This window comes from Etheostoma spectabile, chromosome 5 (genome assembly GCF_008692095.1).
Source record: "Etheostoma spectabile isolate EspeVRDwgs_2016 chromosome 5, UIUC_Espe_1.0, whole genome shotgun sequence".
Lineage (NCBI taxonomy): Eukaryota > Metazoa > Chordata > Actinopteri > Perciformes > Percidae > Etheostoma > Etheostoma spectabile.
The window spans coordinates 30607421-30852980 of NC_045737.1; the positions used below are offsets into that span (position 1 = coordinate 30607421).

At 41.3% G+C, this 245560-nt stretch overlaps 9 protein-coding genes, 1 long non-coding RNA gene and 1 other non-coding gene across 20 annotated transcripts in view; 5 read left to right on the top strand and 6 right to left on the bottom strand.

The window, feature by feature from the left end:
• Window positions 1-2875: 2875 nt before the first annotated feature.
• On the top strand, window positions 2876-40936 carry apba1a (amyloid beta (A4) precursor protein-binding, family A, member 1a). 3 transcript variants are annotated; one of them, XR_004332241.1, is made up of 13 exons: window positions 2973-4538; window positions 8383-8481; window positions 8593-8632; window positions 9450-9595; window positions 15392-15424; window positions 19883-19969; window positions 20692-20877; window positions 21019-21198; window positions 21442-21654; window positions 23900-24019; window positions 24118-24258; window positions 26093-26318; window positions 40925-40936. XR_004332241.1 is itself a non-coding variant. In XM_032517245.1 (12 exons), exons 1-12 carry the CDS (start codon window positions 2973-2975, stop codon window positions 26162-26164), a joined length of 2883 nt encoding a protein of 960 aa, XP_032373136.1. In that variant the 5' UTR covers window positions 2876-2972; the 3' UTR covers window positions 26165-27155. The 3 variants fall into 3 exon arrangements, 2 of the variants coding, with proteins under 2 accessions (XP_032373136.1, XP_032373137.1); XM_032517245.1 differs by lacking the exon at window positions 40925-40936 and having other exon boundaries at window positions 2876-4538; window positions 26093-27155; XM_032517246.1 differs by lacking the exons at window positions 15392-15424; window positions 40925-40936 and having other exon boundaries at window positions 2876-4538; window positions 26093-27155.
• On the bottom strand, window positions 34278-59526 carry fam189a2 (family with sequence similarity 189 member A2). Its single transcript, XM_032517250.1, has 11 exons — window positions 58823-59526; window positions 55465-55521; window positions 51768-51878; window positions 42239-42355; window positions 41096-41203; window positions 39740-39873; window positions 39483-39618; window positions 38659-38728; window positions 37158-37373; window positions 36376-36701; window positions 34278-35219 (listed from the first exon to the last, which is right to left on the bottom strand). The coding sequence occupies exons 1-11, from the start codon at window positions 59099-59101 to the stop codon at window positions 34932-34934; spliced, it is 1842 nt and encodes a 613-aa protein (XP_032373141.1). The 5' UTR covers window positions 59102-59526; the 3' UTR covers window positions 34278-34931.
• Window positions 59527-63854: 4328 nt separating this feature from the next.
• On the bottom strand, window positions 63855-63973 carry LOC116690413 (5S ribosomal RNA). The gene has a single exon (XR_004332253.1). It is a non-coding gene; the product is annotated as a 5S ribosomal RNA (ribosomal RNA).
• Window positions 63974-64650: 677 nt separating this feature from the next.
• Window positions 64651-73425, bottom strand: donson (DNA replication fork stabilization factor DONSON). 2 transcript variants are annotated; one of them, XM_032517248.1, is made up of 13 exons: window positions 72624-73425; window positions 71507-71584; window positions 71222-71422; window positions 70241-70419; window positions 70085-70160; window positions 69587-69689; window positions 68093-68162; window positions 67444-67587; window positions 66880-67078; window positions 65642-65711; window positions 65454-65537; window positions 65350-65399; window positions 64651-64928 (listed from the first exon to the last, which is right to left on the bottom strand). In XM_032517248.1, exons 1-13 carry the CDS (start codon window positions 73038-73040, stop codon window positions 64788-64790), a joined length of 1812 nt encoding a protein of 603 aa, XP_032373139.1. In that variant the 5' UTR covers window positions 73041-73425; the 3' UTR covers window positions 64651-64787. The 2 variants fall into 2 exon arrangements, with proteins under 2 accessions (XP_032373139.1, XP_032373138.1); XM_032517247.1 differs by having other exon boundaries at window positions 65350-65537.
• A 1466-nt stretch (window positions 73426-74891) lies between these two features.
• LOC116690366 (uncharacterized) lies at window positions 74892-77753 on the bottom strand. Its single transcript, XM_032517256.1, has 3 exons — window positions 77653-77753; window positions 77185-77555; window positions 74892-75646 (listed from the first exon to the last, which is right to left on the bottom strand). The coding sequence occupies exons 1-3, from the start codon at window positions 77726-77728 to the stop codon at window positions 75365-75367; spliced, it is 729 nt and encodes a 242-aa protein (XP_032373147.1). The 5' UTR covers window positions 77729-77753; the 3' UTR covers window positions 74892-75364.
• Window positions 77754-79170: 1417 nt separating this feature from the next.
• LOC116689847 (T-box transcription factor TBX3) lies at window positions 79171-84378 on the bottom strand. The gene is made up of 7 exons (XM_032516503.1): window positions 84315-84378; window positions 82282-82311; window positions 80684-81176; window positions 80325-80592; window positions 79701-79847; window positions 79473-79549; window positions 79171-79180 (listed from the first exon to the last, which is right to left on the bottom strand). The coding sequence occupies exons 1-7, from the start codon at window positions 84376-84378 to the stop codon at window positions 79171-79173; spliced, it is 1089 nt and encodes a 362-aa protein (XP_032372394.1).
• A 9043-nt stretch (window positions 84379-93421) lies between these two features.
• Window positions 93422-101370, top strand: lman2lb (lectin, mannose-binding 2-like b). The gene is made up of 8 exons (XM_032517255.1): window positions 93422-93657; window positions 97143-97261; window positions 98036-98153; window positions 98622-98704; window positions 98933-99094; window positions 99369-99483; window positions 99630-99752; window positions 100674-101370. The coding sequence occupies exons 1-8, from the start codon at window positions 93459-93461 to the stop codon at window positions 100814-100816; spliced, it is 1062 nt and encodes a 353-aa protein (XP_032373146.1). The 5' UTR covers window positions 93422-93458; the 3' UTR covers window positions 100817-101370.
• Window positions 101371-102154: 784 nt separating this feature from the next.
• On the top strand, window positions 102155-117217 carry LOC116690364 (coiled-coil domain-containing protein 183). Of its 4 annotated transcripts, none has more exons than XM_032517252.1 (14): window positions 102158-102633; window positions 103088-103152; window positions 103385-103552; window positions 107206-107310; window positions 108506-108628; window positions 109352-109507; window positions 109595-109631; window positions 111626-111726; window positions 112658-112818; window positions 113627-113786; window positions 114575-114700; window positions 116363-116432; window positions 116937-116951; window positions 116991-117143. In XM_032517252.1, the coding sequence occupies exons 1-14, from the start codon at window positions 102570-102572 to the stop codon at window positions 117110-117112; spliced, it is 1473 nt and encodes a 490-aa protein (XP_032373143.1). In that variant the 5' UTR covers window positions 102158-102569; the 3' UTR covers window positions 117113-117143. The 4 variants fall into 4 exon arrangements, with proteins under 4 accessions (XP_032373145.1, XP_032373143.1, XP_032373142.1 ...); XM_032517253.1 differs by having other exon boundaries at window positions 102159-102633; window positions 116937-116959; window positions 117002-117143; XM_032517254.1 differs by having other exon boundaries at window positions 102155-102721; window positions 116937-117217.
• Window positions 117218-142467: 25250 nt separating this feature from the next.
• On the top strand, window positions 142468-184251 carry nsmfb (NMDA receptor synaptonuclear signaling and neuronal migration factor b). Of its 2 annotated transcripts, XM_032516236.1 has the most exons (16): window positions 142468-142846; window positions 155746-155807; window positions 158137-158886; window positions 160063-160135; window positions 162526-162531; window positions 165073-165141; window positions 169965-170017; window positions 171446-171535; window positions 172581-172708; window positions 172819-172902; window positions 174706-174739; window positions 175115-175185; window positions 176534-176613; window positions 177722-177824; window positions 181080-181155; window positions 183322-184251. In XM_032516236.1, the coding sequence occupies exons 1-16, from the start codon at window positions 142776-142778 to the stop codon at window positions 183417-183419; spliced, it is 1848 nt and encodes a 615-aa protein (XP_032372127.1). In that variant the 5' UTR covers window positions 142468-142775; the 3' UTR covers window positions 183420-184251. The 2 variants fall into 2 exon arrangements, with proteins under 2 accessions (XP_032372127.1, XP_032372128.1); XM_032516237.1 differs by lacking the exon at window positions 165073-165141.
• Window positions 184252-206626: 22375 nt separating this feature from the next.
• LOC116689279 (uncharacterized) lies at window positions 206627-223230 on the top strand. Its single transcript, XR_004331963.1, has 3 exons — window positions 206627-206812; window positions 215721-215725; window positions 223219-223230. It is a non-coding gene; the product is annotated as an uncharacterized LOC116689279 (long non-coding RNA).
• LOC116689275 (dual specificity testis-specific protein kinase 1) overlaps window positions 214980-245560 on the bottom strand; it is a 45967-nt gene continuing 15386 nt past the window's right edge. For 2 of the 3 annotated variants that reach the window (XM_032515751.1, XM_032515750.1), the window contains 8 exons: window positions 232594-232787; window positions 231847-231968; window positions 229116-229164; window positions 228402-228551; window positions 223530-223703; window positions 222011-222094; window positions 217807-217893; window positions 214981-215535 (listed from right to left, as the gene is read on the bottom strand). In XM_032515751.1, coding sequence (XP_032371642.1) covers window positions 215431-215535; window positions 217807-217893; window positions 222011-222094; window positions 223530-223703; window positions 228402-228551; window positions 229116-229164; window positions 231847-231968; window positions 232594-232773 — 951 coding nt within the window. In that variant the 5' untranslated portion in view covers window positions 232774-232787 and the 3' untranslated portion in view covers window positions 214981-215430. Of the gene's footprint in view, window positions 215536-217806; window positions 217894-222010; window positions 222095-223529; window positions 223704-228401; window positions 228552-229115; window positions 229165-231846; window positions 231969-232593; window positions 232788-245560 lie in introns of all 3 variants that reach the window. The other variant, XM_032515749.1, reaches the window with a different exon arrangement.

Below are 245560 nucleotides of genomic sequence, written 5' to 3' on the forward strand. Positions count from 1 at the left end.
GAAATTTTTCTGGTGGGAACATTTGCAAAAAACTCCTCATCCAAATTAAAAGGAAAAATGTTACACCTTTCGGGAAAGTGAAAGGGATTTAAAATTTTTTGATACATTGGTTAAACCTCTTTGGGAAACCCCCAAACGCTCCCAAAAAATTTCCCAGTTAGGGTTTTTGTTTCCAAAAACCAAATCCAAAAAAACCAAAAACTTCAAAAATTTTCATTTTCAGGATGCCCCCCTCGATGCCCTTTGTCAATTCCCAAAAAGCTGCTTTTCAAGGCTTTCCCAAGTCACCAATGGCCTCAAGTCTCGCACGGTCCCGGTCAAATACAAATTTTAATTTAAAAATTTTAAGCTAAATTTTAAAAATACAGATCCCTTTCCGGTCCGACTCCTTTATCCCGCCCAACTCTGGGAAAATTTTTTGTATAATGCCCTAAAGTTAAATCTATTGGAAAACCCTTCCCTTTCCCCGGTTTAAAATTGTCTTTCGAGTCAGTACACTCGAAAGGGTCCTCCCCCACTGTCTTTGGATTCTTTTAAAAATTTTCCCAAAAAAATACCTTTTTAAAAAGGCTTTTGGGTTTTCCTGTCCCCCACTTTATTTTGAAATTTTACTTGGGGGTTTTAATCCCTTTTTAAAGTATTTATCTTTTTTTATTTAATTAATTTGGAATTTTTTTCTGTGAAAAGAAACCCAAAATAATATTAGGGGGGGGGGCATTTAATCATAATGTCCACTTTGAAAAATTTTCCAGTCCTTATTTTGGGCATTCATTCATACTACCACTTTTTTACCTGGCACCCCGGTCTAATAAAACCCTTTAAAAGGGAAATGTAAATAGATGTTTTTACTTTTTGAGGTGGATTTTAAAAACCCAAAAGATTGTGTCATAAAATCCTTTTTATTGCTCCTTGGCTTTTTTTTAAAGGGGTTTTTTTTTGGGGAAGGGTTTCTTAATGGGATCACAACTGAGGGCCGTGATTTAGTTTTTTTTCAAAGCCAAAAATGTTTTTTTCCCCTATTCATTTTGTGGAGTGTAAAACAGCAGCCCCCTTGGGGGCCCCTCTGGAGCTTAGGGCTGTTTTTTCTGGTTCAATGTACCCTGCTCGGGCCTGTTATTGCTTTAGCCAAAGTGAGAAGTAACTATAGGGTTTTGTTAAACCTTAAAAAAAAAGGGGCCCTGATGGTTTACGCAGCCCTGCTCCTAAGAAATCTTCTCATAAAGGTTTTTGCTGAGTTGTCCTTTATGGGGTTTCTTTCCATCCGCCCTCCCGGGGGCCCAATCTCTGAAGACCCTTTCCCCTTTGCCTTCCCTTTACTTAAAATCCTAGATTTTTTTTTTCTGCCTCCTTTTTTTAAATGATGTCTGTCTCTGGGGGCTATAAGGAAAAAAGTACTGGGGAGTTCAAATACAGACTTTTTTTTTTTCGGACCATGAGACAAAGCCAAAAAATTCCCGTGTTTCCCAAAGTACGGAGAATTTTTAAACCCCTTTTAAAAATGAGGGGGATTGTCATGACTTTATGACTGATTACATTTCTATCAGATGGTTGTGTTGCCTGCAGGGCAGTCGTAACTGGTGGGAAAAGGCATACCCCTGTTTTGGGCCCGAGTTACTGTGGGTAAAAATGACCACAGTCTGATTGGGGGTTCTTTTGGGGAGATTTTACCCCCTTTGAATCCAAATTTTAGCCATCTCGCGAAAGGGGTCACACCCCGTGACCCCAAAATTTTGGGGGGCCGGGGTTTTTTAGGGAAAGTGGTTGGGGCCCCACCCACCCTTTTCCTTTCCCCCCCCCTTTTTTCCCCCTTTTTGGGGCCCCCTTGTCCCCCCGGGTTTTCCCCCTTTTTTCAAACCCTTGCCCCTTTATTTTAAACTTTAAATACACCCGTGTTTGGACAGTTTTTGCCCTATTTTTCCAGGGGAACCCCCCCTCCCCACCTGGAAAAACTTAAACCTTTAAAAGGGGGGCCTCCTTGGTATTTTTTGTTTATTTTCCATTGTTTGCCTTTTTTTTATATTTTTAACTTTTAAAAAAAGGGCCGGGGGAAAACCTTCCTGTTTACATTTACCCAGGGGGAAAATTGGGATTTTGTGATTTTTAACCAGGGATTTTCCTTTTTTTGCGCTCTTTTACTAACGCTTGTTGGGTGGGGGAAAATAATCAACCCCCTTAACACCTTTGGGGGTTTTTCTTTCCAATATTTTTAATTAAAACATTCTGTCCCCTAAAAAATCCTTTTGGGGGCCTTCCTTCCTTTAGGAACCCCCGCATTTTTTGCCCTTTTCCGTGGGGTGGGTTGTTTTCACCCCGTTTGCAGCCCGATTATTTGAACCGATCGAGACCCCCACAGACCATTTTCGGTCCCCCCGGGATGAAACAAAACAGTTTGGAAAAAGCTAACTTAAAGCATCCTCAAATTGACTTAAAAAAACCCCATTCCCATAAAAACCCCCACAAAAACAAAAAAGTTCTTTTTCCTTTCCCCTTTTATTGCCATAATTTTATCATGAGAATTCCCTTTAAAAAAAAAATTTGTGGTCCCTTTACCGGTTTTTGAAAAAAATCCAGAGTCCTCTTTAAACGGAGACCGGACAAGAGAAAAGTAAAAATGCCGTTGTTCCCAACGCAAACCCCGGCCCTTCTTTAGACAAAGACCCAATCTAGATTTCTACAAAACTGGGCCCAAAACAAAAATCAAAAACCGGGAGGGATTCTTGTGATGGTTAGATCCCCAGGCCCGCAAAATTTTTCCCCAAACAGACCTGTATTTGTTACAATGTCCTCAAAACCCCCCACAAACCCCCATTTTTTCAAGACAGAAACCCGTTTCTTTCCCCATTTTTGTCCCTTCTGTATCCCAAATTTTAGGCTCTTCCCCGCAGCCTTTGGGCCCGATCCATAAAGGGGGCCTGGTGACTTTTTAAAAAAACCCTTTTTTTTTCCAGCTCCCCAACCAGAACCAGACAGCCATGAACCCCGAGGAGACGGAGCTTGGCCAGGAGGTTATGGAAGAGAACAACGCCGCTCCTCGCCAGCGCCACAACAACCACAACAGCCGGCCCCGTAACCACAGCAACCAGGAAAAGCGCTACAGACGCTTTGAGGCCCCTGCTGGAGGGAGTGCTGGCAGCAGAGCGAGGGTGTCGCAACAGCGCAGGCCACAGGAGGAGCCGGACGTGGAGATGCAACACGGATCTCAGTCAGCACAACCCCAACAGCCCCAACAGCCACAGCCCATCCCCCGACCCGCGGTGACACGGTACCGCCGGCAGGGGGACAGCGAGGCACGGATCAGGGCTCAGCAGCAGAGGCACAGACAGAGGCAGCAGAGAGAGGCGGAGAAAGCACAACAACAGGAGAGGCAGCAGCATGCGGAGATGACCCGGGAGGATGAGCGAGAGAGGGACGATTCAGTGCTGGCCCGCTCAGCGAGCACGGAGAGCGGCTTCCACACCCATACCGACCGGGCCGAGGGGGACGATGGTCTGGTGATGATGTCTCTGGAGCCCGAGGGGCAGCCAGAGGCGGAGGACGAGGCGGGGAACTACGCAGTCCAGCTACGGCCGGAGGCGGAGGGGTACACAGAGAGTGCCGAGGCTGAACAGCAACACCAACAACCCCCTCCTAACTATCCTCCTCAGCCCCCGCCACTGCCACTTGAGCCCCTGCCTGATATCCAAAACCCCCAGAGACAGGATGAAGCAGAGGAGATGCTGAACACTGGCTACTCCAACTACGTCTACACCCGGCCCCTCAGCCACCCCGGAGGGATGGCCGACTTCTCGGCCAGCCAGAGCTCGGAGAGTTTAGACGCTGTTCTTGCGGACGAAGCCTACTCTGAGCCATATGACATTTACTCACTCTCTGAGCATGTTTACGAGGAAATCTGTGACGCTCCCGCTTCAGTTTCCTCCGCTGCAGACGGCGCTGAGGACACAGAGTCTCTCCAAAAGAGGCGGGCCGGCTTTCAGCTGTTGGAGGGCCTGACGAGAGGTGGAGACTACCATCAGCAGGAGGCGGTGGGCTCCCGTCTTCGCCACTACGACGAACGCTCTGACGGCGAGTCAGACAGCCCTGAGAAGGAGGCGGAGTTTGCCCCGTACCCCCGCGCAGACAGCTGCGACCAGGAGGAGGACATCGACAGCATCGTGGCTGAGGTCAAAGAAAGCCTGAGCTCCCAGAGTCTTCATCGTGCTGCGGAAGACACCATAGATGAAGAAAATGAGCTACAGCAGGAAGAAGAAAAGTCCCAAATGGACTCTGACGAGACCAACGGCGCTGGCGCCCCAGGGCAGCCAGCCAGAAGAGCGTCTGTGAGTCCTCCAGAGGAGCCTGCAGCAGTGAGGAACAGCCAGGAGAAGAGGGACGCCATCTCCCTGGCCATCAAGGACATTAGGGAGGCCATAGAGGAGGTGAAGACCAGAACAGTGAGATCTCCATACACACCTGATGAGCCCAAGGAGCCCATCTGGGTAATGAGGCAGGATCTGAGCCCCACCGCTGAATGTGACCTCCAGTCATCACTGGGGGGGGACGTAAGTACAGCCGCTCTGGCTACTGTTGATCAAGTTCAGGGTTTCCCCAAAAAAATCGTTAAGCCCGGGGGCAAAAGTTTCTCGCAAAAATGATAATTTAAAAAAGCTATAAGACAGATTTCATAGGGCCCTACAGTAAGTTAGTGCAAGCTAACTGCAGATTTGAAATTATTAAAAATAAAATTCCCAGTTGCTTAGGCCTGGTGGGGGGGCAACTTAGGCAAGGTGGGCCACTGGGCTTGCAATACAATGGGGGAAACCGGATGTTTTGGATACCGTGTCTGTTTCGTAAACCAGCTGTGTGTTGCTTATTATATGATATATTAGGGATGCTTGATTCTGGAAAAAATAATAATCCCCATTATTTTTGGTCTTAATTGAAATCAGGGCTATTTAACACGATTACTCAATAGCTTTTGGTAAGATGTTGCAATTAAATTTTTTTGTGATCACATTTTTATTTATTTTTATATTTTTAAGGACTTAAACAAAAAATCAACAGTGCAAACACCCGTGAATTTTCTCTTCATACTTTTCCCGTTTTAATCTTTTTTTTTTCATTCAGAACACAAGACAAATAAGAGTTTACATGCAAAACGTAATGTGCAAACTTCTTGTTTTTCTAAATTACTCTGTTTTTGTGATCATTAGGAGCCAAAATCCTAATCGCAATATGTGTATATGTATATGTATGTGTGTATATATATATATATATATACCTGTGTATGTGTATCAGATTACTTATTTTAACGTTTTTCATTTAAGTCTATTCCAAGCCAACAGAGGGCAGAAAGACCAGAACCCTTCTATTATCAACACCATTAGTTACTCAGTTCACCTCATCTGCCTCAGAGTCTGAATGGGTCAGACAGCAGCTGTGATAAGACACACAAACTGGACCGATCACAACATGCCAGGTGTGTGTGGGACAGAGGGCAGCACATTGTCATAGCACAGAAACATAAAGCAATATAGTCTGTTAGTCACATCTCTCACTGCCCTATTGTTAAATCTCTTTATGCAGAAAGTGTGGTTTTGTCCAGGATCCACCATATTACAACCAAGGTGAAAATAATTGCATTAGTGGTGCTCACAACAATGAAAAAAGACAGGAAGGAATAAAGTCATCATGCACAGAAACATAGACCAACAGAAAAAAAAACTTTTTAGGTTGTATGTCAGTGATGTGTCCATGAAGGAAGTGTTCTGCTTATTAATCACCTGAATGGCATTTTAAGCCTTGAAGTCTATTTTCTTGAATTTTCTATGCGTAACAACAGTGATTGTGTAGTGGGCTCTGCACAGCCGTACTGTGGCTGAACACATCCTGCGTCCAGACTGATGGACTAAAGCTGCTGGAACATATTTTTGCACATGCCTTCAGGGGTTTCTTGCCATGCAGATAGTTTTGAGATATATGTTTTGGAGACAGTCTGTTCCCAGTCTGTTCCCTGTCTGTTCCCAGTCTGTTTCTAGTCTGTTTGCAGTCTGTTTGCAGTCTGTTTCAAGTCTGTTCCCAGTCTGTTCTGAATCTGTTTTCAGTCTGTTCCCAGTCTGATTGCAGTCTGTTTACAGTCTTTTTCCAGTCTGTTCCCAGTCTGTTCGCAGTCTGTTCCCAGTCTGTTTGCAGTCTGTTCCCAGTCTGTTCCGGGTCTGTTTCCAGTCTGTTCCCAGTCTGTTTCTAGTCTGTTTCCAGTGTGTTTCCAGTCAATTTCCAGTCTGTTCCCAGTCTGTTCCGGGTCTGTTTCCAGTCTGTTCCCAGTCTGTTCCCAGTCTGTTCCCAGTCCATTTCCAGTCTGTTCCCGGTCCGTTTGCAGTCTGTTCCCAGTCTTTTCCCGGTCTGTTCCCAGTCTGTTTCCAAATATGTCCGAGTGGTTCAGAAACCTTGCTATAAACCGTCTTTGGAATGCATGCTACCCCTCACATTATGTGGCTTTCCTGTCGGTCATGGTGATTAATCCAATCATTGTTCTGTCTCCGCCTCAGTAGAAATCCCCCCCACCCCCATCCCAATAATTTATTCAGTAATGGAGTTGCGAGAGAGAGGTAAAGGGCAAGAGCTTAGGTAAATAATTCAGTGAGGATCGAATAACAGAATGACACGGCTGTTTTCCTGCTTACATCAGCGTGATCACAACAAAATTGCAGCCTCTGTTTTAAACTTCATCTTTAGATTGGTTGCATCCTTGACATTCAGTGTAAATTAATTTGGTGATTAAAGATGACACAGCACTGTGAACAGAGCAGAACCAGGCCCACAGTCAGAAAGAGGCAGTCTGTTGATCCCATGATGAATCCTGATACCTGAGTGTTACCTGAGCAGCCGACTCCTCCAGTCTGTAGACACTGGTGTTGCATTTAACCGCTCACAGCCAACGCTAGTTCATCTGGGGCACTTGTTGAGCTTCAGCTGGGTTTGTGCATTTACTGAAGGCCATGGAAAACTATTGGATGTATCAAGTAGAAAAGCTGGAGGAGGAAGAAGCCAAGAAGGAGCAGCAGCCCGACCAACACGATGGAGATGAGGTGTGGACGGGTTTGATCTTTCAGCGTTGAAGTGATGGTTCATTTCTGTAGCGGTGGAATCAATAGTCTCATGGGTGTTGTGATGTGTGGAGGGTTCTGCGTGTGTTTGTAAGACCACGCTCTTTATTCCAAAACCCTTTTGTGGATTCATACAAAAGCTGAGAGAGGTGCTGCTGGCTTATAATGTTTCTTTTGGTATTTGTCTGATTTTTACACACAACAATTTGTGATCATGATTTAATTGTCTTAATATCGCAAAGCTTCTTGTCTGAGCCGGCCTTTATAAATGACTTTATAATGATAAATTATCAAGTACAGAAGTCTGTCAACAATGACTGGTGGAAGAAGTAGTCAGATCCTTAACATGAGTACAATATTACCACACTGTAAAAAATAAAGAAGCCACCTTTCAGAACTTTTTCTTGAGTAAGAGTACAAATTAGACCAATAAAGTATTTTTAATGCCAATATCGATACAAATATTTGGGGATTTAAAAATCCGATATTGTGATATATCGGCCAATATATGTTTTTTAATACCAGAAACGCGTAACAAGACATCAACAGATTTCCCTAACATTAGTTTTTTGTAGTTATTTATGAGTCCTCACTAAAATAATATGGTAATAATTTGTTTTATTGTGACAACAGAACAGAGGAAGATGAAAATATATTAAAGTTCTGATAAATAAATAAACGCATAATTGTATAAAAAATACAAACTTAAGATATGGACGTTGTAGAGCGCCCTCTGGTGGACAAACACTCATAAAATGGTTGATTTTAATTTTAATTTTTTAAATATTAATTTATCGGCCATTTGGAAAATGGCTAATATTGGCCAATGTTATCAGCCTGCCGATATATCGGTCGGGCTCTAATAATAATACATTTTAATTGTAATGCACTTTACATTCAAGACAAACCTCAAAATGCTACAGGTAACACTATACATAAAATTGACTGGAATGATAGAAGGGTTGGTGTCTTCTTTTGCACTCTGTTGGCTTGGAATAGACTAAGGCGTCGTTCACACCCCCACACCGTTAATGACCTTTGTGCTGAGTTCAGATCCTTTTGACAGGTGTGAATCTAACGTGTGTTCTTTTGAAATTTAGCTTGCATCACAACAACTTTTGGCTTTCCAGAATGCTATAAATGTCAATTTTTTGGCTGTCCCTAATGTAATGAACGTCCCACGTTCTACCGCTGCTTTGTCTTTTCCCGATGAGTCCTGGCCTCCATTTAAGACATGTAGCTGCTTCTTCATTGAACTTTCTTGTGTTTCCTGTTTTGTGTCCTCATTGGCTCCCTGCAGTCTCCTGGTTCAGGCTCGCCCTCCCCCCCGGGAGCAGAGTCGTCCAGCAGACTGCTGCTGCAGGATGACAGCACGGAGTCTTCTCCCTCCAGTAAAGAGGTGTGTTCAACACTTTACTATATATCAGAGGTCTGTCATTTTTTTTACCTTTTGCACATCAAGTTGAAGTAATGTTTGAAAGAGTGATTCTCCTTTTCTTTTTATCAACAGTCCAGGAGAAGCCTTGCGTCGTTCCCCACTTATGTAGAAGGTGAGTGCTTGGTCCTGCTGCAGAGCGGTTTCCACGCTGGGAATGAGAGTTGTAGGAACATACTGCAGGAAGTATTCAGAAACAATGTGAACTTAGATACTGTAGTTTATCCCATCATTTAGCAGCTCAGCAACATGGTCAGCACTGCAGCCGTGGCTGGGACCTAAGGCGTCACTGGAATTTCAGAAGGGAGGGGGACAAATTGTTGAGGAGGAGGATTTACTCTCTGCCATTTGTCTCACCAAATAATAGACCAATATAGTATTTTTAAGGCCACTATCGATACAAATATTTGACGATTTAAAAATCCGATATTCTGATATATTGGCCAATATATATTTTTTAATCCAGAAATGCGTAACAAGACAACAGATTTCCCTAACATTAGTTATTTATAGTGTACTCCGTATTTAGGAGTCCTCACAAAAAAAACATTTGGGGTTATTTTATTTGGGATCTGGGGCATGATTTCTTTGGCCGTAATGGCCCAAATTTGGTGGCCTCTGGCACATTCTAATGTTACTATTCCATCATGTAGTTATGCCTATATCTATATGAGTATCAATCAACTGACAACCTGGGTAACGTGCACACTTTCCTACTTATGTGCGTTCAAATCAACTTAGACGTGTTGTAAGTGTTGGGGGGCAGAGGGCACAGTAATACAAAGAGCGTGGGACATGCCCCCAGAACCTGGTGTCTGCTACGCCCTTGGCTGAGTTTACGGAGGATACTAAGGTACTTAAGCTAATCGAAGACAAGAGGGAGGGGAAAGATTGCATGATAGAGTGAGACTGACACCCTGTCCTCCCTGCAGTCCCGGGCCCCTGTGACCCCGAGGACCTGATCGATGGGATCATCTTCGCCGCCAACTACCTGGGCTCCACCCAGCTGCTGTCGGATAAGACTCCGTCCAAGAACATCCGCATGATGCAGGCACAGGAGGCAGTCAGCCGCATCAAGGTGAAAACACACACACACACACACACACACACACACACACACGTTTCAAGCTCAGTCACACTGTTGCATTTCGGGTTTGGTACCAAATAAATAAATCCCTTAGTTTCTATATTCTCCATTTTCTAAAACCCATTATTTTCTTATTTCCCATCTTGCACCCAATTATGACTGAAGAATTGTTGTATTAATATTCAACCTCTAGTATGTACAATCATTCAAATCCACATCTTTAATTTACGCCACTGATCAATCACAACGGACTGAGTGTTTCCGTAGCTTCCCTCTAGCTGACCTTTTAAACCCATGTCAGTTTAAATGCAGCTAAATTGTATGTGTGTTATAAATTCACACTACATACAGTAGGCTATGTACAGATTGCAGGCCTTAATGCTCAATACCGATTTTTTTGACTGTTCGCATAATTATATTGCATTATGCCTACTTAAATAACTCTGGATTTGGCTAAAACAATGATTTAAATGAGGAATTTGTACGTTTTCGGACTCGTAAGGTTACGTGTTCTTATTTTACTGTCGCGGGACGTGGAAGGAGGACCCAAATGCAGAGTAGCAAGTTATAAGGATTTATTTTACAGTCCAAAAACCAAGGGAGCAAAAGGCAAAGTCCAAACAAAACATGCAAACCAGACACGGGGGAGGTGGAGATCCAGGCCAACGGAAAATCCAAAACGGCACAGGGGAAGACAGCGACACACGGGCAGGGTAGAAAGTGCCGGCAGACCACTCACGGGGGAAAACAGGAACACTGGCAGGAACACAAGGACAGGTCACGCCGGCGAGACACGCTGCAGAGCAGACAGGCAGACAGACTGGAATGATCCGACAAGAGACAAAGGAAACACTGGGGTTAAATACAGGAGGTAATGAGGTAACGGGGAACAGGTGAGACATCAGGTGAATAACATTAGGGCGGGGCTAAAAGGAAAGCTAGACAATCACAATAGAACAAGAAGTAGAACAAACACTTACCGGGGAGAAGACTGGGACAAAGACACAAGGAGGACAAGGAAAAGGAAAAAATAACCCCACTCCAAAACCCCAAACCACCACAGCTTACCTGTTTTATCATGTAGCACTTTGGGATTTGCGCAAATATAAAGTACATTACAAGTTAAATTTATTATTATTTATTATTATTAAAAACATGTATTCACTAATAAATAGACGTGTCTTTCGTACGGAAGAGGATTAGGGCCACTGGTGAAAAATTGATTTGAGTTCTGATTTTAGAATTATTATGAGATTAAAGTCACAATTCTGAGATTAGAGTCAGAATTCTGACTTTATTCTCAGAATTCCGACTTAAATCTCAAAATTCTGCGAATAAAGTCAAAATTCTGAGAATAAAGTTAGAATTTTGAGAATAAAGTCAGAAATCAAATACATTTTTCACCAGTGGCACTAATCCTCTTCCGTACTTTTGTAAACTCTGTGGGAAAAACCTTATGGCCGTGTTTGCATCAAAGCCTGGCGCTGTTCCCAGGGGCTTGCTGTTCTCAGCGCAGAGATGTGACAACGGTCACTCTATATAAATATAATATCCGACCTGTAATGGATTTGGACCACATATGAAAGTAGCCCAAATCAGAAGTGGAAAAGATCAGATGCCATGGGAGTTGGGCTGTTTACGTGCAAAAAAATCTGATATGAGCCAAAAAATGGGATTTGGGTCACTTTAGCCTGCTGTCTGAAAATAGCCGTAGAGAGACAAATTTGACTTTATTGCATGTTGCGCTCTGACTTAGGTTGGTTATTTTGGTAAATTTTTTTATTGGTATTTGGAACGAATAGAAAGTGTACCGATTGTTCACAATGACAATTTTTCCCTATGATTAAAACATTTACATATTACCTACAATTACATTGTCCTGATATCAAGGAAACTAGGGCCCTGTCAAATATACTGTTTATGTGTGTGTCATGGGAAAAAACTGTAATTTCAAATGGAAAAGCCTTTGTGAAAATGCTCAATACTCTGACATTCAAGATGCTATAGACACCTTAAAGGGTAACTTTGTTTCTTTTTGACCTGGACCCTATATGTTTTTGTGTCTAAGTGACTGATGGGAGCAACGATCTTTTAAATCTGTCCGTCCAGTATTTAGTAAGACCGCTGCAGTCGGCAGTGGCAAAACAAGCTGCAATATTCTTTATTAACATTTTTGTCCCCCAGGTGAATGTTTCCTGCTTGAGTGAGCCGAGCTGACCAGCTGGAAGTGTGTGCTCAGCTGCCATGCTTTTAGTTAAAGTGCTCATATTATGCTTTTGGGCTTTCCCCCTTTCCTTTATTGTATTATATATCTTTTTTTGTGCACGTTATAGGTTTACAAAGTGAAAAAGCCCAATGCCCCCCTCCTAAAGGGACGTACCATCTCCAACTGATTACACTGTTCATAACCTGCTCCAAACAGCTCTATTGTAGTCCAGCCTTTACTTCAGAGACAAACGTCCGTCACTTGGTAACACTCGCCATACTCAACATAATACTCACCTAGCTGCTAGTGTGGCACCATAGACAGTTAAAGAAATGGACCAACAGATCCCGTTGCTCTGGACAGAGACCAGTAAAGTCGATTAGAAGCTCTTTTCCGGTGATGGCTGAGCGTTACTGTGCAGCCTCCAACTGAGCTTGACGACGTAGATGTGACGTGAGCAACCTGTCTGAAAGTCTTCTGGTAGCTGTGCAAGAGAAATCTCAATCATTCCCAATCAGCAGAGACGGAGAGCGTAGGTATATGTTAGGAGATAACATAGGCACAGGCCAATTACTGCTAACTAACATGCTTGTTAACATGAGTAATTAAACCTTAACAGCTAATGGAAGTCCAAACTGTCTGAGAGCTTCTCCTGACAACACGGGGATTTGTCGACTATGCAAAAGTAAGTTGCGTGGTTATGACACAATCGCCTATTTTTATAAAAACATCTGCGACAGAGCCTTAACGCGAGCTACAAGGTAATGGAGCCTTTTATACATTGTTGTGTTCCTTTAGAAATTAATAACGGACAAATAGAGTCTTTAAACACTTCAGATGTTAAGTTATTTGCTGTGAAAGTGGCGCCAAAATGAATGGGAGTCAATGGGATGCTAACTGCAGGTGATGGCTTCGTAGCATGAAAATGGCGCCATGGGAGCTACGCGTAGAGAGGAGAGGCTGACCCCCTTGTGTGGCACGCCCTCATACTCTCCAACTGACAAGCTAGCAGTACTTACTGCACATGTGCGACTCCCAACAAAGATGGAACAGAAGTGAGATGTCTCACTCTGTCGCTAAAACAGACAGCTCAACGTACAGGGTGAAAAGAGGAGTTGCAGAAATGTACAGTACCACAAAAATATGGTGTTTTTTGAAAAAATTGAACCACATATTCCTATTCTGGTACAACCTATAAATACAATTATGAACCTGAATGAATGAATGAGCATAATATGAGCACTTTAAAAGATTGTTAATATATCCAGAACACAGTGAATGAGTCCTCCCATGCAGCATGGGATGGTTTGATGGACGTTGTATTTGTGTCTGAGAAATAGAAGAGCTAGCAGGGTGCTGATGGATGTACGGTAGTTCTGAGCACACAGTCAGCTTTTCGTTCTCTTCTGGAGCCTTAACAACAGAGACACCTGCTGGTAGAGGAAGGCTAATGCAAAGACACTGTCTTCATATTACCATCTAAACCAGGGGTCTTCAACAGGGGGTACTGCATGGGGGTCGCGAAAGTTTTGGTTGATTAGACTTTTTTTTATATTCCCCCCCCCCTGCAATTTTTTCCACTAATTGAAATGTCTTTAAATACACATTAACATGAATTCAACACACTGCAGTAAACAGATAAATGGAGGCAGAAGATGTCTTTCAGTCATCAGTGCACACATGGCACTATAGGACCAGTTTGATATAACACAATTTTATACAATATATATAATTAGGGGGTCCCCGCTCCATCTCGCCATCAGTTTGGGGGTCCTTGGCCTGGAAAACGTTGAAGACCCCTGATCTAAACCAAAGGCTCCCACTGCCCCGTGAGTGCATGCAGTTTTAGAATGGACAGCGAATGAACCCTCACAGCCGTCCAGAGTGAGTTGGTTGCAGGGGTGGAGCGAGGGGCTTAGGCTCCAGCTCTGAATGTTTTCCCAAAGGCCCCAAATCTTTTAGGGTTTTAAAAAAAACTTCAACTTGTGTGTGAGAGTGGCTGACATCCCACAAATCCCAAATGTTCCCCCTTCTGTAAGGGCCCACCAGTTAACGAAGAGTGTAGCTGAAAGTTGAACAGTGGAAGAGAAGATGGAGAGACACACCACAGAAGGTTGCAGTAGGGCCGGGCGATATGGAGAAAATCAAATATCACAATATTTCTGACCAAATACCTTGATACCGCAACAATATTGTAGTGTTGACTATTGGTGCTTCCACAAAATATTTCCACAATGACATTATTGATCAAAAATCATCAGTAATGTGAATATAATGACTAAGTGGGTAAAGGCTAATAATAGAACAGTTACAACAGTCTGGTCAGTTCAAAAATCCCTTTACTGTTATGCAGCCTTTAAAACCAGGGTAAGACAACACTTATATCCAAAATCTAAGATGATATCTAGTCTCATATCACAATATTGATATAATATTCTAGTGTGCTCTAGTGTGCAGTACTGCACAAAAGGCAAGATGCAGCACTATTAGATGTGTTGTAAACGGTGTAATTAGATAGCACTGAGCAATGAGTATAACTCATGCAGCCGAGTCAAACTGCAGTATCTAATGTTTTTTTGTTTTTTTTATGTGTCTAGCCTGTGTGTATATGCCTGCTGCACATTCTTATGCATAAATATACTTGTGAGATTTAGCAATGCAACCTTGCACACGTAACCTGGAGAACTCAGTGGCCTGTAGTGTTGGCCCTTACACATGAAGCCCGCACATTAAAAAAAAGTGTTGCATTTTGGATTTTACCATCAGCACAATATTTCAAACAATAACTACAGCATGACATCAGAATGTCTACTTTGTGTTCTACAACACTTACATTCCACTTCATCAGCAGCTCTCAGTCCTGCTCTCCCTTTAGTGACTCCACAGAGGGATTCTGTGATGCTCGACCTACACGGGCCTAGGTTGAGTATAAAATCCAAATTAAAACCAGAGCATGCAGGGCACATGATTGCAGGGCTTGCGCTGTCCATCATCCAATACTATATAGATGTACTATGCTGGGGTGTAGCCAGATATGATTAGGGTTGGGCATCATTTGGATTTTAATAATTCTGATTCTTCTTTTCCGTTCCAGTTCTTATTGATTCTTGATTCTGATTCTTTAAGGGGGGAGTTGATTGGGTCACATGCTTATTTCACAGATAAGAGGAAAATATTTTTTGATTCAAGGGTGATTTTAAGTTTTACCAGACATTTTCAGCATAAAATAAAGTCACACTTCACACTTGCGCCATGGCTACAACACACCAAACCTTAGCATTCAATTTGGAACCGATAATTGGATTTGCAACCAAATTTTCCCATAAAAAAAAAAAAATTCCCTTTGGAATAGCAATTTTTGAAACAATTCCAAGTTGGATCTGGCTCTCGATGCCCAGTCCTACAGTAGCTATGATGTTCATAACACACAAATACTACACAGACAAAACAACACAGAGCCCACTATCAAAGACTGTACAGGAATGTGATGTCCCTGCCCCCTTCCCTGTGGTCCAGTCAGTCTGTCCTGTGCACTGCTCTAACCCATTACTCTCCTGTCTGCTTTGTTCCATGCCTGGCAGACGGCCCAGAAATTAGCCCAGAACAAGAAGAAGGTGCAGTACCTACATATCTGTCTCGTCCTCCACGCCGCAGACCACAGTGTCTCTTTTTCTCAGCTTGGCTCTTTGTCTCTTTCTGTGTCTGTCTGTCTGTCTGTCTGTCTGTGTATCACTGTCCTGTCTTTTGTGTCCGCTTCAGTGTACTGTCATTCTGATGAACTGTTGGCATTTTCCTGAATCCAGCTTTGTATTATTGGAGGTGAAATTCATTTTCACGCTCCCTCCCTCCCTTTGGTCTCCAGTCCCTTTGCCATTTTTTCATTCCATATTAGACATGTTGTTACCCCCCCCCCCCCCCCCCCCCTCATTTGGAGCACTGTAGTTTTTCTCAAACTGCTTGGGATTGATGGAAAGCAGCTGCTGGATGCAGGAAACAGCTGAACTCTTTGTGATGCTGTGAGGTCTGACGGGGTTTGTTTTCATTGTGCTTTCTCTCTCTGCTGCTGAGTCTGTATTTGTAGTGCTACTATGTTTGACTGTACATGATAACTTACATCGTCTACCCGGAGTCAGATGACAAAATGCCCTGCTGAAGCATCTCGGCACAGACAGAGGTCTTAGATGTCAAAATAAGAGTATACTGCAATGCTCGTGCCACTGCACCTGCTCACAATGACAATGATAACATGTGGATGTTATGTAGGTGATGTTTACCATGGCCACTATCTTAGTATGACATATTAGCATGCTAACATGAAGCTGAAGCTGATGGGGGAGCAGCTGACCATAAAGCAAAGACTGAGACAAACTGTTTAAGTTGATGATGATGATGCTTCATCGAAGTCATCAGGATTCATCCACTGGGGACCATGAATGTCTGTCCCAGTTTCACAGCAATTCATCATTATTTTGTTGAGATATTCCAGACTGGACCAAAGTGGCGCCATCCCTTGATCCTTTATTTTGTCGGGCCATGCTCGCAATCTTTGTAATACGAAGGCTGAACACGTCCTAGAGCTCTGTCCTGGATGGAAGTAAACCAGTTACACTTTAAAATAACGACACACTATGAAGCAATAGTTAAGTCTCAGTACATTCTTAATTCATCATTTAAAAAGCATTTTCCAACATCAGTTATACATGTTTTAATCTTAATTAATAACCTCTGTAATCTGTAATGTCCATATTTTTATACTTTATGAAAGATGATTCACCATTTGTAAATGAAGTATTACATAAACTACAAATTCATGAGTTGTTAAGGGTTCACAATCTCGTTTAGAGAGTGCCTTTCAGTTATGAATGTTTTTAGATGAGATCACACAAATACTTAACTAACAATGAGCATGTGCTTTCTAACCACCTTAATTAAGCATGACTTGCGGTGATAAGTGTATATAAAACATATATTAACACACTAACTGACCATTAGTGCATGTACAAATCATATGTGTAATAAGTGCATACATGTACATCTGAGTAGTTTTTTGACAACTCCATAATAACTTCATGTGAGCCAAATTTAGAAATCCATCATTTATAAAGTAAGAAAATACAATTGTTAAACACATCATAGCTGAGGTGATTAAACAAGAATAAAACGCTTTGTCTATGAATTCCATACTAATGTGTAGTAATGTAGCAATAATTCTTTATACATGATGAATTGAGTATTTACTGACACTTAACTAATGCTTCACCGCGTGTAGTTATTGTCCTGCCGTATCACTCTGGATAAAAGACGTGTATTCCCCAAAATGCTGAACAGTTCCTGTAATAGTCATAGTATACTTTAGTATTCTGTACTGTGAAATGGTCCGTTGTGAAACAAACGTGCACTTTATTTCAAACATTACCTGCTGCACTACTAAACCATGCACACGCTCTCATTGTAATAACTGCAGTTCTTTCATTTTTGGCTTCAGTGGCCCATCAGTGTGAAGAAACTGTGTGATGCTCAGTGACTGCAACAGCTGGATTTTTAACTGAATGCCAGATGTGTTGCTGGGTGGGCTGAGTGGAGACTCCCAACTACATAATGGAAAACGTGCAGAAATAAGTCCTGTAAAAGATTTGGCCATCTCAAAGTACCACACTAGTGTTTTTGCCTGCATATTTCACATTAGATTACTGAAAGCAAACAGATTATATTTGGATTGTTGGATATTATTCTGCCTTGCTTTTCCATTGATTTCAGTACAGCATGGACATGACTGAAAGTGTAGCTATTCAATTTTTCTCATGGAACTCGAGCAATTTTCCACTCTTAAGTGAATCCCCTGGAACATATTACTAAATGTGCTCTCAAATTACTGTAAAGTTTCTGTAGCAGTAGGAACTGAAGTTCCAGGCTGTTGTTGTTCTTACAGTCCGTTAGTGAGGAACACCTTTACCGGCAGCAGCCTCCTAGCTGTCTTTTGGGTATTGAGTTGCCTTTACTTAATCAAATCCTTCATATATATTGTTTGATTATCACATATGTTCCATCCGTCCCTGTCTCATTGAAAGTCTTATTTTAACCCTCGTGTTGTCTTCTCGTCAACCATCAAAAAAAAGTTTTTTTTCAACACTATTATCGTTTTTTTCGACATTTTTGTCACTTTTTATTTGATTTTTCTAATGTTGACATTTTCAGCGGTTGTTTTGAAGGCCCATTTTTTGTGATAAAAAAACTGAAAACAGGTCAAATTTGACCCGAGGACAACATCAGGGTTAAACGTGTGGTGCCATCACATCGGTGTATTTGATATAGACGGAGCCAGAGGCAAGCTGCACCAATCACATTGATGTATCTGATATAGGCGGAGCCAGAGGCGAGCTGCACCAATCACATTGATGTATCTGATATAGGCGGAGCCAGAGGCGAGCTGCACCAATCACATTGATGTATCTGATATAGGTGGGGCCAGATGCGAGCTGCACCAATCACATTGAGGTATCTGATATAGGCGGAGCCAGAGGCGAGATGCACCAATCACATTGATGTATCTGATATAGGTGGGGCCAGAGGCGAGCTGCACCAATCACATTGGTGTATCTGATATAGGCGGAGCCAGAGGCGAGCTGCACCAATCACATTGATGTATCTGATATAGGCGGGGCCAGATGCGAGCTGCACCAATCACATTGGTGTATCTGATATAGGTGGGGCCAGATGCGAGCTGCACCAATCACATTGGTGTATCTGATATAGGTGGGGCCAGATACGAGCTGCACCAATCACATTGGTGTATCTGATATAGGCGGCCAGATGCGAGCTGCACCAATCACATTTATGTATCTGATATAGGTGGGGCCAGATGCGAGCTGCACCAATCACATTGGTGTATTTGATATAGGTGGGGCCAGATGCGATCTGCACCAATCACATCGTTGTATTTGATATAGGCGGAGCCAGAGGCGAGCTGCACCAATCACATCGGTGTATCTGATATAGGCGGGGCCAGAGGCGAGCTGCACCAATCACATCGGTGTATCTGATATAGGCGGGGCCAGATGCGAGCTGCACCAATCACATCAATGTATGTGATATAGGCGGGGCCAGAGGCGAGCTGCACCAATCACATCAATGTATCTGATATAGGCGGCCAGATGCGAGCTGCACCAATCACATTGGTGTATTTGATGTAGGCGGGCCAGAGGCGAGTAGCTAAACATATGGGGCTCTGGATACATCACCCCGTGTGTTGTTGTGATTGGTCGCAGTGTTATCCAATAGCGTGCAGTGAGATTTTCAAATGCACGCTTAGTGCCGCCCCTCGAGATGGGCGACTCTCATTACTCAATGCCAGACCATTCATCTTTTGGATTTGGGTCTGGATTTTCAGGCTAGTGCACAGGTAGAGTAGGTTTGAAACACACTTTATAAATTACTGAGACCCAACGCAAACACTAACATATTCCATCAAAATAAGGGGGATGATGCTAACTGTTCCTCAGATCAATATGTTCTGCTGTTTTCCTGCACTGTTTGTATCTTTCCTTTGGTTTCCATTCACTTGCTATAATAATCAATGAGGCTTAAAGGAATAGTTCAACATTTTGGGAAGTATGCTTATTCAGTTATTTGCTGAGAGATGTGAGGACTGAGTCTGGTACCATGCAACACTAAGGGTTTGCCACTTTTCCAATTACAAAGCCGATGTGATGTTCACTGGAGCTTTCATAATGTACAGAAAGAAAAACAGTCACAAAGCTCTAATAAGGCATTCTTTGGAAAATGATCTGGAGTCGTGTTACACATTTAATATTTTGCTGTAAAGTAAATGCATGAAAAAAGGACAACCATTGGTATTATCTGTTATGAGCTGTTATAGTCCAAATTTTGAGGTTTATGGATCAGAAAGTGCCAATTCATCATTTTACAGCTGTTCCTTCCCTGTGCTCTGGTAGTAATGAGACGTCACTGACCTCTAACTTCAGGAACATCTGTTAATGAACGTTTTGGCCTTTTATTGCCTGTGTGTTTAATGAATGTGTGTCTAATATTGCTGTGTAAATGTGTGTGTGTAGGCCCCTGAGGGTGAGCCTCAGCCAATGACAGAGGTGGATCTCTTCATCTCCACGCAGAGAATCAAAGTGCTCAACGCTGACTCCCAGGTACTCGCTCGGACTGACATCAACACACATCTGCAGTGCTTTATAGAGATGGTCCAAAACCATTTTTTGCTTTCCGATATTGCTTCTGGTACCAGTGTGCTATATATTTTATCATGTTTTAACAGCAGTATACTACTCTCCCTGTATGGATGTGATATGATTTCTATCTTTGTCCTTGGTCTGGCTCAGGTTGAACTTTTTATGAAACCTGAACAAACAAGGAATGGCGTAGAACTTTTTTTTTAATACCCATTTTGTCAGTCATAAAGGAAAAAGAGCATAAAGAACATAGTTTTTGATACAGATACCAGCATTTTAAGCGGTATTGGAGGCTTTTCTGACACTGGTATTAGAACCTCCCTAGTGCTTTTTCCTGTTTTCTAGTTTTTTCAACATTGTTGTTTTGCTTTTTGATCTTACTTCCGTACTTCAGCCCCCGCGGTGCAGAACCTGTTCAGGCAACAAAACAACCTGGTTAGGTTCAGGAAAAGATTGTGGTTTGGGTTCAAATAACTACGTCAGTTAGTCAACACAAGTAAGGTCAAATTAGTCAGTCTGAAAAAGTGTAAAACGTATTACATAGTTTGCTGCTATAATAATGTTCTTAATGTTAAGTCCAGCCTCTTTAAGTGCCTTGGGTATTGTTACTTTGGTTACTGAGTTTTGTCACTAACCCCAGATTTGATATGATCTGAGGACTGTTCTGGTTCTTTGACTCCCAGGAGACTATGATGGACCACCCTTTGCGGACCATCTCCTACATTGCTGACATCGGCAACATCGTGGTCCTGATGGCCCGGCGCAGGATGCCTCGATCCGACTCTCAGGAGAATGTGGAGGCCTCAGACCCGGGCCAAGACAGCAAGCGCCAGTACAAGATGATCTGCCACGTGTTTGAGTCTGAGGATGTGAGTCCAACAGCAAAGTTAGATCATGTCTTTGCTTGTCCTAGGGACAAGTTAGTCAGCCGTGCCATTGACCATACGATTATTTAAGTAATGAGTAGTGATAAGTCTGCCATTCCCCCCCCGGCCCATGTTGTCGTCTAGGCCCAGTTGATTGCCCAGTCCATCGGGCAGGCCTTCAGTGTGGCTTACCAGGAATTTCTACGAGCCAATGGCATTAACCCAGAGGATCTGAGCCAGAAGGAGTACAGTGACCTGCTCAACACTCAGGACATGTACAATGATGACCTCATCCACTTCTCCAAGTCTGAGAACTGCAAAGATGTAAGTAGAGCTGTATATATATATATATATATATATATATATATATATATATATATTTGTTTTTTTACTGGTGCCTCAGCACTCATTTGTTCTATAAATAAAAGTCTTATATTTCTTAAAATAAAAAAAGTATTTTCCTTACCACTGCCACTGCTCAGAACTGTCAATTATATTTACATGAATGCAAACTGCTACACAATAAAATAACCACTTACACTACACCATTTCATGTTTTTGCTTCAGGTGTTCATAGAAAAAGCCAAGGGGGAGATTCTGGGCGTGGTCATTGTGGAGAGTGGGTGGGGCTCCATCCTGCCCACTGTCATCATTGCCAACATGATGCATGCTGGGCCGGCTGAGAGGTCTGGGAAACTGAACATAGGAGACCAGATCATGTCCGTTAATGGGACAAGTCTGGTGGGATTGCCACTGTCCACCTGCCAGACCATCATTAAGGTACGTGTATGGTATTGTTTTAAATACCGGACATTCTGAATGAAGATACGGATGATAGAAGTGCACAGCGATCACAGTTCTTGTCTACCACTGCACAGACTTAGTTGATTGCAGTTAGCTGTACCTTTGGCTTGGTTTTGTTTCCACAAAACACAACTGAAGTTAATTTATAGAGCACTTTTCTAACAAAAGTTACAAAGTGTACTACAAAATAAAAACACAAAATGTGAGCTTTCTTTTTCTGCTGATTTAGTTCAAGCTCATTTAGTTTAGTTTGATGTATTATTAGGCATTATACCTGTATCTGAGCAACAAAATAGAGATACAGACAGTAAATACATGCAGAGAGAGGGATGACTGGCAACAAATGTCCCTCCGGCCAGAGTCAAAGCTTTGCAGCTACCTGTATAATGTATGCATCCTAACCTCTCGGCCATTGAACCCCCCCAGCGTAGATATGTAGGTCAAGAAACAATTCAAAAACAGTGTTAAGAGGTGTAATCCAGCAGTGGAAGAAGTCTTCAGATCCTTTACTTAAGTTAAGTACATTTACCACAATGTAAAAAAAATCTGTGATAGTATAAGTCCAACTTTAAAAATGTTACTTAATTAAAAGTCTTAAGTATCATCAGGAGAATGTAGTTAAAGTATTAAAACATGTTAGAAAGTGTAAAGGATCCAACCAGCTGTGTGTTTAATGGTCTCTATGTATCTATCTAGGCTGTGAAAGCATCCGTTTGTGTCATCATGTGTACCATTTTTTTTTATTCCTTTTTATTTAATTGAATTATTCATTCATTCATTTTTTAACATTTTATTTAAAAAAAGACAAGAACCACTTGACTTACAAACAGTCTATCAGAAGTAGACTCCCATATACATATGTACAAAATAAGATAAGAACATAAGATACTGTACTTAACTCCATTAGTTACAGTTAGTTCAGTGGTCCGAGCCCAAATTAGACAGCTTAGCAGCGACTTGGTATGTCTGTTCACTTCCTTTTAAAAATAACTTGTTGGATATTGTTTCACCAATCTCAAAGTAAATGTATGATAGAAGCACCATTCTCTCCAGCATAAGTCTTTAATTTCCACTCATGTAATTGTTGTGGAGTCCGATGCCACCTGTGCATTATTTCCAGTTGGATGAACATATTGCCAATTTCTTAGGTCCTTCTATTGATCTAAGGCGTCGATTTCGGTGGGGACGGTGGGGAGTCATTTTGTACCCACAACTTTTTTTGAAAACATTGAGCTCAATTTAGTCACAAAAATAAAGTTCATAACACATATAATTCTTGAGCGTCAGATGCCAACAGATCCACAAAAATCTCGATCATCACATTTCCTTTCTTCCCTCTCTCATTTATCTTACGTATTTGATTAGGAAAATGCACATTAATGAACATTTCTGTAAATGTGCCAGTGTTAGCCAATTGGCTATTTTTCAACTGTAGTCCTACCTAGGATGCATGTCTTTAATGGTGGGAAGAAACCAGAGCACCCAGAGGAAACCCATGCAAATACAGGGAGAACATACAAACTCCACACAGAAAGGCCCTGAATGACCTGGATTCGATCCAAGAACCTTCTTGCTGTGAGGCAGAAGTGCTAACCACTTAGCCACCGTGCTGTTGTGTCACTTTGTCAACATGGAACATGGATACATGAAGCAGACCGTAGTGGCTCATATGTCTAAAGCTTTTTAAAAACTTTAAGGCAGGGGTCTTCAACAGGGGGTCCGCGACCCCTAGGGGGTCCGCGGAGGTACTGCATGGGGGTCGCGAAAGTTTTGGTTGATTAGACTTTTTTTTAAATCCCCCCCCCCCCCCCCTGCAATTTTTTCCACAAATTGAAATGTCTTTAAATACACATTAACATGAATTCAACACACTGCAGTAAACAGATAAATGGAGGCAGAAGATGTCTTTCAGTCATCAGTGCACACATGGCACTATAGGACCAGTTTGATTTAACACAATTTTATACAATATATATAATTAGGGGGTCCCCGCTCCATCTCGCCATCAGTTTGGGGGTCCTTGGCCTGGAAAACGTTGAAGACCCCTGCTTTAAGGGCTTTCTTCTTCACAAAACGTGTCAGACATCATCACATTTTTGCATTCGTACATTTTTTGTTTCATTTACATTAGTAAGCTACAGGACAGCGCCTTTCAAAACATGACCTGCATGAAAGAGAGAAACATGACATTTTGCTGACTCCGTATGCTTTCTTATTTTAGGGTCTGAAGAACCAGTCCGGGATCAAGCTAAACCTCGTCAGATGCCCCCCAGTGACCACTGTACTCATCAGACGGCCAGACCTCCGCTACCAGCTGGGCTTCAGCGTCCAGAATGGCATTGTGGGTAGCACAGTTTTTATGCAGGAATGCAGTTCTGTTAAATTACCTTAGTATGATATGATTTATCATCTAAAATAATTGATCCGTCCCTTCAACAGATCTGTAGCCTTATGCGTGGGGGCATCGCCGAACGTGGCGGCGTCAGAGTGGGTCACCGCATCATTGAGATCAACAGCCAGAGCGTGGTGGCCACGCCCCACGAAAAGATTGTCCACATCCTGTCCAGCGCTGTGGGAGAGGTGAGACATTACACGGGACATAGACAGAACAAACTCTGTGATTCTTTTACACACTTATAAAAAAGTTAGTGCATGCAAAGTACACTGTTTGGTGCTTACCTAAGCAGGCCCCCGGGAAGTGCGCGGGGCTTTGAAGCCAATTTGACAGAGTGGTGAAACAGTGGAAGTACAACTCCGGGGTTGGCACATGAAAGACTTTTAAACTAGGGGAGCGCTAACCCGGAGGTTATTGGTTTGCTTACTCTATGGCTCTAAAGCAGTGCCGGTCATCCGGGTCATTTTTATACACGGCAATTGAACTTTATTTGGCTTCGTTAACCACTGAGCATCTCTCATACCGTCTCCAACGCTGTATCCAGGTCAGGGGCACGGTTTCTGTGTTGAAAGACATGTTCTGCCAGTTTATATTTATATTTATATATTCTCTCCTAGTATTTTATTTACATATTTATATGTTTTATCTGAACGATATGCACCGGTGTGCAACAGGCTTTGAGAAAGGTTTTTTCTCATTTGGTTGGTGTATCTCTTGTTTATTGGCTGAGTCACAGGTGATAACCAATCAGCAGAGACGTGTCTGTAAACCCCCATTTCAGTTTTAAAAAACGTGTTGCTACATTTTGTCAAGGCTTAACTGATTATACATCCATTTATCAAAGCCCTACTGAAACTTCCCACTGGATGGAACTAAGAGATAATAAGCAGCAGTTATCACATGACTTCAGCAGGGCCATATGAATATTAGAGGTATTAGCAGTGAATGACACAGCTCAGTTGCTGAGCAGAAGAAACAGCATCAGATGTCTCCGAAAAGATTTTGCAGCAAGGACTGTCAACTGTGCTGTGTGCTTGGTTATAAACAGCATCAGCAGCTACATGACACCCAAAGGTGCATGCCAGTGCACCCCGAGTGTGAGTCATCCTGACCTCCTATTGGAAGAGTTCAAAATGTACGTTTGATTGTGATTAGCACTTTAATGAATCATAGCTCATACATCTATAATTGAATACTCAACAATAAAAGGGACCCTGTTAGCTAGGAGAAGTACTACCAGTGCATGACCAAGGGTTAGGGTAAGGGTAAGGGTTAGGGTTAGAGTTAGGGTTAGGACGTACTATCTGCGGTGGAAATCAAGTAAGATAGATAGATAGATAGATAGATAGATAGATAGATAGATAGATAGATAGATAGATAGATACTATATTCATCCCAAAGGAAATTTAGCAAGACAACCATAACACAACAGCATACACACAAATATCACACATATATCACACACACATAAGGATAAAATAAAAATCATTCACAGAAATGCAATGACCATGATAAGGTGAGATAGTATGGGAGACTGTGTGTAGTGGTGATGTGCAAAAGTGGAAAAAGTGAACAGTGCAGGGATTGAACAGTGCAGTAGATCATGATTAAATAGTAAATATGACTATAAAATATAAACATAATACCCAATAAACTGACTGACTGAATAAGAACACTATGTGACAGTGAAACAGTAAAGTACCTGGTACCGAATCTGATCCGAGCCATGCAGTGGAATATAGTTTTTAAACTTCTTTATTCTACAGGGGGCAACATGTTCATTTGGATGTTCTACATTAGTTTGTCACTGTGTCAATTAACTTTGCTAACTTTGCCAAGAGAGCATAGAGAAAGACTTAGAAGGAGAGCTACAACAGCAGCAGCAGAGGCTGTTACCCCTGTCCGCTGGGATGTCTAGGGTTGGCAGTGACTGCCAGCCTTTGGCACTTGATCTTCAAAGGCATTTACTATAACGGACTCCATGAATGAAATGCTCTGTTGTGTTTGTGACTCTCTCAGATCCACATGAAGACGATGCCCGCAGCCATGTACCGCCTGCTGACCGCCCAGGAGCAGCCAGTTTACATTTAACAAGACAAGGCCCTGAGTTCACAAATCCTTTAATCCCCCCCCCCCCCCCCCCCCCCACCCACCTACCCACCCCACACACCCACCTCTGCCCAGCCTAGCGCTCATCCTGCCCCCTCCTGTTCACAGCTGACTACAGTGAGTAGTTTGTACGATTGTTGCTAAAACTAGAAACCCAAATCTCTCGTCACTGAATGATTTTCCTGCTTTGGCTAAATGTACAATTGGTGAAAAGGTGTTCACGCCTGATGTATTAGGAAGCGCTTACTAGTGCCCCACAATCCTCAACTGCTCTTCGTGGTTCACAAGTGTATCTTTAATGTTCGGTTTAGGCAACTAACACAGTTTTGGTCACTGGTAAACTAGAAGGATGAGAACTTCTCACACACTGGAAACCTTATTTTAAAGAGCAGGGACTCTGACGGTGGACCTTAGCACTCTGTAACTGTAACTTCTGCCGTCCTGCTGTTTCACTGGCAGAACACTGCCTTTCTTGTTATATTTCTTTCACCAAATCCTTCACGTGAGCCAACCATTTTTTCATGATGTAGCTACATTTCATGGGACCAAGCTTGCATTTCAGCTCTCCTCCTGCTGCCTCCTGTTATCCACTATAAATACTGTGCGTTGGTGTTCTTTGCAGAGCTCTCCACAGAGGGAGTATGTGAATCTTGCTGACAAATGAGTGTGTGAACACACACCCCCTATCGTCACATTCCACACGTTTGCTGCATTAAGAGTTGTTGTTGCAAAGCTTTCCAACTCTACTGTAGTCACTTGTTACAGTAGTAGTTTCCATTGCATCTGTTTCCTGTCTGAATCCTCTGTACATAGCACAGGCAGGAGCTCCAGTCAGCATGTAACACCCCCATTAAACTAATACTCCCCTTACACCAAACCTGATGACCAACCATGTCCCTATGTCCAAGTGTTTGCACAATATGCCGGAATGTGAGTCTAAATAACCCCAGACTGTTCTCAACTACTGTAACAAGATATAAATTCAAGTCTCTTTCCACCCCCGAAACTAGAAAAGAGAAAGTAAAGCACTTGCCTGCCTACGGTGTTGCACACAACTCAAGGCTTTTTAGTCTGGCTTTCGGTTAAATGCTGGTTGTATATTTTAAGACAGTGAATAATGGAGTAATATATAGAAGAGTGGAGCCTGGGACTACATCATGCCACCGGATGTGGATGTGTATGGTATTTGCTTTACTTCACACACCACCTAAAGGGTGTACACTAAGCCCACTGTCAATCACACTCAAACATAAAAGCTACTTTAAATTGTCAAGTGATAGTCTAGGGCAAATAAAGGCCGCCCCCTCAAAAAGATTTCCACAGCACTAATTGCTCAGCCCAACTACAGCCATGGCATAGCCTCTCACTTTGTCTTTATAACACAAATACTGTTCTTATTCATTTAAAGGTGCTTTAAGCGATGTCAAGCGTGTTTTAGGCTACAATATTTTTGTCACATACAGAAAACATCACCTCACTTTTTGCTAGCTGCCTGTCCCCAGAACATGTAAATGTGCTGTATTTATATAGCGCTTTTCCAGTCTTAACAACTGCTCAAAGCGCTTATACATCTACAGGAAACATTCACCATTCACACACATTCATACACTGTGGCCGAGGCTGCCGTACAAGGTGCCACCTGCTCATCAGATAAACATTCATACACATTCACAATCCTATGCGCAGCACCGGGGGCAACTCGTGGTTCAGTGTCTTGCCCAAGGACACTTCGACAATGACTGCAGGGGCGGGGATCGAACCACCAACCTTCCGATTGGCAGGCAACCGCTCTACCACTGAGCCACAGCCGCCCCTTAACAAAACTGTAAAAACACTGTAAGAACACACTGTAAAAAAACATCTCCTCACTATCTTCTAGCTGCCTGTCCCCAGAACACACTGTAAAAAACATCACACTATCTACTAGCTGCCTGTCCCCTGAAAAACACTGTAAAAAACATCTCCTCACTATTTGCTAGCTGCCTGTCCCTAAAAGACACTGTAAAAAACATCTCCCGCTAGCTGCCTGTCCCCGGAAAACACTGTAAAAAACATCTCACTATTTGCTAGCTGCCTGTCCCTAGAACACACTGTAAAAAACATCTCCCGCTAGCTGCCTGACCCCGGAAAACACTGTAAAAAACATCTCCTCACTATCTGCTAGCTGCCTGTCACTGTAAAAAATGTGGTCTCTGTAGACAGCCCAGGGTCTACAAACACAAACAGTGTTCCAGCATTCCAGCCAATAATGACAGGATTTGGGGGTGGGTTTGGAAGGGGGTTAGTACGCAGAAGCACAAAAGATTTGGAGGGGACGGGATGAGAAGGAGGGAGGGGCAAGCTAGTCTCGTTTTTTTTTTTAAATAAGAAGAAGTAACGTCGCCCAACATCTCTTAGAGCACCTTTAATTAGTCGAGTTGCTTCTATTTCACGTGTGTGAAACTTACATTTCCTGCACGTTTCACTCGAAAAGTCAACACATTACAAAAGGAACGGATCAGAAAACATGAATAAAGTCCTGTTCCTTTCATTCATTTGAGTAAAAGAATGACACTATTTTAGAATTTTCACTAACCAACAGCCAACACTTGAGCCCAGATGCGCCCTTTAACACTCCATTAAAGTCATGAGAAACAGTGTAATTATTATTATTCGGTTAAAACATGTTCCATGAATGAAGTAAATGCCATTGAGACATTTACAGTGATCACCAAAGACATCCTCCGCACACGTAGCATCATTTAATAACCAAATGTGTGAATGGGTAATTTTTTGTTGAGATGTTGCATTTTGGGAATTTGTATTCTTCTAAATGTGATGGATGATAATAATTCAGTCGTGATCAATGGGAAGAAACGATGGGAAGGAGGGGCATTTTAAATGAAATGGGAAATCTATTTCTAGGATTATGTGTCTTCAGATCATGTCCACAGGTTCACCTTAACTAACTTCAAGTAGGATTCTTATAGTCAGATTATTCTAATTTTAATGTTTTGGGGTGTATTTTGATATTTTTATTGTGTATTCATACACAAAATAACACTACCGTAGCTTGTTTTCACATTTGAACGTTTTTTTTTTAATTAGACTGGATATACAACAACAATGCAATGACAGTACTGGTGTAACACGTCTATCCCATTTACTTCAATATACATATTCTTTGCATTACTGCTGGTCATTTTCAAACATTTACTTTTTTCCCCCATCTTTTAGAAAATCAGCTTGCAAAAACTTGAAACTTGGGTCAAATAATGCATCACAGTGAGCATTATTGAGGTTTCCAGTCTCTACCGGCTGATTTTGGACAATTTGAAAGTGGAAAGTAGTGTCTGCATCTAAAAACTAATCTAACAGCGTGTGTTCTGCTGTGGAGAAAAGGTGAAACATGTCAAAACACTGGGGGGGACGTGGCAAACGACTGTGGATAGTCTTGATTATATACGGTTTTGAATTGAAGGTACTTTGAATGGTTAAAGTGCTGAGAACACATGACACAGACTAGCATGACGCTAGCAGTGTTCTTCTTGCGGCGATAGGCCAAAATGTTAAAGTCAGTGTTTTTAACATGTATGTTACAACTACAACCGATAAAGGCACATTTTAAACTGATTTATCCCCATTGAAGGTGTTCTTGACATCATTTCAAAGGACCAGGAGGTTAATTATAAACCTTAAGATATAGCTAACCTAGTAAAGTCAAATTCTGTGGCCTAGTTGTTCCTAGTCTAGTAGATTAAAATCCCCTTAATTAACAGTTGTGAAGCATTGCCTTTATGCAACTGAGTAAACATGTTGATTGTCATTGGCTAAGGGTGATCATGTGACTCCGCTTCTGCTTATGCAATATAATCACAGAACATATAGAGCCAAAGTGTAACATTTCAATTAGTTTTAAAGATGTTGTGGTTCCCGTTGTTATTGCAGTCACATACAAATGTCTCCGAGTCATTGTACTTGAGGTGAAACCAAGCGAGCTGATTGGTTGAACTCAATAAGGATATAGGACATGGGTAGAAAATATCTGTCAATTTCAAGTTTGTGAGTGCATAAGTATAATTTGTGAACCAGTTGTTTTATTTGTAAAATGCAAATCAAGCTTCTGAATCTTAAGGCTCAAATTGTTCATCTAAAGTTGGATAAACAGAACTATTCTTTCCTCACGTGGCACACGAACAGAGCATGTGCAGCAGCTGTGTTTTGGGGGCGGACGTCACCTACAGCGCAGACAGCATGCTACTGGGCTTTTTATGTTAGAACCTGTAACAGATAATGTCCTTTCTAGTACACCTATACCAGTATGAATAGACTGAATAGACTTCACACATCACTTATGCTGTACACGTCTGTAACGCCTGCTGGTTTTCTGTCGAGTCAACAAGGATTATACTACAACACAATCCTTTCTGCTTAAACTGGTAACGTCTCATCTGAGTCAAGAGCTTAAAAATGTTAGAGTTTTTATTGTGGGTGAATCCGTAGAGCCTCTTTTCACCAACTCCTCTTCATCTCTGGGAATGTACCTGTCTCCACCACCAAAACCTTTATTTCCTATTTTTTTTTTTTTTACATGCCTCCAAGTTTAAGGCTTAACAGCAACATGTATACCCCAACTTCCAAACCCTCTGCTTTTTGTCTGACCTCATTGATGGAGTTCATCTTGGCCTTACTACTACTACTTCTACTACTTCTACTACTACTATACTGGACTTTATATGATGTTAAAGCTGATGCTGAAGAGGAATATGGGACACGGCAGCCATTTTCGGACCTTTGATATGGGTTTCTCTAAAGCTATGTGATTATGCTGTTCTTACTGCTAGTGTGTGTGTGTGTGTGTGTGTGTGTGTGTGTGTGTGTGTGTGTGTGTTGTGTGTGTGTGTGGGTGGGTGGGTGTGGGCGTGTGTGTGGGTGATGTGTAATTACAACCAATGTACTACATGTTCAAACAAAAACCAGCTGGATATATAAAATCGCACATATAGATGATATATAGAAAACTATGTAAAGGTATATACTTCTAACAGCTTTGTGTGTTTGGGTCGCGCGTCAGTCAGTAGAAAGCAACGGGAAGGCTCTTGTTCTGCGAGTGGGATGTAGGAAATTGAATGTGTGAAATGACACTCATGTATATAAACAGCTAGAGCACAAGGTCATTTAAAGGCGTGTGTGTGTGGTACTTTCTCTCCGTGGTCTGTCAGGGATCGTAGGCTAGCATGACACAATGACGCTAACCAAGGAAACAAGCACTGGTGGCAGGCAGCAGGGTGGGCTAACAAGTATTTATAAGTGCACTCATTTTGAATGTAACTCTCAATGTGTCTAAAGATTAAAAAAGAAAAACCCTTTCTGTAAAAGCAGCATCAATGTTTATTTATTTGCTCGATTTTTTTTCTGTGATGTCCTAGCTATCGGAGCTCCATTCCTGTACCAGAGTGTACAGCATAATGTTTGGAACAGTATTTACAACAATAAAAGACTTGCAGGAGGACGTGGGCTCGGACTGTGCTTTCTAAATGAGTCCTGGATGAAGTGGTTCAGGAGTTCTGCTCTTTCTGAGCGACACATTCTCACTCCCATCGGGTCAAAAAGCAACGCTGGTCATATTATACTATAACTTTTTTCATCATACTATACTTCTTTATTCATATTCTATGACTTTGACATACTATATGACTTTTTTATACATCCTATACTATGACTTTTTATACATGTTATAAAATGACTTCTTTTGTCTTTATGACTTTTTATACATACCATACTATGACTTTTTATACTTGCTATACTATTATTTTATACATCTTATACTATGACTTTGAGTTTTTATACATGTTATAAAATTACTTCTTTTGTCTGAGTTTTTTCAAGATACTATTCTATGACTTTTTATACTTACTGTACTTTGATTATTTATACATACAATACTGTTTTATTTCTTTCATACATAATACACCATGACTTTTTATACATACAATACTATGACTTTTTATGAGTTTTATACATGTTATAAAATGACTTCTTTTGTCTTTTGACTTTTATACATACCATACTATGAATTTTATACTTACTGTACTTTGACTATTTATACACACAATACTATGACTTTTTATACTTACTGTACTACTACTTTTTTAACATCTTATACTATGACTTTTTGAGTTTTTATACATGTTATAAAATGACTTCTTTTGTCTTTTTATACATACCATACTATGACTTTTTATACTTGCTATACTATTATTTATACATCTTATACTATGACTTTGAGTTTTATGCATGTTATAAAATTACTTCTTTTGTCTGAGTTTTTTCAAGATACTATTCTATGACTTTTTATACTTACTGTACTTTGATTATTTATACATACAATACAGTTTTATTTTTTTCATACATAATACACCATGACTTTTTATACATTCTATACTATGACTTTTTATACATATGATACTATGACTTTTTATACTTATTATACTATTACTTTTATACATGCAATACTATTACTTTTTATGACTTTTATACATACAATACTACGACTTTTTATACTTACTATATTATGAATTTTTACATTTACTATACTATTACTTTTTATACTTACTGTACTATTACTTTTATACATTTATATTATAACTTTTTATACATACTATACTATGACTTTTTATCAAGTCATACATACTATACTATGACTTTTTATACTTTTCATTCATACAATACTATGACTTTTTATACTTGTTATACTATACTTTTTATACATACAATACTATGACCTTTTTATACTTACTATACTATGACATTTTATGAATTCTGTACTATGACTTTTATACATAGAATACTATTACTTTTTATACAAGCAATACTATTACTTTTTATACTTACTGTTCTTTGACTTTTGTACTTATTATACTATGACTTTTTAAAAATTCTGTACTTTGACTTATTAAGCATACAATACTATGACTTTTCATACATGCAATACTGACTTTATACTTATACTGTTACTTTTTATAAATATAATACTATGACTTTTATACATACAATACTTTTACTTTGTATACTTACTGTACTTTGACTTTTTGTACATACAATACTATTACTTTTTATACTTACTATACTATTACTTTCTATAATTACTGTACTTTTACTTTTATACATATAATACTATCACTTTTTATACATGCAATACTATTACTTTTTATACATACAATACTACGACTTTTTATACTTACTATATTATGAATTTTTACATTTACTATACTATTACTTTTTATACTTACTGTACTATTACTTTTATACATTTTATATTATAACTTTTTATACATACTATACTATGACTTTTTATCAAGTCATACACTTGAAACTATGAAATTTTACAAATTCTGTACTTTGACTTTTTATACATACAATACTATGACTTTTTATCTGACCATCAGTTACGATCAGAAACCCTTGGACCTCTGTGCTCCAAACATACAATTACTGGCTCAGGATTGTGACACATATATAACGCCATACAGGACAGTCATCTATTTCAAGTCCTGTGACAGAAAACGGAAGGAATAGTAGAACAGCTACAGAAACAAATCCACACCATAGAGTTTTCACAGAACATATAAAATGCTGCTTCCTTACATTGCTTTCACATATTGTGGGAGTTATTGCAATTACCAGTTTACAACATGTAAATACTATTTATTCCGACAATAGTGACTGGGAAAAGTTAACTGAAGTGCATGAAAAAAAAGCCTTACGTCAGTCAAAGTCTGTGCTCAAGGTAATTAAACCAAATTTATTAATGCTATATTTAACAGGGACAGAAACAGGAGAACCTTTGCCATCATTACCTTCCCATGGTGTGTGCCCACACACCCCAACGTTTATAACACGGAGACATTTTACAGCATTGGAAGAGGTTCACACACAGTTCCCTTACCGAGGTTTCATTCAACCTCCATAACCGAGCTTTGTTGCTAACCCTGGAGGGCTGTGACTGAATGAAACGGTTAAAATCCTCAAATCATCTACAACGTGTACAAGAAAGAACTAAATCATTTGATAATAACTACGGGTAAAATGGTATGTTAAAATTAAAAAAAAATTCTTCTTTTAGTCAGTGCACAGCAGGTTAAACATGAAATAATTAAAAATGTGTCTACAGACAAGCAAACAACTCAACATATAGCAAAACAAAGTTCCCATGATTAATGAATATGAATGCATGAATATTCACTAGTAAGTACCTTCCTATTTTCTCAATGGTTGGTACCAAACTTCTATCCAAGGAACTTTTTGGGAATTATTAATTATTAAGGGAGAATAAAGCATTACTGTTATATTAAAATCTGAAAATATTTAAGCCAATGCATCTACATTTATTAGATAACATGTTCTAAACAACACACACACACACACACCACACACACACACACACACACACACACACACACCACACACACACACACACACACACCACACACCACACACAGCACTTTAAATGCTGGGTACCATGTTTCAATACAAGGTGTCCATAGATTTTGTATTTCAGAGATAAATTATCATAAAAACAGTATTAGCAGAGCAAAACAAAGTAATAAAAAAATCTGCACTCATTTACTCACTTGTGCACACACGCATGCACGCGCACACAAACACACGCACACGCACACACACACACACACGTTTCCTGTTGGTTTAGCAACAGATAAAGCAGCATCCAGCTGTGTTGCCATACAACATATTTCTATACAGTTGGTTTTCAGATCACCGTCTCTCTAAAGACTCCGATCAGACTGTGGGGGCGTTCGGGTTGATCCAGGCGGGACCCTGTCCTTGACCCCGCCCTCGACCCCACTCTTCTACTGTTGCCTTGAGGTTCCAGAGACTCAAGGGTAGGACAGGTGAAGGAGCTGAGGTCCCCGCAGCTCTGCAGGTGCAGCAGGTCGGGCCTTCTCCTGGGGGGGCGGGGGAAAGTCTGGGAGGAACTGTCTGCTGGCTGCTGGGGAGGTTTAGGCTGACCGGGACCCATCTGGGAGTCAGTGAACACCTGAAAGCACACAGGAGACTAATGTGCATAGACAGAACAAACATATGATTTCCTAATTTGTATATATACAAATGTTCAGGGGCGTAGTAATCTCTGAAGTCAGGGGGACAGATTGTTTAACAAGATGATGTTTGTTGAAAGATTCTCCCCCATTTGTTTGATTCTCCAAATCGCTGAATCCATGTAGCCTACCTTCATTTATGACTGATGGAAACACATTTCCATAAGCCGTTCCATACAGTTTTACTGCTGCATCTCGCCCAATGGGAGACCTGCTAACATCTCAACTTGCCAAACAGAGGCGGATGAACCAAATTTGTGGCATAATATGCAAACATTGACATTTGAATCCATTACTCAGATGGACATTGGGACTGTTTTGTAAAACTAGTGGTAGTAAGGTGGTGTTAGTGAAATAAAAAAATAAATAATGCGTTGTCAAAATGTCAAAGTCTTGACCCGGGATGACAACACAAGGGTTAACATTTCAAAGTGTGATTATGTGAATAATCCTTTGATGGTAACAGCATCAGCCCCTTTTGGCACACTGTGTCAGGGTGTCTTTATGGGCGAGAACCTTTTCTAACGGTCGTTTGTCTTATAGTCAACCAATCCTGTGTGCAGACCCAGACCAGCAGTAAATGTCTCAGCTAACAAATCCTGTGTGCACACGTGTATGTATCACAGGCTGATGGATCATAACATGTCATCAGTGAGACACACTGCTGCACTGGCTGACATGTTCCTCCATCACCATCAAAACACAGGGCTAAGCGCCGGACGGAGCCACGGTGCCTCTGCTAAATAGTCTCAGGAAGGAACTTGTTTTGGTGGAACATGTGTACGTTCAGGAGTAGATTTAGTTGTCAGCAGAAACCTCAGATTGGACAGATAGTCCAGCTAGCTGTCTGGATTTACCCTGCAGAGATCTGAGGACCAGGTAACCATAGTCCTCAGAAATCCACCAGAGGTTAGAACGCCAACACAAAGAAAGAGGACGGGGACGGACATCTGGCTGAATTTCCTGCGGCACCTGAACAATCCAGAAAACGTCCTTGATATAGACTATAACGACTATTCCCAAGCCTCCTTTTTTGCACTTGACCCTATTCAAATGTGAAACCTCCCCAAAACCGATGTCTGTGTGAACTCCTACCTGTTCTATGTAACTGGCGCAGCGTACAGCCTCCTCCATGTGCTCCTGGTCTGACTGCAGGACACTCCGGATGCTGTCCACCAGCTCCTGGACCTCGGGGGCCAGGCCCTGCGCCGCCGGCTGCTCCAGGATCTTCCTGACCAGCTGCTGCGTATGCCGGTAGCTCTGGTAGTCCACCATGGAGGAGGGCCGGGGCCGGCGGGGCGCCCTCCTGTCGCCGTTGCCCCGTCGCAGTGTGACCTGGCCCTGGGCGTAGGCCGCCAGCGCGGGCTGGGACGTCTGGGTGGAGGAGTCTGTGGTCTGGGGGGCGTCGCTGCTGCTCAGCGCTGCAGCAGACATCACAGGGAAACAAGATGGGTCAGCGTCTCCAATTATCTATGTGTACATGGCGAACTGAAGCCATGTACCATCCACACGTTGTTATGCAAATTAAGTAATATAGAATGAAAATGTCTTATGCAAACAGTGTAATTCAATTGAATTTAATGAATTTTGACACAGAGTTTGTATGTTGGATCTCATCTGATTTTTTCGTCTAATGCGTTAAGCGCTGATGGAAACCACCGTGTTTACTGCAGTAACTTCACACACATCTCCTCACACAGCAGAGGGGGCAAGTATTGCATTATTGTGCGGGAGGGGCTAGTTCGTCCTGTGTATCCGCTCCAATTTTCTTTCTTTCTTTTTTAAGATTTTTTTTTTCTCGTTTATAGAGGAAACGCTGCTGTGTCTCATCATCTGATAATCTCATCATCTACAAATAATAAAATAAAAGAGCCAACCTCTGTCAGCGAGGTCCATCAACACCGGGTCGCTGGTGGAGCGGTGGATCCTTGTTCTTCTCCAGGGGGGCGGTGCTGGAGAGGGGGGCTGCTGCTGCGGAGGATGAGTAGGAGGAGGAGGAGGAGGAGGAGGAGGAGGAGAAGGAGGAGGTTGGAGCTGGGGTTTGGCTTGCGGAAAGTGGCCCGGTGATGCCGATACCATTTGGGGACTCCTGTCTTAGACCATAGACAGAGAGACACGTGCTATTAGAACAAAAAGCCGTGTCTGACACGTTAAATCAAATGACACAAGAGAGTCTCCAAAAAAACAATGCAGCAATGAGTCCCAGAGACGTCTTCACCACAAATGCTGTGAAAATGTACTTACTATAAACTATAAAAATGCAGTACAAGTGTGGCTGATACAAACACATAAGGGAAACCGCTTTACAAATCTGACAGGGATCACATGAATGCTCCAAGCAGCTGAAGGTGTCAGGATCCTGAACATGATGAGTACAGGACGCACCCAGCAGAACCGTCAGAGCAGCAGACTAAATGACTGAAGCTGCACACTCTTCACACTGGTATGTGTAGAACAGATTGTTCCTATCATGTAAAATACAGACTGCTTGAAAACTTCCTAAAACCCACAACTAAAAGTCCAAAGGCCAAGTTGCACTCACGTGTTTTCATGAATCTTCTTGCTAGTCACATTTCTACTTTTGACAGCCGGGTCAAAGACTCCCTTTACCAATTTACATACACTACTTTAGTTTTTTATTGCAAGTGCTTTGTAACGATTGGAAATGTCCTAAAGTACATTTAACACCTAAACTCTTTTAGAAAATTGATAAAATAACTATATTATTCAGTTAGAGTCACATCAATGATTTATAGCGATTGGTTTGACAGTTCTGGCTCTGCTTAGAGATTCAGGCTACATTTACATCGCTACGTTTTGGTTTAGAAATTATTATCTTCTGCTACGTTTCCCCCTCTCATTCCCCCTGCTCTGTTGTTTTCCCCTCTCATTCACCCTGCTCTTTCCCCCTGCTCTGACGTTTCCCCCTCTCATTCCCCCTGCTCTGGTGTTTCCCCCTCTCATTCCCCTGCTCTGGCGTTTCCCCCTCTCATTCCCACTGCTCTGACGTTTCCCCCTCTCATTCCCCATGCTCTGGTGTTTCCCCCTCTCATTCCCCCTGCTCTGACGTTTCCCCCTCTCATTCCCACTGCTCTGACGTTTCCCCCTCTCATTCCCCCTGCTCTGGTGTTTCCCCCTCTCATTCCCCCTGCTCTGACGTTTCCCTCTCTCATTCCCCCTGCTCTGTTGTTTTCCCCTCTCATTCACCCTGCTCTTTCCCCTGCTCTGGCGTTTCCCCTCTCATTCCCACTGCTCTGGTGTTTCCCCCTCTCATTCCCCCTGCTCTGACGTTTCCCCCTCTCATTCCCCCTGCTCTGGCGTTGCCCCACCCATCGTCAACTGCCAATCTAGGGGACATGGCCCAACTCAATGTCCTACCTCCAACAGAGGCTCCTGGTGCCGAGGTAGTTGGGTTGATAGTCAGCTCTGTCAGGGCGATCTCTGGCTCCTGAAATAAAAAGACATTAGTATCGTTTTGCCCAGAAATAGGGCTGGGTATTGTTCAAAAACATTCAACACCGGTACGGATGCCTACGTCACACAACATCATGAAAAGGATTTCAAAGGAGGTCGACCTTTCCTTCTTTTTAAACATAAAATCATTTGTAAAATTGCGTTAGCTAAACCCACCAGACTCTATGTAAATTTTTTAGCAACTTTAGCATTGCACACTATCCTTCATTCAAAGTTGACAGAAACAAAATAAAAGTATGAAAAGTTGTTTTGGGTTGTCTTTCCACTTTTCCAACCATACCAACTCTAGTTTTGGTTGAAACAAACAGAGTTTACCAATTTACATGTAAAAAATATTTTGGCTTTATACATGCTAAAAGTATTGTTTTTTTAAATAGAGTCTGGTGGGTTTAGCGGGCGCAACCTTACAGCTGTTTCTGGTATACAAAAAGGTCTCAAAGAGCTTTTAAAAAGGTCTATCTGTATAAGGATCCTTTCCATAATGTTGTCAGACCCTTAGAATATTAATCTGAATTACATTGCAGCCTGGTCTGTGGCTGCCGGTTACAGCGTTCTCATTTAATAGTTTGTTGTTCCCATCAGTCTCTTGGATACAAAAACATAGGGAAATAGGGTCAATGATTAAAAAAAGACAAAAGTACCCTTTAACAATTACTATCTGCCCATATATTTTTATCCGTTTTTATAAACTTGGGCTCCAAGGTAATGGATGCAGATTTAAAGTGTACCTGTGTGACTGCATTGGTGGAGCTTCCAGCAACAGCCTCGTATGGAGGTGGGGGGTCTAAAGGACAGAAGACCTCCACCCCTTTGATCCGGGCCCCGTAGATATGAGGGAGAGGGATCACACTGTCACCGAGGATCCTGAAACACACGAGTCAAACACACAGTCAGTGCCGAATTGTGTTCTATCGAGCTAATGTGACACAGCAACACTGAAAACAGGACTAAAGGAAAGAACACAGAGGATGGAGAACAGCGTTACCGGCGAGCCAGGCGGGGGGTGTATGAGTAGAAAGTGGAGAAGTAGGAGGGGGGCGGGGCTGGGGCCACAAACTCATCTGGGTCTGGGACCTGAGCCGGCTCCTCCCTTTCTTCAACTGTGGCCCTGTGCTCGTCCTATCACAGAGCGGGGACATGTGACATCACACAGTATGTTCAACGCTATTATATCAAAAGCATTTTTGTCATTTTTGTATGTTTGTTTTGTTTTATATGTATGTGTGTGATGTATGTACAACCATTAAGTTATTAATTTAAAAAAAAATCTATTTATAGAGTTATCATGACGACGCGCTAGAGCTGTTTTTTTATTTGCTTTTTTCTGTCAAAGGAATGTTTTAAATGTTTGTGGTTTCTCTACGTTGGATTTTGTTTTTGGAATTTAAAAAAAAGAATACAAAATCAGATGCACTTCTTTAGAACTAAAGACAAACTATTAAAAGACTGCACAAACTATCTACGTGGTATCATAAGCCGAGGTGCAGGGCTTTCTACAGCTTTTAATGGAACATGGACATAAGGAAGGAATAGTTCAACATTTTGGAAAATATGCTTATTTGCTTTCTTTTGCAGAGTGAGATAAGAAGATCAATATCATTTTAATATGTGTGCACTCCAGTCCCAACTGCAAACAGAAAACCACGACATGTCACTTTGATCGCAGACTACACCAACGAGATACTACTAACCCCAGGAAGACCAGAGACCGCATCACCGGGGGCTATCAATAAACAGCAAACAGCAAGCAATAAACCATGCTCATTAGCAGGAATGAACAAGTCACGGTTTCAAAACCACTAAAATGTTCCGTCATAGCGTACGGGCTGTTGTTTTACATGTCGTTCAGGACAGAAATCCCTCTTCCTGCCAGTGTGCAGTGTGTTAAAATACATTGTGTTCAATCGGGAAAAAAAATAGTTTTCACCCAGACATTTCAAAATATTACATTTTAAAGCTGTACTTGCAACACCGTGAAAGCGTGACATTTTCGCTGAAGGTTATCATACTGTCAGAATCTCATTCCAGCCCATGCCGACTCAGTTTGTTGTTGGTAGGTGTATTTTGGAAAATATATCACATAAACCGGTCTATGGCAGATATTAGACATCTGATTTCTCAGATGACAGAAAACAGTTAATAGAAGCCAATAGAGAGGCAGAGTTCAGAGCTTCTGTTGCTTCATATGTCGGTGTGTGAAACTGAGACTGAAAGATGTATTCACAGTAACATCATCATCTCATATGTTAATTCTAATTTGGATACCTCCGATGCAGAAGGATTGTGGGTAATGGCCAACATTGGCTTTGGAGCAGCAGAGCTGCCAGTGCAGTGGTCGTACCGTACACGGTGTTCTGGCGGTGAAGATCTGCAGGTATCTAAGGGCAGCAGCCATGAGGCACACGGCTGTGGTCAGAGCGTTGAGAGCACACAGCGCAAACAACACTTTCTGGGAGAGGACAAAGACACAGGTCAGATCAAATAAAGCAAACACAACTATTTTGATTGTTCATGATTAGAGAAGAGAAAGGGCTCCATTTAGCCACAGGCTGCAAAGACAACCCGTTGATGAGTGAGAGTTGGAAATGTGCTTTGCAGAAATGGATGAGAGTTGTATGAAATAATGCAGGAGAACAGTTGTATCTAGGTAGGGTAGGGTTGGGTGGGTGGGTGGATAGATGGATGGATGGATGGATGGATGGATAGATAGATGGATAGATGGATAGATAGCTTTATTCATCCCAAAGGAAATTTTAGGCATCTACTAGCAACCATAACACAACAAACACATATACACACATATACTACACATACATAACAATAAAATAGATATCACTCACAGAAATTCAATGACCATGATAAGGTGAGATACTATGGTAGACTCTGTGTGCAATGGTGAAAAACAAGTGAACAATGCAGTAGAGCATGATTAAATAATATAACACACTCAGCGGACCATTAACAAACATTTGGTCATCCTTTAAACCAGCTGAACGTGTGGAGGAAATGTGAAGCAATTATTAAATAAAGTCAACCATAACCAATACAGTAATGTGTGTATGTTCTGTGTTTTGACTGTAGCGCAATCTTCACTCAGTGTGTGGCACACAGGGGTTGGTGCGGTCACTGAGTCCACTATTCCTCCAGACTAACTCCTGCTTGGATCATTGTCATTCGCCTGAATTAAGAGCGCTTTCACACCTGTAGTTCGGCGGTCTGTCTGTCTGCTGCTACTTTGAGGATTTCATCAACAAGAGCAAATACAGAATATGCCTAAAATGTTATCATTTCAAATAAACACTCTCCGACACGTAATCAGTCCGCAGTGATCTACAGTGGGTGACTCTTGCAGTAGATGTGAATGCGGGCATTGGTAGTCAGGGCGTATTCCCTTGTCAGCTGCCAGTGAGCCCAGCAGTGAAGGATAGATAATAGTACAATATATATGATACTAATTACTTTATTAAAGATAGATAGAGCGTACCTTGAGCAGGATCCTCATGGTGCTGCAGGAGTTGGCCGGGTGGAGCTCCAGCTTCTCCTCGAGACATCTGGAGCTGGACGAGAGGGAGCAGCAGTAACACACATCTCCAGCGTCACTCTGAGACACACACACACACACACACACACAGATTTTGATATGATTTCTAAAATTCCAAAATTCATGATGTCCCACAAAGGCCAAGGTCTCTTCATCGGGAGTAGCTTAAAATACTACAACGTACAGAATTAACCAAACAGCTGACTCAACCAATCAGCCAGATAATAATAATAATTGAATAATTTATACTGTTTATTGATCCCCAGTGGAAAATTACAATTTACACTCTGTTTTTTTGTTAGTAATCACTACACACAGGCCTGATGCAGATACAGCACATACTAATCCACGTATGTGTGTGACTGTGACAGGAATGTATATCATGAAACTCGCTGTGTGACGCTGCATCTGAATTATTCTGTTGGACCTTTAAAGGTTATTACAGCTTGCCTCTGGCTTCTCAGACACAAAAGTGGCCATATGACCAGAGTCGCAGAAATTTGTTTTTTGTACAGCATCGGAAAGAATCACGCAGCGCACAGTGTCAGCAGCACAACACAGAGAGAACATAACAAACAGTAAATAATAATCATTAGCTTCCTAATGCCTACTGCTTTATATCTGATGACTGGTCTGATTATATTTTATGGATCTATATATATATATATATATAATAACCCTCATGTTGTCCTCAGGTCAAATTGACCTGTTTATCAATATTCATTTTAACTACCCAATTCTAATTACCCAAAATAACATGATTGATTCCACTCAACGCTCTTTGGCAAGTACAATTTTGGGGTCTTATACTGTATATTGCAATTGAAAAAACAAATGTGTTTTTGAAATAGTGTTGAGTAAAAGTCGACATACAGTCAGGTCCATAAATATTGGGACATCAACACAATTCCAATCTTTTTGGCTCTATACACCACCACAATGGATTTGAAATGAAACAAACAAGATGTGCTTTATCTGCAGACTTTCAGCTTTAATTTGAGGGTATTTACATCCAAATCAGATGAACGGTGTAGGAATTACAACAGTTTGTATATGTGCCTGCCACTTTTTAAGGGACCAAAAGTAATGGGACAATTGGCTGCTCAGCTGTTCCATGGCCAGGTGTGTGTTATTCCCTCATTATCCCATTAACAAGGAGCAGATAAAAGGTCCACAGTTCATTTCAAGTCTGCTATTTGCATTTGGAATCTGTTGCTGTCAACTCTCAATATGAGATCTAAAGAGCTGTCGCTATCAGTGAAGCAAGCCATCATTAGGCTGAAAAATCAAAACAAACCCATCAGAGAGATAGCCTAAAACATTAGGTGTGGCCAAATCAACTGTTTGGAACATTCTTAAAAAAACAAAACACCAAAAGACCCGGAAGACCACGGAAAACCACTGTGGTGGATGACCGAAGAATTCTTTCCCTGGTGAAGAAAACACCCTTCACAACAGTTGGCCAGATCAAGAACACTCTCCAGGAGGTAGGTGTATGTGTGTCAAAGTCAACAATCAAGAGAAGACTTCACCAGAGTGAATACAGAGGGTTTACCACAAGATGTAAACCATTGGTGAGCCTCAAAAACCGGAAGGCCAGATTAGAGTTTGCCAAACAACATCTAAAAACTTTGACTTTGGAATGAGCTGCCTCTACATGTCAAACTGGCCCCCAGCCTTCCGGTTTTTAAATCGCGACTTAAAACACATTTTTATTCCCTGGCTTTTAATACAGCATGAGAACTGTATGTTGTATTTGTCTGGTGTTGTATTCTGTCTATTTATTGTTCCAGTTCTATGTACAGCACTTTGGTCAACCAGGTTGTTTTTAAATGTGCTCTAGAAATAAATTGATTGATTGATTGATTGATTGATTGATTGATAAAAAAGCCTTCACAGTTCTGGAACAACATCCTTTCGACAGATGAGACCAAGATCAACTTGTACCAGAGTGATGGAAAGAGAAGAGTGTGGAGAAGGAAAGGAACTGCTCATGATCCAAAGCATACCACCTCATCAGTGAAGTAGTGTCATGGCGTGGGCATGTATGGCTGTCAATGGAACTGGTTCTCTTGTATTTATTGATGATGTGACTGCTGACAAAAGCAGCAGGATGAATTCTGAAGTGTTTCGGGCAATATTATCAACTCATATTCAGCCAAATGCCTCAGAACTCATTGGACGGCGCTTCACAGTGCAGATGGACAATGACCCAAAGCATACTGCGAAAGCAACCAAAGAGTTTTTTAAGGGAAAGAAGTGGAATGTTATGCAATGGCCAAGTCAATCACCTGACCTGAATCCGATTGAGCATGCACTTCACTTGCTGAAGACAAAACTGAAGGGAAAATGCCCCAAGAACAAGCAGGAACTGAAGACCGTTGCAGTAGAGGCCTGGCAGAGCATCACCAGGGATGAAACCCAGCGTCTGGTGATGTCTATGCGTTCCAGACTTCAGGCTGTAATTGACTGCAAAGGATTTGCAACCAAGTATTAAAAAGTGAAAGTTTGATTTATGATTATTAATCTGTCCCATTACTTTTGGTCCCTTAAAAAGTGGCAGGCACATATACAAACTGTTGTAATTCCTACACCGTTCATCTGATTTGGATGTAAATACCCTCAAATTAAAGCTGAAAGTCTGCAGATAAAGCACATCTTGTTTGTTTCATTTCAAATCCATTGTGGTGGTGTATAGAGCCAAAAAGATTGGAATTGTGTTGATGTCCCAATATTTATGGACCTGACTGTATTCCAGTCTGTGATTATCCATCAACATCCATTCCTTTAATTTTAGTCTAAATAATTCCTCATTTCTGCTTCTCTAACTCAAACATTAGGTATGATTTCCTATAAATGAGGTTTATTGACCATAAATTTCAAAATAACTGTAGAACTAGAGTTAATAAGTTAGTGTTACGTACTGTTGAAAACATAAAAAAGGGATAAAAACGTAAGACAAAAGTTAAAAACATTGATAAAACAAAAGTGTTGATTTCCAATTTTGACGGGAAGACAACACATGGGTTAAGGGCGTGTTTTTAATTCAAACCAACTTTTTTTTCTAAACTTATCTAGTCGTTTTGGTGCCTAAACTTAAACTGTCATCGCTGCATGACGCTCACGTTTCCCGACTAAACCTTACCACCACGGCCCCTGAAAGGAGGGTCATCTGGCGGTGCCTGTACCCGGCTCACAGTCACCTATTGGCGGCTAAACAACTGCTACTGGTAGCCGGCGTCCTGGAGCTCTGTAGCGTCTAAATACAACCAGCAACTGCTGCTCTGATATCATCGTTCTATGGCTCTATAGGCTATATATATATACTGTATATGGTCTTTGGTGAAGTAGCAGTGATCACTTTGAGGGGGGGTGCATTTTGTCCCCACCAAGGATAAAAATAATTCAGCTGAGGCAGGGATATGTAGACCAGAAAGGGGGACAGACAGAGGAGAGGAAACCTGCAGAACCTGGGAGGAAGGAAAGGTTAAAAGGTCACAGCTAGCAGCTCTGGCCTGAACAACACACTCGTCACATTTCCTGCAACAAAGCCAACAACAGCCCCGGGGACAAACGTATTGCTGCACGCTGATCTTCTCCTGAACACTGCGTCCTGTGTTCTCTCTACAGAAGAGTTATTGTAGAAAAATGATTTATTATTAATGATAGAAACAAGTTAAAATGCCTTTCAGGGCTTCCGTAATCCGGAGAACAACTGTAATAATGGCAATATAATACCTGTAATGTTACTATAAAATGAAAATAATCTCATGAAATCCTTTTCTGTCAAGGGTAAACATCGTTGAAATGCACCAAAGCCAATAGCGGATCACAGAGAACTGCAAAAATACCACAAATACAATCTAGTAATAATCTAATAAAATCTTTCACTGGGTCAAAATTCAACTAAATCCTAGATTTCTAACATTTGAGAGTAGCAGTGCCGATGTAGGCCAAGTTTGAGTTCTTCCTATTTCTACACATTTCTAACTGATCTTATGAACCACTGACAACTCCTTAATAACTGCCTTGTAATTGATATAATACTTAATCATTCATAAAGTCAGATAATACAATCCTTGAACACATAATAGATGATATTATTTATCAAGAAAAAAAACAGTTATAACAGTGTTTATGGATTACATAGTAATGTGTATTAACGTAGGAACAATGCTTTATAAAATGATGAATTATTTATAATACTTAACTCATGCTTCATAGGGCCCTATTTTAATAATCTAAGCGCATGGCGCAGCTACGTTGCTAGTTTAACGGCGGAAAAAAGGGTCAGTAAGCCAGGCGCATGGTTTAAAATGGCTGTCCTCAGTGTCTTCATTAATGTGGTAGGTGTGTTCTGGGCGTGACATGCAATCAACCAATCAGAGGTCTTCTCCCATTCCCTTTGACAGCCAGGTGCATTTGGACCTTGTTGCATTGCGGTTATGATGGCAGATTTGCACCTTAATATTTTTATTCTTAATCTTTTGCATGTGTGTGTGTGCTGCTGCGCTTCCCTGTGTGTGTGTAACAAGCATGGTGTGCACGCTGTGCACGAGCATAGGAGCATTTTCCTAATGCTCTGTTCGAATAAAAATGGAATGCTGCATTATTGACTTTAGAACAGGTTTTTGTTGGTCAATGGCGTGATCACTTCTCGCTGCCACAAGATAGCAATACACCCAGAATACACCTGAACACACCTCCCCATAAGAACATCATACCTAAAATGCACCTGAACACACCTCCCTGTAAGACCAGCATGCCCAGAATGCACCTGAACACACCTCCCTGTAAGACCAGCACACCTAGAATTTACCTGAACACACCTCCCTGTAAGACCGCCCAGAATGCACCTGAACACACCTCCCTGTAAGACCAGCATGCCCAGGATGCACCTGAACACACCTCCCAGTAAGACCAGCACGCCCATGGGCACAGGTGCTTTTGCTATTTAACCCTCATGTTGTCCTGGGGTCACATTTGACCCATTTTCAGTTTTTTCATCACAAAAAAACGGGCCTTCCAAATAAGATGAAAATGTCAACATTATGAATTAACTTTGGAAAAAACATTAAAAAAAGCACCCCCAACATTGAAAATTGAAACAACATTGAAAGTGACAAAAATGTCAGAAAAAAGGCGATAACAGTGTTGGAGAAAAACCTTTTTTAATGGTTGACAGGAAGACAACACAAGGGTTAAATGACGTGGGCATGGGACAGGAAATTAACAACTGGGTCGGTCTTAAAATAGCAAAGAGATGGACAACTTTCATTACTCAATGCCAGACCCTTAATCTATCAGATTTGGGTCTGGATTTCCAGGCTAGTCCATACTGCGATTTTGATAAAATTGTAATTAATTGTGCAGCACTAATATCAACACTAGGTAACCACTGTGAAGCAGTGGCATTGGTGCGTATTTAATACATGGCATAAGCCATGTAGCTTAAAGACATGTTTCAGCATATTGCTGTCATTATGTTGTTTTACAGACATGAGCTGCTGGAGCATTGCTGTCATGTTTCTGTGAGTTTGTGAAATAAAGCCACATTTTGGACCATTTCTTCCTCTTTGCCATTTGATTCATTTATTTAGCACATGTTAAAAACAACATGTTACATATATGTAAAATTAAGTTTTTAAAAACGTGCTAAGGAAACCCAGAAAACCCCCAGGGGGCATGGCATGTTGGGTTTCCTGTAGTAATGCAACAAAAAAGGTAGCATTTAGGAAAATAAAAACATAAGGTCTATGAAAAAGGGACAGGAGAATGGAACAAATAAATGAGGGAAGAAAACAAAGAATGAAGAAAGAAAGCGAGACAAGGAAAGGTAATCATTAAAAAATATAAATAAACAGGGTCATGACTCCTACTTGTTGCAAGTTTCCAGCAGAGCAGACGCATGATTCTGATAATGTCATTGTTTTGTGATGCGCATCTGTCATAAAAACATGCCGACCTCGATAAAAGAAATTGATAAACTCAGAGGCATATGATTCTGACGGATCGGACAATTTGGACCCGGATCTTGATTTCCGTCCCTACGCACTATTGCCCAGTGAGCACAGTTCAATCTTCTTTGATTTGCCCTTGGCATTATCCTGATCTTACGTTGTACTGTACAACAAACAAAAACATTTAAGCCAGTGAACTCAAAGTGTGCCTCTCCCCGGGAACCATCACCTTATCGTGGTGGGGGAGTTTTTGTGTCCCTATAAACCCGAGGGTTTTTGTCTAGCTTTTGCTCCTGGGAGGGGCTCCCTGGGAAAAAGTCTCGGGGAGGGGGGCCCGACAAAGGGTTTTAAAACTTCGTGGTTTAGCACGGAAGGGGGGAGAACCCCCCCCGAGGAAGCCCGGGGGGCCCCCTCGGGGCCCCCAAAAGGGGGGCTCGGGCGGCGCTGGGGGCCCGGGGTTTTCCACGAGCCCGGGGGGGCACAGCCCCAAAAAAAACGTGGCCCCCCTCCCTCCCCCTGGGGCCCCCCCCCCTTGGGGGGAAACCAAAGGGGTCGGGTTCCGCTATATGGTTTTAGCGAGGTCAGGGCTTCACGGCCAGAAACCGGGGGCAAACTGGTCTGGGGCTGGGAAAATTTACCTCTCTTGGGGGGCCGAATTGTCGAGGTGACGCAAAAACCCTTAGATCTGGTGGGCTTACCTCTACCACAGTCTCGGGTTCTGGAACCGTTTTTCCGGATAGGGTTGGACTCTGTCCTACTCCGAGTTTTTCCCCTGGTGTAGGCGCCGGGGGGGTGTGGGTACCCCAAACCCCCGGGGAGCCCGCGGCCCTTTTGGGTTTCCCCGTGGGCGGAGGGGGCGCCTCCCACGCCCGGGTGGGGGGAAAACCTGACTGTTTTTGTGCATATCACCAAAAAAAGTTCGATATTTTGGGGCCCTTTTTGGGGCCTTGAATGGATCCCGTATGGGGCCCAAGGGGGGGTCCAATCCTGGGGTTTAATGCACACGGGGGCATGATGGGGGATACTTTTAAGGGTGATTTTAGGGAAAGGCCTCCATCTAAACCGATGGGGGTTTTTTGTTGGGCTTCTTGCTAGTCCCGGATTTCCTCACAAAAAACCCATGTTCGAAAATAGGGGGCTCATAAGTTACTTGGGACCAGAGCACCCAGGCCAAGGTCCCTGATCGATTTTATAACTTTTCATCTGACTGAGGGCCTATGTTTTGGACATCGGGGGAAGAAGGGGGAGAGCTGGGCAAATGATCCCCTGGTTTGGGGGGGGTCAGGGGGGGGGGGAAACTCTGGACGACCGGGAGGGGCCCCAAAAGGGGATTCGGTAAACTGGGGCCCTCTGGAGGAGGGCCCCCGTCCGCGGGCTTTCAAATCACACCTCCGGCGAGCTTTTCGTGCTCCCGGGAGGTTGGGGCTTGACCCGAGTGGACCTTTCAAAGCTTCCCTTCAAGCCTGCGGCGGCCGTGGGCTTAGGGGTTTTTGTGCCTCAGGGCGGGAAACCCCCAACCCCTGGTGGACAAACCGTGGCAGGGGGCCGTCCGAGGAAAAGAGTCTTTCCGGGGAATTTGTCTCGGAGGCTCCAGCGTTGCAGGGTACCCACGGGGGCCAAGGCGCCCTCGCTGGACAGAGGCAAGCCGGGGGTGGGGAGTTCGGAGAAAACAGAGAAAGGGCTTCGGGTCGGGACCAGTGCCTGGAAAACCCTTTGCCACCCAGGGAAGGGAAGCGAGGAACATCCCAACTGTATCATAGGGTGGGGCCTTGTTACCTCAAATGAGGGGGTATGGCGGGGGAAGGGGCACTTTGGAACTCCTAAAACCCGCGACCGCCCTCTTTGGGGCAGCTGGAGGGTGTGGGGTTGTCGCAATTTTCCCCGGTGGAAGTCGCTGAGGGATCAAAACCCCCCCCGGGAAACCCCCGGGATTTATGAATCCTCCAAATGCTGAACTCTGGGTGGGGGGCTTTCTTGGTTTAAAACCCTCTTCAACTTGCGTTAATCTGGGACGGTCCTAAGGAGTGGCGACGGGGGGGGGTTTCCCCCTTAAAAAGGGGGGCCAAGGGGGGTGTGCCATTACAGGGGTATCCACTTCTCACCTCCCGGGGAAAGTCTACTCCAAGTCGGAAAGGAGGTTGGCCGATAGTCGAACCTCGGTTGAAAGAACATGCGTTTTCCCTCCTTTTCGTGGAACAAAGGGTCGATCTTTACTCTCGCAAGGATCTTTGGGGGCGGGAGTAGCCCAATCTACATTTTTTGTGGCTGGAGAAGGCGTATGACCGGGGCCCCCGGAGAAATTTTGGGAGGTTGCGGGGAATGGGTGGGGGGCCTTTTAGGGCCTCCATCTCTGTATGACCAAAACGAAGCTGGTCCGGGGTTTTTGGCAGTAATCGGACTCTTCCGGGGGTTGGCCTCCCCAGGGGCGCTTTTTCACCTCCTGTTTTTTAAAAATTTTTGGACAGGGTTCGAGGGGTATCGGGCGGGAGGGGGGTTTCAGTTCGTGGGTCGGGGTCCATCCGCTTTTGCGATGAATGGGCCGATGCTATCGGTCTTGCCTTCACACTCACTGGAAAAGTTCGGACCAGGTAAGCGGCTGGTGGACCAAAAACCCCTAAAACTGAGGCCATGGTTCTCAGCGGAAACCGATGGGGTCTTTTTTTTTCGGTGGGGATGAGTCCTTACCCCCAATGAAAGTTTAAGTACCCTTGGGTCTTTTTCGCGAGTGAGGGACTTGGGCGTGGTTGGTCGAAATCGGAGCCCGTCGGGATTACTTCCTTTTTTCGACCGTTGGACGAAAAGAGCTAGCCCAAAACAAAACCTCATCTACCGGCAATTTTTTCCCTACCCTCCCTATGGCATGAGGGTGGTCAGACCGAAAGAACGGATCCGGGGACAACGGCCGAAAAGGGTTTTCCCAGGGGTGGCTGGGGTCTCCCTTAGGAAGGTGAGCCATTTATCCAAAGGACCGAGTAGAGCCCTGCTCCTTCGCGTCGAAAGGAGCCCGTTGGGTGGGTTTTGGCATCTGGAAGGGGCCTCCTTCCCTCCCTAGGGGGGGTTTTTCCAGCACGGCCCCTGGGGGGGCCTCGGGAAAACCCGACAGGGTTGGGGGTTTATCTCCAAACCCGGCCCGGAACGCCTCGGATCCCCCGTCGGGTGGTGAGGGGCTCGGGAAAGGAAATTTTGGGGGCCCCTACTGGAGCTGCTGCCCCCGCGACCCGATACCGGAAAAGCGATGAAGATGAAGATGAAGAGATAAAGACTCAAAGTGGACACTCGTTCCCATCCAAGGGATGAAAGGTAAAAATAATTCTTTGTTCAATCACTATCCTCTGTTTTAATTTCCGTGTTTTATCCACGGTGAACTGGTTCAAGATGGAGTGCATCAAATTAGTAGGCATGATGTCATTTTCTCTTGACTCACCACAGGAAGAAGAGAGGGAATCAGAGAAAGCGTGATCTAGAAATGCTGAGACCCAAACCAGACAGAGACAGACGGGTAAGAGGCTCACCAGTTGGCAGCTGGTCATACTGGAAACCAGCTGGGCGCCCTGGCAGCACAGGATGAATCCAGCCAGATTAAGGAGCACACACACCACAGACAGCAGGACAAACACATTGACCTGGAGATGGAGGGATGGGGAGAGGGGGGTTGGATGAAAAAGGAAGGGAAGATGGATTATTGTGGTTTAAAACCTTGTGTCCAACCCTGTGGACATATTCAGTACAAAAAAAAAAAAGGTTCAATAAACATGATGCGATGTAGCATGGACCACACAGACAGAGGGGACATGAACACTGTCACACTCAAATCCCAGCTTTCTGCAGGTTTCACCGAGACTTTTTATGACCTTTTTAGGGCCATTCTACATGACATTTAAGCCCTTTTATTACATCAACCAAGCCCTAAATTCACACAAATACATTTTTTCAACTTGTACTTTCCCACAGCTGAAGAATAAAATCTCTTTAATGTCTGTTGTACATCCCAAAGAGACTTAACATTCAAAGTGTAGTTTTCTACTCATATTTTCTTTCAATTAACAAAAATTCTCTGAGCATCTTTCGGAATATGTATGTTGCGCAAGTTGATATCATCATGAAGTTAAAAAACAATATATTCTGCACCCCCTCTATCAAATAATCGAGTGAGATCCAGTACGTGAATCCGTTTTGGTAATGTTCAATTATTCTATTCATAAACGTCTTAATACGGTGCATTTGTTGAAAATCAGAGAATCAGTGTCAAATCATAACAAAAGTTATTTTGAGACACTTTACAAATAGTAGGTCTGGACCACACTCTATAATTAACAAAGACCCAACAATTTCCCCCCAATAACATGGAAGCTGATTGGCTGCAATAAAAGTTGCAAGTTGGTCTCATTTGGCATCATAATACAGCAAAATGATATTTGGACCAGCAAAAGAAAGAGCTACGACACCACAGAATGAAAAAAGAGCATTAGAGGCAGCATTACATGGAATTTAAAGAAATTAATAGATATAGAATTTTAAGATTTTTTAAGGCCTAACATTTTGAGGAAACCCTGAATAATTTCTTTTTGAGGTAAAAGGCATTTTCAAATGTATTGTTAATGTGTTAGGTACTGAAAGAATACATGATACTGGATTGATTCACTGATCTAATAACTTTGAAATATGCCTTTATTTTGAAAGTCCCACTTTATATTTATTCTTTTTATTATAAAGAAATAGTTTCTTTTTCATTTTAATGTCTTAAAGAGCTCAGTAACGCATATATCGGGAAGTTGTCGATTCTAGGACTGCACCATATGAGGAAAATATGCGATATGCTATAACGTGGAATATTGCGATACATGAACAGATATTAAAGTGTTCTCAGTTCTGCTGCTGTCCGGCTTCAAGATACAACACTAGGAAATCATTACCAACTTTGTTCTATTGAACAAATTAAACATTGAATTGAATATAAAAGTCTGCACTAAAAAAAGGACGACAGTTACATTTTAAAGTGCAGTTTTCTACTAAAGTTTTCTTTCAACTAACACAAAGTGTCACAGAAACGGTCTATTTGTGTGACATTATGTAGTGTTATTTACGCGCTCTGGTTTATTATCATCTCTTTAAACCAATCACAATCTCTACAACGTCCCTCTTAGTGATGGCGTTGCATAGTTTGCGTTTTTGTTCAAAGGAATTTAAGTTTCATAGCTGAAGTTTGTATTTTTATACATTTTATTTATCGGAACTTTAATATATTTTGATGACAATGAAACAAATTATTATCATATTATTTTAGTGAGAAAGCATAAATAACTACAAATAACTAGTGATAGGGAAATCTGTTTGTTTTTTAACGCGCTTCTGGATTTTAAAAAATATATATATCGGCCAATATATCGGGATATCGGATTTTTAAATAACCAAATATATGTATTGGTATTGGCCTTAAAAATCTGCAGAGATCTGAGGACCAGGAAACCATAGTCCTCAGAAATCCACCAGAGGTTAGAAGGCCAACACAGAGACAGAGGACGGGGACGGACATCCAGCAGTATGTCCGGTGACACCAGAACGTGCCGTGGATATAGACTAGCTTGCACGGTAAACCAAACAGCACATCAGGGTTAAATGCTGCAGGTAGTGATGGGACAGTGGGGAGCAGCCATATCTCCATCTGCATAGCAACATAACCACCTCCTGTTACCGTCCTGCTGCTGGGTGGAGCATCTCCTGACTACTGACAGATGGAGGTTGACATAATTATTGAATGACTTCTTCATTACAACTGGGTTTGCTCGGCTGGAATGTACAGATACACAAGCTGCTTGTTGGGTCTCTGACAGATTGGCTGCTCAACCACTCTTTAATGTAGTATTAAACCACACTTGCTGATACCATGGTAACACCCAGTGTCACCAAATCTATCAGAAATGGTAATTATCACAACACAGGTGGAGCCGGTAGGCATAGTTTTTGATGGGTGACATCCCACATAAAGCATCCAAAGAAACAGATAGACTTCATTATAATAATAATAATAATAATAATAAATTGAATATATAAATGGCGCTTTTCATGAACTCAAAGCTGCTTTACAGGGCAGGAAGATAATAAAAACCATGCACATCTAAACAAAATAAAACTAGATTCAGGCACAGATGAAAAGGGAGGGGGGCGTGGGGCTATGGATAGGCAGAGGTCAAGAGATGGGTCTGGAAGGGGGACTGGAAGATGGTGCGGATCTCTTGGGGGAGGGAGTTCCAGAGCCTGGGAGCTACCCTGGAGAAGGCTCTGTCCCCAAAACTGCGGAGTTTGGACTAACATGCCTCCATGTTTTCTTTCTTTTTTTTTACATCTTCGTGTTGTTCCAGTCTTTACAGATTTGTTAATTAGCTTTTTTAGTTTTGAGTAGATTTTCCTCAGTACAGTATGCATTACCTTTTCTCCCTCCCTCCCATTCATTAAGTGTTCCGGCTGATCAGTTTGTGGGGGATTTGGAAAAAAACCTATTTAATTACACTTCTCCATATCTGTCTTTTCTTAATCTTTTCTAATCTGATGTGTGAAATCATGTTCCACAGACAGCCAGCAGTCTGCAGTTGTTTTTATTCCAACTGGTCACCAGTGCAGCTGCTTTCAGTAGCTGTGTTTCCATAAACGTATTTTGATGCCCATTTTGAAGTATTCCATTAATGGAAATTTGTGGAAAGTAATGGGAATTTTGTGGAATGTGGAAAAAGAGATGATACGTTAAATGGGATATGGCAAAAAACAATGTAGTGAACATTTAACTCTCATGACCGATCAGCTGTTTCCTGCCAGCGTCTTGCTGCTGCATTAGAGGTATTGCAATAAATTGTCTTTAACTTTGGACATGAAACATGGCCAACACTAGCTGACATAGAAGAGCTATTAAAACTTTCTCAATTGAACCAAATTCTAAAGACATCTAGCCATTTTTGCTCCAAAGCAGTTGATGCTGGATCTAATTTGCATTTCATTTCAAAAGTTTGCTTTAACTTTACTTAACAATTGATTGATTGATTGAGTCTCCCCCTGAAGGAGTGCTGATCAATAGATGGGGGTGATTAAAACTTCCAGACTGTTAACTCTTCATGGAACATGGTTGGACATCCCTAGGTGATTAAATTTAAATGCAAAACAACATTTTAATGACTGTAATAATTGCTTTATAGAAGGTACCAAGACCATATCCCTTACCAGTAAGAGCATGGGCCTTCTCCATGTTGTGAGGCCCACAATGCCTGACAGTATGACCTGGAAACACAAGGGGACAAAATATTGTCATGTGGTGCAACAAAGAACCCTACAAACAGATATATACATACAGTGGTGCTCAAAAGTTTACATACACATGCTTAAGTTGACTAAAAAGAGGAATAAAAAAATCATGTTTTGGAAATTTATTTTAATACCTAAATTAAAAAATGAGGTAAAATCCAACCTTTAAGGACACCAATTTTCTTTGTGAATGAATAACGTATTGTAAATAAATAAATGTTCTTATTTAAAATACAGGGGTCATAAGTATACATACCCCTATGTTAAATTCCCATAGAGGCAGGCAGATTTTTATTATTAAAGGCCAGTTATTTCCTGGATTCAGGATATTATGCATCCTGATAAAGTTCCCTTGGCCTTTAGAATTAAAATAGCCCCACATCCTCACATACTCTTCACCATGCTTAGAGATAGGCATGGGATACTTTCTATAAAATCATCTCTCAATGCAAATCAAACCAGGTATTAGTCTAACTGAAATAAAACCATGCCTATCTCTAAGCATGGTGAAGAGTATGTGATGATGTGGGGCTATTTTAATTCTAAAGGCCAAGGGAACTTTATCAGGATGCATAATATCCTGAATCCAGGAAATAACTGGCCTTTAATAATAAAAATCTGCCTGCCTCTATGGGAATTTAACATAGGGGTATGTATACTTATGACCCCTGTATTTTAAATAAGAACATTTATTTATTTACAATACGTTATTCATTCACAAAGAAAATTGGTGTCCTTAAAGGTTGGATTTTACCTCATTTTTTAATTTAGGTATTAAAATAAATTTCCAAAACATGATTTTTTTATTCCTCTTTTTAGTCAACTTAAGCATGTGTATGTAAACTTTTGAGCACCACTGTATGCACATACCTAACCCAATCTGAGCTCTGTTCATAAATCTCAATTGTTACTTTTTAACGTGCCCTTCAGCGTCTCTGCAAAACATTGGGTGTTTGTGTGTGTGTGTGTGTGTGTGTGGTGTGTGTGTGTGTGTGTGTGTGTGTGTGTGTGTGTGTGTGTGTGTGTGTGTTTTGTTGTGTGTAGTGTGTGTTGACTGAGCAGGCCACATCCTGGATTGCGGGACATCTACATTAATAAAGGGGCTGGTACCATAAACTGGCCAGTTGTCCATTAGTGTCCTCCTTGAGGCCATTTCCTGGCTCAGAGTTCTGAGTTCTCTGTGAAAACTGAAGTCACCAACTCCCCCAAAACTAAAAATACACAGCTTCCTCCCCTCTCAGCTACAGTCCATGATACAGGGCACCAACATCCATGTTCGGCAGCTTCCTGGCAGTAATCATTGCCCTGCAATAGCACAGCGTACTGTCCTGTGTTACAAACGGTGTGAAACCCAGGAATGCTGCAGCAGAGACTGGAAAGGATAGTGAGAAGCTTTATCCCTTAATAGCTTTCAATTGATGGAGATATATAATATGAGCAGAGAGGCATTCTCTGCAGAAGGTAAGGGCATTTAATCCTCTCCACAGACTGGAAGGGCAGCAGAATGAGATAGGGGGGGTCGGCTTATTATTATAACTAGTGATCATAAAATGTTTTGTGAAAGCTGCCAGTTGTCTGTAATAGTCCAGCATTTTGTTCCCATCTTACCTCTGTTTGTCCAAGATGTATTTAGCCTAATTTTGACTGGAACCAGGAGGTAAACGCTGACCTAAGTGAAATAATGCACATCTGTCTTGCATTCCTATCTTGCTTAATGTGTCAAAAAGAAATATAGTGGGTAAAAAGCAATAACGGTGTTATAAGGTGTTAGCATTAGAAAAGAAACATGATCACTCCAGCACAGCTTTGAATCCTTTAGAGGATTTTTCCATCTAGCTAGGGCTGGGCAATATGGAGAAAATCATGTATCACAATATTTTTGACCAAATACCTCGATATCAATACCGCAACGATATTGTAGTGTTGACTAGTGGTACTTTCACAAAATATTTATACAATTGAGATTTTCGATAAATAATCATCAGTAATGTGGATATAATAACTAAGTGTGTAAAGGCCAATAATAGAACAGTTACAACAGTCTGGTAAGTTCAGAAATGACATAACTTTACTATTATGCAGACTTTAAAACCAGGAAAAGACAACACTTATGTCATATTGGCCTACAATATTACAATATCCAACATCTAAGACGATATCTAGTCTCATATCATGATATCAACAGAATATTGAAATATTGCCCAGCTCTACATCCAGCACATTTATTTACTAAATTGTTCATGTCACAGGGAAGGCAGACAACAGCTGGGTTAAGTAGAGTCCCATGTCTTCATGAGTAACATACAAGTCAAGCTGCAAGTCTTTCAGGTCTCTGAATGATCCCCATTAAAATGACATTTGCATTTGAAGAAGTCCAACCACAAGTCTTGTTAACGCAAGTTTGAAGTCAGTCGAGACAAGTCAAAGTGTCAAGTCAGGTTGCAGGCCTTTCTTAGTCTTTCAACTGCAAGTCCTAATGTCTCTACCTGACCCCTGCATGAAACAGCATTTGAAAAATTGTCTTTTAAAGACATGTTACAAGTGGTTCTCTTTTGTGAGACCAAGTCCCTATAAAGCATTGATCTGTCATTTAATATCAATAATCTGACAGTTCATTATCTACATAACTTTATTTGGTTGTCAAATAGAAAGTGAGCACACCTGAAATGTTGCTAATGGCCCCTCATTGCTTCATCTTTGACTTACTGTGTGCACAACTACAGTAGAAGCAGGTGTGTAAACTGTGCCATGGACAGTTTGTTGGGGTAATACGCAATTCTACCATTTGCCTTTGTTTTCTCTTCGAAATAAGTTGCGACACTCTGTTGGTGTCTGTCAGACTGCAGCCTTTGGACGGTGTAACTGCAGATAATTAACCCCAGTAATGTCTTGCGTTATAGGGTGTCGTTTTTCTTTGACAGAGACCTGTATTGCGCACACTACAGTGAAATAGTAGGCTAACTAGCACTCCACTGGCTCTTACAGTAACGGGATCCTCGAGGAATCATTATGTCATCCCTGAACCTGACTGGGTGACAGTATTAATGGAACTAGTCACAGTGGCTACAGCTCATATGTTTTTGCGATACGCTAGTGTTTTATTTCTGTCGTTGTTTCCGTTTTTAAATATAAAACTGCCTTTGCCTATCTGTAGGGTTTATTCTACTGTGTATAGCCTACGGAAATATGTTATTCTGTAATTTGCCTCGAGGCACAATTGTCATAAAACATGAAATGTAATGCACACTGTTGATACACAAGCCCGGGGCTAACTTACCGAGGAGCCTGCCCAGAAGGGACACGAGTTTCGGATTGGGGGTGAGTTGCTGAGGGACAGAGCTCCAAAGCACAGCGCCACCATGGAGCCGCCGAGCAGCAGCTGCAACAAGCCCAGCGAGAGCAGCGGCCGCCCGGGCAGCAGCAGCCGAGAACCGCCGCTGGCAGTCCGCGAAGAGGCGGACAAGCCACGGGGTCGGTTTCGGTAAGACGGCTCAGCGAGCTGAGAAGCCCCGATAACAGGACAGCAAGACCCCGGCAACACCACCGGGAGCGACATGTGGGGCTCGACGGGCACGACGAAAAACAAAGAGTCTCCCGGAGCTCGAGCTCCTCCACAGCGGCGTTGTTTTCACGGATAGCGGGGTGGATCCTCGCTGAGTTCAGTGGAGCTGCTCGCTGCTCCTGCCATGACGGTTTCCAGTTCGAAATAACAGGCTCGCGCAGCGCAGCGGCTCGGATTGACTTTCACATATTTTGGCAGCGAGTTGAGAAAAGTCCGGACGGGGGAGGGGCAGAACAGGCCATGTGTGACATGTAACATGTAAACAGGCAGGGTGTCTTCTCGTCACCTGAAAAATATCCTGAAATACAATGCACACTTGAGGCCTGGCTTGCACAGCATTACACACACGTATTAAATACGCTACAGTTGTTTACATTTGTTTCCCATTGGAGGGGCCAGTCTGTATCAGGCCCGTGTGCAAACTTGTGAAGGGCAAGGGCTTGAATAGAAAAAGGACCCCCCCCCTACCGACCACCTAGATATTTCTCCTGCCGTTATATTGCTGGCTAGCAGAGGTTGGAAGAGTAGCCAAAAATTGTAGTCAAGTAAAAGTACTGTTACTTCAGAATAATATGACTCAAGTAAGACTAAAAAGTAGGCCTAGTGATACAAATAATTACTTGAGAAAGAGTAAAAAAGTGCTTGGTAAAAAAAACTACTCAAGTACGGAGTAACTGTTAAGTAACGCCTGATTTATTAAAAAAATCATCAAATTATGACCTGCACATAGGAAACTTCTAACTAAATAATTATAATCAGATGCTAGCTACCTGTTTTAATAACTCTTAGCTATGGAAGCTCTAAATGACATTACAAAATGTGTTTCTTTATTATAACATTTATTCAAACATGACTCTATATGCTACTGAACACAAGTATACTCAACATGAAGGGCGATCAGACTCAGCTGCTGATGAGGGTGTTGCTTCAAGACTGCAGACAGAAAGCTGTAGGTTAGTCCAGTGGTTAACCAACCTGTCCTGGTAACATTAGGTTAGTCCACTAGTTAACCAACCTGTCCTGGTAACATTAGGTTAGTCCAGTAACCAACCTGTCTTGGCAACATTAGGTTAGTCCACTAGTTAACCAACCTGTCCTGGTAACATTAGGTTAGTCCAGTAGTTAACCAACCTGTCCTGGTAACATTAGGTTAGTCCACTAGGTAACCAACCTGTCCTGGTAACATTAGGTTAGTCCAGTAACCAACCTGTCTTGGTAGCATTAGGTTAGTCCAGTAACCAACCTGTCTTGGTAACATTAGGTTAGTCCAGTAGTTAACCAACTTGTTCTGGTAACATTAGGTTAGTCCAGTAGTTAACCAACCTGTCTTGGTAACATTAGGTTAGTCCAGTAACCAACCTGTCTTGGTAGCATTAGGTTAGTCCAGTAACCAACCTGTCTTGGTAACATTAGGTTAGTCCAGTAGTTAACCAACTTGTTCTGGTAACATTAGGTTAGTCCAGTAGTTAACCAACCTGTCTTGGTAACATTAGGTTAGTCCAGTAACCAACCTGTCTTGGTAACATTAGATTAGTCCAGTAGTTAACCAACTTGTTCTGGTAACATTAGGTTAGTCCAGTAACCAACCTGTCTTGGTAACATTAGGTTAGTCCAGTAACCAACCTGTCTTGGTAACATTAGGTTAGTCCAGTAACCAACCTGTCTTGGTAACATTAGGTTAGTCCAGTAGTTAACCAACCTGTCCTGGTAACATTAGGTTAGTCCAGTAGTTAACCAACCTGTCCTGGCAACATTAGGTTAGTCCAGTAGTTAACCAACCTGTCTTGGTAACATTAGGTTAGTCCAGTAGTTAACCAACCTGTCCTGGTAACATTAGGTTAGTCCACTAGTTAACCAACCTGTCCTGGCAACATTAGGTTAGTCCAGTAGTTAACCAACCTGTCCTGGTAACATTAGGTTAGTCCACTACAGTCCCTGATAAAAGTCATGTCGCTTATCTATTTTGTAGAAACACCTGCTATTAACCTGACTTTTAATTAATCAATTGGTGTAAGAAATAGCTCGTATGAAAAGCTAAAACCCTCCCAAATGATGTTCAATGCACTGAAATAAATTAGTTTCACTAAAAAAAGATTATTTAAACAAGACAGAAAGGTCAAATTTTGGCAAGATAAAAGTTTTGTCGCCTATACAGAAATTGAACAAATTTACTACAAATACTAAAATATGTCAGCAAATTAAATAGTGGTGCTGTGAGATTCAAATTTAATATCTTGTATGACTTCCATGAGCTTGAAGGACTGGACCCATGCGGTTTGGCAAGGATTCATACATGAGGAGTCATCAGGAATAGCTAGGAAAGCAGTCCTGCTGCCTCCCAGAGTTCATCAATATTCTTTGGTTTGGTCTTCCATGCTTCCTCTTTCATCCTACCCCACATATGCTCCATGATGTTCATGTCTGGTGACTGGGCCGGCCAATCCTGGAGCATCTTGATCTTCTTCGCCTTGAGGAACTTTGAAGTGGAGATGGAAGTATGCGATGGAGCACCATCCTGCTGCAGAATTTGGCCTCTTTTATGGTTGGGAATATAAGAGGAAGCTAAGATGTCTTGGTATTTGAGACTATTGATGTTGCCTCCCACCCTGCAGATCTCTCGCACACCTCCATACTGGATGTAACCCCAGACCAGGATTTTTCCGCCACCAAACTTCACTGTTTTCTGGGTGAATCTTGGATCCATGCGGGCTCCAGTAGGTCTCCTGCAATATTTGCGGCAACTGTGGTGTAATTCAACAGAAGATTCATCTGAAAAATCCACTTTCTTCCACTTCTCCAGCGTCCATCCTTTTAGCAGGCTGTGGGCCTTGGCAAATACCACACGGTTTTTCAATTGTCTTTTGTTTAGTGCTGGCTTCTGGGCACTGATTCGACCATGGAGGCCATTTCGAGACAGAATCCGACAAACCGTTCTGGTTGACACAGGGACTTCAGGGGACCAGGTCTCGTGGAGCTCTGCTGCAGTGGAAAATGGGCTGGCCTTGGATTTTCGAGCCAACAAACGGTCCTCTCGAGCAGTTGTCTTGGGGGACCTGGGCTTGTCAAAAACATCTCCAGTGTCTTCAAATGTTTTTTTAATCCTCTGTACTTGACGCTGAGACACATTGAAGGTGTCTGCCACATCAGCAGTGGATCTGGTCTTCAGCCTCTTGATAATCCAAACTTTAGTCTCAGGGTGAATCTTAGGCATGTTTGCAGAGGTCTAGTTGCAGTTGATGTGAAGGTCTAGTGTACTGGGGTTGTTTTTATACACACCTGAGACCTGATTGATCCATTATTAGTCACAGGTGAAGCTTATATGACAAGGCGAAAACACTTATGTCTTTGCAAAATTTGACTCAATGGGCTTTACCAAGCTGTGAATATTAGAATACTTTTTGACTGCTACTGCAGTAGCCTAGTTTTCACACAAATGAGCAACGAGCTAATGTTACATGTTAGCAGTAAACTACAAGCTCATTTAAATTGCTACTTTAAGCTTAATGCAATTTAGATTAATTTATGCAATTCTCCTTACCGGTAAGTGTTATGACAACTACAAAAATCATCTCCCACCAGTTTTAAGTGACATGAGATGAAGAGGAGAAAAAGACTAGTGCTTAAACTATCAGTGTCGGTGTTATGTGCCTTCTGGTTTTTCCACCTACTGGTTTCCGAGGCTGTCCAGATGCCGTGTAAACCTCAACGGCGACCCACGTCCACAGATTCGCTACAAATTCATAAACATTTTACTGGCCTTTGCATGTCACACCTCAATATAAACTATACTGAACTGAACAGAATATCTGAGCACGACACTACAAAAACATTATACAGCGGGAAAATTGTGTTTTTTAAATAAATCACGATGATCCGTGTTGCGCTGGGTTCGAACTTTCTTCGGCAAAAATAATAGTACAAGAGTCCACAGTACCGTCCACTACACCATCGCATCAGTCCCATTTATACTGAAAAAAACCTTTGCTTTCTCTCAGTAGAACAGGAATTAAACTTAACAGCGTAAACCGAAACAACTTGTTACCTTGAATTAGGCTTAAAATCATAATTAAATCGTGCACTATAACCTCCTGCTACACCTCTGCTCTGTCCATGTGCGAGGACTCGGCATAAATTACACCGGGCAGCACACGGTTTGAGAACCAATCGGTCTAAAACAACTGGTTACCTCGGGCTGGAAACGCCTGATCGCGAAGCTCTCAATCAGCTACAACAACACGATTTTGCAGTAGCTTGCTAGTAGTTCAACTACATTCACCTTGGAATCAAGGAGTTCAATTGCGTTTTGCTCTTTTTTGCACTTAAATTAACACTTTTGTATTTTTTAAAGCTCTTTGATTTGTTTTGCTCCAAATTGATTCACTTATTTAACCTGTCGCCATACTCATGAATACTTTCATTTCTTCCCATGTTTCTATTTTTCATTACTGTAATTATTTCTCAATTTTTTTTAACACTGTCTATACTGAGACTTGGGTGACTTTTCGTCATCTGTAAATTTGCATCATCCAGAATGTATTATTTAGTTATGATGTGGTCAAACTGAATGCATTTTGAACTGCTACTTGAATAGATGAACACTTTAAGATTGTTTATTTCAGGTCTAAATAAAGATGTTGCTTCCAAAAAAGAAGAAAAAATACTTGCGTCCTCTATACAGTTTCCTTGTCAGCTCTGCGTCCAGCAAAGAAGAAGGAGCTGCAGCAGCAGCGCCCTCTGCTGATAAAAAAGCTTACAGCACCGGGTATTCCCAGGCGGTCTCCCATCCAAGTACTGACCCGGCCCGACCCTGCTTAGCTTCCGAGATCGGACGAGATCGGGCGTGTTCAGGGTGGTATGGCCGTAAGCGAATGCACAGACTGAAAACAAGCTTTTTATACATGTGAAAACCGGAAGGTTCTCAAAGCTGTTGAATACACAGCTTGGGGTTGAGGAGTACTGAACTACATGTAATCACACCATTAGTGCACGTACACATTTTCAAGTAGCTTGCCAGTCGTTCAACAACATTCACCTTGGAATCAAGCAGTTTAAATGCTTTTCGCTCTCTCTTTTGCACTATAATTAACACTTCTGTATTTTTAAGAGTTATTTGATTTGGTCTGTTCCAAACTGATTCATTTATTTAGCCTGTTGCAATACTTAGTTCCAATTCCGTAAGTGGAAGGTCACAGATAAATATGTGATAAATATTAACGGTCTATGCTTGTGATCACCTTTTATTCATATGATGCTGCTTGTCTTTATATTATTTCCGTTTTAACCATCTATTTGTATTAAATGTTCAGCATCTCATAAGGCTGGTTTAAAAAGGCGCTTTACAAATTAAGTTAATTTTCTTCTTTGGGTTTTAATGGCGGCTGGCAACGATAACTGCCACCTTATTCCTGTGACCAGATGAATGTGTGATACAAGAAAACTAACATTTAACTCGAAATTTACCATCCCTCAATACATTTCAAAGAATGCACTATATATATTTAAAAAGATTTGATTTATTAAAACTGAAAATAAAAACCAATTACAAGTAATTAAAAACATTTTCAAAGAAAGTAACTAAATAATGCATTAATTAACGTTTAAAACTCAGAACAATGTGATCATTTACTTTAAAAAAAGAGGAAGACAGTTTGCGTTTTAAAAGAAGACTCCGAGCAGACAGTCAGTTCTTCCAGGTGTAGCTGTAGTTGTTCATGTTGATGTGAGTCAGAGCCGTCTTCCCCAGGCCGGAGGTCTGCTGGAGCTGCTGGAGGGCAGCAGGATGGAGACCACAGCCGGACAGGTCCACAGACCCAACAGGACTCTGCAGGCACAGGGAGACAGACAATTCAACACAAGTATTTTACTAAGCAGCTAAAAACACATTTACATGTCAGCATTAGAACTATTTATTAGGTATGTAGTTTGCACTCTCTGTATTTTATTTAATTTCACTTCGTCTTTTCGAATCTCTTTAGTTTTAGCTTGTAATTCTGCTCTTTGTTTTATTGCTAATCTTCTTGCTTCTGTGCTGTATTGTTTTGTGCTTGTGTTGTCTTGCTTCTTTGTATTTAAAGAAAGCCTTTTTAACATTGAGACCAGGGGACTACACATGAACACACAGCCTTTTGGCCAACTCTGGCATTGTTAACCCATGTAGAATAATGTGTTGTATTAATGTGCTCCGTGCCCTTTAACAAACTGACTGAAAATAATCAAAATCTGTGTACAAAAAGCCGTCTTACCTGCTGCAGCGTGGGTGTGTGTGGGTTCATGACGGCGGTGGGTGTGTGTGTGCTCCTGGTGGCGGTGGGTGGGTCAGAGTTCATGACGGCTGTCGGGGTGTGTGTGTAAAGAGCAGCCGAGAAGTTTCCTTTCTGTGCAGGTCGAAGGAGAGTAGTGATGGCGTGGAGGGACGAGGGAAGGATCGGTCCTAAAGGACAGAGGAGAAATTACATTAAGGTTCCTCCAAAGAGTGCTCCACTTCAGACTTTATGTTCAGTAAATATGAAACACACACACATGTATATAATATACCTGTGATCTCCAGACTGCTGATGTCGTGGAAGGTAGAACCAACCTGGCTCTTCACATTCACACTGCGCGCCTGGACACACACACACACAAACAAACACACACACACACACACACACACACAGTCTTGAATAGAGATGTACCGATTGACCGGATGGTGACCAGAATTCGCTGATTGTCACGTGATCGGCCATGATCACGTGACAAACATATGCCAGTTTTATGTTAGTCAAATCATAGATGAATTAAGAGAACTGGATACTGCGTTCTGCACGAAGCGCCATTCATTACAATAAAAGTACTTGTGTGTGTTGTCATAGCAACCGGTAACAACATGCAGCAACATGAGCTTCTCTCTCGTGTCTCTTACAAGTATAGTTTGTTGGTATACATGGCAAACTCATGGAGCTATATAAAACAACGTTATATTTATATAACGTTATTTTAAACATTGTGTTTTTGTTTTTTCCAACGGCGATAACCCGCTTTGCATGGCCGTCTAAAGAACAGAATCCCATTTGGATGCTGAAGCGACGTACATGTTGGACGATGGGATTGCCGAGCACTCTTCATCAGGCTGGGCATCACTGTGCCGGATGGTTCCTTAACCGTACAACACCCCCAGGCTTTGTACCATATTTAAGGTACAAGGTAAATGCGTTGACTTAACCAGGTTCCTTTCTATCATTGTGGCTGGGAGACTGCATTGACCAGGTAGGCTTTGCGAGTCTGAGCTGCTGAAATGGTATCGGCAGGTTCTGTTTCTGTGAAGGCGGGTCGAAGTGTCTGCGTTCATTACGGCAAATGAGCGGAACTCTTGCAGGGTCATGCCTTTCGGGTTGAGTAATGCAAGGTGCAACTTTTCAAAAGGTTGATGGCCAAAGTTCTGGAACATTTTTAGGGTTGTACAGTTTATTTAGAGGACGTAGTGTGTTCTAACACATGGTTCCAGTGCTCTGTTCAGCCGCTTGGATGAGGCGCGCCCCACCGTCAGCCTTGCCAACACGGAGAGAATGAGAAAGGTTTCCTTCTTATTTAACTCGTATTGGTCCAAATATGAGACAACCCTGATTATAAGACTCGGATCTATACAGTCTCCGTCAAAACACCGGAACCCAGATGACATGAAGTAATTGGAAATCATACAATGTCACATTAAGAATATTCAGTAACCATAATACAGCTTTTTTCCATTTTCCCTTTGTTGATTGATTCATCAAGACATCAATTATTATGCCTACCTTAAGTGTTTGCATGGTGGCCCCTCTGAAGGCGCAGGGAGCCAGCAGCGTCGGGGGTAGTCCGGCCTGGGAGCCGGCGGCCGCCACCAGACTCTTACAGCTCATCAGGAAGTTGATGAGGGTGAAGGTGTGCGAGCCGTCCACACACACCAGCGACTCGGGCCGGTGGTCAACACACACCGTCTGACCCTCCTTGCGACTGCACCGTGAGTCAAGGAGCTTCACTCGTTCCTCTCAAAGGGCTGACGCCAACAGTTATATTCATCTTGGATTAATGTGTGGATTAGTGTCTGGATGAATGGATGAGTTGCTTGGTCTCTAAAATGTGGATGAGTGTTTCCCAAAGCCCAAGATGGTTTTGTCTACAACTGAAAGTTATTCCATTAACTGTCACAGAGGAGAGAGAAAACTAGAAAATTTAAAACAAAATGAGTTTAAAAAATGTTTAATCAATTATCAAAGTAATTGGGAGAATTATTAAATAGTTGACAACTAATCCATTCATCCCTGCAGCTCTATATGTTAGTTGTAAAACAGCAGAGAGTGAGAGCAGCAGGAGGATACAGTTGAATGGAGATGCTGTCTGGCTTCTTGATTTTATCCTCAACTCCCATCTCCTTCAGCCAGGAGAAGCTGCCGTCTTCATCATCACCGTCCTCGTCATCATCGGCTGCCGGACTGTCCTCGCTGTCTTTCAACTCACAAAACCTACGATTCATATTAAATACCAATTAGATTGGACTTTTTTGACTTTCATTTGATAGGGTTTAGGTTAGAACAGTGCATGTTGAAAATGGGCCTGTTTGGAACGGGCCGATGGCTTGGCCTGTGGTATTGCTTCTTAAAGAATTCTTCAAAACCATTTTGTCCCCCCCAAAGATACTTAAGAGAAGGACTACAAACCACTTAATATTCAACTCCACTGTATAGCCTACTACTGACTTACAAAGTAGGCTGCGTCTTCATCACAGGAAGACATTACTACTACCGCTGCAGAATGTATCATCCCAACAATTAAATGAAACATGGATGTTTAAATGGTTTCAGTGGCAGTCATAATTGGGTTTATTTTGGCTAGTGGAAAATCTGATTGGCTGGTAACTTTGAAAATCTACTAGCCATGCTGGCTGGTAATGCAAATAGTTGCACACAGCAAACAGATGCATAAATCCCTGGTCACAGGTGTAGTGTAGAGTGGAGGCAGCAGACTCACTCCGTCTCCTTGTTCAGCTTGTGTTGTTCCTTGCTCCTCTTCTCCACCAGAGGCAGACTGAACTCGATACCTGAACAGGAACACAACAGCTATGCATTAACGTAGAGCTGTAGTCATAGTGGGGTTTCTGTGAGCCAGAAAACATCATCACATCTTTGGCAACCAGCACAAACGCAATCAATTTTTTTGTATCTCATCTGCATAATTCTTCATGAACAACCCAGAGTCAAGCAGCCCTAAATATTAAATACTGTATGTGTTCAGAGAGAGACACCACACTGGGAATAGAAAAAAGCATTTTGATGAAGATTCTGGAGAGATTGTTTTGTCAAAGCCAAAAAAGCCTCAAAGAAAGAGCGTTCTAACAGTGTTAGACAGTCATGTTAATGATTAGAGAAGATAAATGTAATGTTTCGCAGCATGTTGGTGTTTAACATGAATGCGTTTACTTCTGTCCTCCACGTGTGTTTTTACATGAATATGTGAAGGGCTGAAAGTTAGACCCATTTCAGTGTTTTTCCATAAATGTTGTGAGCCAGTGGTGGGTGGAGCTAGGACCCTGTGGGAGGTCCAGGGGAGATGACCCTGGGCGACAGTTTCTGTACTTTTTAAAGTTAAATGCACCAATCTGGTGCAGATAGAGAGCACAATTCAGAGGTTAGACTTTTGAAGAACTTGGTAAAATATTTTTCAAAAAAACACTATATACTGCAACAGGTTGTTCCAACCTGTGCACTTGGGAGCCAAATGAAAAACAACAAGTCCACATGCTGCTCAGGTAGGGCCAAGGTTGTAATCGTTAAAGGAAACAAACAATATATCGAAAACTAGGAGGGGAAAAAACTGAAATAAAAACAAAACAAGGCAACTGTAATGTCTGTTTGCTAAACTAACTCAAATTAAATTAGAGTAAATGTCCTTAGTTTTCGTCTGCCTCTGTCCCCCCCCACCCCCGCTGTAGTAGACGTTATATTCCTCCGACACACTGTATTCCCTCACTGTTTAAAACTTTTTCCAGCTTTGTGGGGGTGCATAGACCTACTGCTCAAAACCAACATTAAAGAAAACTTAGTAGTGTTCCCTCAGCATTTTGTTTTTTTGTTGAGTCAACATGAGTCACGTACCGTTATTCTAAGGTACCGTCTGTGTGCTGTTTTTTTTCTCCTTGTGTAGCTAGTAAATAAGCCCACTGAGGGCAACATTATAGTTCATATTCAGACAAATACTCTGGGGGCCAGACCATTTAAAGCCTTAAAAACAAGCAATAAAATCTTAAAATCTAAAACGCACCGGGAGCCAATGCAGGGTGTAGAAAACGGGAGTGATATGTGCACGTCTAGATGTATTCGTTAAACAGCAAAAAGCAGCATTTTGCACAAGTTTAAGACGTGAGATGGACACTCATCCATCACTTAATATCATGTTGAGGCTGTATAAGATCAGAAAAGCCTTTTTATTGTGAACAGTGAAGATGAGGAGTGGGGAGCGACTCACCTTCAGCCTTCATGGCCTCTCGGAGCCCCCTGGTTGTTGGAGAGATGAAAGCGGTGATGGAGCTGGAGCCCCCGAGACCTGCGGCCCTGAACAGCACTGTCAACTGACAAACACGTCGAACGTCAGAACAGTCAATCAAAACAGGGCAAACATGTTTTCGGATGCAACCATCCCCATTTCAAAAAACAACGTACTATGTTCAGTGGGGATGTAAGCATGCATGGTTTAAATTTGGATTTCACTTGTCTTCAGACGTCACTACGTCTTCTTAGTTCAATTATTACTTTGAGATTTGTTTCTAGTTATTTAGTTATTTTGATGTGGGACAAAATACAGTTTGTTGCTTGGCAAAGTTTATAGAAATAAAAGGAAGATTTTTGTCTCATTTGTCTGCATCTCATTCTATTGAAAAGTCAACTTAATGAATCAGGAGTTGAGTGTAGTGTTACATTCCTAGTGTTTAAAATCCATAAAGATGTGCGATGTCTACATCAGTACCTGATAGGAGCATAGGTAGAAGTAGGGACAGAGTCTGGCCTTCAGCAGACTGTAGAGAGACGACAGACTCACCGACCTGGAGAACAACACAATGTCATATCAGACCTTTACAAGACGTGTGTGTCTGTGTGTGTGTGTGTGTACACACTATCTGACCATTCAGTCATAAGGCTTTGCTGCAGAGCCCGGTCCTGTGCCCAGGGCGTGCTCTTCCCCGTGAAGTTCCTGTCTGCGTTGATCCGGGGGAACAGAGAGATCCAGGGCAGGGAGGGGTGCTGCCAGTACACCAGACTCTGCTGGAAGGCACAGCGGAGCTCCGAGCACACCCGCGGGTCCTGCAGGGGACAGAGAGACAGGGACGGGCTGTCTCTAACATAAAAAGCACCAACCACAGTCTGGAGGCCAAACAGGCAGAAATGTAGCATCAAGGTCAAGTGTTCATAAGGTTTTGTGTGTGTGTGTGTGTGTGTGTGACAAGCTGATTAGGGGGGAACAATTCACTAAATTCACAATTCTTTTCATATAGTTTGTTGATAGTTTTGGCTACATTACAGACTACAGCAGGGGTCTTCAACAGGGGGTCCGCGACCCCTAGAGGGTCCGCGGAGGTACTGCATGGGGGTCGCGAAAGTTTTGGTTGATTAGACTTTTTTTTATATCCCCCCCCTGCAATTTTTTCCACTAATTGAAATGTCTTTAAATACACATTAACATGAATTCAACACACTGTAGTAACAGATAAATGGAGGCAGAAGATGTCTTTCAGTCATCAATGCACACATGGCACTATAGGACCAGTTTGATATAACACAATTTTATACAATATATATAATTAGGGGGTCCCCGCTCCATCTCGCCATCAGTTTGGGGGTCCTTGGCCTGGAAAACGTTGAAGACCCCTGGACTACAGCCATCAACATAAAGTGAAGTAGCACTTTATATTCTGTATTCACGTCCTCTGCTGGAAAAATACAGTTTAGGATTTATTGTAATGCTGGAATGTCGATGGATATTATAGCCCAGAGACAGGAAGTGAGTTCTGAGAGTACCTGCAGACTGTCACCTAGAGACAGGAAGTGAGCTCTGAGAGTACCTGCAGACTGTCACCTAGAGACAGGAAGTGAGTTCTGAGAGTACCTGCAGACTGTGAGGCAGAGACAGGAAGTGAGCTCTGCAGTGCTGACTCAGCCCTGCAGCCTCCTCCTGAGCTTTGGGATGCTCGGCCCAGGACAGCGTGAGCGGCGAGGTGAAAAGGAGGCGGGTCTTCAGGCTCCAGTCAGCCGGGTACTCGGAGCACACAGGGGGGGAGATGGAGGCCGGAGCGATGGCCTGGGGACTCTGGGGACACAGAGATGTTTACAACAAGGCAGACACATGGAGACACACAGACGTTTTGTACAAAAATTAAACCATGAGTCCAACCTTCAGCAGCGGAGTCTTAACCTCCTCTTCCTCTTCTTCTTCTTCAAAAAGAGAGTCGTCTCCAGAGAAGAGACGCTTCTACAGCAGAACCAGCAATAGTAAAGAGCAAAAGATAATAATTTTTTATTTAACCATTGTTTTGTCTTCCCTTCAAAATTGAAAATCAACATTTTTGCTGATGGTTTTTATTGATGTTTTTAACCTTTTCTTACATTTTCGTCCCTTTTTTTCAAAACTTTTGATTTTTTTTAAATGTTTGTCACCTTGTTTGACGTTTTCAACACTGTGTAACACTAACTTACTCACTTTATTTTTTGAGTTTATGGTCCATAAACCTCATTTATATGGAATGATACCTAATGTTTGAGTTAGAAAAGCAGAAATTAGGAATTAAAATAAATTTAAATAAAATTAAAGGAATGGATGTTGATGGATAATCACAGACTGGAATATGTCAACTTTTACTCAATACAATTTCAAAACCACTTAAATTTGTTGTTTTTCAAATGCTATTAAATTGAATAAGACGCCCTAAAATTAATGAAAATAAAGATTTGTGCTTGCCAAAGAGCGTTGCGTGGAATCAATCATGTTATTTTGGGGAATTAAAAAGAACATTGATATAGGACAACGGGTCAATTTGACCAGAGGACAACACGAGGGTTCGAAGAAAAATCTAAATTAAAAAATATTAACATAAATAAGTAACTATAAAATGAAAATAACAGATCAAACCTTACCACCGTGCCAGTTCTGACATTATCAGTAACACAGTGGTTTCTTTTCTGATAGTTTTATCAGAATGACAGGACTGATTCCTGTTCCACATCCACATTATAATAATATCTACTTCACAGATAACTTAACAAGGCTTTAACTCAAAGTATTTCCAGAAAACACCAGGCAAGCTCATAATCTTATGGATGGCTTTATACACATAGTAAGTCATTAATTTAAATCTATTGATGTCAAACAGAAATAAGTTTCACGAAACAGGGAGACAGACGGCTGCCTGAAACTAGAAAAGGAAGCCTAACAAATGGCTTCTGAAGAGCAACAAGTGGCTTGACAGTCGTAGTAATACGTTATAAAGAAAGTCTCATTTATTGTAACGGACCTTGCTGGAGACATGTCCCTGTTGTTCTGCCTCAGTCAGCCTCGCGCTGAGAGTTAAACCTCCTCGCGTCTCTGTTGACATATCCTCGTCGCCCTCTTTGTCTCTCCATGTCTTCACTTTGTAAGAAGTGTCAGCGGCTTCGTCGTCATAAACGAGACATTTCTTTTGGGGGCTGTAAGTGTTCTCGATGTTAGCGAACGGGTTCCTGCGTTTTCTTCCGGAGCGCGGCTGGCTGCTGAACAGCGGTCCCGGGGAGAAGGGACGGACACCTGCCGCCGCGGCCGCCGGGAGTGAGTCGCTCTGTCCCGGGCTGCTAGTGGAACCCTGTCCGGCGTCGCTTAGGCTTCTTTTCCTCCTCATTCGCATGATGTCCGCCGGTCGCTTGAAGCTGGGTGAGTATCCCGCCTGCTGGGCCATTCTGAGGGGAAGAGTTAGTCTGAACAGCCGACAGAGAACACCAACACTGGGATGCTGCTGCTGCGTCTGTTGTTGTTATCGCGCGCCTTCCGCACTGGACGGATTTGGCGCGTAGCGTGGTGACGTAAGTGGTTCCGCCCGTGTTGCGTTTGCGTTTAGAGAAAAAAAATGGAAACGGCACATCCCGGTGCCAAAGACAACGGAAAAGTTTTCACGACGCAAGTGAGTGATCACAACTCTTTGTGACAAAAAAACACATTTTTTAAATTGAAAATGCACGCGCTAGCCTGTTCCATTTACTTGTTCTCCGAATGACGAGGAGCCTTGCCTGGCCTCTGGAGGACCCAACTTTGAAGGACCCTCATCTTTGAGAAACAGCTGGAGTGTTTCAGACATTGACTGTACAATATGAATTGACAATTCACCCGGTTAGGCGAAGTGCTGCAAATGCAAAGTACTTTAAAGGTCCCATGATATGGTACTTTTTGGATGCTTTTATATAGACCTTAGTGGTCCCCTAATACTGTATCTGAAGTCTTTATTATATAAGCCTTAGTGGTCCCCTAATACTGTATCTGAAGTCTTTATTATATAAGCCTTAGTGGTCCCCTAATACTGTATCTGGAGTCTCTTTTATATAGACCTTAGTGGTCTCTTAATACTGTATCTGAAGTCTCTTTTATATAGACCTTAGTGGTCCCTAATACTGTATCTGAAGTCTCTTTTATATAGACCTTAGTGGTCCCCTAATACTGTATCTGAAGTCTCTTTTATAAAGACCTTAGTGGTCCCCTAATACTGTATCTGAAGTCTCTTTTATATAGACCTTAGCGGTCCCCTAATACTGTATCTGAAGTCTCTTTTATATGGACCTTAGTGGTCCCTAATACTGTATCTGAAGTCTCTTTATATACTAGGCCACATACTTAGAATTTTTTTAAGATTGTCCCCTAATACTGTATCTGAAGTCTCTTTTATATAGACCTTAGCGGTCCCCTAATACTGTATCTGAAGTCTATATTATATAAAAACTGTAAAAAACAATAACTCATAAAGTGAATTTTTCATGTCATGGGACGTTTAAATAGCATTTTATCTTAATTCTAGCAGGGGGGCGACCCATGTGGTTGCAAAAGGAGTTCGATTTCTGTAGAAGTCTAGGACAAAGTTTAGGATGTATTACCTCAGGAAACATGTTCATAATGAGTTTATGGTCTCAAATGCTAGTTTTAAGTCTAATGCAATACAGAATTGTGGTAATTTTTTGAATTATGGTCTTGTTGATTTTAAAATAATGTGCGATAAAGCAGGGGGTGTTTGCGTGCGGGCGTGGCTATGATGTGATTGCCAGTGAAAGTGTGTAACGTAATGTGGCTCCTCCCTCTCTCCTCCCTCTCTCCTCCCTCTTGTCTAAAATCATCACATCCCTAACCAGGACGGCTGCACCCGTAACGGCAATCTCAGCAGGTCTCCACAAACCAACGGGGGACGTCCCACATGCTCCGTCCATTAGTATTATACAGTCTATGTGTTGAAGCTACCTGATTGCAGGGGAGTACTCTGGTTAAATTTCGTCACACGCAAACTCCAATCAGATTCACTGTAATCAGACGTTGACAAGAATCCTGGGATCAAAATCTGCTTTGAAAACAAAATAAGACACGGTCACATGGGTTGTTTATTTTATAGGTACTCTTATCAGAGTTTTTTTTGTAAATTAACTGCAATATTGTACAGAAAGGAAAAAAACACTACAGGACATCTGCAAGTTCCATGAACTTTAGATGGTTGACCTTTTCAAATCTATAAAACAATGAATAACCTGAATAAACCTAGGTGTCTATACCAGCTCATCCCGGCATGAACATAATGGTTAATTTTACGTGATGTATTCTTATATACACTGACTGTGACAGACAGCTTTGCATATAGCAGATGGCCGCGTATCCCAGCATTCCTTGCACTCGGGTATTACAGCAAAAATAAGTTGCCAAAATAGAAAAGTCAAATATCAATACCTCACATCACCTCCCCTTTTAAAGTGAAGGTAGTATACTGACGCCATAATACACACACAAAAAACACACTCTCATAGACAGATCGATCAATTCTTTAAATGCAAGGAGTGTTTGTGTGTGTGTGTGTGTGTGTGTGTGTGTGTGTGTGTGTGTGTGTGTGTGTGTGTGTGTGTGCAAACAGTTTAAACATTGGCTTCCAACTTCCTAATTAAGTTTTTACCGGAGAAACTGACATTTTTTAAGTCTAATTTACTTTGGGAAAGGTTCACATTTTCACTCTGTCTGTGATCATTTTCATTTTCAATTTCAGCTTTTAAACTCAATTTCTGTGTCCACAGAATCCTTCTGCCCTGTCTTGGTTAGCATTTGCCAATCAAGGGCATGATATTTCAGTCCAGCACCCGCCGAAGCAGGAGCGGATGAAGACATGACGGGAGGGGGGGCGTAGTCCCGGCTGAGGACGCTCGGGTGGGCTCGGAAATCCACTCGGGACCGCGCAGGTGGGAGGAGGTAGTGGACTGGTGCTGCAGAGAAGCCGGGGTAGGGATAAAACAGGAAGCCTCCAAAGTGTGAGAGGCTCACCAGCTCCTGTTACCATGGAAACAGTACGTACAACAGAATATCAGTTGGTCTGCAATGGATAAAAGGACACCCAGTAAGAGCGTTCACCCCATGGTGGCTGAGTCCTGCAGCGGCCTGGGTTCAAATCTGACCTGCAGCCCTTTGCTATGTGTCACCCCCCTTTCATATCTATCCACTGTCACTTTGATAAAGGGAAAAGCCCCAAAAACTTAAAAAAGGACAGTTTCCCTTTACTTTCTTCTAATACTCTACTACGTTTCAGAGAAAAATCTTGTACTCATCCACATCCATTTAACAGCTCTTGTTACTTTGCAAACTAAGGTAATACATAAAGGGCCGTGAGTTTATACAACACTTTGCAGTGAGTTAAAGTTATAACATGAAGTTGTAACATGATAATGCACCTTAAACATCAAAGGATAGGTTCATATTTTGTATTTAATGTCCAGATGAAATCAACAGTCAGGTGCTGTGAGAACACTGAAACAGGTTTCATTCCTCCAGCTCATACTGGACTGTAGTATGTATAGTATATAATAGATGCTCCTCCACAGGTCAAATCAACAGTCCTCGTTCTGTGTCTGAAGTTAATGAGACTTCAGCGGACTGAGTTACATAAGTCAAGTGAGGATCTTAAAGTACACTTAAAGTCCGATATCTTCCTGGTGTAACTGTCCTCGTACGGCAGCTCAGCGAGGAAACGGGGACAGCGTTATTGTGGAAGACTGTCTCCGTCTGACCGCCTCACACTCGCTTCAAGAAAACGTTGGAATGGAAAGCATGAGTACTTTACGTTTAATTCTACTTCACTAGAGTGAATGATTAACCAATACCGGTGACACCGGTGATGCATATGGAATGGTTAATAGTCGACTGGCTACAACATCACAATGCTGCTTACACATTACTATGCACTAATAACAACCCTGTATACAATAACATGTCCCAACCCTAATCAAGTGTTAAGTACACTGTAAATATTGGCTGTAAAATCTACAGTTAGATCTCAGAGTAACACAACTGTATATGAATTTTACAGTAGAATGCTGTAAAGTTTACATTACAACCTTGTCGACATGACAACATCACAGTAGTCTAAGTATTACAGTTGAAATCACAGTAGTCAAAGCATTACTGTAAAATAATCACAATATAGCCACTATAGTACTGTAAATTGTAAACTAGTGTATTTTTACTTTTTAATCTTATGTTGTATTTAATTTAAAATACTTTAAATGGAAGTATTTTACCCTTACTGTAAAAATAATTCACAGTAATTTTCTGGACAATTGCAACAGTAAGTTACTGTCAATTTTACGTTAAATTTGTTAGAGTGTACATTTTACTGCTGCCTCTTCTGTATTTACGTTTTTGATGAAGCATAATTATATTAATTAATAATGAATTAATATGTATTAGATTGGGTATAAAGTGATATGTCTAATTTACAGTATACAGTAATAATGACATTAAAAATGACGTGTTCTGGGAGTATTTTTTGTGTTTTAAAAAGGGTTTGACTGGTTTGTGGGCCGTCTGTGTACCTGCACCGGGATCCCTGGAGGTCCTGGAGTCCTGCCCGCTGTTGCCAGGCTCGGTCCGCTTCCTGTTCCCGCGGTGGCCCCGCTGGTCCAGGTGTTAGCCTGTGCCGAGTGGAGAAGACCGCTGGAGATAGTGGGATCCCACAGATTTGGGTTATAGTCCGGGGGATACACTGATCCTCTGCACAGCCTCCCCAGCGGCTGTGTCTCTGAGTGTTGGGGGGGTCTTGCGAGGACAGGGCTTTGTCCGGGGCCCGAATCTCTCGCTGTCCTCCCTGCTAGGGAAACCTTCGGCTTAGTTCTCCTTCCGCACGACTCTTGCCAAGGATCGTCCTCAACATTGTCCGCAATGTCACTGCTGCTTCCATGAACATCTTGGATGGATAAGATAGAAGCGAGAGTTGGTTTTGGATTTTGGACTCATTGAAGGTTACGTATTGAAGGAATTTGTACTATGCAGGTTTTCCTCACCTGAAGATTTGGAATTGTCTGAATATTGTGCAGATGATCCTTTTACAGGTTCACATTTCATATCAGTCAGCCTCATCTCTTTAGACTGTGGTTTAGAATGTTCTAGTTTCCTTATTAGACAAAAGAGAAGGAGAATAATTCTGTTGAAGTAAAAACAATCAATAACGATACATCAAATTGCTGATGATTCAAATCATCATTCTAGAATCAGCCATGGATTGGAAGTGGATCATTTCTACGGTAAATGTATCTTCATCATCTTCAGAGAACAGTGTCCTGCCTGTCCCGGCGGGGACATGGACAGTCTCTCTGTGTCCCGTCTGAGTGCATTCTGCTGAACCCACTCATTCAGAGTTTACAGTGTGGACTAACCTGGTTGCACTCCATTACTTTGCATGGCACATAACAAAAAAAATGTCTCTGAAAGTGAAATCGTTTTTTAGATTTCTGTTAACATAAGGATTTCTGTACTTTGGTAATATTGGATTTGATTCAATTTTTTTATAGATACATATATGTATACAGTATATACAGTGAATATATACTGTATATACAATATATACTGTACATATGTACTATATACAGCAATTTCCTCAGAACTCTTTACATCAGTGTATCAGTTACAGAGACAATTCCTTCAACATCCAACATAGAATACAACAAAGTCTGTTGTTTCCAGATATATAAAGTAAACTTCATATCATATTTAATAATTAATATGTCATCAAAGTGTGAGGATTGGTTTACATCTACATTTACAACGTTGTTGCTTGGACTAGAATACATCACAATGAGACAACAATCTGCAGACACATTGTTAATGATGAATCAGATATTTGTTGTATGATATTAGAATACATTTATACTGTAATACTAAGTGCAACCTGCACAATTGGTTTACTTACATACGTTTTAACATTTAGCATATTATTTAAGTAGTTGCACATTTTGTTTCACTATCCTGTATATTTTCAAATAATTGTTCTTATATTTTATTCCTGTTATTATTATATTATTATTATTATTATTTCATGTACGTATGTATATTTTATCCCAGTATTTCAATTATATTTATATTCTGTGCTGTGTGACTGTACTGTGGACGTGTGCTGCTGTAACACCATAATTTCCCATTTTTTTGGGATCAATAAATAAATAAATATCTATCTATCTATCATCTATCTATCTATCTATCTATCTATCTATCTATCTATCTATCTATCTATCTATCTATAAGTACAATAAATAAATAATTTAGACTATTTTACTCACTAAAAACATTTTGAACTCCAGGTTGCGTAAAGATTTACAGAAAATATTACTGAACATTACTGAAATATGACAACTCTAAATGATTCTCTATACATTTTTATATAATACTATTTCCTGCTACTTCCTCCTTGTACTCCACTACATTTCAGAGGCAAATGTTTTTTTTATTACTCTGCTTCATGTATCTGGCGGCTAAAGAAACTTTACAGATCAAGTTTTTAGACACAAACAGTCACAAGTCCTCTATTAAATGCAGCTTTAAACACATGAATGCATAAGAAAAAATGATCTGCTAATAGCTATCTGCTGAATACTATCATAACACACAACAATAATAATACTAACACACTTTTCTGCATAATGTGTACTTTCAGTCACTCATCAAATTGAATGGGCAGAAGGTGGACATGTAACAACTCTTTGACATTGTTCTGCTGGATTAAAATCTCGGAATAATCTGCTCACAGCATATGCACAACAATAATTAGGAAAAAACATGAAGCTAATATGGCTGGGTATATTTTGTGAGTAAAAAAATAATGACTTGCCTCTTTTCTCGTCTTCCGTTGCCCGTGTCTCTGAATCCCTTTGCGAAAGGATTGTTGTCTATTTTCAGCTGCGTTATCTGAAAGAAAGGAGGTAGAGACATATCTTTATATCACAGGGAGTTATAATTATTATGAGTTATTAGAATTTATCAGTGGATTGTAATTATTTAGTTAAACTTGAAGTAAATGATTGGAGTTTTTTTTGGAAGGTCAGGGGTTAATGACTACCTTGTGGTTCTGGTAGGCTGTGACTGCGATGAACTGCGTCTCCCAGAATGCATAGGTCCTGAAGGTGCTGTAGGGGAGGCTGAGCATGTCGCTGGCCTGCACGATGTGGAACCGGGGCTGGTATCGGTGCATCGAGTTCAGAATGGTCTGCGCACACACACACACACACACACACACACACACACACACACACACACACACACACACACACACACACACGCACACACACGCACACACACGCACACACACACGCACACACACGCACACACATCACACACACACAACACACAGACACACACAGGTTAAACAATATAACAAAACCTCATTTATCTTGTTTTATTATTTAAAAAAAGGAATTATACAGATATGAGCGAAAGGTATCAACATAATTAATTTATCAATATATCAACATAATATTAAATTCTAAAAGATGACGTCATGCATTACAGCAAATATCTATATACATGTTAGAAATCTGCACAGAGACCTTTAAAACATTCGCTGATAGCATTATATTATTATTATTATTATTATTAGATCAAATAAAGCCTTTTATTATTATTATTATTATTAATATTGTAGGCACAAGTTCGTAACAGTTTCAGAACCCAAATCCAAACATACGAATCCATGCGTGTCTGAAATGTTGTTGGTCAGCTTGAGTTTGTGGAAATTGACCACTCTGGACATCCAGTGCCCGCCCGGGGCCGGGCTGTCCGGGTGGATGTACATGCGTCTGGGCATCTCCGGATCCGCCTTCCCCACCACTATCCAGCGGGAGTTGTGGAACTTATATCTGCAGTCATCAGCCGTCACTATGTCCATCAGGAAAATGTACTTGGCTTCTGTGTCCATCCCGGTGCAGCGGGCCCTGAGCGGCGGGAACATGCGCCTGCAGGGAGAAGACAGACACAAGATTGATAAAAGCCCCGTCCAACTCTCCAACTGTCCATCCATGCGCAATGATTGCACTTTAACTGTACCTCCCAGATTTTGTAATGACCATTTCAGTGCCGCATTTGTGGAACTGTGTCCAAAGGTCGCTGGCTTCCAGATAAACCTTTGGCTCTCTCTCCTCTGTCGTTTCCTCTTTCTGCAGAGTGCCAAGAGGCCTGCACAGAACCGGAGACTGCTCCGGGGACACCGTGTGGCTCACCGGGTCCACGCTGGCATCAGGACCGGGATCGGGTGAGACCAAGATAGTCCCGAGACAGGCTGCATCTCCGCCTCGCGCTGGAAAGGCGCGTGGCTCCGAGAAGTTGCGCATGGTCTCCGACGGGAAGGAGAAACTTTTACGCACGACTTGTCGGGCTACACTTTTACGCACGGCTGACACCTGCAGGATATCTGCAGGTTTGTAAAGTCTCTGAGACGCATCAAAGGTTGCAGCGTCAATAATGTTCTTGCTGTTGGACCAGCGCGGTCTGAAGCCTTCCAGCCCGAGTCCGAACTGATTTACTCCTTGACACGTTGGGACTGGAGTAACAGCAACAGTGGGTGGAGTTTCTCATTTTATGTGCAGGAAAATGCTGCTTCACGTTTTTTCACTGGCTGACAAAGCTGTTTGTGACTATTTCTTTATTTATTATTACTTCATCAGACACAAAGATGAGCATCTCTAACTTTATTATTCTGAGTTCAAAACACAGTGGACTCTGATGTGTGATGAACACCATCAACCCAACGTTGTGTGGCGCTGACTGGGACTTTCAGTCCCTCACACCATCCCTTTGACCTATGTTAGGGTGATCTCTATGGTGCGGTGCTGCAGTCTGCCAGGTTTGGCCTCTACCAGCGACTGTCCAGGCTTTGAAAGTCTCTGCCTTTGGTCACAGACTTTATACAGCTCAACGGGCCATGTCAGAGAAGGATCATCCCAGCGAGGGCACCATCTTCGCATGTCATCATGAGACCAGATGCTGCTTAATGTGAAGTTACATAAAATCACAGAGTTAAAATATTTCAAAATTACAAACCTATCAGCATCAATGACAGTTTCTCCCCAAAAAATGTTTTGCCTTGCTCATTGGCTTCACTTCAATCACCTCTAGCTAATGATAGAGGCTCCAGGAGGGGACTGAAAGCTCTGACAGAAATCTAGTAGGTGCTAAGATTTTTATTTAGAGCAAAGATGACAGCTGATATGACCAATTGCCAGAAACATACTTTTGAATGCGACGGCTAAAAGTCAGAAGCTGCTACCTGATTGTTTTTATATAATGCCCTGTGCTGATAAGACGTAAGGCATTTTTCTCTTTGACACACTCTAATTTTCACTTGCACTGACGAGCCTTCTGGTAATAGAACTCAACACTCAACCCAAACACTACCTGTAGACTCATAATCTACTTAGATTGCATTACATAAACTGGAAGTCAAGGGGTCATTTGACATAGATGATAGACTATAGATGTTTGTGATACTTTTTTAAATAGAAAAATTTGCTAAATCATAGGATGATTTGGGATTAAAGTCCGGTGCCGATGTCTGTTGACTTATTTATAGCTTGTTACAACTTCTAAGTCATGGTCTTTGATGAAACAATGGTAGGGGGTAACATCAGTTTTTCTAAAAGTCTCACACTGAGGCTTGTATTTCAGCATGGACTTTGCTGTGAAATCAGGAAATATTTCACACTGAGGTTTTTGTCATAGCTTCCCGAAGGCTCGCTGATCGGATGCCTAAGTGAGCACACGTCTTCTTCAGGAGGTCATTGAAGATATGCAGTGGGTGGCAGAGCTGCGGATGACCCAATCTCTTTTCTGGCAGAGAAGCAGGGGAAAACCCTGCTTGTCCGTCAGCCAACTTCAAAGAGCCAGTCTGTAATCTGAAACAGGGCCGAGAACCATAGCAAACAAGACGCCTGGCTGTTATGTGTGGGTTTGGCCCTCAAGCTGCGTGTGAAACCTGCCACTGAGGATAGAGCCGCAGATCTCCACTGGGTCAGTGCCTGGCAAAACACTCTCCCCAGCAGAGCCTGCACATTACTGGATGCTCCGTTTTGGGTGTGTGTGTGTGTGTGTGTGGTGGGGGGGCATGGTCCATGAGGCTGCTTAGTTAAAAGCTTGCTCTCTTTACTCCAGCTGTTACTCTCCAGTAGCATTGTCGGACTCCAGATTGGCAGAAAAAGGTGTTTGGAATGAATGCAGCAGTGCCTGAGATACCATACTTTTTATTCAACAGGTTATCTGTATATATATCAGTACATATCCAGCTGTAAATCTTGTTCACAATACTTGTTATCTATATATTATATTCATAGGATAATCTAGCTGTAAAATTCTGTTTATAATAGTATTAATTTCTATATTTATTCAGTGCATGTCCATGTCCTGCACTTATGAAACCATTGTATATCTTGCACTTACTGCTATTGCACCTCTGCAGACCTAAACTGCATTTCGTTGCCTTGTACTTGTACCTGTGTAATGACAATAAAGTTGAATCTAATCTAATCTTATTGTCAAAATCTGGTGCCTACATTACCCACAATGCATCTCCATCACCAACAGTTTGGTCAAAACTGGGTATGTATACTGAGCCTCGGAAGGGTCACGGCGAGTTTTTTTTCAGGGGACTGCTTTTGTGTTACCTTGCAATAAGTAATTTTTTTTTTAAGATTATTTTTTGGGGCTTCTTCCCTTTATTTGATTGTGACAGTGGATAGACAGGAAAGTTGGGAGAGAGACGGGGGATGACACGCAGCAAAGGGTCGCGATTCGGATTGGAACCCAGGCTGCTGCAGACACAGCCAACACTCTTAGCTAGAGGCCCCCCCGACCTTGCACTAAGTTTTATGTTACCTTGCAATACTTTTCTTCTTCCATTCCCAAGACATGTCTATTTTCACCCAGCTGCCCCACGCAACGCCACAATATGGATCAGCTCGTGCTGGGAATGCTGACATGCCCTACTGCTCAATGGGCACATTCATATCTGTTCTATATTTCTTAAATGAATGAAAAGATAAAGTTTGTGCGTCGCATGTGGCAATGACTAAACACTGATCGAATTATCAGAGAATCTGCAGCTTCCCTCAGAGCTTAATAGAGGCTCCACTCATGTTTTGCTAACTTTTAGCTTGTGGTTTATTTCTATGGTTGTATCAAATTAGACAAATAACTAATATGTTCTTTACCAGACAGTATACAAACACGTAGCCTACAGATAACTTATTTAGACCTAAATTATAAACCACATAATATGCTGCAACAGACCCAAAATGTAGGCTATTAGACACTATACATTTAAAACCAAATATCCCTTTACTTGAAAATAAATATATATATTACCATTTTATCTAATTTGACATCAACTGCAATGCTATGAAATCCAAAATGTGTGACAGTAGATGTCATGCTGCCAAACTGTAGACACCACTTTTACCAACCTGGACCTAAAGTTTATTAGACAGCAGGTTGTTATTATAAGAATGTATTCTTACATCGGGTGTACTGTAACTTTTAGTCAGACAAAACCCTGAAAGCTCAGAAGACAATACATTGATTTGGCCTTTATTTAAGTTTCGCTTTCTGTCATTTGTGGCTCATTAGAAGAAAGCTGCCGTAAACTAAGTCAAAGCACATCAGGTCACATCTGGTCGCTGTTTCCCACGTCCATTACCGCCCAGAGGCAGACACCAGACCGGGACGTAGGGGACTGGAAGGGTTGCAGCCATAGTGCAGGTGATATTTTCACCTTTTTGTCCCCAAACCAACATTCTCTCTTAGATTCTCTAAGTAGTTTGTTCAACGCCACATCATGCAAACCTCTGACATCACACATTCTCTTTTTTATAAATAAAGAAATAGGCTATTGATCATAGCTTATGCACAGTGGCTTGAACGAGTTTACACACCCAGGCTAAAGTTGATTAAAAATAGGAATAAAAACAACATCTTTTGGAAATTGATCGTATTGCCTTAATTCCAAAAAATTAGGAAAATCCAACCTTTTAAAGGACACCATTTTTTTTTTGTGAATGTGTAATGTATTGTAAACAAATACATATTCTTCCTTAAAATACAGGGGGCATACCTAGAGATTGGCATGGGGAACTTTCCATAAGATCATCTCTCAGACCAGCTATTAAGCTAACTGAAATAAAACCATGCCTATCTATATGCACGGTGAAGGGTATGTGATGATATGGAGGGGGGGGGGGGGGTATTTTAATTCCAAAGGCCAAGGGAACTTCATCAGGAGTCATAGTATCCTGATCCATGAAATAACTGGCTTTTAATAATAAAAATGTGCCTGCCTCTATGGGAATTTAACATAGGGGGGTGTATACTGATTTTAAGGAAGAACATTTATTTATTTACAATACATTATTCTTCACTAAGAAAATTGGTGTCCTTAAAAGGTTGGATTTTCCAAATTGTTTTTAATTAAGGCATAAAGATCAATTTCCAAAAGATGTTTTTTTTTTTTAAATTTCTCTATTTAATCAACTTTAGCATGGGTGTAAACCTATTCTAGCCACTGTATGAGATATGAAGGTGCCCTTTGAGCAGTATAATAAATTCAAAATAAAACTCAATAAGATGATTCCTTGCGCTGGGGAGTAATATCGGTACCTAGAGTACCCAGAGTACCTAGAGTGTAAGTGTAACACGTTACTCTAATCTTACCGCTTGCTGTGTCACGGTGTGCTACTTTCCCCCTTTTGATACCGTTAATGCTTTTTAGTCAGTGCAGCCAAAACAAGTTTAGCCATCTGAGGCATCAAGCGTCATTTGGCGATAATATTCATTTGCAATGTACCACATCTGTGATCCAGCCTCCATGTCGTTGTCCTGCAGACTTAATGTCCGCTGAATGGAAATCTTCTCCACTGGAAGGCTACCAAGCGGCTCTGGCTTCACTGTCTCCACAACACCTCTCCTGTTTGGACAGAGGAACGGTGAAGAATGACCTGGTGGTAACAGGTTAGTGCGAGTGAACATAGTTGGGCTTCGGAGGTGTGAGGAATGTAGTTTAACAGCCGAGCAGAGGTGTTAAAGGAGGCATACACACACTGTGTTCTGTTATGTGTTATTGCCTTCATGTCCCATTTAGTCTAACAACATGATGGAGACGTCCTCCCAGACTGTGGACATAGTTCCATGTTATTCATAAGTACAGAAATAGTTCTTCACGTACTAGAGTATTCATAGGAATTGTATTCAAATATTTCAGGGGGGCTTCAAGGTGATGATAAGCATTCCTCACACTTCATGGAGCAAGACATATTTGAGTGTAGGCCCGGAGATGAACAACAATACCCATCAGCCCTGTAGCAGCGTATGGGTGAAGAATCACATGTTGAAATAACAAGCCCCATTTATATGTCCAGAGCAATTACAGTTAAGAGCGGGGGCTCTATGTAAAGATCTGTGGTCCAAACAGGTGTGCATTATGCATTATGTGCGTTTGTTGTGTAAATAATTTTTTTTTTTGCTTTTGCCTTGTTATGCTGAGAGAACTGTCCTTGTAGAGTTTTATTGTCAACTATTAAGTTCCATTTTGCTTGATAATCATAGTTTTTGTTTGTGTTGTTCTATTTAGAGATGCAGAAGCATGTAAAAGTCAGAGCTCAAGGAAAACAAGCCAACATGTAATAAATGAATTCTATTTTTTGAAAGCATATACAATATGTATGACTGATGATCCAGTCTATACATTGAAAACAAAGGTTTATGCAAAGGAACAAGGAAACAATCAAGTTTTTCCAGCAGTGATAAATCATCTGCATGGGAAGGTGAGGGATGAAGGGATGAGAAGGGATGAGAGAGAAGCAAGGGAGGGGGAGGAGGAGAACATTAGAGCCATTAGCTCATTGAGAGGGGGAAGATGGATGGACAGCTGGACGTTAAAGACGGCTGTAAGCCTTAAACAGCTTCTCCCCTGATCAGCTCTCCATCGTTACTTCATCTCCCCTTCCAGTGTAAAACAATCCTTAACATTCCCATTCAAAACACTTCCACTGCAAAATGAAATGTCCTCATTTATGACTGACATGATGACTGATCATATGTTTCATATTACTTCTGCTCCTTTTAAAAGGATAGTACTGTAGATGGTTTAAAAAAAAGATGAAATATAGTAAGAGTTGGGCAGCTTGCATTATATTACATGGATATTAGAAGGATAAACTAAAAAAATCATGTAATAATAAATATAAGTTTAACCCTTGTATGGTGTTTGGGTGTGTGGAAAATGTTTGCTGAAAGAAAAAATATGTTATTTTAGCATTTCTTCTAACTAAAACTCATTTGTCTTGGCTCATTTTCTGGGAAGAACATACAAAATAACTTATTTTCAATGACAGCACAGTACAACCCCCCCCTCCACACACACACACACACACATAACTATTACATATGAGGTGTTCAGGTCTACTGGACCCGAGTGTGTATTTCTGCTCCTGCTATTCTCACACAAAGTTACAAAATTGTTACATTTTAAGCACTTTCATCTGTTCGGATTAAGTTCTAAGAAATAAGCACCAATAATGATAAAAAATCTCGTTACTTCTTTTTTGTTTTACCTTTTTTATAATTGAATTTCCTTGTTTTCTTACAAAAAACGAAAATGATCATCTGATCCTAAATGTGATCTCACAGGGGTAAATGGCAAATATGAACCATAAATGATGTATATATCATTGGTGATTGAGCTAAAGTAAACATCTATTAAGTAATTTTACATAAAGTGTTTTGTCTGTATAGATTTAAAAGCATAATAATGTCAACCAGACCCGGGGACATTGGCTGTGTAACAACAATATGAACACCACACAAGGGTTAAGTACAAAACTTCATATTTGACATATTTATATTTATCTATAGCCAAATGGCCCCAGCTTCTCAGCTCAAAGCTGCAATATTGCATTCAATATATTTCATGTGAACCAATGACTATGTATAATGTGTCATATGAGTTCTCAGTCAGTTCATTGTTCTGCTTTTATTCAGTCTCATAGCTCAGATCTGTCCTTCTTCCTCAGGTTTCCTTCTCTTTTTTAAAAAAATGTTTTTGACTACATTATAATGCTAACTATTTTCTGTGATTGTCACCTCTCAGCACTTCATCTCCCATGACGAGTCAATCTCCTGTCTTTTCTTTTAGCGTGTATAGTTCAATTCCCTGAACTGAGCCCCGGTGCACTTTCAGGATAATTTACCGAAGCTGGCAGACCGTCACTAATTTTCTGGAGTAGCTTTTCACCGCATTAAGAAGTCAATCTTTTTAATAAGAAGTGTTGAAGTGTACAGATTTGCCCAAACCCAGACAGCTCCCCACTCTCCATCTGACACCTGGGGGCCAGCTGAGGCAAAATGAGGCTCCATTCATTTTTGTTTTAAATATCTATGCAAACAGAATCACCGGAATGTTCAATTTACATTATTTGTGCTTATCATAATGTCACGAAACTAAATATCATCCAGAAAATAACCTCTGCACTGATTTGAAATATTGACATGTGTCCGAGTAACACATCCTGAAAAGATAATAGTGTTTCAATTAAGAAGATGTGTTTTCCTTGTTGTCAGCACAAAGAGCCCATTAAAGAGCCTCTGAAAGGAGGTTGAGGCTCTATTTCACTCTGCTGACAATACTTCTTCTCGCCTGTTGATATGAATAGTGTGAATATTTATGTCCAGAGGTGTTTGCCTCTCCTTAATGTCGGCACTCTTTAAACAGACAAAGAGGACAGGTCCTCGGACAGTATATTAACAGAGGCACGTCCTGCCAGAGGAAGCATTACAGCCTGCTCATTATGGACTCACTGACTGCTTCACACACTGGCTGCTGCATCAGTGGAAACTCACCCTCTCACTAAGCATTAATAACAAGCTGCTGAATGAATAATGCTCACATCCAGATCCATCCACACAGCTTCCGGACGCTTTTTTCTTCTGTAAAAACTTTGGTAAAGTAAGTTTTGCTGAACAGCACTGCGGCCACAAGAGACAATATGAGCATGATGGCTAATGTATAGTGTAATCATAGCAAAAGTTGAAACAAGGTATGATATACTGCACACACACACACACACTGCTGTAGCTTTTAACCCTCGTTAACCTGGATTCTGATGTTTTAAAGTGTTGTTGTTTGTCTCCCTGGGATGTATTTTGGTTGGAGTGATTTTTACACTTGTTATTTATGTATTTGACATCAACCCTGTTCAGCACTTTGGTCAACTGTTGTTGTTTTTAAATGTGTTATAGAATTCAAATTGACATTGACATTGACACACATATATACATATATATATATATATATAAAGGCTGTAGCTGACACATAATGCATAATGTAACGCTAGTGAATGTTTGCGTTAACTATTAACTAGTCGTGATTACATACTAGTACTTTCGGGGCGTGGATAGAGTAAGAGCACGGAGACAGCTTCGACTGTAACTTTGTCCATTTCTTTAATGACACTTCTTCCAGCGTAGAACAGCTTAGGACTCATAACATACATGCTTCAGCATCTCATCATATCCCTCCGCCAACCTGTTAACTGAACTACAGGCAGGGCAGGCCTACAACATGTTAGACAGCTCCCTTGTTAAGTCAAGGAATAGAGCTACAACTGATGGAAATAGTACTTATTTGAGTAACTCTACAGTCATTTGTTAACTAAATATTCACAAAATAAATCTCACCTTACATTAACACCATATCCTAATGCAGCTCAACCAAACTCAATGTATGTGCTGAAAACTTACTACAAGGGAAGGCAAAGGAATGAATTTAAAACTATTGTAAGGAAGGTTGTGATGGAGACATGTTCTTGTTTTTCTTGAGAGTCTAACTGTGTTTTTTAACATTTTGTACTTTTTTACCTTGAAAATGTAACTTGGTGTTTATGTATGTGTTGTGATTTGGCTGCTACCTTGGCCAGGTCTCTCTTGTAAAAGAGATTCTGAATCTCAATGGGACTTCCTGGTTAAATAAAGGATTAATAAAAGGTATCTCAGGAAAACCAGCAGACCAATATGAAATCAAATCAAGACCAGGTAATAAGAGGGGCAGTTCCTGATTTGCCTGTTGGATTATCCATCATTTCTTTAATCATGACAAATAGATGAGCATGAATAATATATGCTGCTTTATCTGCTCAGTGAACCACAGTATATTGTAGCAATGAACTATATAGGTCAAGGTCAAGGTCAAAGTGTATTTCTATAGCACATTTACAATAAGACACTACTGCCCCAATGTACTGTACAAATATAGATAACAACATAAGATAAAAGCATAATAAATAACCAGAAAACCCATCTAAAACAGAATATGCCAAAAACAATAAAACAGATAACAGATAATAACTTTGCTCACATCAATATCAATAAAATGTCAAAGCTCAGCTTGTGTTAAAAGATGAGTTTTTAAAACTCTCAACAGAGGAAGCTGCTCTAATGTTGAGAGGAAGAGAGTTCCAGAGCTTAGGATCTGCCACTGAGAAAGCTCTTTCCCCTCTGGTCTTCAGTCTGGTTCTGGGACAGTCTAAAAGCAACTGGTCCTGGACCTGAGTGCTCTGACTGGGGTGTGCAAAATCAGCATATCAGATAAATATGATGGTGCCAGCCCATTAAGAGATTTATAAACAAACAATAGGATCTTAAAATGGAGTCTAAAAACGACTATTATTGACTAATATTGGGGTGGTCGTAGGAATCGTGGGGTTCCTGGTACCACGGAACCCCAAACCACTAATGAGCAGTTTGGCACATTGAATGTATGGATGTGTGTGTACATGGATGGGTGAATGTCGGCATGTGTTGTAGTGAGCAAGTGATTAGAGCCATATATATATAAATATATATATACAATCCATTTACCATTTATATTGACACTCTATTTCCAAACACACACGGGATGCATTGGTGAAAACATATAGAACATGTGGTTGTGTAAAAGTGATGCCTTCACTACCCCTGGGAAACATTTACACCCAAATGTTTGCACTAGAACAGGTGTGGACGGCTTTAATAAAGATGAGCATGGGATCTGTCTGGGAACAATGGATATTAAAATATCTCTTGACCTTGCAAAAAGGGATTACAGTGCAAGTCTGCCACAGCAGGAGGCGACTGCGCGCAACATGCCCTGCGATCCTCTCCACTCAATAAGCTGAGGCGGAATTTATGGCCTGCACACAGCCAGGGCTGTATGCGTTGGTCTCCGCTATGGATTACGGGATACACAAATGGTGATGCGTGGGTGTCAGGAGTGGTGCTAGACGCTGGTGTTTCAGGTTTCAAGGTTCAGCTGGAATTCTGCAGCCTTCTCAACGTTAATGAATCATATCTACCCAAGGGACATTTATACAGGAAATACTCAGGGCCACAAGTCACCGCTGGATCATAAACACCTTTATGTTTGCTCTCTTATTCCCACTCTGTCTCTTTGTCTGCCTCTAGGGAGCAATAACATCCCCCTCAAGATGACTGCATCACTGCAATGCTCCCAGGATCCTGGCTCAAGCCTGTCGTCCACCGTTACATGTCGATACTTGGCTCTGTCCATTAATCGAACCAAGCAACATTTATTTACAAGGCACAACAAGGCTGGGTGAGCGAGGAAGCAAACTCTGCAAAGAGCTTAGTCAAATATAATTCATTGTAAATGTTTGGCTGTGATGTGACAAGTCATGAAGAACTGCAGGGTTTGCCTTTCTGATTATCTTCCTGTCAAAATGCTGCTGCTATCACCCATTTGTTCCTAACTCTCCCACCCTGTATAGTAGCTAACTTTCTCTAATCCATTTACTGTAAACTACTCAGATCAACATTTATACTACTATATCAACATTTATTTGAAAAGAAATGACTAAATTACTGTTACCCCCTAACAAAAAAAATCACTTCCTGTAGACACATGGCAGTTAATCTGAAATATGGATAGATGTGAAATCATCAAACTTGTTTAGTCCTGTTGTCGTTTTCAGCCGTAACTGTAACGTTTAAAGATACATAGTTAAACACGTAGGTCTCCGCTGTCTTATTCCCTGTCCTGTGTTGCTTTGCTAAACCAAATCTAGCGTTAGGAACAGCAGCATGTCACCGCCGGTCGGACTGACTGCTAGTTTGAGGGGTGTCAGTTTCTTTAGTCTGCAGCCCAACAGGTAGACTAGCTCCAAGCTAACATTAGTCAAAGTGTTGACATACAGTATGAAAGCATCAAAAATACATTTCAATGCCTTTAAATTGAATTGTAGAGTTATCTATCCGGAAGTTATTGTCAACAGACATTGGGACTCATAGGAAAATAACAGCAGTTGTGTGATTCTTTTTAAGTTAGATAGAGATATTCAGACTGCAAAAAGAAGTTAATCGATTGTACCTTGAAAATAAAAACAGCTTGTGTTTTTAGTAGTACTGCATGATGGGTAACATTTGAGTGGCTGAACCTGCTATGACTTCTCAGATAGATAGAAAGCTAATCAAGCAAACGTGTGAGTCATACAAATGGACAGGTAAATCAATATACAGGTTAGCATGACTACAAAGCCAAGACAAGCGGTCAGCTTCAGAATGGCTTCCTCTGGGCTGGCTTCACGCTGTGCTGCCACTCAAGTTCAGGACATACAATGAGCAAAATGAATCAGCAAATTACAGTAGACATAACCAACCTTTCAACACAGGTGGAAACCACATGGCTCCAAGTGTTGATGAATCCAGCTTAATAACAGCGAGATGAGGGGCCTGATTTAGACATGAGGCCCGCTGCCATAAGATGGAGCTGCCTTCAGATGGCTCATCATCACCATAGTGGTGCTCATAAGTTATGAACCCATGCTAAAGTTGACTAAAAACAGGACTTTTAAATTAAAGCATAAATTCCACAACATTATTTTAAATCATGTTTTGGAATTTATGCTTTAATTTAAAAAAAAGAGGAAAATCCAACCTTTTAAGGACACCAATTTTCTTTGTGAATGAATACTATATGTCATATGTCGTAAATAAACAAATGTCCTTCCTTAAAATACAAGGGGCATAAGTATACACACATCTACTGTATGTTAAATTCCCATAGAGGCAGGCAGATTTTTATTATTAAAGGCCAGTTATTTCACGGATCAGGATCCTATGACTCCTGATAAAGTTCCCTTAGCCTATGGAATTAAAATGGCCCCCCATCATATCACATACCCTTCACCATACCTAGAGATAGGCATGGGGTACTTACCATAAGATCGTCTCTCAATGCAAATCAAACCAGCTATTAAGCTAAAAAAAATAAAACAAATGGTCGGCAATGGTCTCAGGTGAGAGCTACTTGTTTTTTTTTACTAAAGCAAAATATGAAATCAGATGTATTACCTACCACCATTTAGTTGTTTTCTGTTATTTAAAAAAATTATAAAATATCTTGTCATGCCATATGTAATTATTGAAACAATGCAATTACCCATTTCAGCCACCAGGGGCCCTCGCAATGATGAGCTTATAAAGCACGATACATTGCTTTGGGCTGGAAAAGTGGTTAAAGTCAGCTCCACCAACATTTCATATCTGATTTTATGTTAGAATAACATTTGTGCTTTTGCCTGATGATCTTTGCTAATGACTTCAGTACCTGGGACATATTTTTACTTCAGTAAAACTAAAACATTGGTCTTAAGATAAGTTGTTTTATATACCGACATATACCATGGGTATTTCTGTATACAACGTAGTTGGTTCATCAGGGAGGTTTTAATTTGAAAGTAATAACCGGAAGTGAAGGTTTTCACTCCCGTACGTCACATGTTGTGTAAAGATGGCGGCCACTTTCACTAAGTCAGACCCGCTGAGAAGTTTCTGGCTTTTATGTCCAATGTTTCATTTTAAAAACCTCCGAAAATTAACATGTTTGTTTGTTAGCGTTTTTATTTTAATAAGTCCGTCGCTGGCAGACGAACAGGGCTTTATGGAAGACTTTCTGAAGCGGGAATATTCTCTGGCGAAGCCGTACCATGGTGAGTTCTACAATACATCCAACCATGGATGGTTAGTTACTGAGCCGTACCGTACCGACCTAAGTTAAAGTTACTGAGCCGTACCGTTGTTCCGGTTTAACGAGAGTCCATGTTAACTGGCGACCGTCAGCCAAAAGCGTCTGTTGTTGTCGTAGTGACGGCAGCTGTTGAAACGGAAGAGAATACGTAGCTGTCCGCGTGAATGTCTTTTTGTTAAGTTGTCATTAAAAAGTAACACATAACAACGTGTACGTTACCTCTCTGATTTGTCTTTGGAGTCTAGTCTGAGGAAACTTGTCCGTCGCGTTAGGAACGTGGTTTGCTGTAAGGAAAACAGGAACACAGCGTTGCTCTTCCTGTTAATGTCTAGAATAACGCTACGTTTTATTAAATACACCTATTCGTCTTCAGAGCCTGTTTGAGTAAACAAATGTCAGTAGAAAAGTATTAGCCTTTTAAAAGTAGAAAAAAAATGAATAATGAGTAACAACTTGGATTCGAACTCGTAACGGCCGTTGTGAGAAAATAATAAGGTTCAACGGCCTTACGCAGCGCGCCATAGCATCATATCAGGAGCTGCTAGGCATGACTTCATATCAACTCAAACGTCACACAACGTCTCTTAAAATGAAGAGGCAGCCAGATCAACTGGTGACCACATCACACTGCGTGCAAATAACTCACAAGTTGCTCTTGCTCAGAAATTGTCTTTATTTTGGTTGATTCCCACAAAATACACGCCTTGTATGTTTGTCAATTGTAAGCACGTTCAAATCCACCTGAAACTCAAATGTCCATCTCTGACAAAACAAATAATAAGTCTCAGCTATCTCATACATCATATCTTTAAAACAGGAGGCAGTCAGATTCAGTTGTGACCACTGTAGCCTTAAGCTACTAACATTAAAATAAATTATATAGGCTATTTGTGTTGGTAGCTTCAACCTTGAGCTTATAGGCTACTTAACACCTCATTTGGTCACCACTCCTTCCAGTTCTCAGCTGCAAATGACTGAAATGGACTACAAAAAAAACTTTGAAATTCATAACCCTTATCCCACTTACTGACTTTAAAGTATGGTTGCCTGCACTCCTGTCCGATGGCTGTCCATGCTAACTGTTCTGCATCTGCACTGTAGGCTACTATTCATCCTGCACACACGTGTATGTGAAATCATGTTTATTTATTATTTGTTTTGTCAGAGATGGACATATGAGTTTCAGGTGGATTTGAACGTGCTTACAATTGACAAACATACAAGGCGAGTATTTTGTGGGAATAAAACAAAATAAAGACAATTTCTGAGCAAGAGTAACTTGTGAGATATTTACACGCAGTGTGATGTGGTCACCAGTTGATCTGGCTGCCTCTTCATTTTAAGAGACGTTGTGTGACGTTTGAGTTGATATGAAGTCATGCCTAGCAGCTCCTGATATGATGCTATGGCGCGCTGCGTAAGGCCGTTGAACCTTATATATTTTCTCACAACGGCCGTTACGAGTTCGAATCCAAGTTGTTACTCATTATTCATTTTTTTTCTACTTTTAAAAGGCTAAATACTTTTCTACGTGACATTTGTTTACTCAAACAGGCTCTGAAGACGAATAGGTGTATTTAATAAAACGTAGCGTTATTCTAGACATTAACAGGAAGAGCAACGCTGTGTTCCTGTTTTCCTTAACAGCAAACCACGTTCCTAACGCGACGGACAAGTTTCCTCAGACTAGACTCCAAAGACAAATCAGAGAGGTAACGTACACGTTGTTATGTGTTACTTTTTAATGACAACTTAACAAAAAGGCATTCACGCGGACAGCTACGTATTCTCTTCCCGTTTTCAACAGCTGCCGTCACTACGACAACAACAGACGCTTTTGGCTGACGGTCGCCAGTTAACATGGACTCTCGTTAAACCGGAACACCGTGCCGAGGTAAAGTTATCATACAATAGCAGTTCCTCGTATTAAAAATGAAGTCAGCCCCATTGTTTGATAGCTAATGTTTGCTAGTACAACTTACACTCAGGTTTTTTCAAGTCTTACGTCGGACGTCACCGTACGTCAAATGACAGCTAACGTCACTGTTAATGAGCCCAGCACGAGAACGTTAGTTATTGATTGGCTGAGTCACCAGTTGGAAAAATCTGCTTTTCTCAACTTCCTCGAAATAATAAGAACGTCCGTGCTTTATTTCAGAGAGAAATTGTTTCAACTCCAAATGTTACATTTTATTGGAACAGATTTGTTAATGATATTGACTGGAAAAAGGTTTGGATGATTCCTCCCAAATACCTGACAGTGAACAAGGTGAAAGAAGTGTCGTTTCGAATAATTCACAGATATTACCCTGCCAGTCATTACATGCTGAAATTTAAAAGAGACATCGACGCAAACTGTTCTTTCTGTGGAGATCACCCAGAAACTGTTGTACACCTTTTTTGGTATTGTTCATACTCCAGAAGATTTTGGCAACTCTTCAGCAGATTTATCATTGACCGTATCTATAAAGACTTTACCCTATTATGGGAAAATGTTGTATTTTGTTTTTATAGAACTCATAGTAAAGAAAAGATGTTTTTTATTATAAACTTACTAATCCTTTTGGCCAAATTTCATATCCACAAATGTAAATTCAGTTCTAAAAAACCTAATTTTATTCTTTTTTCCCCATGAGGTTGTGCATTATATAAATCTGATTTCGGGCTCCCATAACAAGAAGGCAGCTAAAACTGTCAGTATTTGGTCTTCCTTATCTCTCTAGTGACCTTTAAGCTTCCCCTGGCAAATTGTATTGTATTGTATGTTTGTTGTGTTTGTATCTTTTACTTTTATGTGTTGTTGGTGTTCTGTTTTGTATTTTTTGAAATAAAGATGGCATTTAAAAAACAAAAAACAAAAACAAAAAAAACGTTAGTTATTGATGTTTATTAAGTTGAGCTTTAAGTGTGATATTAAGATCGTATGGACTGGTTATAATACTAATGTTTAACCCTTGTGTTGTCCTCCCGGGTTAAAAAACGGACTAAAAATTGTCATTTTCATCCCTTTTTCAGAGTTTTTATTTTTATTTTTCACTAACACCACCTTAGTAGTTTAACAATACTTTTTAATTCATGATCAATAACCCACATTTATATAGAATTATACCTAATATTTGAGTTAAAAAAAAGCAGAAATTAATTGTTTTGACAAATAGTTAAGATCAGAGGAATGAAAGTGATCCATTGTATTTGCAAAGAGTGCTGTATGGAATCCAATCCATTTTTGGTGGTAATTTGGTTAAAAGAAACTCATATTTCAAATATAGACATTTTTCAAAGGGGTCAAATTTGACCCAAAGACAACAGGACGGTCAAACAAAGGTGTGCAGTTTAGTGTGTTTTGAGGGCAGTTTGGCAGTCAGCAGCCTGTTGTGTTGCATTGTCCACCGACAGAGAGCAGCGTGTACAATGCTGTAGCTGACAGGTGACGTCACTGTGCTGCAGGCTTGGGGTTCTCCAGCTCCTCCCAGTGGGATCTGATGGGCACGGCCATGGTTACGCCGGAGCACGTGAGGCTGACCCCTGACATGCAGAGCAGACAGGGAGCCGTTTGGAGTCGGGTTGTAAGTCTCCCAGCCACACCTGAACCTCACACAGTCACTTAGGAGTACTTTACATGATCTTGAAGTGAAAGTTATGGCATTTTTTTCCATTACCTGGTACCTTCCCCGTCCTCCTTTTTCCATTGCAGTTTAGTACCGCCTCATGCGTGAGGCGAGCCGTGGCTGGTTGTCATAGCAGCAAACTGCCGTGACCTAATGCGACACACACACAGAACGTCGAAGATGTTGCCAGAAGACACATTTAGTTTCAAAATAAGCTGGAGGCAGCAAAAAAAACCTAGATGAACTAGTTTATTCAGCAAGGTAGCAATGATGACGCAGAGATTAGTGACGATTCTCTCCGACCAATCAGCAGTCTGCAGGTTTTCATGTCACCAAGCTGCTCGCTTGGAACCTTTACTGAGGTATTACTACAAAAAGTACCTGTTAGCAGGTACCAGGGACTTTTTTTCATAATTGAAAACCAGAAAAGGCGAGTGGAGGAGGTACCATGTGGTGGAAAAACGCCATTAGTTGTAATGTAGTCAGGGTCCAAAATTAACTTTTTTGTCGACCAGCCAAATGGATTGTGAATGATCACGTTGAGTCAGCCACTCAGTAGATAATCATTGTTTTCCGGCTGGTAGATGCCGATCATTTTTGACCCTGCATGTAATCATTTTGTGACTGACACCCTATTTACAAGTTCAGCCTGTCTGAAAAGGGTAGTCTGTTACTCAGTTCCTTCCTGCAGCACAAAGTAACCCGCTTGTTTTCATTTCCGTTGCCTTCCAGCCTTTGTTGTTGCGGGATTGGGAGCTTAGGGTGCACTTTAAAATCCACGGCGTGGGAAAGAAGAACTTCAATGGGGATGGCATGGCTATCTGGCTAACCAAAGACCGCATGGAGAATGGTAGGAAGGGACTGGATCACTCTACAGGGGGCACGTCTTGTTCAATACAAAAGGAACTTGATGCAAAAAATACTTAAATGCAATGTGTTAAAGGAAACTTTCATAAAGCCTGGTATCAGGGTGGGAAATGAACTTTTTTGCCCTCCAGCCACAGTGGCTGGTAGATGCCCAATTTTACCAGCCAGTTATATTTCTTTTTACCAGCCACTTTTTCCAGAATTCAAATTTATAAAAGAAAGTGCACTATCATATTTTGAATTGCTTTAATACATTACTAGGTGTTATCATGTGACTAAAGACTTGCCTCTCCCTACCATAAGCTACTTTTATTACTTTTTTACTGCTTGTTCATTTCCTCTAACAGCCACATGAGCAGGAAGTCAACACAACGTGTAGTCTTCAGAGCATTTTGGTGCAGTGGTGTATATGAATGACAGAGCCTTGATGCAGCTCCCCGTGTGCCCGCAGGTCCTGTGTTCGGCAACATGAACAACTTCATTGGACTGGGAATATTTGTGGACACCTACCCCAATGCTGACAAGAGCCATGATGTGAGTGTGTTTAGTGATGCATGGCTCAGACGGATATCAGCAATGTGTCATATGTGTCTCTGTGCGAGCTTGTGGAATGTGCAGAGGACAGCCTGGGACTCCGGCAGCATCAGAAACCAGCTGAGGATGTTCATCAGATCACCCCGTGTTGTCTTGTCACACACACACACGTATCTGTGTAATAACAGTGCGTTGGCATGATGTGTTGACCTCCCCTGTCTTCCTCAGAGGGCTTTCCCGTACATCTCAGTGATGCTGGGGAACGGGACTCTGTCATATGACCACGATTCTGATGGACGGCCCACTGAGCTAGGAGGATGTACGGCTATGGCGCGCAACGCAGTCCACGACACCTTTCTCCTCGTCAGATACTCCAAACAGCGCCTGACGGTCTGAACTCTCTCATTACTCGCACAGTATATCTACATGTTACATCACTCACACAGTACATCTACATGTTACATCACTCACACAGTACATCTACATGTTACATCACTCACACAGTACATCTACATGTTACATTACTCAGACACTATATGTACATGTTACACGGTAGTAAATATTGAAAGGCTCCCCATTGACAGCTTTAAAATAATGAAAATGACAAAAGTCTATAACATAGTCTAAGTCTATAACTCATACTGCCCTCCCCCCCCTCCCCCAGCTGCTGGTGGACGTTGACGGTAAGCAGGAATGGAAAGAATGTGCGGACATCACGGGCCTGTGGCTGCCTGCCGGCTACTTCCTGGGTGCCTCCTCGGCCACCGGAGACCTGTCAGGTATGATGCTCTGGTTAAGGACTCCAAGAGAAGTCTCCTCTAGTTTGACACTACAGCCAGAACAGTAAAGGAAAGGAAAGGACGGATAGAGAGATAAACTGAGACTGGGCAGAGATTCGTGTTGATCAGTGTGCGTGTCGCTGCAGATAACCACGACATCATCTCCATCAAGCTGTACCAGCTGACGGTAGAGAGGACGCCTGAGGACGGGGACCAGGATGAGGACGAGGTCACTGTCCCCAGAGTGGACAACATGGAGCAGTTCCACGGTAGGTGCACCGAGGCCAAGCTGTGCCGGCTCGGCGTGTCAGGTGCTTTAAAGTGGCCAGCAGTGGTGTTTTTACAACACCTGCTGTCATAAAGGTGTTATCTACCGCGTGGCGGTTGGTGCTGTAATGTAATGTCCACCGGAAGAAGCATGTATTACCCACTGATATGAGTTTTATCAGCATTTGAGTTTGTCAGTATCAGTCATAACTACAAAAGATAACTTGTAAAATAAAATTATTAAAATACAGTTAGACTTATATAATTAAATCTCATGCTTCCTTTTACCGCATAGGCTTTTCTGGTGTTACAAAGAAATGATGTGACCCTTCAGAATGTGTGACTGTAGTGTCGTCTACCTGCTGCAAATCATTCCGTGACTTCACGGCAAAAATCAGACTCTGACAGAGGCCTTACTAAAATCTATTTAAAAAATCAAAACAATATATATATTCACGATTCAAGCTCTACCGATTCAAAATTGTTTAAAAATGTTTTTATTGAGAATTGTTCACTGTTGGTCTCGTTTGTTGTCACAGGTCCTTGATGATCATCAGGTGGAACATTACACAGTCTCAGAAACATTTCTATGATAATATGATGATATTGATCGCAGGTCATCCCTGTGCGACTTGTCACATTATGAGATTAAAAATGACTTTGATGACATCAGCAGGGTGTTTCCTCAGACTTTACAGATAGACACTTGCTCTCTGAGGTGAAGTGGTACTCCTGTCACCAGTGAACTGAGACTGGTGGAGCCTTCATTTAACTTTGTGTAACCAGGTCACATTGTTTCAGTGTGATGACACTTTGTTTTTGCTTTCAATTTGAAAAGAACTCCCTGTTGATGAAGTGCTTGCCTTACACTGCTGGGAACCCTGATGCATATGATAAGAATCTCTCATCCTTTGCCTTTGCAGTGGAGGTCGAGGAGGAAGGGATGAGTGGAGTGCAGTTCTTCTTCACCCTGGTCTTCTCCATCCTGGGCCTGGGCGTGCTGGGTGTGGTTGGCCTGGTCCTTTACGGCCGCTGGAAGGAAAACAGACGCAAACGCTTCTATTGATCAGAAAAACCTTCCTAATCAACATATACCACTCAGTGTGAAGACTGCCATAGATTACTGGAGCATATAGAGGAGGGACCAACCAGATGGTCTGGAGCCAAGAGAACACAAAGAGCTAGCGGCCACATCATCTTTTTTTTTTGTCTGCGTTATGGAAGATTAATGACATAAAGCTGCTTTAGAAGAAAGTCTTCTGTTGAAAATGGATCATGTCAATGGCACTGAAACATAACTGAGACACTGTAGATTTAACCAATGACATATGTGTGTAGTTTACTGACATGTTTAAAGTGTAGTTACCTCTGACTGCCACTTGGTGCTCCCAAAGCGCAGCCTTAATCTGCTGTAGAGACCGATCAAGCTGTGGATCTTCAGACTTGTTCTTGCTGCACTGATAAGTCCAAATGTTCAAGCTGCCATGTATTGGAAATAAAATAAGCCAGAAAAAGATGTAAATGTATGATTAATGATCACCATGCCCTATGCTGTACGTCAAAGACAGAATGGCTTGTCGAACTAGGACAAATAAAGACGAGCCCTGACTCCATGTTCCACGTTTGAGCTCCTCTTTTATTCTCTCTGTGACATCGACTCCCTCAGCTCCATGCACTTTCTCAAGTTGCCAACAGTTCTCAGTTATGATAAGTTAATGTAAAGGAGTATCCAAAATCAGAGGGGGGTGCTATGACAGCAAAAAGAAAAGTATGACTGTAATGATGTCATGGGACTGTTGTATGTCCAATGATCTCTGCAGAGGTATGTTGACCACAGGAACTCATAATGATGCATTTTATTTGTCCAGTGCTTTTTACAATCCACAAAGACACTTTAGTTAGTCTTTTAAAAAGAAATCCACATACATTAATCAAACATTACAAGCAGAAAGGAGGCATATAGGTTTCTGTGCTGACACTGACTTCTCTGCAGCTCTTCACTGTTGTGTGTTCCTGTCAAGCTCCTGTTCAGCGTTGATCAGAAGATGGAAATCATTTAAAAAAAAAAACAACGTTTTAGCTACTTTAGCGTTTTAGTTAGCTCAAAACGCCATTCAACTAACAGCCTTTGTTGTGTTTGATGCTAACTTGTAGCTAGCAGTGAACCAACTTGGTTAAGTAGGTCCATTTTTACTGCGTTGACATTCCAGAAGTTTCTCGTTAGCATTTTATAGGCTCTTATCGCAAAGTGACGCATGCGCAACTCACATATTCCCCCTATTGCAAAGTGACGCATGCGCGACTCAAATCTGCACTCGATTTACGTCAGGGAGTGACAGCATTCGACAATGTTTGTGTTGCTGCCGTTTACGTTCCTCCTGATGCAAGTTCAAAAAATGCACCACAGGAATGCACTGCGGTTTCTGTTTTGTAGCATCAAGGGACCGCATTTGTAGACAATAAATTAACCTTGAACCCTAAAACGAGTCAGACAGTATTTTCAACTAACTCAGGCTATGGCTAGCTTATTTAACTAGCATTAGGGCTTATCAAGTTTCCCAGTGAGCGTTGTCATGGGGAAGTCAAGGACTTCGAATTTCAATGGTTAAGCTAGCTACATTTATCATTGTACCTGCAGTTTTTCTCCAGTTGTAAACATACAAAAAAAAAATGAAACAACTGAATTCTAAAATGCTTTATTGTTTTTATTCAAATAGAAATTCTATATCAACCAAGACTGAAATCTTTATTTTAAGGATTGACACAAGAAGTAAGCGTGCAGGTAACAGCTAGCTTGAATATCTGGTTAAAAAATAAAAATGGATTTTGATTCCTCTACAAAGATGGAAGATTCAAGGACTCTGCGTCGAATCAAAACCTCAGGTATTTAAAAAGTTAGTTAGCATAGCTAACCAACCACCACCTTTTTTTTCAAGAAGGAAACTCCACTATGAAATAAATTGATGAATATGTGAGTCATAGCTTTATACTTGGCTAGCTAGTTAACATACTGTAAACAAGTTTTCCCTTGAAACATTGTGCTGTAGCTGTATTCAGTCCGAGGTATTCTGGCTAACTGAACTTATACTGTTTGTTAACACTATGGGTGAGCAAAACTTAAGCTATGTGCATATGTTAAATGACAAAAATGACATGTTAATGTAGCTAGTGTTTCTTATGTAACGCTAAGTCATAGCAGAAAAGTGTTAACATATAAAACTATTCATTTCAAGGAGCGATAGAAAGTCTCGCTGGCTGGGAAGTCGTGGGAATACTTTAAGGCTTAACTTGTTTTATGAAAAAAACTAAAAGGAATCAAATCCATATTCATTTCCAGAAGAAGAGATGAAAGCAGAGCACGGTGCAGCGAAGCCATTGATCAAGGCGGGACTACCTATGGAGGTAAAATTTGCTTTGCTGAAGTGCCCTTTAGCAAGAAATTAAAGATGCAGTAAGCAATGCTGTGTAAAGATTGTTGTCCACCATAATTAACATAGCTTACTGCACCTTTAAACCATACTAGCATCATGTTAGTGTCTATGTAAACCAAAGACCTCCAACTTCACTTTGACTTTTCATCACCTAAGAAGAGCTTGAGTTTGGTGAACATGGCTTTTCTTTTCCCGTCATTCAGAAAAGAATTGAACAAGAAAAGCGGAGGAGTCATGTCCTGATCAATGAGCACAACAGGCTGTTGTTTGCCATAAAGGAATTAGAGACCAAGCTGAAAGAGCTGCAGGAGTCAATGAAAGCAAAGAACCTTGAACTGACAAATTGCAACAGTGAAGACACATGTAAGCAGGTATGTGTGCACCCAGGACATGTCCAGACTCTGCTATAATCACCACTGCATTGGGAAAACACTTAAAACTCCATTCTGTGGCCGGGTTAGCTCGGTTGGTAGAGCAGGCGCACATGTGTAGAAGTGTACTCCATCAACTCCGACCTTTCATGTCTTTATTCTTTTCTATTTTTGACACTAGGGGGCAGCCGAACATGACGTCTGACATAGGATTACACATTTCACTTCACCTACATCATCTGTCTATGCTGGGATAAGGGGAAAAAAAACACTCCAGTTAAAAATTCTCCAAATTGACCCGCTTTTCTATACCACTGTTCTTTTTAATTATCCAAAATAACATGATTGATTCCACACAACGCTCTTTGGCAAGTACAAATCTCTACTTTCATTAATTTTGGGGAATAATTCTTATTCAATTTTATAGCATTTGAAAAAAATGTAAGTGTTTTTGAAATAGTATTAAGTAAAAGTTGACGTATTCCAGTTTGTGATTATCCATCAACATCCATTCCTTTCATTTTAGTCTAAATTATTCCTAATTTCTGCTTTTCTAACTCAAACATTAGGTAAACTGTCCCATAAATGAGGTTTACTGACCATAAATTCCAAAAATAACTGTAAAACAAAAGTTAATAAGTTAGTGTTACGTAGTGTTAAACATAAAAAAAGTTGCAAACATTGAAAAATACACCAGGAGCTGGAATCATTCACAGGAACAGTACTGGACTACATTAAGTTCTGCATTGGGAATGTGACTGTGGACAAAACCATCCGGGTCTTCCCTAACCAGAAACCCTGGATGACCAGCCATGTCCGTGCACTCCTCAGGGTCCGCGACGCTGCCTTCAGGTCAGACGGACCGAGCAGCCCTGTGTACAGGTATGCTCGAGCTGACCTGAAAAGTGGAATTAAAAGAGCCAAAGCGGACCACAAGAAGTGCATAGAGTCCCATCTGTCCAGCAATAACACACGGGAGGTGTGGCGGGGCATACATGACATCACCAACCACAGGGGCTGTGATTCACCATCAGGAGACTTCAGTGCGAAGCTGGCAGAGGAGCTGAATTGCTTCTTTGCTCGCTTTGAGTCACCACAACCCGCCCCAGCCCTGCCGACACCTCCACCTGGTTTCTGCACTACCCCATCCCTACCCCCATCCACACCTGGTTCCTGCACCACCCCTCTCACCGTAAAGGAGCACGACGTTGAACGAGTACTCCTAGCAGTGAATCCAAGGAAGGCTGCTGGCCCAGATGGAGTTCCTGGCAAGGTGCTCAGGGCGTGTGCTCACCAGCTCGCCCTCATCTTTGCTAGGATCTTCAACCTCTCCCTGGCCCAGGCAGTCATCCCCCCCTGCCTAAAATCAGCCACTATCATCCCAGTGCCGAAGAAGTCTCCCATCACCAGCCTAAATGATTACCGTCCTGTGGCCCTCACCCCGGTAATCATGAAGTGCTTCGAGAGACTTGTTCTCCAACACATCAAGGACTACCTCCCCCCAGATCTGGACCCCTATCAGTTTGCCTACCGCACAAACAGATCCACAGAGGATGCCATCGCCGTAGCTCTCCACTCTGCACTGAGCCACCTGGAGCAGCAGCAGAGCTACGTCCGGATGCTCTTTGTGGATTACAGCTCCGCCTTTAACACAATCATCCTGGACATTCTCATATCCAAACTAGTCACTCTAGGCCTCCCCCCTCTCACTTGTGCCTGGATAAAGGACTTTCTCACCAATCGGCCGCAGACGGTGAGACTGGGCCCCCACCTCTCCTCCACTCGTATGTTGAGTACTGGCTCCCCACAGGGCTGCGTGCTGAGCCCCCTCCTGTACTGCCTCTACACCCACGACTGCAGTCCGACCCACAACAACAACCTCATCGTCAAGTTTGCTGACGACACCACAGTGGTCGGACTCATCTCAAAGGGAGACGAGGCAGCCTACAGAGAGGAAGTCCTGAACTTGGCAGCTTGGTGTTCGGAGAACAACCTGTCTCTGAACACCAAGAAAACCAAGGAGATCATCGTCGACTTCAGGAAGAAGAGCACCGACCTAGCCCCCCTGTACATCAACGGCGAGTGTGTGGAGAGGGTCCACACCTTCCAGTTTCTTGGTGTCCTCATCTCAGCTGACATCTCCTGGTCAGCCAACATCACAGCGGTCATCAAGAAGGCCCAGCAGCGACTACACTTCCTGAGGGTCCTCAGGAAGTACGACCTGGACTCCAACTTGCTGCTGACCTTCTACCGCTCATCCATCGAGAGCCTGCTGACCTACTGCATCACAGTATGGTACGGCAGCTGCACCGTGGCAGACAGGGAGAGGCTGCAGAGGGTTGTAAGGTCAGCACAGAAGATCACCGGCTGCCCTCTCCCCTCCCTGACGGACATCTACACCTCCTGCTGCCTCAGCAGAGCAGAGAACATCATAACGGACAGCTCCCACCCCGGCTCTGATCTGTTTGACCTGTTGCCCTCAGTAAGGCGCTACAGGTGCATCAGAGCACGGACCAACAGACTCAAGAACAGTTTCTTCCCGAAGGCCATAACGACCCTGAACTCACCCCTGAACTCACATATGCACTGACTCCACTCCACAGCCCCCCCCGGCCCCCGGACTGTCTTCTTCATTCCGTCCGACTGTGCAATATTATTGTTAAACTGTTACTGTTATATAATACCTCATAGGACACTGGAATCTGTGCAATTTCATTTCATACAGTGCAAATTTAATACATTAACCTTTCCATTACTGTGCATATTTATTTACTTAACATTAGTACTTAATCATTTCATTCCATCACTGTGCAATATTATTATTGAGTGTTAACACTTACCTATGCTTATTCAAGCTGATTATATATGTATACTTGACAGTCACTACACTTTATATCTTTGACTTTATATTTTTGATATTTTATACTGTTATATTCTTATATTTTTTGTCACTACACTAGACAGTCACTACACTTTATATCTTGACTTTATATTTTTGATATTTTATACTGTTATATTTTATACTGTTATATTCTTATATTTTTTTGTGTCAACACTGCAAAGGGATTGCTTTAATCTCGTTGCACAAGTACCGTGTACTTGTGTATAATGACAATAAAGGCATTCTATTCTATTCTATTCTATTCTATAAGGGTCAAAAGTGTCAAAAAAAAGGAACAAAAACAGAAGAAAAACTTTAAAACGTTGTTTTAAAAGCTTCAACATAAGGGTTGATTTTCAATTTTGACGGGAAGACAACACGAGGGTTAATATAAAACAGTTGATTAGAGCAGCTTTTTCTCGACATGTGTCTTGAGGACTCCCATGATGAACGCCTGTCGCCTGCCGGTGTGTATCCTCGCCAGCCCTGCCCCCCCCCCCCAGGCTCTAGTTACTGTAGACTGTGGCTCAGGCTAAACGTGTGCTTACAGACCACACTAATGTAGTGCCAGTGCTAATATATGTACCAATGATACACTGGATATCAGTTTAAATGACAGACATTTTAAAGTACATGGGGCTAAATATACAGTAAATAACCTGTTGACCACCTGTGTGTCTACAGAATCTAATATCTGGATAAATTCATTCACATTTCAACATATCTTCTGTCATCCTACCGTACCCTTGATCACTATCGCTTGTAATGTCAGCGTATACGCCAGCTGGAGAACAACCTGGACAAGATGAAGATGAAGACCACTAAGGCTAGGGAAATCCAAAAGGCCTATCAACACATCCAGGAGCACCTGCAGCAGGTGAGCTGTGCTGTTTTATACTCCGCCAACCACTAGCAGAAATATTTGATCCTTAACTGCGTGCCTATACAGATACTCTATCAATGCATACTGACAAGAGGGACATGTTATGTAAGAACTTAGCATTATTTTCACTTTTAGTAATAATAGGAAAAAAAAGTCTGGGAGTTGTATTGCTGCTTCAAGACAAGATGCATTGGAGCTAACAGGAATACATCCATTAAAAACTATAATTAGTGTAAAGCAATTGAAGTAAAAATATATATTAATCACTCCTACTTAAAAAAGAAATGTATTTAAAGTTTGGATGGATTAGCAGCTGCAGCAGTCTCTAAAACACATCTGACTCTATATTTATGCATAATTGACATACTGGTATTTTGCTACCCTTCTGTATTTCTACCCCTCTGTCCTGTTGGGGTCCATAAGGCTAGAGAGGACATGGAGCACATGGCTTCCTGTTGTTACATCATCAATGCACAGAGGCTTTCATTGGCTAGCTTCTGTGTGCTCATGTAAAACATGGTTTTTGATGTCCGTGTAAAGTATTCAATGAAATCCCTGATTGTTGCCTTTCTTTAAATGGTTGTTCATTTCTTTAATGTTTAATTTCTTATACTGCACTGTAACTTTTATTCTTGTGTTTTTATTTTTTGTAAAGCACTTTGAATTGCCCTGTTGCTGAAATGTGCTATCTAAATAAAGCTGCCTCGCCTTGCCTTATCTAGAACAGTCAGCAAAATAAAATCAACAATATTACCTAAACAAATAGGTTGATATAAAAAAAAGTCAAGGCGATGGGGCGGTGACAACATCATGAAATAAACGGTTACATGAGGTGAAAGCTTCATTTGGAGAAATGCATATAACAAAATACAATAACTACAAACCCTTAATAAACTAATGAAGGCATTTAATTCAATTATATAGAAAGAGTTTGAATCATTTCTACATTTCATATGATTTAATGATATGATCAATGATTTCCAGTCTTTTATTTTATATAATTTTGCACACTTTGGGGCTCCATAAAACCAAACTCCAACAATTTCATGCTTCCTTCCTGAGGAAACCAGAGATGTGAAAGGAAAGTTTGACCTATGGACTAATGTGAACTAGCATTAGCCCATTAGCACACCATGAGTAGAGGCAGTATTGAGCCAAAAGCTGAGGTTTGGTGTCTGTATGTGTTCAGGAGGTGTGTGGGATGTTTAAGCTGCTGGAGCAGAAGCAGCAGGCGGTGGCCGTTGGCCAGGCCGAGGTGGAGCGAGCGGCCCAACACTTCCAGTCAGCCGCCACGGCTGCAGACTGCACTCTGGTGAGACTGTCTGCTGCTCCACTCTCTGCTGCATGGGGAACACTTTCTCTTCATTGCATTTTTCTATAAAGTATGTTGCATGGAACTGAATTGAATTTGACTCATCATAGATTTCCTTTTCAGCGTCATCACAGAGTCCACTCTATTATCTGAAATGGGAGTCGGTGGCCTTCATATGTATTAGAAAGATAGAATAGCACACTGGAGAGAGAAGGGAGACCATACTCTGTTAACATGGGGCACCAGTGATTTCAGTCTTACTGTACGCTCTTCTTTTCCTGTTACAATTTGAAAAACATGTCATGTCATTCAAATAATCAGACAGTGTTTTGGCGAGGGACTTACTACGCCTACGCCAGATGTGAGTGACGGACAGCAGTGGACGTGCAAACGAAGATTTCTAAGATCTCCACTCTGGCTGGAGCTTTTAGAAAGAATCGTTTCCAGAGGCGAATCCTCCGTTCGCGTTTAAACGAAGGACACAAACGAAGTGAAATGTCTCCGTTTTTCAAAATAACCATGTATGTGTAAATGGAATAGGAAGAGACAACCAACTCAAAATTTCATTAAAGAAGCAATCACATGGATTTGGATGTGTAAATATTTGTTGGTGATTTCTTGGTTGAAACCTCTGCCCTGGACCTAAAACCAGTACTCACAGCTGCCTTGGTTCTTCTAAGACTAATGTAATGGTCTTTGTGTTTTTCTTTCCCTTCCCATCAGGGCATGGTGGTTCAGATGGAGTATGAGATAGCGGAAAGGAAAAGAGAAATGGATATCGAGCTATGTAAACTGAGTGCAGAAGAAAAGGAGCTGACAAGGCAAATAGAAACCCTGGGGCTCCCGAGCCCCACAGTGGCCAGCAGGCTCAAAGAGCAGGTAACAGTGGGGAAGTTACATCCATCCATCTGATAATAAGTGATTATGGTTCATTTATTTGTTGTCATATTTCCTTTTCTCATGCAGGAAATTGAAGAAGAAGCACTCCCAATTCCTGACACAGGTATTGCAACAGAACACTTGAATGTGGCTGCCTGTCATGATACACCATCTTTATTATCAACCAAATGTTTGACTTTAGCTGGAACAAATCAATCACTCTACAGGTCTCTGAATGAAAAACAGACTTCACATTCATTAGATATGGAACCAATTAGCATGGGTGATAAATAGGATGAAAATCACCAAAATAAGAGCCTTTACTAATTTATTCATCACATCAGTATTCAGGTCCTAAAATGGAACCAGAATCCCATAAGAATTAGATCTGAACAATATGTGTCCGTATTAGTATAATAACACATTTTTATTGATGTTCTGCTTATTTTGTTTTATTTCCACGTTTGACCATTCACAGGAACTCGTGTTGCACGGTTTCAGTAACACGGTGTTGTAGTTTATGTGAAGCAGCGTGTAACTCTGGGCCCAGGTTCATCGCCTGTCTCCCTACACACAACGTAACAACCAAAGCTGTCAAATAGGACTAAAACATATTTCAGATCTCTGAATTCACAGAAACAGGCAGAACATGTGGCCAATTATATGTTACCTGAGGTATACTGTATTTTTTAGTATCTATTTCAATTCTAACACTTGATAGGACATTACTGTCTAGACAGTCAAATAAAAAGTGTATATACTGTATCATGTGCTATGGATAACGTTCAGAGGTGTACAGTTTTTTGAAGATAGAACAATGCGACAGTAAATCCTATTTATGTGATTATTGATGTGATCTTCCACATTAATATTCACATACGTTCTGTCTCATTGGTAGAGTTCTGAGTCACTGAGTGCAGGATTAAGAGCAGTGACAACGACTGATTGTTACCGCTGCAGCTGCTCCAGATGTTACACCTGTCTTTCTTTAACTTAAAATCACACTCCCATTTCTTCAAATGTATAGTGTCTATAGAATATCATCATACCTTGTAAAAATGTACTTTTTGTCACATTACACCCTGGAAATTAAAAGAAATGAAATCTATTTCCAGATGTATTTACACATTAAAACGCTCAACATCAAAGTGAAAATAACATTTTAAAACATTCTGAACAATTGTTCAAATGTAATTAGTAAAATACCTGGTTTGGATAAGTGATCTCCAGATCACACACCATGTAACACCATACTAATTGCCGCCCACCTGACATCAATTGTAGGGATTTTGATTACTTCCTAATAAAACCGGCTGTTCCATGATGATTCCATTACTAGTAGTGCAAGGCAACGCAAAGAATACACCATGGTTGAAAGGTGCTTTGAAATTTGACTTAACAATTCTGCAAGGAAGAATGGGCAAATATGATCCAATCTAGGCGCGCAAGGCTAATAGAGACATAGCCAAACAGACTGAGAGTGCTAACTAAAGCTAAAGGAGGCTCTACCAAGTATTAAATCATCGGACTGATGACTTTTCCAACTCTGTTATTCTAGTTTTATTTTCTCATTATGTTTTAGAACTTAACTTTATTTAACTTGAATGTTGTTATGGAGAATGTGTAAATAAAGCTGGAACATTTATTTTAATTTTTAATTGGTTTTGATTTCAGGCTTCAAGACAAAAATGGGACTATTTCAAAAGGGTTGTGATGATTGTGTGATTGTGATGTCAATGTCAATGTCATATTTATTAATATAGCACATTTCCAAGGCCGAGGCCTACCAAAGTACTTTACGGTAAAAAGCACAAAAAATAAAATGAAATGTAACATATACAATAGAAGACACAATAAATAACAAATACTAAGAAAATAGAATACAACATTCATCAAGGCGGCTCCCCTGAGCCAAACGCTATTTCAAATATATAAGTCTTCAGCGATGATTTAAAAGTGGACAAGCTTTTAGCAGTCCGCACAGCTAGAGGCAATGAGTTCTATAGGCACTGTACAATGAAAAAATATGAAACTACTCGTCCATCAATGTAACAGAGCAGTATGTTTCCTGTGATCAGTGACCATTATAATAACCATAGTGCTGCGTGTTCTCTGCAGAGCATCATGGTTTTGACATCTACAGAGCATCACAGCCTGAAAGGGAGCTGGTGGAGGAGATGGAGGCCCTGAGGGAGGCGCTGGGCTGTGCTGACGTGCAGGTACTGCACCTACTCCTCCACAAACACTCACCCCCTCTGAAGCTCACACACACACACACAGTGTTCCAAACATCTCTTCAGCTTCAGCTACCGAAGAGCAAGCATTTGGTGCGACAGTGGCCAGGAACAGACAGAAAGCACAGACAGACCCAGACTCTCTGTGGTTCCGCTGCCTGTTAGAACACAGAGACACAGATATACAGTATATAAAAATATCTAAACATATGTTTGTATGGCTGTTAGGCAACTGTTTCTCGGTCGGGCTGCGATTTGCTAGAGTCTCTGCGTGGCTTATACACACAAACCCATGCCTGTAACATTCTCCTCATTATCATGATATTAATATTATTAATATTATTTCCTACCCTTGTGTTGTCTTCCCGTCAAAATTGAAAATCAACACTTTAGTTGACGCTTTTTAATCAATGTTTTTAACTTTTTCTTACATATTTGTCCCTTTTTTCAACACGTTTTTCAATGTTTGCCATTTTTTTTACGTTTAACACTAAGTAACACAAGCTTATTAACTTTAGTTTTACAGCTGTTTTTGGAATTTATGGTCAATGAACCTAATTCTTAGGGAATTATACCTAATGTTTGAGTTAGAAAAGCAGAAATGAGGAATTATTGGGACTAAAATTAAAGGAATGGATGTTAATGGATAATCACAGACTGGAATATGTCAACTTTAATCAATACAATTTGGAAACCACTTCAATTATTTTCTCCAAATGCTATAAAATTGAATAAGACGCCCCAAAATTAATGAAAGTAGAGATTTGTACTGGCCAAAGAGCGTTGTGTGGAATCAGTCATGTTATTTTGGGGAGTTAAAAAGAACATTGATGTAGGACAATGAGTCAATTTGACCCGAGGACATCATGAGGCTTAAACCTCTGTGGTCTGGCTGAATTCTCTGGTGTGTTCATAGGAACTAGTTAACAAGGTGGTGTCCCAGCGAGCCATCAGGCAGCAGCTCCTCACCGACGTCGGCCAGAACGAGGAGCTGGTCCAGCAGGAGGCCCAAACCCTGGCCCATCTGGAGCTCCAGTACACCCAGCTCAGGTTCAGTGCCCAACCTGCAGCCACAAGGTACTGCTGCTGAACTCCACATTAATCCAGTCATCACATGGTAGTCCTCAGGATCATATTCAGTCACCAACACCCTAACCCTAACAGTCTAATTTGGCACACCACATTTCATTCAAATACAATATCATTTACATTGAGCTGAAACAATTCCCATACATTTCAAAAATAATTTGGTCCTGGAATAATTGTTACAATGTTGCAGTGGTTTGGAAAATAGAGGCTACATGTCTGCAGTAACAGCGGCAGAGTTACCTCTGGTGGTTGAACAAGGGAGCGTTGGTAAGTTTTATGGATATGGAGCAACCAAGTTACGATGACGCAAGTGCAGAGTAACTGTTGTTTAACTTTTTCCCAAATGACACAAGGTTTCAGCTTCTAATAGTCAAGCGTATAGCAGAATAGAATATACAGGCAGACATCAGGAATCTGGGATGCACTTTGTGCCTAGTGCTTGAAAAGTGCTATATACATGAAATTATGATGATTATTTGAACGGTTGAAAGCTCTGGGTGCTGGCAGCTCCAATAGGCCGGTTGTGTCTTCTGTCAATGGGAACAACGTGATTGGCCGGCGGTGGCCATGTTTTCACTAACCCCTCTCGCTTCCCTGCGGACCGTTCTCAGCAGGTGTTGTTGCACAGTGACCTATCAGAATCCCATCTGCACTCATCACTTCATCTTAGAAACAGCGGGGACACTGAACCGAGGAGAAGAAGCGGCCAATGACAGTGGGGTCACACAGTGCGCAGGGAGACATGGAACTGCCGTGTTTGAGCCAGCTTGACGAACTCCATTTGTGTTTTTTAAAGGTTGGAGGAGCAGAAGGGAGCGATGCTGGCAGAGCTGAACGAGGAAATGCTCCGTGTGGAACGCTTGCAGGCTAGGCTGAAGCAGTCCCAGGACACGATGGAAGCTATCGAGTGTGGGGTCGACAACCTCTACTTCAGGATGAGCTGCGTTGCCGTGGAGGTCTGGACCAGGACAGTGTTTTTGTTCACTTTTAAGGACAAACTTTCTATCTTCATACAGTGCTGCTCACATGTGAGCCCTGAAAGAGTTCCAGCATGGAGCCACTGCTCTGTTGCCATAACATATCCATACATTACATTACATACTAAGCGTCATGGTAACAGACTCAACTCAAATGCCCTTCAAACTTCACAAACAGAAAGTGTGTTTTTGGATCTGCAGCTGACTTATTGACATCTAAAGTGTATTCTAAAAACATTCAGCCAGAGGAACTCCTCCCTTTCCTTTGTGCAGTGCATTGTGGGTGAATTGTGTCCATCGACAGTACACTCAAAACAATCCACAGTATTTAGACTGAGACTTTTCTTTATTAATCCTTTTGGGATGACTCCCGCAAGAAAATTGAAATTTCCAGCATCCGTTTTTAGTGAGAAGAATACAGTATAGTAGAGAAAAAGAGGAAGACAGAATGAAGATAACAGTAACAACAGTATTAATAATAACAATAAAAGAATTTAAAAAAAAATTGCTATGCTGACATCAGCATGCTAATATGTTCACAACGATAATGCTAACACACTGATGTTTAGCAGGTATAATTATTAGCGTAACATTTGCTAATTAGCACATAGCCAAACCAAAGTGTTATTGGAAACGTTAACATGTTGACCTGATGACGGTGCCAGAGAAAGAGTCCCAAAGGACTGCCAGTTCTCCTGAGATGATATTGTCTTCCCTGATCTTTACATCTTGTCTTGCTAGCTGATCCATGTTTGTCCCACTGGCAGGGCTTGCCCACAGCTTCCTGTACAGAGAGCATGGACAAACTGAGGGACATCAGCGCCCGTCTACCAACACTACTGCACAGAGCGTCCAAGCACCAGCCTGAGATCAGCGGCCTGGACCAAGAGAGGGTGCTACACTTCTCTCATTCATCTTATCGGCTTAACGTTCTGTGTTTGACATTTTCTGCTGATATTATTATTATTATTATTGTAGTTTTCCATCAGCTGATCCTTTAACAATAACCCTGATTTAATAGTTGAAGTATGCCAGTATCTAATTTTACACATCTTTAAAGTGGATTGTTTCCAAAATGTTCCACTTATTCATCTAACTGTCATCAACGGTGTTGGGAAGGATACTTTCAAAATGTATTCTGTTACAGAACACATGCCCAAAAAAGTAATTTGTAACATATTCCGTTACAATATTCAATCCGAGTAACGTATTTGGAAGACTTGGATTACTTTGAATTGCATTTTACAAGTGTCGGTATACAGATACAGATACTGCTTATTAAACTATTCTGGTGTGTTCTTCTGTTCCAACTGGCAAACATCTTCTCACTATCTGCTAGCTGCCTGTCCCCAAAACACACTGTAAAAAAACATCTCCTCACTATCTGCTAGCTGCCTGTCCCCAGAACACACTGTAAAAAACATCTCCTCACTATCTGCTAGCTGCCTGTCCCCCGAACACACTGTAAAAAACATCTCCTCACTATCTGCTAGCTGCCTGTCCCCAGAACACTCTGTAAAAAACATCTTACTATCTGGCTGTCCCCAGAACACACTGTAAAAAAACATCTCACTATCTGGCTGTCCCCAGAACACACTGTAAAAAAACATCTCACTATCTGCTAGCTGCCTGTCCCCAAAACACACTGTAAAAAACATCTCACTATCTGCTAGCTGCCTGTCCCCAAAACACACTGTAAAAAAACATCTCCTCATTATCTGCTAGCTGCCTGTCCCCAGAACACACTGTAAAAAACATCTCCTCACTATCTGCTAGCTGCCTGTCCCCCGAACACACTGTAAAAAAACATCTCCTCACTATCTGCTAGCTGCCTGTCCCCAGAACACACTGTAAAAAACATCTTACTATCTGCTAGCTGCCTGTCCCCAGAACACACTGTAAAAAACATCTCACTATCTGCTAGCTGCATGTCCCCAGAACACACTGTAAAAAACATCTCACTATCTGCTAGCTGCCTGTCCCCAGAACACACTGTAAAAAACATCTTTAATATTGCATAGAGACGCATCTATGTCGTGGCAGGTGTGTTGCTCAGTGAGAAGTTGTTTGGCTCAGCGGGCCGAGCCTTCGTCCTGTTCCCAACAGACACTACTGAAGTGGGGTTTTTTTTCGGCTCACACTAGCGTGCTTGTTAGGCCCCGCCCTACTCTGCATCTGACTGGCTAGTAGTCCTTACTTAGGCAATGCGCATGTGCGACTCTAAACAAAGATGGAACAGAAGTGAGATGCCTCACTCTGTAAAACAGAGAGCTCAACACACAAGGTGAAAAGAGGAGCTGAGCAATGTGCAGAAAAGTTTCTGAAATTGAAACACATAAACCTATTCTGGTACAACCTTTATATACAATTATGACCCTGAAAATTGGCATCATATGAGCACTTTAAAGTTGTCCCAAATCAAATTTGGTTTAAATTCCCCATTTTTTTTTGTAGCTCCCATTGTTGCAATGCCTCTCGACTTCCAGTCTCTTTTAGGAAAAGTCAAGTTTGGCGTGTCTGGTTAACCTTTGCCTCTGCGTCCCCGTCTTACTTAGGTTTACAGCATGCTGGAACAGCTCAACAGGATGGAGTCGAGGAACATCAAGACACCAAGCACCCAGATACGTGAGTAACAGGACACGCCCAGCAGCTTAGTATGGACTGAGCGAGGTTCCAATTAGAAGCATGTCAATGTTCTTTTTAACTACCCAGTTGTAATTCCCCAAAATAACATGATTGATTCCACACAACGCTCTTTCATTCATTTTGGGGCGTCTTATTTTAATTTTATAGCGTTTGAAAAACAAATTGAAGTGCGTTTGAAATAGTATTGAGTAAAAGTTGACATATTCCAGTCTGTGATTATCCATCAACATCCATTCCTTTAATTTTAGTCCAAATTATTCCTAATTTCTGCTTTTCTAACCCTAACATTAGGTATAATTTCCTATAAATGAGGTTTATTGACCATCAATTCCCACAATAACTGTGAAACAAAGTGAATAAGTTAGTCTTACGTAGTGTTGAAAATGTCAAAAAAAGTGACAAACGCGTCAACAAAAGTGTTGATTTTCAATTTTATGCATGTGTCCAGATGTCGTGACTCAGCAATCTCCCTTTCCCTAACAGACGCTCTCCAGCTTAGTGATGATGATAATGATGATGATGATGGTGATGAGGAAGATGAGGATGAGGATGAGGAAGAGTGCTGTCCGTCCCGCGAGGAGATCAAGAGCTGTAGCAGCAGACTGATCGAAGCCGAGCAGAACAAGAAGTTGTCGAGGAGAGCCAAGAAGAAGGAGTAGAGACACGGATGGAACCAACAGGAGAACAGCAGGACTGAGTGACTGTCCCACATCCACAGACATTCCTTTTATTCTTCATTAAAATGTGAAAGTGTTTTACATTTACATAGAACAACACAGCTCATTCTTATTAATTTGCTCATTTTTATGTTCAAGCGAATCTAATTCGACTGTAGTAATTTCCTTAATGTGCACAGCATTCTCAGGAGTATTCTCCTTTAATTTAGCGTACACTGTAAGAAGACACAAAGACAACCTCAGGACAGAACTCGCTCAACCCTTGTGTTGTCCTCCCAGCTAAAAAAAATTTATAGTTGCCATTTTTTTCTAGGCTTCCGGCACTTTTTTAGACGTTTTTGTCGCTTTTTGTTCAGTTTCAATTGTTGTTTTTCCAATGTTTTTGTTGCTATTTTGTCACAAAAAAAAAAAAAAAAAAGTGTTCTTTTTTGTTGCTTCGCCATTTTTGACGCTTTTTCTAAAGTTTAAAGATCATTGTTTGGGCATTTTATGCCTTTATTTTCCATAGAACAGATGAAGACATGAAAGGGAATGACACGCAGCAAAGGGCCGCATGTCAGAGTCAAACCTGCGTCCGCTGCTTTGAGCATGTAGACCTCTTTACATGTGCGCCTGCTTTACCAACTAATTAATTTAAGAACTAATTAATGCTTTTTTTTACACCAGTATATACACCACTAATACCAAATTACGAACACTAATTTCCCACTTATTCTTGGAATTCATGGTCAATCAATAAACCTCATTTTTGAGTTAAAAAAGCAGAAAAAATGCTATAATATTGAATAAAAGTCCCCAAATATAATGAAAGAAGCTGAAACAGATGTTTAATTTTGCTTGTGAAGAACGTTGTATGGTACCATTCTTGTTATTTTTGGGCTATTTGGTGGAAAGAAACCTATAATTTCTGATACAGAAACTTTAAAAACGGGCCAAATTTGACCCGAGGACAACAAGAGGGTTAAGACTGCAGAGCAGATATTGAACCACGAGGTGGGAGCATTGCGTAACTAATGTGAAGAGAACACATGTAGACCTGAAGGAAAGGAGCCTGCTTGACTGTAAACAGTATTTTACATGCTAAGATCTTGTACATAATGATAAAATTATAAACACTCAAGCACTTCACATGTAAAGCACTGACAAGGAGCTGGAGCAGTTACAGTTTATTATATTATATGAGTTTTCTCACTAAATGCAGCACTCCTAATGTGTGCCTGGGTTATATTACAGCACACTGAACACCAAGACATGCCTATAAACTCAACATAAACATGGTAAAGTGTTTAACCTACTGTATAATAGTAGTGTAGTGTGTGTGTAGAGTAAACCCTACATTCATGCAGTGTGTTACATACTGTACAGTATTATTGAAGACAAGACCTAAAAACCATAAACCTTAAAAACCTGGACTCAACCCTGATAATAAGACCAATTTCTGGCAATCTTCCTTTTCTGGGAAAAAATTGGAATGCGTTGTTGCCTCCCAACAAAAAAGCCCACCTCAACCCCAATGACCCGTCCAAACCATTTCAATCTGGATTTCCCTCAGAGCACAGCTCAGAAACAGCCCTCCTCAAAGTCACCAAGGACCCCCTCCTCTCCTCAGACTCTGGTCACCTCAGCATCCTCATCCTCTTCCTGGAACTCAATGCGGCCTTCAACACCATCAACCACACCATTCTCCTCCCCCGCCTCGTTTCCTCCCTCAACATCACTGGTACTGCCCTCTCCTAGCTAAGATCATGTCTCATCAACAGACAACAGCTTATCAACATTAAGAACTGGACCACCTGCCCTGCTCATCTGTCCCAAGGCGTCCCCAGGACCCTCAATGATTTTGAGAGGGTTTTACATGCTTTTATTACAACTCGCCTGGATTGCTGTAATGCTTTATATGTAGGTATTAACCAGGCCTCCCTCTCCAGATTACAAATGGTTCAAAATGCTGTTGCTCCACTCCTCACTGGCACTCGTAAACGAGCTCACATTACACTTGTTCTGCCTCCCTTCACTGGTTAGGGTTTGTTTTAGGATACATATGAAGATTCTTTTTGTTTTTGAAGCTCTTCATGGTTAAGCTCCAGCGTATATCGCTGACCTACTGAAGCTCCTCTGAGGTCATTGAGGTCATGTCAGATCGGCCCCCGGCCTTCACGTTTTTAAATCACGACTCAAAACTCACTTTTATTCATTGGCCTTTAAACCGGCTTTAGAGTTGCACTCTGCATTTTATTTTTCTAGTCTGTTATTAGTTTTAAAATGTTCTTTTTCAAACAAAGTTGGAGTGGATTAAGGTGAAATGCGAGGGTAAATCATGGTTTCTGCAGCTACAGCAACACACACCGAACACAGGAACATGTCTCTGCAGCGCGCTGTGCTGTTCAAAAGTACACACAGCATACTTTATGGAAATATGTTTTTAAGGCTGGAACACTTTCTGCAGTGTGTACCTCGGTGATCAGCGTGATGTAGGGCACGATGTGACGGCGTTCTGCAGAGACTAGGGACCTTCTCCTCCTGTGGTTGGGGGAAGGGGGGGGGGAATCAGGTGGGAGACAGATGAAGGAGAAGCAGAACAAATCAATAGACACTGCAAACACTATATTTCGTAGTAAGCGAGACCATATCGTAATCTTTTGGCTTGCATGAGGGTAGACACTCAACATGAGAAGCCTGCCCGCAACCGGCTGCTGCTGCGATGCAAACATCTCCTCATGAAGGTGAATATAGCAGAACGCAGCTTGAAATAGAGGACATGGTTAGCAACATGACACGATTAATGTAGCAAGGTCTGCTAACCCGTGTCATAAATCATCCCAGACCGCTGCACATGGGGTTTATGCTAACCAGGCGCTTCTTAATCTCACTTGTTTAATGTAAAAATAATGCTGATATCTGATAGGCCATGTTTTCTGTGTAGCCAACACAGTCGGTTCGACCGTAGGTATTGAGAAAGATGAAAGCCAGATACTTAGCGTTGCAGCTTTGGCCCACAAACATGTCACCCCCCCCTGGAGGAACTATTGATTTAATCTGTCCTAGTGGCCTACCTCGGCCTGCAAATGATTTTTCATTTGCAGTATTTCAAACTCTATGTTAGCGCTCCTCCTCTTCGCCCTTTTTCTCAGGGCTTCTGCGTCATGGATTACTCACAAACAAACAAAGCATGTCACCCAGGTAAGTAGGTCAGAGCTGAAGCTGTGAAGCCCTCTGGCTTCAGCTCATGCTTCTGTAGTGCACGTGTTGCCTATAGCTCCCTGGAGACATCAGACATGTGCAGACATTTTCCATAGTGTGTATTTGCCATGTAAAAACCAAGTATCATCTTTTTGTAGTTTTATACACGTTTGGAAATAGGTCCCAACTTTATTGCGACAGTGTGCAAGGAAATCTCATTTTCTCTGTGCTAGCTGCATGACTCCAGGGATGTCTGTCTTTCTGTCTGTGTGTATGTCTGTTGGTCCATCTGTCTCTGTCTGTCTGTTGGTCTGTGTCTCTGTCTGTCTGTTGGTCTGTGTCTCTGTCTGTCTGTCGGTCTGTCTCTCTGTGTGTCTGTCTGTCGGTCTGTATGTCCTTCTGTCTGTCGGTCTCTCTGTTGGTCTCTCTGTTGGTCTGTGTCTCTGTCCGTCTGTTGGTCTGTCTCTCTGTCTGTTTGTTGGTCTGTCTCTCTGTCTTTCTGTCTGTGTGTCTGTCTCTCTCTCTCTGTCTGTTGGTCTGTGTCTCTGTGTGTCTGTCTCTCTGTCTGTCTGTTGGTCTGTGTCTCTGTGTGTCTGTCTGTCTGTTGGTCTATGTCTTTGTGTGTCTCTTGGTCTGTCTCTCTGTCTGTTTGTTGGTCTGTCTCTCTGTCTTTCTGTTTGTGTGTCCGTCTGTGTGTCTGTCTCTCTCTCTCTGTCTGTTGGTCTGTGTCTCTGTGTGTCTGTCTCTCTGTCTGTCTGTTGGTCTGTGTCTCTGTGTGTCTGTCTCTCTGTGTGTCTGTTGGTCTGTGTCTCTGTGTGTCTGTCTGTCTGTTGGTCTATGTCTTTGTGTGTCTCTTGGTCTGTCTCTGTGTGTCTGTCTGTTGGTCTGCTATGTCATTCAGTTGACATTCATGGTTCCATGAAAATTCCTCTGACTTTGGAGTCATGTTGGCTCCATCAGGGTAATGAAGTGGTGCAGGTGTTCTGGATGCAGGCTGGGCGCTCTGCATCCAGAGTACTTTATCCATGGGATATTTCCTCTTACCATCGGAGGTCACTGAAACGCCGTCTGCAAAGCCTCGGGAGCGTTACGCACCATCACACGCATGGTCAAAAGGTTGCGGAAAACTGGGCACGTTTTTACTTCAGGAATGTTGGAACCGCAAATGTCACTCTGCTTCACGTAACTTTTAGAAATGAGGCCCCTGGAGCACAGGCAGATAGCTGAAAGGAACATTGTGTGGAACAAGGTTGGCGAAAAAAAGGCGCTACGCTTTTCCGTATCAACAAAAAGCCATTTGCCAACACTAAATATCAAAAAAATGCCAGACACTATGTATTAAGTTGCTGTGAGACCGTGCTGTGTGACATTCACCACTTCTAACGAGAGGCAGAACATAAAGTCATCTCTGAGATTAGTCCTTCACTGAGCAAGGTGAGACAATCTTAGAGCTGAACCGGGCAGACACAACAATTTTAATTAAGTCTGCTGCTAGTTAATAACATTACCGTCAGCTAAAGACACCTGCCAATCAAATCCCCACATCACCGTTAACTGTCAAGTCACTAAACCTGTATGGAAATAAACACCTCTGCAGAAATGTTACGTTTGTTAATGATCATACGACACAAGACAACACCGTCTTTCTTTCTCTCTTTCTCTCTCTCTATCAGCGCCCACACACATACACACACACAGTCCGGTTCTGGTGGTTGATGAACGCAGATATGTGCTGATTAGCTCCCATAACGGGCCTGGTGGGTAGCGCACTGCTTGAGTCTATGAGGATAACATCTGATTACTCCACATTGTCATTGGGATAGTTTGAGAATACATTCAGAATCTGTCAGGTGAATTAGTAAGTCAGCTATGGGGCAAACAAGGGAGTTGCGTATGAAGTGGTTTGGGGTCTTTCTGTAAGTCATTTTGGGGTACAATTTGGTTTTGATGAATTCTACAAGCAGTACTACCCCAGTTCCAAACAGGCACATTCTCAACAGCCACTGCACTAGTGAGTTATAAACAGGGGAAGCACATCTGCTTCTTGTAGCTCTCTTCACGACAACACAGACACAGGTTGGTTCTTTGGAACGGGGGTTTATTGCTTGCTTCTGTCCTTGATAATGCATCCACGTCACGCCGTGACAACTCGTTGGATGCTTGCCCCGAAAAGAGGTCTGTAAATCCTTGAAAGTGTGTTACTCTTCGCCTTGGCCAGCGTAACTCCAACTTAACCCGCCGAGTAGTGACGGCCAAATGAAGCTTCGTGAACTAGTGTCTTTATTTTCTGAGTCCACTAGATGGCGCTCTTGGTTTTAAGAGGCAATTCAATGTATTCTCAACCAATTGTTCCAAATTAGAATCAGAATCAGCTTTATTCGCCAGGTATGACATGCAAGTATACATACGAGGAATTTGACTTAGGTTGGAGCAAGCCTCCGGGCGACAGCTATGGAACAGTGCCACCACACGCTTATCTCGAAAAGAAACAATGCAGACAGCAACATGGTACAATACAACATCACAACATAATGCACAAGACAGTTCATGTGGACACATGAAGGAATTTTTTGAGGTGGCATTGAGAAGGAGCGAGAAACACGAAATCGAGGCAGACAGACGGATGAGGGTGCGGGATCGAGGGGGGGAGTGTGTGGTGTGTGTGTGAGATAATGAGTTGGGTGTGCGAATGTGTGAGCGTCAGACTGACTATGTTGATAGTCTTGTTGAACTGAGAGCGCCATCTAGTGGGCTCAGAGAATAAAGACACTGGTTCACGAAGCTTCATTTGGCCATCTCTACCACCGAGCACCGTCACATGCGCTAACGACTTCCCAGGGTCCATTGACAAATTCCAGCGCAACGGAAACCACAACAGGGAACTTTAGTTCTGAGAAAAACAAAACCCAGGAGACCAAATCTTTAACTATTACATCTGCAGTACTTTTACATTAAACACATTTTCTATTTATTGAGTGCACTGTGCATTAATTATGCGTCATGACACAGCACATGTTTGAACAGCACTTACACTTCTCCCCAGACTCGGTGCTGGGAGCAGGCACTAGGATGGGTTCTCATTTTATCAAATGGATTAAAATAAAATGCTCTTGTGCCCGTTTAGTCTTTAGTTTAGCACAGGGGTCTTCAACAGGGGGTCCGCGACCCCTAGGGGGTCCGCGGAGGTACTGCATGGGGGCCGCGAAAGTTTTGGTTGATTAGACTTTTTTTTATATTCCCCCCCCCCCTGCAATTTTTTCCACTAATTGAAATGTCTTTAAATACACATTAACATGAATTCAACACACTGCAGTAAACAGATAAATGGAGGCAGAAGATGTCTTTCAGTCATCAGTGCACACATGGCACTATAGGACCAGTTTGATATAACACAATTTTATACAATATATATAATTAGGGGGTCCCCGCTCCATCTCGCCATCAGTTTGGGGGTCCTTGGCCTGGAAAACATTGAAGACCCCTGGTTTAGCATGCACCCTGAAGGCAGCCGGACTCCTTCCAAAAGGATCCATCCACCAGCAACTACTAACAGTTAGCTATGGTATGTCTGTTTTTAATTCGTAAAAATACTAACTTGTAAAAATGACAGCTTGTTTTAACATTTTCTCTGCCAGGCCGGTGACAGATCAGTGTGCATAAGTCCAGTTTAATTATCCACTCAAGACATTGATTTACACCAGTTCAATTGCATATTGGCAAAAGTCCTGTTTATAATGCTGTACGAATCATCTGACGTTAAAACTGCCAATGGAACTATATGAATCCATTGGGAGCATTCAGTTCAGCCATGAAGCTAAACCATATTATAAGATCAGTAAATAATATAGTGCAGAGTCAGAAGTGGAATAGTAAAGTCTGTTATGCGTGCAGGTTCCAGCTGGACAGCACTGATGGAAAAGCATGGTAATTTGGCAGGATTTGCATGGTAATAGAGCCAGTTTAGCCAAGTGATCATTGATTGACAGGGGGAAATAAGCTGAATCCATGGAATGAGTGAGAGGGAATCTGTCAGTTAGTTTGAAAATAAGAGCGAGAGAGAGATTTATCTTGTGTATAAAAGTACACATTTGGTAAAATAAAGGATATTGTAAGAATGACTTAAATGTGCAGAATAAACAGTTAATATTGTCTTGGTTTTTATAAGCTGTTTTCTTCTTTTCAAATAGCTTCTTGACTTGTTCTTTTCATCATCAGGTCTCATCATTTTTGTCCTTTATTTCAGGAAGCTTTACACCTAACATTGCAATGATCATAATTCATTTTGTTTTCTATTAACGGCAATCCATTTTGATGGAGAGTTTAGTTTAGTGCGTGTCCCATGATGGATGTGTTTCCACCGAGGAACGATGAAAAATGAAATACTTTGTATGTATTCAGGCCGGGTAGACCTTCTGCTGTCTCTTTTTGCCAATACTGTCAATGAAGGAGACTATCTGAACTAAATCAGAGTGTTAGATGAAGTGTATCAGAGCTGCAACAGATCTGCATACGGCTATGGAGGGGGGCTGTTAGCTGTGTGTGCTGTTACTGTATGAGGAAATTGCAGTCCTTTAAGGTGAATACAGATGTGGTGAGAAGGTTTTTTATGTCAGTCATTTGTAGCTTTTGGAGTTATTGTGTGGTGGGGTAGGGGGGGAAATGCTGGGGTAACTGAGAAGGCCAGGATTGAGAGTGACTAAAAGGGCTGGGAAAATGGTGGGAGAGTTAAATACAGTGGATCAGGTATGTGAAGATCTGGTAAAAATGACAGAAAACAACAAGGGACCCGGGTCACCCTCTTCATGGTAATCTGAGTGGCAGGGTCATGGAGCGTCGTGGTAGGCTAAGACCTCCTGTGACACAAACAAAGCGGTATGCTCTTTCTTTTATACCTCAGGCTATTAGACAGCACAACAAGCACTTTAAACATACATTTTTATAAGTTTTTATTTTTATTTATATATTGAATTTATGTGGAGTATTGTAGTGTATTTGCGGTATTGTATTTATTCTCTAGTTTTTAAATGGGTAAGATGGCGAGTGTGAGCACTGTAATTTCCATTTCTATGGATGAAATAAACTTGACTTGACTTGATGAATCAGGATCAGTGATAGCGCCTGTACTGCTTCCCATGAGCGCCATCAGGTCTGGAGCTAAAGCTGAAAGGTTCTCGAAATGATTAGATGTTATAATTTACAAAACTAAGAATCGTTACAAAATATGGCCCTGGATTCATTCATCTCTCATTCCGATTACGCATTAAAGCCCTCAAAAATAATATGTTAATGTTAATGAAAAACACAAGCAGCAGATCTACTTCTCCATACCAGCGCCAGTTACAGGGCTAGTTAGTTCACTAAGGCAAGATTTCACGTCTATGGATATAAGAAGCATTTTTTAAAATATTAAATGCTGAAGGCAGCGAGGCTCAGCTGAGGCTAGAGGAGGTGGAGAGACATTTGTGGGTTTTTGTGTAATATCTTAACAACTGTTGGGTGGATTGGAATTTGCTGAACTCCAAATGTCATCCATCCTGATGAATTCTCATCACTTTGGTGATCCCTTCTCATTTAGTGCCATCATCAGGTCCACATTTCATTTTAAACCAGTCAGCCTCAGCTGTATTTTGTGTTTTGTGATGATGATCAAATGTTAACATGCTAACAAGTCAAACTAAGACATGAACATGGTACAAACAAAGAACTCAGTTACATTTCATTTTATTTAGTGTCAAGTCCTAATTGAAGTTGTCTCAGGACACTTTACAGAGATAATTTACAGAGACACAACAATCCCCCCCCCCCCCCCCAAAGAGCAAGCATTTGGTATGACAGTGGAGAGGAAAATCTCCCTTTAAACAGAAAGAAACCCCCGACAGGACATGACTCTTAGTGGGGGGCCTACGGGGGAGTGAGACATAGAAAGAGATAGATACATACACAAGTATGACTCATAATGATTATAGCAGTGGGGACATGGAATGACATGATGAACAGCGGCAATTATATTATCATCCAGACAGGGAAAAGGTCAGCTGGCTCACTCCCTGGTTAGAACTTTAAAAAAGTAGTGGATTCATTTAGATTAATAGTGTGTGTGGGACCAAACACCACGGCCCCGGGGCCTTCCCAGGCCAGAGCTACAGTATCTCACTTGTGTCTAAGATGGAGCAGAGACACACTCATCATCTTCATGACTACGTAACAATTTGATTTTTAATTTAATCTCTACTTATTGATCACCTATGGGGAAATTACAACATACATTCTGTTTTTATTACACACAGGCCTGAAATACACACACATGCTCAGGTCCTATACATGCATTAATGTCAGAGTGAGTGGGCTGCCAGCGCTCTAAGCAGCTCAGGGGGGGTTCAGTGCTTTGCTCAAGAGCACCTTGGCACCCAGGAGGTGAACTCCAGCTACCAGCCCACACTCCTTACTTTGGTCAGAACGGGGACTTGAACCGGCGACCCTCCGGTTCCCAACATAGATCACTACGGACTGAGCTACTGCCACCCCAATGTGGGGGATCAAAACTGACTTTCTGATAACACCATGAAGTTTGATTTTAATATTGTGAAAAAAAATAAAAATTTCTTGTTTATCTCCAAAAACATTATGCTGTAAAATAAAAAAAACACAAACATAGACAAATGACCTTTCACCCAAGAACAATAAAGGATCAATTTGAGAAGCAGCACATGGAAGCCCAATGCTTATAAAGTTCACAATCATATAATCACAGAAAAAGTCTAATAGATTTTCACAGCATACAAAACTGCAGCTCATAAGACACTTATGCTTATGGCTACATTGAACGTGTAATGTATGCGGACCGTTTTTTAGTCTCATTGTGACATAAAATCTCTCTTTCAAAAGAGACCTGGCCTAGATAGCAGGACAAATTAGTCAGATTTATCAATTTAAAATGACAAAACTAACACAAAAGAGGCAAAGACAACTCAAGTGGATTCTGGAGGTCACGGTGTCGACCATGAAAGCCTTTTTGATCAACTCTGTCCGAGCTTGAGGTACATTCAACACAACAGTCTTCTGGGACTGCAAACCATGAGGACTCTGTTTAACGAATTTGATAGGGGACGAACAATCGTTTGATGCAGATGCATTTAAAAGGAATATAGACACTTTATGATCCATTTATGCAAAGAAGCCGCACACACCTTGCGTAAAATATTTAAATAGAAAGCTGTCCTAGAGCAGAGTTCCATGGAGCAGCCCACCACTACGCTGCTCTCTATCCGGTGTCGCCACTTTCATAGATTATAGTGGAAGGTTCTTACGTCGGAACGTTCGAGATCTACATTTCCAAGCTCCAAGTTGCATGGGATCATGGGAGTTTTGTTAACCCATAATGCTAACATGCTAGTGCCTGGGACCTTGTAACCTTACACTGTAAATAACGGCGGTGAAATCTCCAGTTATTTCCTTTAGATTTCACAGTAACACTACTGTATATGATTTTTACAGTAGAATGCTGTAAAGGTACATTACAACCTTTTTAACATGACAAAATCACAGTAGTCTAAATATAACAGTTGAAATCATAGTAGTCAAAGCATTACTGTAAAAAAAAAAAAATCACAATATAGCCACTACAGTACTGTAAATAGTAAAGTAAACTACTGTATTTTTTACATTTTATTATGTTGGGTTTAATTGTTTTGTATTTTACAGTGAACACATCAAATATAATGTAAATGGAAGTAACTTTACTGTAAAAAGAATTCAGAGTAACTTACTGAATTGTTGCCAGTAAGTTACTGTAAATTCTAAGTTCAATTTGTTACAGCGTGTAGTGTTGTGGTACAGTTCAGCCACCAAGCATTAGTATGAGCTACTTGCCAACACTGTAGTAAGCTGGACTGATAATAAATATAATATCAATACATTAAGTTTCTAATGTATTAACGTGTTGTAAATGGGATGTAATTAATTAACAAAATTATGAATTCTTGTTACTGAGTATAATTCTTGGAAGTGGTCTGTTATACTGTTGCTCTCTAGGTTATCATCTCCTGTTTCCTGTGTTTTGATGTCGGTTGGAGCAACTGGAGGGGTCACAGGGTCAAAGGGTCAAAGGGTATATATACATATGACGCCACTGACAGGTGACCCACTGACCCACTCTGTGTAAAACCCCCCACTCTAATGGTCCCGCCTTACCGCAGTATCTGCATGACTTTGTTTAGCGTGTAAGTGTCCAGACCAGAGGCTTGTTTCACCTTGTACTTTCATTTACAGTTTGTCATATTATATAAATCCGATTTTATAGTCTATGCGCATACACACGCACCATGGCAACGATGAAGAAATATATACATTAATATATGAGCCCTGGGTATGAGGACATTTTTTGGAAGGACTATGCAGTATTAATCAGCAGCTGAAGTCAACGTCTCTCCAGTTATCTGGAGGTTGTTCACATCTCTCTGAAATATATAGCACATTTAGGAGGCAACTCAAGGATACACAATGAGATACATTCATTGCAACATTTCATTCCAAAATCAATTCTGGCATGCGTTCAGCATCAGCGATTTACAACATGCACGGACATTATAACAAGAGTCTCCCCCGTTGGAATTTCTCTTTTAAATGAATGGCAATGAAGGGCAAACAGATTTTAGTAGCTTAATCATGAAAAATAACATTATCGTAAAACTGGATGCCAAGCAATGATAAAAAAACACTTGTGTGTCTCCAACATGAGAAATATCTTTTGATACACAGGGAGATTGTCCATTGATATTTCTAATTGAATCAGGGTGTTTGGAGGCAGACATGGCAGGCTAAGTGGTGCATCTGTAAGCGATGTTCCCTCACAGATTACCCACAAGTGCGTACGTGTATCGGCCTCTTAGTCACTTTGCTTACTTTGTATTTGTCATCCTTTCCATTTGGTAAATAGATATCTACTTTAAAACACCCATTGTATGGCAGTATGAACGTTGTTAAAATATTGAGGCCAGTTTAGAAGTAGAAACATGTTGCACTCCCTGCAGAACACCTGTTGTTTTAAGAAATAAATTGTGTATTGCTCTTTATTTCAGTTTTGTTTCCTGTTATCTGAAAATGTGCACAGCAAGATTCTCTTTGTTGAAGTTAGAGGCAAGTCAATACACTAATTAATACAATTTTGTAATTTCTAAATTAAGTGCATTGCACTTATTTGGTTCTGTGACAGAACAATCTTCCCAGCCCTTGTCACATGACCAATTAATCTTTTTAAATGTTCCAAATATCTACATTTATTTTCTCTTAAGAGCCTGTAGAAAATGTGTATTGTATTTGGATACAGAATTTGTTGAAAAAAACAAAACAAGTAAAATTAACAATGAATGTGACATGTTTTCCATTGTGTTCTATCCTGTGCAATCCTAAAGAACATTTTTGTATTTACGACGGCGACTTGGCCGAAAGCAGAGCCTCGAGAGAGGGGGATAGGTCAAGAAGTCACCTAATTAGACTAATGACATCAATCTTCCATCAAAGGAGACACCCAGGTGAGAGATATATCTGTCCCTAGTTTTTTTTTCCCCGAGTACGATAATTGGTTTGAAACCCAGCGCCCTGAACCAGGACAGAATGATAATAAAGGAACAACATAGGAACAAAAAACAACCATCAATGGCATGTCTAATAGCTAATATCAAGACTGCAGCCATGATTAACACTACAAATTCACAACATGCATGTCAACCCATTTGAGGGAATGTGATTTGTTGACTGTTCAGAAACAGCAGAGACATAAATGTTGGTCAAGCTGCAGGGGAAAACGGGAAATAAATGGAGGCGGTGAGGCAGAAGAAATCTGCAGTGCTCTGGGAAATACTGGAGGATTAGTTGGTAAGCTTTTATCAGCTGAAAGGAGTGTGAGCACAGAGTCTGACTGATAACTCATTCTGGGTTGGATGGTATTTTTTGTTAGTTATTTCACGCTATAGCTTTTTTTATTCCAGGCTTTGATATATATTCTCTGCAAGACATCATCATCATCTGTGGAGTTCTGTGTGATGTACTGAATGACCACAGTGTTTTCAGTTACCCTTCCCAACTACTGTACCATTACACAACCTCATTCGCAGTGTGGCGTCTGAACAACAGTGCTGGATGATGCGTCGAAAGAAAGCCGTCTCAACGCCGTTTCTTGATCATGAGGTTTATTATATCAAAGATTTAGCGTCAATTTACAAGCTCTGCAGAAGCTTGGAGAGTGGTAACCCATTGAACACACTCTAGCTTTCAATACCTTAGACATTCTTCATATAGGATACGTTCAAGTCACATGTTAGATAACATATAGGATTCACATCCAATTCATCACTTTTAGCCCAAACATCCCTTTCAAAGTTCACTCCAACTCCTGACCAAAATACAATGTAAACCCCTTTGCATCAACAGTATTTAATTTGAACAGAACCTGATTCAAGTTACAAATCATTAGATACTACATATTTCCCCCCTTTGAGACCAATTAGGTCTCGAAAAAAATAAGGAAGAAATCATACCTGTTCAAATTACAGAAAGATAACATTTTCTCCAACACACGCTTCTTACAAGATATAATATTTAGCAATTTGATGGAGTGTGAGAGCAAAAAGAAATACAGATCACATGAGGATTATTACCGAGTACATTTTTAGTGTAACTGCTGTACTTGAAAGTGAGTCTTACATTTCTTACCAAAGAGAGCTTTCACCTTAGTGGGAGCCATGGCATCACTGCCATTTGTAATTTTGCAATTGACGTGATCTGAAAGCTCGTTGTCTGAGACCCAAGAGAGGGCTGTGGGGAGGAGAAAAGGTAAATAAAGGTTTCACTGTTTTTTTTCAGTGACATACCATTTTCTGATCAGTTTGAACACCTGTGCTGTTAAAGAAAACACGGATAACAGAGAGCAACATGGGTCACTATGAGTTTGGAGATGTTCAGACCCTTGGAGATGCTGACTGAGTCCAGGGTGTGCTGCTTATCAGAATCAGAACAACTTTGTTGATCCCCGAAGGGAAATTCTGTGTTACAGTTGCACGAAGTGTATAAATAACAGAGTAGGAATATAAATAAAGAAATATAAGGAGTGTAGGTGGGAAGTTGCAAACGCCATTTTTATGTTTTCTGTTATTTTTAAAGTGTAAGTGATGGAAATTAAATCAAATTTTTTGTTACATATTATACAAATATCTAATCTGTCATTTGATGCCATGTCATTTTGGAGATTTTTCCATCTTTTCTTAGCTTCTTTATGCACATTAATACAAATCATTACCTGGGGTGCCCCAACTTTCGAACCCCGCTGTACATCGTTAAGGAATTTTATGATGCAGTATTTACATAATCAAGGAGTTGTAATGGTGAACAACAATAATGAATAAATAGTAGCAGCAAAAAAAAAAGAGTATTGCAAAAATTATTATTGTGTGTGGGCTCCGTCACATGCTGAGTCAGTTCACAGTTCTCAAAACAACACAGTTCTTGGTTCTGCAGTCATTGAAAATACACACAATGGCCCTCATTTATCAACCTAACCAGCGCAGATATGAGCGCAGACATCCTCTCACGACAGGCTTCACGTGGGATTCGTGAAACGTTCGTGTCACACCAATCAGAGCGTAAGAATAGTCGTACGTTGATAAATGCAGCGGCGGGAAAAAATTATAATTTACATATCACGCCCCAATATATTCTCGTTTTGAGGCCTTGCCCCTACTATTCACGACATGGCCAGACGCAATCCGGCTAAGAAGCGGCACTTTCCAGAGGTGGAGATTGAAACCCTGACACCTCAGTTTAATTTGCAGTAACGTGTGTACTGTTTGGATTTCTAAAAACTAGGTATTAGGCTGTAGGAAGAATGTGGAATAGAAAGAGATCACTGATGTGGTCAACAGTGTTGTCGTATTAAATCGGACTCCAGCTGAAGTTTATTTGATTTATGCATCCTTGACATGTGTATACTCCTAATAATGTTTTTTTATCATAACATCATCGGAGATAGAAATTCTCTGTTCTAACCTCTGTAGCTCTGTGTCAGTAAGGATAGAATCACACTGACACTTGGAACAAAAAATTGACAGTGTTAACTTCCCAATGACCTCAGGCCCATCCCAGAGGGCCAAAGTATGGGGGAGTTGTGTCACTTTTTTTTGGTAAAACATTTAGGCGAGAAAAGCACGTATTTTCAAGTGTCTCTAACAGGTAATTAAGAACCAAATAAATAAATAATAATCTGATTCTGAGTATAAATCTCATCTCATATTTCTTGATATAGCTCAACGAGGACACACACCAGTTCTATTTCCTGTGTTTGCTGGCAACAGCAGTGTGCTGGGATATTAAGGTCAAGATGTACCACTCAAAGCTGGCTGTTACACTTGAGAACGAGCTCTTTTGGAAGTAACACAGAGAGTGTTGCTCCTTCTCCTGAGCAGTAGCTAACACCGGATATAGCTGTTAGTTCCCTTGGGGTTGCTGCACTGTCGGCTCAGTGTGACACACCCTCGGGGATAACATTACCAAATATAGCATGACAGGGATTAACGGACAGTGTAACATCAGGATGACACATGACTCAGCCAAGTTGATTGAAAATGTTCTAGATTGTTAAGACACAGGGCTGACACACTCAGCCGCATCAGACAGGTCTCATGTAGACCAGCAAGCATAACAATAAAAGGTCAAATCAGGTTGAGACATTTCTTGAGTGGTTACAGGGTAACTGTTTGTTGTAATGTCAGTGTTGTTGTCACTGGTCCCTCTACAGCAGGATGCAGCAATTACACAGCAGGGGCCAGATGCATAAAACTGTTGGCACTGTCCTAGCCCCACTCTGTGAACTGGGACAATAGGAGACACACTGGTATACTAACAGATTAAATTATTAACCACAAAATAATAAAACCATGAGGAGTGGATGAGTGGATATGTGCTGCAGGGGTTTTGTGCTGTCAAAACAGGTGAAAGGAACTAAAAGTCACAAGGCAGAGATGTGGGGTGAGAGGAGATCTGCCCAGCGTTGAGGGCTTGTACTGTCTGTGTGAGGCACGTCGCCGATTGATATTCTCACCACAGCTCTTGTGCGGGACATGGCGTTTTTTTGTGTAAAGGCTGCCAAAAGGCATTGTTAGAAATGTGTGCCATAAGTACAGTAGATTTGGAAGGCGAGGCTAAATGGATTCAAAATTAAAATTACAATACTTGATGATAACTGTGTTTAACTCTCAGTGGAGCCTCTGGGAGCTGTTAAATGTGAAATCACAGCATGGACTGAATGTCAAACAGTGCACCACTGAAAAGTAGCAAGCATAAGCATCAGTATCCTTTCCTGATTAAATAAAGGTTATGAGGAAACATGTGAGGTCAATAGCCTTTAAAAAGTCATGTTTTTACAATGCAGTTCAGTTGTTGTTAATAATTCAATAATCACTTAACAGAAAGCAGAAAAGGTAAAGTCACTTCACTAATAAAATGGATTCATGTTGCCCTTAAAACTAGTTGATCTACATTAGGAAAAGGCACACATTTTAAGAATTACCCCATGCCACTGCCCGATGAGGCGAGTGCAGATTTGAGTCGCGCATGCGTCACTTTGCAACAAGTAGCATACAAGATGCTAACGAGAGACTTCTGTAATGTCAATAAAGTGAAAATGGACCTACTTAACCAAGTTAGTTCACTGCTGGCTACAAGTCAGCATCAAACACAACAAAGGCTGTCAGTTGAATGGCGTTTTGAGCTAACATTAGCAATTAAACAACCATGAATAGCTAAAACATTTTTGAAATGACTGCTAGCTTAGCTACAAGCTAGCAATCAAACACAACAAAGGCTTTCACTTGAATGGCGTTTTGAGCTAACATTAGCAATCCAAAAATTATAGATAGCTAACGTTTTGAATTGATTTCCATCTTCTGTTATTATTTGTAACGAGAAAATCCTATTATTTCATGGAATTCACAAATTTAAGTATGACATGTCATGTCGTAAACTGTTTAAATCTGAGCATGCGCGACTCAAATCTGCACTCGCCTCACATCGGGGAGTGACACACCATGTAGCAGCTAGCAGAGACAGTTGCATAATTTAAGTTCCATAAAAGAATAGTTTAATTTGATAAGAAACCATGTTTAAATGTAGTATGATATATTTGTATTTCTCTACATTTCTTTTGATTTGAAGTTTATGTGGGCTTGCATAGCGGTACTGTTGTTCTGAGGTTTGGTTGTTCCAGACATTTTTATTGACTTTGCACCAGCATTGGAGAGGTAATGTCTTTACATTTGAGAAATACACTAAAGAGGTTTTTTGTTGCCTGTTTTTTCACTCCCCTGACATTAACATGGCCAATGAGGTATGCATAGTTATTTTTCATGTAAAAGCATAACTGACGGTTTATCAACAGTCACTCTAATGTTGTGTTACTTATTTATTCATGTGCTGTTCTCTGTGAGAATATTCTTATATCTGTAATTTATGTGATTTCTATGCTTTATTTAGTTCTCACGGCATGTTTGATGGCCTTGAGGATGACATGATTTGACCAATAACGCCTTGTGTCCATGTCTGTCAATTGGAGGGAGCTACACCCCAAACATTGGTCAAACGACTGTTCTGTTGTAGTAAACGGGGAATGGTGGACCCGAACAGCAGGCAGAAGAAGTCTAAGTTGGAAGATTTATTTCACCAAAAAAAAAAAAAAAAAAAGTACACCAAAACAAAAGTAGTCCAAAAACCAGGAGGTTGCAACAAAAGGAAATCCAGGAAGCACAGAACACATGGAGACACTACAGAAAACAAAATGATCTGACAAGGACAAGGGGAAGACAAAGGGCGTTTCTCAATCTGTGTTCTTCTATGGACTTGTGTTCTTGTGTTCTTGTGTTCTTGTGAAACGTCATGTTTGGTGGCCAAAGTACTGACCCAATACACAAGTTAGCATTTCGCCAAGAACAGTTAAAATCCCCGGATGTGATCTCGACACGCCCATTTTACCGAGGATACATCGGATGGTAACTTGTGTGAACTTGGCCGGGCCGGTATCCCAGCATTCAATTCGGGTTTAAAGCGCGTATGGTTTCCGGTACACAGATTTTCACAATTTACGTAACATTAAATCAATAAATTCATTTTTAAGACGTTTTAATGCGAGAAATCTGCTGTGTAGATTTTGAATATAGGCAGTTCAACGGAAATTGATGGTGAATTAAAAAAGCCTTCGGAGTTGGAAAGCTCCACGATCCCCGGCGGGCGAGCTTGCTACGCCAGCCGGGAATGACTCTCGCGAGCCGGTCAGTCAGTCAGCTCACAGACCCCTCTGGCAATAACAGGAAGAACGCTTCGTCTCAAAGCTGTCAACGGCGTTTTGTGTGCTTCTGAACTTGCGAGTTCAGTCTTCCAGGTACAGCTAGCAAGTACGGTCTCCCCAAGAACACAAGTCGTTCTTTGCTTACTTGGTATTGAGAAACGCCCAAAGACTAAGGGCGTTTCTCAATACCAAGTAAGCAAAGAACGGACTTGTGTTCTTGGGGAGACCGTACTTGCTAGCTGTACCTGGAAGACTGAACTCGCAAGTTCAGAAGCACACAAAACGCTGTTGACAGTTTTGAGACGAAGCGTTCTTCCTGTTATTGCGCAACACCCCCAGCAAAGAGGGTGCTTGCCACTTTATAGTTAGCTTTGATGTGTGTATTCATAATAAAGCATGGACGGTCATCCTTCACACCGCCTTGTTGTTTTGTTGTTTAGTCTTCCAGGTTTTCAATTAAAATGCTATTAAGTATCACGGGCCAATAACTATATAAATACCGACACAACGGCGGGGAAAAAATCCTTGTAACTTTTTTCGGGATTCAATTTTAATTGAAAGCAGAAAAGAAACGTTAAAATAGGCATTAAAATTATAGATGGACTGGGTAAAGTTAGTCACTGCCATCTGTATACGTTACCGAGAGGCAGAAGAGGATCCTGCGAGGGAGGAGAGCCAGGATGAGGAGGACAGATATATATATATGACAGCGGAAAAAATTGTTTAAAATATCTTACAATTGTGGACCTGGCTTTGCTGCAGTGGTCTGTCTAAATGTGGGGCCAGAGGGCTCTGTCTAAATGTGGGGCCAGAGGGGTCTGTGAGCTGACTGACTGACCGGCTCGCGAGAGTCATTCCCGGCTGGCGAGCTTGCTACGCCCGCCGGGGTTTGCGGAGCTTTCCAACTCCGAAGGCTTTTTTAATTCACCATCAATTTTCGTTGAACTGCCTATTTTTCAAAATCTACACCGCTGATTTCTCGCTTTAAAACATCTTAAAAATGAATTATTGATTTAATAATAGACGTAAATTGTGAAAATATGTGTACCGGAAACCATAAGCGCTTTACACCCGAATTGAATGCTGGGATACCTGCCCGGCCAAGTTCACACAAGTCACCATCCGATGTATCCTCGGTAAAATGGGCGTGTCGAGATCACATCCGGGGATTTTAACTGTTCTTGGCGAAATGCTAACTTGTGTATTGGGTCAGTACTTTGGCCACCAAACATGACGTTTCACAAGGACACAAGGACACAAGTCCATAGAAGAACACATATTGAGAAACGCCCTAAATACACAGGGTAACGAGGTAACACGAGGCAGGTGACAAGGGCTGGGAGACAGGTGGACAACATCAGGCAATCACAGGGGCGGGAAAACCAAAGGACAGGAAGTAAAACAAGACAAGGTTAGACAGAAAACCAGACTATCCAAATAAAACAGGAAAGGGGGCAAAATACAAAATGACAATAATCGGAGACCAAAAACAGAAGGAACTACAGGACAAAATACAGAATAAGATACCAAAACCATAACAATGTTCCATATCTTTGCGGGATGGAACGTCTACACAATCTTAGTCCAGTATGTTCTGCCCTGATTTCACATGTGCACAGCTTACACACTCAGTGCTTTAATCACTGTCCTCTCCCCCATGAACATTGTACTTTACAGCCCCATTTACCTCCCACAGCAGCATGCCATATCACAGCTATCATAGGAGAGAGCTATTCATGGCCACAGAGCACAAGCATGTCATTGCATTCTCCCCTACGCAACACACACACACACACACACACACACACACACACACACACACACACACACACACACACACACACAGGTGTGTGTGCCCGGGTAGTAAACTGTTACTGTGAATAGCCGTGGGAGTGGGGACAGCGTGGGAGGGATGGGGGTTGTGTCTCTCATGCGTCCCTGTCCCCCAGGCCGGGCCTGCTGTCTCCCATGCACTGCCAATGATGTTTCTAGGGATATGTATTTTACTTGCTTTAAATTCAATTCAATTCAATTTTATTTATAGAATAGATTAGAATGAATAGAAGGCCTTTATTGTCATTATACACAAATGCAGTACCTGTGCAACAAAATTGAAGCAATCCCTTTACAGTCTCAACACGAAATATAAAAATATAAAAATATAAAGTATAGGTAGTGCAGAAACAAGAGGGGGGGCGGGGGCTGGTGCACAATCCTGAGAGCAACTATATACATATTTAAAATAGCTTTGTATACACATAAAGTAGTTAAGTATTAATAACAAATAAATATTGCGCTGTAATGAAATTAAGTGGTTACATATTAAATATTGCCCCGTATGAAATTGTACAGAATATTATTAATTCATAACAAGAGTTATCTTGAGACACTTTACAGATAGAGTAGGTCTAGACCACACTCTATGATTTACAAGGAGCCAACAGTTCTAGTGGTTCCCTCCACAGTAAACAACAGTGCAAAATTGTTAAATTGCAGTTGCTCACAGTCACTCTGCTCTTAGTGCCTTCCTTGTGTTGTCCTCCCGGGTCCAAAACAAACAACAAGTTGACATTTTTGTCCCTTTTTCAGACATTTTTGTTGTTGTTTTCACTTAAACCACCTTAGTACCACTGGGTCTACACTACTTTTTGGAATTCATGGTCAATAACCCTCATTTATATAGAATTAAATCTAATATTTGAGTTAAAAAAGCAGAAATTGTGAATTATTTTGACTAATAGTTAAGATCAGAGGAACATACAGATGAAATCAGTCAGGAATGAAAGTGATCCATTGTATTTGCAAAGAGCGTTGCATGAAATCCAATCCATTTTTTGTGGTAATTTGGTTAAAAAGAAACCCACATTTCATATATAGACATTTTTTAAAGGGGTCAAATCTGACTTGAGGACAACAGGAGGGTTGAAAGATAATATCAGCATGGATTCAGGCAGTGCTACAGATTAACCCAACCATATGGTTCATTCCAATAAAGAGCACTGATTAATAAATGCAGAGCACAGCAAACAAAGAGCGGATTGTTTGACTTTCATTTCCAATCTCTTGACCTTGATCTCTCGACCTGAGAATCATGCACAGTATGTTTCACTCTCCGGGGAAACAAAATCAATTTTAGCTGGGAGGAGGCCTCGGGGAAGACCCAGGACTAGGTGGAGGGACGTCTAGCTGGGAGGAGGCCTCGGGGAAGACCCAGGACCAGGTGGAGGGATTATATCTCCAACCTGGCCTAGGAACGCCTTGGGATCCCCCGGTCAGAGCTGGTTGATGTAGCTCAGTCCCCTGCTGGAGCCGCTGCCCCTGCGACCCGATACCGGCTAAGGGGATGAAGATGGATGGACGGATGGATGTGAAACTGAAGAGAGACCCTTGAATCTCACAGCTGACTTGGATGAGAAACAGATTCAGATTGATCAGATTGTATTCAGATTCAACACATATTGACATGGTCAGTCAATGTTGTCTGGCGCACATTTCGGAAAAATAAATGGATTGGCAATATATGTGAACACCAAGGTGATGTGGGAACCTCCAGGCAGGGTCCTACGGATGCAGCCACTTGCTCCCTGAAACCTCTACTGCTTCCAGTTGCTGCAAGCTGCAGTGACTATCTGATCAGAATAGAATTATGATTATTATCACAAAAAAGATCCCTCACTGGGATTAGACTTCAGAGGCTTTATACCTGCTCACATACAGGAGATGGGGGTGCATGGTGAAGGAGGGTGTAGAAGTTATAGACTGTCCACTTGCCTTTTCATCTTCAAATATTTCCATAAAGACTCAGATAAACTCAGTACCGCATGTCCAATAAGTCGTCCAAACTAAATGACAAAATATGTTGTTTGTTTTGCAACATGAGCGTTTTTTCTGATCTGAGGAGGTGAGGTTAGATTTAGGCATGTCAACTACGTGGTTCAGGTTGGGAAAAGGTCCTGGCTTGGGTTCAGATAAGGAAACCTTAACCTCAGGGCAGCAGCAACCAATGCTGACCAATGGACCCCACCATGTACTTTGATAAAACATGAAGCAGATTTTTGATTTGCGTTAATTTGACCAATAACAGCTAATATTCAGATGTTAGCTGTAGCTGGCACGGTGTGCTCTCATTCTTTTAACTCTGTACATTTACAGTACAAGTTGGCTTGCAGATCACCTGAAACCATTCAGCGGGGTCCATTTGTACAATTTGTACCATTTGTAAAATGTTCATGTTTTTTTCCCCAAACTTTTTTTTTCTTCACATTTGTCACTTTTTTTGGACATTTTTTCACATTTCTTGTCACTTCTATGGACATTTTTCTCTCTTTTTTACACTTTTTTAAAAGGTTATTTGACCAATTGTTTTTTTCTCCAAATGCTATAAAATTGACAGAAAACACAAAATTCTGTGAAAGTAGTGAACTGATAATTTATTTAACTTGTGAGGAGCGTTGTTGGGAACCATCCACATTACTTTTTTGGAAATTAGTTTGAAAGAAACCCAACTTTCTGATAAAGAAACTTTTTTTGGAAAGGGGTCAAATTTGACCCGAAGCCACCAGGAGGGTTAAATACTGAGCTTGATTGTAGCTGATGTCTGGCAGGTGCGTACGGCGGGAGAGGTGATGGCGAGATTATAGGCAGGTGTGTGCAGTCAGCTGGCTGGTGAAGGCAAGAGGGGAAGAGAGGGGGGGAAGAAACAACAGAGACAGGAGAAACTGAAAGGACACAGTGGAAAAAAAACGAAAGAGGAATACTATATATCACATTCCATTGTATTAGCCATTTCAACCAATGCTGTCATTGTAATCATGAGCATTGTCTCATGGGAAAACAATGCATGTTTTTATAAAAACAGGGCTAGAACTAAAAGAAGTTCAATTAAAGCTATATTCACATGCATTTTTTTTAAATTGTGTCAAGCGGGTACCTTCCCCGGCTGCTGCTACACATTTACCTCCCATGCTTTATCTGAGGAATAAGAGCCTTCTTCATCAGATTCCCAGTCACAGTTTAACCCTTGTGTTGTCCTCGGGTCAAATTGACCTGTTTTATATCAGAAATTTGGATTTCTTTCAACCAAATTGCCCAAAAAATAACATGGATGATTCCATACGACATTCTTCAGGTAAAAATAATTATTACTTTAATTTAATTTTGGGGTGTTTTATTTAATCTTATAGCATTTTTTTTTTATGGTTTCCAAACAGTATTGGGACTAAACTTTGACATCTACCCATCTGAGATCCACTCAACATCCTCTGATCCTAACTATTCAAGTCAAAATAATTCAGAATTTCTGCCTTTTTAACTAAAAAAACGTATGTATAATTTGATATAAATGAGATTTGTTGACCGTGAATTCCAAGAATAAGAATAAAACCTGTTATTAAACCAGCTCAGTTTTTTTTTTTTTTAAGTGCCGAAAGCTGGAAAAAGTGACAAAAAAAAGTCGGAAAAGCACAAAAAAGGACAAGTTCATGGTTAACGGGAAGACAACACAAGGGTTAAGAGATTAGACAGCAGCAGGCCCATCTCATTCCCCACAACTATTCCCCAATGCTTCCAGAGAGCTCACATGATACAGTTCCAGACCCCAACATCAATTGGGGAGAGTTTTGCCTTCCTGTAAATGGGAATGCTGCCTGATGAGCACGGGTGGAGATCAGAATGACGCGATTTCACCAAATGTCAATCAAAAAATGTCAATGTGGGTGGCTGGTGAGACTTTACGTTCAAATGTTATGGTACCATTCTAAAATGCAACACCTGTGAATAATCTACCACTCAGTATAGCTGACATTAACATTAGGAACATTGAAATGCTGCTTACATGTAAATGCATCTGTGGATAAAACTTTTAATTTTGATGCAGTTTTTTCAGATATACTATACCAAATACTCTATATGTGTAATTGTGTAATTTTACTCATTTAATATTCTGAATACAGGGCTTTTACTTGTAGTATTTTTTACATACTGGTACTGTACTTTGACTTAACCCTCATGTTGTCCCATACCACTGTTCTTTTTGATTCCCCAAACTAACATGATTGTTTCCACACAACGCTCTTTGGCAAGTACACATCTCTACTTTCATTAATTTTGGGGTGTCTTATTCAATTTTATAGCCTTCTGGAGAAAGAAATTGAAGTGGTTTTGAAATAGTATTGAGTAAAAGTTGACATATTCCAGTCTGGAATTACCCATCAACATCCATTCCTTTTTTTTTAGTCTAAATAATTCCTAATTTCTGCTTTTCTAACTTAAACATTAGGTGTAATTTCCTATAAATGAGGTTCATTGACTATAAAATCCAACAATAGCTGTAAAAATAAAGTTAATAAGTTGGTGTTACGTAGTGTTAAACGTCCAAAAAATGTCAAGTGTTGAAAACATGGACAAAACATTAAGAAAAGTTAAAACATTTATAAAAAAAGTATCAAGAAAAGTGTTGATTTTCAATTTTGACGAGAAGACAACACAATGGGTTAGGGAAATCACTGAAATACTTCCACTATGTCTTGGAACTAAAGCAGGATGTTGTGTGGCTGCTCCAATTATACAGACAGGACTGGTAATTAAAAAATGATACAATGAACAATAAAATATCATCAAGATCTTTTCTGAGTGTACAGAAGAACATCTCGACCATATGGTATCAAATATAAGACGTGCAATCTTGAGGATTATAACTGTAAAGTAAAATGTGACATGTGCATGTATGAAATATGCCCCCAGCTCTTTGATGCTTGCCAACTGAGGATAAACTGTAAGATTACTTCTGGACTCAAGTGTCCACACCTCCTCGCATCCAATAAACAGCCGTGTAATGAGCCGTGCCGTGCCGTGCCGTGCGGGGCTCAGCAGGCAGCGGGCCTTTTATGGTCACCGTTTCCTTCCTGGAGCTCAGTGGGAGGCAGAGAGCAGAGCAGAGCAGCGCAGTCCGTGCATCAGCGCGCCATCCCCCGGGTCCGTCCTCCAGCAGCGCTGCGCCCTACGCCCCGCCGGACCGCGTGGACCTGCACGGGGGATGAGACCTAGGAGAGCTTTCTAGTTGGATCCGGATGCGTTTCGCTCGGTGCTCAGTCTGTGGAATGGTCTGCGCTTTCTCTCCTGGCTGGTTTCCCCTTCAGCATGGGAACCGCGGTGTCCAAAAGGAAGAATCTGAGGAGCGATGCGATATCTTCCGTGGCGGCAAAAGTTAGGTGAGTGTCCGGGGAATGTGCTGGAGAGGAGCCGGCGATGCTCGGAGAGGAAGATAAGATGCTGTTATTCCCACATGCACAGTCCTGTTTGCGCAATTCCTTTTTAAGTTTCATTTAATCCTATCTCGAATTTGAACTGCTTGTTTTTTTTTCTATTGTGGTGTCTGAGTGATGCTGGATGATGTGTTGACAGGAATCCGCTTGACACTGTTTCCTCTCTCCGAAGATTATTTTAATAACTAAATATGAATTGTGCAAAACATCTCCCTGACGTTGAAGCTGTGGTTGCACACCTTTCATTCGTCTCAAAGATAACCTTTTATAATCTCTTTCTCACCTTTCTTGGAATTAATACGCACTTTACGTTTGGGTTAATTTAGCAATGCATGTGTCCGCATTGTTACCTTAAAATGATTATAGACCTACTTTTAAATGACATTGGCTATTTGGATGAGAAAATGTCACGCTGCAATCAGCTGAAAGCTGAACGCTCTCTAGTCTGACATCTTTGTAAAGTCCACGTTTGTGGTTTGGACTGTGAAAAAAAAAGCTAGACATTTGAAGATGTCACATAGGACTCTGGGAACATCAGATGGATATATTTGAGCTCTACAGATGATTTATCTGGAGACTAATCCATAGCAGAAAGGGCTGTCCCCTAACGATTATTTTTGTCATTGATTAATCGAACGATTGATTTGCATTTTAGGCTATTCTAAAGATTTTTGAATTGAACTTTGGAGAATCAGTATGTTTACCTATGTACTAGACATGAAATTTAAAATCACTATGACATGGATTAATTTCATCACTAGAGGAATATCCAGTAAATAAGATGTGTTTTTAGATCAGTGTGAGGCAAGAAAAACAAGCGTGTGTGTGTGTGTGTGTGTGTGTGTGTGTGTGTGGTAGAGTGAGTGAGAGAGTAACAGTGATTATCATCACTCCTAATTTCCACCGGTTGCGGAATGTCTGCGGATCCGCTCCGGAATGGCGGCGGAGTCATCAGGTTTCCATTTAAGTCAATGTGTGTATTTCCACCGAGCGCGGCACGGCGGCGTCCCAGCTCCGGCGATCCCTAGCCCTCCGGAGCAGATACTCAGATAGTGTGGGACAGGAAAATAAAATAATAGAGTAGATAAAATAGAGCGTGCTCGCGGTGGATCATATCTCCCTCACTACACCTTGAAAACAATAATATAATAATAATATGTATACGTCATTAGTCCTGCAAGGGGAAATTACAATTTACACTCTGTTGTTATGACACACATTACACAGAGGCCTGAAATACACACACATGCTCATGACCTATACATGCTAATAGAGACAGGTCAGTGTGAGTACAGAGTTGTTTCCTATCTACTCCTCTGGAAGGAAACATACTGTTGTTGGTTTTGTGGTTATATTCTACATACATTCCACACAAACACACACACACACACACACACACACACACACACACACACACACACCACACACATATAAAGAAACTCACACGCACTGGCACTGCTATTCTCCAAAAGAGATCAACACACACACCAAAGCACAAGTGCTTATGTCCACGCTTACGCTAGCTGCCCTCTTCCTCTATTCCAATGCGTTGGTGCACATAATGCAAATTGACATATTTTTGTAGTCAATGACATCGATGAATGGTCCCAGCACTAATCATCACTTGCAGCATTTTATCACATTTGATAACTTAAACTTACTTGTTGTACATATCCCTTTACATTTCAAATGTTCTGAGCCACACCGTATATGATTTGTCCTGCTGTTTTATCTATTTCCTTGGCTTCAGTGACGTCCAGCTGGGCTCACTGGACTTTGATAAAATCGAATGACATTTAACTGTGAATGCATGAGTCATGCCATGTAATGTCTTTCTGTCATGGGTGTCAGATCAGGCTGTTCTCGGTCCGAAGGGTGCCGGATGACTAATGATCTGTGGTTGGAGATACGCTTCGTGTCGTTAATTTGCTGACCTCAGAAGCTACAACCCTCTGTCGTGCATACACCTTCCTTCTGATCCTGTGAATGCACATACTGTATGTTTAAGGGCTCAACATATTACTTTTCCATCTACTTCCACAGTCTCCACTACACTTCCTTATGCACACATTCCCCAACTCCATTTGTCTCCGTCTTCCTTTTGCTGTTTATCTGTTTATCACCTTGCTATCCGCCGTCTCCCTGCCTTTTGTCACCTCGCAGGCTTAACTCTCCATAAATCGCAGCCAGCTTCCCAGACACACATGTGGACCGCGGCCAAGGCGACCGCGCTTGTACACATTTCCTGCATTATCAGCGATGTTGAGCCACCCTCCAGTCGACAAGGAGTTTAACGGCTCTCCGTGAACAATAGCACTTCCCCTGAATCCTGTCTGAGCAGAGCCGGGATCAGTGGTGTCTCGATCTGAGTTTATCTGTTGGGCAGCGAATGCACAATGAATGAATGAACATGCAGTCATACACATCTTACCCTATATGTCTTTGGGGGTGAGTGTGAACAGCAATGCATTGGAGGGAGTATACTTAAAATAAGCTGGTTTAGTAGGATCCTCTTGTCGCAGCACTCCTTTTGACCCTGTACCTCACATAGTCTCACTCCGTGAACTGTTTCACTTGAGAACACTGCAGAGATCAGTAGCCAGCACTTGGTAATATAGCTGCAGGTTGACTGCGGATGCAGTGCTCAGGTTTGATTGACACTCTGACGAGCACTTTGGTTTTTTAGCATACTGATGTCTCCTAAAACCTAAAAGAATTTTACATCTAATCTACTGTATATCCACACAGTACCATCTAGACTCCAGAAGATTTCCGTGACGGGAGGGAGAGTGGCCAAGCTAGATTAATGGATCCCATTGCTTCCTTTGACACTGACAATATAGAAAATACATATTCATAAACCTTAATGGACCAGAGCTGCCTTAACGTGAGCTTTCTGGGCGTCGAAGGGTAAGAGGAGAAGCAGTTGGTCAGGTGCCTAAATGATTGGCTAAAGACACCTAAAGGGATATGTTTTCCTGATGTGAAGGACAGAGGGTTGTACGCTGTATACAGTTTGTTAAACCCCTAGAAGCAAATGTGATTTGTGATATTGGCCTATATAAATATTGGACAACTGCCTGCGCTCACTGCCAACATTCCCTTATGTGATGTCAGCGGACGCAGAAAAGCTACTGCTGTTTTTCTCTGAATTTCAGCCTGTAAAACCCATACAATCACATATTTCCTTTCAAATCATAATTTCCATGAAACAGAAGTGCAAACTCAGAACTAAACTCAACCTGCTTGCCACTGTTTAATCGTGTTTGTCCAAATGAAAGCGTGGTGTACTTGTGGTTTTTGGTAGAGAATTCTGTCTGCATTGACTCCTGAACAGCAGGGAGCTCTCTGTCGGGAGAAAGCACTGTTCCCTCGTCGCTGTCATCCCTTTGCTTTGCAAACATGAGTGTGCTGCGTAGTATTCACTGACAATACATTGCAGGCTTTTATCAAGCTAGTTGGGGTTACAATCTTTAAATAATACCCTGGGCTGTTGACAGCATGTGATTCGGTGTTAGCATTTGGAAATTAGTTAGGAATCAAGTGTAAAGCAGGTCTGCCATGCTGCTGTGCATCCCACATTATTGCTCTCTGGCTTAAAAATTGACATTAACCTGAAAATAAACATGGGATTTATAATTTTCAGTGCAGCCAGGCCATCTGGCTATTTCAATTATGTATTTGTTGGCAGAGTTGGGCTCGTTCAGGAGAATGGGATGAAGAAGGATGATGCCAAGGTACAGCTGCATTTTAAAAAGGAAGATTTTAAATCCATTGTGTCTTTTTCATATTGGTCCACTAGTTCTGTTTTACTACAGCTCAGGATTGTGCAAAGGTTAACTGTGTGTTTTTCATTTTTAAGGGGAGTTGAGGCAAAACAATATTCTTTCATGCACTGTGGTTGAAGCACTTAGTGATGGCCCAAAGGTCCTCTCTGTCCCATTTATGACAAATCTTCGTAGAACAGCACACCAAAACCACATGATATAAAAGATTACAACCACTTCAGAGCTACAGTCGCCTTTTAATATTTCACAAATATTTGAGTCACTTTTCAAAGGAATTGCACAGCATAGCAGCTATCAGACATTAATAGATTCCACTTCAGTGAAAATGTGATTTCATGGCCTCTTTCCCACAAGACCGTGTGACCAGCAATGTCTTTACCCCTGCACGGATTAGCTCTAGCCACGGTCCCGTGTGGCAATTAGCACTATGACACCTGTAAAGCATGAACCTGTCATATTCACTGGTGGAAAACCATAACTCAGAATGTAAAGACCAAATATGGCACAATAATTTAAAATTTAGATGATATGTTGTATCGGAAAATGATATCATGGTTTTATTGGTTTTATTACAGTACATCCTTATAATTGGATGCAGAAAATATGCCTAAAGTCTCACTCTGAGCCCCTGAGGTGCAGCAGGGAGGGTATAATAAGTAAAGGTGGCCTAATCAGCCCAGAATGGCCAGGAGTTAGGTTAACTTTACAGATGGGTTCTAATGAGTTCTGACGTTATCTTCCTTCTTTCTTACTCCATCCACTCTCTGCAGTGCACCACAGCAAAACTACCTCCTTCTTGACAGGGACAGTACAGAAACGTAGGTCCTTTACAGTGTTCTTAGGGTCGAATTTAGCAATATTACACAAGAGGGTGTGATTTAACTACATTATGGGCATGACAGTAAAACAGCTAAGACCGAGGCGTCTGAAATCAGATTACACTAGTGCAATATTGAGATTATACAGACAAAGGTTACCAACAAAATAAAATCTATAATCAAGTTATATTGTGGAGAGGATTCTGTTTCTGTGGAAAAAGCAAAGTGAGGATTTTCCTTCCTTGTTTAGTCAGCTAGTTAACTTAAGATAACGTTAGCTTTGTAGCTTTGATTGTTGGAAGACTGCTTTGCTAGCTCAATTTGCTAAATGTAGTTTGTGTCCAGTACGTCTATGAACTTCACATGTATCGGCTATTTTTAACATTGCTCCATGTCAGCGGCACAGCTGATGTGATCCAAACATTTCCAGTAACACTTAACTCGAGAGCGTTGTATAAATACTGTATGTTGGAGGGTTTATATGTGGTCCACTGTGGTTCCTGATTTATTTCATGAATACAAACATTTCAAAAACTGTGTTTTTGATTTAACGTTGTAATGTTGACATGGAAATAGCGAGCTAATATTTTTAGTGATCATGCTTATATGAGCGCTTAAATGTCTAGTTGACCAATCAGATTTCCTGTTGGAATGTACTTGTTTTATAATGCCTCATTTAGTTTTCTCTGGTGTGCTTAGTGTAGTGCACTCTTTATGAGCAGCATTAAAAATTGCATTCCTTATGTGATAGCTGGCAGGAAATGAAGGGAGAGGGATCAAAAACAATACACTACAAATCTTACCAGCTGGACGCACCCTATCCCTTCCCCTAGACCCCCGGGTGCACTGGCTTTCTGATTTCACTGTAAGCAGCTTTGTTGGGTGTGTGAATAAAATAATGAATCCGTAAGTAAAGTCTTCCTGGCCCCTTCTCATGGCCTTTTTGCAAATATAATTTTGTCTAAAAAATGTCTTGTGTCGCTCATCCTGGTGAAGACAAGTCTGTCTGCCTGCTGTCCCTTTATCTCCTCAGTGGGTTGCTGTTGACAAGACAGTTCCTGACAGTGATGCTCGGAGTGGGTGTGAATTGAAGGGATCAACGTTTGAGTAGCACTTACATGGTGCTCATGTCCTGTGTCAGATGTGAATTCCCAGTGTGGACATGGTCACTGATGGTAGAGAGCAGCTCTCAATCTACCAGTCAATGTTTGTTCCTGCCCTCACCTATGGTCATGAACGATGGGTCATGACCAAAAGAACAAGATCCAGGGTACAAGCGTCCAAAATGGGTTTTCTCAAGAGGGGGGCTGGCATCTCCCTTAGAGAGCATGATAAGCTTAGTCATCCGTAAGGAAGTAGTTCTCTATGGAGTAGAGTTGGGGCTCTCTTCCGTGGAAAAGAGCCAGCTGAGATGGTTTCGAGCATCTGGTAAGAATGCCCCCAGGACGCTTCCCTAGAGAGGTGTTCCAGGCAACTGGAAGGAGGACTCAGGGGAAAACCCAGGACTAGGATGGATGGATGGCCAATTGATGAACCCACTATCAGCCTTTGGGGAAATATGTGTAATTACCTTATCTCACGGCCTTGGTTGTTAGTGGACTGTAGTACAGCAAGTGTCTCATAATGAAGTCATCTGTGACACAGACAGTAAACAAAGGACACAGGCCAGACTTGTGCTGTATGAATCTGACGTAGTCGGGTCAATTGTATTCATATAGCCCAATAGAAGCTTTACAATCTGTACAGCATAGAACACCCTGTGTCCTTAGACATATTTACAGATATGGAATGTAAATTAAAATGTAACCACTGAAATCAATTGAATTGTCAGTCGAAGTCAAAGTCATTGACACACCAGCCAGACTTCAAAGAATTAGTGGCAGTAAAGGCAGACTGTGGCTTTGCTTCACATCCACTCATGTTGCCCGTGTCTTGGTTAAAAAGTTTCACTTGAACACACCGCCATGACTACAGTGGAGGATCAACAACAACGTACCTTTTGCACCTTCATGAAAAGGAATCAACTATGATTTTTATTATAAAAAATCTTTAGCATATTCAGTGTTACACACTATGTATGTAGAGTAGTCTGTTGTAAAAAAAAAAGTCATGTTTTTACAATGAAATATATAATATGTATGTTTTAACTGTTCTACATACAGAACAATTCAATTGTATTCATAGTATCAATTCATAACAAGAGTTATCTTGAGACACTTTACAGATAGAGTAGGTCTAGACCACACTCTATAATTTAGAAGGACCCAACAGTTCTAGTAGTTCCCTCCAGAGCAAGCAACAATGCGACAGTGGACTGAGCCCCTGGGTGTGACTCGGCCTGAGCCTCTAGGAATTTGAGTATTATTCTGACTGGGAGGAGCGGCTTCATTTAGACTAACATGTTCTTCATGGCCCAGTCATATTCAGTAAGACAGAATAGATCAATTTGATTATCTGATATCAGATAGTTTACTAGAAGACAGAGATCTAATATTTAATAGTCCACATCTAATTTTCCTATTCTGTTTTATCATTGCAGTGGTAGTTGTAATTCCAATCAGGGTCTTACATATAGCCCTTCTTTTGTTTGCCTTTGATTTTCGATCTGAGTGGGGAGACAGCCACCGTGGTTATTAGACTATGAGTGGGTGACTGACCCAGTGGAAGCACAGCGGAGCGCATAGCACTATTCCTCTGATTATTAATATCAGATTTAAGTTGTCATGGTTTATAGCCAATAATGTACTTTTTTGATATGAGAGCGGCTCTGTCCAAAGTGGAATGAATGCCGTCTTTCCTAATTAGACCAGGCTTTCCCCAGAGCGCACTCCAGCTGTCTACATAGGCCACATCCTTAGCTGGGCACTACCCTGACAACCAGCGGTGGAAGGATGACATGCGGCTGTACATGTCATCGCTGATCAGGTTTGGCAGAGGTCCAGAGAAAACTACTGAGTCCGACATTTCTATATTGCCCGCTCTGGCCCCAGGGACACACACGACCGAGGCCGGCGGAGCGGCCAACCTCACGTTCTGCAGAATAGTGCTCCTAGTAATCAGAGTTGGCTTCTCAGCCGGCGTGTTACTCAGTGGGAAGAAACTGTTAGAAAGGTGAAGATGTCGGCGGCCAGCCGTGTGCGATCCCCAGTTTGAAGCTAGCGCTGCGCTTCTTTTGGACAGTCACCCACTCGCCCGGCTGCTCGGGGTTGTTTGTTTTATATTTACAGTCTCTTTTTATACTTCTCTTTTATCGCTTGCTGCTGCAACATTGTCCATTTCCCTGTGGTGATATTACTGTAATACAGGATTTTGAAGCTTGAATCTTGAACCTAGCTAAACTAACGTCAACTAGCGTTTGAAAACAGCACACATTTTTGCAATGCTAAATAGGTCTTTTAGCTGTCTATATCTCTAATGTTAGCAAAATAACATATTAATCAATTATGCAAATATAACTTTATATCCATCAACACAACTTTGAAATGTATAGCATTGGTGCAACTTGCATTGTGCCATCTTTAGTTATCCAGCATCTTTGGTATCCGCTACTTTGACAAATCCAGCCCTCTAAATCTTCTACAGCAACATCTGCACATGCATCTTCCATAGCTTGGAAAAGATGTATGGGAAGTGGCCCGAATCTAATCAGAGGTCAAAGCTGTCCTTGGACTACTACCCCTCTTCCTCCCACTCCCCTTTTATGCCTCACTCCCTGTGGCCCTTTGATTGCTTAAGCTCTGATTGCTAATTGAAAAATTGAGTGACATGTGAGGAATCAGAGTGGACAGTAGGAATAGTAAGTGTTGCATGTGAACATGAGACTATTTATTAGCATTGTGCCAAATGTAGAGAATTGCCTGGAGTGTTTTAAAAAGTGTGGTTTAGAGCTGCAGTCAGAGTGTATAGCAGGACATGTTGGAATTTAATATAATGGCTGAAGGGGTTTGGGACATGAGTTAGTATCAGTGTTAGTGTGTAAACAGTATAATTCCAAGGCTTTATGTAGAATACAAAAAGAAACGAGACTCAAATGTCACTTCTCTCTAATCACACGTTTATTTTCCTCATGAATATTTCGGGGTTTGACAGCCTCAATGGCCAGAGAGATACTGTTGCTCAATTATGCAACTTAAGATCTCTAGCTTTTAGACAAACGAGATGTAACGTAATGTATAAGTTCAGTTCCATATTTTCCTTTAAAATCGACAGATGGTTTTGGTTCTCCAAGCTTATTCATGTATAAAACCTAATCTCACGCACAAATCTTTTGTTCAATAGTCCAGAGGGCAACGTCGGTTAGATTTAATAACAGCAACTATGTGGGCTATAATGACTCCCTGTTACTGATAGAAGCAGGCAGGTGAGCAGGAAGATGGCTGGCGGTACCCCCTCTTGATCTGACTAATTATGGTCTGTATCACTGATCGCCCCCAGTAAGCGAATGGCACATGGAGGGCACAGCGGGCTCGAAACAAACCTCCATCAGCTGGGCTGCACTTATCTTGCCGTCGTAGGGAAACACAGCCGCACTTTAAGAGAAATAGCTGCTATATCCAATCGTACAATATAATTCTTACATGACATATTTTGGCTGATAGTGTCCCTTATTGAACATCAGTTTTGCCTCGGGGGTGGAAAACCGAACCGGAGGGTCGCTGGTTCAAGTCCACATACGGACCAAAGTGTGGTGGTGGACTGGTAGCTGGAGAGGTCCAGTTAACCTCCTGGGCACTGCCAAGGTGCTCTTGTGCAAGGCACCAAACCCCCAACTGCTCGGGGCTCCTTTCTATGGGCAGCCCCCCCCCCCCCACACACTCTGATATCTCTCCATTTAGTGCATATGTGTGTAATAACAACAGTGTAAATTGTAATTTCCCCTAGTGGGACTAATAAAAGATGCATTAAGAAAGGATAAATTATTAAAGGATACATTAATTAATACATACAAAAGAACATCTGGGACCACCATTCAGAGGTTATCAAGTCATAGAGCATGACATAAGAGGACGCTGGCGCTGCTTCTCCGTTTGCTATTGCCTCTTGTGTTCCTGTTTGCTGTACCCCTACCTCTGGACACCCTCCCTCTACCTCTGGACAGCCACCCTCTACCTCTGGACACCCTCCATCTACCTCTGGACACCCTCCCTCTACCTCTGGACAGCCTCTCTCTACCTCTGGACACCCTCCCTCTACCTCTGGACAGCCTCCCTCTACCTCTGGACAGCCTCCCTCTTCCTCTGGACAGCCTCCTTCTACCTCTGGACAGCCTCCCTCTACCTCTGGACAGCCTCCCTCTACCCCTGGACAGCCTCCCTCTACCTCTGGACAGCCTCCCTCTACCTCTGGACAGCCTCTCTCTACCCCTGGACAGCCTCTCTCTACCTCTGGACAGCCTCTCTCTACCCCTGGACAGCCTCTCCCCGCGGACCACATGCCTAACTAACAGGGACAACCTCTTATCTCTCCAGAACTCCCCTCAGTATCCCCGTTTGAATTTCTCACCTTCAAAATCTTTCCTCCATGACAGTCATCCTCATTTACCAGCCACCTAGACCAAATCCCTCCTTCCTCTCTGATTTTACTGAACTCCTCACACTATGTATGTATGATGTAGGTATGAACACTGTCATTTCCATTTCTATGGATGAAATAAACTAGACTTGACTTGACCCACCAACCAGACAACATCCACTTTTCAATCTCACTACCCATCTATTCCTATGTTCACATTCTACATAATAATGCATTCATTAGGTCTTCAAATGACATAATGTTGTGGCGTGGTCCTAGCTAGTGAATGATTTCTTTAGTGAGTAGCCCTGTAATAAGGCTTGCACTGAATTATCCCTCAATCCTATATTATGGCTCGGCAATAATTCCATAGTACCATTTGTACCATTTACAATTATAGAGCTGTGGAAAGGCTGCAGAAACCATAGCAACTCCATCCCCCACCACACCACTCCTACACACGCACAAGCATACACATGCACACGCCTGTGTGTGCAAACGACACACAACACAAACACACAGACAGAACTACCACCACTGGGCTTAATGTACTAAAGACTGTGTCATGACTTGAAGAAGACATACTTTATTAATTATATATTTCATCAGTTACTGTAGATTTTGGTTAGGAATGTGTATGAGTGAGATATGTGTATGAAAGCAGCATGAAAAAAAATCTCATCAAGTCTTTAAGAGTAAACGAGGACTGAACATACAGTAGTTCAGTCCTTCTTTGTTTGTGTTTTGACTTTCCTTTTCTCTCAGCATAGCAGATGGAATATTTTTTGAAAGTAAGAAGATAGATCAGGAATCAGGAATTTTCTTCCCAGGACCCTCCTCCTCCTCCTCCTCCTCCTCCTCCTCCTCCTCCTCCTCCTCCTCCTCCTCGCAGCATATAGGCCACAGCAACAACACAGCTATTCCCTTTCAACACTGCCCCCAAAGAGTCAAGCATGTGTCCATGTGTGTGGCCTATTTCCCTGCACGATAAAGTCTGTCCGTGTGTGTGTGTGTGTGTGTGTGCGCGCGCGCAGGTAGCAGGAATGTCAGAGTGAGTGGGAGGAGAGTGATTATTTAGGCTTTACTGTTTCTTTTTAGCTGTGTGTGGCATAGATCTTGTATGATGTGTTTATAATGAGGCAGTGGGTCTTTCAGCAGCTGAATCTGTATCTAAATATGAAACAAAATATGACATACTATAGTAGAACAGCTGGTTATTAGTTATCTTGTGTGATCAACACTGAACAGTGAAGAGGCTTGGTGGTCATTATTTAAAGATAAGTTGAACTGAAATTGGATTGCTCGTCAGTCTTTCTAAGGAAATATTCATGAGTCAAATCCCTTGCAACCTGTGTACAAACCCAGTTTACACTTCCTGCAGATATAAAGGACGATTGACCCCATTATGTGCTGAAGGAGGTGTTGAATAAATGGAGCAAAGTCTGAAGGCTGTCGGCCCTTTCAGAGATGGTACATGGGATGAACCTGAAGAGCCGGATGGTGAACCATTGGAAACTGTTAAAGAAAGGGCATTTTCCCTTTAAAGTGGTGTTTTTTAAATGGAGTAAGACGCAGTCCCTACCTAGCCTGTTTGTAACCGGTAGGCCACCAACAACGTGATCTGCACCTGTTCAACTGACTTTACCAGACCGTCTATGACAGTCCTGCTATTATTACAGACGTGTGAACTCACCACGGGCAGTGTCTGTTTGCATGAACAGGGGGAACACTGGAATGGATATTTGCCGTTATTATAAATTAGATAGATAAGATTAGATTTAACTTTATTGTCATTACACATGTACAGGTACAAGGCAACAAAATGCAGTTTTGGGTCTAACCAGAAGTGCAATAGCAGTAAGTGCAGGATGGATATGTAGGCCTACTGAATAAATGTAGAAATTAATACTATTATAAACAGAATTTTACAGATACATTTGTCCTATGAATATAAAATATAGATAACAAGTATTGTGAACAAGATTTACAGATGAATATGTACTATGAATATATATACAGATGGCTATTACTATAAACAGAATTTTTACAGATATATATATATAAGTTAGGCAGTATAACATGAATAGGAAACAGGAAAACGCATGTATGAATCTGCCATCTAGATTCATGTATTAATCAAAAGGGCTTTTGTTTTAGTTCAAAAAGGGTTTGATGCTCCATAAATTTGATATAGTTTTGATTTGTCACACATACAATGAAAGCTGGCTAAAGGCAGCAGCAGTGCTGAGAGCATTAGTCCTCCCATCATGTGTTACATACTAAAAAGAGTCTTGCCACATAGATATTCTGCACAACATGCCAGTGTACAGCATTGATCCAAAATTTCAGCTTTCATAACGTGTATAGGTGCCTGCATTTATTTCTTTCTTTATGGCTTGCACATGTGATGTCCCAGTTTTAGGACCTTAGCTGTGCAGGGGAGGCAAGCTGTAGCTTCAAGCTGTCACTACACTGTATATAAGAACACGCTGTTACAGAGTGTGGAGTCAGCACACTCTTACAGAATGCTGTGGTGGTGCAGTCTAACTGACTGGTAGCAAGTAATGGCAGTCACCTGAAGAAGAAGAGGCCTCGCTGATAAAAAGCTGGGGTAGACTGTTGATGTGGAGAGAATCATGACTCTCTGTGAGTCACTCCTCTGTGATTGACAATAGCAGCTGTGCCGAATGACTTAGGTCTAAATTCTGCACTTGTTTTGTCTCTACAGAGCAGCCAGAGCATTTGGAGAATGCCTGTCCAATACCAATCCAGAGAACTGCAACGGAGCAGGTAGGGGAAACATTAAAATCATTATCTGACAGAACACTGAACACCAACAAGGGACAGCAAAAAAGCCATCCAGTACTCTATTTCTCATGCTTGATGCAGTAGAATGTATTATTTTAAAAATGCAGGTTTATCTGGAGGAAAAACGTAACCCGACATTGCCAGAGCAAATGTGAGATGGTCTTAAACCTCTATGTACATTTTTGATTTCCAAGGGGTGTTATCAGCGACTGCAGACCAACTATTAAATAGACCTACAACCAATCATAGCAATGGAACGTGAGACGTAGCACTGAACAGACGGACAAGTGTTAACCGACTACAGCGAGCAGAGATGAGCTGTGATGGTGTATTATTACAACTCAGTCTCCTAATTAAAATGTAACAGCCTTACAAAATAGCATGGCGAGAAGATGTAAAAAATGTAAGGTTGTTACATTGTTTTGAAGCTGCAGCAACAACCCAGTCTCCTTGATTATCAACATGTTTGTGAAGGGTGAGGGTTGCCATTTAAGAATTTAAAAATTGCACTTGAACGGAAAGTTCCTCAGCTGCAGCCATCTTGGTTGTTATTCAAAAGTGCGTCCAAGCAACCCTCTTTCCTAAACTAGTTTCATCATGGCGGTTTGTTAAGACACCCTCTAAAAAAATGCCCTATGATCGAAGGGTCACGCCAAGTCACTTTGTAATCTAGAAAGACTATTGCCTTCTGTCATTTATAGAGCTTCTAGTCCATCAACACAGAGCCACTCTCAGTATTTCATCAGGAAAAATGGTTATTGCTGTCGATTTTTACTCTGCTGAAGTAGTAGTAGCAGGGACGTTGTCAGTATTCAGCCCGTTCTCATGAACCATATTGACATTGACATTGACAGAGCTACAAAAGGTTAAGCGCCGTTATTTGTGGGTCATAAAACACTTTCAGACCTGGGAGCTTCACAGGGAGAACAAAAGACTTTCACACAGGAAACGCGTGTTAGTGTTTTAGGCCAAACCATGCATTTAAACACAGTTGAAGGTTTAAAAGTAACACAATATGTGTGGTCCTTATATAGACACATTAGTGTGTTGGGAATTGACACAACTTGATATTAACACATCTGTTTTAAGAGAAGGTGACCAGATTTCTCAGACAAAATCCGGGGACATTTTCAGCTCAGAAGCGTATGTGCCTCCAAAACACGTCATGTTTTTATCTGTACAACTTAAAACGGGGGCACTAGACCCAGAGCTGTTCTCATTCCCCCCCCAAAGGTCTGATCCTAGACTCACCCCTGCCGCTACTTCATACTCCACTCCACTACACCTCAGAGGGGAATGTTTTGGTCAGTGTTGTCTTTCTTTCATTCCAATTTTGGGTCTGTCAGTCACAGTAAAAACCGGGGACATTTACGGGGACAGATCCCGCCGGGGACAGGTCACCAAAACCGGGGACTGTCCCCGGAAACCGGGCACGTCTGGTCACCCTATTTTAAGAATGCATGATCTTTTTACTAAACTTAACTAGGTGCCTAAACTTAATTGCCGTCACCGTATGATGCTCACTTTTTGTTGCAAACTTAACTGTAATTTCTGTCGAAGCTACCAGCAGCTCGCATTGCCCTTTACCCGGCTCAAAGTCACATTTTATCTGGTAACTACTACTAACTACCGCTCATATGACAGAGCTCTGTAGCTGGCGACACAGAGCTCTCTTGCTGCTAAACACAACCAGAAACTTACACTCTGTGTCATTGAGCTCTGTAGTCGGTGTCACATGACCAGCCGGCGGTCGCCTAGTTTTCGCAGGATATCATACGTAATAGTTTGCATACATTTTTGTGCTATATCAGACCCATTCATAGAGCATTTTTGCAGCATTAGCACACAGGCTGCATGGGTTAACTTTGCTGTACCACTTTCTGGTGTGACACAGACTCTATAGCCACCCATACATCCAAAGAATCAACCATATCCAAAATAATAAAACTGCAATCTAACTACATAAAATGTCACTGAAACACATCTAAAGGAATTCAGAAGTGTTGGAAAGTAAATATAACAATAATTGGCCTTATTATCTGAAGTTTATTTCAGTTTCACAGCACAGATAGCATGAAGAAAACACTTACTAGCCTGCAGCATTAAAGATTCTTACTTTGTGAGAAGGAGAATATTTTCTTCAATGACCCTGCTCTATCACTCAGCCACCTCTCTGCCTTCCATTTCTCCTTCTCCTGAAAGCTTTGCTGGCTCACAAATGGTTACCATTCTGCTGCCAAAGCAATACACGTGTACAGTACAGATCATATGATTTATTGATACTTTTCTACTTCTTTCCCTCTATCGCCAGATCATCTATTGTCTGACACCTTCCCCAACCAGAACTGCGACCCTCCAGTCGTCATCCACTTGCATAACAACAGCCTGACACCACAGAGCCACTGTTTACCCATATCTAAACCCCAAAAGTCCAGCCAATCCAATCCCTGTGCTCATCTCCAGTCTCAGCCTCAGCTTAACACCCTCCAGGCCACTTTGGGCCCCTCCAAACGTCAACTCTCGGTGGAGCGCAGCCCCTCAATAGAGGACCCGCCAGGTGCCAGGGGCCCAGAGGGGAGCGTGGTGGTGAAGCCGGCCAGGGTGTATACAATCACCAGGGAAGGAGAGATGACCCTTGTGGGTCGTGGCAGCGAGGAGAGCCTGGAGCTGGACGTGCTGAAGCCTCAGTCCCAGGCTCCTGCCTCTGCTCACCACAACCTGTCCTGCACCAGCCAGCCGTCCGCCACAGCTGCCTGCAGTAGCCATCATCATGGTAGCCATCACCGCAGCAACTATCACCAGGCCCACCAACATCACGGAGGCCCGCCGCCATCATCGCAGCCACTCCAGAGCTCCGGGAGCGCCAACAACATCCGGGACTGGGGGATGAGGAGAGGGGGGTCGCGGGACGACTATATCCCAGACTGCGTGGCCTGCATTCGGGCTCCGTGTCAAAGCCAGCGCTCCCTGGACCTGGATACCTCACCGCAGGATGGAAGGAAGCCCCGCAAGAAACTGGAGAGGATGTACAGCGAGGACAGAGCGTCTACTGATGACAGGGGTAAAGACAGATGGATGGGAAGATGGTGCATATGCAGTACATACAAGTATTTATATACATAAATATACATATGCAGAGATTTATAAAAAGGCTAACCTATAGAAATGCAGCCACTTAAAATCATAGAAATAAAAGGGAAAGAAAGGCCATTGGGATCCCAGCCATTTTTATGTGCACTGTTGCCATGGCAATGGACGAACCCCGACATTCAAGACAAAAGGGTAGTGTAGTAATAATATTACGGGGCAGAGAGCCAGCCGCTAAATGAGTCAAATTAAGTTAATGCTTCACCTACACAAAGCACATTACTACCACCAGATGAGTGACGTCTTTCTTCGGCTCCGTCTCTGTCCCCGCTGGTTCCGGAGAGCGTCTCTGGAGCTTCTTAGAGTCCTCCCAGCAGGCTGCGAAACACTTTGCTTGATGTGTTTTGTCAACAGGAGAATTAACATCAAGCTCGATTTTGTTTTTTTACTAATCAAATGACCACTAAAAACTGTTGAATGGCCTTTCTATAATTTTTATTTTTATGCTTACATAATGGAATCGGATGGAAGAGGGAGGCGGTTCCAAAGTTTAGGAGCTACAACTACAAAATCATTGTAGCCTAGGGACAGGAAACAGATAAATCCGAGGACCGGAGTAGCCAACAGGTAGAATAGGGCTTAACAACTCTGGTATAGAATCAGGGGCCAGGGCCACGCAAGGCCTTGCATGTAATTAGAATAATTTTGAAGTCAGTTCAGTGTTGGAAACCAATGAAGGGTGGGTGATGTGGGTCCAACGATTTGTTTCTGTGAACAGCCCTGCTGTTGCGTTTTGCACCAGTTGCAGATAGCTGGGTAATGGGTAATGCAATTAAAGATGGATTTACAGCAGTCTAAGGGAGGAAAGATAAAAACAGGTTTTTCACTCATAGTGTATAGTCTAGATACGTCAACAGCTTTATGATAAATGTGTTCACGTACAATGTGTAAAATAGTTGTGAAACACATTTAAGATACCTAAATATACCCCAGTAAAAACGAGTTGTACTTCACGCCGTCACAGTCCCATGTTTCACTTCCCACTCTCTTGTCATCATGCCTTCACTAGCCTCCTCCGCTAATTGTAATGACCGCGTTTCAGCATTTTACGTGCGGATACCTCACTTCGCTTTTGTTTTTCTGTTTGCAGAAGACACTCCTAATAGCTGGTTCCCCAAAGAGAATATGTTCAGCTTTCAGACAGCCACCACCACCATGCAGGCGTGAGTATTACAAAGAAATGCGCCTTCGCTCTCTCTGTACAGCACCGTGTCCGACTGCAGCACCCCCGTGTTGGCAGGGTATGGCCCAGCCTTTTCCTTCCAAGATGTAGTGTTCTACTTTAAAACCATAATGAGCATTCACACATTTCTCACTATATGAAGCCAGTCCACTTCCTGCCTGTTTGTGTGTTACGTTTGTCTCTGCTCTATGGAAGTCATTGGCTGCTGAAATTACTTTAACAAATTGAAATAAAATGTTCAGTTTGATGTGTAATGTATTACAAAGTGAATGAATAAAAATAAATCATGTTGATTTTCATATTAAAAAATGCAAATTTAGTGAAAAGAATTATTCTGTTGACAAATCTGTTATAAATGTAAATTTAAAAAAGAATTGACATGAGTACCAAATCTAAACCTAATACTAGATAGAAACAGATTAGATTATACAGTTTAATTTGTCAATGCATTTCAGCGATATCCTTTCTTATTCTTAAGACAACTGAAAAATCCAACACTAACAAATTAATGTATTCCATTATTATACACACAAGACAAGGCAAAAAGATGATTTGCTAACCCAATAATCTGGGTATATCCAGGTATAATCTTAATCTATGGATTCTACTGAAGGTTTTCAGATGGTGGCATGCATGACATTTCATGGTTTTTCTGCCATGTACTCCAAAAAGCAGATTTAGTAACAAGTACATTTGTAAACTAATAAGGGAAACTCTGGATTGTTCAACCCAGGGTTCAATTTATAAAAAACACAGAGTTCAGGCTTCATCAACTCATGGTTCAGGGTTTATTAGTGTATATCAACGACATTTAAATAAAATGTATTATTATTATTATTATTATTTTGACAATGGGATTGTTCAATTAGCACCCAGGGATTCACCTCCTGCTTTCTTTTTGTTGGCATTCTAAACTCTTGTCCATACGACCAAAAATGTCATTTACTTTTTTTTTAAAGTAAATTCCAGCGCTTGCCTCCCTACGTATGCCTGTTCCACCAATGCAAGTTCCTTTCTGAGACTATTTAACAGAGACACCATGGCTCCATCGGGCGCTTAGCACCTCCCAAGACGATTTTGATTGGTTTTAAAAAATGCCAATAAACCAGAGCACGTTTTTCTCCCATCCCAGAATGCTATCTGTACTAGCCAGTCCTTCCTCCGCATCGCTGTGGAGGAAGGACTGGACATGCGAGACTAAGGGTTCATCAAAGCAGAGCACAGGGTTGGACTTATAGATATATATAGGGTTGTAGATATAATCCATTGCTTCGTTTTGGTTTAAAAGGCAACACCGATACTGACGCCAATGTTTCACCACCTGTATGGGTCTTACATACAAGAACGAATATTTGAATATACAAGTTGGGAATACAAAAATGTGCAACTGCTTAAATGGTATGATAAATATGTAGATAAAGCTATTGTGCAGGTTGAACTTAGTGCAGTATTGGGGTGTCTCAGAATCTTTGACTAGGGAGTCAACATATAACACTTTGTTGTGTGATCCCTTATTCAGCATATTCTTTGGAATTGCTTTATCACAAAATTGTGCCAAATCAAATGCAAGTGTGACCAGGTCTTTTTTCGACATTAATTGCTCCCAATAAACCAGATTTAGAAAACGTGTGTTGGTCATCACACACACACACACACACACACACACACACACACACACACCACACACACACACACACACACACACACACACACACACACACACACACCGCTCCTCGTGACTAGTTAATTATCACCTAACATGCAGATCTTATAATTATGACCGTCAAGCAGACAAAGCTCAGCCACTATAATCTTTTCCGTTGTCTCTCCCACAATCCCCCTTCAACGTCTTCCCTCTCCCGTTTCCATATGTTTCCATCTGTGTCGATATTAGGGTCAGACTAATGTATGGGCCTGGCCCGACACTGGCCTTTAATTAAAAAGACTGGCCTATCAATGTCCTTCACTTCTAATGTAATGGGTTTGTTCCAGTTTAATAAATTACACATTTACTGTAGAATTGATTAGTTTATTTGCCCACTTCTAATGAGACGTTTTGATCAGATCAGGTAGGTATGTGCTTTATCATCATCTGTCATGCACTGTTCCCCCCTTCTCTTCATCACTGATATCCAATGTGTGTGTCCTAATGAGACTGACAGGGATTCTGTCTTTTCTGTCAGGACGTTTTCAATCAAGAGGATTTTCCATCTCATTGTATCCTCAGTGAAAGTGAGACCTGCAACATAAAGCAGTCTCTGATGTGTGATGTGTGTGAGTGGCCCTGTTGCTGACTTCTCTTTCATTTTGTCCTCTCTCCTTCCTCTACTCTTCTCTCTACGTGGCGACCCTTCCAAACTACGCCTGTAGAATATCGTGAGTAACTCATTTAACTGCCCCCACTGTTCCTCCTTACTTTTTCTCACTCTGTCAGTAAGGTAACACGTGTTGAACCCTTTTCCTTGTGTGGCTTTGTGCTATTCAGCCCGCGGTGTCATTCACTGTCTGCTGGACTGGGTGTTTTAAATTATTTATACCTCAATAGTCCAGGGAAGGTACCGTACCATGGGAATGAAATGAGTATCCTACATTCATGAGTGGCACAAAAAAGTTATCAAGTTAAAGTATAGAAGTGTTGGTGTGCCTCGTCTGAAGAATGACAATTGCTTAAGTGAAGTGTCTTTCATATATTACATATATTACTATTTTTATAAATGGACATTTCAGCCTCTCCGGTTTTAAAAAATAACACTGTGCACAGCACGCTGTACACTGTTCATTTAGACGTACCCGTGAATATATCCCAAACCTGTAGGTGGCAGTGTAACGAAAAGCTCAACCCATGTTAGCCAATCAGAATCACTTCCTCTCTCTTCTCTTCCTCACTTCCTCGGCTGCCTAGACCTCCGTTTGTCTCAGTTTACGTGCAAACGAAGATAGTTCCAAAATCTCCACTCTGACCGGAGGTTTTAGAAAGCCTCGTTTTCAGAGGTCAATTCTCCGTTTGCGCGTAAACGAAGGGAAATGTCTCTGTTTGTCAGAACCACCATGTAATAACCAGGGCCGTAATGTCTGCCTAAAGCCGCTAGCTTCTGCAACCATCATGAAAAAAACCACATTGGTCGAAGCAAAGCATTGCTTCCAGCACAATGTGGTTCAGTCTAAAGATAGACACAGAATGAGCTGATTAACAAAATGTATTATACATATATATAATACATTTTGTTAATCAGCTCAAAATAACAGCATTATAAATGACCAGACCATCACAATAGACACAGATTAGCAAAAAATATGTCTGAACAATTAATAATTTCAAAGTTTGAGACGTGTACCTTGGCGGGAAATGTACAGGACTGCTTTATCTAACTATAAATCGAGGACTCTGTGTGGTGTGTGTGTGGTGTGTGTGTGTGTGTGTGTGTGTGTGTGTGTGTGTGTGGTGTGTGTGTGTGTGTGTGTGTGTGTGTGTGTGTGTGTGTGTGTGTGTCTTTATAACTCAAAAGACGTCACACGCCCCATGCTGATCTAACGACGTTCTGCAGCAGAGATTATTTCTGAGAGGTGTTTCTCTCTTGCGACTGCCGCAGAGCCGATGGGGGGGTGTCTTGTCGTGGTCCATGACACCTCCCCCACCAGGAATGGGTGAATGACAGGAAAATTGTACAGCGCCATGTCCATTAAGGTAGATAGGTGCTGCATAAATGCAGTAAATGCACCATTTACCATTGAATGAGTGGTTCTCAAGAAAAGCTTTGCCAACAACACTGGGAACCAAGTGTTTAATAACTGCATTTTGTGTCACGTTTGTAATAGTGGACACACTAAAGCTGTGAAAAAAAATTATAACACTGGGAACCAAGCAAGCTTTCGTTCCAAACAGGCACACGCGTTCCACACCGTACTGCTAAAAAAGAGGAAGAGGGCTCTTAGCTTTTAGAGTTTCTGGTGATGGCAGATGGTGGAAGGAGTGACAGGCTGAAGGAGGAGGCATGTCCAACATGTTCATCTTGTTCAGGGAGAGGGAACAGAGAGCGAGAGAGCTCGGGAGGGAAAACAAATGTACAATAGCAGTGCAGAGGCAGAGCTGTTGGATAATGAGCACTGTACTGACTCCGGTGACTTCAGCCTATTGGTTGTCAGTCAAAACCCGGCTGCAGGACATGACTTCATTTTCTGACATACGTTGTCCCAGATGATTCTCATTGTGTCTGACATCCTGTCGGAGCCATTACTGTCACACCCACGTTGGCCAACTTACACACTGGCAGAATGACAAGTAATGGACACCAAAATATCTCATGGTCAGAAATCATTGTGAAATGAAATAATGACCCTCAATGATGACAGTCGACTTAATAATGTGGTTAACTCACATTGGATAGGCAGGATGAGTTTCCTGGTTACTCCTCAGTGTGTCTTCTTGTAGATCCCTCTCTTGCATGTTGGTCCTTGTGTTATATCCTTGTGTGCGCGTGTGTGTGTTTGTTTACTACTTGAGAATATATCCACAGCTTCTGCCTCTGGTGGATAAAACGTCTGTGTACTGCAAACCCTAACCACTCAGCAAAGCTAACTAAACCCCTCACTAACCCTTATGGACTTTAACCTCCTCCCCTTTATTTTTCCCCAACCACCCAAACTGAAACTTTATATTCATGCCCGAACCCAACTAGACCCAAAGGGCTTAAATCTAATTTCTCTCAACTTTGTGGCATTTAAGTAAGGCCAACAGTAAAAATAAAAGGACAAAAAAAGGAAATGTCGGAGCTAAATCAGACTCGTTCTGTAAAGGTTATGTAACCTCTTGGGTCAGTTTGGGTTCCGACAAAAACTCTTTTGTGTTCGGTCGGGCGCAGCTAAAACGTAACATTTCATTTCTCCAAAAATCCACTTACCGCTTTGACATCCTGGCAGGGCTTTCCGAGGCATTGCTGAGAAAAAGAGGCGGAAAAGAGAGCAGGAGGCAGCCACCATGATGGAGAGGTACCGTGTCCTGGCTGTCCTGTTCTGTCCTGTGTGGTGTTACAGCAAAATACCCCTCTTAACATCTGAAAATGCTTTTTTTTCCTAATACTTGGCTGATGTTTAACCTCATCTCCACATTTGCTGTACGTTTTCCAATGGTGACAGGGTTTTTATTTAGCTCCAGTGCAGAGAGAAGCTTGTGTTGCTTGTAGGATTTTAATTTGAAACATCGCTCAACATCTGACTACTGATAGAATTAGCGCTGTAGAAATGCACATTATGGTATTTCCATGTTTTACCTTAACTTGATAAGAGACCAGCCTTTAGTTTTCTGTGCTGCCTCAGCATTACTTGGTTAACAGCTAATTGAGAATACATGTGGCGCTTACGATACACACACATTGTACGGTACCATGGCCATGAGAAATACTGCTTTCTGACTGCTGGCAGCTGGACTTGAGGAAGGTGAGTACAGTACAGAGAGATCAGGTTAAAGTGAAACGTTTTCCAGGTTGTGTAAAAGGTTCTGAACAAAATGACTCATTTGGAATTTCTATGCTGGTAATCCAACTAGCAAAAAGAAAATAACACTACTACTACTGCCCACGCTATTAAAGTGACTACTTAGACTAAACCATCTCAATCACATCTCATCATCTTCCTCTCTGGATATATGGCTCAGTTGCTGGGTCATGTGATCACAATTGAGCCATCTCCATGACAAGTGAACGCACCCCATCTGCTGATGAAAATGTTAAAATGTAATTAAAAACTTTTTGTTACCACAGAGAATAAAAGTAGTTTCTGTTTCAAAGTATGAGAGCATGATGGAAACCAGTAGGAACCATATGGCTTACATTATCATATCCATTGTACCAGCAATAGATTAATTAACTACTTAATTAATAATAGCTTCTAAAGTTAACAATGGTGACATCACTTCCTGTTGGTCTCCACCGTTACTGCCATCCCACCTTTAGTGTATTGGTGTGTGACGCCTCCTGATAGCCAACAATGGGTCACAGAAACATTTTATAACTAACACCACTGCCCTCAGAGGCAAGAGAAACTTAATTTAGGTCATTCATTAAAAGTAATAAAAGGTATGTCATGCCTTGTCAATCCAATCACTGAAAACACAACTCACTAATCGAGATCATCTCACTCCATTTATGCTAACAGTTTGGTACACTAACTCTTGACACAAACACGCACAAATATAACTCATTGATGTACATTAATCTTTGTCTATAGAGCCTATTGATAGCCTGTTCCTCAGCAGACATTTTGGGGAACAGTTAGCATGCTTTTATACAATAGGGCCCTCAACTTCTGTTATAGGGCCAATCCGTGTGTGTGTGTGTGTGTGTGTGTGTGTGTGTGGTGTGTGTGTGTGTGTGTGTGTGTGTGTGTGTATGCGTGTGTACAGGGCTGCATGTGTTTTTATTAGAAAGGTATTGAATTATACACGTTTGAATAAGCAATACATTTTTTTTCCAAAGCATTTGGAAAGGTCCTAGACATATTGAAAGGGTTTTGGTGAGACAATTGCACACACACAAGTATTCATGCGCACACACTGACATGAATTTGGCTGGGTAGTGTTGATGCACGGGTGTTGGCTGTTGTCACTCAGTATGAAAATGCAACACTGGCTGACTCATGGATCCCCCTCGCCTCTGAGTCATCCCTCTATTTTAGACTCTGCTTCAACGCTGACATGCCTCAAACTGCACTCTGGATATGAAATAGCTTGAGATTAGAAAAAAATAAATGCAGGTGGGAGGCTTTGCATTTCACTGTGACACAGATGAACCTTGCTGCTGTTAGGTTGGTGTTACACTAACACAGTATATCAGGTTGATATTATTGAGACAAAGGCCTTTAGTTTGACAGTGATGCTCTTTGGTGTTATGTAATGTCCCAAACAACAGTGACTGTGGGAAAAGCCAGCTATAACTGACGACAGGTGGGTCACATTCAAAATAATGAGCTGTGGGGTTGTGGACCAGCCATGTCAGTTGTCACGGACCTCATCATTACATCACCACAGAGCTCCATTATCCTTTAAACTCAGCTCGGTACTACTATGGTCCAATATCATCTTAAAAAAAAACAGAAAAAAATGTCTGTTCATTAACTACCAGTAATCCATTGAAGAGGGCAAAATGAAGCAAGACTAAAATATGTTTTAAATGTTGTACTATTTCAGATGCTGTAAAACAAGAACTGAAACAATTCTCTACTTTCAACACTGTCACCGTTTGACTAATTCAAAGATCCAGGATATCCCACACAGCGGGGCACTGTCATTACCAGATGCTTCAACTAAAAGAGCAGCAACTTTTAGTTTAATTTTTAAACATCAGTTTAAGAACAGGTCTTGGTCTTGGTGTGTGACTCGTGATATTTGCTGACAGTTACCTGACTACGTGGCAGGACCCCCGGGGCTTCACCTCTCATGACCTGAGATGATGCTCATCAACAAATACAGATGCAGATCTGTGTGCCGTCTTGTTTCAGTAGCTTTATCTTGTATGTGATTGTTAAAATCTCTTGAAGATAGCCAGAGATAGCGAGCCACTTGGGATTGGTTAGCATGTAGTGTAACTATTCATGTTGCAGTTGACAGGTCATGACTCAAGTCGGTTCATGTAGCCAGTAATTATCAGAGTACGGCTTTGACTGCTCTACTCCTCACGGATGACTGAGCTTCTCGCTCTATCTCTAAGGGAGACGCCAGCCCCCCTCATGAGGAAACCCATTTCCAGCCTTCATGACCATAGGTGAATGTTGGAAGGAACAAACATTGAAAGGTAGAAAGATTTTCCTGAGTGAGTGTAATTTCCGCCCCAGCTGCTCCGATTCTCCAGCCAATCTCCCGCTTCATCATCCCCCCCCACTTGCGAACAAGCCCCCAAGGTACTTGAACTCCTTCCCTTGGGGTAAGGACTTGTTTCCTACTTGGAGTAGGCACTCCATTGGTTTCCTGTTGAAGCATGTCTCGGGTTTAGAGGTGCAGAAGGTCCCGGACCAATGATGCCATCAGGACCACATAATCTGCAAAAAGCAGGGATGAGATCCCCAGCCCACTGAATCACCACTACTCCTGAATATCCCGTCCAGGAACATCAGGACTGGTGCCAAAGGGAGCCCTGGCGGTGGCCAACCCCAACTGGAATAAATCTGACTTACTGCTGAGAACTCAGACGCAGCTCTCGCTTTGGATATTCAGGGATAGATAGAACTTCCCTGTCTGGTAAACCCCGTGCCACCAGTTTGTAAGGCAGACCCTCCATTACAAATTTGTAGACTCTAAGTCCAAGCTGCAATGACCCCTGATGACATCACTGGGCTGAAGGTCCTTTCAGATGTTCCCACAGGCTCAATAGTGCTCCCAATTTTGAGTAAAGTGTCCTTTTTGTAATCAAATCTTCATTGTACCATTGCCATTTTGCAATACTGTACTTTCAGTAAGCTCTCGGTTTCATACCATAACTCCACTTAACGAGGAGAAGACGACTTAAGATAGAAATTTATTTTTTGTTGTGCAGCAGTAACAATATAAATGATGGTGCAAGTACAAAACTACCAATAAAAAGAAATGCGGTTTACGTGTCGATATGTATGAGAAGTGGCAGATAGCTATTCAGGGATAAGTCGCCACAATAAAGTGAGAGTGAAGCCCTCTTACACTCCACTGAACCATCTGAGTCCGACGAGCAGACGAATGATAAAAAGCTGTGCTTAGACCGCACATTGTTCCATTGAGGGCTGTCTCCTGTTTCTCTTTTCTTTTCTCTCTGTCCCACTCTTTTTCTCCAGCGGTATGAATGAATTATGCAACGCCTACTAAAACCCAGGCGTTATTTGTGTACAGGGACATTCCCCTGTGTGTAAGTAATGCCAGGCGGGCGGCAAATGAAGGGAGGAAGATCCTGAACTAAAAGACAAGAATTCAGTCTGAGATTCCCGGTAATGAGGCCACCTCTCTTCCATAGTTCTACAAAATGAGTCAAAGACAGAGTTCTTCTTTTGCAAGGCTTTTTCACAAAAGTTTGTGACATGTCTTATTAACTTCATACACTCCTAATGTAAAGTACGACACTGGCCCCGTGCAAATATTTCTGTGTCCTCTTTGAATGCTAACATGGCAGCACACAGTATGTATAGTAAGACATTATTAAAAAGCTGCACTAAGTTATAATTGGAATGAGTTAAGGTATGGAGTTATTAATCTAACCCATATGAAATAACAATGTTCTTCCTGCCGCCCCAAAAAACAGATTTTAAACCCGTTTCCCAAGTTTTCTGTCGAGGTAGCTGAAATGTTTGTCTTTACTTGTTTTGTACGACACAAGTAAAAAATGAACGTGGTATCATATATTTTTCCTTCTATTAATTTCTGTAGAAAACTACTAACTAACTTAAATCCATGTAGACAAATATAACTCATTTTTTTTAACTTTAATTTTGGTTCACAATATGCTAATTAAGTAAGGATGTACTGTATGTCATTTCCAGCTAACATTGTTTTAGGAAATAGAGTTGTCCAGATGATTAGGTATTGGAGAATAAATATGCTTTTAAATATATGAATGGCACAAACTGAGACTTTGGTTCTCTTTAGCATAATGTATGCTAACACATTAGCATGTGCACAAGACTGATACCTGCTGGAGGCTCAGATCTGATTTAGGGACCAATCTTCTTTTCACAGCTCTGGCTCAACTTTTGACTTATCTACTCATCTTTGTCTGTAGGTTGGACACATTCTGTCATTCTCGGGCTCTGTTCCTTTTCTAAATGTCTCTTTCTCCTTTTCTTCCCTAAAATGGTAGAAATTTCCGCACACACCTTAGGGTTGTGGGCAGCCGCAGGATGAAAGTCCAGAGTAAGTCTTTCACAGGCTCTGCAGCATGCATGTAAGCATGCTAATGTCAGTACGTTGTCATGCATCCATGCCACAGTCTGTGACATAACATGGGAATTGATGTTCATCAGAATTTGTTTGTGCTTTATCCATGGAGCAACCATACTGTGCATGGTTATTGGAATATGGTGTTAGATTGTGTTCATGAATCTGGCATGCCATCAAAATCTTCCATTTGCTGTCAGCCTACTGCACTGCTGTGTGTCTGTTACTGGGACTGTGCACTCTCTCAAACTGGCTTCAGCATATTATCATATTCGAATTATGTATTGAAAACTATGAAGGCCAATTGCATCTAACAGTGCAAAAGGGAGTGCTGGAAAACTAAGCACTTTACACATTAGTTTCTTTGCTGTATCTCTAACACCTTTAATGTAAATCTGACAGTCCCTTCCTATGCTAAACAAAGATTTTGTCTTATTTGGGTGATGTGCAGAATATGTATAATATAACAAACAAATAACTTATGACTCTTAGGAAAGGATCCAGTAAGAAAATGTGGTAGTTTCCCTAGTCAAAACCCAGTAAGTCTAACTAGTTCTCTTCTAAGGGAACATTAATTAAGTCTAGCCCTTGAATAGGGCTTGTTGACATTAATGATCTTGCTATATGTATGTCATACCATCATTAATAAATGCAAAATTATTTTATTAACACATTTTATTTTGATTCCTTCAAAAATGTTTTGTCAAAATAAATTGTCTACTATATGTTTACCCAAGTAGTTTGAAAAAAAAAAAAACACTCAAATTGCTACATTATGCAAATGTATTATATGGTAAAATAATAATAATACGAAGAAGAGTGTAAGAAAAGTTTTAAGAATAGAAACAACTGAACAAATGTAAGTTGAACGGAGTCCCTTCCGACTCAAACTAAACCATTTTATTTTTTACATGTACAATGTTCCTTAAAGCCTTGACTGTGACTCCTTAAATATGTATTTAACTTCCAAAAACACTTTATCTGTCACATCTGGGCTTTTACTCTATGTGTTAATATATTCATTCAGTGTTATTACAGAGTGGTTCTTTTTTTTCCAATTGACACGTAATCAAATATTTTTGCGCACACATGATGTTGTGATGTCACGATGCACTGACACACCCAGCAGCGTTGTCATTTTAACACAATAATCTTTCACTAAAAATCTAAAAGCTATTATTGAATTACCACCCAGTTGTAAACATAAAGCACCAAGGCTAGTTAGCCAACAGGGACTGTTCTTCACACACACTGGGTCAAAGCAGGCAGAACCGGCTAAACCCTTGGTTTCTGGGGTTGCTAAATCATTGGGAGTGTGTGTGTGTGTGTGTGTGTGTGTGTTGTGTGCGTGTGCGTAAAAGAGAGAGAGAAAGTGACTTTTTCCCCCCCCTCTAACTCTATCAGCCTTTACCGACCGCCGGGCCAAGAGTTTCAGCCGCTCGTGGAGTGACCCGACCCCTGTCAAGCCTGACTCACTGCATGACTCCAGAGACAGTGAGTCGATCACCGACACACACTAACGACACCATACTTTACAGTACAACATATTTAATTCAATAGTCTAGTTCACAAGCAGGCTTTTATACAGATACAAACACATAAGAACATGTCTTTAGATGTATTTTTCTCATTACACACGTAACCCACTCAGAATTGCACAAAGAAACACATGCATATCCTTTTGGATGTAGGAGAAAACACACACACGCGCACACACACACACACACACACACACACACACACACACACACACACACACACACACACCACACACACACACACACACACACACACAGTCGTGTCTGCCTATCTTTGTGGGGACCAGTCATTGACATAATGCATTCCCTAGCCCCTTACCCTAACCTTAACCATCAAACCTAAATGCCTAACCCTCACCCTCACCATAACCTAACTCTAACCCTACTCCTAAAACCAAGTCTTAGTCCTCAAAAAGCCCTTTAACGGTATGGGGACCAGCATTTTGGTCCCCACAAAGCACTCAGGTCCCCATAAGTATACTGTTTTCACAATTTTTGGTCCCCACAAATGTAGCTATACCTAGACCACACACACACACACACACACACACACACACACACACACACCACACACACACACACACACAGATTGTACACTTGTGCCCAGAGAGCTACATAATACACTGTCTTATTGTAGTTTTTTGACTGCCATTGTGAGTCTACAGTGTATCTGAATATCTCCAGCCCTGTCCTGTGTGTCTTACACGGCTGCTGCCATCCCTCCACTCAGCCTTCCTCATGTTTCAATCTGTTGTCCATCTGCCTGTTGCTTTGTGTTGTCGCTGTCCGTGTCTGGCCGGGTGCGTCAGGAGAGTGTTATTGTGTTGTTTTCGCTGGTCTGCTGTCTCGTTTTAACTCCTCTGTCAGTTCCTCCCCTCTGTGCTGGAAAGATGAAATAACAGGTGCAACACTTTTAAATGGAGCACCCCCTCTCTAATCCTGTTTGCTTGCTATCCTTTCATCTCACCCTTTGTTCTTGTGTGTGTGTGCGTGTGTGTCAGGTGGCGAGCTTCAGTCCTCCTCAGGGACACTAGATGAAGGGCTGGACGAGGACGCCGACTGGGAGGAGGAGAGGGAGATGGAGAGAGTGGCCTGTGAAGGAGAGGACTTCATCCCACCTAAAATCATGGTGAGAATCTTGGCAATCAACTTACAATTTTAGTTTGAATTTCAACAAAATATATCCGTCATGCAGCCAGGGGTAGTCACGTTTCTCTGCATGATTCTTCTTTTCCACAGCTGATATCCTCCAAGGTCCCAAAGGCTGAATATGTTCCTAACATCATTCGTAGGGACGATCCCTCCATCATCCCCATTCTTTATGTGAGTAACCGCCATCAGCTACACACCACCACTATTTAGCTTTAAATGATGTGGATACCTCGGTATTGACTCATTTTCACCATCAATTAAGGCGAAACAGATGTCACTAAATAGCTTGGCTGAAATTAATAACATTTCAAGAACAGTTATTTTTTTCCTATTTGGCAATTATATGCAGAGAGCAGCTACAGCGTAGGAAGTGAAGGATTAATTCAGTCAAGTGAAGAAAAGCTCTTGAAATGATGTTTCTCCTACAGACTTAGATAAAGATGTAAATGTAAAGAAAATATCATGCTGCTATTTCTCTGCAGGAAAAAGAAGAAAGCACTAGACATTAGTAGTGCAAAATTCTTACAAGAATTAACCAAATTCTACTCACAATGAACAAACTCACATGAATCCAACAATATACAATATGCAATACAATATAAACAAATGGCCGTTAGAGAGCAGTTGTTCACAACCTTTCTTGCCATGCTAAAGATGGCAATGTTGTCTCGTGAACTTTCCGTTGATTGGTCTATCCCTTTTTGTCCAGACGGAAATGTCTTAGCAACAATTTAATAGATTTCCATCAAATTTGGTACCGATATTCATGGTCCCCTTGTCCTCAGGCATCTGACTGTGGGGGATCCTATACACTGGAAAAAAGCATCAGTGACCATCGGTTTGTGGACTGCCATTCTGAAACCATGAGTTTGCATTTTGGTCATTAATATTTTGGTATTATGGAAGCAGTACAGCCCATACATGGACAAGAGGGTGGACCGTCGTCTCAATGGTTTCAATGGATAAGCATTGCCATGCCTCTGTCCTGACTGACAGGTCCAATAGCATACCCTGCTTTATTCTCAATTTAAAAAATAAAATGGGACCATCATCTACAAAATAAACATCATGCTGTATAGAAGAAGACTTTAACCCTTGTGTTGTCTTCGGGGTAAAATTTGACCCGTTTTCCATGTTTTTTTCAACCATAATGCCCAAAAATAACATGGATACATTGGTCAATTTAATGATTGCTTTCATTGAATTTGGGCTGTTTTATTCAGTTTCATAGCATTTGATTTTTTTTTTAAAGGTTTCAAAACAGAATCCTGACTATACGTTGTTTGAGCTTAACCATCAGGCAAAATAATTCATAATTTCGGCAGTTTTTTTTTTTTTTTTAAACAAAAAAAATGGCATAATGTCATATAAATTAAATGGAAACACAAGTTTGACAAAAAGTGTCAAAAGCGTAGAAAAAAATGCCCAAATTTTGACCCGGAAGGACGACAAGGTCATGGTCGACGGGAAGACAACACAAGGGTTAAACTAGCGATTGAGACCATGAACTAATTACGATAATGTTTACTGAGGTAATAAATCAGGAGAGAAGTAGGCTAATTTTCCCATAGACTTCAATAGAAACTGACTTCTTTTTGGAGCCAGAGGAGTCGCCCCCTGCTGGTAGTTACTTCACGTTTGAGGCACATTTTTATTATTAAAGACTAGGTATTTCATGGATCCAGGATACTATGCATCCCCCCCCTCCCATCATCACATACCCTTTACCATATCAAGAGATAGGCATGGTGTTATTTCCGTTAGCTTAATAGCTGGTTTGATTTGCATTGAGAGATGATCTCATGGAAATTTCCCCATGCCTATCTCTATGTATGGTAATATATACACATTAATATATCGAACTTTGACTCTGTTACATTGATGGTGTAGAAAATCCTTACATATCTGTTCTGTTCAGTACTGTTTAATGAAATAATAACGCTAATCTTCTAACTTTAAATCTTCCATTTGAAGGATCATGAACATGCCACGTTTGATGACATCCTCGGTGAGTGTTATGTGTGGGTTTTCAAACGTTCTCGAGTAGAAAAGTCACTCTCCCAGTGTAAATGTGGCAAAGGAGAGGATAAGTTTGAGCTTGCTGGAGAGCAGATATGACTCATTGTTTTGTACTGTGTGTGTGTGTGTGTGTGTGTGTGTGTGTGTGTGTGGTGTGTGTGTGGTGTGTGTGTGGTATGTATTGTGTGTGTGTGTCGAGGTACCGCCAATTAATGTTTAACACCATTATGTCTAATTGAGAAAAGTGACACCTCTTTTTCTGTGTGTGTGTGTGTGTGTGTGTGTGTGTGTGTGTGTGGTGTGTGTGTGTGTGTGTGTGTGTGTGTGTGTGTGTGTGTGTGTGTGTGTGTGGTCCTTGACCCAGGGGAGATAGAGAGGAAGCTGATTGGCTACAGGAAAGGCTGTAAGATCTGGAACATGCTCATTTTCTGCCAGGTGAGTGACAGGAGACACAGGGACACATTGGGACGTTAGTGTTGGCTTGCTAACAGTTTTGGCTTGAAGAATGAACTGATATCAGCTGCTAATAATATCAATTTGTTTTTCGCCACTAAAAAAAAACATTTTTTAAAGTTTCATGTTATATTTTGGGACAAATATTTGCTTTCGGGAGTTTAAATTTAAAAATCCATTAGTTTGAGCCTTTAAAGCATCACTGGGCCACCTGCACTTCTATACCGCTGTGGTAAATATGGACAGCTGGACGCGTGCAGTTGTCAGTTGTTATGACACAGCCAACACATCAAGCAACTGCAATAACATGAATTATAGCAAGCCAGCTAATATTACCTACTAGTCCAACAGCTCGCCGTCTGTCTGGGGCTTTTTGTCCATCAGAGAACTCTGTCAATCAACAAGAGTGGAGGTGGAGCAGCTTTCACCCACATGAAACACATGGAACACACCTGGTTGAGATATCTATATATCTATAACTATCTCTATATATACACACACACTACCGGTCAAAAGTTTGGGGTCACTTAGAAATTTCCATTGCACTCCATTATAGACAGAATCCCAGCTGAGATCAGTTGCCTTGTTTTTTTAACCAGGGCAGCAGTTTTTAGATTACATTATGTGCTTACAAAATTGCATGAGGGTTGTCCAATGTTTTCTTAGTTAGTTTTTTTAAATGATATCAGATTAGTAAACAGAATGTGCCTTTGGAACATTGGATGAACGGTTGCTGATAATGGGCAATGTAGATATTACATTAAAGATCACCCACCCACTCAGATCAGCTGCTATCCTGTCTATAATGGAGTGAAATGGAAATTTGTAAGTGAACCCAAACTTTTGACCGGTAGTGTGTGTGTATATACACACACATATACACATATATATAATATACATATATATACATATATAACATATATATATATACACATATATATACATATTATACACAATATATACATATATATATACATATATACATACTATATAACATACATATATATATATATACATACATATATATATATATATATACACATATACACATATATACATATATACATACACACACATATTATATATATACATATATACACATATATATATATACACACACACACCACACACACACATATATATATACACACACACAATATTATATATATATACATACACACATATATACACCACACACACACACACACACACACACATATATATATACATACATAGAATGTGAGAGAGAGAGACGAGAGAGAGAGAGAGAGAGAGAGAGGAGAGAGAGAGAGAGAGAGAGAGCGTGAGTAACAGCTACCCCCTTCCCCAGGGAGGCCCAGGCCATCTGTACCTGCTGAAGAATAAAGTGGCCACCTTTGCAAAAGTGGAGAAGGAAGAAGACATGATCCAGTAGGTGGACATCTATCACCCATCATCATGATAGAGGGCGAAGAGCAATATTATCCTGTTTAAGCAGGTTGCGTTAGTCATTATCTTCATTATTATTGATTTTAGTGTGTGCTTACATTTTTTTCTGGACCTCCAGTGACTTTTAGATACGTAAAGTGGCTTGAGAAAGTTTACACGCCCAGGCTAAAGTTGATTAAAAAGAGGAATACAAAAACATCTTTTCATAATTGATCTTAATGCCTTAATTCAAAAAAGTTAATAAATGCAAATAAATAAATGTTTTTACAGGGGGCATATACACAGCCCTTTGTTAAATTTCCATAGAGGCAGGCAGATTTTTATTTTTAAAGGCCAGTTATTTCATGGATCAGGATACTATGCATCTTGATAAAATTCATCACATACCCTTCACCATACCTAGAGATTGGCCTGGTGTTATTTCAGCTTAATAGCTGGATTGTTTTGCACTGAGAGGTGATCTTATGGAAAGTTCTCCCTGCCTATCTAGGTATAGTGAAGGGTATGTGATATGATGTGGGGGGGAGGGGGACTATTTTAATTCCAAAGGCCAGGGGAACTTTATCGGGATGCATAGTATCCTGGATCCATGAAATAACTGGCTTTTAATAATAAAACTTTGTCTGCTTCTATAGGAATATGGCATAGAGGTGTGTATACTTATGCCCCTTGTATTTTAAGGAATAACATTTATTTATTTACTTACAATACATTATTCATTCACAAAGCAAATTGGTGTCCTTAAAAGGTTGGATTTTCCGAATTATTTTGAATTAAGGCATTAAGATCCATTTCCAAAACATGGGTTTTTATTCCTCTTTTTAATCACCTTTGACATGGGTGTGTAAACCTTCTCAAGCCACTGTATACATTCCTGTCAACCAGGCTTCATTAGAAACCATTAGAAAAAATAAGATATACGGCTCCTTTTTTCACCTGTTTACGTTTGAATGAGTGCAGCTTGTATAAAGCATGTGATGGAAATTTCTAAATAAAAAGTGCATCCACATTGTTTTCAGAATTGTGACCATTATGCGGTTTGGACTCTATCCTCTCAGCCGTGTCTTGTTGCTTGCGTTAACTTCTGCAGGTTCTGGCGCCGGCTCAGCAGGCTGATGAGTAAACTCAACCCCAAGCCCAACCTCATCCACATCATGGGCTGCTACGTGCTGGGCAGCGCTAACGGAGAAAAGGTACTTCGCTTTGGTGTCATGACAAGCAACAAGTACAAATACAACTGCACTAGTTAGGCCTACATGCAGCATGCTCACTCATAATCTCATATATATATATATATATATCCATATATATATATAATATATATATATATATATATATCACACACACACACACACACACACACACACACACAAACACACACACACACACACACACACACACACACACACAGTCTCTCTAATGAGACACCAGAGCATTTTAGCATATGCACAATTATAAAGGAGGGAGCAGTTTTTATACAAGGAGTGATTATTTTTAGAAGTAATAGGGACGAGTGTATGAATTATCTTCAGCTCTGATCCCGCTGTCATGCACAGGCAGGGCGGACACACACAGCACTTTGGAAAGACACAGAAACACTCCTGACACCCCTTTAATTAAGTTAAACCCACTCAAGCCTGCTGCAGTTACACGTTCGCACATTTACACACACACACACACACACACACACACACACACACCACACACACACACACACACACACACACACACACACACACACACACACACACACACACGCGCACAGGAACATGCCCACACACTAAAATATTGATGCTGTACGACTGCTTCTTAAGATGGCTTACTGCTGTTCTTTTGTTCTGAGAAAATACACTAGAGCTTCTTCACTTCACGAAAACCTCTGAAATCTGAAGTGAATTATAGTCCTGTATTAATATTTCAGGGATACTGTGGTTAAAAGGCCATTAGATGCATACTGTATGTTTGTGTTCCTCTTGACCTCGGGCTTGAAATGTTGTGTTTAATGCAGTCTGAAGCTGTGAGGGCGGACAGACACTTAGAGAGAAAAACCACCAGAGGATGATATCTGAGGGTCTGATGAGCCTGATAATGATGTTATATAATTTATTTGTCAAAAGCTAGGCTTAACCCTCCTGTTGTCCTCGGGGTCAAATTTGATGGTTCAATACGACGCTCCTCACAAGCTAGATAACTGATCAGTTCACTGTTTTCATTGAATTTGGGTCTTTTTTTATAATTGCATAGCGTTTTAAGAAAAAAAAAAGTGACAGAAACATAGGGAAAAAACAACACAAACGTCCCAAAAACAAGTCAAAGACATTGTAAAAAGTGTTAAAGAAGTTAGTTAGAAAACGTCAAGAAGTGTCAACAAATGTCGGAGAAAGCTTCAAAAACTTCCACACAACAACAAAAATGTCCCAAAAAATTGAGAAAGAACTTTGGGAAAAGTGACACAAGTGTCTTAAGGAGGTTTTAACTTAAATGTTGGTGTGCACATTACACAGTCCTCCTCTTTGTCTCATCTTAAAACTCTTTTCTTTGGCTTTTAACACCAGGTAGAGTATTGATATTTTGAAAAGGGGTCAAATTGGAGGGATAATACATGCCCGTCGGACAGCAAAGAACGGTTTATGTTTAATCTGTCTAATATTGGGCTAGTTATACTTTACAATAACTTATCATTTATCTTTCTTAAATAATTCAGCAGATAAAGAGCTTTAAAAACATTTAAATCGCAATAGTGGCAATTAGGAATCTTTTCAAAAATTGTAATTCATATTTATAATAAATGGATAGAAGTGCTTTTGAAAACAGAGTAAAATAAAGGTCTGTCTGTAAGAACCAGCCTTGTTTTAATATAGCTGGTACCCTCTGCAGCTGAACCAAGGCCACTGTGTGAGAATGGTATTAAATGCTGCGTGTAGCACATTTCCAACAGCCTGTCGCGTGATGTAGATGTCCCTCAGGGACTGGACGGGGACGGGGACGGCTGCGTCCTGTTTGCACACCTGCAGGCTCGGCTGGAGAGCCGCCATTAATAGACAGAGTGAGCCAGCTTCAGATGCTCGCTCCACTTCACCATGCATCACTCCCTGACACTCCACCAGCCTGCCTCCACTGCATAGAGATACATATAGAAATTTAACATGTGCCACAGAATATCAATATGTCTGCAGTTTCAACCTGATTATAAGTGGACTGGTCATTCTTCCTGTCGTGATGTGGTGCTGCGTTACAGCTGTACTAGGGAGGGTGACCCACGTGCACAGGAACCACATTATGGATTTTCTGAGTTTTGGGAATCCGAGCATTTTGACAGATCAAGTTTTTATTTGTTCAGACCAATTTCAAGCTAACCAGACCCTGGCTGGAAAAACAACCATTTTCCATTTCTGAGCCATGCTAGCTGTTTTCCCCCATTTCCAGTCTTTATGCTAAGCTAACCAGCTGTTGGCTATACTGTACTTTCATATTCAGCATTCAGAGAGGAAAGTAATATCATCTCACTCTTGGCAAGAAAATGATTAAAGGATATTTCCCAAAATGGGAAAGTGGTAGTACATAATCTCATGAAGATGTGGAGAGTCATCGGGTCTGATATACTTCCAGATAAAGCACATGCTGATGGAAGGATACAGTTGGTTTTTTTTGCTATGTAACACTTTTGAAAAGAAGAAAAATCCAATAAAAGTGCTCGGTGCACAGTGAGGCTGGTTATTTGGGATCTCAGACACATGCTGGGTGCCATTTCCACATTTCATGCAGGCAGACTGACCCACAGACAGGCAGACAGACAGACAGGCCTCATATGACCTCATAAGGAGCAAGATTCCAGATCGGCCCATCTGAGCTTTCATTTTCTCAAAGGCAGAGCAGGATACCCAGGGCTCGGTTTACACCTGTCACTATTTCTAGCCAACGGAGGGCCATAGGCAGGCTGGGGGAACGCATATTAATGTAATTTAAAACTCATGAAGTGAAATGTTTATGCCATGGGACATGTAAGCCATAAGTGACCTCAGCAGCTGCTTAATCCAGAGAATTCCAGCCAATGGCATTAACTCCTTTATTAAGAAGCCAAATGTATCTATGGACTTTTAAAGGCAGTTCCAGGGAGATAAGGTGTTCCTCCATCAGCTCCTTCCTCTGACAGGCCCTTACCCCACTGTAGATCCATTCTGACAGATGTGCATCTATACAGACAGAAAATATTACCAAAAGTTCACTTATTGTCAGCTATTGCTCAGTTGGTGGCACAGGGACCTTTCACAGAGACTCAGCTGCCGTGTTGCATGGACCGAATCAAAGTGCTTCAGTGCTCTCTGCATGCACTCAGATTTCTGCACCATCACCACTTGGTTGGTTTGTTTCCATGTCAGAATGCCTGATAGCATTTGGAATGAAGTATTCCTCTCTGTAACTCTTCCTCTCTGCCTCTTGCCCTACAGCTGATTCAGACTCTGAAGAAGCTGATGAGACCCTCCTCGGTCGAATTCAAGTCCCCTCTAGAGCTGTCTGCAGAGGGTGAGACACTATACACACACATGCTTTCTTTACACATGTTTATTGCATGCACCACAACATGCACCCTAGGGCAGTAACGACGCACCAAGCCCATGATTTGGTTCATATCACGATTTTTGACCTACAATTCGATACAAACCTTCAGAAAAAATGACATTTTTATTAAATACCATTTGGAAAAGCCTGTATAAACTGAACACCAAAGAATATTAACTATGGAAATCCTTAACAAATTTATAAACACTGGCGCACACCAGCCACTACCTTCTGTTACTGATCGCTAGCGTTTAACTCAGGCTAATTAATTAGCTAGTAAGGTGTAATGTTTGGCAGCCAGCCTTCCAAAAGACAGACCAGGAAACAGAGTCTCAGTTCACCGTCCAGAGGCTCTGATTCACTTTCTGCACCCCGTGTCTGCAGACAGCTGGAGGCTTGTACCAGCGTTTACGTTCCGTGCATTGTCAGACACATGCAGCCACTTTCCTGAAACCGCTTTCTGGACTGACCCAAGTCCACAGCGGCCCTCGGCGTGCATGTCCGAGCCCGTCTGCAGCGCCTCCACCTGCAGGTTGTCAGCTGTGTGTCTGCCTGGTTTACTCTCTGACGGCTGATTTAACTCGCCGGTCTTCATCCATGTAGTTTCATGTGTCACGTAGCTCTCCACAAGCAGAAAAAAAGCATATAATACACACATACACAAAAAGCAGTGTCGGTATTGATTGTGGCTATGGGTCTAACTTGTACACTCGCTGAATGCTGATTTGGACATTAATATTAATCACGGTAATAAAGGAAGCATGTTAGGGAACATACAAGACAGGTGGGAACTCTGAGCTCTCAACGCATCACCTATGACTCGTGTTCCCGACATCATGCAATGCTAATTATTTTATCATTATTCCCCTCTGACATCTCTCCATTAGTGCATGTATAGGTACTGAGCATGTGTGTGTAATTCAGGCCTGTGTGTAATGTGTGTAATAACAACAGAGTATAATATGTAATTTCCCCTTGCGGGACTAATAAAGTATGCATTATTATTATTATTAGTAGTATATCCGTCATTTAAAACAGGTCGTCTCATTAAGATCTCTGTACACAATAAATATATTGAATGTAAGCACAGACAGATGCATAGATAATTCCAACCCAGTCTCACATAATTTAATCTATTATGATTTGTGTACACCGACACCGTTTTTCTGTTTTTTTTTCGTGATGGTCAGCACGTTTTTTAAATTATAATAATAATCAATAGGAATGCATCTTTCATGTTCACAGCAGGATTCTTCCTGCCAGTCAGGCTGCAGCAGAGAAGCTGTACACATATACAAATGTGCGTTGCAATTATTGGCATTTTTAGCCCAATAACAGCTGTATAATCAACATTTATTCACCAGATCTTTTCATGATGTACAGTATATTTACATCTCTTAAGGTGAGTATTTTGGTCTCATTGTCATTGAAGCTGGATTGCTTTGTTATGATATTTCTAAAACTATAACGCTACATCTATTAACATTTATCTAGATGTTATCATGGTTCATTTCTTTATTTTAATTGTATTATTTCGGCCTTATAAGCGGTGTAATATTACAGTGTGCACAAAACACTGAGCTAGACGCATTCAAGGCCCATTTCCCACAATGCAATGCGGCCATTCATATCAGAGAATCGGACAGTGATCAGTAGGTTTTTAATGACAGCACCGCTTTAATTTACATATGAGGGATTTGGTCTCCAGCACCTGAGGGACAACCTGCTCAGTTTTTCCAGTAAGTCATGTGCACCATGATAACATGTTCCCAACCCGCAGGGATTCAGGAAGTGACGTAGTAGTTACGGCCCAGTGGGCTTGTGGGTAGGCCGTGTCAAGAGCTAGACGTTCTTGTCAAAATATGGTGACTTCTGGCTTCAAAAAACCAAGATGGCGGCATCCAAAATGTTAACTCGAGGCTTCAAACAGTCCAAAAACTAATCGGACGCCACTGCTGCTACTTCCATTCTTTAAATACAGTATATGGTTCAAGCCAATATTCTCAATGTACATTTAGCCATCATTTTCATACAATTTATTTTATTCTTGTCTCTAACACACACATCTAAAAGGCACTTGTACATTTCCATGAATGATCCCGTCTTCTCTGCGTCTTCCTCTGGCTGCAGGCAAAGACATGATCGAGACGTACTTTGACTTCCGTCTGTTCCGCCTGTGGAAAAGCCGCCAGCACTCCAAGCTGCTGGACTACGACGACCTCTTGTGACCTGATGCACGTTGTGTCGGCTCGTCGGCCGGTTATCTCACGCCTGGGCCTCCTGTACGATGACGGGGGCCTCTGTTCAAAGGGCCCCGAGAGGCCCCTAGACGGGCTCCGTGGCAGAGCTGGAGCAGCGGGGCAGTTGGGTCTTTTGTTCCCCTACGAAGCGATAGGGTGGCCCTGTAGATTCAACCAGCGGTCTGCTTCTTCTCCCTTATCCATTTTCACTTTCTGCCTATCTCTCCGAGAAAAGAGAAAGAGAGGGACAAGAAAAAGAAGCGAGGGACTCATCATTCTAGCCTAGATGTGTCAGAAGACCCTCGTTCAGAGAGGATGTGATATCAAAGCGTGACAGCTAAGAAAAAAAAGGAACTCATTCTTTCTCGTTTTTTTTGCCTTTCGCCAACCTATCTGCTGTTTTAAGATAGAGGCTGAGAGGAAGGGAGGATGTTCTTTGTCAGGTGAGGAAATTAGAGCTTATATGTAAATAACACTGGAGCCTTAGAGAATAGATTTCCAGCATCTATCTATCTCTATCCATGCTCATTTGTGAAAACCTAGACTTTTAAAGTAGTCCTATTCAAATTGAGAGTTGTCTATTAAAACACTTTTTTTTTAAATCTTCAAATATATGTATTAGTATTTCGTATGGACTGTTGTATTAACTCAGGTTATAGATCTTGTTTAATACTAAGAATTGTATGCAACATGCTGTAGATCAGAATCCAAGGCCTTCACAGTCCACACTACGTCGTCCTCAGTGACTGTCGGGGGATGTCATATTTTACCGTGTGTGTGTGAAGAGCGGAGGTTTTCTATATTTTCTTAGTCTTTCAAGTCAACTGTAGCCGAACAGACTGATGGATCCATCCATGTTTCAGAACATTTCAGCGTTACATTTGACCCCTGCGGAGCCAACACTAGCTGTTGTTCCTTTTCATTGTGTGTGTGTGTGTGTGTGTGAGTGTGTGTGCATAGTGTACTTGCAGTTTGTCACTCTGTTGCAGGTGGAGACTATGACAGCAGACTCTCTACACCATGATGTAGACATAAATACATACTATATATATATATATATATATATACATACTATATATATATATATATATATATATATATATATACATATATACATACATACATACATACATACACATACACTTATAGCATACATGCAAAATATTGCATTTATTTTAACACTAGATTAACTCAAGTTTTTCTTTGAGTAAATTAGAATTTATTATTATTAATATTATTATTATTTACTGAACTTGAATCACTTAAAGTAGCAATGGAGAGGGTGTTCTTGTTTTTCTTCTCTGCCGAGTTTTAATATAGTGCTTTTTATTTTATTATTTCAGTGAATATGACATTATGATGGTCCATGTAATTTTTCTTATATCCGTTTTAAACATCAGGATACGTTCACTAGAGTTGAAATTATTATCGTTAGAAGGAATATATAACTGGACTTTTAATCCCCTCAAATTTCAAAAGCACTGGATCATCATCATCATCATCATCATCATCATCATCATCATCATCATCATCATCATCATCATCTACATTTCCCACAATGCAACTGGGCAAGGTCTTTTCATCACCCTCCCTGCCCATGTCTGTCAAACTCTGAACCCCGAAGTGTTGCAAAGGCAGAGACGCCTGATGACATCATCAGGGTATTTCCTGGATCTCCATGCGGACTGAACACACACTGGCCCCATCTTTCCATTTTTTTTTACTGAACCCCATTGTACTGTAAAGATCAACAATATGTACACTCATTATAAAGTATATTTACACTAAATACGGTAAATACGAAACTGCTGCATAAAGTTACCTTACACTGACAGTAGACGTTTTTAAAGCTTACTTCCTATTTGGACCAGTGTAATTGCTGGGATCGGTACTGATTAACGTATAGTCAGATAGGAGGAGTCACATTACATTGCTCCGTTTCAAGCTTGTGCTGACGTGGCCATGTATTCTATTGATGAATTATTGTTGAATTATTGTTGACTTTATATCTTTCTGCAGATGTGTTTGCAAATATAAGTTTATGAACACATCAATGTTTTATATGAAAGTATGGAAGCAAATAAGAGATATCTTATAGTCTTTGAACTTTAACAGCCACTAAATACAAAACCCTCAAGTTGTCCTGTATCAATATTCTTTTTAATTCCCCAAAATAACATGATTGATTCCACACAACGTTCTTTTGCAAGTAAAAATCTCTACTTTCATTTTTGGGGTGTCATATTGAATTTTATAGCCTTTGATAAAACACCAAAAGTGGTTTTGAAATCGTATTGAGTAAAAGTTGACATATTCCAGTCTGTGATTATTCACCAACATCCATTCCTTTAATTTTAGTCTCAATAATTCCTAATTTCTGTTTTTCTAACTCAAACATTAGGTATAATTTCCTATAATTGAGGTTCATTGACCATAAATTCCAAAAATAACTGTAAAACTAACGTTAAGTCAGTGGTAGGTAGTGTTAAACGTCAAAATAAAGTGACAAACATTGAAAAAAAGTGTTGAAAAAAGGGACAAAAACGTAAGAAAATGTTAAAAACAGATTAAAAAGCATCAACAAAGGGGTTGATTTTCAATGTTGACGGGAAGACAACACAAGGGTTAATATTGAAATATCTTATTTGGAAAAACATCTGAATTGATTTGTCTTGAATTCATCTCTTTTAAAAGTGAAAACCTGTTGAAAATGGAAATATAAACATTCTTGATTTCCATTTCCAAAAACCTGAGTTTCGAAAACTATTTTTCAATGGTCGCAAATTCCGATCCAAATAAAATCAATTTACAGAATCAGAGTCAGGTCGATCACATTTGATTGCTCAAATTCAGATTGAAAAATTCAAGTTAAATATATATATTTTTATTTTTAAAAATATTTTTATATATTTTTTTTTGGTATCTGTATTTGTGACCATTAAAAATATTCATTGAAATTCAGAAGAGATCAAAGAGGTGAATTCAGAACAAAACAATTCAGATACGTTTTTCAAAATAAAATATTTCAATATTAACTACTCAGTGGCTGTTAAAGTTCAAAGACTCATGTCTCTCATTTGCCTCCATATGAATATGAAGGAGTGATTCAGGGGAGGAATTTCAACTATACTGTATGTGTCATTCCTCCATATATCCTCCATAATGCTTCCTACATTCTATCCACGCTTCGCTGCACACTCTAAATGAGTGAGACATGGCTGACTGAGTCCTGTCCCTGCTGATGTGGACATCCATGTCTTGTGTTGTTGCTTCCTGAGCCATGCAGTCAGCTGAGCTGGAAGAAGGGTTATTTGCATTGGAGCATTTTATGGATTCACATGCCAACACTATTCATCTTAATGCATCCATGAGGACATGGGGGGTCTCTTAAAGTAGCGCTGTGGTCCAAACTGGGACATTAAAGCATTAGAGTTCTCTCCTTACATCAAGTAAGGATATAGAACATGCTATCAAAGAGCCCCTGTAATACTTCTTTTCAGCATCATATTTGTATTCTGGCTGTTTAGAATAGGATTACAAGCTTTAATGTGTCTCATACTGCCCATTGCTGCAACTCCTCCACCTAAAACGCTGTCTGAGCCCAGTGTGCTCTGATTGGTCAGCTGGCCTACTCTGTTGTGATTCAAATTAAAAAAAAGCCAGTGGGTGGGGGTGCATGCTCAGTCAGCACCTATGGGCAGCACAGATGTAAAACTAGGCTGGCTTTGTCCATCAGTGACATCAATAATGGAGAAATTTCAATAACAAAATGTCTCCATTTGGAGGGAATTGTGTTCTGTACTTCACACATACATCTTTTCCATACACTATGTATATAACACACAAAAAAGCATTATATAGGCTCTAATAGTATTACAGTTAGAACACTGATTTATAGTACAAAGGATTTTGCATTTGTGTCAATTGAAAGCGGAAACAGTTTCATCCTGGCGGCCTAGGTTTTTGGACTAAAGTCCTGTGACTGGAGGAAGGACCAGGCATCTTTGATACTGTCCTCAGCATTATACAGTTGTTGTTTTCTGGGTGTGAATGATCGTATTACTGTCAATTATGATTTGAGTATGTGCTGGTGTTGCAGCTGTGCCACGAAGTAGCAAATATCCCGATATTACCGTCCCATTAACTGTGGTCACTCCTGTAAACAGCTTAGACAATACACCGTATGTCCGTCAAGACTTGATTGGAACACTGGCTTTTATTTGAAATCTTATGCTGTTTTATAGTACTTTTGTACATTATAGTCACATTTGGCCAGTAGCCGCTGCCACTCTTGTTGTAATCTTGCTAGTTTCTTAGCATTTGTACCAACCTCAAAAGGTAGGAAATGTCGATTCTTGTTAAATCATAGAACACGCTCTTTTTTCTTTTTGCTCACGTATTTTAGCCCTTATATACATATTTTTCAAACATTAAATCACGTGACTGGGAACCTTTAGTTTCCCTTTGCCTAAAGGTAGAATTGATTTGTCAATGCTGTACATTCATGCTACTCTCCAAACATTTCTTCTGTAGCAATAACTGTATGAATAGTTCTGTATGGTTATATCTGTAAAATGTATGTACATGATGGGGAATAAAGTGCAAGGTGTTGTATTAGTCTGTAATAATACCTATAGATTGCAGCTGGTTGCTGTGCTGGAACAAAATTGGATTTAAATTAACCTAGCAAAACAATGAGCTAAAAAAGGCTAAAAACCTCCTCACAGCTGAGAAGAACCACAGAGGTGGGGGAATATTTCTTTGTGGGTTGGTAAAGACGGGACACCCCCTCTAATACCCGGTCATTTGACCCACTGGGAGCTCCAAACTGATCACTACAGTGCAAGAGCATTGGAGAAAGCAGGATACCTACCATCAGTAGGCCTTTTGTTAACTTTTAACGGGGGGAGGGGGTCATCTCCCCTATGAACTACTCTTTTTATACTCATTCAACTTTAATATGACTAACCAGGGATGGCATAGCCCCTCATTTTGCTTCCTGCCTGATATCAGGTGACATTAAAAGGAGTTAACCTCAGAGAGTCATACCAGGACAGTCTTGGCAATTTATTGGGTGACTCTTAACTTTGAGAAAGCAGAAACTCCCCCATCACATAGAGGTAACTAAGATGTCAAGAGGTATTCATGTTAGCATGAACGTTCCGTTCCCACTTTCTTAATTTCCTGAGAACCCAATTACACAAATGGAGCGATTGACCCATGAGCGCCTCCCCTCTCCTGTTATTTTCCACATGAAACTGTGTCATCATTGAGACCCCCTGGTGGAATTATTAATTAAAGCATCGCTGTGGCCTCCCCACCGCTCTCGCTGGTTTCCACGAAGGTTGCCAGGGCTCAGTCGGGGGCGTGATTGAGTGTGATGACGATGACGGATTGATTGCCCTGATATCTCCAGTCAGGCTGTGGTTGTATTTTTGGGAAGAGGGGAAAATTAATGTGTTCACGTAACGTCTGTTTCACTTTGCATCAACTCCTAAGTCATCTAACCGAGCATTCCATTTTGAGAAAGCTTCCTAGACTAACACACAGAAGAGATCTGTGGGTGTGATCGATGTTAAAGTAAGGCTCAAAGGTTCAACATATCTTCATGAACCAAGTCTTCTTTGTTAGGGAAGGTATAATAGCAATCAGAATTACTGTGTGTCTGGGGACTTTGATACTAGGAAATGTTAAGAATATATCTGGGTAGCTTCCTGAGCTTTTGGGTTCTTCGTTAGAATAGATGATGATTTCATTCAAACTATTGTATCTGAATTAGCAAAGAAATGTTGTTGCATTGCACAATGTTAGAAATAACCTGTGAGGAAAACTATTGTTTTAAAAACTTTATTTACATTAAAACCTTAGCTCTACACAGCCTGTTTCTATTGTGTTGTTGATTGAGTGATGGCATGAATACAGTGGAAATGGTTACCGCCAATTGAAATCTTGATCATTGTGAGCCTTTAAAAAACTAAATCACTGAATTTATTACATGCCGTTTAGCTGACGCTTTTATTCAAAGCGACTTCAAATGAAGTGCTTTCAACCCTGAAGGTGCTGACTCCAGACAACAAGTAGTAACTTAGTAGTTTTCTGCATTAAGGTCCAATCTCTATTTGGATAACCCAACTGTGACAGAGCGTAAGTAGTTACAGTTGTGGTCAAAAGTGTACATACACTTGTAGAAAATCACAATGTTATGGCTGTCTTGAGTCTTCAATAAGTTCTACAACTCTTATTTTTCTGTGATAGAGTGATCGGAACACATACATGTTTGTCACAAAAAACAGTCATAAAGTTTGGTTCTTTCATAAATTTATTATGGGTCTGCTGAAAATGTCACCAAATCTGCTGGGTCAAAAATATACATACAGCAACATTAGTATTTGGTTACATGTCCCTTGGCCATTTTCACGGCAACTAGGCGCTTTTGGTAGCCATCCACAAGGTCCTGGCAAGCTTCAGGTCGAATGTTTGACCACTCTTCTTGACAGAATTGGTGCAGTTCAGCTAAATGTGATGGTTTTCTTGCATGAACCTGTTTCTTTAGCACTGTCCACATGTTCTCAATGGGGTTTAAGTCAGGACTTTGGGAAGGCCATTCTAAAACCTTAATTCTAGCCTGGTTTAGCCATTCCTTTACCACTTTTGATGTGTGTTTTGGGTCATTGTCTTGTTGGAACACCCAACTGCGCCCAAGACCCAACCTTCGGCTGATGGTTTTAAGTTTTCCTGCAGAATTTGGAGGTAATCCTCCTTCTTCATTATCCCATTTACTTTCTGCAAAGAACCAGTTCCACTGGCAGCAAAACATCCCCAGAGCATAATACTACCACCACCATGCTTGACAGTAGGCATGGTGTTCCTGGGATTAAAGGCCTCACCTTTTCTCCTCCAAACATATTGCTGGGTGCTGTGGCCAAACAGCTCAATTTTTGTTTCGTCTGACCAGAGAACTTTCCTCCAGAAGGTTTTATCTTTGTCCATGTGATCAGCAGCAAACTTCAGCCGAGTCTTAAGGTGCCTTTTCTGGAGCAAGGGCTTCTTTCTTGCACGGCAGCCTCTCAGTCCATGGCGATGTAAAACACGCTTGACTGTGGAGACTGACACCTGTGTTCCATCAGCTTCCAAATCCTTGCAGACCTGCTTCTTGGTAATTCTTGGTTGACTCTTGACCATCCTGACCAATCTCCTCTCAGCAGCATGTGATAGCTTGCGTTTTCTTCCTGATCGTGGCAGTGACACAACTGTTCCATGCACTTTATACTTGCGTATACGTGTCTGCACAGTTGCTCTTGGGACCTGTAGCTGCTTTGAAATGGCTCCAAGTGACTTCCCTGACTTGTTCAAGTCAATAATTCGCTTTTTCAGATCCACACTGAGTTCCTTTGACTTTCCCATTGTAGCTTTTGTAGCTGAGTCTAATCACTGGGTCAAATGAGCCCTATTTAAATGGGCTCATGAGAAGTCAACAGCTGTAGTCAATCAGAATCACTTAGAAGAAGTGAAGAGGCCATGACATGAAGCTAATTTGATTGACACAACTCGCTACATCACCAAAATTGACATATTTTGTTGCTGTATGTATATTTTTGACCCAGCAGATTTGGTGACATTTTCAGCAGACCCATAATAAATTTATGAAAGAACCAAACTTTATGACTGTTTTTTGTGACAAACATGTATGTGTTCCGATCACTCTATCACAGAAAAATAAGAGTTGTAGAACTTATTGAAGACTCAAGACAGCCATAACATTGTGATTTTCTACAAGTGTATGTACACTTTTGACCACAACTGTATATTATAACATTACTGTCTCTGAATTGTAATGCTTTACCTTTTACCTATTTATTCCTTTCAGTTACTTCCACAAAAATAACCGCAAAAGTATGACTTGAGTCATACTTTTGCGGTTATTCTTGGCTTGTGAATTTCACTAGGGGACTTGAAGTCTCAGCTTTACCTACTTTAATAGCCTACATTATATTTATTCATAATGTTTTATTATTATTTATTAGGTTGAATCTGCAAAGTAGGCTAACTAAAGCTTTAGAATAAATAGTGAGGTAGCATTATATATTGACTCTGATTAAAAGTATAAAGTAGGAGAAAATGAAAATACTCAATAGTATTGTACTTTCCACTGCAGATAAAGTGGAATACTATTAGTGTAGCAAGCAAAGGGGGAAGTTTTGAGGAAACTCTAAATAGTTATTGTCTCTATTTCACACTCACACACCAACAAATACTGATTCATTTATTTATTCAGCACGCTGCACTGTCCTATAGCAGTTAAGACTGTGGTGAGTGGTGAAACTATACTATATACTGTATATACTGGACTATAGACACATGCAACCAGAAATGAGGGGACACAAGCATATGTTTTCCTCTGTGGGTTTAAAAAAAAAAGAGAAATAGTCAAAAAAATGGTTGCATTTCAGAATGATAGGAAATGGACAGCGGCCGACAGGAACACACATGCATATTAATGCAATAATAAAGCCACAAAGTAGGCTGTCTTTCAACTCAGGACAGCGCCACTTCTATTAAAAACAGATAGGACTGGAGATGGGAAGTTGAACTGACGCGTAACCGCCATCAGCTTTGTGGGAAATGAAGAATCAACGGAGCGGGGGACCGACAGCGACATTACAATCACACTATGACAGACGCTCCACTTAGCACCAAGTGCAATGTTAAATTTAAAATGAATGTAGCCTGCTGGCAGTCTGGCACACGTGGGTGCTCAGTGGGGGCTCAGTATTTTCCATGGGTCCGCGGAGCACCCATGGTATCGGCGCCCACGGACACAAGTAATGTGCAAAGCAAATCCTTCACTCTTCAAGGTGTTTTGTCTCTGATCGAAGATGGAGGCTACGCTGTATCTTCCTGATTGGGGGGGCAGTTGACTCCCTGTCCAAAGGTGAGTCATACCGCAGTCCTGACCTTCAACCTCCCTGTCAGAACCTCTTATTATCTGACATCTCTCATTCCTGGAAGCTGGTCACTGAGCAGATCTGATGGAGTCTGTACTTTGCCCCCCGGCGCTTCTCAAATGGAATTTCCACTGTCTGGATGAGAAAGTGGCGCATCACACATTCCGTGGAATGCAATCAAAAATGCATTCAATGCTTCATATGGATAGTCTTAGAAAAGCTCATCTCATTTTGTCCATGGAAGGGCACCTATGTGTTTCATCAATTGTAATGCAGTTAAACACAAATCAGAATATTGGTGTTCCAATAAGCACTATCTAATAACATCTACAATATTACACTTTCGTAGAGTTATAGAATGGTAATTCATCTAGAATAAAATTTCACAATGACTCAATTCCGTCATGATTATTTGTTTCCAAGGACCTAGGCGTTGATCTGAGAGATGGACAAAGAAAAACATGAATATTCAAATTATCTGACTTGCTGCAGGATTCCGGCGCAGTGTGCTGCCAATTCTTGGAAGCTAGTTTAAGCTTTATTGGAATTTTATGTGTGAATGCTTAAAAGCTTTTAGCGTTACAGTAAGTCCAATCACAAAATGGATTTCATTCAGATTCAAAGATCCCGTTTAGGCACACATTTAAAATAACACAAAGGATAGTTTCATTAGAGTGTTTAGCCCCTAATAACCCTCTTTCCACTTAACCCTTGTGTTGTCCTCCCCAGCTAAAGAAATAAATAATATTTCAAGATTTCTTTGCATTTTTTTTGTGCACTTTTTAGACTTTTTGTCGCTTTTTGTTTAGTTGCGGTTGTTGTTATTATTTCTGTTCCCTTTTGTTGCTTGTTAGTCTGATTGTCACAGTTTCAACCCTTTTTTTCACCAGTATATACACCAGTAACACTTTTTCCAACAATCATAAACACTAGTTTCACACTTACACTTGGAATTCATGGTCAATACACTTCATTTTTATGAAATCATACCTCATTTTTGAGATTAAACAGCAGAATTGTGCTATAATATTGAATGAATCTCCCAAAATGTAATGAAAGAAACTGATCTTTAATTTTACTTGTGAAGAACGTTGTGTGGAACCATCCATGTTATTTTTTGGCAATTTGGTGGAAAGAAACCTATATTTTTGATACGCAAACTTTAAAAACAGGTCAAATTTGACCCGAGGACAACAGGAGGGTTGTGTAGCTTTAAAAGAAGAAAATTATTCATCCAATACTTATGTGTAACAATGCCGCATGTCGGTGAGCTTTTAGTAGAGGTCTCTGTATCTGTACACACAATAATACCAAGCCTGGCAACCTTATTGGGACAACATGACTTCAGGAGACTGTGTTACCACAAACTGTCCTGTCAAAAGTAAAAGTTGAAAAAGCCCAAAAATTAATCTTTAAAAACAGATACATGTATTTCCGTACTGATTATTTCAGAAAAAAAGCCCCTCAGTGCTTATGCTGAACTAGACCATTTGTCTCCCTGCTCCAGCTATACGAAATTATTGCATGTTTAAAATTTAAGCTTGGAAACATGAAGCCTTTGAAGAAATGAACTTGGCAAATGAAGCCATGTGCACAACATCGCAGATATGTAAATTAGTGTATGACTTCTTTCTGCGACATTTGCCGAATTTTTGGAACTACTTGCTACTTTCATTGGAAATGAATTGGCAAAACTGCACTCTTCTGTGGCCACAGTCTGCTCTGAAGCCCTTCACTGACAAAAAAAACTCTAACTTTGCAGAAAGTACCAGCAGACGCAGGCCCACAGGACTTGAGAGAAAACCTGCAGTAATGACTCACAGCAGCAGATCTTATACAAAGATGCAAATGTTATGTAAGCATCACAATGTACACATTTATAGTCCTGACCACTCATACAAATACAGTAAAGAGAAAAAGCACAGGGCTTAAATAATGCAACATTCTCCTCTACCTCTACAACCAAACAACCCCAGCATTAATCAGCAGCCACACAGGGCACTTCACTTTCCAGCATCTTCCTCCTGCTCCTTTACCGGCCTCATGTGGCTGGATGAGGTCTTATTACAGTCCTAATGATGAGTGCCCCCCATAGACAGCTAAAGAAATGGACCAACAGACCCTGTTGTTCTGGACGTAGACCAGTGAAGTCCATTAGAAGCTCTTTTCCGGTGATGCTGAGCGTTACTGCTCAGCCTCCAACTGAGCTCGAAGACGTAGATGTGACGTGAGTAACCTGTCTGAAAGTTGTAAGTCTTCTGGTAGCTGTGCAAGAGAAATCTCAGTCATTCCCAATCAGCAGAGACGGAGAGGGTAGGAGATAACATAGGCACAGGGTAGTTATTGCTAACTAAAATGCTAATGTAAGTCCAAACTTTCTGCGAGCTACTCCTGACAATACGGTAATTCCTCTACTGGCCAAGTTGCTTGGTTATGACACAATCGCTAGCCTATTTTTACAATTACGTCTGCTACGGAGCCATAACATGATCTACAAGGTAATGATGATCTTTATACATTGTTGTGTTTCTTTAAAAATTAACGGACAAATAGTCTTTAAACGCTTCAAATGTAAAGTTATTCACTGTCAAAGTGACGCCATAATGAATGGGAGTCAATGGGATGCTAAAGGCTGTTGATGGCTTCTTAGCATCAAAATTAAGTTGTTCTTTTCTCAAGTAGAAATGATGCCGAGTAATTAATAGTCATGACAAAACGTTCGCAATGTTAGTGTAATATATTGTAATGTTACCTAGCTTGTTTAATAGCTTATTGGATAGAAATGCACCAACTACAACTAACGACGATAAGCCTAATCTTATGTGTGGGAACTGATATTAGGGTTAATATTGAAGATCTAATGTACATGTTGTCTTCGGCTCAATATGATGTTAAGTGGCAGATCAGTAGGTTTGACGCAGTTAAATATATATCCTCTGTCCAAAAACCTAATATGTATGTGGAGGATGCAAGATTATTTAATAATTAGAATATGATTGCGTGGTGGACCTATGAATCTAACTCCTCTTTAGACATCTGACGTTAAAGATTTGTGTTGTTGCCCAGATGAAAGGACAGAAAAGATCCTTTTTCAATACACCAACACGCCAAGCATCTACAATAAGTCCTCATATCAAGACTATTTGGTAATATCAATATCAATTTAGTCAGCTTTTTCATTGAATCAAGAGAAACAGTTTCCATGCTACACGCTTTCCTCTGTGTACACATGTCCTCTACAAGTATAACTGCGGCTGTAATATTTGTGTCCCCTTTAAAAATCGCTCTTCAGAAATTTCATGTTTGTTGCCCCCCCAACTGTTAGATGAGATTACACCCATGCCTTCAACCCCCCCCCCCCCCCCCCCCCATCTAAACCGGTCTAATCAAGATAAGTGGCATTCCAGCGTGGGCTGAGTTCCAAACAGAAAGAAAACACAGAATGCAGTTGAGGAAGCTGGGGATCCAACATTAACTTTGGATCCTGTAGATGTATTAAATATATATATATACACAGTGTATATATGTATATATGTATAGCTCAGCTTCTGGAGCTGCTGCCCCCGCGACCCGATATCGGATAAGCGGATGAAGATGGATGGATGAATGGATGGATGTATAGTAATTGAAGTCTGAGTATATGGAATGAAAGTCTGAATACATTATATACAAGGTTGAAAATATGGAATGAAACTTAATAAATTAAATCTGACGTCATCAAGGTTCTGGTGCCATCCTGTGTTTTTGATGAGATTAACCCTTGTGTTGTCTTCCCATCAACAAAAATAAAAGTATCAAAAAAATCACTTTTGATGATGCTTTACAGCAACGTTTTTATCTTTTTCTTACGTTTTTGTGCCTTTTTTCCACACTTTTGATGCTTTTTTTTCAATGTTTGTCACTTTGGACATTTTCAACCCTATGCAACACTCAATGGTTTGTAGTGGGCGGGGCTACAATGAAAAAATATGTCAACCAATCCTGATCAAACATCATCCACACAGCCCTGATGAACCAGATTATTATTTAAACTCTTAAAGATGTTTTTGTAAGTTATATTGCTGCTTATTTAGTTTGGTATTTTTCATATTCAAGTGCTCAGTGGCTAAAAACTACTAATGTATTTTTATTATTTTTCAGACTTTTAAAGCTATTGTATGTAGTTTCTGTTGCCCCCATGAGGAATTCTAAGTGATGACATCACCACGTTCAACATCATGCAAGCCTTCCGTGATTGCCAAATTCGCAAATTTGAAATACATATTCTAACCCTCAAGATATCTTGTGGTTTGTTGAAACGTTTGTGTTAATTATCTATTTTATTCTGCATATTTTTAGTTCACTAGATTTACTAATTTGGGATGTTTTGAGCTTTGAATTGACTACTCGCCTGAGCCACCCCTGTTGTGTATTTAGTAATGGTATGTTCCAATTCCAGGGGCGTGCTTCAGAGCTATGTAGACGGTAGGTTTCAGTTGTTTGGGGAGCTAGAAAACTCTAGTAACTAGAAAGGTCAACCTATTTACAGCTGGTATACTGTTGGTATACTTCTTTTATTTTGACTCATGTCAATTTTTCATTTTTGTGAAAGTATTTTATGTAATTTCTATTTTATTAATGGTTCCTGTCGCTTAAGGGCCTTAATCGGGAATATGCATAAAAATCCCATCTTTTTCCAACCACGTCTCCGACTCATCCAGAGTGCTCGACTACTGGCTACATCTACCCACAACACACATCCAAAGAAGTTTTCTGTGCAGGTTCATTGAACAAAAACAAAGACTGGAAGAAAGAGAAAATCCTGCACACTGCTCTTGCTGCACCATCAGGAGTATTTCAATCCTGAACACAACCACGGTCTTAAATCCATTCTGTGTCCTCAGGTGTGAGACCAATTGCAATCCCTTTTCAATGGGAGGGTCTCTCAGTGGACTCACGTGTCATTGTCACAGTCTTCCCCCTGGCCAGTTGGTCTTTGGACTTTGTTTATTTTATTAGACCAGTTCTTGTGATTACCTCATGTGTCTCTGCAGTCCTGCCTTGCGTGTCTAACCCTTGCCAGTCTGTCTTTGTGTTTTCAGTCCAGGGGTCTGTTTCAGAAAGCAGGTTTAGTAAAAACTGAGTTAGTTAACCTTGAAATGAGGGGAAGGGAGGATGATCAAACCTGAGAGAGACGGGAAACTCCAGCCTGTTTCAGAACTAGAGGTACCTTAACCTCAGAGTCAGTTACTATGGTAACTCCAGCCCGTTTCAGAAAGAGAGGTAACTTAACCTCAGTGTCAGTTACTGTCACACAATGTCAAAGACGACTTCACAATACAGCAAGTAATGTCTCTTCTTCTCTGCACTGTCGAGATCATATGTGATGCTGCATGTCTCATAACTAATGAGGAGGTCAAAGGGCCCAGGTCTGTGCAGGACTCTAGGGTTAGGGTTAGAGTCACGTTATATCCAAGGTTTCTGCCTGTTGAAAAGCAGTTTTTCACCACTGTCTGACCAAATGCTACCTTTTGGGGGCAAATGTTGGGTCTTTGTAAAATATAGACCGTGGTCTAGACCTATTCTATGTGTAAAGTGTCATGAGATCACTTGTGTTAGGATTTGACATTATAAATAAAATAGAATTGAAATTGAATTGACTCACGGCTATGTTGTGAGTGAGTCTGCCCTGAGCGACAGACTGGAACGTGGTAAGCAGCCTAAAGCTTAGTACGGTATGATTCACCTTTCTCCTTAGGTGAAAATTCTGATAACAAGAATCTAAGACTATCAATAGTAAAAGTAACCAAAAACTAACGTTCCCAGAACATTAAACCAACTTTCTCATGCAACCAAAAAATGAACGTTCCCAGAACATTCTGGGAACCAAGAACTGTTAGCTGGGGAGTCCATTCTTCCAAGAACAACCAGCAAAAACGGTCTCTCCAAGAACACAAGTCCATTGTCTGCTCTGTCCTCCTGTGTCCCACCGGTTGATCAGCCCTCACGTCACTTGTCCCTCGTTACGTCCCTCGTTACCTTGTGTTTTTAGTCTCTCCCACTGGAGAACACAGGGACTGCAGGTCACCTTTTAGGACAACGTCCTAACTTACTACATGGCCTCCGACCCTGTGAGTTTCAAGTTCTTTTAACTAACCACTGAAAACTTGTATTATTTTATCCACAGCCTAACTTCCTAATCTCCCTCAATGTCTTTGTTTCTTTTACGTGAATGTTAAATGTAAGCAGGTTTTTACAGGCGACTAATTATTTACACTTCCCAGACACATTGACTTAGTTACATAAGTGAAGGAAAAGCACACACACACATGCACACACACTGGGCCAGCCTGTTGTCTAGACTTCATCAATGAAAGTAACGTAATAAATGTCTTTTCCTTTTTTAGAAAGGTAAACTTTTGTCATTTATCTCTTTGAATGTTATCTTAAAAATCCCCATAACTGATGGAAACACACCCTTTTGGTTCTCTTCTCTCCCCCGAGAGCTTCCTGCTGCAGCTACTTTAACTCCATCACTGTTCCTGGCCGGCATGGAGCCAGCTTTGGCTAGTAGACAGTGGATAATAATCTGTCAGCCAGGCCCAACAACAATCTGCTGCCGCTCTGCCAGCCCTGATCTATCTTCCATCACCCGCTATCGGCACAGCTGTAAATCCTCTGTCAGCAGGCGCACTCCAATTACAAACAGCTGTAAAGTACAACTCTGTTCACACCAACCGAGAGCTGTAGAATACTGATCAAGCCCTGTGCTGGAGGGTGGGGTACTGTAATGCACAACCACCAGACTGTCTTTCCCCTCCCCCCTCCCTTACATTATTGTCTGCTGTGTAGATATCTCCTTCCAACTATATATTAACTGCACACTGCAGACAGGCGCGCTCACTTTGTCTTCCAGCTCTCTCAGTACTTTGAGGGTCGTTCATTTCCACTGAGACAAGTCAATAGCCGGGCCCCCATGGGGCCCCTGAGCCATCACTTAAACGGCTGGTCTGCTGATCACTCCCCCAGCATGCTGATCACTTCCAGGACAAACCTTACTTTAGGGAGTTAACACAATCCTATTCATCAACTCTGAGTTTCTGATACAGAAGTGGTTTAAATAACTTCTATACAGGATTTTGTTGTGATTATGTTATGCCTACACATGTATACTAGTACTCTTTTTTCAAAATGTAAATTCTGTAAACCAACTCATTTTAGGCTGTTTAAGCTATCGTGATGCTGCAGCTAGTCATACACCATTATGCTTTTTAGGCTTGTGAAATATATCTATTTATCGTGGATGATGAACTGGAGTGAGTTTGTCGCTATTGCCGTGTTCAAATTATTGTGCCATGTTACATAGCTCAAAGAAATGACAAAATATGTTTCTGATCTTTTTTCTAAAGTGCAGCTGCTTTTTAGGTTTGTTGCGTTTTTAGCCATTTTGTAAGTTTTCAACATTTTCAGAAGTTAGTGACGGAGCTAGACTAGGTAAGCCCCGCCCACTCTGCCAGCGATTTGATTTGACCCTGCAGCTTGAATTCTCCTGCTTCAGTTCACAATTTTGCAGGAACCAATTACAAACTGGCTAGCTACCTAGCGCTCTGTTGGCGGGTTCAACACAATGACAATAGAGAAGCAGCTTCTCTACGAACGCCACTGAAGCACAGCAACCCAGTGATGAGCTTCTGGTCCGAGATACATAATTGGCTGTCACTTGAGATTGATAATATCCCCACTCTCACCAACATATCCTCTTTTATATGTGTAACCGATAGCTTAAGTACACTGTCTCAAAACCCGATCTGTGTCCTTTTCCCGCTCTGCCCCATGATTTTCACCTGAGCTCCGCCTCATGAAAGCCAAAGGTCGCCAACTTGAACGCCTCTACGAAAAAACTGGTCTCTCCATTCACATAGAAATGAATAAATCTCATCTTCTTCATTACTCAAACTCAATGGCCGTAACTAAATCAAACTACTATTCTGACCTCATCTGCTCCAACGAAGGAAACTCTAGGTCTCTCTTTTCAATAATCCATAATACTTTTAATCCCCCTGATTCCCTGCCTTCTCACATGTACTCAGTCAAGACTTGTAATTCATTGGTTGTCTTTTTTTAATGAAAAAATCAACTCCATTCACCAGCAATTACATTCGACCCCCTTGCCTTCCCCTCCTCCTTTGCCCCTCCCCAATAGCCAGTAATTTTGCTGCTTTCTACTGCCCACCCCCTCCAAAATTTTTGATTTCATTCGTAAATCCAAGCCCTCAACCTGTTCTCTTGACCCCCTCCCCACAGCTCTGGTCAAAACCTGTCTCACTTCCCTCCTCTCCTTCATAACTACCATTATTCATTCCTCTCTCTCCTCTGGTATTGTCCCCTCATTTTTCAAAACAGCATCTGTCTCACCGATTCTGAAAAAACCTGAATCAGATCCAACTAACTATAATAACCTATAATCTATAAACTATCTCAAATCTTCCCTTTACTTCTAAAATTCTTGAAAAAATAGTGTCTGTTCAACTTCATGCTTTTCTTACCCTTAACGGTCTTTACGTACCTTTCCAGTCTGGTTTTCGCCCCTCCCATAGTACTGAAACTGCCCTAATAAAAATCACCAATGATCTCCTCCCAGCTGCTGATTCCGGACTCATCTCTATCCTCATCCTCCTCGTTCTCAGTGTGGCCTTTGATACCATTTCTCACTCCATTCTCCTCAACAGACTATTTTCTCTGGGCATCTCTCACCCCTCTCTTGACTGGTTCCGCTCATATCTCTCCGACCGCACTCAGTTTATTCAACTCAAATCCTTCACATCCCACCCTTCCCCTGTTACTACTGGCGTCCCTCAAGATTCAGTTCTTGGCCCCCTCCTTTTTATCATCTACCTACTTCCCCTTGGCAATATATTCCGCAAATTCAACATTCATTTTCATTGTTACGCAGACGACACCCAGCTCTACTTATCCAGCAAACCCACCTCCTCGCTCCCCCCCCCCTTGTCCCTTACTAACTGCTTACTTGAAATTAAAGGCTGGTTCACCTCAAACTTCCTTAAATAAAAACTCCAAAACCAAACTCCTCCTCGTAGCCACCAAATCCACCCTATCCAAAATCTAAATTTTCACTCTACCAATCGACAACTCCTTGGTCTCCCCTTCCCCTCAGGTCAAGAGTCCGGGCGTCATCCTCGATTCCTCCCTATGCTTTCATTCACACATAAATAATAATCTGCCGGTTTGCATACTCCCACCTACGCATTATTAACCGCCTCCGTCCCTCCCTTACCACTCACACTGCCTCCATCCTTATCCACAGCCTCCTTACCTCCCGCCTTGACTACTGTAACGCCCTCCTTTTTGGCCTTCCTCAAAAATCCCTCCATAAACTTCAACTTCTTCACAACTCAGCAGCTTGTGTCATCACCAGAACCCCCTCATTTCATCATATAACCCCGGTTCTTCAGCAGCTCCATTGGCTTCCAGTTAAATACAGAATACAATTTAAAATCCTTCTCCATACTTTCAAAGCCATCCATAACCTTGCTCCTCCATATCTATCAGAACTCCTACACATTGCCGTCCCCTCCCGCTCCCTCAGATCCTCCTCCTCTATCCACCTCACTGTCCCCCCAGCTCGACTTGTCACCATTGGGACCAGAGCCTTCAGCTGCTCTGCTCCGCAGCTCTGGAACTCACTCCCACCTGACCTCCGCAACATTGACTCTCTCCCCCTGTTCAAAACCAGAATCAAAACCCATCTGTTCCAGCTTGCTTACTTGTAAATACACTGTTCCTGTTTTTGTTTTGTTTTTTGTTTGTTTTGTCATAACTGCTTACACTTTGCTGTTCCCTGTCTTTTATTGTCTGTAAAGCAACCTTGAGTGCTCAGAAAGGCGCTGTTAAATAAAATTTATTATTATTATTATTATTATTATTATTATTATTATTATTATTATTATTATTATTATTATTATTATTATTATTATTACTACTACTGTCATGTGAGACATCAGCAAGCTCCGACTTTTCCACAGACATTTTCTGCTGTGGTCTGTCACTCCCCAATGTGAGTCGTGTGCAGATTTGAGTCGTGCATGCTCAGATTTAAACGGTTTACAACATGAACTGTCAAACTGAAAACTGAAATCCATGAAATAAACTTTTCTCATTACCAACAACAACAACAGAAGATGGCAATCATTTCAAAAACATTTTAGCCATCTATGATTGATTGATTGCCATAGTTAGCTCAAAACACCATTCAACTGACAGCCTTTGTTGTGTTTGATGCTAACTTGTAGCTAGCTGTTACGTGGTAACAGCTGGCTATATGCATACCAGTATATACATGCCAAATATATTGTGTAATAAAGGATAGTTGTTACTGTGCTTTGAAGTTTTCATCTCTCTTTTGTTAGTTCGAGTGTATGATTTATGTTACTTCCTAACTTCCCCTAGGCATGAAACTTGAGGGTTGAAACACCAGCAGTGAATGAACTTGGTTAAGTACGTCCATTTTTACTGTATAGACATTACAGAAGTCTCTTGTTAGCATCTTGTAGGCTAAGTGACGTGTGCGCAACTCAAATCTGTGGTTTGAGGGTTCGCTGGAGGGGACAGCCAAGGTACTTTTGCTTTGTCACTTTTGCCACGCTGGAACACATGTTGACCATTGTTTCTTTCTGTCCGTGCAGTGCATAGCGCCGCTGCTGTGCTGAGGTTTGCACGGGTTGTTGTGTGCCCCTCCTAAATGCAGGGCTGTAGTACTCGAGTCCGACCTTGGACTCAAGTCCGGACTCAAGACAGTTTTTCTATGGTCTCGGACTTGTCTCGGACTCACTAGTATTTGGACTCTGACTTGTCTCTGTCTCGGCCACTGGTCTTGCCCAATATGGGTTTTGGTCTTGACCGAGTCCAGGTGTCTTTATGATGTTGATAATATTATTGGAGGGAAAGTGAAACCTAAACGTATTGTCTTGATACTGTCATGCATAAGACCTTTTTTCTGTCCTGGAGTCGTTCTTGACTCAGACTCGAACCTTTTTGGTTTCGGTCTTGACTTGGACTCGACTAGTCCTGGTCTTGGACTAGTCTTGGACTCGACCAAGGTGGTCTTGACTACAGCCCTGCCTAAATGCTAATTTTATATTCTCTGGCCTGTTTGCTTTTGACTGGTGTATTTTTAAGTAGCTCCCCTTTTTTTGGTTTGTTGTATTTCTTTTGCTCTGGTAATTCTTTCTTGTACATGGACAACATTTGATTTGTATGTTTTTTCCCCAATGAGAGTTTTGTATGTTGTTTTTGATCAAAAACAACCCGTTATGGCGCTGTTACTTCGACACCACCTGGTTCGTCGGTCTGATTGGTTGAGGGACCATCCAATTGCGTCCAGAGTCATTTGAACTGTGCCCATTGGTCCCGCCTCTTGCAGAGCAAACACAGAGCAGACTCCTCAGACCAATACTTAATCTCAGATCTGTTGAGCTCAGCTTGGTCTGCTGGTCCAGACTATAACAGAACTGTATACAGGCCCAACAGAAAAATGTTCTAAATTGAATGTTTCACATTTTGTAAGGAATCATTGATGTTCTCTAACCAACAGAAGTTATGAGCACAACGTTGAGATACCATTCCTGTTTATAGTGTCCCTGTTAGTTGGTAGTGTAGCTGTAATGTTTGAGTTTGGTGTTGGATGATGTCATGTGTTTTACAAACACATAATTGGGATATGTTCTCAGCATTAATATTGCGTTATTGCACGGACATTTCGGTCCAAGCAGCCACAGCAAATCAAGCTGTGGAGCGGGCGGAGTCTCTGCTGAGCAACACTTCCCCTCTGTGGACAGCGTTGGAATTTATAATTGCTTTGCTTAATATTTGTGTGAATTCTCATCATTTGAGGGTGTTGTGTTCAGTAGGGGTGAGTAAATGTTGCAGTGGAAAAGAACATCGGGCAAATGTTACAGTTGAAGAGATAACACCAGACAAAGGAGTAGTCTAGAGTCCTTGTAATAAATGATGTGCTTACGTGTTTGTATCTGACGAAACCTAAAGTTGCTGAGTTTTCTATTGGGAGTGTCTGAAATGTGGGAATAAGGGGACAGCCGAGGAAAAGGAAGTAGGACAATTAGGTCATCTACTGCAAGAGACTTGTCTCTCTGAACTTTGCCTGCATCTTGTCTCCAGAACGCTGTGTAATAAAGTACACTCTATACTCCAACTGCAATTGAGAATCTCTTCCTTCCTAAAAAAGAACCTTGGGGCTTAATTGTAGCCCAACAACAGTCAGCGTGAGAGCATAGACCGTCAATATGAATATACTATATACATAGTCCATGTGTCAGAGCACAGAGCACATAACGGGAGAGTCACGTGTAGACTTAACCTCTTAACGTTTCACGTTTCCCCTTGAGAAGCCTAACGCTTGTCAAACTTATTTCACACTGTCTGATGCCATCATACATTCTGTTTCGTTGCTCAGATGGCTGTAAGACACAAAACAAGACACAACAGACTACACACAGGTATCATCACGTGTAAAATAAGCAGTTTTAAGAATAGAAGGTGACTGGGGAGGTAAACCCCCCTCCGCGAGGGACAGGGAACTCTTTTATGTAGGGATGGATGTGCAGATCATTTAAACAGTTTTAGTGTAGTTAGGTTACATTAAAATCTGGTAACATGACTGAAGTGTGTGCCATTTGGTGCAAAAGTTTGATATTGATAATATGTAGTTTTGGTTGCAGTGCTTGATTTAGCAGGATATTTGAGGTATTTTGCAGTTTGGGTGTGTGGTTTTGTGAATTGTGTTAAGTATTTTGATAAAACTAGCCTACTTGGTAAACTCGTGTTTTAGCAATCTAGCAATTGTATTTTGAAAAGCTTGTGACCTTGTGTGATTTGTAATTATAACATTTATCTGGTACATTTCTGCACCCACTACAAGTAATTATTGCAGTTTGTAAAAACTGCTGTTAAGAGAAGAGGAAGTACCGTCAGTTCCTACTTTAATAAACGCGATCCCTCAAATAATGTCTATGCTTACGTGTAGAGAATTGTTTGTGCTTTTGTATAAGTTGTGTCACCGCATTCCTCCAACTCAACCTGGTCTGGCAGTACTTTATCACTTTTATTTAAAGGGCACTTTCCGGAATGATGCTTTACTATTGTAGCAGAACTCGCGGTCATCGTGGGTTACCCTCAGCGCAAACCTACGTCTAGACAGATTATTTTCCAACGATATTTATTTCAACTGCTCACACACTTTTAACATAACTTTTCAACCATAATCCATGTGCCTCTGCCCGTTGCTTACATTTTAGCAAAGAACCACCAAAACAGTAGCTATGTATCCATCCACACGTTTTTATCCAACTTAAGTGATATTGAATGAAAAATGCCTTCTGGAAACAGTAAAATCCGATGGAATTTCATGAATAAAGACTCAAGGAAATACGTTCGGTCTCATCCAATTTTATCTTGATCGATATCTGGCTTATGCAATGATGGAAACATTATTTGCCGAATAAATAATGAATTGTGATGAAGTTTTAGGTCATTTTATGGTTGCAACTCGCCACAAAACAAAGAAGTTTTAGTTAATTTCCTCCAGTATTTCCTCTCTGTCTGCACACATTGCGGATGTCAACAAAGACAGATGGAAGTGGACGGACAAGAAGACAGACTTTTTGAATTTAATTTATCAGTAACTCGCGAAAGAAATGGCCGACAAAGGTTAGGACAAGTCGTGGGACGTCCTCCGGAATAAATGGAAGAGGCTCAAACAGTGAGACATGTCTCAAAAAAAAAAAAGTCTTTAAGCGGTGCTGGAGGGACAATAAATGGCAAGTTGCATCTGCATCGTCATAGCGATGTGTTGATAGTGTCTTTGTTTTCTTATTATAGCTTGATATGTCGCTATGTTTACAGCTGGCACATAAGCACTATGACAACTTCTCCAATATTGATCATTTATTGTTAGACGGCACGGCCCATTTTGTCTGGACAAACTTTGTTCGCAACTGTTTGTTGACTGTTGTGTGATTCCTGAAACACCTTAAAATGTCTCAAATCAATTCAATATACCAATTTCCTCACAAAACAGCGTGTGATGTCATTATGCACAGGTTTTGATTTGCTTTAAAGCCGCTGGATGGAAACACAATTTCACCAGCTTTATTTACATGAGTTTTTTTTAACCGAATTTCAAATAATTTGATTGACAAGTGGCTGGAGACTTAGCTTGTCTCTCACAGCCCAGTCTCTGAGGTGTGTGGCAGTCATCTGAAGCTCCAGCACACTACTGCAGATAAAGGGATACTGTAAGTAGTCCAACAACAATCAGCTGAGACAATTAACTCACCTGGCACTGCTCTCCTGATCCATCCCCACACCTATCTCCACTGCAGCTGATTACAGACCACGCCCACCTCCACATGCAGGGGTTTAGTTCTTGGATTATTACGATATTGAGGCCAAGGGCAACATTTCATTTTCTAAATGAGTGGACAGTAAATCCAAAGTCAATATTTTTTAGTTTTGCCACTTTCTAATGCATGGTTATATTGAATAAAAGCAACTTGCAACATTTTTGGAATTATTTCTGCATGCAAATTAATAGCTAAGTAGTCCCATGATTTCATTCAATTAAATCTTATTTCCAATCCAAATTTATTCATAGAGCACATTTAAAAACAACAACAGGTGACCAAAGTGCTTTACAACCACAAAAACAAAAACATAAAACACAAAAAAACAAAAGGACAGTTTAACACTTTAACAGCAAAATGAAAATTTGTGTAATGTCAGAAGGCAACTATTATAATGTGTTAGAAGCCTGAGAATAACAAAATGTTTTTAGACAGTATTCAAAAATAGACAGGAGTCAACCTAATCTGTAGAAGCAACTGATTCCAGAGTTTAGAAGCTACTACTGCAAAGACGCAGTCTTCCCTGTTCTGCAACCTTGTTGTTGGGACCCCAATAGTATCTTGAAATCAATTCGGAAACATACAGGGTGCCAATGAAGGAAGGCCAGTACGTAGACTTGACCTTAGAGAAGAGCCTCCATAGAAAAAAAGCCTTATTTTATTACAGAATGTATCTGATTGTCCATTGTTTAAAATCCCTGTCCACTATCACACCCACATTTTTAACAGAAGACCTCATATATTGTTCCAGGGATCACAGGTCCATATGGATGGCATTATGTCCACCACCAGGTTTAAACGTCTGGACCTTAGTTTTGCTTTCAGTAAAAAATGATCCATGCTTGCATCCATGCTTTAATGTCCTTGAGAGATTTTAAGAGTGGCTTTAAGGAGTTTGCATCTTTCATTTTCAAAGGCACGTAGCTTTGAGTGTCGTCAGAGTACAGATGGAATAAAATTCCATGAATTTTTAGGATGGACCCGAGGGGGAACATATAAATGGAAAAAGAGAATTGGCCCTAAAATAGAACCCTGAGAGACTCCACAAGGGAGAGGCGCGGAGGAGGTTGTAACATTGCTGATAGAAAATCATCTGTCAGACCACGAGGATCTGAACCAACCAAAAAAATCTCTCTAAAAAGGCATGGTGGGACAACATCCGTAGGACATCCTAAAAGAGAGAGACACTGGCTCAAACTGGTTAAAAACAGCAGCGCAGGAGGCTCCAATGGATGGGTCTTATGAAGGTGCCGAGATATGAGCTCTAATAGTTGTAATTATGTCCACAAAAATGTTTCGGAAATTTTCCCAAGTTTCTGAAGAAACATCATCTCATTAACAAAATATAGTGTCATAAATAAAATCATGACAGATGTTACATTAGAACTTTACAGATAGAATAGGTCCAGACCACGCAGAGACCCAACAAGCCCCAAAGAGCAATTGCACTTTTTGCAGCATCTTGAACAAGGAAAGACACTGTTATGATTATGGTATATTGCTTTGTTTTCTGTTCCTCCTTCTCTGGTTTTTGGTTCTGTCTTGTCTCCTCGTGTTTGTGTTCTTATTTCCTCCCTGGTTTTGTGTTGTTCCTGTCTTGTGTTCCCTTGAGTGTCTGTATGTTCTGTTTCCTGTTTTATTTTGATAGTCCGGGTCTCTGTCTTGTCCTGTCTAGTTTCAGTACCTGACTACCTGTTGGTAACAGACACCCTTTGAACAGGCAGAAATCTGGGACAGAAGCTGGCTCTGGGTGGGTGGTCAGCTGATGGTACCGGTTGGGATGACCCGGTGTTTTTTTTGGGCCTATAGTCCGAACACATTAGTAGTCCCTTCTACTGCCATGTATGATCTTACACAGCCTATCATCCTCATCAGACAAACCCAGCCACAAAAACAGATTTGCATCTACATAACTCATTCTCATCATGCTTATTCTTTATAGTCAATGTTGTGGGGGTGAGGGGTGCAGGACAGATGGAGCGTATGAAGCGTTGTAAAAAGGCCTGAAAGGAGCCACTGAATCTTTCATGATCTTTTGATTCGCCTTCATGTCAGGTAGGCGCTCAAATCAAGCATGGCCGCCGATGAGTCTTGAGAGGAGGAGAAAACCTGTTTCAAAGGGACGCCTTGCTTTGGTGCTATCGTTGGAAATCTTTTTCTTATAATTCGTCACTGGTTATGCTGAAAAGGCTGGCATCAAAGACACATAATTAGCATGATCAATAGCCTCCAGGACATCAAGTACTTATACAGTCTATTGTGTTATGTCGCAATGTGTACTGTTTAGCTAGTGAACGGTTTTAACCCTTGTGTTGTCTTTCCGTTAAAATTAACACTTTTGTTGACGCTTTTTCTCAGTTTTTAACTTTTTCTTATGTTTTTGTCCCTTTTTTTTCAACACTTTTGACGCTTTTTTTCAATGTTTGTCACTTTTTTGACATTTAACACTACGTAACACTAACTTAGTGACTTTAGTTTTACAGTTATTTGGGGAATTTATGGTCAATAAACCTCATTTATAGGAAATTTTACCTAATGTTTGAGTTAGAAAAGCAGAAATTAGGAATTATTTAGATTTTAATTTAAGGAAGTATGTTGATGATAATCACAGACTGGAATATGTCAACTTTTACTCAATACTATTTGGAAACTACTTCAATTTTTTTCTCAAATGCTATAAATTTGACTAAGACGCTCCCAAAATTAATGAAAGTAGAGATTTGTACTTGGCAAAGAGCGTTGTGGGGAATCAATCATGTTATTTGGGGTAGTTAAAAAGAACATTGATATAGGAAAATGGGTCAATTTGACCCGAGGACAACGTGAGGGTTAAATACAAATACCCCGGTGAGCCAATGTCACCCATGTTGTCATGTTGCAAGGTTGTAGTCTAAAACATATTTAAGGAAACGTATTAACAAAGAAATTAGTTATATTCACCTTGATGGTATAGCTGTACGATCAGTGCTTCCCCTCTGCCCTGTGGCAGTACATTCATCTTTTTGTTTTTATTGAGAAAGATGCCCCAATGCTGGCTGTGTATAGTGGACAGGCTCTGTAAAAAGTGGACATGGTTTGTCAGGACAATAGTGACATAGAGTATCAGGTCCTCATGGATATTTGAAGGGCTTTTGGTTTAATTGGTCTTTTTCAAAGCGTGACTCACTAGCAGCCCCTTCAATGTTTCTGATGATTTCGGCGTTGGCTCCCCCGACAGACGTTCCTGAATCTCTTCATCTCTCCATTTAGACATTTGCATTGCCATTTTTGTGTAAATCACCCTTCTCCTTCTACTTCTTTGGGGTTAGGGTGAGTCGACAGAGCTCTAGCTGTGATTGTAAAAGCTTCGATTTGTTGGAGATGTATTTGGTGGTGTCGGGTCGATATCTCTTTTCACTATGACTCCAAGAAAAAAGCTATGCTAATCAGTTACTGGTTGTTGCAATGCAAAAACAATGACAATGCTAATATGAGTACTAATGATGAGTATGAGGAAGATATTCTAATGACGAGACTTGGATTGAATTGACTTGAGTCGGAAGACCTTGACATCCTGACAGGATTTTCAGAATAAGATGATTAAATCTTTGAATTGTAATTAAAAAAATGCACAGTAAAAGAGGACAAAGAAACAGATTAGAAAATGCTTTTCCTGCAAAAAATACTTGTGAATGCTGAATAGCTAAATTGCTAATGCTAAACCGGATTGCTAGCTTAAATTCGTAAGAAGAAGGTGTAGTAGTGGGAATAGTTGGAAGAGTTGTATGACACTTCTAATGTCAGAAAGATGTCAAATAATTAATGTTGTTTCAATGAGGCCAAAAGATGTAGAATTATTTACGGTTTTTAGATTTTTTAATTGAAAGTATGAACAAGTAGAGAAGGGAGAGCTGTGGAAAAACAGTCGTGGAAAAGCAGAAAACAGAACTGTTTGAAAAATTCAAAATCTCAAATGCACCGCACTGCTTAAAAAGAACCTTGGACGAAGAGGAGCGTGTCTCGCAGCGTACCTACGTGCCTGATCATGCATCTGGCCATTCATACTGGGGACATGTATTACATAAAGCTACGCATCTGGTATGAACGGACATTTTGAATTACATGTGTGCCAAAAATGTGCCTAACGCGCCTGGTGTGTTTTCACTGTGAAACTGTCAGAGTTAGAAGCTGAAGTGTTAACTACCAAAGCTAAGAGCTGAAATACGTTGCCAGAAACCAGATATCAAACAGAGTTAGCTGTAAAGCATACACTTCTTTTTTATTACTTTATTTTTGCTAATTCATCAAACAATACATTGACATGTCAACCCAAATTATACAAATGAACAGGAAGATATAGGTCGAGAACATAACCTAGCAACTGAAACTAAAGCCGGCGACGTCTAAAACCAAAAAAGCAAAGAAAACCAACAAACACGTGCGTCCTAGTCTGTTTAACTCTTGTGTTGTCTTCTTGTCAAAATTGAAAATCAACTCTTTTGACGCCAGTTATCAATGTTTTTAACTTTTTTATACATTTTTGTCCCTTTTCCAACACTTTTGTCACTTTTTTGACGTTTAACACTACGCAACACTAACTTCTTAACTTTAGTTTAAGTTATTTTTTGGTCTATTTGATCAATAAACCTAATTTATAGGAAATTATATCTAATTTTTGAGTTAGAAAAGCAGAAATTAAAGGAATGTACTGTATGTTGATGGATAATCACAGACTGGAATATGTCAACTTTTACTCAATACCATTTCAAAAACACTTCAGTTGTTTTTTCAAATTCAATAAAATGTAATAAGACGCCCCAAAATTAATGAAAGTAGATATTTGTACTTGCCAAAGAGTGTTTAGTGGAATCAATCATGTTATTTTGGCTAGTTAAGAAGAACATTGATATGGGAAAACGGGTCAAATTGACCCATGAGGGTTAACAGATCACCAATAAATGCATGGGTTTATAGTTCCAGGTAAAATATTAACATAGTTTATTAATGTGTCCCAGGTTTTGTAAAATCTCCTAGTACAGCCATCTGATTGATTCTAGCTTGACGTTCATCATCACATCTTTAATCCATTGGTTATGTGATGGAAGAAAAACATCCCTCCAATTGAAAAGGATTGTAAAGATTGAAAGATTGTAATCCTAATCGTTGTAATATACCAAAAATAGCAATTGTAGGAGAAGGCATGATATTACGGCCAAAAGACTTGGAAATAGTGTCAAAAAGGTTTCTGTTCCAATTCCACTTTACAGTCACAGCTCAATTGTAGGACTATCTAAATTATTAGTTTGATGATGTTCTGTTGGGGAGCCATCAGAGGAACGAATCTATTTGATGACATGAGATGCAGCTTATTTGACGGAGTTGATTTGCTAATAATTTGGAAGATTTATCCGTCTTCAGAAAAATCTGCTTTGCAGTGGATAAGAGATCCACGTCAGTTTGTAAACCTACACATTTATTGATCAAATCTGGTCAGACAAGAAGATATGAGTCATGAAGATAACTTGTCAATAGTAATTTTCCTAATATATGCATTGCGGGAAATAATTTGACCTCTTAGATGTGCTGAGTTGGAAGCATGGGCAGAGATCACAATTGGATTATATTTACATTCTGTGATTGCACCAAAAAATCTATTCTGGAAAAGGACTTGTGTACATTGGAGAAAAAGAAGTACTCCCTCTTAGTGGGCATCTTAAACCTCAATGGGTCTATGAACTTGTGCGAGTCCATAAATGTCTGGAGCACTTGTACTGATATAGATGATCTGATGTACAACGAGAGAAACGATCTGAAACCGAGTCCATGGCAAGATTGTAGTCCCCAGATAAAATAACCCTTGTGTTGTCTTCCTGTTCAAATTGAAAATCAGCACTTTTGTTGACGCTTTTTATCAATGTTTGTAACTTTTTTCAACACTTTTTTTCAACGTTTGTCACTTTTTTTGATGTTTTCAATACTACATAACCCTAACTTATTAACTTTAGTTTTACTAAAAGTTGAATTTATGGTCAATAAACCTCATTTTAAAGGAAATTATACCTAATGTTTGAGTTAGCAAAGCTGAAATGAGCAATTATTATTTCGACTAAAATTAAAGGAATGTATGTTGATGGTCAATTTGACCCGAGGACAACATGAAGGTAAAAAAAGATGACCTTTACACTAAAGGTGAGTTTCCTGTAAAAATGCTAGCCTAATTAAGACCTTTTACATTCCAGCTCATTATTACCTGGGACTAAGTATAAATGACTGTGTCATTATTACTACTCAGTGTAAATATATAAGTGCCTATCCAACTTGAATGATAAAGACCACAAGGGAGTGCATGTGCTGTATAATAAAAACATACACAATGCAATTACAGCCAACATGTAATAAACAACACATATGCCCAGTGTCTTAAAACTGCACCCCCCCCCCCAAACAAACTTTCATATACACTTATACGACATTTTACAGCTAGTCACAAGTCCCTCAGCACACTTTATATCAAATCCAGGTAGTTACGAGGCTTTTAAAAAAAGAGGTGATTATTTTGCAGGAACTGCAAGGACGCGTGTCCTCTGTCTGCATGCTCAACAGCGCACCCCCAAAATTCTGGACTTCTAAGCAAAGGGCAGAAAATAACATTATGTCAGATCCTCAGATCCTCTCGGTCTTCTCTATAGACAGGGTATGTTTTTCATCTCAATGAACTGAACGCTAAAATCCAAGGCAAAGAAGAAAATCTTCATACCTCGTTTGACAAGTTGCATTGCTTCATACAGTATACAAGCTCCCCCTTGGCACTCCTTTGTGGATCGGGCTTGAGATGTTTCCCTATAAACAGCAGCACACTGTTGGAACCAGAATATCTTAGCATCTGGATGTTAGCCATACTATGTGCACTGGACAGCTGTACGATTTGCCACTGCTGGCACAGGAGCAACTGGCAGACATCAGAGAAGATCGGACATTAAAAAGGGTTTTGGAAATTGTTGGAGGAAGACCCAATAGTGTCCGGTAGAGCCATTGTTCTGCTGCAATTCTCCACTATGGATTTGTCTGAACGGTGGTTCACCAGGAGCAAGATTTAGTTTGACATGGTTTAACTACATAAAAAGTGAAGAGACACCCTGAAAAGAAGCATTGACTAATTCATAAAAAGATACCATAACTTTGCTCAAATATGTGAAAAAAGGATTTCTGGACACAGTGCATGCTGGGAAATAATGTTTCTAACAACTTAAGTCGATGAGTTCAGATCATTCCACCAATTCACAAATTGTATTTATGTAACAAATACGATTCTAAGCTGTGGACTCCGACTGAAGATAATAGATCACAGAAGATATGAGATATCACTTAACTTGACTTAAGTTTGACTTTGAATGCTGATCATGTCTGGAGTAAAGTGAAGAGAGTAAATGAAGATCATTTGTATTTCTTATTATTGGTAAGTATGTTTCTAAATTCATTTTTTCATTTCTGTATGTAAAAGCCTGCTGGTTTCCATTGTTCCTTTTATATGTGTTCACTGCTTACGTCTGTGTGTCTTTTAAAAAAAACTAAACCTGAATTTCTGAGCTAAAAATCTAGATTAGGATAGAAACCAAATGTGGCTTTGTGAAAGTTAATTTTCTTTTGCAGAGTCCTTAAAGTAAAAAATTAAAAAAATTAAAAAAAAACAGAACGTGGGGAATACTACTAGGGTTAAAGCAATCCCAAAGAAGATGCAGAGTAAGAAAAAAACAACAATAACATGACAGAGCAGAAACAGATGAGGCCTATAATTGTTGTGATTTCATTGTGAAAAATGTAAGTTCTTTTGCTAAAATCCAGAGAATAACTTGGAAAATGCAGTCACCACGCTGAATAATTATTCATTACAACATAGACACTCAAAGTGCTTCGGTGGGGGGTGGGGGGGGGGGACTACTCTCTAACACCACCAATGTGTAGCACCTACCCTTACGACGCCAGACGCTCACCACATATCAGATTGGTAGAGAAGGAGGACAACGTGTTTTTAGTGGTGGGGAAAAACAGAGCCCATGGAGAACCCCCCCCCCCGCAGACACCACAGGGAGAACGTGGAACTCCACACAGAAAGACCCGGATCGACCAAGGTTGGGACCCAGTACCTTCTTACTGGGAGGACACAGTGCTAACACAGTGCCGCTTACAAGAGTTTTTCTTTATTACACAAAAGCTGACATGTTGGAGGTAAAATATATCTTTATGGAAATAATAAATAGGTTCAAATGAGACCAACATTAAATATGACCAAGACTATAAACTGTGAACCTGAACACAGAGCAAATTTAACTTCTGCAAGTTTGAACTTAAAATACAACTCTCCTTAGCTCCTGATTGGTTGGTCATGTCTTAGTTGTGTCCTGTGATGTCCGCTGATGTCCCAGCAGAGAGGAGAGCACATGTAAGAGGCAGAAACACATCAGATCAAGGAACCGGGGACATACAGTAGATACAGGACAGAGCTGACATGCTGTACCGTCATCTGGACACACACAGTGTCCCACAGAGTGAGGACAGTTTCCACTACACCATAGAGGGCTCGGGGTCCGGCCAGCTTCCTGTCCCACACTGACCCCCCCCAGACACTCGGCTCCTGCTGCTGGGTCCCAGACGGATCACTCAGCTCGTGGTCAGATCCGATTTGGGCAGCGGCTCCAGGCTCTCGGCCACCTCTCCCAGCTCATCCAGCAGCTCCGTGAACGCTGGCCGTCGGAAGGACTCCACCTGAGGGGGGACGAGACCAGAGGCCATGGCTACTTCTGGGACTTTTTACAACACTTACTTAAGGTATTAAAAGTAAAATACCTGTTCATACAGAAAGAATGGCCTCTGTGGGTGTTACAAAGATGCAATAATGTAAGTGGTAGGGTAATTTTTAAGTTTACTAGGTGAAATCTTGAGCTGTAAAGTAGCTGTGGATGAAATTATAGCTGTTATATTGAGGAGTAAAAGGTACAGAATTTCCCTCTGAAGGAGTACAAATGGCTGGCCTAGCCCATCAGCAACATTTCAACACATCATTGCCAATGTTTGCATAAATGTTAGTGTGCAGTATGCTGTTTAATTGATCCTAAATTATTTAAAATCTAAAGTTATGCTATGCATATATTCCTCAACATTCTAGCAAGTACAAATGTGCAAATGTTGGCGTTTCAGCAACAATGTCGAAGAACACTATCAATCCTGCAAGGGTGAAATTATTAATAGTTAATGTGGGCCGGTCTGAGGCTGACTACAGTACAGCCCTGCGTCCACCAGGGAGCGCCGACGTGTAAGCTCTAAATCCTTCTGCCACGATGTCCCTCTTTCAGGACATTTTCTTCCATTTTTTTCTTTCATATTAAGACTTTCCATACATACAGTATGGGTGCATACAATGCTAATGTGGTGAGTAGTCAGATTAATAGCAAGATATTTTAGTATTGTACATTTCCTATGCATAAAATGTAATTGATAAAGTGATAAATGGCTTTGTGACTAATAAAACAGCGTTCACTAAAACTAAAAACAGGAGCTGAGGACACACATCCTCAATCTCATCATGTTACAGTGAGGACATGTTATTGTGCAGTATGTTACACTAATTGGAATTAGACTACACTACATGATTAGAACTATACAGTGTGTGTATATATACAAAGTTGATTAAAGTTAAAGTTACTAAAGTTTATTAACAAGTGGAATAAGACCATTGATCGTAATGCCTTAATTAAAAAAGTCCAACTTTTTAATGAGACCAGAATGTTTTTGTGAATGAATAATGTATTGTAAATAAATAAATGTTTTCCTTAAAATACAGGGGGCATAAGTATACACCCCCCTATGTTAAAATACAGGGGCATAAGTATACACCCCCTATGTTAAAATACAGGGGCATAAGTATACACCCCCCTATGTTAAATTCCCATAGAAGCAGGCAGATATTTATTTTTAAAGGCCAGTTATTTAATGGATCCAGGATAATATGCATCCTCATAAGTTTCCTGCCTGCTACTATAGGAATTTAACATAGGGGGGTTTATTCTTATGCCCTCTGAATTTTAAGGAAGAACATTTATGTATTTACAACACATTATTCACTCACAAAGAAAATTGGTGTCCTTAAAAGGTTGGATTTTACTAAATATTTTGAATTAAGGCATTAAGATCAATTTCCAAAAGATGTTCTTTTATTCCTCTTTTTTATCAACTTTAGCCTGGGTTTGTAAACTCATGCAAGCCACTGTATACATCAACATACTGTACACCAAGTAGTAAAACAGGGTATAAATGCATAGATAGACAGATACATTGATAGATAAATAAATACATTAACAAAATGAAAAGCCAAATTACAAAGGTCAGTCTTTAGTCTCAAGACTGCGTGCTGCCCTCAGGACAGGTGAGCAGTACACCTGAGGAGACAGTGGGGAAGCCTTTCAAAGTTTGGAGAAAGACCTTTGTAATTTGGCTTTTAATTTTGTAATTGTATTTATTTATTAGTGTGTATATTTTTTGTTTTGGTTGTTGTGTGTGTAAGCACAGTGTGAGCAACAATGCTCCAAAGAAAAACACCTGGCGAATAAAGCTGATTCTGATTCTGAAGAGCCTTGATTATGTCATCAGGGTTATGGGTCTCGGTTTTGGGCTCGAGACCCAGAGTTTGAGCAGAGAGCCTGTTACAGACTGTAAGAGTGGAGTGAGCAAGACGTGGGCATCTGGGAGGCCAGACGCATTTCTGAACCTGACGGCTGACTCGTGGTGGTACATTCAGGACATTCACCCTACAATATTAGAAATTATTATTTTTTGCCTCTTGCAAGTCCCAAGTGCAATCACTGGTGGAGTGTAGCTACAGAAACCTTGTCTTTCACTAACCCTTACCTGATTAAAACTGTATTAAACTACCTGCTCGTACATTATCACTCCATGTCTTGTGGTTGTCTTCAAACATTAACACCAGTCTCACAGCTTTTGATTAGCATTTGGCGTAATGCCGTTAGCTTGAGTACGTACCATACAGCAGCTGGCTGCTAACTCCAGGAGACGCTGGGGACAGTCAGTCACCATCTGCCTGAACGCATTCACATCCATCCCATAGTCCTGGAAGACATCAACAGTGAGTGCAGCATGAGCACAATAAAGCCACCATTTCCCAGACGTATCAAAGATGTGTCAACATCAACACGTGTCTGTGCTGGGACTACGTACTGTATGTGTGTCTACGTATGTCTACAAAGATAGGGTTTAAATTCCATGTCTACACTTAAAATTTAAAACTGCTAACGGCTCAATACTGAATATGTATACACGTTACCATTTCCCTGTCCTTAAATCCGTTTTTCATGCAATGGGTCAACATTTTAGGAAATACATTCGTTAATTTTCTTAACCCTTGAATTGTCTTCCCGTCAACCAAGTTTCTCAACACTGTTATCACTTTTTCCGACATTTGTCACTTTTTCAATGTTAGGGGTGCTTTTTTTATATTTTTTCTAAAGTCATTTTATATTTCTAATGTTGACATTTTGAAGGCCCATTTTTTGTGGAAAAAAACAACCTGAAATTGGGTCAAGTTTAACCCGAGGAAAACACGTGGGTTAAGGTGAGATGAGAATTTCATTGTGATGGTAGCGGAAGGAGGACCCAAACGCAGAGATGAGGAGGCAAGCAGGAGCAGGTGCACAGCGGTTTATTTCAACACAGTTCAAAGAAAACACAGGGAGCCAAGTGGGCACAGCAACATCCCAAAAATACAAAAATCAAAAGAGTCCACAAAATCCAAAAAACCAGGAACCAGGGGGTAGGTTAATCAGGAACAGGATGACAACAGAGGGGAAAACTCAGAGGGAAGAGCAGGAACACCGACGGGCTGACGGACAACGAGGCAAAAGGGAAGCACGAGGTAACGAGAGGTAGGTGACAAGGGGGCAGGGAGTCAGGTGGAAAACATCAGGTAATCACAAGAGCGGGAAGACACAGGAAGTAAAGCTAGAGACAAGACGAGACAATAAAACAGCCTTCAAAATAAAACAGGAAACAGAACATACAGGCACTGAGGGGAACACAAGACAAGACCAACAACACAAGACCGGGGAGAAAATAGGGACACAAACACAAAGAGGCAAAAAACGAAAACCCCAAACCACAATATTCATGGTTGCTATCATGTGTGTTATTTGATTTTTTATTTTATTTATTTTATTAATTCAGGACAATACACATTGATGAACATGCACAACAGAACATGCAAATGTGCCAGATTGTAGCCCGAGGGCTAATTTCCATCTGCAGTCCAATAGGCAGGTTGGAGTTACAGTAAAAAAAGACATAGAATAGTAGCATTTAGTATATAAAAACAAGAATAAACTAAAAGAAAAGGAGAAAAAAGAGAAAGAAAAAACAGGACAATTCATTAGTAAAAAAATAATAGTAATAATAAAAAAAAAATGAAAACACAAGTTAGCGGTGATTACATGTTTGGTTAGCTCTAAGCCACAGCTTAACATGGCTCTTAAAGGAGGCCAAAGTGGGACGCTCCCTTTTAGTTGGGGGAAGTGTGTTCCATAATGCACTGCCTTTAATAGAGAGTACTACATGACTGAATGAGGTTTTTCAAAAAGGAACCTCACAGTCCCCGTTTACGACGGCTCTTGTAATCCGAGTGTGTCTAAATTTAATAAACTCCAGCAATGGAGGTGGTGCCAGGCCATAAAGTACTTTATAAATTAAGCACAATGAAGAAAGATTACAATAATTAAGTAACGTATAGAGCTGAACTGGTATTTAAAATGATATGAAGCATAATCCTAGCTTAGCATTAACACCGGAAACAACCCGCCCTACTTCTCCAGGGTTGAAATTGCTGAAAGAAGATGAAGCTGACACAGGCAGCAAAGCTAATAGTTTATTGCAGCAGAAGTTCTCTACATGTTTGTTGACATTTTCTCTCCATGCCACGCTGCAAAACAGCAAACTGCTTCCACAGAAAGTCTTCCAGCTCTTTGAAATGTAAGGACGTCGCCAACATTTCAAACATGCAATATGGGGGATTCTGTCAGGGCAAAGAGCGACACTTTACTGTGATATGTTCATTGACATAGCTAAACAAAAGGGGGGGGGGGGTTGCCTGGCAACATTTGGACATGCTGTGGGTTTCCTGGAGGGTCAGCAGGGAGAGCCGCTGCCAGAACTCACCAAACTAATCCCATTCAGACTCATTGTTCTGGTGACCTCCTGCACATCACAACAGTCTTTTTCAGGCCTGCAACTTCTAAAATTGATCCATTCTCCACGAAGACATCAGAAAAAAATAAGAACTAGCTTGAACAGTCAAAAAAACACGTTGCAAGATGAGTTCATTTGGGGCACATCTCCCTCCTTCAGAAATAACCTGTGGCCGATGGTTCTTTCTTTTACAGTTGGCTGCTGTGTAGGCCAGGCATTCCATGTGTAGGTGTATGAGTAAGTAATGTATTCATAGTTAAAATGACCTCTACAATTTTGGATAGCCAGAGACAGTCTCAGCAGTTCGTCCTCAAACAGCACAAAAAGTGTGTCCCTGGTTTTGCTAGCAGTCTGGTAAAATCCAAGAAAAAGTTCCTCTATACTGAGTAACAACATGGAAGCCCACAGACATCTTCTCCTTGACAGTCTCATCCATAATTATGTAAAAAAAAAAATTGCTTTATTTTAGAACTTGGTAGACAAACAGATGGGTTATTTCCATGACTCATGTATTCATAGTTAAATAGTTTGTGTAGCATTGGCTTTGGCTTTAGCTTTAGCCACTAGGATGACATGTTCTTCAATGCTCTATCCCTGGACCTCTGCTTGGTCTGTTATCAACATTGGAGGTTTTGTTAACCCTCATGTTGTCCTCGGGTCAAATTTCCTATATTAATGTTCTTTGTAATACCTCAAATAACATGATTGATTCCACACAACGCTCTTTGGCAAGCACAAATCTCTACTTTCCTTAATTTTGGGGCGTCTTATTCAATTTTATAGCATTTGGAGAAAAAAAATGGAAGTGGTTTTGAAATAGTATTGAGTAAAAGTTGACATATTCCAGTCTGTGATTATCCATCAACATCCATTCCTTTAATTTTAGTCTAAATAATACCCAATTTCTGCTTTTCTAACTCAAACATTAGGTATAATTTCCTATGAATGAGGTTTACTGACCATAAATTCCAAAAATAGCTAAAGTTAATAAGTCAGTATTACGTAGCGTTAAATGTCAGAAAAAGCGTCAAACGTGTTAAAAACAGGGACAAAACGGTGAGAAAAAGTTAAAAACAGAGATAAAAAGCGTCAACAAAAGTGTTGACTTTCACTTTTGACAGTAAGACAACACAAGGGTTAATATTAAGAACTTTGGAGCAAGCCAGCAACTGCCAGTTTTCATGCTAAGCTAGGTTGTTGTTGTAGCTTTTTTAATGGCCAGATAAAAACCAAAGTTTCTTTGAGGCTTCAACACGCACAGAGATCACCTCCACAATAAATACACAGTATCATCAAGCTAAAGGTCTAGTATCTGACTGGAATGTTTAAATATCACCCACTTGTTCTCATGTAACCAAATATCTGTGCTTAAATCACGTGACCCCCCCCCCCCCCCCCCTGAGCAACTTCCATTCTCTGAAGAAGTCCATGTGGTCAAAAGCACTGTGAGTGAACATGACCTTTACAGTATTTTGTGTTGGACTCTTGGAGGCCGTAATGGGGGTTCTTCTGACATTTTATATACAAAAAAATGAATTTATTATAACCAGTATCATAACAGTGATATAAGGTTAATGCAAATAAATTATTATAAAATTAGGGGTGGTAGTAGCTCAGTCTGTAGGGTGTTGGGTTGGGAACCGTAGGGTTGCTGGTTCAACTCTCAATACGGACCAGTGATGCCAGGTTACCTCCTGGGCCCTGCCAAGGTGCTCTTGAGCAAGGCACTGAACCCCCAATTGCTCGCGGCGCCTTTCTATGTGCAGCCCCCCCACTCTGACATCTCTCCATTTAGTGCATGTATAGGTTCTGAGCATGTGTGTAGTTCATGCCTGTGCATATGTGTAATAACAACAGAGTGTAAAATTGTAATTTCCCCTTGTGGGATTCATAAAGTATACATTATTATTATTATTATACATTACACAGCCAACTATTGATAAGAAATATTTTTCAATATTGTGTGTCTGCTCGTTGCTGATGTGATATGTACCTGTGTTCTGGGTAGGATCTCGGGGTCGGCAGGGATCCTGGCCAGGATTTCACAGAGCACGATGCCGAAGGAGAAAACGTCCACCTGGAAGATATGATGCAATAACGGAGGATGAGAGCAATCAAATCCCAAACATATTGGTTGTTTTGAAAAGCAATAAGGCGACCAAAAATTGAAGCTACTTTTAAAGAATAATATGCCCAAAAAGACATGCAACATTAGTCGACTGACAGATAAATGAATCAACAACTATTTGTATGAATTATTAATTTAAAAAAAAACAAGGTCCAGCTTCTCTTTTGTGATGACTCGCTGCTATTCATCTTATGAGAATTGATAATTTGGTCATTTTCATATTTTTCACTATTTTCTGACATCTAATACACCACATGAGTTATAGATTAATCGAGATAATCAGCCCTGCCGCTTGTACCCTGGATCTTGTTCTTTCGGTCGTGTCCCAGCCTTCATGACCATAGGTGAAGGTACAAGCAGCCGAAATGGGTTTCCTCAGGAGGGGGGGGGGGGGGGGGGCGTGACGTCTCCCTTAGAGATAGGGTGAGAAGCTCAGTCCTCCGAGAGGAGCTCGGAGTAGAGCCGCTGCTCCTTCACGTCGAAAGGAGCCAGTTGAGGTGGTTCGGGCATCTGGTAAGGATGCCTCCTGGGGGGGTCCCTAGGGAGGTGTCCCAGGCACGTCAAGCTGGCAGGAGGCCTCGGGGAAGACCCAGGACTAGGTGGAGGGATTATATCTCCAACCTGGCCTGGGAGCGCCTCGGGATCCCCCAGTCGGAGCTGGTTGATGTGGCTCGGGAAAGGGAAGTTTGGGGTCCCCTACTGGAGCTGCTGCCCCCGCGACCCGATACCGGATAAGCGGATGAAGATGGATGGATGAAAGGAATTAAACCATGAGTGCTGGTGTCCTACTCTGTCAATTTAAAGTACGCGGAACATTGTATTACTTTATTTATTTATGGTTATATTTTTGGTTGGAACCAAACAAACTGAACTTCAGGTGTAAAAGCACACTTAAATTAGATTTTTTTTGAAAACGGCTCATGTCCTGAAAAAAGGACAATTCCCGAGTGTGTGCGTGTGTGTCCTTGGGTTTTGTAAAGGCAAGATATAAATAAAAGTTGTTATTAAAATTATTATTATTATTAACTGTTGTGTTTATTTAGGAGAAAGCTGTCCTTTCAGCCTAGATAGAGGAGATGATGGAGCTGCTCCCCCGCAACCGGATAAGCAGAAGAAGATGGATGGATGGATAATATATATACATATATATATATATATATACATATATTCTGTATCTACATACATTAAGACTTGAAACTTGTTCACATGACATAACTCGCTTTCTGTCCATCTCTTTTTGAACCTAGTTTTTATGGATCCCTGTTAGCTAACGCCCTGACATCATTTATTCTTCCTGGGGTTCATCATGTTTCCAAAGTGTGATGTCGTTACAACATTAATGTGTATCGAGCTGCAGCAGAGTGTGTGTACCACAGACAGTTACCTTGCGGTCATATGGCTCGCCTCTGAGCATCTCGGGGGCCATCCAAAAGGCGGAGCCCACCAGGGACAGCTTCCTGCCGGGGTCTTTGACTGGCAGCTCCACCACCTCCCTGGCCAGGCCGAAGTCTGTCACCAGGGCCTCCCGGCCCCGAGGCGTCACCCGAATCAGACAGTTCTGGACAAACACAAAGGGCACAGCAGCTGCAGGGTTACATGTTGCCAACAGAGGGCAGCGTAAGGTTGATATCTGAAAAAAGCATGGAGCATCAACAGTTCATTTTGTAACAGTCAAGTATTGATCTCAAATTAGTCAAAATCCAGCTCTGCAGTCTCTCCACTCAATGATTCACTCGACCTAATGTGAGGGGGTGCGTGCGTGTGTGTGTGTGTGTGTGTTTCTTGCTGTACAGTACATCCCACTGCCTGGCTGTGTTCTGATCACAGTTTGAATAAAAGATTCTTGAGCTGGAGGTGGGATGTGTGATGCGATGCAGACAGTGGGCGGAGCTTTAGTTGCATAACAACAGTGGTCGGCCTAAAGCTTGTGTATTATGTGTATGCATAAGGAAACAACACCAGGACTGGTTTGACTTTAACTCAGAAAAGGTACAGTCACTCCTTAAAACCAAGCATGAGGCCCACAAAGCTCTCCTGTCCTGCCCTGGATCTCCCACCCTTAAACCCACCTTCACTGCTGCAAGAACAGAAACCCACCTGGTGGGTGCTAAAGGCGGATAAAATCCAGATCCTGGCAGACTGCAAAAACAGTCAAGGCTTTTACAACGCCATAATGCATTGTACGGCCCCCGGGAAGCGGGTGATTGGCCCAGTCCGATCAGCTGACGGGTCCCTGCTTCAGTAAGAATCATTTTGAGTCTCCTCAACCACAACAGCCCTGTCGACTCACATATTCTTGATAATCTCCCAGACCTGCCACCAACCATGCACCTGGACACCCCACCGCTTAACTCGCAACTCTGGTAAGCCATTGCAGGGCTGAAGACCAACACGAGCGCTGGACCTGATGGAATCCCTGCAGAGGTTTTCAAACACGGAGGATACGTCCTCACGCGTCACCTTCACCCTCTGATCCAAAACATCTGGGAAAACGATTGACAGCTAAGGTGCAATGTCTATGTGGGATATCGACGCATGTAAATGTGCTGTATTTATACAGCGCTTTTCCAGTCTTAACAACTACTCAAAGCGCTTTTACATCATACAGGAAGCATTCACCATTCACACACGTTCATACACTGTGGCCGAGGCTGCCGTACAAGGTGCCACCTGCTCATCAGATACACACTCACACACATTCACACTCCGATGACGCAGCATCGGGGGCAACTCGGGGTTCAGTGTCTTGCCCAAGGACACTTCGACATGGGACTGCAGGGCCAGGGATTGAACCACCAACTTTCCATTGGCAGGCAACCGCTCTACCACTGAGCCACTGATCCCTTGCATGTGCAACAATCTTTTTTTCAAAATGTCTGGCTATGGCCCCGTGTGTGTGTGTGTGTGTGTGTGTGTGTGTGTGTGTGTGTGTGTGTGTGTGTGTGTGTGTGTGTGTGTACCATGTTTAACTACATTTGTGGGGACCAAAAACTGGGAATACAGTATACTTATGGGGTCCTGACAGCTCTGTGGGGACAAAATGCTGGTCCCCACAACTTTAAAGGGCTGTTTGAGGAATAAGACTTGGTTTTAGGATCAGGGTTAGAATTAAGTTATGATTAGGGTAAGGGTAAGGGATAAGGTTAGGCATTTAGGTTTGATGGTTAAGGTTAGGGTAAGGGGCTAGGGAATGCATTATGTCAATGACTGGTCCCCACAAAGATAGTGAGACACACTTGTGTGTGTGTGTGTGTGTGTCTCTTAGCATCTGGCTCCCATTGCACCAGAAGCCTTTTCCATCCAGTAGTCAGTCATTATGAGGTTCTCATGGGGGAAAAAACCCTCCCCCTCTACATGTAGCCGTGGCCCTCTGTGCCAAGGAAGGCAGCAGTTTGGGAAAGAAAAATGAAAAGCGTTAGCAGATACAGAGAGAAAGGGATTATTAAAAGGAGCTCAAACTCTGATTCAAGTTAACTTACAGAGTTACAAAGACTGCGTTGGTTCAGGGGCTTTAGAAAAACGATCTAACATGTTTTAATACTTTAACTACATTTTCCTGATGATACACACTTCTACTGTAGTAACATTTTTTGTGCGTCTGGATTTATTTTGTAAAAAAGTTTGTAAAACATCAATCCTGTTGTCTACAGTCGAGATATGAACATCATTTTTTTCAAGACCAACTGGGTTATTAGAATAGTTGGGCCGCAATGAGGTCACCTGAATGTTAAAAATGGTTGTAGGACCATTAAAGACAAATAAATAAATAAAACAGAACATGAATCTTCCAGATATGTATTGATATCCCAGACAGAGAAGTAAAACCTAAGCCATTTTCCTCCCTAAAACACTTCTCATATGTCTTGGGAGTCACACTGTGAAGAAATAATCATCATAACTTATACAGATGACAAAACACATAAACTGTTTCAAAGAAAGTCCAGACGCGTTTGCCCTCATGACATTTACTTATGCCAATAATCGACATAATAATGTCATATTTATTGATATTACACCCACAACAATGCTACACAAGCATTTGTGTGTCTAAAACAGTTCTCCTATGTGCAAAATTAACATAATAAACATTATAACTCATATAAAGCACATACTATTTACATTTCTTCAAAAAAACGACCAAATATGTGCCAAATCTCAAACCATTGACACCATTCTAACAGAGTATTTTTACAGTGTGTTGTTAGTACTTTTACTTAAGTAAAGGATCTGAATACTTCTTCATGAAAGAAGTTATTTCAGGAAACTTTCCAGATAGAGTTGACCACACTCTCCATGTTCTCATTTACATCCCCGTGATGGATGGATCGATGTACTTTCTGTAGCCACAGTGTGACGTAAATCAGCTGTGGCCTCCTTCCGTGTCAATGAAGTGAGTTGGCACGGAGCCACGTGAGTTGCCTCAGGGTGACGTGCGTGTTGAGGGCCCCCCATTCTCACACGGATCCATAGAGCCATGTGTCAAACAACAGCACCGGTTACACACAATCTATTAACATGACAATGGGGCGGCTGCTATGTTGCCTCAGCTCTCCGCATCACTGGCTGTTTCTGCTGGGAAGCCTGGCAACCACACACACACACACACACACACACACACACACACGCACACACACACACACACACACAATCTACATCACGATCACTAACTTTGTGAAACATGAGAACTATAGTGATTATAAACCCCGATTTTACTCCAAATCAAGATATGGCCTCAAAATAATTGAAATATATGATATCAACAGTGGTGTGATGTAACTTAGTACAGTTACTGCAATACTGTACTTCAGTCTAAATATTGAGGTACTTGTATTTTACTTGAGTCTTTTCTTTTCATGCCACTTTCTACTTCACCTACAGTCACCTGAACTCACCATAAACTCTAACTCCAGTCTGACTACCAACAGTCACCCGAACTCACCATAAACTCTAACTCCAGTCTGACTACCAACAGTCACCTGAACTCACCATAAACTCTAACTCCAGTCTGAATACCAACAGTCACCTGAACTCACCATAAACTCTAACTCCAGTCTGAATACCAACAGTCACCTGAACTCACCATAAACTCTAACTCCAGTCTGACTACCAACAGTCACCTGAACTCACCATAAACTCTAACTCCAGTCTGAATACCAACAGTCACCTGAACTCACCATAAACTCTAACTCCAGTCTGAATACCAACAGTCACCTGAACTCACCATAAACTCTAACTCCAGTCTGACTACCAACAGTCACCTGAACTCACCATAAACTTTAACTCCAGTCTGATTACCAAAAGTCCCCTGAACTCACCATAAACTTTAACTCCAGTCTGATTACCAAAAGTCACCTGAACTCACCGTAAACTCTAACTCCAGTCTGAATACCAACAGTCACCTGAACTCAACAGTTCACATCAGCTGCAGAACTCATTCACAGCAACACAACTCTTCACACACGCCTCAGAACAGACTCAGAACAGAGAAACACTCACTGAGAGATAACACACTCTGTCACTCAGAACACACTGAGACACACACACACACACACACACTGAGACGTACACACTGTCACTCAGAACACACTGAGACACACACACACTGAGACATACACACTGTCAGTCAGAACACACTGAGACACACACACACACACACTGAGACATACACGCTGTCACTCAGAACATACTAACTAACACACACACACACACACACACACACACACAGACACACAAACTGTCACTCAGAACACACTGAGACAGACAGACAGACACACACACACGCATACACTGAGACACACACACACTGTCTCTCAGAACACACTGAGACACACACACACACACACACACACACACACACACACACACACACACACACACACACACACACTGCCACCCAGAACACACTAAGACACATACACACACACACACACACACACACACACCACACACACACACACACACACACACCACACACACACACAACACACACACACACACACAATGAGATAACACTCCCTGTCACTCAGAACACACTGAGAATTAAAACACTAGCATCAAACACCAATACAGGAAGGGGACGGAGGTTAGAACACCAACACAGAGACAGAGAAAGGGGACATACAGCCGGCTGAATTTCCAGCAGAAACGGAGTAATTCTGGAAATGGAACTTTGTGGATATAGACCAGAGGACAGCTAACCATCCATGCAGGGACATTGGGTAGAGACAGAGACAGAGGCTGAGGCCTAGCGTCTTACCTTGGAGTTGAGGTCTCGGTGGTAAATGTTCTTGTAGTGCAGGTAGATCATTCCTCGGCTGATGTCACAGGCCAGCTCCACCTTCTCTCTCCAGCCCAGGGGAACATCCTTCATGGCCAGCAGCTCCTCCAGACAGCCGCCGCTCACATACTGAAAGAGCAAGACACACCCGCTGACACACCACGCCGCGACATCACGGAACAACACACACTCACATGAGTAGGGGTGGGGGGGAAATCGAAACAGCATAGTATCGCGATATTTTCAGTGGCAATGTTATATCGACACACAGGGGCCAATTATCGATCTTTTATTATCATCTATGAGTTGATAGTGTGTCTGCTCGACAATCACATTTTGCAGCAATACAATTGAAGTGATATGAACAAACAGAGAAATGTATATTTTTTATATAAAACAGATGTTGACAAAGTTTCCTTTTGGCGACGTCATTTGAAATTGGGAAAAATTTGAAGTTGGAAAAAAAGGTTATAAATTGCAATATATTGCAGAATATTGGTTAAAATCACAATAATATTGTATCGTGGCATAAGTATCGTGATGATATCGTATCGCGAGGCTTCTGGTGATCCCCACCACTGAACATGAGTGTGACACAGGTATACAGTCCAGAATACTTTCCTCTCATATACAGTATACCTCACTCAGAACCACTCACAAGCTGCAAAAAGAAAACAAAGGTGTCCCACTCACCTCAAGGATTGGATAGAGTTTGTCTTCCTTTACGCAGATTCCCAGATATCTGGAACGAGAGGACACGTTCATTACCTGACGAGTCCGTCTCAGTTTTCTCAAGGAAATCGGGTATGTTAGCATGCTAACACGCTAAACTATGATAGTTAGTCAAAACACCTGACTCAAGACTGACACTTTGACTGATCATTTATGGCAAATTTATGGTAAATGTCTTTTTACATCATTTTATACCCAAAGGGTGTTATTGGTACTATTACTGTTATTATTGTTACATTGTCTTCTATACTGTATTCTTGCAAAAACTGATGTTGGAAATTTCAATTTCCCTGCGGGAGTCATCCCAAAAGGATAAGTCAATGACCTTGCTTAGCATCAGCATGTTAGCATTGTCAATGTGAGCATGTTAGCATTTAGCATGTTCAACAGGCTCTCAGACTTTTTACTTATGACAGGTCACTCAGTGACTGCCATTAGCCGGCTGATGTAGTGAACAGTTGCCAGCTGTTGATCACAGATCTCAGATCAGTGAAGCCAAAACATCTGGATGCCCCCTGGTGGCTGGCTGCCAACTACATCTCAAACATGTTTCCCGCAGATGGTATCGGTCCGTTTGGGTAGTTCTGATCACGCGGGTGTTTGATGATCATATTTCTGATCATCTTGGTTTTAATTAGTGATTAGTAGGGCGGGGCTTGGATACAGGAAGCGGGGACGCAGTGGCCTTCTTAGATCCAGTCTGTGTTTTTATGATGTATACACACAATACTTTTTTATGGAATTGCAACAATAAAGTATAGTATATCACCAGATGTACTGTATGTCATTTGATCAGAACAACTTTTAGAAGATATAATAGGCATTTGGGAAATTGTAGTTTTAGGTGTTCTATATACAGAGAGAGGATGTTTGTAGAATCTGCTGGCGCAGGATTTAGTTTTTATTCAAAGGCCTCTTAAGTCTTCAAAAACATGACTCAGCATCTACACAACAGTGTAGCGATATATTTCATAACGTGCATTCAAATGTGCGCGTGAGCTTTCACCAGGTAACTAAGAAACGAAGCTTAAATATTACATTGTACATCCATTGTACACAACTGTTAATATATCGACTGACTTATCCCTTGTGTACTGTAGATATCATGAGCCGTTTATCTTATTTTTCACGTGGCTTATCACCAGTGTTGCGTCGGGGCCTGGGAACAATGTGCACACGCCGTGATACCGTCAGCGAGTCACCTTGGTGGACGGCAGAAATCAGATTGCTTGAGCAAACACGCTGTGTGTTACGTCGTATTATGTAACGGCTGCAGATGACTGTTCAACAGGTCTCATTACTCAAACTAATGTGTGTACACTGCCAGCCAAAGCAAGGCCGAGCTTCAGCAACGGTTTTAGAATCCATTTTCACTTGTTTTTTTAAAATAATCCCATTAATATGTATAATAATACATAATACATAATACATAATAATAATAATAATATTTTCACCCAACAACTTAACCCTCATGTTGGTCAAATTGACCCATTTTAATATATCGATGTTTATTTTAACTACCCAATTGTAATTACCCAAATTAACATGATTGATTCCACACAACGCTCTTTGCCAAGTACAAATCTCTACTTTCATTAATTTTGGGGTTCAATTTTTTAGCATTTGAAAAAAAATGGAAGTGGTTTTGAAATAGTATTGAGTAAAAGTTGACATATTCCAGTCTGTGATTATCCATCAACATCCATCCCTTTAATTTTAGTCTAAATAATTCCTAATTTCTGCTTTTCTAACTCAAACATTAGGTATCATTTCCTATAAAATACGATTTATTGGCCATAAATTCCAAAAATAACTGTAAAACTAAAATGAATAAGTTAGTGTTACGCAGTGTTAAACGTAAAAAAAAAGTGACAAAAAGGGTTGAAAAAAGGGACAAAAACCTTAAGAAAATGTTAAAAATATTGAGGGGGCGTGGGGGGGGGGGGGTGCACGTTCATAAACAGGTGTACTTGCCACACCAATAAAAAGGTATTGAAATGAATGTTTGCTATTTCAACTCTAATAATAATAATAATAATAATAATAAAAATAATGTCTTTGCCCTATGTAGTAGGCAAGTTGTCAATACATGCTGTTTAAAAATATGATTTATTCAAAATAACCAAACAACTTCTTCACTACATATCATGTGTACTTTGTGCCTTGGCTGTTCACTGTGTATGAGGGGAAAATATTATTACCATGGAAATCCATACATACAATCCATCCCAGTGAGTTTGTCTAAGTTATACTCGTTGTGGAGTACAAATCAACCATCTTAATGTTCACTGGGATGGATTATGCAAAGTTTAATCTGTTTATAGATTTAATAAATGGCCATAAAACAGATACAAATCTGTAAAATACATAAAGAGGGTTGTGATGTGTTGTTTTTACTCATTATCATCCTAATAATGTTAACCATGGTATTTACCTAGTATGGTACAAAGAGGTTTCAAAAAGTTGTTGCCATTATACTCTGTTACTATGGTAACCATAAATACTGCTGCAAAACAACAGATTGTGGAGGGGAAAAGAGTGTGATGTAATGAGATGTGTGGGAGGGAGAAGACACAGAAGAGAGATGGAACCATCTAGCAGTGTTTCTTGCTTTGGTAGAATGGAAGCGATTGGACCAAGGACAGAGACATGGTGGACATGGGGGGACATGGGGCACATGGGGGACTGCTACCTGACGATGTTGGGGTGCGAGAGTTTCTGCAACAGGCTGATCTCTCGTACAATGCTGTCTTGGTCCACGTCGTTTTTGTAGATCTTCACCACCATCACCTTCCTACTGGTGCTGTGCATCACCTAGAGGACAGACACAGAGGACGGGGACAGACACGGAGACAGAGGACAGGGACAGAAACGGAGACAGAGCACAGGGACAGAGACAGAGGACAGGGGCGTCCGTAACAGAGGACATGGAATCGACAGAGGACAGAGACAGAGGACGGGATGTCCGTTAGCAGAGACAGAGGACAGGGACAGAGACGGAAAAAGAGACAGAGGACAGGGGCGTCCGTTAGCAGAGACAGAGGACAGGGACATAGACAGAGGACAGAGACAGAGGACAGGGACAGAAACAGAGGAGACAGGGATGTCCATTAGCAGAGACAGAGGACAGACAAAGAGACAGAGGATAGGGACAGAAACAGAGGACAGGGATGTCAGTTAGCAGAGACAGAGGACAGACACAGAGACAGGGACATAGACAGAGGACAGGGACATAGACAGAGGACAGAATCGTCCATTAGTCTGCTGTCACACAGGACTTACATAATGTCTCAGCTGCGCCCCCACTGTTTCCAAAGCTGGTGGGCCAATCACGGAATGGCAAGAATGTCTCAATTAGTGGCTAGAACAAAGCAAGCTTTGACAGCAGCTTACACGTAGGCAGGCAGCAAGGCACCATGGGAGAGGCCAGAGGACATACCTTATAGACTTTGGAAAAGAAGCCACTCCCAATCAGCTCAGCGCTAAAGTTTTCCCAGAATTCCAGTTTGCGGACGGCGGTGCGGAGCTTCTGCCAGCGGTCCACATGGTAGTATTTGTCTGAAGACTCGCCGTACAGGGTGGGACTGCTGGGCTCCGGGGACACGTCCACATCACACATCCTGGAGATGTCCGCTGGCAGAGTAGAGACACACAGAAACAGTTTAGGCTGAAGCTGAAAAAAGGGTTACATTTATAAAGCTGGGATTATTGAGTTCCAAGGTTTGATCCAACACGTGTACAGCTGGTACACAAACCGGTTTGGTTCCCAGCTCGATTGGACAAGTTGTTTTGAAAACTGGAGCGTCCCCTTGACTCGGCCTTGGCTCGGCCCGACTCAAACTCTGGAGCGGTTGCTTTGCAGTCAGATTAGAATCAACCTTTACATCTGTGACAACTTGCTTGAAAAGATAACCTAATCTAACTAGAGTTTTTGGGCATGTTGATTTTTGACAGATTCTAACATACAACGAACACATGAGACACAACTACAACTCACAATCCTACATACAAACGCCAGGCTCTTCAAGACGGAAAAGCAAAATAACTTATTTAAATGTGAGATCTACATTTATAGCACTATAAAATTAGATTAGATTAGATTAGACTTTATTCATCCCACAACGGGGACATTTCCTTATTACAGCAGCAGCATTTTCTTCAACAACAGCAAAAAACACACAAACACACAAACAAGTAAACACACAAGAAATACAGGCAAACAATAGACAATGATTATACGGTAGACTGAGAGTAAGCAAAATGGCGTCAAATAAAGGTATATATAATGGAGTATATCAGCCATATATTTATTAAAATGATGTCATTGCACACTGCTGCTAACCTGATCACCTTGACACAAAAGTGTGTGACAACCAAAAGGACAACTTACGCGTTTAACAGTATGATGAAAGAGAGGCTCACAAAAGGTCTCATTTCCCCGTCCCACTTGTTAGCTGCGTGATGGGGGAAAGTGCGTCCACTTTCCAGAGTGAGACAAAGACGTTGGATAATGTGAGGCTTAAAATAGAGGCCGGCAGGACGGACAACAAGGCTGCCCAGGGCTCACACCAAACACAACCACTCAATCTATATTCAAGTGCATGTGTCTTTTAATAAGAGATTTCTAATATGCATGTATGTGAGAGTGTGTGTGTGCATGTTTAGATTAGATTAGATTCAACTTTATTGTCATTACACACGTACAGGTACAGGGCAACGAAATGCAGTTTGGGTCTAACCAGAACTGCAATAGCAGCAGGTGCAGGATATACACTGGTTCCATAAGTGCAGGACATGGATATGTACTGAATAAATATAGAAATGAATACCATTATAAACAGAATTTTACAGATAGGTTTGTCCTATGAATATAAAATATAGTTAACAAGTATTGTGAGCAAGATTTACAGCTAGGAATGTAGTGAATATAATATACCGGTGGATATTACTATAAGTGCAACTTTTTACAGATATGTGCAAATAACATAATACACTAATGGTTTACAGAGTTTACAGGTGAGTATGTACTATGAAAATATATATACAGGCGGCTATTATTATGGACAGAATTTTTACAGATAGATATAATAAGTTAGGCTAAAATGAGCAGTATAACAATGATTTAAAGGTAGTACAAATAAAATAAAGTTTGGGCAGGAACTATCCGAATTAAAGTGCAGTGGAAAGTAATTGCATATTACAGTTAAAGTACGGTATTGCAGATGTATATGTAAACAATTGGTACTGTAAACCAAGCTTTCAGCACTCTACAGGAAGGTTCTGTATTGAAACTGAGTGCAGCTGATGGAGTCTGGGTCAGGGTAAGTGATAACACACTATGCAGTTGATTTCAAACACACAAAAAAAGTCAGGTCCCAGTCTGTAAGGAGCCACATGTGTTGTTTTGAGTGTGTATTACCTGGGGCGTGGTTATAATGGTAAGCTCCAAACTGTATTTGGCAGGTGTCCCACAATGGCAATTGGTTTTTAACCGCTGACGCTGTACGCTGTGACACTGTAGCTCAAAGGATGTCTTGTTGTTTTTGGATTTACAGCTAAAACCTGAAAGAAGGGGTGTTTTCATGCAGCACATTAAATCAAAATAAAACTATTGTTATTCTGCAGCGCAACATCGTCTGAAGATTGTGGAACGCTACACAGCATCAGGCAGCACGTCAGCCAGGTCAAGGTTACAGTAGTAGACTGACAGCGTAAATTCCTTCAGGAAGACCCAACTAGTACTTATGCACTTCTAAATCAATTAAGCTGTTATCCTAATACATGTATATTTCATCATGCGTGTGTCGCATTTCTGCATCTAGTCTCTCCTGATCGAAATGTAGCTCAGTGTAAATCCTTTCAGGAAGACCTCCCTCTCAATCAGCGCTCTACCGAACTCCAATCAGCTGTTGGAGGCGTTCCCCTTCCTGCTAAACCAATCAGAATCGTACACAAATGGCAAGGGCCAATCACAGAGTCCCAACCCTGCTTTAAATCTGTTTCTCTCTTTGCTATCAGCTGTTGTTGCAAGCAAAGAGTGGAACCCTCCACCCCCCCACCCCCCTTCCACCTCCAGTCCTCTACTCCAGCTGACCGGTCTGGAGCCTCCTTCGGTCTGGGTATCGGGCTCCTTCGTCACCACCACCGGTGTCTAGATTCTATCGGGGTGTCGGATGGTTCTCGACCCCTATGCAAAAGATTCATACAGCAAGGGAGTCAGTGTACTTTGTACATTTTATTTGAGCTGTACAATAAATCTTATTTGCATATCTGCAAACATGTCTCTCCTGATTGAAATTCAGTCTGTACAAAGTGACCGGGATGAGACACCTCCCTGGATGAAGTGAAGCTGGCAGCTGATCATCTTCTTAAAGTCAGATTCACACTATATTTTTATTCCGCTCAAATAATATTCTTGTGATTGACAACAAATCTAATTCAATAAAAAGACCCGTCGTGGATTAAACTGCTGCTGAAAACAGTCCCCAACAATTGCACCTTTTACTAATGTTAGTTGATGAACCTCTTTAAAAACACTTGAAAATATATGATTTTCTCGCCTAAATTTTTCCCCCCCAAAAAAGTGATGCCGTTTCCACATACTTTGGCCCTCTGGGATGACCCTGAGGTCATTGGGAAGTTAACACTCTCAGTTTGTTGTTTCTAGTGGAAGTGGGACACTAGGCTTTACTGACACAGAGCTACCGAGGTTGAAACAGAGAATTTCTATTTCCGTCCAAGTAAATCATCTGAAAAATTAATTAAAAAAACTACTGTAAGCATATTACATGGGCTATATACTAAAATAGTACCCTAGCCACATGTCTCAACTTAGAACAGAAAAAATCCAGAAAAAAATGACTTATAAAATGGATTTTATATGAACTTATTTCTACAGATATGTCTGTGCGTTTTTCTTATTTCTTATTTCTAAAAAAGCCAAAAAGTGCTAAATACAAAACTTCTGAAATACAAAAACACATCCACATCACTCACAGACATACCTGAAAAAAATACATACATAAATTCATAGGAATAAGTAATCATAATTTGATGAAATGGTGAAATGCCATGATATGGCCAAATTTTTACTTATATATACTTTCAATCATTCCCACGTGGGCCCAATGGGGACTGTGGCATATGATTCGCTAGTCTGAGGGATATCTCGAGATAGACTGATGCTATTGGCTGGGAACGAAGATCAGTGGAATCTGCAGAAGCCAGAGAGTCTAGCGGTGTATGGACTGACTCCGTAGCGCGCCCAGGGAAAAAGTTACACACGATCAAAACCCAGAAATGATGCACTATCTAGATTTCTCTACGTCGAAACTTGGCCAGAAACTACATGATTGTGAGGGGACCAGATAATTATGGATTACAAGGCTTGGATATTCTAATACCTTGGAGTGTTGGCGATGTAGGAAAAAAAGGTTTTTGGCGATCTTTCACCGCTGTGATTAAAGACACGAGGAGACAGGTAGGAAAACGCACTCGATTAGACTCAAATTGTTCTGTGTTTCTTTACTTCAGAACATGATTATAACCGCTGTAAGTCACTTTATTGCTTTGTGTTTGGGCTCGATGGAATCATGGGACTTTAAGCTTTTCAAATGATGTATGGCATGAGCGTGTTTATGACGGTTTAATGCTTGCAATTTATGACGGAAGAAAATACTTGCTCCTAAAGTGGAGACACGTCCCGTCACCGGCACAGTGCTGCATAAGCCGTTAAAGAAGCAGGAGACTTGACGGGTTGGCGGACGCAACGTCTCTACTACCAGACCGAATAAATAGCCGAACTAAAACAAATATGGCAGACAGCAGGGCTATAGTAATGGAGCAGAAGATAGCAATTATCAACAACTCATTGAGATTCAACAAGAACAGACCCAACGAAAGACTAGAGGAAGCTGAAGGTAGGATGAAGGAGCCGAAGCAACGCTACAGGCTATGGCCAATTGGAGGGAGTTTGCATGGAAAAGCCTAATGAGATGAGAAGCTAAAAAGTCTACACAGGACACAGAGATGGCTGTGGAGGTCGGGATGCAAACCATTGGCAAATATTCTGTACATCAAATAATGGAAGTAATATTTCCCACAATAGTCCCGAACCACTTCATAACACCTGTTCTAGTTAACGCTGACTTTCTCATGGGAAATATTGACAATTTGGAATAATTATAATAGTGTGTGCTGACCCTCCCACCTTAGAAGAACTACCTCGACCTGCCGTTTAGAAAATGGCCGAGCCTTTCAAAATAAGAGCTCTCTATATGGAACTGTAACTGAAGTAGGACCTAATGGAGCTGAGAGACACAAACAGGTCAGGAAGTTAGCGAGGACTGAGAGGTGGACAATTAATTTAATTTTAATCTGTTTATTAATCCCCAATGGGGAAATTACAATTTACACTCTTTGTCCACACTTTAGTAGTCACACACAGTCCTGACCTACACACACACACACGTTCAGGATCTATACACGCACTAATGGAGAGATGTCAGAGTGAGTGGGCTGCCAGCCGAACCAGCGCCCTGAGCGGGTGGGGGGGGGGGGGTACGGTGCCTTGCTCAACAGCACCTGGCAGTGCCAAGGAGGTGAAGTGGCATCTCTCCAGCCACCAATCCACACTCCCTTCTTTTTGGTCCATACGGGGACTTGAACCAGTGACCCTCCGGTTCCCAACCCAACTCCCTATGGACTGAGCAACTGCCACCCCCCTGACAATAACAAATATTGGAAAATCTCCAGCCTTTTTCTCTGTTTTGTTTTCTGGCCAGTCTTTACCTTCGCAGCTCAGCTCCTCCACCAGAGGCCTGTCAGCTGGGACTACTGTCCCACTTTGTATAATTATTTCCATTCGTATATATCCAAAGCAGTTCAATAACTGAGTCTGTGGCTTTATAAAAAAAGTTGAGCAATTAGGAAAGCGATGCCACCAAACATTCCAGATATATAAAGAATTCTGGATGTTGGGAACACCGCACATTGAACTTGACTTCCCACAGTGCAGTGCTCTCTCTTCCTCATGCCGGGGGTGGTCCTGACCTGCTATCGGCCACAGAGGCCTGCTGGGACGACGCCGAAGGTCAGACAACAGCCCGGCTGGCCTGCACGGTGACGCCGGTGGAAAGCACGCTCTGACACGCTAACACATCTGGCAGCGTTCGGTCAATCAACCCCGCCTTTTTTTCTTCATACTGCCTTTGTTCATAAACAATCAGTCCACTTTGAGCAGAAACGCTTACAGCGCAGCCCTGTCATCGAGCTGTCTCTCTCTCTCAATCCTTCATCTCTCTTTTTCAATAGCCCTTTACATATTTAAAAGCTATCCTTTACCAAAGTGATTTTTGTCATGCCTACAAATATGTCAAATGCATTCCCTCATCAGCCGGTAACAGTGACGGGGAAAGCAGTAACACACATATATAATGCATAATAATATGTATAATATCCTATACTGTCAGTTAAGTCTTCCTCATGTTTTGAATTGGTCTGGTGTGTTCTCTTGATGTCCGTCGCCTGTTTTTGTCTCTTCATGTTCTGTTGCTGTTAATAAATCTAGCTCTCTTGTCCTGTTGATTCTGTATTGGCTGCAAACAGGAGACATTTAAACACACACACACACACACACACACACACACACACACACACTGGTCCACCAGCGGAGCATCTTGTCTAAGAGCATGGACCACTACAAGAACTCATTCCTACCACAATCTATCAAACTACAACAATTCACAGCTTATTATGCTACTTGCACACTGGTTACTTCGTATTTAATATTATACATATTTATTATGTTCTGTATAGTATGTGTGTAGGTATTAAATACTATTCTACACTTGTATACATCTACATTCTTTCTCATTCTCACATCTAAGTATACTTTTTTCAGTAGCTGTTCTGGCATTTTATGTTATTTTTGATCTTATTTATTATGGCTAGTATATTTCTTGTATCTTCGGTATGTGTGTGAGTGAGCATGTGTGTACTTGTTGCTGTTACTCGTTGCTGTAATAGAGAAATGTCAATAAAGTCCATCTATTTATCTATTTAAATAGAGCGGATAGATGAAGTGAACTCGAGCATGGCAAAACATTCATGTTTGCTAGATAATATTCTACTATTGTTATTTTAAAAGAATCAAATCTCTGCATGTGTGGGATGGCTCTTAGGAGCTACTAGTGGTCAAAAGCTCCACGGGGCCCCTTTGATCGTATAGCTGCACCTACAGTAAGCTTTGTTTCAGTTAGGGTCAGTCAACAGCACAGTTTTCAGCATCTTTAGAAAAACGACTTGGCCATTTATAAAAGATGAAACTATAACTCTTTGTGAGCCCTATTTTTTCAGTGATCAAATTGTTTTTAATTGATCCCAGTTACAAACAACACACTGGGACATAGGAACGTGTCCCAGGTCCAAAACATTTAAAAAACTCAGAGAGGGAAAAAGGGGAGGGAGGGAGACGAGGCACAAGGCTACAGCCACGAGGGTTAAACACGTTATCCCATTACAAAGTAAATATTATAAATTAGGCCTGTCAAAGTGAACGTGTAAACAATGACTTAACACACATTCCTTTGAACACCACTAAAACTGGACGTGCGTCACCTTGTTGACAGAACGTACACGTTCCACAGTTTGTCTCCTTTCCAGTTTCTTACTCTCCATTTCTCTTTTCCACATTTCCTATCCCACTTTGTCTTCTTTTCTCTTACCTTCTCTTTTTCCCATCCAGTTAGCTCCATCCAAACCAGCTTGCACAGACCACAATAACCACAAAACATCTGTTTTGTTGATCGGAACATTCGGAACATTTTAGCCTGCAGTTTGGGTTGCCGGTTTGGGTTGCCACTTTTCATCATCCTCATTTAGACCGTATAATAAGAATCTCTTCACACATATCAACAGCTATACGTGACTGTGTGGACCTCCAACATGTAGACTCAGCAGTGACTCATTTGGCTGCAGTGCTGTCAGATATACAGTACACTCTTCAACTAACAAGGGAGGGAAGGTTACACAAGCAGATAAATACGTCCGTCTGCGCTGACGGCCCGTTATCAACCCGCTGTGAGATTGACCTGCGTCTGACCACACACACCATCAACAGGAATATCAGGCCTGGCCATCGCCACGGTGACGTTCTCCCAGCTGATAAGGAATGCCGCTCATCAAAGTTTCACAGGAAAAACCAGCTCGCACCCAAGCAAGACTTTTCTCTCAACACAAGGACGTCTGTGTGTGTGTGTGCGTTTGTGTGTGTGTGTGTGTGTGTGTGTGTGTGTGTGTGTGTGTGTGTGTTGCACTGCATTTTTGTTTTTTTGTAGAGAAAAAGTAAGAAAACATCTGTTGTCACACCTTGGGGGTCTCTAGACACACTTGGACGTTTATGTTAAACGCATGAAAAGAGCATTTTGCATATTTGGCCAATATGTCACCTTTAATGTTTAACTTCATGAAAAATTTCCCATCTAGGAAACATACGCTGTGTGAGACGCCCTCGGTCATGTCAAGGTGCACAATATAGCAAAAACAGGAAATGAATGCCAACTAAGAGAAATGAGATTTTACAGAGTCAGGGTTTGGCTGAGATCCTCTGAGCCTCAGGGGCTGCAGGCCTAAAATATATATTGCAGAGCATTAATTTGCCCTCAAAAGCCCTCCAGCCAGGGACATTTTGGGCTGCAACCTCATGCATTAAAGCTGTTAACTGGACTGGGCCAAGCCACAGGAGCTTTCATTGCTTCATGGATTTTCCAAAGCCAAGTGACGCTCATCTCAGAGGCCTCAGGCCTGCCTTGGTCTGCAGAGATGGCAGACGGGTGTCAGTGATATGTCCAATCAATAAAGAGGAAGAGGAAGTGCACACAGCTAACCCTAACACATCGCAGTGAGGAGTTACCATCAGGGCACAAAGGGCACGCTGCTGGTTCTCAAATACTCTAAGTTACACCTGATTCAACATCTAACTACAGATTTATTTATTCATCCTCAACGCTTTATTAAAATGGTTACACTAAGCTGTTATCTGGCATCTGCAGCATGGCATGAGCGCATGACAGTGAGGACCATACAGACAAATGATACGGTTTCATGCAATAAAACAGGTACTAACATAATTGCATAGGCGATGGTAATAATACACAATGATAAAAGTATGTTTATTATGAGTATTAAAATGTGCTGGGAGCGGTTGCCTGTTTTCACATCCAGCCGACATGTGTGAAATAATGTCTAACACATCATCAACTAATATAACATACAGTGTCACACCCCTCCAACTTTCAGTACAGCAGCAATGATCTGATGCGGGCTGCGTTTTCTAACCGTACCTCCGTCTGTCCTTCTGAGCCATGATGACATGAGCTGGAGGTGGTCCAACAGCATCAACAGCTATATATAAATGACACACGTTGCGTAGGCAAAGCCATTTGGTGTCCTATACCTTCATATTGCATTAAAAATTCAGGCGACAGCTTTGAAAATAGCAATTATTATCTCTGGGCTAAAGCCTGTGAAAGAGAGATGCAGATTGATGCATGAGAAATCTTTCTATAAATCAGTGTAAAATAGTGCCATTAGATAGTTTTGGGTGTGCACAATCATGCACTTAAAGAGGCCATAATGGTGTATATTTATATGGGATTGAAGCAAGGTTTGCTGGGAGATGTAAGCAGCTCGCCTCAGCTATGGAATTGCTTAATAATTATAGAAAAACGGGCTGACTCATGGTATTCATTTGGCATAAACAACTCAAGAAACAAGGTTAGGTGAGGTATTGTGTCTGCATGATTTGCATGCCAGCAGCCGGTTAGCCTAGCTTAGCATAAATCATGGAAATCTTTTTTACCAAGCAGTTTATGAAATCATCATATAAACAAATGTTCACAGCAGATGATAACAGCTTTATAATGCCTAATGGATGGAGGTATTTCTTGAAAAACAATCTCTGGAAAGGAAATCAATTATACATTTCTGTTGCTGAGTCTTTGTGTTACAGTGGCCTTGTTCACTGTCTCCATTTACTGGGCTTAAGCTCAGGTTACACTGTCCAGTTCCCTCACACTGGCTCTTTTACTTCATGTCTCTTATACTACATTACGGTAAGTCAAAAAGATAATACATAACCCAGACATAAGCCAAAATACTTCTTCCTTCCCTATTTATTTATTGAATAATTCAAAAAGCATTAGTTAAGGTCGGTCTCCAGCTATTTGACACCCTTCACTGGCACATGTGAGAACACATGGGGTGTTTGTTTTTGACACCCTGACTGCCCGGGTAAAACCGGCAGAGTGAGATGCTTCGCTCTTTATGTTTTCTGTGAAGAACAACATGTCGCTTGTAGAGATGGGTAAGTGGGCTGGAAACATTGTGGAGTTGATGCAATGTGAGACAGCACAATGTATCTCTGTCTCTTTACCCCCCCCACAGCACCACACTTAACTCATCCAGTCTTCCAGCCGGCCTCAGCCAGGTGCTATGTAGGGAAAAGGTGGGCCTACACCAAAACCCAACCAGCATTCCTGAACAGGGTATGAAGCAGGGTCAGCTGAGGCCAGGTGTTCCTGGCATCCTGCCCAACTCTGTGGCTAGAGAACATGAAGGTGAGAAGAACACAGTTTACTCTCTCACCTCCCACACACAGCTAACCAATGAGCTGAGTCAGCGTGCTCTTTCGCTCATACATTTTGGTTTGATGACTGATTCAGACCAGAGCAAATAAACTATGCTGCAACATGAGTTATTATTTATCCTCTCATCTCACTCTCACACATAGAAAGCATAACGTGTATTTCCAAACATGCTGAACTGTTCCTTTAAAGCTACAGTGTCATCAAGTGCCTTTGATGAGTGTTCTTTGTTAAATACAGGGCACCACCACCCTAGAGTGTGTGTGTGTGGGGGGGGGGGGGCTATAATCATAACATGATCAGTTAGGAGTGTGTGAGCTGAGGGACACCGGATGATGATCCCTGTCCAATGATCAGCGTCAGATCATGAGAACAAGAGGATTCAATAGGATTCTCCATCCATTATCCATCCATCCATCCATCTTTCGCCATCCATCATCCATTCATCATCCATCCATCTATCATCCATCAATCCATCCATCATCCATCCATCATTCAGCCATCCATCCCTCATTTATCCATCAATCCACCAGCCATCCATCCATCCATCCATCCAGCCATCATCCATTCATCCATGAAACCTCCATCAATTTATCCATCAATCCTCCATTAATCCATCCATCATTCATGCATCCATCCATCATCCAGCCAACACAAGCTAGCTAACAATGCTAACACTAGCACTTAACTTTGATGCTGTCTAGACATCTTGGAGAATTCTTTTAACTGGTGTAATGGCCATATCAAATGAAAACAGACTTTTGAAAAATAGCCTTTTGAAATGAAAAAAATCTACAATAATTTAAACAAATATCCAATAAAAGTGTTATTATGAAAATGTATGATGGACTTGCATTCATAACAATGAAAGGAGTTTCGATTATTTCAGTTTTGATCATTTTTATATTTCGCACAATTTATTCATGTCTATTTTAGTTTTAATATTGAGCATTCTGGGACTCCATATGTTTTGAATACTGGTTGTAAACTAGATTCTGAGAAAGAAAGAAAGATCCAGGGTGTGTTGGACACGGAGGGCAGGTAACAGGACTCTAGTCTTTGTGTAGAGAGGCAGGATGCTGTCTTTCTATTTAAGAACGAGTTAACTGCACAACACATTGACTTCACAGACACAAAGAGTTAACCCAGAAGTCCTCAGGCACCGCTGCACAGGCCACAGGGCCTACTTGTCACCTCTGTCACTACCTGATATGAGTCAAGTGCAGATATAAGTTGTGCGTGTTCAGAATTAAACGGTTCATGGCATAACGCCAAGGGATCTGGGTCAGCCGAATGCTTTAGCCATCTATCATTGTTTGATTGCTAACGTTAGCTCATAACACCATTCCAGACAGCCTTTGTTGTGTTTGATGCCAACTTGTAGCCAGCAGTGAACCAACTTCATTAAGTAGGTCCATTTTTACTGGGTTGACATTACAAAAGTCTCTCGTTAGCATCTCGGAGGCTACTTCAGACGTTACAGAAGTCTCTTGTTAGCATCTCGGAGGCTACTTCAGACATTACAGAAGTCTCTCGTTAGCATCTCGGAGGCTACTTCAGACATTACAGAAGTCTCTCGTTAGCATCTCAGTGGCTACTTCAGACATTACAGAAGTCTCTTGTTAGCATCTCGGAGGCTACTTCAGAAATTACAGAAGTCTCTCGTTAGCATCTCGGAGGCTACTTCAGACATTACAGAAGTCTCTCGTTAGCATCTCAGTGGCTACTTCAGACATTACAGAAGTCTCTCGTTAGCATCTCGGAGGCTACTTCAGACAATACAGAAGTCTCTCGTTAGCATCTCAGTGGCTACTTCAGACATTACAGAAGTCTCTCGTTAGCATCTCGGAGGCTACTTTAGATATTACAGCAGTCTCTCGTTAGCATCTCAGTGGCTACGTCAGACATTACAGAAGTCTCTCGTTAGCATCTCGGAGGCTACTTCAGACATTTCAGCAGTCTCTCGTTAGCATCTCGGAGGCTACTTCGGACATTACAGCAGTCTCTCGTTAGCATCTCGGAGGCCACTTCGGACATTACAGAAGTCTCTTGTTAGCATCTCGGAGGCTACTTTGGACGTTACAGAAGTCTCTCGTTAGCATCTTGGAGGCTACTTCAGACATTACAGAAGTCTCTCGTTAGCATCTTGGAGGTTACTTCAGACGTTACAGAAGTCTCTCGTTAGCATCTCGGAGGCTACTTTAGACGTTACAGAAGTCTCTCGTCAGCATCTTGGAGGCTACTTCAGACATTACAGAAGTCTCTCGTTAGCATCTCGGAGGCTACTTCAGACATTACAGAAGTCTCTCGTTAGCATCTCAGTGGCTACTTCAGACATTACAGCAGTCTCTCGTTAGCATCTCGGAGGCTACTTCAGACATTACAGCAGTCTCTCGTTAGCATCTCGGAGGCTACTTCGGACATTACAGAAGTCTCTTGTTAGCATCTCGGAGGCTACTTTGGACGTTAAAGAAGTCTCTCGTTAGCATCTTGGAGGCTACTTCAGACATTACAGAAGTCTCTCGTTAGCATCTTGGAGGTTACTTTAGACGTTACAGAAGTCTCTCGTCAGCATCTTGGAGGCTTCTTCAGACATTACAGCAGTCTCTCGTTAGCATCTCAGTGGCTACTTCAGACATTGCAGAAGTCTCTCGTTAGCATCTTGAAGGTTACTTCAGACGTTACAGAAGTCTCTCGTTAGCATCTCGGAGGCTACTTTAGACGTTACAGAAGTCTCTCGTCAGCATCTTGGAGGCTTCTTCA

What these genes read in the sequence shown, in the direction of transcription:
- apba1a (XM_032517245.1), top strand. Translation starts at nt 2,973, where the DNA reads ATGAACCCCGAGGAGACGGAGCTTGGCCAGGAGGTTATGGAAGAGAAC. An exon ending in TCAGCGTCCAGAATGGCATT is followed by an intron (nt 24,020 to 24,117) that starts GTGGGTAGCACA and finishes TCCCTTCAACAG; the next exon opens with ATCTGTAGCCTTATGCGTGG. An exon ending in TGTCCAGCGCTGTGGGAGAG is followed by an intron (nt 24,259 to 26,092) that starts GTGAGACATTAC and finishes TGACTCTCTCAG; the next exon opens with ATCCACATGAAGACGATGCC.
- fam189a2 (XM_032517250.1), bottom strand. Translation starts at nt 59,101, where the DNA reads ATGTCGCTCCCGGTGGTGTTGCCGGGGTCTTGCTGTCCTGTTATCGGG. An exon ending in CCACCAATGCAGTCACACAG is followed by an intron (nt 38,729 to 39,482) that starts GTACACTTTAAA and finishes TTTTTATTTCAG; the next exon opens with GAGCCAGAGATCGCCCTGAC. An exon ending in GCGCCAGTTACATAGAACAG is followed by an intron (nt 35,220 to 36,375) that starts GTAGGAGTTCAC and finishes GTGTGCTTTCAG; the next exon opens with GTGTTCACTGACTCCCAGAT.
- donson (XM_032517247.1), bottom strand. Translation starts at nt 73,040, where the DNA reads ATGGCCCAGCAGGCGGGATACTCACCCAGCTTCAAGCGACCGGCGGAC. An exon ending in CTCTGCCTCACAGTCTGCAG is followed by an intron (nt 70,420 to 71,221) that starts GTACTCTCAGAA and finishes TGTCCCCTGCAG; the next exon opens with GACCCGCGGGTGTGCTCGGA. An exon ending in AAGCTGAACAAGGAGACGGA is followed by an intron (nt 67,588 to 68,092) that starts GTGAGTCTGCTG and finishes TATGAATCGTAG; the next exon opens with GTTTTGTGAGTTGAAAGACA.
- LOC116690366 (XM_032517256.1), bottom strand. Translation starts at nt 77,728, where the DNA reads ATGAGGCTGACTGATATGAAATGTGAACCTGTAAAAGGATCATCTGCA. An exon ending in AGACAATTCCAAATCTTCAG is followed by an intron (nt 77,556 to 77,652) that starts GTGAGGAAAACC and finishes TATCCATCCAAG; the next exon opens with ATGTTCATGGAAGCAGCAGT. An exon ending in CTCCAGGGATCCCGGTGCAG is followed by an intron (nt 75,647 to 77,184) that starts GTACACAGACGG and finishes CCATGGTAACAG; the next exon opens with GAGCTGGTGAGCCTCTCACA.
- LOC116689847 (XM_032516503.1), bottom strand. Translation starts at nt 84,378, where the DNA reads ATGGCTGCAACCCTTCCAGTCCCCTACGTCCCGGTCTGGTGTCTGCCT. An exon ending in GTCATTACAAAATCTGGGAG is followed by an intron (nt 80,593 to 80,683) that starts GTACAGTTAAAG and finishes TTCTCCCTGCAG; the next exon opens with GCGCATGTTCCCGCCGCTCA. An exon ending in TTTCAGACACGCATGGATTC is followed by an intron (nt 79,848 to 80,324) that starts GTATGTTTGGAT and finishes GTGTGTGCGCAG; the next exon opens with ACCATTCTGAACTCGATGCA.
- lman2lb (XM_032517255.1), top strand. Translation starts at nt 93,459, where the DNA reads ATGGCGGCCACTTTCACTAAGTCAGACCCGCTGAGAAGTTTCTGGCTT. An exon ending in ATGCTGACAAGAGCCATGAT is followed by an intron (nt 98,705 to 98,932) that starts GTGAGTGTGTTT and finishes TGTCTTCCTCAG; the next exon opens with AGGGCTTTCCCGTACATCTC. An exon ending in GGCCACCGGAGACCTGTCAG is followed by an intron (nt 99,484 to 99,629) that starts GTATGATGCTCT and finishes GTGTCGCTGCAG; the next exon opens with ATAACCACGACATCATCTCC.
- LOC116690364 (XM_032517251.1), top strand. Translation starts at nt 102,570, where the DNA reads ATGGATTTTGATTCCTCTACAAAGATGGAAGATTCAAGGACTCTGCGT. An exon ending in TCCAGGAGCACCTGCAGCAG is followed by an intron (nt 107,311 to 108,505) that starts GTGAGCTGTGCT and finishes GTATGTGTTCAG; the next exon opens with GAGGTGTGTGGGATGTTTAA. An exon ending in TGAGCTGCGTTGCCGTGGAG is followed by an intron (nt 113,787 to 114,574) that starts GTCTGGACCAGG and finishes TCCCACTGGCAG; the next exon opens with GGCTTGCCCACAGCTTCCTG.
- nsmfb (XM_032516236.1), top strand. Translation starts at nt 142,776, where the DNA reads ATGGGAACCGCGGTGTCCAAAAGGAAGAATCTGAGGAGCGATGCGATA. An exon ending in CCGCAGGATGAAAGTCCAGA is followed by an intron (nt 170,018 to 171,445) that starts GTAAGTCTTTCA and finishes TAACTCTATCAG; the next exon opens with CCTTTACCGACCGCCGGGCC. An exon ending in CCATCATCCCCATTCTTTAT is followed by an intron (nt 172,903 to 174,705) that starts GTGAGTAACCGC and finishes TTCCATTTGAAG; the next exon opens with GATCATGAACATGCCACGTT.